This window comes from Scyliorhinus canicula, chromosome 15 (genome assembly GCF_902713615.1).
Source record: "Scyliorhinus canicula chromosome 15, sScyCan1.1, whole genome shotgun sequence".
In the NCBI taxonomy this organism is placed as follows: Eukaryota; Metazoa; Chordata; class Chondrichthyes; order Carcharhiniformes; family Scyliorhinidae; genus Scyliorhinus; species Scyliorhinus canicula.
Window position 1 is genome coordinate 63,911,086 of NC_052160.1, and position 288,358 is coordinate 64,199,443.

Consider the following 288,358-nt stretch of genomic DNA (forward strand, 5'->3'; position numbering starts at 1 on the left):
AATTTAATGCTTTCTTATCTCTCTACTCTCAAACGGCCGACAACTCTGCAATGTGAGAGATGGTCAGTAAATGGAATCAACTGTTTTCTTCTGGGCTTCAAATTCTGAAACCCCTGAAGGGTTCAAATTGATTTGATTCATTATTTGCTGCAAGTACCTGGTAACTTAATTTAGCATGGCACTGTCACCACATCTGTACGGTTGTCATTTTACAGATGCTTAACCTATTGATCTTGAAATTCTCTGGATTCTAAGGAACAAAGATCCTAGATTCACAGTTCCAGGGTCCCACGTTCAGTTCCCAGCTTGGGTCACTGTCTGTGCAGAGTCGGCACGTTCTCCTTGTGTCTGAGTGGGTTTCCTCCGGGTGCTCCGGTTTCCTCCCGTAAGTCCCGAAAGACGTGCTTATTAGGTGAATTGGACATTCTGAATTCTCCCTCAGCGTACCTAAACAGGTGCTGGAGTGTGGCGACTAGGGAATTTTCACAGTAACTTTATTGTAATGTTAATGTAAGCCTACTTGTGACACTAATAAAAATTATTATTAGATTCCCAATAAGAGTCCATTTTGAGAAAATGTACTGCAGTGGTAGCTGGTTCATTTATTCGAGCTTAACATGTTGCAAAGCAAGATTTGATCAACCTCTTTTATAACGTACTCCTCGAGATCCGCTAAAATTACATTTGGAACTATGGGGATAAATTATGGGGAACGGACAGAAAATTCTGTGATCAAGAGCACAGTAGCAGGAAACACTGTAATACAGGTTTTATTTGTTGACACGAGGGAAGCTATAAACATCACATTTAAAGCAGGTTGTGGGATATCTAAGAATGTCGAATGCTTATTAAACATTTTCTGTATGGAAAGTATAAACTAGGAAGATTACCATTTGCAAGCAATGCTAATAGATGGGGTCTGCATTGAGAAAAATCAATTTAAAGTTGAAACAAAGAACATGTCATTGTTGTAAATTCATCCAAGGAAAGGTTGCCAACAATTAGGTCCGATTTAGAGTCATTCTTTTGAAGGTTTCCTTTCTATTTTGATTTGATCCAAAGTTTAGCAGGGTTTGATCATCTAAGTTAAAAGGAAAATTGGTCTCAATTGCCAACCTCTTAAGAGGAGAAACCTGCTGGGATCTGCAATGTTACCCAATGGAAGATGCTGTCTGAATGCATTTGCATTTGGCAAATAAGGCATTTTCCAACACTCAGTTTTCAAATGATAGCCTTCTGCTGGAACAGTGATCTATACTCAGAGTAAAATAAAGACTTGAATGTGCAGTTTAACTTAAATGCAGCAATACCACAGTGTATATAAAAACAAATCCAAAGAGCAATATGTACATTAATTGCGAACTGCTCTCATTCTTTGAGAAGCTGCAATAGAGTCACTCCAAAATAGTTGAAAGAGCAAGAGTCCTCGTTCTATCAGAGTGTTAAATAGCCACCTCCCTTATGAAAAGAACAAAGCACTTTCTGATCGTGTAGAAAATGAAATGATTATGTCTTAGGGAATTATCACGTTAGAGACCAAATGATAGAAAATATGTTTGTTTATAAAGACAAGAATAGTTTCTTCAGTCCATATATAACAATGGGAAAATATTACTTAAAATAACTTCTTATACATCACAAAGAGCAATGACTTGAGAGCCTTAATTATCTGTCCATCAGAAATAATTACTATATATATATATATATATGTTCAGTGTTAAGTAAACTCTACTAAAATAATGCAAATCCACAAAAATGTAAGTAGTAAGCTTGGTGCAAAACATACATGGACTTTAGTTGAACAAAATTATATTAGTTACTCTTAACCATACATTATGAACATAACAGTAAACTGTGTCAGTTAACAGTTTAAAGTATAAAATCCACAAGGAAAAAGCCAACATTTTCAGGATTACTTTCTTTTGTCCATTGGCTTGTGACATAATGAAACATGGGACAAGATTTCCATTGTTAAATGAGTTTCTAAGTTATCGTTTGTGAGCCCTCATTCTGTGGATTGCTTAAGCTGCTAATGGCACGGAGGGTACTTGAAAAGCTAACCATTTTTAAATGCTTGTATTTGTTTTTTAAAATGAAAAACTTAACAGCAAGGAGGTACATTATATTCATATGTGATCCAAATGTGATGACAGAACCCACCTTCTTATATAAGAGAGAAAACTTGTAGATGTACAAACTTGGCACCTCACAGGATACAAATTGACCAGCAATGCTTTCTGTTCTTTGAGCAAGTACGGCGAATGCTTCCTAAGCAGTAAGTCAAGTTTAAGAAAGGAGAGCTTGCGGTTCACTGAATTTGCTTTTCTTGGGGGGTTTTCTGTAATTGGGATGGAGTCAGGCACTGGAGTAAATTGGTCTTTGTCTGTGGAAACTATCCAGAGCAATGGATATTTTCCCCACTATTATGGGAAGGAGGGGATAAAGTTGTGGCAACTTCTCCGCTCCTTAAACGAAAAACAACACAAATTTGTATTTGTCAAAAAATATTACGGGGAATTAATTCTTTACATAATTTTCCTCATCTTCTTTGTATCCTGGAGGATTCACTTAACTAATCTGATCGCTTAATGTAAAGCGACTTTACTCAGCAGCAAACAGGGTAAGATTGGGCTGCTTTATTATTCTACTGTCTGATCAGACATTGGACTTTGCATTTGACACTGAGTCATGTACTTGTTCAGGACAGAGGTAGGTTATAGGACAAGGAAACCAAATTAATCTTGGATGGACAGGTGAAACGCGATTCAATTTTTCCAGAGTATTTAATGACACACTTTCGGCTGGACAAATAAACAAACATCGGTGAACGATAGCTAAGTGCTTGCCACTCTGTTCCAATGAGATTTCAATGGGGCAAAGTCAGATGTGCGACACCATTTAAATGCAACAAAAGTAATTGGAAAAAGTACCGTCATCTTTCTATGAACAGAAGCATTTAAGAATGAGATACAACAGATTTAGTAGTTAAAATTGGGTCACTTTGAATCAGATGTAATTTTTATTCCCTCAATCTCAGGTTGCACAATTATAATCAACATGGATTTTAAACATCACTGATATCCATCTCAGGAAACTGCAATTGAGGTTATCGCAGTGGGCAATGCATAATGGTGCCTAGTCAATGGTTCCAACCCGGAACAGTGGATTTGATTTAGTCAGGGGCATGTTCTGCACACTTTGTGCATGTTTTTATTGCTTGATGTCACATTAAACATTATCTCTGTCGCCGGGATTTCATAATGGAAAATACCATTGGTGCAAAACATGTTTAATATTAAACGGATTAAAATAGGGGAAAAAAGTATCACTACTAAATAGATAGATTAATCTTAAATTGGAAAATGGATAGGGACAATGTTTCTAAAACACCAGACAAATGGTAAATCCAGACCAGATGCACGTTTTGTAATTTAGCTGTTGATTGCGATAAATCAATTTTACTATTCAGGATCAGATCTCAAGGTGTGCAACAGTGTTTGTTTGCTTGGGCCAGTATTTAATTTAAGATGCTTCAGAATAAACACAGTGACTGATAACAAAGGGCCCAGAACACTGCATAATTATTTTTTTTAAAAGCCTAGCATTATTATTCACTTTTAATTTCACAACCACTAATGATTATTCCTAGTGTCGGACAATCTCTGGGGTGACATGGTCTCGCAGTTTGTTTTCAATTCTATCCCAAGTATGAAGGTAGCACTTCAGGTTTTTCAATTTTACGAGAATAATTCCTTTGCTTGTATTTGTCATTTTTGTTTACAATGTCCGGCAGAAGAGTTTTGACCAGTAATGGTTCAGACCCCGCTCACAACATTGCGGAAAACAAGATGGGATTTTACAAGTTTCCAGGAAATTCTGCATTCAGAAAAGGTTAAATTCAACGAACTCGGTGGCTTTACATGCAGCGGTTGTTTTGTGCTTGATACATGGTGTTTTACTCCCAGCCAAAGTCATGGCCCGTCATCTGGTAGAACTTCAGATTAAATGGCCTGTAGAACTCTTTGAGCCGTAGAACAACTTCCATGTCTATTTTGGGATGAGTTCTTCCCTTTGATTTACCAAGGCAGCGAGGCCTGCTGCTGCCTTCGGGCTTCTTCAGGCAAGGAAAGCCCTTGGTCTCATTAAAATAGAAATGTTTGTCAGTAATGACTCTCTTAAGTCCCAGAAAATCCTGCACGCGGCCCATCTCTCCAGCGGGATCACTAACGAGCCTCTCCCCACTCACAAAGAGAATCTTGGAAAGGGGGAAATACTGAAGCCAGTTTTCCAGGTGTTTGGCATAAATCCCAATCCGAATGGCACTCCACGATGTGTCGATGAGGCCTGTGCTCATGTTTTTAAACGTCAGCATTTGAAAGCTTGGGACGCCTGGGTTCTTGGATAGGGTTTGGGTATAATCTGAAATAGCCCTGGTCACAGGGTTTCTGACCACCACAATCAGTTTGGTATCTTTTGACATAGAAAAGATTCTCTTTGGTGCTTCCTTGGTGACATAATAACTCGGGGTTTTCTCCATGGTGATCTGACCTTCCAGTGTCCGAGGCATTAGGTTTCTGTGAATCAAAGAAGGGAACTAATTAAAATCAAGTAATTCAAAAGAGCAGTGCCAAATGTCACCTTGTATTTACATCAGTACCTTGTGATTCCATCAAATGAACAGAAGGTGTAAGACCAAAACTAATTTACGTCCTTAACATTGTGTCCCTTCCAATAGGCTCTTACCTCCCCATACTCCTGCTGCTGGGAAGATCTGCCACCCACTTGGGGACTCTTCAACTAATTCTGAAGCCTACACTGCTTAATACTAAACTCACAACAGGGCCATTAGCTATAGACTGGGAAAGTCTAGCTCACTCACATCTACAACCTGGCTTTTATAAAGTTCCTTTACTGCTGTAAGCCATGACTCTCCGTTGGGAAAAACACTCAGTATCTAACATTTTTAGTATCTGTGTTCAGAACAAGAAACAAACCTGATGGACAGCTAATACATTCACAAGCAAAGGACAGATTAAAGCCCCATGTACCAAGCTCTTTATCCCTCTGAAAATAGGTCCCCTTGAATTCTGACTTGCATTTCCCATCCTCATATGTCCACTGAGTAAAATGGTCTTCTCGAGTACAGTGCTAGAGACAGATTTTCACAATATACTGTGGGAGCTGGACTGAGCTGGCCTCAGCTTAATTCACTTGAGCTTCTTCAACAACCATGTGTGTGTTATGGGAGAGAGATACAGACAGACACACACCGCTTGTGCCACATGCACACAGCTTCCAGCACTGGTACCAGAGGAGAAAGAAAGAATGTGCATTTATATAACTTCTTTCACTTTCTGTAAAGTAGTTTAGAAGTTTATTTGCTGTTGTAACATGAGGAAATGCAGCAGCCAATTTGCACAAACAGCAATGTGATAATAACCAGATAATCTTTTCTAATTATGTTAATTAAGGAATAAATATTGACCAGAAAAACTCTTCTCTTCAATTAATGTGTGGGGTGTTTTACTTTCACTTCAGAGAGGCGACGCCACCTGCATTTGACAGAAAGATGGCCTCTCCAACAGTGCAGCATTCCTTCACTGTGGCACTGAACTGTCAGTCTGTTCTGGTGTGGGACTTGAGCCTATTACCTTTCAACGCAAAAGTACTATCACTGATCCAATACTGACATATAAGGAACAAAATATCTAATGCAGTAGGCCTTAAAAATGTTGCTGAATTTAACTCATGGTACATAGTTTTATCTATTAAATAGTCTTGACTGTAAATCAAAAAAAAATTGTTTTCCAGAGGTCTTTTTAAAGCCACATTTGTAGTCAATTAGCTCTCTGTCATGTTTCCCATTCTGCTCTTAGCTGCCCACAGCCTGAGTTTTACATTCGGGGGGGCACCGGAAGCTGGTGCGTGCAGGAGAAGATGTGAAACCAGCTCCTGCCAGAGCTCATGTTATTAACGTAATATTATGCTGCTTGGCCAATCAACGGCCATCCAGCACGAAACACGCTCTGTGAAAGGCTGAGCGTTGCCGGGGAGGGTGAGAAGAGGGCAGGCACTGAGAAAAGGGAGGGTGTGTGGGCTGGCTGTTCCAGTATGCTCTCTCAGGGGGACAGCCGCTTTGGAGCTGTCTCAGGGAGCTGCTGACCCGTAAAAAATAAATATCAGCGGAAAAACTCTGCCACAAGTGTCCAGGCAGCACAATCACACACAGACCCCAGTCCACAGACACACTTGTTCATTTATTTCAGCCCTGACCTTTCATCCCAACCTGGATCGAAGTTGCAGCTAAAACATAAAGGCCGCTCTGCCACTTGGCCCGCCAACTGTAAAGCCTGACGGGCCACGTAAAATCCCAATCAATTACAGTTTTATTAATTTAAATCAGCTTCTTGATTGTTGGTAGGTGCGCTTCAAACCCGTGTATCTGCCGACTGAAATATCACCTGTGGACGTGATGATGTCGGGACATGCCGCCAACGACTTCCGGGTTGGGCACATGTTCACCCAAGCAACGCAAAATTCAGGCCCATTTGTCGCAGATATTAGATATTCAATCTCTGGTTGGAATATTACAATTAGCAGCACTTTGATTGAGGGGAAAAAAATTGGATAGGCTCAAAAACAGGGTAAGGGATCATGATGTATAATTAACATGGGACTGATCATTGCAATGCAAACTTTGTGCTGCCTCCCATCTATATGATTGCCATGTGAAGTCAGTGCCAAGCAAGTGCCTGAGTTGGGTGCAAAATATTGTGGGCCCAGTGTGAGTTCAAGCTAGCCTGGGTGACTTAACTCCAACTTTACTCCTCTTAAAGGGAAGAGACACATGCTGGAATTCATTATACAAGTAACTGTGAGCTGGGTATAGCACAAAAAATAGCACAACCTGGCAGAGTGGGCTCCACAATCTCTGACAGCCTTGGTGCTGAAACAGGGAGAGGGGTTCTGGATCCATGGGGGGCCTATGAGCCAGTCCAGGCAAACTCAGAAAGTAATAGGAGTTAATAGCCAAGGAGGCCGATGCCAGTGGTGAAGCTGGACGCAATGCCCAAAGAAGTTTAATGAGCTTTCATGAGTGGTCAGGATTAGTGAATGCCACATCTTGCCCACTGAGACACTGCTCAATGTGCTACACATCCACTCATCTACCAACAACCTCTATCAATCAAACCCAACATTTGTAGTTTCACCTCATCCTCGCAGACCTAGCGCTACTGCAAGCCTGCCACACACCCACAGCTCACAGTTTGCACACACTGCCAGCTGGTCAACCATGAACGTCATATCACTCAGATTGCACGACTGGCACACTGCCCTCTTCCCTGCAGGACAAGGTGATGCACAGCTGAAGACGGCACTGGTTAGCTGCAGGGCTCGGCCTACGGCGCCTGTCCCCATCCTGATAGAGGAGATTGTTCTCACCATCACAGGGCAGCCATTACTGAGAACGGTGACAACGGTGGGGCTGAATGGATTGAAAATGATGTGACGTTCCTACTTAATCCTCATTCTCACATCCCATTTCCATCTCAGATTTGATTCCCAACTTCACACGGTGTAAGCTTTCCCCTCTCCCTCTTGTGTCTTTCTGCTTTCCGTGAGATCATAAGACATAGGAGCAGAATTAGGCCATTTGGCCCATTGTGTCTGCTCCGCCATTCAATCATGGCTGATATGTTTCTCATCCCCATTCTCCTGCCTTCTCCCCATAACCCCTGATCCTCTTATTAATCAAGAACCTATCTATCTCTGTCTCAAAGACACTCAGTGACTTGACTTCCACAGCCTTCTGCGGCAAAGATTTCCACAGATTCACCACCCTCTGGCTGAAGAAATTACTCCTCATCTCTATTTCATAGGATTGCCCCTTGAATCTGTGGCTGCGCCCTTCTAGTCTCTTTTACTAGTGGAGACATCTTCTCCATGTCCACTTTATCTAGGATTCTGAGTATTCTGTAAGTTTCAATGATATCCCCCCTCGCACTTCTACGCTTCATCGAGTACAGACCCAGAGTCCTCAACTGCTCCTCATATGACAGGCCCTTCATTCCTGAGATCATTCTTGTGAACCTCCTCTGGACCCTTTCGAAGACCCGTCCTTACATATAAGGCCCAAAACTGCTCACAATATTCCAAATGGGGTCTGATAAGAGACTTATATTTGGCTCAACAGTACATCCCTGCTCTGGGGCGGAATTCTCCGATCCCCTGCAGGGTCGGGGAATCGCCTGGGGCCGGCGTAAATCCCGCCCCCGCTGTGGCCAGAATTCTCCACCACCCAGGAATCGGCGGGAGCGGGAATCACACTACGCCGATTGCGTGCCCCCTGCGGCGATTCCCCGGCCCGCGATGGGCCGAAGTCCTGCCGCTGACAGGCCTCTCCCGCCGGCGGGAATTGGAGCACCTCTGGTGTGGCGGGATTGCCGGTGCGAGCGGGCCCCCGGGGGGGCGGGGGGGGGGGCGCGGGGCGATCGGACCCTGGGGGGCGCGGGGCGATCGGACCCTGGGGGGCGCGGGACGATCGGACCCCGGGGGGTGCCCCCACGGTGGCCTGGCCCGCGATCGGGGCCCACTGATCGGCGGGCTGGCCTGTGCCGTGGGGGCACTCTTTTTCTTCTGCTGCCGCTACGGCCTCCACCTTGGCGGAGGTGGAAACCTAATTGTTAACCTTAAGAGAATCCTGAACTGGAACTCCTGAGTCCCTTTGAGCTCCAGATTCCATGCGCGGACCGGCGAAGGCCTTTCGGCCAGCCCCGACGCCGGGCGGCGGGCGTCAAAGGCCGTTGGTGCTGGTTTTGGCTCCAGTCGGCGTGGCGGAAACCACTCCGACGTGGGCCTAGCCCCTAAATGTGCGGAGAGTTCCGCAGCTTTGGGGAGGCCCGATGCCGGAGTGGTTGGCGCCACTCCGCTACGCCGGGACCCCTCGCCCCATCAGGTAGGGAAGAATCCCGGCCTTTGTTTTCTTGCCCTCTTGAAATGAATGCTAACATTTCATTTGCCTTCCTAACTGCCGCCTGAAACCTAATTGTTAACCTTAAGAGAATCCTGAACTGGGACTCCTGAGTCCCTTTGAGCTCCAGATTCCAGGCGGCACGGTAGCATAGTTGTTTTACAGCACCAGGGATCCAGGTCCAATTCCCAGTTGGGTCACTGTTTGTTCGGAGTCTGCACGTTCTCCCCCTATCTGCGTGGGTTTCCTCCGGGTGCTCCAGTTTCCTCCCACAAGTCCCGAAAGATGTGCTTGTTTGGTGAATTGGACATTCGGAATTCTCCCTCAATGCACCCGAACAGGAGTCAGAGTGAGGCGACTCGGGAATTTTCACAGTAGCTTCATTGCAGTTTTAATGTAAGCCTACTTGTGACAATAAAGATTATTATTATTATTTCCGAAGCCTTTCCTCATTTAGAAAATAGTCTATGCGTCTATTCTTCCTACCAAAGTGCATAACCTCACACTTTTCCATGTTGTATTCCATCTGCCACTTCTTTGCCCACTCTCCTAGCCTGTCCAAATCCTTCCGCAGCCCCCCGCTTCCTCAACACTGCCTGTCTCTCTACATATCTTTGCATCATCTGCAAACGTAGCAACAATGCCCTCAGTTCCTTCTTCCAGATCGTTAATGTATATCGTGAATAGTTGTGGTCGCAACACTGACCCCTGTGGAACACCACGTGTCACCCGCTGCCATCCTGAAAAAGACCCTTTTATCCCCACTCTCTGCCTTTCAAATGTTCAAGAACTGTAACTCCGGCAGTGGTCCAGGTGTAAGCAAGAGGAAAGGAAGATGACACCTATGACGTTGAAAAACCATCACTCGATCTAACATCCACAGGCACTAGCTCCGCTACTGGCACTATGCATATCTTAAGAGGGTAGCATAGAGTTGGAATCCTCATATGGTAAGGTATAAGGTATGAGTATCCAGCAGCCAGGGCAGAGGGTTGTGCCAGACCAGGTGCATATTAGTTTGTGGAATCCATAATATCCGGTTCCTTGGCAAGGGACATGAGTTAGTGTGGAATCCTGATATCCTGTTCCTTAGCGAAGGACATAAGTTAGTATGAAAACCATAATATCCTGTTTCTCAGTGAATGACATACGTCTGTGGAGCCAGGACAATGGAGGTAGTCTTCTCAGGAATGTACTTTTCTGTCAACTACCGTAACCTCCAAGGGCAAAGGGGAGATGATTACGTAAAAGAAAGATTGAAAGACCTTGCTCTGCTATTGGTCAGTTTGCCCTCCCACCCGGCTTACTCACTTTTCCAACTTCTTCCATCGGGCAGGAGATTCAGAAGTCTGAGAACACGGACGAACAGACTCAAAAACAGCTTCTTCCCCACTGTCACCAGACTCCTAAACGACCCTTTTATGGACTGTCCTCATTAATACTACACCCTGTCTGCTTCATCCAATGCCAATGCTTATGTAGTTACATTGTATATATTGTGTAGCCCTATTATGTATTCTCATGTACTTTCTTGAATTCTGTTCAATTCCCTTTCTTCCAATGTACTGAATGATCTGTTGAGCTGCTTGCAGAAAAATACTTTTCACTGTACCTCGGTACACGTGACAATAAACAAATCCAATCCAATCCAATCTACTATTGGCTAGAATTACTGTCCTTTTATTGGCCAAAAAAATGAAAGTTTAACTGTGATATTATTGGTGTGTGTGACATGCAAATGAAGGATTGGACTGCAACTGTAATTCTATTGGTTAATAAAGCTATAAATGTCTCCGCATCGCTGGACTCAGTCAGAGCAATACAGTGTATCCCACTGGTTTGCTCTCCATGTGCACATGTCAATAAAGATTGATCAAAGAGTACTCCCGTGTATGCCTTGCAATAACTTCGACAAGTTCAGCTGCACATATTCAGACAAGGATGTCAATGGATTCATGTACAAGAAAAGCATCATCTGTGTATTGGCAGGGTTGCCAGAGAGCCTTCAGTCACTGTCAAGCAGCATGAAGGAGCCACAGGGTTTCGCACAGAGTTTGATGCCCATTCTTTTCAGGGTGAAAGTGATGACCAACTTCATAACAGCACTTGTAGACCCAAATATTATGCAATACCTGATGACAGATAACTCAGCTTCCAATGTAATCACACCACGTCTGGAGCTGTGCATACTGACGCTCTGAAATCTCAGCTTGTTGCCATGCATGCGCAGACTAGAATCCTAATTGCAGATCATGGGGTCACTGTTTAAAAATAAGGGGTCGCCCATTTAAAATGGAGATGAGGTGGAGTTTCTTCCCTCAGAGGATTGTGGGTCTTTGGAATTCTCTTCCTGAAAAGGTGGTGGAAACAGAGGAAGAAGTGGATAAATTCTTGGTAAGCAAGAGGGTGATAGATTATTGGGGTATGTGGGATGCATATTTGAGGTTACTATCAGATCAGACATGATCTTGTTAAATGATGGAACAGGCTTGATGAGCTGAATGGCCTACTTCTGGGAACAATGTCCACGCAGTCAGTCTCGCAGAGAAGTATGCATGATTTGAAAAAGTGTTTTCTTGGAAGAAGGGTTTAACTAAGAAACAGCACAAGTAAGTGAAAGTCAGGGTCATTATAATAAAGTAATATGTGAGCAAAGTGGGATAAGGGAAGTAAAGTTAGCATAAGGGAGGTAAGTTGATAGTATTCTTAAATAAGCATAATTTTTTGTTTAAAAAGGGAGTAAATCAGGGGCTTAAGAGTAGTCACGGCAGGAGACCTTGCACCCATGATATGCTCCTCCTGTGCTATGTGGCAAATTATGGAAGCTTTCAGTTGCCTCTGGTGACCCATTATGCAGGAAGTGTGTCCAACTGCAGGTACTGGCTAACCACATTTCAGAGCAGGAGCTGAGGGTGGATTCATTGTGGAGAATCCGCGATGCTAAGCAAGCCATGGATAGCACGTTCCGTGAGGTGGTCATAATGCGGGTGAAGATTTAACAGGCAGAAAAGGCATGGATGGTCACCAGGCAGAGTACTTAAATGAAGGTAGTGCAGGAGTCCCCTTTTGACATCCCCCTTTCTGACAGATTTATCATTTTGGAGAAGATGACTGTGTAGGGGAAAGCAGTGGCAGCTAACTTCATGGCACCATGGATGGGTCTGCTGCACAAATTGGGAGGAGGAAGAACGGCAGAGTTATAGTGGTTGTGATTCAATTGTGAGGGGTGCAGACAGGTGTTTCTACGGCTGCAAAAGAGACTCCAGGATGGTATGTTGCCTCCCTGGTAGGGATAGGGATGTCACTGAATTGCTGCGGGGCACTCTGAAGGCGAAGGGTAGAGGTAGAAAAAGGGATGAGGCCCTGCAAGCAGAATTCAGGAAGCCAGGAAGTAGATTAAGAAACCAAAACATCCATTGTGGTCAATGGTTATTTCTCAGTCATCACCCTCTGGTATCTCATGGTGGCCCAAATGCTGGTGGCACAGTAGACTGGCACAGACTAAAGGCATCATGACCGCTGTCAGGACACTTGGCATTCCGCTGCATGATGTGCTGAGTATGGTCACACATCAGCTATGCATTGAGGGACAAGAACCATTTGTGGTTGCAGTATATTTCAGAATTTAGATGTGGTGTCCACAAAACCACATGTGCCAATGCCAGCCTGAACCAGGGGGACGTCTGCTGTCCTGGTGAAGCCACCCACATGCTCTGCCTACTTTTCTCTGGAGAGAGTGGATACAATGATGTCCCTATCCTGGCAAAGCAACAGTCACCTCCCTTATATAGCAGTAGATAACAACCTGCAACATGCCAGAGACCTTCCCTGCTCCAGTCTGGAATTATCCCGGCATGAAGACATTCATGTTCACAGTTCCTGCACAGCAGCTGCTCTGAGGCTGCAGGCTAGTCGGCAACAGGTGGCAGACCTCTGTGTGCACCTCCTTCACAAGACAAAGATGTTGGGGCGACACAGTGGTTAGCACTGCTGCCTCACGGTAGCATTGTGGATAGCACAAATGCTTCACAGCTCCAGGGTCCCAGGTTCGAATCCCGGCTTGGGTCACTGTCTGTGTGGAGTCTGCACGTTCTCTCCGTGTGTGCGTGGGTTTCCTCCGGGTGCTCCGGTTTCCTCCCACAGTCCAAAGATGTGCAGGTTAGGTGGATTGGCCGTGATAAATTGCCCTTAGGGTCCAAATTGCCCTTAGTGTTAGGTGGGGTTACTGGGTTATGAGGATAGGGTGGAGGTATGGGCTTGGGTAGGGTGCTCTTTCCAAGAGCCGGTGCAGACTCGATGGGCCGAATGGCCTCCTTCTGCACTGTAAATACTATGAACTCACAGCACCAGGGTTCGATTCCAAACTCCGGTGACTGTCTGTGTGGAGTTTGAACTTTCTCCCATGTCTGGATGCTCCGGTTTCCTAACACAGTCCAAAGATGTGCAGGTTAGGTGGATTGACCATGCTAAATTGCCCCAGGGTGGGGTTGCAGAAATAGGGCGGGGGAATTGGGCCTAGGTAGGGTGGTGAAGGGTTGGTGCAAACTCGATGGGCCAAATGGCCTTCTTCTGCACTGTATGGATTCTATGATTCTATAAAGTCACAGTTTCTCCCGAGGTTGAGGTAGGGGAATTGTTCCCTGACAGATAAGGCCACATGCTGAGAGATCTTCCCCTCCTCTTCTCTCTTTGAATAGCTTGTCCTGCTCTGCACCACCTCATTCTCCCTGTCATGTTTCAGGTCAGAGGGGTCAGGACTAACAGCACCGACGACTGGGAACAAGCGGTTTGAGCAAAACTCTAGTGGTGAGAACCAAGGCCTTCTCCATGTGCAATACTACACCCTGTAGACTTAGGAAATCTGAAGCAGCAGAAGAAAACTCTCAGCATGTCTACAAATTCAGCAGCCAGGAGAAATCAATCAGTAACTGATGTGAAAAGGTTTGCTAATCCTTTTAAATATCATTGGTGAGGCAACCATTTTGCTGCTGAACACATGTTTAGCAGTGTGAGGGTGAGAGAGAGCATTCCTTGGAATTTGTAGGTTGTAAATGACACCAGTCGTCAAATCAGTGTTACATGGTAGCTGGGTCATGATGTACTTATTCTAAATACTTTTGACACAATCCTCATAATGCTGCCCCACCAAAACCATGTGGCTTGCTTCAGAAATATGTGCAAATGCCTTGCAGGTGTCATTTTGTACCCAAAGTTGCACCCAAAGTGTTAAATGTGAGGACCAAAGAGCAATGTTTTGCAGTCTAAGGGCGAAATTCTCCCAAAGGGAGACAAAGTGCCGACGCCGGAGTGAATCCCGGAGTGTTTCACTCCGGCGTCGGAGACCGCTCCTCACCCCCTATTCTCCCCCCCCCCCCCCCCCCGGCCGGGGGGCTAGGAGTGGTGGCGCGTCAGTCTCGCGCGCAACGCCTTGATGCTTGCGTCAAAGCGGTGCGGCCTGAATGATGCGGCCGGCGGCGCCTAAATGACGTCACCCGCGCATGCGCAGGTTGACCGGCGCCAACCCGCGCAAGTGCAGTTGCTGTCTTCCCTTCCGCTGCCCCGCAAGACATGGAGGATTGAACTCAGCACTTTCTTGTTTTGTAGTACCTAGAACACATCGCAATGGACTGGCCAATGTCAGGTGTCCTATCACAACTCAGGCTTCCAATCTTCACTACCTCCCTCTGAGAAGGAGCTGCTCTGTGGGTATGACTGTAGCCAGGAAATCAGTGGCTGGGGCTGCCCGGTGGCGCAGTGGTTAGCACGGCTGTCTCATAGCGCTGAGGACCCGGGTTCGATCCCGGCCCCGGGTCATTGTCCGTGTAGAATTTGCAAATTTTCCCCGTGTCTGTGTGGGTTTCACCCCTACAACCCAAAGATGTGCCGGGTAGGTGGATTGAGCATGCTAAATTGCCCCATAATTGGAAAAAAATAATCTGGTACTCTAAATGTATTTTTAAAAAAGAAATCAGTGGCTTGGAGGAGCTGAGCACATTTCTGGACACATGGCGGATGGGGGCATGTTTTGATATTCCAACATTTTTGGGCTGCCAAAGATTTAATTAAATCTCTAGCTCAAAATTCAATGCCTGCATGCACACAGTGATTACGGACATGTCTCGGGACAGAGATAAAATTTAACTCACTTCCTGTTCATTCCTCTCTTGCCGAGTATTCTGGTGCACCTCATTATTTCCACCCTACTCCAGTCACACGCCCACCAAAAGAAATCAGGACTATTTGCAAACCTGGCATCCCATTCAATATAGAATTCAGTTTCCCACCAACACGCTCTTTCTTCATCCACGGGTGGTCCTAGAATTATTAATGTTGACGGTAATAGATTTACATTTCTGGCACAATGTTTATGTGTTTTGTATAGTTTCCTTCTAATGTCAAGAAAATAAACAGATGATGCTAGCTGGCCTTGGTGTTTAACCAAGAGTGTCACCTCTTGTCTCTACAACACTTTATATTGTGGCTAAGGTTACATACATATGAACGTATGAATTGGGAGCAGAAGTAGGCCATTCAGGCCCTCGAGCCTGCTCCACCATTCAATAAGATCATGGCTGATCTGATTGTAACCTCAACTCAACATTCCTGCCCACGCCTGATACTTTTACACCTCCGCCCCTTGTTAATCAAGAATCTATCTAGCTCTGCCTTAGAAATATTCAAAGATTTTGCTAATAATAATAAATAATAAATCTTAATTAAGTAGGCTTACATTAACACTACAATGAATTACTATGAAAATCCTCCAGTCGCCACACACCAGCGCCTGTTCGGGTACACTGAGGGAGAATTCAGAATGTCCAATTCACCTAATAAGCACGTCTTTCAGGACTTGTGGGAGGAAATCAGGGCACCCGGAGGAAGCCCATGCAGACAGGGGGAGAATGTGCAGACTCCGCACAGACAGTGTCCCAAGCCGGGAATTAAACGGGGATCCTTGGTGCTGTGAAGCAACAGTGCTACCCACTGTGCCTCCGTGGCGCCCACCAGCGCCTTTTGAGGAAGTGACTTCCAGAGGCTCACGACCCTCGGAGCTAAAGCATTTCTTCTCATCTCGGTCTTATGCGATGCCCCCTTATTTTTAAACAATGACCCCTAGTTCTAGATTCTCCCGCAAGAGAAAGCATCCTTTCCACATTCACCTGTCAAGACCTCTCAAGATCAAAGTTGTTTCAATCAAGTCACCTCTTATTTTCCTAAACCCCATTGGATACAAGCCCAGCTTGTCCAACCTTTCCTCATAAGGCAACTTGCCACTCCAGGTATTAATCTGGTAAATCTTCTCTGAACTGCTTCCAATGCATTTACTTCCTTCCCTAAATAAGGTGACTAAGGTTGATTTATGTCGCATTAGAATAGGATTCATGAAAGATAGAGGAAATGCTACCTCAGATCACTGCAGCTGCACAACTGGCATATGTATAAGACATATTCATGTGCCGGGTCAGCGGGGGGGGGGGGGGGGGGGGGGGGAGGAATTCCAGTTTCCCCCAATGTTTTAGCTCTGTGTTTAAGATGGAACTTCAAGATTCCTTGTGCCGTCTCAAGCATGGACGGCCAGCTCGGTGATGCAAAACGCGCAACTTCCTTGGTGGAATTTGAGCATTGCACATTTTCTTTTGCCGTACTACCAACATTTGACAAGAACCCGAATGCTGAACAGTATTTAACAAATAAAAGAAAGCCTAATGTATAAATGCACCGCTTGATGTGTTACTGAATCACACAGTCCAGTAATGCCTTGGGTTATATTCCCCATGTAGCTTGCCTCAATGGGGAAACAGTGGGAGTACCATAATTGGTCTCTTCCCTCAGGCTGTAGAGGTAAAAATCAGCCAGGTTTCTCTCTCCTGCTGGACAGTGTGTGTGTGGATATTCGGTGGAGACTGGATCCAACACAATTGCGTGCTCTAATCCAGTTAACTAGTTAGCATTCAAAGCCTACAGAAAAACAGTGACGAATGTCCACTTTGCTGAGACACTGAAGGATTGGCAGCTTCCATGGGACTGTATCTTGACCGTCAGCAGAAGAAAGAAATCAGACCTTTATTTAATAATTCTATTAGGGGATTGAACCAATCCGCACCGATGTCTTCTTCAACAGTGCTCTCGGAATAAAACCACCACTGCAACTGTGTACAGAGAATTCCAGTCCCTAGCTAATCTCTTTTATTGTTGCTTCCAGGTTATTTGCAATTTCTCGCCAGCCTCACTTCTATTCAACACATCCAATTCACTTTTAAATCATCCATCTCTGTCCCCCTGCCTTCAGCCCAAGCGGTATACCGCAACATCATTTTCCCGTCACACCAGTCAGTCCGCAAAGACTCATAGCTTCCTCTAAACAGGCACGAAAATATCCTCAAAATTGCACCACGCTTGTCACGAAAAGCGGCTGCTTAATTTCACACCAATTTAATTGCAGAATAGTTTGATGCAAATGTAGCCGTGAGGGAAACAATACTGCCCCAGAGTGAAACCTTGCTTCTCACTGGGACTTGCAGAGGCAACAATAATGGGAATGCGCCGTATTTAATTTTCATTGATAAATAACCTCGTCTCAAACATTTATACGCCCCAATTAATTTCCAGTGAGAAGCTATAGACGGAGCAAGGGAAGCCATCATAGTTATTGAGTAATGCATGATTCTGTGGGCTCCACGTTACATTTTTCAGTCAGTAGATCATTAAATGGAAACATTCATTGTAGTTCATTTTTCTCCAGCAATATGTCAACTCTATTCCTTCTCTCCCTTTTACCCATACTGTTCCATTTTCTCCTCTTGCCTCCGCCCCACCACACACACACACACACACACAGGCCTAATGCTTCACAAATCTTTACTTTGTACTTCCTTCTGTGGTTTGCATTGCCTAGTCACACACTTGTCACAATTAGTTACTTCTCTGACAGCGTCAGATACAGGGAGAGTGTGAACTACGAAAATCTCGGCCAGGGAGATTTCATTTGCCTGTCTCCATAAATCCTGCTTAATGTCATCGTGCTGGTCTGTTTTAAAAAAAGGGAGGGGAATGGACAATTCCAACTCCCAAAAGCTTTTTATATTCTATTTTGTGTCTGATAGTTACAATGCATCCCTTCAGAAATGTTTAGTTATAGTTCGGAATAGTAATTTATCTATTTATTGCACACTTGAATTGAAGTGGAAAACCAGCGAGATTATTTTAAATGAAAACTTGTCTTTTTTTTTGGAATGTAGCTTCAGTCTTTCTTCTGTAACTGGGGAAACAACATGCCTTTGTGTTTTTAAGAGTTACCAGGTATACCACTTAAATGCTTTCATCTAGTCCAGGCTCTTATCCAAACTCTTCCCTGGATGAATGGGGCACCAGGGGCTGGTTAGCTCACCAGGCTAAATCGCTGGCTTTTAAAGCAGACCAAGCAGGCCAGCAGCACGGTTATATTCCCATACCAGCCTCCGCGGACAGGCGCCGGAATGTGGCGACTAGGGGCTTTTCACAGTAACTTCATTGAAGCCTACTCGTGACAATAAGCGATTTTCATTTTTCATTTCATTTCATTTTCTTTCCTCATTGAGAAAATTTCAGCAAGACAAGGTTTGGCACAACTTTAAACATAAATTTCAGCAACAAAAAAAATCACCGTCAAAGCAATAAATTGATCATTTAAAAAAGGACTATTAATAAGTGCCAAGCAGCTGAATCAATCAATAAACAGACAGACTAGGCCCAAGATCTGGTCACAGGGGAGGGGTGCAGAACTGGCCTGAGCTATCGGTTTTGGAGGAGGGCAGGGCATATGTGTATTCAACTTACTCCCAGTCTCAGTGTTCTCACTCTTACACACACAGATTCACTGCCACACGCAGATTCATTGACACACACAGACTCACTGCCACACAGACTCACTCACACAGACTCACTCACACACACACAGATTCATTCACCCAGGCTCACTCACTCACACAGACTCTCACACACTCATTCACTCACACAGACTCACTCACACACTCACTCATTCACAGACTCACTCAATCCCCACCCAAGCCCGGGAGGTTTGGACATCTTCACAAAGAGGTATTTGAGATGCCATGAAGTGACAATTTTCCTCAGTCTGCCCTTTCTGTGACCCCAGCTGCCCTGGGTGGGTAGGTGGGTGGCTGGGTGAGTTCTTGCAACTCTACTGTTGCTTACACCCATCTATCCTTTGACTCTCGGGTCAATCAAGAATCGATCTAACTTAGCCTTAGAAATATTCAACGACCCTGTCTCCACTGCCCTCTGGGGAAGAGGATTCCACAGACCAACGGCCCTCCAAGAGAAAAACATTTCTCCTCATCTCCATCTTGGGGGATGTCTTGTTTTGAAACTGTGTCCCCCTCGTTCGCCGCTGTAAATACAAGACCCCTCACCCCCTGGTTCTAGCCTCTCTCACAAGGGGAAACATCCTCTCAGCATCCACACCTGTCAAGTTCTCTCAAGGTCTTATGTATTTAAATAAGATCACATCTCATTATTCACATCTCCAATGGGCACAGGCCCAGCCTGTCCAATATGTTTCTGGAGTAGGGCCGGAGAAGGAACACACAACCTTGGTTGGCATTTCATCGTTGGTAGTGATGTCTCTCGGAGGGAGCATTTTCTCACAATTGATCCCATTGATTTTTGGGAGTTTGTTGTGCACAGATTGGCTGCTGAATTTTCCATATCACAAGAGTGACTGCACTTCCAAAGTTCTTTATTGATTGAGAAGTGCTTTGTTACTGCCAAAGGTTGTGAATATAGAGTATAAAGAGTTTTTAATTTTAGAACCTTTTAAATCCATTTGTGGGATGTGGGTGCTGCTGACTGGGTGTTGCCCATTCCTAATTGCCCTAGAGAAGGTGGTGGTGGGGAATTGCCTTCTTGAACCGCTGCAGTCCTTGTGGTGTGGGTACACCCACTGTGCTGTTAGGGAGCGAGTTCCGGATTTTGACCCAACAATGAATGAACGGAGATATAGGGCCTGATTCACCCCAAAACCTTCAAAGTTAATTTGCGGCAGGTTTTTCAGGGGGTATCTCGTTGACTCTACCGACGAGTCCCCCACCGCTATTCAATGACACGTAGTCACTTTTTTGGGCCCTGGGGAGTTTCTGACCGGTTTAGCCCACACTTAGAATTTTTTTTAGCACTGGGCAGATCGGGCCGGCATTTTGAAAGGATTCCCTAAACTCTAAGTGAGTGTATGGCTCCCCCTCACCCCTCACTCATGGGCAATGTCAACCCCCCCACACACACATGGACACTATCCCCCCCCAAAAGTGAGGACACCCCACTATGGGGCCCCTGGGGGCCCCGCCTCTTCAGGCCCCCAACACCCCTCACAGCAACCTCTCCCTTCTAGGACTCCCTTCTAGGACCTCCACCTATCACCCCCCACCAAACTCCTGGAGGCACCTACTTACCTGCCCTGTATTCCCCCACTCTTCAAACCACTCCTCCACCCTCATTTCATGGGCATGGTCCCTGTCATAATATCCACTCATGTATATCATGAGATGCAGACAGGCAGTGATATACACACAGGATAACCAATGAACACACACAACACAGAACAACCAATCACGAGACAGGACACCACCACTATAAAGCCCACATTAAGGCATTAAGGCTCTCCCTCTCGCAAAAGACACGGCTAGGGAGATAGTCGCAATGCACAGGCCAATGAGCATCATCACCATGTGATAGTCAATATACTGCTGAAGAGCCATCAGCTCTATGATTGTACACCCATGTACTCCTTCCATATGCCGCTCCATTCACAGTTACCTTTTCATTTGCAGAACACGTGATGCACTATCAATTACCACAAAGACGAGATGTGCCTCCTGTAGCTGCCACCAGAATGGCTGCAGCACTGGCAAGCACACATATTTATACGCCGCCTACTGGGCGGAGCCAGTAGGCAGGATTTACCCATGTACCTCTAGTATACATGTCTTACCGTAATACATATAATACTGCTAGCGGTGACTACCACACCACTGTCACAATATGTAGATATTTTAAGGACCATAAAGGGTTAATGTAATGTTACTACTCTAGTCACTAGATGGTGCTATAGAGCAACCATATAAATATGACATGCCTCCTTGACTTCTGGGATAGAGTGGAAGGGAGCCAGACTGAGTAAATGTGAGGTAGTTTAACTGATAGCATAGTTTAGTATTGTAAATGTGTAGTGTAATCTTTCCTTATCTTATTCCTTAGTAAATGTTCGAATCTAATTAAGTGTAGTGTAATAAATTAGCTTTTATTGTTAAACACTGCTTGCTGTTCTTTGTCAACACCACAACCTTCACCATCCTGAAGAACAATCCAAAGAACATAATAACCATGTCACAAACTCAGTTCCCATTTCCAAGTCTGTCTTTCTTGTCGACTAATTGCTCAAGTGGACTACTTGCTTAATTAGCACAATTTCAAAAACTTTGCTGAAAACTAAACCACGTTGACAAGATTTCTACTCAAGTCACTGCTATCACTGATTGCTAATTTCCTTGTGTATCTATTTTGTCTGAATGAGCAGATGTGAGCACAGCCGTAGCATCTACGCAATGACACTTGACTTGGTTGTCAGGAGGAACATTCAAATCCTTCTGCCCTTATTTGATGGCCAGGAGCATATCATCGGTGAAATTCTCTGTTGCCTGACAGGAATATTGTAATTGGCGATCGGGCAGAGAATCCATTCCGATGCCCAAATCATGGCCGGCGTCAGCCATGCTACGCACCCACGGAACTGGCGCAATCGCGTCGCGCACCACACGCCGTTGGAACAGTGTTGGCATGTCGCCGGAATGCCCTCCTGCGATGCTCCGCCCCCAATGAACCGAGTTCCCGACCGCGTGGTTGACGTGTGGTCTGAGCGGTCGGAAACCCGGCTTGGCGGCTGCGGACTGTGTCCAGCGCCGGCACAATCGGCCGGGAGCCGTGCCACTGGCCGGGGGGGGGGACTAGGGGGGTAACCAGGGGGTGGCCAGGTGCGGCCTGTTGGGTCGGGGACGGCGGGTCAGGTCAGCGCATGGCTGGTGCCATGTTATTTGGAGTGATTGCTGCAGGTCGTCTCCATGCACAGGCGCGGCCACGGATCCAGCTATTCTCCGGCCGTTTTCGGTGCGCGAACCGGGAGTTTCACACAGCGCTGCTGATAGCTCCTCACCAATCCCAGAATCGGTAAGGGTTCGGTGCTGATTTTGGTGTCGTAAAATGCCGGGAATTTTCCGTTTCAGCCGGCACTTAGTCACTGAAACGGAGAATCCAGCCCCAAGGTGGTGTGGTAATAATGTCTGGACTCGTAATCCAGAGACCTTAGTTCATGATCTGGGGATTCGGATTCAAATCCCACCATGGCAGCTGGTGGAAATTTGAAAGAAATGTATCAATTAAGGGGCAATTTAGCGTGGCCAATCCACCTACCCTCCGCATCTTTGGGTTGTGGGGGTGAGACCCACACGGACATGGGGAGAATGCGCAAACTCACACAGGCAGTGACCCAGAGCCGGGGTCCTCAGTGCCATGAGGCAGCAGTGCTAATCACTGTGTCACTATGCTCCCGGGCAACTGGTGGAGTTTAAAGTCAATTAGTAAATCTGGAATTGAAAGCTAGTCTCAATAATGGCGACAATACAAATATCAATTGTTGTAAAATCCCATCTGGTTGACTAATGCCCTTTAGGGAAGGAAATCTGCCGTCCTTATCTGGTTCGGTCTACATGTGACTCCAGGCCCACAGCAATGCCCTTGGATATGGCCAGCCAGACACTCAGGCAAAGGGAAATTCGAGATGAGCAACCAATGCTAGCCCAGCCAGCGATGCTCACATCTCATGAAAGAATAAGAAAAATAAATGTGGGAAATCAAATGTGAATTACGTTCTACCAATCTGCGGTGTAGTCCTCTAACCCATGCATTATCAGACTTTAACCACTCCTGTTTTCATTGGAATCTAACGCATGATAATTGGTACACCTAGGGGGTTGCTTAGTTGAATTGGCTGGACGGCTGGTTCGTGATGCCGAGTGATTCCAACAGTACGTGTTCCTGTACCGGCTGACGTTACTCACAAAGGATCCCACCTTCCCAACCTTGCCCCTTGCCTGAGGTGAGGCGACTGCCAGGTTACATCACTGCCAGTCAGCTCTGTCTCTCAAAGGGGAGAGCAGCCTATGGTCCTCTGGGACTGTGGCGACATTTACAGTTGGCATAGCACTGATATCAAACTCCTGCTCAGGAAGGTGGCAGCACTACCTGGGCTGGTTGAATCGGATAACTTAGACATATAAGGACGAAAAGAATAGAAAGAAATGCTGACAGAATTCGATGAAGATTGGTCAAGGGAGGCCCGTGAGGAGTAGCAACACCAGCGTGGACTGTTAGGGCAGAACGCCTGGTTTCTCTGCTGTACTATGTCATTCTATGTCAACGGTGGTTGATGGGACAAAGAGTTGAGCAATCTATCACCGTGGCTGTCAGAAACACTCTGTTCTGGGTTAATGCCCCTGTGAGCTGCCCCCTAAGACAGGTCCTTCATATGTACCGGTCTTTAAACAATTGCCTGAAATGAATCATCTCTATACCCTGTCCTATGTCGAGCTGCAGCACACAGAAACTGGAAGGAATTCCAGTGGTGCTGGAGAAAAACATTCCCAGCAACAAAAGAACCCACAAAAATCCTAATGATAAGATCCTCGTCAGTGACTGTTAATTAGGGAGTTTCCACCTCAATCCTTCTGTTTAAATTCATTCTCTTATAATTTGTCTTGGCAGCAGCTGTGTATATAATCTGGGAATAACAAATTGCGCGGTTTGCCCTGCAGTTTAAACCAAAAAGGCTGAAAGTGCTGAAGACCGCCAAAAAAACGAATCCAGCGGTAATCTTGATCGAACCCAAGTGTCCTGTAAATAGCATGTTGCCTGCTTGCGATGTAGCTTCAAATGCTCTTCAGCAGGTTCAACAAAGGAAATTTGGAATGTCCGCATTAACTCTTACCAACTTTTACAGATGCACCTGAAAGCATGCTATCTGGCTGCATCACAGCCTGGTATGGCAACTGCTCGGCCCAAGAACACAAGAAACTTCAGAGAGTCGTGAACACAGCACAGTCCATCACACAAACCTGCCTCCCATCCATTGACTCCATCCACACCTCCCGCTGCCTGGGGAAAGCTGGCAGCATAATCAAATACCCCTCCCACCTGGCTTACTCACTCTTCCAACTTTTTCCATTGGGCAGGAGATACAAAAGTCTGAGAATATGAACAAATAGACTCAAAAACAGCTTCTTCCCCGCTGTTACCAGACTCCTAAACGACCCTCTTATGGACTGACCTCATTAAAACTACATCCCTATATGCTCACCCGATGCTGATGTTTATGTAGTTACATTGTGTACCTTGTGTTGCCCTATTATGTATTTTCTTTTATTTCTCTTTCTTCTCATGTACTTGATGTGTTGAGCTGCTCGCAGAAAAATACTTTTCACTGTACCTCGGTACATATGACAATAAACAAAATCCAAATCCAAAGAAAGTACATGCTAAATGTTCATGTTTCACATCACCTTGGGACCAGTTATTCATATGATTATTGGTTACACAGAATGCAGAGCACAGCAATGAGCCCTTTGGTTGAATTGATCTCGGACGTGTTAATGCTCCACACCATTCTTCCCCCATTCCACATCATTTCACCTTATCAGGATATGTTATTCTCCTCTTCCTCTGTTCTTCTTTCCCCCCCCCCCCTCATATTTTCAACCTATCTTTCTTTATAAATGCTATCTCGTTAACCTGTCTGAACACCTGATTCACCAACAATGTCCTCCCAAACATCATCATCCCTTGTGTCAAAAGGTGCCTTTGTGCATTTGAAAGACTTCCCGGACACTGCATTATTATTGCCTACACAGTGCAAAACAGCAGAGAGTTCTAATAATGATTATCAGTCTCCCCATCACCAGTAGTTTACTGAGCTGCAGTGTGCGGTGGTGATCTCAGAGGTGATGGGAATTTTAATTTAAACCGAGTACTCACAAGAGTTACAATCATGGGAAATAATAATGAACCAAAAGTAGACTGGGAGAGGGGAAATATATGTGGCATTGCCTCCTTCCCACTAACATAAGTCTGTTTAATAAGTCAATGTGCTGCCATTCCAACAGCGAAGGAAGCACTACCTTTCTTGGTTGTGAATAATTGTGAACAGAGGATCAACAATGAGGGGGGAGCATTTGGAAAATGACGATCACAAAATATTTAGGCCGAGTGCAAGAGTCGAAAACAGCCATTGCCATGGAGGACTTGATTGAGGAAAGAAAAAATATATAGTAAGATCCCGAGACCTTTCCCAGATTAAATGGAAGGGGAATTTGGCAAACAGGGACTTCAAATCAGCAGCAACATACATGGAAACATACATAGAAATTAGAAGCAGGAGGAAGCCACCTGGTGCTTCGAGCCTGCTCTGCCATTCATTATGATCAAATGTTTCGGGTTTGGTACGTTTCGGCGTGGCCAGTTCGGCGTGGCCGATTCGGCGTGGCCAGTTCGGCGTAGCCGATTCGACGGAGAAATTTTTCGGCGGAGGGACGTTTCGGCGTCAAATTAGTTATAGTCGCAAAATGTTTGTGCAGCCCATTAACACATTGTGTAAAGTCACAATATCTTCAGTAACACCGGCTGTATAAAGTCAGACCCGGTTTGGTGCTCCGCGGGGGAGCTTATGGACCCCAACTGTCAGTTGTGTCAATTTCAGTGGCCGGCTCACTTTGATCTGGAGAGGGAAGCTGCTCTCTCGCTGAAGCAATCAGCGGCCGCTGAAATTGACACTGCCGGCTGCTCTCTCCCTCCAATCAGAAACATTAAAACTTAAAAGTTGGATTGGAGGGAGAGAGCAGCCGGCAGTGTCAATTTCAGCGGCCGCTGATTGCTTCAGTGAGAGAGCAGCTTCCCTCTCCGGCCGCTGAAATTGACACTGTTTTAATTAGATCCACGATGGGGGTTTTAAATTTATTTAAAAATCTATGCTAGCGCTTCCCATTGAGAGTCTACGGGGGTCTGACCTCTCCCCCCGCCCCCAGTAGACTCTCAATGGGAAGCGCTAGCATAGATTTTTAAATAAATTTCCGTCCCTCCGCCGCAAAACTCCTCCGCCGAATCGGCCACGCTGAAACGTTCCATTCCAATCGGCTATGCCGAACTGGCCCCGCCGAATCGGCCACGCCGAACTGGCCACGCCGAAACGTCCCATCCCCAAATGTTTCAGCTTGGAATATCAAAGGCTGAGGTTCCAATGGATGAATAATTATAATCTTTATTAGTGTCACAAATTATCTTACATTAACACTGAATGAAGTTACTGTTACTGTGAAAAACCCCTCGTCACCACACTACGATACCTGTTTGGATACACTGGGGAGAATTCAGAATTTACTTCTGGCTTGAAAATGTCCAAAGACTCTGCTTCCACTGTCTTTTGAGGGAGGGAGTTCCAAAGAATCACGACCTTCTGAGAGAAAAAAGTTCTCCTCATCTGTCTTAAATGGGCAACCCTTTATGTTTAAACAGTGACCCCCAGTTGAGATTCTCCCACAAGAGGAAACATCCTCTCAACATCCACCCTGTCAATACAACTCAGGATCTTATTTGTTTCAATCAAGTAACCTCTTACTCTTCTAAATCCCATCGCCTATCCTGTCCAACCTTTCCTCATATGGTAACTCGCCCAATTCAGGTATTAGCTCAGTAAACCTTCTCTGAACTGTTTCTATTGCATCTACATCCTTCCTTAAATAAGGCGACCAATAGTGTACACCATACTCCAAATGTGTTCTCACCGGTGTCCTGTATAACTAAAGCATATCTCCCTACTTTTATATTTGACTCCCCTCACAGTAAACAATAACTTTCCTAATTACTGGCTTGACCTGCACACGAATGGTTATTCGTGATTCATGTACTAGGGACCCAGATCCCTCTGAATCTCAGCCATCTGAAATCTTTCGCCTTTTAGATAATAAACTTCCTTTGCATTCTTGCTGCCAAAATAGACAATTTCGCACCTTCCACATTATACTCCACTGCCAGATCTTTGCCCTCTCACTTAATCAATGTCCCTTTGTAGCCCCCTTATGTCCTCTTCACAACTTGCTCTCCTACCTATCTTTGTGCCGTCAAAGAATTTAGCAACCGTCCCTTCTGTCCCGGCATTTATATCAATTGTAAAAAGTTGAGGCCCCAGCACTGACCCCAGTGGCACACCATTCATTACATCCCACCAACCAGAATATGACCTTTTAATGGTTACCTTCCATTTCCTGTTAGCTCGCCAATCTTCTATCCATGCCAATATGTTCCCCCCTACACCATGAGCTCGTATATGTTGCACCCTTTCAATGTTTTGCAGCACAAATTTCAGGTTTTTTTCCACTTAATGTAAGTAATAGCAGCTGAATGGAGTCCCCGCCCTCCCCCCACATCCCCAGTCCAGTCATGCTCCATCATGAAAAGGACTTGCCTAACTGCAGAGAAAGCCACTGTCCATCTCATCATGGAGCAAAACATCCATGACCATTCTTCATTCCTGGTGCCCGTCAAAAGTGATACAGAATGGGTTACAATAGTTCCCGCATCATTTATTTACAATGGGAGTGTTTTCCCATGTTTCAAATTAAGCTTTACGCTGGCAGGTCCAGAAATGCAAGTTATGTGCGGTGTTACATATCTCTACTCCTATTCACACTCCCTAACTGATACACACTGGACGTTCGGCAAAGAAAAATCAGCCCTATTAAACCTTCCCCCAAGTGTTCTTGGTGCTGTGGGCAGAGACAGCTGTGGTGAAATCAGCCTCACACAAGGCAGGCAAAATGATGGAAGAAGCCACAAGCTTGCTGGAAAAGACTGGTTTGCAACTTTACAAGCTGGGTACTGACTCACCTCTCATCACTGAGACACGGGTGAGACGCGGACAATGGAGAAGTCCATTGACCTCGGGCGGGATTCTCCGGTCGCCGGGTGGGCACGGCTGGATAATCCCACCCTTAGACTCCCAAACAGAGTATTCCAACCAATGTGTCACAAAAACATCTCAGGAGAACTAACAGAGGCTGTGTGGACAGAGATGATCGTAAATGCTGCAGGTTTAAGATTGTGAAATCTTTTGAAATTTGAACATTATCATAGATATCATAGAATTTACAGTGCAGAAGGAGGCCATTCGGCCCAAATGGTCTGCACCGGTTCTTGGAAAGAGCACCTTACCCTAGCCCACACCTCCACCCTATCCCCATAACCCAGTAACTACACCCAACACTGAGGGCAATTTTGGACACTAAGGGCAATTTAGCATGGCCAATCCACCTAACCTGCATATCTTTGGACTTTTGTTTAAATTTGTATTTATCAATTGTTCCAACGAATGAAGGTAAGATGAAAACAGCTATCACGGACCCAATTACACTCACACAGATGGACCAGACATAGCAAGAAGCCCTTACAGACCCTGCACAATGTCGTGAAATAAATCCTCCCCCTGAAGGAGCCTGTTAAATCTAAATATTTTGGCCATCTTCAATTATTAATCTAAAATTTGAAACCAGCCTCTCAGTTCCCCTCATTTAAATGAACAATACCAAGGCAACTGACTGGGAAATACAGTTTAGCTACAACTTCTTGACGGTAATTAAGGGTAACAACCAAAGCAACTTCTGTTTGTGAAACAAGACTTTGAGAGCTATTTGTTTGCGCTTTGTGACAGATGAAATTTAATGGGCCCTGGTTGTATCACAGATACCACCTCAGGCAAAATTGAGTCCTCAATATTGGCTTGCACGCTAATGATTGTTCTGCGCTGAAGCAGAGAGGGCATGGGGTTTACATTCATGCTGAGCCTGTATGCCTTAGCTACAATCTCTGTTCTTCCAGCTTATATCCAGATCTCCTGCCATTGGCAACCACTTTAATCTCCCTGTTGACCAACGGAGTGCCAAAGCTTCAAAGTGTCAGTATGTAACAAGGCAGCTAAAAGGATCTTTTCGACAGGTTTAATATTTATATAAATATTTGGACGGAGAATTCTGCCTCAATGCCTCTCCCACCTAAAAGTCTAAATGTATCAGCTAACTGGACTAAATATGAAAAGTGATCTTATTCTTCTGATGCATTCTAAATTATTTCCTCTCCTCCATTCCTAAAGGCATTCAATGCTGCATCAGCAGGTCTCTGGAACCTCATCCAAATTTCTTCACGCACAAGTCTACTCCCTCCACGTTGGCATGGGAAAGTGGCAGCACCACAATTGAATGTGATCTTGCTCAAAGCTGACATGCATATACACGGCTTTCCAGCAACGTTAATGAGATTGAAGTTGAGAGTAGCAGTTTCTCACCCCTAGCCTAGGGGAAAGGAGATGATAGCTTCCATGTCAGCACTCGTGCAGGGAATAACAAATGAACTGGGATTTTCCTGGCTCGTCAGCTTCAGTTCCATACTAGACTGTTCAATTTACCCTAAACTACATGTGGAATATTTGGATGGGCCTCTTTACTCCCATTTCAATGTCCTTTTGTGCAATCAAGGCTTTGCATCAGCACCGTCTTTGTGGCCAGACGTAACCTGGGTGCAAATCGGGTCTATCTATCCCTCAAATTAAACATAGCCCCATGTGTTCCCAAGTTACAGAGACTCTTACATGGGCAGGGATCCTCCCTTCTGGGGACTAAGTCCCCACACCGGCGGCGGCAGAATTCCCGCTACGCAAGTCGGGGCCGTTGACAGCGGCCCCCCGGCGATTCTCCGGGCCCCAATGGGTCGAGTGGCCATCCATTTTTGGCCAGTCCCGCCGGCGTGAATTACTCACCTCACTCACAGCGGGACCTGGAAGGTGAGTGTGTGGGGGTGGCCCTCAGGGGTGTGCAGGGGGTCCGATCCCATGAGGGCCCCCCATGGTGGCCTGCCCCAGCGCCAACGACTCCGGCGTCAACGGCCCCCCAAAGTGAGGAATTCTCACCTTTCTAGGGGGCTAGGTTGATGCCGGAGGGGTTGGCGCCGCTCCAGCCGTTGGCAAAGGGCCGGCGCAAGTTTGTGCATGCGCGAAACGGCCGCCATGGTTCCACGCATATGCGGACCGGCCGGCGTGTTTTTGCGCATGCGCGGGGGATTCTCTTCTTCGCACCAGCTCCTGGGCAATATGCTGGAGCCCTACAAGGGCCCGGTGCGGAAGGACGAAGTGTCCCCACGGAACAAGCCCGCCCGCAGATCGGTGGGCCCTGATCGGGGGGCAGGCCACCATGGGGGGCCCTCATGGGATCGGACCCCCTGCGCACCCCCGAGGGACACCCCCACACACTCACCTTCCAGGTCCCGGCGTGAGTGTGGTGAGTAATTCACGCCGGTGGGACTGGCCAAAAGTGGACGGCCACTCGGCCCATTGGGGCCCGGAGAATCGTCGGGGGGCCTCTGTCAACGGCCCCGACTTGCATGGCGGGAATTCCGCCACCGCCTGAAAACGGCACTGGAGAATATGATAGCTGGCGTCGGGCGGCGGGGCACGATTTACGCCTCCCACTGGGCATTCTCCGACCTGGCAGGGGGTCGGAGAATCCTGCCCATGGTCTTTCTGCAATCGTGCTTTGCTAAGAAGCGGTCGTCAAGTGATGACCAGATTATTAGACACAACAGAAAGCATTAGTTTTTTGTTTTTTTTTGTAATTCGTTGGAGACGTTTTTGAAAGAATTCATCCTGCAGTGCTCATGTATTTTTTTTAATGTATTTTATGCAACAGCTACACTAAGAATTGAAGTGTTTTGCCAATTATAAGTGGTTAAACATGGTAAAACTGACATGCATCAAAGGTGGTTGAATTAATTAAAGCAGAAGAGAAATATACAGTGATTTTCGCATTCCTGCTCCTTGAGCACTGACGGGTTACACTGTTACAGACATATTTTTGAATCAGAACGAGATCATTTAGATCACACCTTGAATGTGATAAAACACAAGGAGCTGGATTCTCCCATCCCCGACGGCGAAATCGCGTTCGGTGACGGGACGGAGAAACCCCATTGACGCCGAAATTGGGAGTGGCGCTGCTTTCACGATGCTCCGCCCCCTGAAAAGAATGCCGTATCCACGTCCTCCTTATTTTGGCTGAGGCACGCCCTGCGATGCTCCGTCCCCGGCCAAGTTCCCGACGGAGAGGGTCGCATGTGGCCTCACCCATCGGGAACTCAGTGTGGCGGCTGCGGACTCAGTCCAGCGCCGTCACAGTCGGGGGAGGGCCAATCCGCAGACAAGGGAGTACGTATTTGGGGCTAGGGGTACTGTGGTGAGGCCGTCCGAGGGGCACAAGCCGGTCGAAAGGGGGCACTATTTTTGTGGGCCAGGTCCGCGCGCGGCATCCGGCAAATGGTTTGTTGGTCTTCATGGCAAGAGGATTCGAGTACAGGAGCAGAGAGGGATATCTTGCTGCAACTGGACAGGGTCATGATGAGGCCACAGCTGGAATATTGTGTGCAGTTTTGGTCTCCTTATCTGAGGAAGGATGCTCTTGCTCTAGAGGGAGTGCAGTGAAGGTTTACCAGTCTGACTCCTGGATTGGCAGGACTGACGTACGAAGGGAGATTGAGTCAATTAGGATTGTATTCGCTGGAGTTCAGAAGAATGAGGGTGGATCTCATAGAAACCTATAAAATTCGGATGCTCCCAATAATGGATGTGTCAAGAACCAGAGGTCACAGTCTAAGGATATGGGGTAGACCATTTAGGATAGTGATGTGGAGAAATTTCTTCACCCAGAAAGTGGTCGGCCTGTGGAATTCGTTACCTCAGGAAATATTTGAGGCCAAAACATTGCATGCTTTCAAGAAGCAGTTAGATATAGCGCTACTGCTGAAGGGGATCAAGGGATATGGGGGGAAAGCAGGATGGGGCTATTGAGTTGGATAATGAGCCCTGATCATAATGAGTGGCGGAGCAAGTTCAAAGGGCTGAATGGCCGCCTCCTTGTCCTTTTTTTTATGTTTCTATGATATCAGGGTAGGTAACTAAAGTTGTGTGGGCTTTAAAGAGGAGGCATCCAGAAGTAGACAGGTTCTGGAGGGAAATTCAAACAACAAATTGTATTTATATGATGTGGAGATGCCGGTGTTGGACTGGGGTGAGCACAGTAAGAAGTCTTACAACACCAGGTTAAAGTCCAACCGGTTTGGTTCAAACACGAGCTTTTCGATTCACCTGAGGAAGGAGCAGTGCTCCGAAAGCTAGTGTTTGAAATAAACATGTTGGACTTTAACCTGGTGTTGCAAGACTTCTTATTGTATTTATATAGCATCTTTAACATAACAAAGCATCTTTCGGTGCTGCATATTGTGGCATTAGAAAGCAAAATATGACAATGTGCCACATGAGGCAATATTTGGGCAGATGACCAAAAGCTGGCTCAAAGAGGTAGGTTGCAAGGAATCCAAAGTGAAACTTCCAGGTTGCACTTGCGAAGGAAATGCCTGACCTTAAATTCTGAATCTCCCAGTATCAGCAGTTTATTCTGCCTCGTGTAGAAAAAAAGAGATACGCCAGAGCAATGATGGACTTAGTGCTGAGATTCACACAGGGAGAGAACAACAGTCTAATAGTAGAACATAGAACAGTACAGCACAGAACAGGCCCTTCAGCCCTCAATGTTGTGCCAAGCCATGATCACCCTACTCAAACCCACGTATCCACCCTATACCTGTAACCCAACAACCCCCCCTTAACCTTACCTTTTTTTATTAGGACACTACGGGCAATTTAGCATGGCCAATCCACCTAACCTGCACATCTTTGGACTGTGGGAGGAAACCGGAGCACCCGGAGGAAACCCACGCACACAGGGGGAGGACGTGCAGACTCCACACAGACAGTGACCCAGCCGGGAATCGAACCTGGGACCCTGGAGCTGTGAAGCATTTATGCTAACCGCCATGCTACCCTGCTGCCCCTGCTACCCTGCTGCTGCCCATAGAACATGAAGAAAATCAATCTACCCATTTTGGCTGTGCCTTGAAACCACAGCTGGCACCATTTAAGATTATAGTAGACCTTCACTCAGCTTCACACAGTAGTCCTCGTCTGCACATTCCTGCTACAATCAGCATTTGGAAAGGGACTGACAATAATAGACTGCAATGGCGCCACTACTTAAAATAAGCAATGCCTGTGCTTAGCTGGATAGCATGTTTCCAACGCAGTAGACATGACAAGTACAGGTAACAACACCAAAAGCACAAATGACTACAAAACATGTTGTTTAACTGTAAGGAGCAGTGGAATATTGTTGCAGGCTTCTTAAATATGCAAAAGAAATTTGAACCAACTTCACATCATATTTTCAGGTTAAGGTACAATGTAGTCATGAAAAACGAAGAACTCGGTTAAAGCACTCCGCAGATACCACAAGTTGGCTGAAGTTTACCATATTTTCCTGCTGGTGCCTGACTTGCTATCAAAAGTAATTCAGTGCAGCACCCCTATTATCAAACTTGCTGGCTAGGTTCTAGACATTAAGCAGTTTGAGACACTCAGGTTTATAATGCATATAAAGTAGAGCTAGAGTCCCAGTCAAAACTAAGCTAAACAAAGTATGTACAAAAGAATTAATGGGAAGATAAAGAGCTGAAAACACACTGTGAGCATAATGCAGGGGTAAAGAACTGGGCATTTCTCAACGCTACTGAGAGAGAGGAAGATACAGAAAAGGACAAGAAATAGAATGAGCAATGTGATAATGCATAGATGTTGAATGAGGGATAAATATTCGCCAGGACACCAGAGAGAATGCCTCCGCTCTTTTTTGAGTAGAGTCATAGGAATATGAAAGACTGGGTGAGATTCTCCCTTCTGGCGAATAAGTCCCCACGCCTGCTGGAAAACGGGCGAGAATCACTCCGGACTTTATGCGTGAAAGTCCAGGGTGATTCTCCGTTTTCCAGGGGCTAGCAGAGCCCCGGTATGCACCCGCAGCTCTGGCTGCTGGCGGGGCCCTGTTAGCCAGACCACGCGGCCGCGCATGGGCATGGGCATGCGCACGGCGGACCACCTCAGCACGGGTCCCGCCGACATGGCGGAGCCACAGTGGGTACGCGCGGAGGAAGGTAGGTCCCTCCAAGATGGCGATGGTCCGCCGATCGGTGGCCCCCGATCATGGCCTGGCCACCGCTGAGGCCCCCCCAGAGTCAGATTCCCCATGCACCCCATCAGGACTGCCACCATAGGCGCGGGTCCCAGCTCCCGCTGGGTGGTACCACATGTAAGCCATGTTGGCGGGAGTTCGGCCGGTCGACCGTGGAGAATCGGCATGGGGGCCTATCCCAATGTCCCCCCCCCCCCCCCCCCCCAACGACCAGCGCCGCATCAACCGCGCACGTGGGACTGGCGGATCCACGGAGAATCGCGGAAGCGCCATCGCACCAGATTTCCGGCGTGAACAGCTATTCTCCATCTCCACGCCGGGCGAAGGGTCAGAGAATCCCACCCAGGGCCTTTGGTTTAATATCTTGTTCAAAAGCTAGCATCTCCAACCGCACTCTCCCTCAGTACTGTACCAGCTGCAGTGTCTACCGAGATTCTGTGCTCGAGTTTGTAGCTTTTATTTTTAGAAAATATTTCATTCAGGTATTTATAATTTTAACACTTTAAATGCAAAGATCCAACAAAGACAAAAAACCCACAATAACAAAGCCATCCCCCCACAAACACAGATCCCAACCAAAATGTACATATAAACACTGTCTCACTTTGTTGGATTTCCTACCTTTATTCATCACTTCCATACCTCCCCCCTTTCCCACCCCCATTCCGCCCCTCCTTGCTGACAGACTAATTTGTAGGTTGGTTTTAGAGCTCACAATCTTCTGACTCTGAGATGAGAGTGCTGCCCACTGAATCATGACAAGGATATGAAAGATGGGCAGTGAGCCATTGAATAGGCTGAAACCTAATGAACAAGCAATAAATGTCCCAAGTAATGTTCATTTTCATTTCCCATCAGGTTCCGTCATTGTGAATGTGAAGCAAGAAGATAAAATGGTAAATGTTAACTGAGTGATTTGTTCTGTAACATTGGCAAGTTCCTTTTTTGTGGTTCGGTGATTTTAATAGTTACCTTTCCTGAAGATGTAACATTTTGCAACACTCAATTGAAACAAACCTAACTCCCCTATGATTACTACTACTGCCCTATCTCCAACCTCTCCCTCCCTATTGCGGTAGTCACCACTGTTTGTTTATATTACGTATATGAGACGTAATACGGTACGGCTCTTGTACTACAGGTACGATACGATGTGGTAGTCACCACTGTTTGTATATATTACGTATATGAACCGTAATACGGTACGGCTCTTGTACTACAGGTACGATACGATGTGGTAGTCACCACTGTTTGTATATATTACGTATATGAGAAGTAATACGGTAAGGCTCCTGTACTACAGGTACAGGGGTAGATCCCTGCGTGCTGGCTCCGCCCAGTAGGCAGAGTATAAATGTTTGTGCTCACCGAGCTGCAGCCATTTCGGCAGCAGCTGCAGGAGGCAACACATCTCTGCGTAATAAAGCCTCGATTACTCTCTACTCTCGTCTCATCGTAATTGATAGTGCGCACAACCAGCAGGACCACGACGCTAACCTTTCCAAATTTCTGCACACCGCCAAACTCCTCAACCTTACGTATAACAAGGAGAAGTGTGTGTTCAGCGCCAACCGCTTAGCCATCCTTGGCTAGGTAGTGCAAAATGGTGTTTTAGGGCCCGATCCTGACCGCATGCGTCCCCTCATGGAACTTCCCCTCCCCCACTGCCCCAAGGTCCTCAAATGATGCCTGGTGTTCTGCTCATACTATGCCCAGTGGGTCCCTAACTATGCGGACAAGGCCCGCCCACTCATTCACGCCACCATTTTCCCCCTGATGGCCGAGGCTCACCAGGCCTTCAACTGTATCAAGCCCGACATCGCCAAGGCCGCGATGCATGCGGTCGACGAGACCCTCCCCTTTCAAGTCGAGAGCGATGCATCAGACGTCGCTCTGGCCGCCACCCTCAACCAGGCCGGCAGACCCGTGGCATTCTTTTCCCGCACCCTCCATGCCTCCGAAATTCGGCACTCCTCTGTCGAAAAGGAGGCAAAAGCCATCGTAGAAGCTGTGCGGCATTGAGGCATTACCTGGCCGGCAGGAGATTCACTCTCCTCACTGGCCAACGGTCGGTAGCCTTCATGTTCAATAACACACAGCGGGGCAAGATCAAAAATGATAAAATCTTGAGGTGGAGGATCGAGCTCTCCACCTACAATTACGAGATTTTGTATCGCCCCGGTCAGCTCAACAAGCCCCCCGATGCCCTATCCCGAGGTACATGTGCCAGCGCACAGGTGGACCGACTCTAGGCCCTACACGATGGTCTCTGTCACCCAGGGGTCACCCGGTTCTTCCATTTCATAAAGGCCCGCGACCTACCCTACTCCATTGCGGAAGTCAGGGCGGTCACCAAAGATGCCAGGTCTGCGCGGAGTGCAAACCGCACTTCTACCGGCCAGAGCGCACCTGGTGAAGGCCTCCCGTCCTTTTGAATGCCTCGGCATGGACTTCAAAGGGCCCCTCCCCTCCTCCAACTGCCACATATACTTCCTTAACTTGGTTGATGAATACTCCAGATTCCCCTTCTCCATTCCATACTCCGATATGACGTCTGCCACAGTCATCAAAGCCCTCAATAGCATCTTCACTCTGTTTGGTTCCCCGCATATATCCACAGTGACCGGGGATCCTCCTTTATGAGTGATGAGCTGCGTCAATTCCTGCTCAGCAAGGGCATTGCCTCGAGCAGGACGACCAGCTACAACTCCCGGGGAAACGTGCAGGTGGAGAGGGAGAATGAGACGGTCTGGAAGGCTATCCTACTGGCCCTACAGTCTAAAAACCTCCCGGTCTCCCGCTGGCAGGAGGTCCTCCCCAACGCCCTCCACTCGAGGACTACACGCTCCCGGAGTCACCGGCGACCAAGCCGGCGCCTGCATCGCCACCGGGACTCCGGCGCTCACAACGGAGGATCAAGGCACCCGACCGGCTAAATTTGTGAACTTTCCCCAAAATGTACACTTTAACAATGCTCACATACATGTAAATAGTTTTTCCACCATCCCCGCTGGACTCTTTTTTAACAGGGGGGGGTGAATGTGGTAGTCACCACTGTTTGTATATAGTACGTATATGAGAAGTAATACGGTAAGGCTCCTGTACTACAGGTACAGGGGTAGATCCCTGCCTGCTGGCTCCGCCCAGTAAGCGGAGTATAAATTTGTGTGCTCACCGAGCTGCAGCCATTTTGGCAGCAGATGCAGGAGCCAACACATCTCTGCTTAATAAAGCCTCGATTACTCTCTACTGGCGTCTCGTCGTAATTGATAGTGCATCACCTATCATCATTCAACTCCATGTCCACGTCATCTAACATATTTTGTGACTGTGGTACGTAATCAGAGAAGTCTTGTGGCACAGTGGTTACCGTTCCTGTACCTCTCGTCCAGAAGCTCGAGGTTCATGTCCCACTTAGGACTTGTTGGCCATGTAAGGTGGCCAAACAGTTTGTAAATCCTTCCAAGACACGTGACGGCAGGTGGATTTCCTGAGAGTGAGAGGATTTCCAGGTCAGCCAAAGCTACAAAAGACTATGGCAAACCTCTGCAGTACTTTGCCAATCCCATGATCGCCAATGCTCTCTTAGGGTATGCTACCTGAAGGAGGAGCAGAAGGTATATAATCACTCCACATCGCCCTCTATCTTTCCATGATACAATGATCACCCATTCCATATCCCTCCACTTTCCTTTCTCAATGATTCATCTCCATACCATGATCTATGCTTGACTGAACCCCTAGATGTGCTAATGGAGACAGCTCATAGTCTGCAATGGCTTCTCCGAACTAAACGGCATAAACCTGCATTTATATAGCATCTTTAATGTCATAAAACAGCACTTTGTAAGGTTATCAAAGTTTGACACCAAACCACGTAAGGAGATGTAAGGACAGAGGTCTTAATGAAGAAACCTCTTAAAAAAGTAGAGTGCTAGTGAGGCAGGGAGGTTTTCAGGTGGAATTGCAGAACTTAGGATCTTGACGGCTAAAGGCACTGGTATTAATGGTGAACTATTAAAATTGGAATGTTCAGGGTGCCAAAATGGAAGTAGAGCTGGAAGACATTACAGAGATAGCGATATGTGAGGAGATTTGAGGCATTGCTGGGATGGGAGCCAACATACGTGGGTTTCCGCCAGGTGCTGCCGTGTCCTTCCACAGTCCCAAGATGTGCAAGTTAGGTGGATTGGCCATGTTAAATTGCTCCATGGTGTCCAAAAGGTTGGGAGAGGCTGCAGATTTGGGGCGATGCATGGGCCTGGGTAGGGTGCTCCTTTGGAGGGTCGGTGTGGACTTGATGGGATGAATGGCCCCCTGCACTGTACTATGAATCTATGATTCTATTACACACTCCTGACTATATCATTGAGTAATAATCTCGATGCTATTACACACTCCTGACTATATCATTGATATTCTCAATGTTATTACGCACTCCTGTCCATATCATTGAGTAATAATCTAAATGTTATTACACACTCCTGACTATATCATTGAGTAATAATCTCAATGTTATTACACACTCCTGACAATATCATTGATATTCTCAATGTTATTACGCACTCCTGTCCATATCATTGAGTAATAATCTAAATGTTATTACACACTCCTGTCCATATCATTGAGTGATATTCTCAATGTTATTACACACTCCTGTCCATGTCATTGAGTGATATTCTCAATGTTATTACACTCCTGACAATATCATTGAGTGATATTCTCAATGTTATTACACACTCCTGTCCATATCATTGAGTGATATTCTCAATGTTATTACACACAGCTGACAATATCATTGAGTGATATTCTCAATGTTATTACACACAGCTGACAATATCATTGAGTGATATTCTCAATGTTATTACACACTCCTGACAATATCATTGAGTGATTTTCTCAATGTAATTACACACTCCTAACTATAGCATTGAATGAATCTTCCATCACCCACTCTCACAGCCTCAAATACAAAATTCTCTGTTGGATGTGGGACTGGGGGTTTGGGGAGCAGAGGGTGTGAATTCTGGCGATAGTGGATCCTGAATCGTAGGAGGGAATCTGGGAACCAATGGATTTGGTTACAGTGAAGAGAAATTTCCATTACACCCAGAAAATGATAGGAACTACAAAGGGCTGTGTGCAGAAAAAGGTTACAGGATACAGAAATTGAATAGATTTTCTTTATATTTGCTTGTTAAAGCACTGCCTTTTATAATGTGTCTTCCATACATTCCAATTTGGTGCTAGTGATGCATAGCAGCTCCTTTTTATACAAACTCTATAGACCTTTATAAAGTTTTGCATTTTATTTGCAGCTGTGCTAACTAACCAGTGCTTTTTGAGAAAAAGATTTTTGGTTGAATTGTTTTCCTATACGATTCTCCTCTGTTGGAATTGGAACAGGCTGATGCTTTTCCTCATGAATGGAAAACAATATCACAAAGCTTTAATCTCAATACAAACCCAAATAGTTCTACCAGAACAGGGTTGGACTCTTTTTCAGATGTGTTTGGCCGCCCATTAGTGCACAATTCAGGCAATGAGGAGGTCACAGAAATGGGTTCCATGTCTTGGTTTAATTAAGAGGGTGGTACAGGACAGGAAATGAATTTGTAAATTGCTTTCTTGGAGAGGAACTGCTTTTGAGGAACTGGGAGACACTTCAGAGACTTTGGGGAAATAGTAATCCCCCCCCCCCCCCCACCCTGCGTCAGATGGGTGGGTTTGGGATGGGCGGGATGCTAAAATGTTAAAAATCCGACCACCACCCGATCCCAGTTTTAACGGAGGCAACACATGGATCATGTTAATTCCTTGCCAATTACATTGTTTAGGCGTGTTCTGTTCATGTGAATCACACACATGATTAAGAGCAGTAAGTGCTGGGTATCAATTGTACCTACAAACAGGAGCTGACCTCGGGGATTGGGGGGCGGAGCCAGGAACACCTCGGGGGGAGGGGGTGTGTGTCAGGGGAGCTGCAGGAGGACCTTTTTGTTGGCCTCTTCCTGGGCCCCAGCCAAACTAGCTATTAACAGGTCTGGGCAGTGGGTGGTTGAGGTGGTCATCCATCCTAACTGTCTGCCTTTCTTCCATGGTTCTGTTCATGGCTGGTGGCCTGGAGATTGAGCATGCAGTGTCCACGGATACACTTGAGACCTTCCAATATCAGTGGGCGCATTGGGAGCTGGAGTGCATCATCAGCCATAGTAACATTTTACTTTAATTACACAAGTTGCCTTTGAAGTTCTCTTTTACTTATAGTGTTCCACCAGGGGCTGGCACCCTATTTTATTGGCAGAATCTGCCGACATTTTTCAGAGTGGCAGTCTGAGCGTAAAAACCGGCATGTAGCTCTCCAGCTGCACAGCAGATCTTCCTCTCCAAATCGTCTGGCAGTCTGTGTGTGGAGAATCGGGGGGGGGGGGGGGTGTTGTTTCCGCTGTCATGCTGGTGGGGTGGGGTGAGGCCTGATAAAGCTGGCAAAGCTGGCTCCACAGAGATCAGGGCACCATCTTTAAAAGGCACCCTAATTCACGTTGAAAATAAACTCCTGCCATCCCCCACGGACACGGGGTACCCACTACAAGGATCGGGCAACCCTCTCCACCCCCCCAAACATTCAAGCACCTGCTCACCCCCCACCCCCGCACAGCGGAGAATCGGCGCCAACGGTGCCGGCGTGGGTGGCACGCCGCCGGTCACAGGCTGCTCTATGCGACCGGCCCACCGATTTTCCGGCCCGGATGGGTCGCGCGGCCGTAAGAAAAGAGTCAGGTTCGGCCGGCACCGTTCTAACCTGATCTGGGCTGGCGGGACCTTGGCGTGTAAGGGTCGGGTGGCGGCCTTTGGGCGGGGGGGGGGGGGGGGTGGGGGTCGGGAATGGGGGTCTGACCCTGAGGGGGCCTCCGATGTGGCCTGGCCCACAATCGGGGCCCACCCATTGGCGGGCCGGCCTCTGTGGCTGGGGGCCTTCTTACCTACGCGCCGGCCCCTGTAGTCCTGCGCCATGTTGCTTTGGGGCTGGCACATTGAAGGAGGCCACTGCACATGCGCGCGTTGGTGTCGGTGCCACTGCACATGCTCGGATCCTGCGACGCAGCTCACGCCGGGATCTGCAGCTGGAACAGCGCGAACCACTCTAGCGCCGTGCTGGCCCCCTGGAGGGGCCAGAATTAGATGTGGGAGCGGCCTGTTCACGCCGTCGTAAAACAAGACGGCGTTTACGATGCCGTGGACACTGCCGCGGGATTGGAGAATCCTGCCCATGGCATGGAATCCCTTTAAATATGTTTAAATTTATTTAAATCTCATTTTCCAATCCTCGCATGATTTTGCACTTACGTCGCCGTTTGCACTCATGGCGAACACGGACGCAAAGCCGCCACCTATTGGTTTCTTTTATTGATCATTAGTTTTCTAAAAAGAGCATATAAATAGGGGATAGCTGGGACACTGGATTGAGTGGGAGGAGAGCTGTAAGACTGAATAAGTCAATAGTCTCTCTTTGCCTTGGCTTCACCAATTGACGTGGATCCTAGAGGCAGGAAGCAAGTTGGCAATTTAAATATTATAATGACGTTGCATGTTTAACCACCATTTTAAATTTAATCTTGGACTTCTGGTGGCGGCCAAGGTGTGAGTGGTCGCACATTTGGTGGCTCCCGCTTGTGGTGGACGTTTTCCCCAGCTAATGGGTGGATTGGTTGATTTAAAAAGATACAGGATGGGTGGTAGGAGCGAATGTCCCACCGGTGGATGGATTCATGGACCAGAAGTGGTCTAAAAAGAAAGAAACAGTTAGAGATAGTTTGAATGCGACACAGGGGAAGATGGTGGAGAGTCTGGGACCGGCCCTACCCTCTCAATGGTCAACGGAGCTGCTGGGAGGCCTCTTGAACAAGAAATTCACCCAGCAGAGGAAGGAGAATTTGGAGGACCTGGCTAGAGTGGTGGAGCCGATAAAGGCTGGGATCGACTGCCTGGAGACGAGGCCGGAGGTCCAGAGCCAGGCGATCCAGAAGGTGGAGGAGACTGCAGGGAAGCACGAGGAATAGCTTACCTCGATGGCTGTGGAGATAGGGGTGATCATATAATCAAAGAATCTACGCCATTCGACCCATCGGGTCTGCACTGGCCCTTGGAAAGAGCACCCTACATAAGGCTTCACCTCCACCCTTTCCTGATAACCCAGTCACCCTACCTAACCGTTTTGGATACTAAGGGAAATTTAGCATGGCCAATCCACCTAAGCTGCACATCTTTGGGCTGTGGGAGGAAACTGGAGCACCCGGAGGAAACCGACGCAGACAGGGGGAGAACGTGCACACTTTGCACAGACAGTGACCGAGTCGAGAATTGAACCTGGGGCCTCAGAGCTGTGAAGCAACAGTGCTAACCACTGTGCTACCATGCCCCCCCCGATGCGGGATCATCAGAGGCGGCTGCAGGAGAAAGTGGAGGATCTGGAGAATCGGTCTCGCAGACAAAACCTGAGGATCGTGCAACTGCCGGAGGGCAGCGAGGGAGCGGATGCCGGTGGGTATGTGGCTTGGATGTTCGAGAAGCTGCTGGGTGAGGAGGCATTTGAATTACCCTTGGAAGTGGAGGGGGCGCACAGGGCACTGATGAGGAAGCCCAGGGGAATGAGCCGCCGAGGGCGATGGTGGAACGCCTGATCGGTTCCTGGACAAGGAGCGGATCCTGAGGCGGGCCAGGCAGATGAGGCACTGCACCTGGGAGGGTAACGAGTTGCGGGTGTACCAGGACCTGGGTTCGGATTTGGCCAAGAGGACCGCGGGCATCAACAAGGTGAAGGCGGCCTTCTATCAGAAGGGGGTGAAATTTGGCATGTTGTACCCAGCACGCCTATGGGTGACATATAAGTGTTGGGAGCTGTACTTTGGGAAGCCGGAGGAGGTGATGGAATTTGTCAGTTTACAAGTGCAACAGGTGATTGGTTTACAAGTGCAACAGGTGATTAAGAAGGCAAATGGAATTTTGTCCTTCATTGCTAGAGGGATGGAGTTTAAGACTAGGGAGGTTATGTTGCAATTGTATAAGGTGTTAGTGCGGCCACACCTGGAGTATTGTGTTCAGTTTTGGTCTCCTTACTTGAGAAAGGACGTACTGGCACTGGAGGGTGTGCAGAGGAGATTCACTAGGTTAATCCCAGAGCTGAAGGGGTTGGATTATGAGGAGAGGTTGAGTAGACTGGGACTGTACTCGTTGGAATTTAGAAGGATGAGGGGGGATCTTATAGAAACATTTAAAATTATGAAGGGAATAGATAGGATAGATGCGGGCAGGTTGTTTCCACTGGCGGGTGACAGCAGAACTAGGGGGCATAGCCTCAAAATAAGGGGAAGTAGATTTAGGACTGAGTTTAGGAGGAACTTCTTCACCCAAAGGGTTGTGAATCTATGGAATTCCTTGCCCAGTGAAGCAGTTGAGGCTCCTTCATTACATGTTTTTAAGGTAAAGATAGATAGTTTTTTGAAGAATAAAGGGATTAAGGGTTATGGTGTTCGGGCCAGAAAGTGGAGCTGAGTCCACAAAAGATCAGCCATGATCTCATTGAATGGCGGAGCAGGCTCGAGGGGCCAGATGGCCTACTCCTGCTCCTAGTTCTTATGTTCTTATGTTCTTATGTCAGGGACAATGAATTGACAGGAGAAGGAGGACACTGAACGTTTGAGGAGGTGCTCACTTTCTGTTCCGTTGTGTTTGTTTTTGTATTGTGTTTGGGACCATTGTTTTGTGTTTGTTCGTGGTGGGGGATGGTGGGTTGCTCTTTTCTTTGTGTTCAGTGGGTGTTAAGTTTGCACCGGGATAATGTTTGAGCCGGATGTCAAATTTAATCTTGGCAGCCCTTGTTACTAGGGTTAATCTCCAGCCAATGGAATGTAAGGTTGCTGGATCCAGGAAATAAGAACCTTTCCACTGACTTGCTGGATCATATAAACCTGCTTCACCCAACCTGATCTAAGCCCCCCCACCCACCCCAACTCTTTCAATCTCTTCCATGAAGAGGTCTCCCACCTGCCATCCTTCTGACCTCCAGTCTCTAGAACACCTCCGTTCAGTCCACAAGCATGAATCACAGAGACACAGAAGGGTTTCAGCACAGAAGGAGGCCATTTGTCCCATCATGTCTGTGCTGGCACTCCAAAAGAGCAATTTCTTCGGGCTAAACCCCTGCCGTCTCCGCGTACTCCTTTCTTTTCAGATAATAGTCCCGTTCCTTCTTTTCAAAATGCCTCGGTTTAATCCTTTCCCTATCATACTCTCAGGCCCTGAGTCTCCCGTGGCCTGTCATTTTAATTCTTCACCTCACCCTCATGCTGACGCCTGTGCCCTTGGCCTGTCGCACTAGTTCCAGTGAAGCTCAACGAAATAAGTAACAGCATCTCCTCTTTCAAATAGGCCTTCCAGACTCAAAATTGAGTTCAACGATTTCAGATTGTAAACCATCCCCCCTTTTATTTCCTTTTCTTTGCATGTTTTGTTTTTTCTCTTGTTTTCGCTTTCAGATAGTAAAATCTTCTCTGGGCATGTCTTCTGTTTATTTGTTTTGTTTCTTGCCCATCACCATTCCCTTCGGTCCTGGAAGACAACTCTTCTGTCATTCAACCTCTCCTGTCTTCCACCCAACCACAGACCTTCTTCCCCCCCTTGTCCTTGTTCAACCCATTCTTGCTCAAATCCTACTACATCTCTAACTATTCCCAGCTCTGTTCAGGGCATTGACCTGAAACTTTGGGTGTGATTCAGCAGCCTCTTCCCCCCCGAATTGGTGTCAGGGCGAGGCCTTTTAATCTCACGAGAGGCCGCTCATGAGGTTCGCGACACTCAAAACGTGCGATTCAATGGAATAACACTGGGTGTGATCCAGATCAGGCTCATTTAAATATACGTTCGCTGGATTCATCCAGTGCCTGGGACTCAACGGCCATGCCTGGGAGCCAGGGCCCCGTTTAGTACTAGTTCATAGTCATAATGCCACCGGGGGGGATCTCCCAGACCTTTGGAGACCTGGGTGATTTGGGACAGGGCAGGGTGGCACCTTAGCACTCCTCCAACACCTTGGCAGAACTACCCAAACATCCTGGCAGTGCCACCCTGAAACCCTGGTGCCAGGCCCAGGGGAGCCTTGCCAGGTAGCAGGCATTCCCAGGGGCCTCCCAAAGTTGGGGGGTTGGGAGGGGGGTCAAAAGCAGGGACGGCCTGAAAGGGGGAGGGTGGGGAACGATCAGGGCAGCCGGACAAAATGGCCAAAAGAAACAGCAAAGTGCTGTTGAATTGCCATTCAGCGGACTTTAACTCAAGCCTGCTGAATTGCGCCCGCTATCTCTGTTTCTCTCTCCCCAGTTGTTGCCTGACCTGCTGAATATTTCCAGCACTTTCTGTTTTCATTTTAGACTTCCAGTATCTGCAGTATTTTGTTTTTCTGATTTTGTTTTGCTATTTATTGCTAGAAATGTAGGGTGGGATTCTGCAATAATGGGGCTATGTTCTCATGCCCACGAAAAAATGAGAAAGTCCAGGGTGGTTCTGAGTTTTGCAGGGGGCTAGCAGGACCCCGGAGTGCACCTTGCAGCTGTGGCTGCCGATACGGGGCCCTGCACTTCCGGTCGGGGGTCCGCACATGCGCACGGCGGTGGCCTGCGTCGCCCGCCCCTCACGACATGATGAATCCACACCGCGGGGCGACAGCAAAAATATAGGCCCCCCCCCCCAGATCACACGCGCCCGCGGATCGGTGGCCCCCAATCAATAGCCTAGCCATCCTGGAGGCCCTCTCCAGTGAATGATCGCCCTGCCCCTCACCAGGGCAGCCGCGGACTGAGTCCACAGCCGCCACGCCAAGTGCCCGCTGGGTTGAACCATGAGAGAACCACACCAGCGGGAACTCGGCCAGCTGCACCTGGAGAATCACTGAGGGGGCCTGATTGACGGCGATTCTCCAGGGACCGGAGAATCGCGGGAGTGGCGTCAGACCAGATAGCGGGTCTGGCACCCATTCTCCGCCCCGTGCCGAGCGCGATTTTAGCGCAGAGGCTCAGAGAACCCCGCCCGTAACTCCTGATATACCTCCACAGACTCCAACAACTGAATAAGCACAACTCAAGCAGATGCCAGATTGAATGATGACACTCTAATTAAATAATCCTGTCTCAGAGACCCTTATGTTTAGTGTGGATCAGCCACGTTCTTAATGGGTAAATCAAAACCATCTACTATTCTCCACCAAAACACAATAAACCAGAAATTACATTCAAGGGGCCTAGGGGAAACTGGTGGGTCATGCCAGTACAACTGGGACAGGTGGTTGATGATGGGATTTTAAGGTAGTTGTTGGGATTGGACAGAAAACAGGAATGCAAGAAATAGGAGCAGGGCCTTCACTATGGCCCTTCGAGCCTGTACCGCCATTCAATACGTTCATGTCTAATCTTGGTCTTCAACTCTGTTTTCCTACCCACTCCCCATATCCCTTAATCCCCTGAAGGAACCAAAAATCCGTCTATCCCAGCCTTAAATGTGTTCAATGATGGAGCATCCACTACCCTCTGAATTGGAGAATTCTAAAGATTCACAACCCTTTGAGTGAAGAAATTTCTCCTCATATCAGGGAGTTTAACTTGGTGTTTCGTTCACAATATAAGCTGTTTGCTATTGACATTCGGTACAAAAGAGGGAACTTTGCAGCTACATCTCATTGAGATCAAAATCCCGACAACAGAAAATTAAGCTCAAACCAATAGAAGGAACATCATAATTTCTTACTTTGGCATTGGTTTAAAAACACAGATTGAAAATGGTTTTCCAATCTTGCATTAAGTACGACTATTAACTGACGGGACTAAGATCAGTTCAGTGGAACATACTGGAATATATTTTGTCTGTGATGGCGCTGAGCATGGTGCATGATTTGTGCCTGCACGTTCCACATCAACAGTGTTGTCTGGTTGTGCTCATGTATCCGACCACCGAGGTCACAGCTTAATGATGGATCATGCTGGGGGATCACAGCTCGTCTCTGTCACCATTGGTGGCAGCTCGTGTTCTGCTTCACCGCCACTGGGACTTAATCCTTGAAAGGTTGCGCAGCACAATCAGGGACCAAAACAATCACCGACAACAGCCGTAGCTGCATGCACATTACACCGCGCAAACCTCACAGAATATGTCGTCGGAGGCACCTTCAATATTATTATCTGCAAATAGATACTGTGCTGCTTTCATTTACCTCATGGGCCCAAACAGGAATAAAACGTCATTAATCTCAAAGCATTCGAAACTCACGTTTCCATCAGTTTGTTTTCAATTACTACTGCAGTGGAGAGAGAGAGAAAGACAAAGAGGCGCATTTCCATTCATTAACAAAGGGACACAATGTACTGAAAGGGAACAGTTTACTGGCTACCGAGCTGAAACCTGGCCAAATATGGGCAGATTATAAAACCTTGCACACTGCATTATGCTACAAAGAGGAAGAGGCAAAAGGGATGGATTTCAACACTGTAATGGAAAATGGCCTCACATCACAGTTAAACACTGCTGAAGCCTCGGTTCTGTGGTCATTAGACTTGCTGACCACCTCGATTAGAATAAAGCCTTGTAATCACTGTCAGCTACTCCTTATTCCAAATAGGATCATTAGGTGCTCTGGAACCAGACAAAATCCTTCAACCCATCTTGCAAATTTCCTTCACAGAAAGTACATTTTGACCTATTACAGATCCAGCCTGAAACCACCCCATCTCCCAAAGGAACCAAAATCCGAATCGAGGTAGGTAATTGAGCAGAACGACAGCCCCACAATATTCAATTCTGGCCATCCCCATTCCACACTCTCAGTCATTTGGGAACAATCATGGTCCAAAAAAAATATTGGATCACCAAGGACCATTGCAGCTGTCGATTGCGTTTTTTTTAAAAAGCTGTTATTGCAACAGTTGTTTCAAATGATTTTTTTTGATGAAGCTTTACAAATTTATCACAACCACTACTCCTTTTGGACGAAGATTCTTTTAACTTCTAATCTCACTTGAGGCTGGTTAATGTTGTATTTGTCTCCTCTGGTTCCATGATCACGATCCAAGTTAAATGAGCTCTTTGCACCTATACTATTCGAGCCGCAAAGACCTGGATAACATCCCATCTCAAGCTTAGTTCTTCCCAGTGAAGTCAATGATCGTTGGAACAGATTGCAGTAGGAGCAGAAAGACAGCTTGTGCGGTTAACTAGGAATCAATACAGTGCAACTTGGAAGTTTCCTGTGGTTTGTAGATACATAAAACATGGACTGACAAGAAGGTTCAGTGGAAATCAATTAGGTCAGGAGTTTGAGCTCACGCCGACAGCACACGTGCAGAATAGGGTTGAAATTGAAAATGTGCTTTTTGCAAATTAAGGAAATCAAGAGCTCAGAATTTCCACACACAAATGATCGTACAGAATTATATCAGTTTGGACTTCCGATGACGGGGATGTGCTGAGAAGTTGCACATCAGGTGGCTCTCCTCCCACGAACCCGAAAAATAGGCACTTTTTGCTCGAAAGACACCCGCAAACAATACAAATCATCCTCACACAAAACGAAGAAAGAAGGAAAGATGCCGAACAACAGCCAGTCCAGAGGACAAGTGGAGACCAGGAGTGGAAGAAGCCTGGACCAACAGCAATCGGCTGAACCAACCAGCGCACGGGGGCGGGGGGGAGACACTTTAACTACGTACAGGACCCATGGACAGACAGATCGAACCCCTAAATGGGAAAGACCTCCAACATGGCGAAGAAACGTAGCCTATTCATGGAGCAGGTGCTGGTGGTGGTCCCATGGGGTTTCACCCACCCAGGGGAGAAGGAGTTCTTCTTCTCCCAAATACATCGTGCAGTATTCTCTTTTGACACCAGAAAGGCGGAAAGCTCAGAAAAGTAGGAGGGGATTGGCAATCCACACGCCATTATCGCTCCTCAGAAGATTTGGCTCATTAAACCGCTGGCCCGTTTCCCCTCTCAAGATGCAGCTAAAAGATCCTATGGAAGTAAAGTGAATTTCTCTGTGGTGTCTCAGCCAATGTTTATTCCTGAAGCAACATCACAGAAACAGACAGCGTGATCATTATCACATTCTTATTTGTGGGAGCTTGCTGTGTAAAACCTGGCTACTGCCTAAATGACAACAGTGACTGCACATCATGCAGTATTTAACTGGTCATGATGCACGTTAGAATGTCCTGAGGTCAAGAAAGATTCTAGATAAATACAATCTACTTTTCCTCCTACAATGAAGGACATAGTGAGAGCAGATTATAGCACTGTGTCTACTTAATGTAGGACAGGATGAAGTTCATGATCCAAAGCTTGGATTCATTCAGGCTATTGTACATATATTCCACTCTGGAACTTGTGTTGCGGGAATCAGGAACATCCAGCCCCCAAGTGATTTCATTACCAGTTACTGTTTTCATTCTAAATAGACACAGATGAGATTTCCAGTTGTACCTCAAGAGCCATAGAAGAACCATAGAATTCCTACAGTGCAGAAGGAGGCCATTCGGTCCATCTCGTCTGCACCGACCCTCTGAAAGAGCAACCTCCCACGCCCCATCCCAGAAATCCCAAATAACCTGCAGGTCAATTTTATCATTGCCAATCCACCTAACCTGCGCATCTTTGTGGGAGGAAACCGGAGCACCTGGAGGAAACCCACGCAGAGACAGGGGAGAAGTGCAAATTCCACACAGTCACCCGAGGCCATTGGACCCAGGTCTCTGGCGCTTAGAGGCAGTGGTGCAACCACTGTGCTACCATGCTACCCGCATACTAGAATATTTGTCCTTGATAAATGTGTAAGCTTTCTGTATAATCAGGCTAGCAAAGCATACACTTTCTACCCCATATAGTAACATTTCCTTTCCTTTCTGTCAGAGTTCCTTGTCTCCTTACTAAAATTTTCTCCTTCTTGCTGTATCAGAGCCCTTCCTCCTTGTATCACTCCCTTTTCCCGTCCCTTAGCAATGCTTTCTCTCTTGTTTTGTATCCCATATTGCAGAGGGAAGCATTGAACCGTTTCCACTTGGAACGTAGGTTGCTCCCCCGCCATTCATTTTAATTTTTTCCTCAATCTTCATTGAAAGTTTAAGTTACCTTGAGAGAGAGATATACTTCCCTGTTACTTAAAGATCTATTAAACACAGATTGAAGTACTAACGCTTTGAAAAAATGTCTGTGGAATTAATCAAATTGCCACTTTAATACATACTTTTAAATGACCCGAATGATTTAAAGACCACTTCACAAAGTTGACAGATTATATTGAATATTTCAAAATTCTCACGACTCAAATTTGACCAGATCCCCTTAACATAACCCAGCCTTGTCAAATACCTCTTTGAAGTTTCCTTGAAAAAAAATCAAGATTGCTGCATTAAAGCACTTGTACAGTTAATGGAAGATTGCTCATCACTTTCATGATTCAACTTGGCTGATAAAACTAAATGAATCCTTTATGCGTTGAAATTCCTTGGCAGTTTTTTGATGAATGGGTTTGTCCTTTCTTCTGTGATGAATATTCTGAACTCCTGGCAGTATTAAGGAAATCTACAAATCAGGGGAGCGTTCTCGCAATAAAGAATTTATGATTGAGGATAGACATCTGCGAGATACATAAACTCATTGTGCGTGTTACTTTGGTTGAACTTACCGGGACTGGGACTTTCGGTGACCATTAGTTCCTTGGCTTTCCGAAGGCCTGCAGTTCAATTTCTGCAAAGTGAAACAATCAAGGGCCCCGAATGCCGTTTCTTAGAATTTTGGTCGCTCTAATTGCAACCACAAGGTTAAAGTCAGAATGTAAATGCTCACCTCGAGCTGGTTCACTCCTCCCGGGCTGATACATTTGCCATTCCCAGTTAACTCCCTAATGAATTGGTGTCCACACTGTGTGGAAGATGGGGTCCAATTAATTCCCATTCTATTATTTTGCTGTGTATCTGAGTGAAGCAAGTGGGTGCTTTATGAAGAGAGGAACATTTCGGACATCATTAGCGTGTCTCCAGTAAGGAGAGTGGTAAATGACTTTTTTTTTAAATAAAGCAGACCAGACGACTACAACAGCAGTTAATGCTCTCTTAACTCTTGAGACAAGCTGCATATCTGCTGATAAAAAAAAAATACAGGGGTTGAAATATAAGAAAAATGCACATCTACAGAAGATAATCGATCCTGACAATAGGCAATAAATTCCGTCGAAGTCTGGGAAGGCAACTGGTCAAAGTCAGATGGTTTTGGCCAATGTGAGTTTGATAGTTTGAAGCTTTGCTTTGCTAATCTTAGGTGTTGTTGACTTTCATCTGCTTGGAATTTGTATACCTGGAGTTAGAGGCTTCACTCATAATATGGAGTGGGTTGTGGAGTCTCTGACAGGCCAAGCCATATATGTGGATAAATCAGTCTGTACTGACAGCCTTTACTTAATCCAAATTCTCATGTGAAACATCTACAGAAAAGATAGGTATTCAGCTCCAAGTGTTAAGTTGTGCCGACTTTTGTGTGCAATCAAACCTGTTCTGACCCAGTTTTCTCTGTCATTGTCACATTTATAGGGGTAAATCCTTTGGTCCTGCCCACCGGGGGAATGGTTGCAGGCGGGACAGAAGGTTTGGTGGAGCATTTAAAGGTCCGTTCGCCTCGGGCGGGAATTCCCAGTCTCGGGGTGGGCTTGACAGTAAAATCCCGTCCATGATATTTTCACAGACAGTTTTACTGCCAACTAAGATTGCCCGGGAAAATTTGAACCTTGCACAGAGGTGTGCTGAGCAGGATTCTTGCAGAATACCAAAAACATCATCTTGCATTGACAAAGTACTGTTAATACAGTAAACCATCCCACTGTAAATCTCAAAACAATTGATGTCTTTTAAAAGTTTGCTCTCAAGACGTGGGGAAGTCTGGCAAAGTTGTACTTGAACCCCATCTCTAAATGCCCAGCTTGGTCTTCTTGAACCACTGTAGTTACAGTGGTGATGGTTCTCCCACGATGGCATTGGGTGGGGTATTACAGGATAGTGACCCAGCGACAATGGAGGAACGGTGATACCTATTAGGATTTTGCTTCATTAACCTTGGCAGTCATTGGCTTTTGTTACCTTTTACCCAGGAGTCTTTTGCGATCATTGAGATAAAGGAGATTATTGGAGAATGTTAATTTCTAACACTGGTTTAATTGGTAGAAAATAATGTAGAATGTGTCATAAAGAGTTAGTCACTTTTTTAAATCATATTTTAGCTAAAACATGGCAAAGAGACAGTGTTGATTTAAAACAAATGACACTGTCAAAGTGAAATGATAAACCATTCAAGGATGATGTCCAAGAAATGTATGCCTCCATTTTAAACCTTCGCCCTCAAGGTTAGAGAAAGTAGGGCTTAAAAATATGCCACTTTCTTTTCTGGTGCCCTCTGGTTAATCTTGCCTGCTGCCATTTTAACTCTTGGGTTTTGAGAGATGCTTGTTTCAGGTAGGCGAGTGACTCATAAATGTGCAAAAATTGGAGTCCTATTGTTACATTAGTCCAATATGATTAAGGAACTATATATTCATACGTATGTATACGCAGGTATACAGAGTGACACATGACTCACTGCTGAATCTCATTCCGGGTATTGAAACAACACTGTATCAATCTGCATCACATGGTTATATTTGAGGAATACATTCAGTGAAGCTCCAGTATTTGAAATAATCACACTTTTCGACCCAATGTGTGAACTACAAGGCATAACACTAATGACACATTGCAAATCACGCAAGGATTTTTAATGAGTGGTAGAGGTCAGTGAATCCCGGGGGCAAACAATTGGGACCACTCAGCTAAGTTATCAGAAGTAACCTTTTCTGGCGTGGAGATGCTGGAGATCTCTACTGGGTCTTACGAGGAAACCTTGAGCCTCCGTGCCCTGGGCTTCCCCTTCCCATCCCTCTCCCCTCTGACTGTGACCACCTCCATAACCCTCACCACATGCCTTTGCGTCTCTTGCAGCGGGCTTTTGGTGCCCGAAACCCAACTCCAGCCTACTGGGAAAACTGCAATTCCCTCTGGATTTGGGTGGGAGACTCATTGCTAATATTTAAAATCACGTGAGTCCCGGCTGTTAAAATATTATGTGTTGCCACAGCCTTGCCCTCACACTCAAGTTAAAAATCAAGCCTGCGGTACCCACTTAAATAGACTGTGTTGTTGCCAAGACATAGAAGAGACGGAGGTCTGTTCAGAGCAGCCAAGGTATAATAATAGACCAGCATGGTTTAAAATAGATGGTATTCTGCTGAAGACATTATACAACAAAGAAATCAGTCCAGGTTCTATTTGGATTTCAGCAAAACAGCAAAAAAGGGGAATGCCTGACAATTTCACGCTTCCTTTGTGCAGGGAATGTGTGAATTGTGGAATTGTGGCATGACGATTCTCCAACTTTATCACTTCCATTAGAGAATCATCATCAAACGTAAAGGAACATTGTAGACAATGTAGTACTTATGACCAGACCATTCGACATAACAATATGTTGGGAAGCCTCCCTGCTGCTCGTTGAAAAGTTGTGTCACAACCTCAAGATTGGTTAAATCTGGCCACATTTCAGAACATCCCTTTTTCATTAAAGCGAAGGGATCACTTTCTTATTATTCTTTCACGGGATATGGGCAGTGCTGGCCAGGTCAGCATTTATTGCCTATCCCTAATTGCCCTCGAGAAGTGGGTGGTGAGCCACCTTCTCGAACCGTTGCCCCCTGGTGTGGGTACACCCACAGTTCTGCGGAATATTTTCAAATTTTCATATGGTCTTGTGCGCTAACAGAAAGCTTTAATTACTTCTACACATGAAAGTATTTAAATATTCATAGAAAAGTGCACTTGCCTTACTTAAGTACAACATGCTTTCTTATCTCCATTTTAAAAATGTGCTGTCAATTTTGCTTTGGTAAATGCTGTTTAAATGCTTAAATAATTGGTCTGATGTAATGAGGCTGCATTGTTGGCAAGACCTCTCCTGTTAGTATTCCAGGGGCCCAGGACTTTCTGAACACTGGGACAGACAGCAGTGTTCAGATTTCCACTGTGGACAGGTGAGGTTTTCCTTCCACCCCCCCCCCCCCCCCACCCTTGGGAGAATAGGGGTGGGGGTTATTGGAGAGGCAGCTTCCGATCTTTGCCGAAAATGCAACATCATCAAAACTTCAGAAATGTCTAGCTTTTAAAGGGGCCAATAGTGAGGATGCAATTTCCACAACATGGAACACAAGACGCACCTGAAGTAATGACACTGTCAGTCTCCTCAAGCAGCTAATGAGGCAAGCTACGTGTTGAGAAGTTTGATAATCCAGCTGTGAAGTGTTCAATTATTGACAAACTGTCAGCCGGGTGAAGGCAGCTTTGCTGATGGAATCCCTGAGAGCCCTGAGAGTCGCACTAGTAGATCAATGCAAGCGCATCACTGGGAGGAAATGACTGCCCCCCTCGCACGCAAACTAGGCTCCAAATGTGGCAATATGTGACTGACAGCATCAACCTTGGCTTCGGTACTCAAGAGGTCCAGGAGCAACTGTATGACAAAGAAGGCTGCCAGTATGTTACTGGTCAGAAACGCCACAGGTCATAGATGAGGAAAATTTATGTAATTATGAAAAATCTATGCAAAAGCTGAGAAATATTAGCAAGACGCAGCAAGTAAGGGACCAGAAAGGGTAATAGCAAAGTCAAGCAAATTATATGACATATGTCAAGAAGGAATTTCTCCAGGCCAGACCACGTGTTGCTGAATCTTCACTGCCGTTACATTTAGAGGCTAAACGATCACGCAACAGATGGTGTGTCCACACAGACCTCAACAATTGGACTTCATAAGAAAAAGTTAGGGTTGAGTTTTGGGATGGGCTAGTTTAGAGGGTATTTTAACCATGTTGGAAAATGGGTCGCTTTACAGGCATTAGAATACATGATAAATGTATGACTGTGATTTTCGAGGGTAAATGTGCTCACAATGCACTAGCTACTCTTTTCACAGAGCAAGGAAACCCGGCACGCAATCTAGCTTTACAACAACCATTACATCCTTGTTGGAAGTTGACACCAGCACAGATAAAGAGGAGCAGTGACTATGATAAATGAGTAAAGGGTGAAGTTATTGAAGGCCTGGCAATTTCGGTGGGTGATGCGGATCTCGGTAATACAAGAATTTCTGCCCTTACTCATTGTGTAAGAATGAATACTAGTATAGAAGTAGGTGGACTACGAGAGCAGTGGTTTATGTAAAGGGGGTTAGTCCAGTATGTACACATATGAGTGAAAACTACCATGTGGATGATATATTAGTAGCCAAGGCATTACCAGTCCCACATATCGAGGTTAGCAGAACAATTGAAGCATTGCTCAATGTAAGTTCACTGGAATGCTGTTTTGCATGAAGTAATACATGCAAACATACGTACATCTAAATTAGGAGCAGGAGTAGGCCACTTGGACCCTCGAGCCTGCGTCACCATTCAATAAGATCATGGCTGATCAGATTGTAACCTCAACCCCACATTCCTGCCCACCCCGATAACCTTTCACCCCTGTTAATCAAGATTGGACAGATAGATGAAAGAAAATAGGTTGCCGGGGTGTGGTAACAAGATATGCAAAAGTGAATAAAGAACAAAAAGAACAATACAGCACAGGAACAGGCCCTTAGGCCCTCCGAGCCTATACCAATCATGATACCAACCTTTGCCAAAACCCTCAACACTTCCTTGTGCCGTATCCCTCTATACCCATCCTATCCATGTGTTTTATTTATTTATTTGGTGGGCAGGTAGCCACTGCCTTTTGCACACGATGATCCCAGACCAACTCCTCTCCTGCTCCATGCTACATCAATGTTCTCGGGCACTCTATTCACTTATACTATTCACTCCTCCCATAGCTGTGGTTTATCTTTTGATAAGCCCACCGCTATTAAGCCTCGCGGTTGAACTGTATTTTTTGATATGACTCAGCATCTCACTTTGACAGCACTCCTGTCACTGAGGGGGAAAGCATCAATGTTGCACAGTCACCTTTGTTTCCAAGTTCCCCTCCTGGTCACGCACCACCCCTGCATGCATATTGCCCTTTGTCCCAGCCATTATCCTGTGTTCTTGACTTAACACCATTGCGGGAGTGCTATGACCACAAGGTGAAGGCTCCACAACCCCACCATCTCAGGACAACTGAGGACGGAGCTTTGCCAGTGCCACCCAAATCCTGAGAACAAACTTGAACAAAGTTGTACAATAATCAACGAGACATTCATGTTACTTTATCATTGGTTTAATAATAGGAAACACAGCTAGCCGATTTACACTCAGCAGTGAAACAGATGTATTGATCATCTGTTTTTTTAGAATAGAAATCACATAATCATGGAAAGATAACCTCACGGAAAGAGGCCACTCAGCCCATCGTGACTGTGCCAGTTGAAAAACGAGCCATCCAGCCTAATCCCACTTCCCAGCATTTGGTCTGTAGCCCTGCCAGTTATTGCACTTCAGATGCATAGCCAGACACCTCTATAAAGAGTTGGGGGTTTCTGCTTCTACATCCGTTTCAGGCAGCGAATTCCAGACCCCTCCACCACCCTCTGGGTGAAAAAGGTTTCCCTCATCTCCACTCCAATCCTTCTACAAATTACCAAAGTTACTGACCACTCTGCTAAAGTAAACAGGCTCTTGATCCACTCTCTCCTGAACTCTCACAATTTTGTGCGTCTTAATCAATCTCTCCTCACCCCTGTTCCAACCCCGGCCTATCCAACCTTTCCTCACAGCAGCAATTTTCCAGTCTTGGCGATTATCTCTGTCTCAATAGAGCAATTATATCCTTTCTGTAATCAGGTAACCAGAACTGCACACAGTACACAAGTTGTGGCCTAACTAATGATTTATACAGCGCCAACATAGGGCGGCACGGTGGCGCAGTGGTTAGCACTTCTGCCTCACTGCGCCGAGGACCCGGGTTCGATCCCGGCCCCAGGTTACTGCCTGTGTGGAGTTTGCACATTCTCCCCGTGTCTGCGCGGGTTTCACCCCCACAACCCAAAGATGTGCACAGTAGATAGACTGGTCATGCCAATTTGCCCCTCAGTTGAAAAAAAAAGGATTGGGTACTTTCAATTCAAAAAATATATATACAGCTCCAACATAACCTCCCTGCTCTTATATTGTACCTGAGCTAATGAAAGAAAGGATTCCACTTACCTTCTTAACCATCTTATCAACCTTCTTGCTACTTTCAGAGATCAGTGGACATTCACTCCAAGGTCCCTCACTTCCTCTATACTTCAATGACGGTAAAGGAGAGATATTGGCCGGAACGTCCCTTCTCTTCTACAAATGGTACCAAGGGCTGTCTGCCACATATAGGAAGGGAGACCCAATGGAGACTCAATATAATGTTTCATCCCAAAAAAGGATGTGGTAAGATGTTTCCACTAGTAGGAGAGAATAGAACCCAAGGGAACGGCCTCAGACTGAAGGGATGATTCATTAAAACAGAGGTGAGGAAGAATTTCTTCAGCCAGAGGGTGATGAATTTGTGGAATTCATTGCTGCAGAAGGCTGTGGAGGCCAAGGCACTGAGGGTCATTAAGATAGAGAGAGATAGTTCCTGATTAATAAGGGGTTACAGATAGAAGGCAGGAGAGTGGCGATGAGAAACATATCAGCCATGATCGAATGGTGGAGCAGACCCGATGGGTCAAATAGCCAAATTCTGCTCCTATATCTTATGGGAATGTCAGCAGAGGTCATGCATTGGAGTCCATGGAGTGGGAATTGAATCTACAACCTTCTAAATCAGAGCCAAGGCCACTTGAGTGAGGCATGCAGGTAAAATATGGCAACACTGTGGGAGGAGGGGTTGTTAGATGGCATCCCTGGCTGTTTCCAGGTTTGCTCAGGAGAAGCATGTTCAGTGACGTGTGCAACATACTTTAAGTAGTAAGTGTTGCAGTGCTAATATTTTGACCTACACTGTGGAGCAGGCCTCAAGCGAGATGCTTTCATCGCAATTAAGAAGCAGACTTAAAAGAAAAAGATTTGGATAGCACAAATGCTTCACAGCACCAGGGTCCCAGGTTCGATTCCCCGCTGGGTCACTGTCTGTGTGGAGTCTGCACGTTCTCCCCGTGTGTGCGTGGGTTTCCTCCGGGTGCTCCAGTTTCCTCCCACAGTCCAAAGATGTGCAGGTTAGGTGGATTGGCCATGCTAAATTGCCCTCATGGTCCAATTTGCCCCTTAGTGTTGGGTGGGGTTTCTGGGTTATGGGGAAAGGGTGGAGGTAAGGGCTTGGGTAGGGTGCTCTTTCCAAGAGTCAGTGCAGACTCGATGGGCCTCATGGCCTCATTCTGCACTGTAAATTCTATGAAAACTATGCACAATCATTATTTCCCTTTAAACCTGTGTAACAACAACAACAAAAAAGATCAGCTTGCATTTTTATAGTGCCTTTCCTGGCCTCACCATGCAACATCAGCCAGTGATGGTACTTTTTGAATGAAAGTCCCAGAAAGAGAAGTGTGATAATCTGTCTCTCATGATGTTGATTGAAGGTTCAATATTTGCCGGGACACTCGGGAGAACACTCCCGCTCTTCCCTGATCAGCGCGATCTTTGATCGTCACCTGAAATGGGCCTTCGGTTTAATGTCTTATCAGTAGTGTGAGCCTGGATTATGTGCTCAAATCTTTGGAGTGGGACTTATTTCTTACTCAGAGGTGAGAATGCTACCACTGCGCCATAGTTGACACTTCAATTAAAACATAGTAATGCGATCGGTTTGGAGCTGGGAAGATCAAAGAGCTCAGGCAATAAGTACCTCCTTCTTACAGAAAATACCAACCATAGCACATTAAATCAAAGCAGAAAAAGCTGGAAAAGCACAGCACGCGGTCAAGAAGGCTAATGGAACGCTAGCCTTTATTATGCGAGGAACTGGACGTAAAAGTAATGATGTTGTGCTCAGTTATACAGAGCATTGGTGAGACCACAACTCGAACAGTGTGGGAAATTTAGGTCTCCTTATTGAAGGAAGGATGTAAATTCGTTGGAGTTGGTTCAGGGGATGTTTATTAGATTGATCGCTGGAATGAGCGGGTTGCCTCATGAAGGAAGGTTGGACAGATGGGGCTAATGTCCACTGGAGTTTAGAAGAGTGAAGGGTGAATTAAGTGAAGTACATAAGATCCTGAATGGTCTCTCCGAATGGCCTACTTCTGCTCCCAGTTTGTGTGTTCTTAAGTCAAACAGCACTTATGGAGAGGCAAAGTTTAACGTTTTAGCTCAGTCATTTTTCATCAGATATCCACCACATAAGCTGCCGGTCCTGAGTTTCTAACAGTTCCTGTTTTCATTTCATATTTCAAGCAGCTGTGCCTTGGGATGGGGTGGCGGGGCCTTGTGAAGATGGGATGGGGGTGGGGGTATTACCTTATGAGGAAAGCTGTATCCATTGAAGTTTAGAAGATTGTAGGCGATCTTATTGAAACATATAAAATCCTAAGCGGATTTGATGAGGTGGATCCTGAAAGGATGTTCCTGTCGTGTTAGGTACACTGGTCTAACACTGGCTGCAACTGGATGCAGCTTAGATCAGAAAGATACTCCAGACCTTGAAGTTAGTTCAATCAGGTTTATTGAACTAATAGCACAGTTAGCACAGTGAGTTCGACTCTCTACTAACTTAAGTGTGGTTACTCTGACTGAACCAGACTAGCTCTTAGCCACGTGGTGGAGGTGTGAGATTGTAACAACTCCCTTGACTGACTCTCTAGATGTTCATCAGTGGAAAGAGGCAAAGTGTATCTTTTATAGTCAGATCCCACCCCTGAGTGTCCTGCCTGCTTATTGGTCATGTCCTGTTCTCTGTATCCATTAGCTGCCTGTCTGAATATCATTATGTGTGTGTCTGCATATCATGACAGTTCCTCTGGTGGGAGAGTTTAGAAACAGGAGACACAGTTTAAAGATAAGGGGCTGGATTCTCCGATTTCCAATGCCGAACTCACGTTTGTCGATTGCCCGGATAATCCGTTTTTTACAGCGAAATCGGGAGCAGCGCCGCATTTCCGAGCTCCGCCCCTCAAAAACAGCACCATCGCTGAGTACGGCGCACGCCGTTGGGACGGCCTCAGGACGTCACCTGAGGCCCTCCCCCGATGGGCTGACTTCCCGACGCCGTTGATCACGTGTGCTCACAATTTTCAGGACCCTTGCGTTACGGCTGCGGACTGTGTCCAGCGCCGCCACAGTCGGGGGTGGGGGGAGGGGAGGAGCCGTTCCACTGGCCAGGGTGGCTTCGGCAGGGGCTGGGGGGATTGGAGGGGGGGGGGGGTCCAAAGGTGGTGAAGGGGGGGGGGTGGGGGGGGGGGGGGGGTGTTACAGGGGGGCACAATTTGGCAGGTTGGGTCCGCGTGCGGCCGGCGCCATGTTATACGGCACGACCGCTGCAGGGCACCACCGTGTCCATGTGCAGCCATGGACCCAGCAATTCGCCATCCGTATCTTCAGGTAATGGTGGGGGGTTTATGTGGCACGGCTGCTAGCCCCCCACCGTGAGGAGCATCGGTGCGGGGCGGCGCCGACGTCTTGGTCGTATGACTAGACACATGCTCCGGACATAGCCTCAAAATCGGAGAATCCAGACCCAGGGGTCTCCACTTAGGACGCAGATGAGAAGAATTTATTTCTCTCAGAGTTGTGAATCTTTGGAACTCTCTTCCCCAGGGAGCGGTGGAGACAGGGTCATTGAGTGCATTTAAGGCAGAGGTAGATAGATTCTTGACTATCAAAGGTTCCCGCAGTAGGCAGACAGTGGAGTTGAGGCCACAATCTGATCAACCATGATCTTATTGAATGGCGGAGCAGACTTGAGGGGCAAAATGGCTATTCCCATTCTTAATTTGTCTGTTTATATGCAGTATTTTATTTTTGTGGCAGAATATTAAATCTTGTCCACCTTTCTGTCATAATCCGCTCTTTGTGGGATCTATTACCTCATCTTCCATGATCAATTGCTGATTGAATGAATGGACTGAACACAGCAAAGGAATCTCAGGTATGAGTCTCTGAGGTGGTAAAGATGCTCCCTAAATAAGACTTTGGTTATGAGGAAAGATGAGCAAATCTGGGGCATTTTTCAATAGAACAAAGAGGGTCAAGAGGGCATCTGAGAGTACTCTTCAAAACTACAAGGGATCTTGATAAGGATGCTCAAACAAGGTATTTTCCATTGGCTGGTGAATTGGCAATCGAGAGAATAAATCTAAGATCAGTAAATGAACAAAGGAAGATACCAGGAGGTTTACACCCCACACAGAGGGTTGTTAGTATATGGGAACCCCTACCAAAACCAGTGGTGAAACCAGAATCATTGAACTATAGAATCCCTACAGTGCAGAAGGAGGCCATTTGGCTCATCGAGCTTACACTGACCCTTTGAAAGAGCACCCTACCTAGACCCACTGCCCTGCCCTATCCCCACAACTCTACCTAACCTGTACATCTTTGGACTGTGGGAGGAAACTGGAGCACCCGGAGGAAACCCGTACAGACACAAGGAGAACATGCAAACTCCGCACAGCTACCCAAGCTGGAATCAAACCCGGATCCCTGGTGCTGTGAGGAAAATGGATAAACGTTTGAAAGCAAAGGTTAATGGTAACCGGATTAAAATGGGCGTTCTTTCAGAGAACTATCATAGTCAAGATAGGGTGAATAACCTCCTTCTGACCCACATGATTCCATTCCCAGCACTATCAGGATCCGATTAGAAATTGGATGTGACCTCCATATTCTTTTGTGCATACTTCTCAATATTATCAATAGCTGCATTACCCATGAGTATCAAATGGGAGAGCTGACCAGGAAGGCAGATGGAACCCAACAATGTACATCAGTTAAAATATCAGCAAAGTCTCAACCAGTGTGTTTCAGTGACTCTATTCAAACTGTGTGCATATTGATTGTACCACTTTGTACTGCCAGCTTCAATTCTCAATCACGACATCAGTATTGTTTCGGGGCGGGGGGACTGGGAGATGGGGGGAAATGTTCATTCATCAAGGGCAAAAATAAAAGAAACGCTAAACGTCATAATTTTTAATGGTTAACTCTTCACAGGGCTCAATCAGTGTAAGGTTGCAATTCCAATCCCTGTCTAATGATGCACCATCTAAAAAATAATATTTGGGTTGCTTCAGTAACAGTTTATACCAGTAAGAAACAGCTCTTGCTGTAAATTTAAGGTGAGGTGCATTTTCAATAGGTTTGTATATTGTAACCCTACCAGATACTGTTTTTAGATGAATTAGAAGGACAATGTTCCCGGGATTAAGAGTAAATCTAGGCAGGTAAGAAAAGTGAAGAGAAAATGCTGGAAAATCTTAGCCTCTCTGGCAGCATCTGTAAGGAGAGAAAAGAGCTAACGTTTCGAGTCCAGGTGACCCTTTGTCAAAGCTCATCTGGACTTGAAACGTGAGCTCTTTTCTCTCCCTGCAGATGCTGCCAGACCTACTGAGATTTTCCAGCATTTTCTCTTTTAGTTTCAGATTCCAGGATCCTCAGTAATTTGCTTCTTTTAAGGAAAGTGAAGATGTATGTTTTCCTCGTCCGCGCCATTTCTGGGGGTAGATCTTAGTAGGGTAGCAGATGAGAATGTTTGAGTAACATTATTGAACCCAGAGGCCACTCGAGCAGCCAAACGCCGGTTGGGTATTGTAACATTTTATGGGCCCAGAGGAGCAATATGATTGCACTTAACTTCTTTGGATCACCATGAAGCGGAGTCATTTACATTGGCAGTGTACTGCATAAAAATCCAATTTGACATTTACTAAGTAGGAAGTTCCTGGCAAATAATCTGAAAGCAAGGCTTTCATGATGCAGGGGAGTTGCTGCAGATGTTCAAACATTGAAGCTCTCCTCTTTATTGGATTGAGAGAAAACAGCTCCATTTTCAAAGTTCAAATTTCCGTCCAAAACGGGGGCTTGTAAAATAAATCGGATAAATCACAGAGAGGCCAAGTTGATAATGGATTAGACCAATATCATTTCATCTCTGCATGCTGGAATTGGACCAGCCTGATGGGAGGAAATGTCTACTCTGTCCCTTGGCAAGAATTAGCAGTACAATCTAAGAGTGGTAGTCAGCATGGAGCACAACCTTGTCTGCAAGTCAGAACTAAATGAGCAACGTAGTAAGAGCTCGCATAATGGCTGAGACAGCAATAGAAACACTCATACTGGTACACTTGTGGTAAACGACTGACTGGGGCCAAGGAAAAATCCAGTGCACATCTCCACACACGCTTACCTGGCCCGTTAATGCTCGATGGGTGATAAATGGAGAGGAAAAGCTATTTATCTTCAGCTCTAGCTCTGCTCACCGAAAGCAGCATTTAAAAAAAAGACAATTACAAAAATATAAAATAGGGACACCAAGCACTATTGCCTAAAAATGTCACAGACTCACGACTTATCCCCCCCCCCCCCCCCACACCCCCCCCCCCCCCACCCCAGCCTCCTTGTAAAAGAAAATGATTGAAAAAGGTTGAGCAAGGAAGATTTAACAAACCTCATTGCTGTTTGCCTTTTTTGTACGAGCTTTAACAAAGAGATTTACTATACGGCTGGTGTTAATTTTTCATTGGTCAGCATTTACAGTCACAGGAGATGGAGACTCAGTTATGTATGAGGCATGAAGCATCCTCAGCTTTACGGCATGGCCAATAGAACAGGTGTTGAAAGCAGCCCCGGCGGTTTGGTAACACTGGCAGAACAGATTTTCGACAGAGGTCCCATTGAATCAACCTCAACCGGTTGATCACATTGCCTGGTCCACAGAGCTACGTGTTGCCAGTTGTTCCCATGGTGGGGCACGGCTATGCAGTGTTGGTTTTCATTGGGGCTAGAGGCCAACAACAAACAATTGGCTGGATTTGTGGAACTTTTATAAAATGATGGGTGTGACCTAGATGTGGAAGTCCTGCCACTTTACTGACAAAGCCAATGTTTGCCAGAAGGGGTAAAGGAAGTCAGAAGGTGGGAAACCCAAACTCAGCAGGGCCATTTGAACATAGTTCTGAGTTCCAACAGATCCCATTTTGGCTGCTCCAAGAACATAGCCCCACGATGAGCGATTGACAAATTGATGGAGTAGATGTGAATACTCTTGGAGGGCAGATAAGGTCTGTTTAAATGTCATGACTCAAATTTTTAAAAATATTTTTCTCATTATGTTTGATAGAAACAGGCTTAGCTGCTGCTGAGAGTTACAAAAACACTGTATGCTTGGCTGCTTCGATTGACAGACCAACTGGAGTAGGTTAGAAGTAATATAAACCATCTATTTCACACTTCAATAGAGTTCTTTGATGATATTTCATAGGGGCTGTTATTATCTCATTACGAATGCTTGGCTGAGTTTCTAAAGATACAAAAGCCCTTGGCTGGGATTCTCCACCGGCGTGGTTCTCTGTTATGCTGGAGCCGGGGTTTTCCCGACGGCGTGGGGCTGCCCCACAATGGGAAACTCCATTGACCGCCTGGCATAACGGAGAATCCCGCCAGCCGGTCAGGGCAGAAATGTGGCGCAGCGGTGCAGAGAATCCCGCTCCCTATCTTAGTGTGGGCTCTGAGTTCGCAGTTTTTTAAAACAGTTTGAATAGGCCATTTAAGGATGTGTTCTTTTTGATGTGGCTACTGAATAGAAGTGTATTGTGTTTACAACAAATTAACCACTTGAGGAGATTTAGAAGATTTGAATGAGTTCTATGAATAGATGATATTTCAATATTAAGCGTAAATGAGTGAGAGCTGTATTAGAGTTTTAGAAGTTTATTTCCATGTCCATGTGGCTTCTGAGATCTGCCCATGTGGAATACTTGGTGAGTGGTTATGGAGATTGCATGGGAATGGATGGGGTACATGAGCTGGCATGGAAGTGGCATTGGAACATGAGGTGTTGGGTGGGGTGTGAGGGAGAAGGGCAGAGGGCCTTACAACTTCTAAAACAACTGGGATAAAGTCCAAGAGATCTGAGGCAGGCCATATAATCCAGCTCAGCTCGAACTCAGCCGTCCCATGGCCTCTGCTCAAACATTCAGCGGGAAGGTCCAATCCCATTCCTGCCTCCCTGGAGTAGAAATCGGGTCTCACGGGGCCCTTTAAACCGAGGTGGGTCTACGGAGCCAGGAAATTTCCCAGTTCAAGCTACCTCCCTTGGTAGTGAAATTCTGGCCCTGGTCCTCATAATGTTGCCTCTTGTCAGCCAAATGTGGACCATTGATAGCAACCAGCAATGAGTCTATGAGACCCTGCAGTTCAGATTACAGGCTGACAGCTTCATGGGAGATTAAATGGTGAAGGGAGGGAACGATTGTTCCAGGGCTAAGCAATGGGAAATGGAACTAAAATCTCTCTGGCAAAATGTAAAAAAATACTAACACAATAAATAAATACATAGATTCCAAGAGTAGACAATCAAATACAAGCATATTATGCACTCACAGGCACTCAAATACATGCATAGATACATAGGCAGCAGGGTGGCACAGTAGTACTGCTGCCTCACAGCACCTGGGACCCGGGTTCGATTTCAGCCTTTGGTCAATGTGTGGAGTCTGCAGGTTCTCCCTGTGTCTGCGTGGGTTTCCTCCGGGTGCTCTGGTTTCCTCCCACAGTCCAAAGATGTACAGGTTAGGTGGATTGGCTATAATAAAAATTACCCGAGTGAGGAGGACTTCTAGTGGCAGGGATGTGCTGTGCGGCAAAGGTGGCTCTCCTCTTGGAAGCTGGAAATTGGCACTTTTAACCCTAAAATAGGCCACTGATTTTGTGGGTAAAAACCCATGCTCCTTCAAGATCACCATAGTTACTGAAAAATGCCCACAAACAATTCTACGGGCCAAAAATACGGCAGAATCAGTGAAAGCCTGGAAAGAAAGGACGGGGCATGCGGAATGGGATGGAGCTGGGGGTACCCGAAGAGGCCGAGTCGCCAAGGCACATGCCCCGATAAGTGAGTGGATGGGTCTCCAAATTTGCGCGCAGGCACAGGCTGGGAAGGCAGCAGCAACAGCACTGAATATGTAATCTTAAAGAAAGGACCATTACCCGGGATAGAGCTGCCTCACTTTTGTTCTGCTACAAGTTCCAGGAAGGAGGGGGTGAGAGCAGTAAGGTGCAGAAATATGGGTGGGGAGAAGGAGGAGGGGGTTAGGGGGGAAGGAACACAGCGGGTAGGGGAAGGTAAAGAACGCTCCAAGGGGAGGGGTCATCACACCAGCGAGCAAGCTAGCGCAGGGACATATGGGAGAAGGGGGGGGGGGGGATGTGGCACAACTCCCAAGGGGGAGAGAGGGCCTGGCAGAATGTGGGGGAGAAAACTCAAGATGGGGGGAGGAAGGGAGGAAAGATAGGGAGAGAAAGGAGGGAGGAAGGGGAAAAGGGGGGGGGGGGGGGGGGCCACAGGGGCAAGGGGAGGGGGAAAAGGGGGATAGATGGGCTCAGGGGGGTAACCGGGAAGTAGGAGGAGGGCAGGTGAGGGGAAGGTAGAACCCTGGCTATGACAGGGTGCATGTGGCAACAGCAGAAAACTAGTATACCAAGAATGGCCATCTTAGCTGGCCCTCAAACAAAGGGAAACCCCGGAATGCAGGGGCCGGTCCACATGGCAAATATGGCGACTAGGGACATCTTGGAATGGTCTCCAAACAAAGGGAAACCCCGGACTGCAGGAGCTCATCTACAAGGTAAATATGGTTGACCCCGCGAGAGGTGGGGAGGGACAGAAAGTTTCCATTAGGATAGTCACCTTCAACGTCAAGGGGCTGAATGGCTCAGTGAAAAGATCCAGAGTCTTCGTCCATGTGAAAAATCTGAGGGCCAATGTTATTTTCCTCCAACAGATGCACCTGCGGGTAAGACAGAGCTGAGTACGACAGACATACCAATCGTATTCTGGGACGAGGGCTAGGGGGGTGGCCATACTGCTCAACAAGAGGATCGCCTTCACGGTGACAAAGACGGTCAAAGAACCAGAGGGACAGTATGTCATGGTTAGCAGTGTTCTGGAAGGCGTACCAGTGGTCCTGGTAAACGTATACACTCCCAACTGGGACGATGTAGAATTCATCAAGAAAACCATGGCAGAAATCCCTGACATTGACTCACACCGACACATTATGGGTGGCGGGTTTGGGGAAATTTAACTGTGTGCAGGACTCATGGGCGGACAGATACAGCCTTAAATCGGGGAAACGATCAAACATAGCGAGAGAGCTGAACACCTTCATGGAGCAGATGGGAGCAGTGCACCCTGGAGGTTCACGCACCCAGGGGAGAAGGAGTTCTTCTTCTCCCAGGTACACACAGTCTACTCCAGGATCGACTTCTTTGCAGTGGGGAAAGCGGTGCTTCCAGGGATATTAGAAGCAGAGTACTCTGCAATTGTAATCTCCGACCATGCTCTACACTAAGTGTGGAGAATAAGAAAATGAGATGAACTTTTGTTGAGAAGATTACTTGTAACCCGCACTACGTGGATGTGAGATTGGAGATGGGTCGGACTCAACAACCCCCATGGAGGCTGAACACGGCCCTGCTTGCCGACAAGACATTCCCTGAACAGCTATCACAAGCCATAGACGGGTACATTATCAATAACCGGAATGGAGAGGTCTCGTCCTCCACATTCTGGGAGGCACTGAAGGCGGTGATAAGGGGGGAAATTATTGTGTTTAAGTTGCGCAAAGATTGGAAGGAGAGGGCAGCTAGGCAGCAGCTGGTCGACTCTATACTGCAGGTAGACCAGCAGTACTCCACGGCATGACCATGGTACTACTGGCAGAAAGGAAAAGGCTACAATGCAGAATCATGTCACTGCCCTCAACTACCTTCTTCATTACCCCTTCAAAAAACTCAATCAAATTTGTGAGACATACCGTCGCCGAGGAGTGGCGTGAACTGCTCCGGCGTGGGGTCGCCCGGAAGGTGCGGAATCCTCTTCACCTTCAGGAGCTAGGCTGGCACCGGTGGCATTGGTGCCGTGCCGGCCGGCGCGGATGGGCTTGGCACCGCGCCAACCGGCGGCGAAGGGCCTCCGCCAGCTGGCGTGAGTTGGTGCATGTGCGGGAGCGCCAGCGTGTGCTGGCGTCATCCCAGCGCATGCACAAGGGGGTTCTTCTCCGCGCCTGCCATAGCGGAGGTTGACAGCAGCCGGCGCGGAGGGAAAGAGTGCCCCCACGGCACAGGCCCGCCCGCGGATCTGTGGCCCCCTCCCCCCCAGGTCCAGATCCCCCCGCACCCCTCCTTCCCCCCGAGGAGTCCGCAGGCCGCCAGTAGATCCTGGTCAGCACAGGTACGGACCTGGTTTACGCCGGCAGGACTGGCCGAAAACGGGTGGCTGCTCGGCCCATCGCGGGGTGGAGAATCGCCCGGGGGTGGGTGGCCACTGCCAGTGGTTGCCAACTAGTGCGACACGCTTCCTGTCCCCGCCAAAACCCCGGCGCCGGAGAATTTGGCAGCCGGCGGCAGGGCGGGATTCACGCCGCCCACCGGCGATTCTACGACCCAGTAGGGGGGTTGGAGAATCCCGCCCATGATTTTCCACTCACAAAGCTGACTGTCACTCATCAGTCCTTGCCTCTCTAAATGCCTGTAGATGCTGGGCTGGATTCTCTGTCATCGGGATGCTCCGTTTTGCCGGCAACCCGGGGGTTTCCCGGTGGTGTGGGGCTGCCCCACAATGGGAAACCCCATTGACCAGCCGGCAAAACGGAGCATCCCGCCGGCTGAACCAGAAAACCGGCGCGGCGGGCCGGAGAATCCAGCCCAACTGTCTCTCAGGACACCTTCTTACAACTTACCCACCACAGACAGACATTAGGTTCACCGGTCTGTAGTCCCCAGGCTTTTCCCTGCGGCCCTTCTTAAACAAGGGCACAACATTTGCTACCCTCTAGTCTTCAGGCACCTCACCTGTGGCTGTCGATGATTCAAATATCTCAGCTAGGGGGCCGGCAATTTCCTCCCGAGCCTCCACAACGTCCTGAGATACATTTCATCAGTTCCCGGGGATTTATCTACCTTGATGCGCTTTAGGACTCCCAGCACCTCCTTCTCTGTAATACGTAAGAGAATATTACCATTTATTTCCCCAAGTTCCCAAACATCCATGCCTTCCTCAACAGTAATAGAGTGTTCATCAAACAATGGCAAGTTTGACTACCTCCAATCGATATCTTTTAAAAAATAATTTAGAGTACCCAATTATTTTTTTCCAATCGAGGGGCAATGTAGCAGGGCCAATCAGACACAGGGCGAATGTGCAAACTCCACACGGGCAGTGACCCGGGGCCGGCTCTAACCCGGGCCTTCAGCATGATCAGGCAGCAGCAGTGCTAACAACTGTGCCCCCCACAAATCATCTATAATGTGAATGGGCGAGTATAGGGAAGACTTGATATGGAGAAATAATGCACAGGTGTGAACCTGAGAAACTATGAAAAGTTGCTTTATTAAATGGACGCTTCAATTTTTTAAAACATTTTTCGCTGCATGAGTACCACCAGACTACAAATTAAACCAACAAGATTTATTTGTGTTTACAGGTATTGCTTTTAAAAATGGCCAATAGAAATGACCCCCCCCACCCCAAAGAATGATATGTCAGATTAATTCCCATCACATGTAGCAACAGTTCTTATCAATAAGTGCTCACATATCTCTAAGATGGTGTTTCACAGGTACTTGCAAATGGTGGAAATCACTTGTCAGTGGGGGAGATGTTGGCCCAGATCTTCCAGTCTCCAGGTAGCCAGAGACCTGACGTACCCTAAAGATGTGCTGTGGGGCTCTTTGGATGACCCAATGCACTGACGCCATGAGAATTGCTCGGGAAGTTTGTATTTCCGATGGGCAACACTCCTGCTCCCTGGGACCCCCACAAAAAGTCTTCAACTCCCCCACCACAGCCAACACTGCCAGTGTCAGGTCCAGCAGCCCATGGTCGCACTTCGGTGTCCGACCTTCACTCTTTCCCTCATCAGCCACTGCGCCTGTTTCACTATATTTAAAAGCACAAGTGAAACTTGCCGTCGGCAATTTCCCCAGTCAAGGTGGAGGATCGCAGAGGTCCCGGAGAATACCAGGTCAAGTCCGCTAATGACATGCAAATAGAGTTTACTGTACGTGGGGAGTGGAATGCATTGACGTCACAGTCGAGGCACCGGAGAATGGCGATATGGCGTGAAACCGGCGGCCACCTCGGTGCCAAAGCTGATTCCCCGCCCAATCACGTTTTGCGATTTCGTGGTCAGCCGACAGAGAATCCCACCCCTGATCACACAGTCCTGGAAATGGGCTGGAGGTGAACTAGAATGAATTGCGTTGCATTCACAATGTGCTCCCACATTATAACTGCACATTTTCAGAAAATGGCTGAGGTGTCCAATACATGTTGGGAAGGCGGGGGGGGGGGGGGGGGGGGGGGGGAGGTGTTTTCATGGACATGTTAAAATCAAAGTCTTGTGGCATAATTAACTAAAGATTGCAGCAGTCCCATCCATTGTTGGATTTGCCAGTAGAAAATGATGGCGTGAAGCTGGGGCAAGAATAGGGCATCAGAAGCATCAGAAATGTTGCTTTTTTTTGTTGTCTTTTGGGCCAAGCAGCAGCATTGGTGTTGTTCCATCCATACAAAGGAATCTTGAATCTCCCCTGTCTCCTAATTTCCTGCCAAGTGCCCCGAACCCACCCCACCCCTATCCCCGTAACCCCACCTAACCTTTGGGGAAATAATAGCATGTCCAATTCACCTAACTGGCATATCTTTGGACTGTGGGAAGAAACCGGAGCACTTGGAGGAAACCCACGCAGACATGGAGAGAACATGCAGACTCCACACAGATAATTACCCCAGGTCAGAATCCCGGGTCTCAGGCGCTGTAGGCAGCAGTGCTAGCCACCGTGCCACCCCTAGCTTTTCCTTGTTAGCTTCTGGCTGCTGTTGAGTAAAGAGTAAAGTGCTGCTCCTTTTCCCAAACACCTTTATTTTCCTTGAACACACTCTATAAAGAACTCTATCACCATACCAAACAAGAGCCACCTGCAACCCCTTTACATTTCAGTGTCAATTATTGGATACTTAACATCAATGAGACATCTAATTAGAATGTCTCTTAACCCATTTCTTAACATCCCTGACAATGCTATTTGCCCCAACTGATAATTGTATCTCTGTTGGGTGTTCATTGTATTCAGGCATGGTTATTAATGGGGAACTCGGGGCAGCACAGTGGCACAGTGGTTAGCATTGCTGCCTCATGGCTCTGAGGTCCCAGGTTCGATTCCGGCTCTGGGTTACTGTACGTGTGGAGTTTGCACATTCTCCCTGTGTTTGCGTGGGTTTCACCCCCACAACCTAAAGAAGTGCAGGCTTGGTGGATTGGCCATGCTAAATTGCCCCTTAATTGGAAAAATGAATTGGATACTTTAAATTTATTTTTTAAAAAACAAAATTAATGGGGAACTCAGCTGTGCTTGGGGCTTCTTCTTTAATGCATGTGACAACTTTGGCCGTATGATCATCCACCTCCAAGAAAGCCCTTTCTCCAGCCCTAGGTTTCAGTCCATGACCAGAACCTGTCAGCAGTGGATAACTTCACTTGTCTCGGCAGCACACTCTCTCGGACTATCTCTATTGACGACAAAACACATGCAAGAATTGCCAAAGCAAGCGTAGCCTTCAGCAGACTGCATACACGAGTCTGGGAATGAAGAGGGTTAATTCTGCCTAGCAAATTGAAAGTTCCTAGGGCAATAGTCCTGTCCATTCTGCTCTACACACATGAGACTTCGACTGTGTACTAACGTCATGGCAAGAACGCAACAACTTTCACTTGAGCTGTCTTCGAAAGCTTCTGAAGATCAGATGGCAGAGCGCAAATATCAGACACTGAGGTGCTCACCCGAGCTGGCTTTGCCAAGCACCCACATCATGTGATAACTGAGCTGGGCTGGTCATGTAGCCAAAATACCTGACGCGCTTCCCAAAGCGAATCTTCTATGGAGAGCTTGAGTCTGTGATTCACTCTCATGGTGGCCAAAGGAAGTGCTATAAGGACACTTTAACGGTTTCACTTAGGAGCTTTGACATCGACTTTGAATCTTGGGAGAAGCTTGCCCCGAATCCCTGCACTTGGCATAACCAACAAAAAAAACGGTGTGGCCTCCTTCAAAAGCAGCAGCCTATCAGAGGCAGAGAGAAAAAGGAAGGAGAGCGAATCTTGAGCTCGCACCTCAACTAAAACCCGATGGTCTGAGGTATCCTGGTCCTATTTGCAGCAGAACCTTCCGGGTACAAATCAACCTCAGCAATCACCTACATGCCCACCCTAAGTGCCGAACATGGTCATCTTTGCCTCAAAGGATGAACAAGAAATGTATTTATGTCAGAAAAGAGAAGGCCGAATAAGGGGTTCTTTTTGTTGGAAACACAAGATATGCATTGTGCATCTGTCTGTAAATAAACCTTGTAAATGAGTAAAGACTATATTTCGGTATTCTTCCTTTTATGAACTGGCTGAGTTTTCATGCTAAATTGCCCTTAGTGTAAGGTTAATGGGGGGATTGTTGGGTTATGGGTATACGGGTTACGTGGGTATAAGTAGGGTGATCATTGTTCGGCACAACATCGAGGGCCGAAGGGCCTGTTCTGTGCTGTACTGTTCTATGTTCTATGTTCTAACTGCTGCTTGTGAAGTTCCACATTTTCACCTCCCCCCTCCCCCCTCCCCCTCTGGGAAATGTCCCAAATTCCTTATTGGATTTATTGGTGACAACATTGTACTCATGACCCCTGGGGTAGTTCACCGTCACAAGTGCAACCATTTCCCTATGTCTGCCTCATTAAACACCTTCTCCAACCCTCCATCAGGTCACCCATCTGCCCTCTCAGCTAAACAAAGATGTTCCATCCTTCCTGACACTTGCACACTATCAGTTCAGTTATTATCCTGACTGTCGGAGGGGCTGCTCCTCAGGGACACCAGTGATGGTCTCCTGTTGCCGAAAAAAAACCCCATGTCTGTTGATCAGTTTATGTCTGCTACTGTGTTCGGGCAGCAGACTGAAGCAACTTCATAAGCTGTTGGGGGGGGGGGGGGCGGTTTGAGGAACCAAACAGTTTCACATCCACCTTAGCTCCCACCCAACCAACACAACTCTCCCCCCCCCCCCCCCCCCCACTCCGGTAGGAGCTGCAATTCGGGTGGGTGTTACATTAATGTCAATGCCCTTTATATGCACCAGAAATTCAACAAGTTTCAGCAATAGGAACCCACTCTTATTCAGAACCTTTGTTTCAATACTTTTAGTGAATACTGTTCTGTATCAATTTACACTGTCATTGTCAGTGTCATTCAAACCAACTGACATAAATACTTATTGCACGCTCCTCTTTATCAGCAGCTACTAAGTTAGGAACACTCCAAAGAGCAGTAGCTGGTAAAATTCCAACTCTCTACTTCCCAGGAACAATAAATATTTTCCAATCAATCCGAGTCACAGTGTCTAGTATTCATATTATCTTCATACAAAAGAACTAGACATTACCTTTGTGATAGCTTGTGAGAGGTGGATTTAAAAGGTACAGAGAGATAAATGAGAGATGTTAGAAGTCTTCGCCTTGACAGTTTTGAGACAGTTTTTAGCACAATACTGTATTGTGGAATGTCTCACAGTCTTCCTGAAACATAAGCATCCGCCTCAAATTGCTTATCTGGTGTCATAACCCATACAGAGAGTGCATTAATGTCAAAACTATAGATTATATCCAATACATTTCACCTTTGCAATCAAACTGGAGTTCTTCAAATTGAAAATTACAACATCTGAGCAACACAGCTTCCAGTTGTTCTTCCTTTATTTCTCAGCGTTATTGGAGCAAGAAAAAATGTCCTGACTGAATATAAAATGGGAAGTTTATCTCTGTGTTTATAAATTGTGCTTAATGCAACTGGAGTTTGGGGCCTTGGCAACTGTGGCTGGCACAGAATTAATCATCAAGGCCACTTTTAGGAAGAGCAAATGAGAGACACAAAGCTGTTAAATCTGATTTGGGGGCAGGTCTAGCTCAGTTATTAGCTGGACAGCTGGCTTATGGTGCAGAGAGCAGGCCAACAGCATGGGTTCAATTCCCATACTGAGGTTATTCATGAAGGCCCTGCCTTCTCAACCTTGGCCCTTGTCTGAGGTGCGGTGATCCTCAGGTTGAATCACCACCAGTCAGCTCTCCCCTCTCAAAGGGGAAAGCAGCTTATGGTTGATGTGACCATCAATTCACAAGACACGTGGTTGGAAGTGAACAGTGGTTTTAATAGTCGTACAACAGAGCCTGCCTGCGACGAGATGAACTGGCAGGCAGGCTCACGACTGCAAAGCTTTATACTTCCGGTTAGTGGGAGGAGCCATGGGCGGAACCATGGGCGGAGCCAAGGGTGGAGCCCAGTACAAACTCCTCATCTCCCCCTATGGGCAGAGCCACGCAACTGCTCGTATACCAAGTTTACAAGAACACAACACATACAATATAACACAGTGTAAATTACTAGATTATGATTCACCACAATGGTCATCACGACGACAGCGACTTTACTTAAATCTGATCAGACTGGAACTTGAATTAATTCATCCCATGTGACCTGGGGTTCTAAAATCCAATCTTTAAACCCCTTTTAAACAACAGTTTTGTCAGAGTTCTAGTTTCAGGCAATTAAACAGTTTAATAATGGTTCAAACAATGTCTAGCATTTGATTTACCTGTAGTAAATAATATATTGTGACAAAAAGACCTTTTAATTATGATATTCAAAATATATCCAATTGATCATTCACATTGGCCTAAAGAGACATTTTCCTCTTCCTTGTAAGTCCAAACTGAACAATTTCCTTTGAATGGATGACTCAGAAATTCAATTTCAAACGTGAGGAAATGCGATTCTCTTTCCTGGTTTCAGAGTTGTTTCCTGCGATAGGCTGAGTTTCAGAGCCTTTTCATACAATCCTGTCCTAAAAAGGGAGTGCCAGTTTGTTCAGAGCATCACATGCACTTGAAATACTTGGTGAAATAATGGTACATGAGTAGACAATGGGAAATGATGGATAAAAGGGGACCGACAATCTTCAGAGTGGCAGCGACAATGACGAGTGTCAGCCGTGGTTCTGTCAGTAGCACCCTCACATCTGAGGTCATATCGGTGTGAGTTCCAAGTTCCACTTCAAAGACTTGGCACTGAATCTAATTTAACTCCTCAGTGCAGTACTGAGAGAGTTCTGCACTGTCAGTCGCACTGTCTTTCAGAAGAGGCGTATAATGTGGACAAATAAGATCACGTGACCCTATTTCAAAGAAGAGCCTTGGAGTTCTGACCAATCATTATTCTTCAAGCAACCTCGCAAATACAGATACCTCGCATAGCGTACGTTGGTTACCTTCTTTCCTATGTTACAAAGACTGCACTCCCATGCATTTTATTGGCTGTAAAAAAAACTTTGGGACATAATAATAATAATCTTTATTGTCACAAGTAGGCTTACATTAACACTGCAATGAAGTTACTATGAAAATCCCTTAGTCGCCACATTACAGCGCCTGTTTAGGTACACAGAGGGAGAATTCAAAATGTCCAAATTACCAAACAGCACGTCTTTCGGGACTTGTGGGAGGAAACCCACGCAGATACAGGGAGAACGTGCAGGCTCCACACAGACACTGACCCAACCTGGGAATCGAACCTTGGACCCTGACGCTGTGAAGCAACAATGGTAACCATTGTGCTCCCGTCCTTATGTTGTGAAAGTTGTTTTATAAATGCAAGTTTTACTATTGTTTTAATCAAATGTCACTGCTGGTAATTCATTTCCTTACTATTGTAAGATCCCCCAGATGAGTTTTAACAGACAACTACTTTGCATTTTAAAAATTACATTATTAACAATAAATTCATGGAATGTGGGCTTCGCCGGTCAGACCATTTATTGCCCATCCCCAATTGATGCTCGTGAAGGTGATGGAGAGCTGCCTTCTTAAACCATTGCAGTCCCTCAGGTGTAGGGGCTTTTCACAGTAACTTCATTGCAGTGTTAATGTACGCCTACTTGTGACAATAGTAAAAATTATTGGTCTGTAGCTTGGAGGGGAAATGATGGATAAAAGGGAACCGACAATCTTGTGGGTGGGTGGTGGTGTTCCCAAGCATCTGCTGCCCTTGTCCTTCTAGGTGGTTGAGGTTGTGGGTTTGGAAGGTGCTGTTGACAGAGCGTTGGTGAGTTGCTGCAGTGCATCTCGCAGATGGTACACATTGCTGTACTGTGCGTCGGTGGTGGGGGGAGAGAATATTGAAGGTGGTGGATGGGATGCCAATCAAGGGGGCTGCTTTGTCCCGGATGGTGACAAACCTCTTTAGTGTTGTTGGTGCCGCACTCATCCAGGAAGGCGGAGAGTATTCCATCACGCTCCTGACCTGTGCCTTGTAGATGATGGGCAGACTTTGGCGAGTCAAGTGAGTTACTCACCACAGAATTCCCAGCCGCTGATCTGCTCTTGTAGCCACAGTGTTTAGATTGTTGGTCCAGTTCAGTTTCTGTCAATGGCCGCCCCCAGGATGCTGCTAATGGAGAACAGCCTGTGCAGCCCTGTACTATACAAACAATTCCTTGAAACAAAACACTTGTATATTTGGGTAAGTTTTTCCCTTTTAGTGACAGAATCAACAGTCTTGCAGCAGCTATTAGAATTCAAATAGAGTGATGTTCTCTCACAGCAGTTGTCAATGCAGGGAGCTTGAACTGTTGGTCTTCACCGCCAGCTGTCACAGATGGGAATAGAGTGCCTGACATAAAGGCAATACCATGACAAGATAAGATGATAGCCATTGCCTAAGTCCTGTAGAGTAAATGCAAACATGCACAGAAGCAGAATGATCCCGAGTGACAGATTAAAGAAAGCAGTGGTCAGGCCAAACTTTACATCTGTGACTCATGTAGAAGTGACAGCCACACTGAACACTTCAAGACAACATTGCTGTCAATAAAAGATTGCCAGTGACCACGTACAAAAAGGTGAAGAGACTGGAGGCTGCCTCATACCCCTACACTAAGTGTCCATTTGTCATTTTATGTTGTGAATTTTCAAAAATTTCCTCCATTTTCTTTTCACTGAAAGGGCTGATTGTCCCTTCCTGTTACTCCTTAAATTCTGTTTCTGGAACCTACCTCTTCATTCACCTGAGGAAGGAGCAGTGCTCCGAAAGCTAGTGATTTGAAACAAACTCGTTGGACGTTAACCTGGTGTTGTAAGACTTCTTACTGTGCCCAGTCCAACGCCGGCATCTCCACATCGTGGCCTTAATTCTTGACACACAGAGGAAGTACCTTCTGTGAAAACTGGGGACAATGTCATTGTGAAACAAATAGCAATGCACACACAGGTATAATTTTACCCAAGGAAAGCTGCTTCATGTAGAAAGACCTATACAATGTAATAATCATCCCTTTACCCCCACACACTCGCATTTATACATGGGATGTGATTTTAGTTACTGCAGTCAAGTAAATCCTTTGCAGCGAACTGACAGAATATCCACGGAAAGCAAAAATACTTTGGATACTGGAAATCTGGCATAAACGCCGGCAGCATTGGTGGAGGGAACTGAAGGGCTCATTTTTGAGGTACAGACGCACGGTGAGAACTGCAAGATCTGTCAGGAGAACTCTCTTGATCTTCTTTGAATAGTGTGTGGGATTTCTTTTACAAATAGTGTAACGTCAGTTATGACGTCAGTTTCTATTTGCATAGTGCTAACACCCAGCCCCACCTTTCCCTTGACCCCCTCCACCATCTCGTGTTGTCAGAACCCCTGGTCACTGCCTGATTATAAACACTTTTTTTTCCTCAAAGGAACTTTAGGAAGACTGTCATCATTGTTTTTGCTCCCCATCATAAAGCCTTGATACTACACCTTTCATGACTTCTAACATCCTACTGTTTCTTTTCTCCTCTAGACATCTCACTCGGGCTGAATCAGACCATGTGAAAATACAACATCCAGTCCGGTCTAGAAGGGAGCTTCAAGCCTTACATATTCTATCCATCATTTCCCTTCGCCTCTGAACGTTATCCAATTCTGCCCTGACTTCAGCCCACTACACGCACTGAAACTATTACCCCTATTTTTTTCCTATTTCGGCTTTGTTTCCCTCATATTAGCCATGGCTCAGTGGTGGCACTTTCACCTCTCGGTCAGGAGGCTACAGGTTCACTCTCCACTCCAGAGCTTTGAGCACATTCTAGACTGACATGTCAGTCCAGTCCTGAGGGACATTGTCTTTCTGACACACAGTCGCCTGTCTTGGGTCGATTTAAAAATTCCTGTGGACTAATGCTCAGACCCAGTTTCCTGGCCAACATTCATCTCACAATGAACATCTAAAACAGATGATTTGGTCATTTAATCAATTACTGTCTCTCTTTGTTGTCTGTGTTCAATTGAGAAACCATGGCTCCAATTTTACAACAAATTTTACATCTCATTGGCTGTAAAACGCAGTATGATGTTTGAAGACATGAAAGGTACTGTATCAATACAAGTTCTTCCTTTCTTTAATGTCCTTCTCGTTTGGGGGTCAGTTAGCTCAGTTGGACGGATGGCTGGTTCGTGACGTAGAGCTTGTCAACAACATGGGTTCAATTCCCATACTGGCCTCGGTTATTCATGAAGGCTCTGCTTTCTCAACCTTGCCCCTTGCCTGTGGTGTGGTGACCCCCAGGTTAAATCACCACCAGTCAGCTCTCAAAGGGAAGAGCAGCCTTTGGCCCTCTGGGATTGTGGTGACATTTATCTCTCTCCTGCCTTGCACTACACGCCATTCTATTCTCTGATCTTTATTCCTCAATGCATTGAATTTGAAATCCTTATTATTGCTTTCATGTACCTCCATGGGACGACCTACTCCAAACATATAACTTCCACTCCACCTTTTGATCCACCTTTTGTGGATTCTGCCTTTTCCTTTCTGCTCAATTTGGCATGTCCACATTGACTCTTACTAATTTTTATAGATGCACCAGAGAAAGCATCCTATCTGGCTGCATCACAGTCTGGCATGGCAACTGCTCAGCCCAAGACCGTAAGAAATTACAGAGAGTCATGAACACAGCCCAGTCTACCACTCAAAAGTGCCTCCCATCCATTGACTCTGTCTACACCTACTGCTGCCTTGGGAAATCAAAGACGTCTCCTACCCGGCTTATTCTCTCTTCCAAACTCATCCATCAGGCAGGAGATATAAAAGTTTGAGAACACATACTAACAGGTTCAGACACAGCTTCTTCCCTACTGTTACCAGACTCCTGAATGACCCTCTTATGGACTGAACTGATCACTCCATGCATCTTCTCTACTGAGTAGTACTACGCTCCGTATGCTTCACCCGAAGTTTATGTTTATGTCTGTACATGGTGTATTTATCGTATGTGTGGTGATATGCATCACTGTATATACAAAAGGGGTTAATGTAAATACACTACAACTAAATAACCACTAGAGGGAACACCAGAGATCTCATGACATGCAGACATACAACCAATGGGTCATTAGAACAGGACACAACCAATGGGTAATCAGGACATCCAGAGGTGGCATTACCACAAGGGGGCACTACACGACACATATAAAAGCACAGGGCACACATGCTCTGCCTCTTTCCACAGACAGACATCTAGAGAGTTAGACAGGGTTGATCAGCAGCATCACACCCCAGCATGTGGCTTAGAGCAAGCTGGTTAGATTGGGGTAGAACAGCTAAATTAGCAGAGAGTCAAACTCACTTAAGAACTGTGTTAATAGTTCAATAAACACGTTGAACTCATTTCAGAGTCTGGAGCATCCTTTCGTAAAGACTACATCAAGGAAGCAGCTTGTGTTATCCGAAGCAACACAACACAACAGTATGTCCTATGTTTTCATGTATGGAACGCTCTGTCTGGACTGAACAATAATTTTCATTGTAACTCGGTACACGTGACAATAAACCCAATAAACCCTAAACCTATCTGGCCAACTAATCTTTAAGTCAGCTCTCCCAAGTGGAAGGAGTGGTGCAGTTCCATTGATGCCCTGGATCCCTGATGTTTGAAAGGGGGTCAAGGTCAGTAAGTTGGTATTGTGACAGGATATTCTACTCTTCCTGCCCCCCCCTCCCCACCCCCGCCCAAATCGCACTGGACACATTTAACATTAAGCAGTAGCGGACACAGAGGTGAGGGCCACAGGGATATGCAGGTGTGGGTAAACCTACTGATATTTAAATGTCCCTGTGGAACATCTCGCTACTTTTCACAATGTTAAATGGCAACATATAAACACACATTGCCGCTGTTGATTTATTTAAATAGCTTGACCCCAGACATTTGATGGCATGGAAGGCAGTGTATCAATGCAAGTTCTTCATTTTTTTATGTCCTCCTGTCAAACTCTGCCATCAATGAATCCTGATTCCTACTCTGTCTCCAGTGAACATGGTGGAGAAAGAAGTCCAGAAACTGGACAATTGCAAAAAGCAACAAAAAATGCTAAGACCAGATATATAAATACAGAAATGTAATACCAGAATTACCGATCAGTAAACATGCAAAACAAATCATTGCAAAATATGGTCGTCATGAGATTCGAAAGCTTAACTCTCAGAGCGTATAAATTCTATTCTAAATCTGGGTAATGATGAGCTACACATGTGCAACATTTTTTTATAGTTCCTGTTTCTTAAATGAAAAGTTTCTGAAAGCTTTAAACCATTTCACTGGGAAGATATCAAAAAAGGAGCCTTGGGGTTTAATGAATATAAAGCTTGCCAATATCGACATGAATCCTTTCATTATCCATCCCTGCTGTCCACAGGCCTGATATTAAACTTAGCAACCTTTCCAAGGCCCACTTCCAACTGTTGCCAAGGATCCTTCAGACATATAACCCAGGAGAGTTAACTCCCTGAAGACTGCTGCACCACAAGTCTTTGTTGCATTGTTATTTTTGTCTTAACTACTTACATAATTAACAAATGTTTGACCCGGAAATGCAGCCTTCAGCTGTTGGTAGACCGGGGCCGTGTTTTCAGCATTTTTCATCTCATTTGAGCCATTTGCCAGTCTTCTTTTCAACCAATTTACATAGAATTTACAGTGCAGAAGGAGGCCATTCGGCCCATCGAGCCTGCACCGGCTCTTGGAAAGAGCACCCCACCCAAGGTCAACACCTCCACCCTATCCCCATAACTCAGTAACCCCACCCAATACTAAGGGCAATTTTGGACACTAAGGGCAATTTATCATGGCCAATCAACCTAACCAGCACATCTTTGGACTGTGGGAGGAAACCGGAGCACCCGGAGGAAACCCACGCAGACACGGGGAGGATGTGCAGACTCCGCACAGACAGTGACCCAAGCCGGAATCGAACCTGGGACCCTGGAGCTGTGAAGCCATTGTACTATCCACAATGCTACCGTGCTGCCAGTTATATGACAAGCTGGAGAGATATCACCAACATTGCCTCTGCAAAATCCTGTAAATCCACTGGCAGGATAGACGTACCAACAAAAGCATCCTCTCCCAGGCCAATATCCACAGTATCGAGGCAATGGTCACATGATCAGCTGCGATGGGTCAGGCACATTGCCCGTATGCCCGACACAAGACTCCCAAAACAATTGCTCTACTCCGAGCTCAGAAAAAGCAGCGATCACTCGGAGGGCAGAAGAAACGCTACATGGACTCTCTGAAAGCCTCCCTAAGTAAATGCAACATCCCCATCGACACGTGAGGACCGCTTGCCTTAGAACACACAAACTGGAGAAAAAGCCTCCGCAATCACCTCGAGCGTGGTGGGGTGGAGCACGCAGAGGCCAAGGGTAAACAGCAGAAAGAGAGCACAAAATCCAGAGCATCCCACCCACCCACCTCATCACCTGTCACACCTGTGGCAGAGACTGCGGATCCAGGATTGGACTATTCAACCACCGCCGAACCCACCTCCCCGGATTGGAAGCAAATCATCCTCGACGTGAGGGACTGCCCAAGAAATGACAAGCTTCAGTTTGCAGATGTGACTCGGATTTCCCATTCTGGTTGCAGATATTCCTGGATCTTCCCTCATATCACCCTCCCATCTCTGACCATCCCACCTGGAAAGAAATCTCCATCATTGTATAATTATTAAACAAACGTATTGGAAAAAAGCGAAAACTAAAACTTTATTTTAAAAAAGCATCTTTATAATTTCCTGGCAGGATTTTCACATCAATGTCCGGGAGATTGATTTTTATTTCCTGGCAATTCAACGAGTTGGAGAGTCAGTATTCCTGGACAGAATTACTGCCGAAGTCTAGGTCAAATGGGGATCGCAAAGCCACACCGTGTAGAAAACAGTGACCTGGCAGTGATTTTCCAACAAATTGGCCAATTCGTGTCAAGATGGCACGCTCGTCATCCTAACAAAGCCAGCAGGCAGGCTCTCGAAGTTGGAGAGCCAATAGCAAGCCCTAGTGCCGGAGCTACCGACTGCCTTTCCAGGTAAGGGAGAGAGAGGGCGCCTCAGTGAGTATTTAAAATTTTGAATTAAAAAACAGTCACAGAAGCCAGGGGTGAAATTCTCCGACCCCCAGCAGGGTCGGAAAATCGCCTGGGGCCGCCGAAAATCCCGGCCCCGCCGTGGCAGAGATTCTCCGCCACCGGGGAATTGGCGGCGGCGGCGGAATCTCGCCACTCCGATCGGAGAGGCCCCTGCGGTGATTCTCCGGCCCGGATGGGCCGAAGTCCCGCCGCTGGGAGGCCTCTCCCGTCGCCGAGGTTTGAACCACCTCTGGAACGGCGGGATCAGCGGCGCGAGCGGGCCCCCGGGTCCTGGGGGGGGGGGGGGGGGGGGGGGGGGCGATCGAACCCCGGGGGGTGCCCCCACGGTGGCCTGGCCCGCGATCGGGGCCCCCCGCTCAGACTCCGGGCCAGTGCCCTGGGTGCACTACTTTCTTCCCCGGCCGCCACGGCCTTCGCCATGGCGGAAGCGGAAGAGAACCCCACATCGCGCATGCGCCGGCAGTGACGTCAGCGGCCAGCTGCCGCTGACGTCACTGCCGGCGCATGCGCCGACTGGCGAAAGCCTTTCGGCCAGCCCCGTGCTGGGGGCGCCGGTTTTTTGCGCTAGTCTTCTGGTGCAAACCGCTCCGGCGCGGGGCTGGCCCCCAAAGGTGGGGAGAATTCCCCACCTTTGGGGAGGCCTGACCCCTGAGTGGTTGGCGCCACCCCCTACGCCGGGACCCTCCGTCACGCCGGGTAGGGGAGAATGCCGCCCAGGCCACAATTGAAGAAGCCCTCCACAGGGTGGCCTACTGTTGCAGCTGTGGTCAGGGACGCAGGAGGGCCTATAAGACTTTCGGGAGCACTGCTCCCCTAGTCTGCCGCCAGGTGGTATCCTCCAGGCAACCGTCCAGTTCTTGACATCACAGAGAAGCTGCAGGCTGAATGGAAAATTCCACTCAGCCCCCTCTGATGATTGGCTTTAAGTGACTACCTGCCGTGCGCAGGCAGACAGCCCTTCTGCTCCAAGTCTCAGCTCTGGGTATGGGGCTGACTAACTGGCACATCACCCGGATGTGAACATTTACACACCTGCCTGCCTCCACACTCACCCCCACATGGGGGCAAGAATTCTGTCCCCTAAATACGATCGGTCCAAGATACGACAAATTGAAGGCAATATTACAAGCAATATGGGAACCCAACGTTCGTCTGTGGAAGAAAAGCAAAACACTGCGGATGCTGGAAATCTCAAATAAAAACAGAATATGCTGGAAAGATCCAGCAGTATCCATGGAGAGCGAAACAGAGTTAACATTTCAAGTCTGTATGATTCTATCGATGGAAAACGAGTGCTCATATCCTGTGCACAGCACAGGGGTTGGTGGGATAGCACTGGGTATCTGACTCAGGGACTGTGCACTGATGTCCCTGCATTGAGTTACGCCCTAATTCACATCAACTGCATTCAAACTACAGTCAAGTGTCTGAAATCATCTCGATGAAAATCAGCGTCTTCCCTTCGGTCACATAATCAGCTGCCCTCCATCCTATCACTGATGTTTCCTTTGCATTTTGTCTCCCTAATGCCTCCCTCCCCCCCCCCCCCCCCACCCCAGTTTCATGGCTCTTAAATGCTGTGCACCCCCATTTTCCACTTCCGATGAGATGTCACAGACATGAAGGGCGAGATTCTCCCATATGGGGAGAAATCGTAAGGCTGGCGTCAAACCCGGGCGGGTTTGACGCCAGCCCCCCCCCCCTTCCCGACCGGGAACCGATTCTGGTCCCCGGTCGGGGCTAGCAGCCCAACGCCGTAAGCTCCGGCATCACGGGCTTAACGAATTTCGTTAAGCCCGCTTGCCGGAGTTAGCGCCGGCTGACGCGTCATATGACGTCAGCCGCGTATGCGCGGATTGGCAGACTCCAACCCGCGCATGCGCGGATGACGTCATCGGGGGGCCGGGTTGCCCCTCAGCCGCCCCGCGAATGGATACTGCGGGGCGGCGGAAGGAGAAATAGTGCGCGGGCATCGGACCTGCTGCCTCGATCGGTGCCCACCGATCGCGGGCCCATGGCACCCTTGGCCCAAAATGTCTGGGCCGAAATTCTCCCATCGGAGACTAAGGGCGAGATTCTCCGCACTCCCGACGGTGCGGAGAATAGCGTGGCTCGTAAAATTTTACGGCCACGCTGTTCCGACGCCATCCCGCTATTCTCCCCCCACCCCGCCCAACTCCCGACACGAATCGCTGCCGCCGTTTTTTTTACGGCCGGCAGCGATTCTCAGCTGATAGATGGGCCGAGTTCCCAGCCCTTTACGGCTGTTTTTACGAACGGCAAACACACCTGGTCTGGCCGTTCGTAAAAACGGCCGTAAACACTCGCATTTTATAACCATGGCACCGATTGGCACGGCAGTATCACGGCCGTGCCAAGGGTGCCATGGGCCCGCGATCGGTGCCCACCGATCGCGGGCCAGACCCCTACTGAGCGCCCCCCTGGTGCTCGATCCTCCCTCCCCCCCCCCCACAGGCCGCACACGCAGCGTTCGCGCGCTGTTCATGCCGGCAGCGACCAGGTGTGGTTGGTGCCGGCGTGAACCCGTCATATTGGGCAGGCCGCTCGGCCCATCCGGGCCAGAGTATCGCCAATGGCCCGTTAGAAACGGCGAGCGGCGATTCTCCGAGCAGCCTGTCGTGAAACGCGGCACGCCGTTTTGGAGGGGGTCGGAGAATCGCGTGTGGGTGCCAGGGCGGAATGGCGGGAATCGCCCGGCACTCCCGCGATTCTCACACCCGGCGTGGGGGTCGGAGAATTGCGCCCCTGCTTCTCTCATCACAATGGTTAGCACTGTTGTTTCACAGCTCAGAGGCTGGCTTCTCCCATACCCTGCGTGACGGAGGGTCCCGGCGTATGGGAGTGGCGCCAACCACTCAGGGGTCGGGCCTCCCCAAAGGTGAGGAATTCTCCCCACCTTTGGGGGCCAGCCCCGCGCCGGAGCGGTTGGCACCAGAAGACTGGCGCAAAAAACCGACGCCCCCGGCAGCGGGGCTGGCCGAAAGGCTTTCGCCGGTCGGCGCATGCGCCGGCGGTGACGCAGCGGCCAGCTGCCGCTGACGTCACCACTGGCGCATGCGCGATGTGGGTTTCTTTTCCGCTTCCGCATGGCGGAGGCCGTGGCGGCCGCGGAAGTGAAATAGTGCACCCAGGGCACAGGCCTGGAGTCTGAGCAGGGGGCCCCGATCGCGGGCCTGGCCACCGTGGGGGCACCCCCGGGGTCCGATCGCCCCCCGCCCCGCCCAGGACCCCGGGGGCCGCTCGCGCCGCTGACCCCGCCGTTACAGAGGTGGTTCAAACCTCGGCGGTGGGAGAGGCCTCCCAGCGGCGGGACTTCAACCCATCCGGGCCGGAGAATCACCGCAGGGGCCTCTCCGATCGGAGTGGCGAGATTCCCGCCACTGCCACCTCCCGGGTGGCGGAGAATCTCTGCCACTGTGGGGGCCGGATTTTCGGCGGCCCCAAGCGCTTCGCCGACCCTGCTGGGGGTCGGAGAATTTCGCCCCAGGGTTCAATTCCCAGCTTGGGTCACTGACTGTGCGGAGTCTGTACGTTCTCTCTGTGTCTTCGTGAGTTTCCTCCGGGTGCTTCGCTTTCCTCCCACAAGTCCCGAAAAGACGTGCTTGTTAGATGAATTGGAGATTCTGAATTCTCCCTCTGTGTACCCAAACAGGCTCCGGAATGTGGCGACTAGGGACTTTTCACAGTAACTTCATTGCAGTGTTAATGTAAGCCTACTTGTGACAATAAAGATTATTATTATTACAAATGCTGGGAGCTAGACCTGCTCCGTTTTTGCAACAATTTCAGTTTCTATTTCAGCGATGCAGCCTGCCAAATATTCTCCTACAGTTATAAAGTGGCTTGTGCTCAAACCACCCTTCGCCAAAGTGGAACAAACCCGCTGCTTTCTCCCAGCATTGGCTGCAGTTAGGAACATAACGCACCAAGGCACCTTGTTGCAGTGGCGGTACAGGTGTCTTTTTATTGTTGAAGATCTTGCAACTGCCAGTTGATTTGTTAGCCTCAGTTTTGCCCAGAGGCTGACTACCTCAGCGATGAGTTCAATGGAGGATGGTGACAGAAGGCGCTAGTATAATTCGGCTGATAGATTCATAGAGTGCAGAAAGGGGCCAGTTGGCTCAACGTGCTCCTCACAGTCCTTTGAAAGGGCTGGCCAATTAATCCCATCCCATGCTCTTGCCATAAAGCCCTACAGGTTTTCCCTTTCCAGGGGTGCATTTGCCTTTCGTCCGTTCCCACTGAATCCGCGCCCTTTCAGACAGAACAAACTGCTTCATGAAAATAAACTCATCATCTCCCCTGGTTCGCACGCCTGACTCCAAAACAGTAGAGGTGACTGCCAACCCAATTGGGGAACTGAGAGTCACTCCACCGTCTCTGACACCGCAAAGGCAAAGCCACTTTGCACAGCCCAGAAAACTCTGTTATGAACGAGTATGACAGGGTTACCCCATTGAGTGTTGAGGGTTCTCAAAAAGCCAAGACGCTGCTCATTCATTTCTCAGGAAACCTATTTAGTTAAGCGCACAATAAGGGTCATTTTTGTTAGAGTGCAGATTTCCACTCCATACACACAATACACACGTAAATGGCAGATTAATGGCCTCATTTGTTCCTTTACAAATGCTAATCTGTTAATTGTTTATCCAAATGGGTCAGTTTAACATCTCATTATTCACTAACCATTGGCGCCCTGCCAGTGCAAATGTCCGACTCAAAACTGTTCTAAATCCTTCCGGGAACTGTAAATGTGAAATATTTTCTTGTTTTCTGAATGGATTGTTCCATACGTAACAAGAGTGTCCGCCCCTAAACAGTGTGTTCCCTAATATCAAAGATAATCATAGAAAAGCAGTTAGTTACTTGACAGGAATGTACTCCAGCCATGCTTCCAATTCCCTGTTATCTTCCCTGTACTCTGTAAACAGCCAGTCTATATTTCTGCTTCTGGTGTTATGTGAAAAGCAACATTATGCTTTGCAGATATTTCGCTAACAGATACAATGAATAATTGCTTTCCAGAAATTGCACAAGTTAGTGATTCGGAGTAAATGACAAAACAGTTGTTAAGGGAGTGACAGGAATTTTAATCAGAACAAATGATTACCGACTGCAAGTTACTATTTGCAGAGAAAAATTGTAGTTAGAGGAAAGGTGGTACAGGAGGATAATAATAGAACTCAAGCAAGGCAAGCAGAATTAAGGATGAACATATTTACTTAATTTTAGCAATACGATGAATTTAACAAAATAGTTTTAAAATCCTGCTTGGGGTATGCCAACTTCAAAAAGAATCGACAATTTCACCCCCCCCCCCCCCCCCCTTCTCCATTAAAATGTATGTTTTCTTTAAGGAAAATGTGATTGGAGAAAGGAGTGCCATTTTTCTGCCAGACGCATCATGCAGAAATTCCACCAATATGTACTGACTGACAGTGGCGGACTGGGTCTAAAAATATTGGTTGCCAGGAGACAAAGGGGGCCCACCCACAACTACAATGCTATCATTTAATTTTCATAACGAATAAATAAAATTTTCAAAATATACATATGGAAAAAAGGGTACAATTAAAATGTTTGTGGAAAAAATGTGTATTTCTTAGTAATTACAGTGTACATTTACTGTACATATTACTGGCAGTAGATTCCAAATGTAAATACAGAATGTTATAATTGAATTATTTTTAATTTTTTTTAAATTTTAAGTAATTGGTTGATATTTTAAAATAGTTTACTGCACAATTTACACGTTAACAGATAGTTCAAAAGCACAATAGAGCATTGCATGCAGTCCATTATATTAAGAGCAATCGTTTGTGTTCGCTAGATGATTGTGCGAATCTGCCAATAATTGCTTCTGCATCCAATTCATCTAACAATTCCTTTTCAATGGATAGCAACATGTATGATTCCAAATTCTCCTCAGACAGCAAATTTCTTAACCTTGTCTTTATGATCTTTAGCTTTGAAAATGTCCTCTCACATTGGACTTGAGTAACTGATAGTGTGCAGATGACTTTATAAAGTTCATAAAGGTTAGCATATGCCTTGTCATGAAGTCTGTTGGATGCCAGAATTTTTAGTACACACGATGGGCAAGTGCTGCAAATTTTACAATTGTTGCAACTGGAATCCATATTCTCACCATCATTAAGCAATAGCTTTAATACATCAAAGTTTGAAGCAAAAGAAAACAATTCCAATATTACTTGATCTTTGCTGATTTGTGGAAACAGCTTAATAATACCTTCCAATGCTTCATCTTCAAGGCCCTTCTCTGCAATAGTTTTAAACTTTGCTGGGTCCAAGCAGGACAAATCTTTATACAACTGTTTGTGTTGTACAAAGCGTGATTCTAGTGACTGGACAATGCAATCCATTATTAGGTAAAACACATTTACTCGAAAATCAGCTAGAGAATCTGAGGAATTTCTTTCATCATCAATAAGCTCATCTGCCATTTTTTTCTTCTTCCTCTGCCTCTTAACTGGCAATGCTGTTTCCAACACATCAATTTCCAATGTTTGATTTTCATCCATATTCATCTGTGAAATCCTGTCATTACATTTATTTACAAATTCCAAAGCCTTGCTGTGAACGTTATCAAATGTTCTTGTCTGTTCCTTCAACTTTGTTGTAGCTGAATCTACCAAACTCCATGCAGTAAACATATCTAAACCACTTGTCTGTAGATAACTTGATAACGGGGTTGTAGTTTCAAATATATACAAGTAAGTAAATGCTGTCAATATGGTTTCAAACTTTAGAAGACTTTGAAGTAAAACATTTGCTTCATGTTTTGTTTTTGCATCAAACTTTTCTGAATCTTGTATCATTGATAAGCATGTCAATAGATTTACAAAAGTACTGGCAGCGGCATCATCAAAACGTCCAAATATAGTTGTTGCTGCATTGGATTTTCCTGACCATCTGGTCTCACCAATTAGCTTTAATCATTTCATTTTTTCTTGTTCTAGATGTTTTCCAACAACTTCTATCCATACAGCCATTCTCTTGTATGATGCTTTCACAAAAGTTGCTATATTCTGGAGCAAATTGAAAAAAGAAACTGCAGGCACACAACATTTTGTTGTTTCAGTTATCACCAAATTCAAGAAATGGGCATAGCACCATATATGAACATGTTGATCAGCCACATCAGCAATTTTACTTTGTAAACCATTATACTGGCCATGGTAGCTTGCAGCGCCAACATTTTGGGGGGTCAATTTTAAGATGCTGTAATGTTTCAATCAATAGATCAAAAAGTCCCTGTCCTGTACCATCATTACTTGGCACAACTGAAAGTAGTCGCTCACAGATAATACCTTTAAGCACATACTGAATAATAATGCTAAACTGATCGATGGATGAATGATCTTGTGTTGAATCAACCTGAATAGAATAATATTTTGCTTGAGAAACTTCATGACTAATTCTTTCTTGTATCATATTCTTCATAATTTTGATTAACATGTTTCTGGTTGTTTTACTCAGGTATGTAACAAGTCCACCACAGCCTTTACTTTGAGCCTTTCCTTGTTGCTCTAATCGTTTGATTCTTTGTTTAGACTTGTTTTGCACTGCAGAAACGTGAGTTGCCATAATGGGGTCATATTTTGCCATCAACTGCACTGTAGCTAAAAAATTGCCATGATTTAGAACCTCATTATCTAGAGTGTAGGCCGATTCATTTCTGTGACCTCGAAAAGGAAGTGCTTGCTTGCCTAACATCTTTATGATGTCTATAATCCTCATGACAATACTTCTCTGCTTCAATACTTCTTCTTTCCTTTTAATTAGTGATGCTGCAAAACATTTATCTAAGGTGCCATCATTAACCACACTGATATATTGCTGAGCATTTCTGACATGTGTTGTTGTCGATTCATGTAAAGTCAAGCTCTGGCTAATACGCCTGTAGTCACTAAAGCCACGTACAAAGGGTGATGGATTACAAGTGTTGGGAAACTCAAAGGCTAAGCAGTATGAACAATATAAGCATCTATTTTCTTTGTTATATGTTAGCCATTTCCTTGGGACTGAGTCATTCATAATTTTCCTCTCATACAAACGAGCATCAAATGGCAGATCATCAAGTGGCTGAAGTGGATGTTCAGCAAAAAACTGTTTTAGCTTTGCTCGTGATGGATATTGGAAGATTCCAGTAATTGATCTTTCATTTTCTTGCGTAGGTTCATTTACAGGTTGTGCTTCAGAAACCAAGTCATTTATGCTTGAAGGAATATCTGATTCCCTGTCACTAGTTGAAGCTATGTGTTCAGATGTTGCAACTACAGGCAGTACAGATACCGGAACAAGGAAGCCAGAAGAAATATTGGGCCTGGGTTGATTAGTAATGGATGCACTTGTATTTGTCTCTACATTCAAAGTAGCTCTTCTCTGTTCTTGTAACTCGCATGTCATTGCATCATCACCCTGAGCATTGTTTCTTGCTTCTTGATTATTTGTTGCAGAACTAGATATTGATGTGGATTGTGCTTGTGGTATTATAAACTCTGTAATAGGCCTGCATCGCTTGGCTGATTCCTTCCTTTCTGCTTCTTTTTGTTCTTTGCATTTTAGTGACCCAGATTTATGCTTTTTCTTTTCCATGCTGGTAGGGGTAATATTCCTGAAATAAATACTTAATTAAAAATAGCCCACATTGGGAAAAATGAATATTGATGATTGCAAGAATAACTTGAAGGATAAACCCCTACTTGATAAAAAATATAAAATACCTTACTTACACTTAAATAGGCTATGTTCATTAGTCAATACTACTGTGGCCTATGCAGCTTCAGAAGAGGAGACAATCCACTGTCCAGTGTTCACACCAGCAAGCAACTGAGATAACTGTTGAAACTTAGAAGTTTGGTCCGACTATAGTAAGACATTAAGAATGGTCCCACGACCAAAGTTAACATGTCCAGTTTGATACCAGTGTAGTGTTACAAGTCGCAACCCTTTGAGTTTACCGATCATGGCTTATCACTTCAATATCTTTGACCTCATGATTCACGGTCAAAGGTACCGCTTCTCCTTTTCGGTGACCTCACGACCCTATGTACTGCTTGATATCCTTTCAAGTTGCCGACCATCTCAAATCACGAACTGTAACTTTATCTTTAAATTCACACACTCTTGCTGAAAACGTGGATTTCCAACTATGTCCGACCCGGGTGAACCAGCCTCCCCTTCCACTCCTTTTCACATCCGTTTAACACTGCTTCATTCCTTCATACACTGAGTGATTATTTGTTTGTTTCTTTATTGCATTTTATTTGGTATTGCTCTTTTTAAAAACAATTATATTTTATTAAGTTAGAATACAAATCTCAGGAAAGAAGTTGGAGATTTATTTATCTAATTAATTATAATTTTTAAGGGCCCTTCAGAGATTCACAGGCCCCTTCTTGGCTCTCCGGGCCCCGGACCGATGTACCGGCTGAACCAAGACTACTGCTTGATATCCTTTGAAGTTGCCGACCATCTCAAATCACGAATTGTAACTTTATCTTTAAATTCACACACTCTTGCTGAAAACATGGAATTTCCTTAATTATGCCCGACCCGGGTCCCCCTATTCCACATCCTTCCACTACCTCCCCTGCTTCGTTCCTTTTCATGCACTGCTTTTTTGTGTCCTGTTCTCTTTTTTTTCTTATTCCTTTTTATTACTAAAACAGTTGTCTGTGTTTGTTTCTTTATTGCATTTTTATTTGATATAGGGGGCCCACTTCATCAGGGGCCCACTTGCCATCGGGCAAGCTGACACCCTGGCCAGTCCGCCACTGCTGATTGATCTTGCCAGCCCAGCCTTCCTTCACCAGTACACACCATGGGGTTAGAACACCACAGGAGCGATCTAACGGGAGAAACACTAAATGCGGTAGTGAGCAAAAATTGCCGAGTGCTTCCGGAGGGCCGACCTGCGATATTACGACTAGTATATAAGGTCATTTAAGGCTGGTAATCGGCAGCACGGTGGTGCAGTGGTTAGCCCTGCTGCCTCATGGCGCTGAGGTCCCAGGTTCGAACCCGGTTCTGGGCCACTGTGTGGAGTTTGCGCATTCTCCCCGTGTTTGTGTGGGTTTCACCCCACAACCCAAAGATGTGAAGGGTAGGTGGATTGGCCTCAATCAATTGCCCCTTAATTGGAAAAAATGAATTGGGTACTTTAGATTTATATATTTTTTTTAAATTAGGGCTGGTAATGATGCCCCACAGGCTGCCCTGCTAGCTGATTCACCTGCTTCGCGCTTGGCAGCTCCCCACTAAGGTGGAGGAGGAGGTCCTAAACCGCTCCCTCTGAGCAGACCCCAGACAGCATGCAGCCATGCTACCACAGGGACCTGCACCATGATTCGGAGATGCCAAACTGGCCGGACTGCTGGATGCTATGACGTCTCGACAGAACACACTGTTCGCCCGTGGGAGTCGAAGGATCAGCTACAGGTCGCCGCCTGGGAGGCAGTGGCCATCAGCGCGGGGAGTGTTATCAGGAGGACCGCCACCCAGTGCCGTAAGAAGCTCAGCGACCTTGACCTCCACCGGGTCACACGGGTGAGTTGTCATTAGCCTGGCACCAGTCCCACTGGTTTCACATTTTAAAATAGGCATGACCACTCACTGGGGAGCTAGTTAGGTCACGGGAGGCCATTAGATAGGGTTCCATTAACGATATGGGGATTGGCCTTCATTGGTGATTATTGGTTTCTCGCCACGTCATGCGCAGGTCCGATCAGAAACCAATCGGCGTCTGGTGTGAATCCCAATTCCAGCCTTTCCCGCAATCTAACCGACTCGCACGTCTTCTTGTGGTTGCTTGGCTTTTTCCCTCAGGGTTGCTGACATCCTGCGTGGTCTTGTGAAGACTGGTGGGCTGAAGAGCGTGATAAGAGTGTTCTGGACTGGTATTTAAATATGGCGCCAGGGCCATCAAACCCAGGTGGCTAAAAGAGAAGGTCAGAGGTTGGGGATTCTGCATGAGTAACTTACCTCTTGACTCCCCAAAGCCTTTCTATCATCTACAATATACAAGACAGGAATGTGATGGAATATTACATAGAACATACAGTGCAGAAGGAGGCCATTTGGCCCATCGAGTCTGCACCGACCCACTAAAGCCCTCACTTCCACCCTATCCCCGTAACCCAGTAAACCGTCCTAACGTTTTTTTGGTCACTAAGGGCAATTTATCACGGCCAATCCACCCAACACACACGTGTTTGGGCTGCGGGAGGAAACCGGAGCACCCGGAGGAAATCCAAGCAGACACGGGGAGAATGTGCAGACTCCACACAGACAGTGACCCAGCAGGGAATCGAACCTGTGAAGCCACAATGCTAATCACTTGTGCTACTGTGCTGCCCTAAATTATTTCTCCACTTGCCTGGATGAGTACAGCTCTAACAACATTCCAGAAGCACAATGCCACCCAGGACAAAGCAGCCCGCTTTATTGGCACTCCATCCATGCAGTGCCAGCAATGTGCACCATCTACAAGAGGCACTGCAGCAATGTACCAAAATGCTCCTTCACTATAACTTTCCAAAATCACAATCTCAACCATCTAGAAGGACAAGGGTAGCAGACACATGGGAACACCACCACTTGCAAGTACCACTCCAAGTCACTCACCATCCTCATTTGGAAACATATCGCCCATTCCTTCACTGTTGCTGGGTCAAAGTCCTGGAACTCCCTCCCTAACAGCATTGTGGATGTACCTACACCACATGGACTGCAGCGATTCAAGAAGGTGGCTCAAGGGCAATTAGGGATGGGCAATAAATGCCGGCAAGGCTCATAGCCCATGAAATAATGATTTAAAAGGCCCTTAATTTACATTTTTGATGGGCCTAGAGTGTGTTTTTGGTGTCTGCCTGGGATACCTATAAAAAAAGTGCCCCACTGATTCAGCAATGGGACCAATGCCCGGACAGGCAGTCACACACTTAGACTGGGAGGCCCAAAAATGGGCGCAATGTGTACCAATTTCTACCATGAGTGTGTCTTGAAAGCAACACAAAAACTCTTGCCTCACGGCGCCGAGGTCCCAGGTTGGATCCCGGCCCTGGGTCACTGTCCATGTGGAGTTTGCACATTCTCCCCGTGTTTGCATGGGTCTCACTCCCACAACCCAAAGATGTGCAGGCTAGGTGGATTGGCCATGCTAAATTGCCCCTTAGTTGGAAAAAATAATTGGGTACTCTAAATTCATTTTTAAAAATTCCGTGGCTGCTGGAAATCAGAAATATAAAACCGGAAATACTTCACAGATCAAGTACATCTGTGGAAAGAGAAAAACAGAGTTAACAAGCGATATTTTCCCCTCCCTTCGCGATTTGTTCTGCAGCGGTGGAGGGTGGCTGGCGGCGAGATCCTCTGGTCCTGCTTTTGTCAATGGGGTTTCCTGTTGAGCGTACCCCTCGCTGCCACGAAACCCACGGTGGGGGTGCGCTGTCGGTGGGACAGTAAAATACCGCCACTGTGAATGGCCAGAAAATCTGTCCAATGTTTCAGATCAAAGCCCATTTATCAGAACTAGGTAATGTTAGAACTGCAACACGTATTAAACAAGTGAAACGAGGGGTGGAGCGGGGGAAGAGAACAAAAGGGAAGGTCTGTGATAGGGTGGAAGGAGTAGAGTTTAAATGACAAAAACGTTGGTGATGCAGAACCAGGAGACGTGTGGGACAGGAAAGTGAACAAAAGATGAACCTAGAAGAGGTGAGGATGGCGGGATGATGAACAGCTCCCATTAAAAGCAAAAACAAGAGATAGCCGAGACTAAATGCTGCAAAGAAAAGGGAAATAAAATGGGGCAAGAGATTGCAGCTGGAAACCGTTGAACTCAATGTTGAGACTGGAAAGCTGTAGAGTACCTGGATTTAAAGACTCACGGGGCCAGGAATTAATACATAATTAGTATCAAGGGGCTGGACAAGGAGGCTCAGTGGGCTAGACAGCTGTTTTGTGATGCAGAACAAGACCAGCAACATGGGTTCAATTCCCGTACTGGCTGAGGTTATTCACAAAGGCCTCGCCTTCTCAACCTTGTCCCTCGCCTGAGGTGTGGTGACCCTCAGGTTAAATCACCACAAGTCACCCCCTCAAAGGACCCGATAATCATCTGGGATGATGGCGAATTTACCTTTTACCTAGTATCAAGGACACTCTCTGGCATTAGAATGGAGACAGATGATTGGAAGAAGCTGCAACCTAAGAATAGTGGACAGATCCTAAGTCAGAGACACGCATACACATGACACTGGTCTATTCAGAATGCTGTCTGTTAATCTCTGTAGTGTGATACTAGCAAATTATGAAGCCTATTTACAAAAGGATGGCCCAGGTTGACAATGAAATCTGGGGAATGTAGCAGAACCTAAGCCCCAGGGAATAGACCAGGCCAGTGCCAAAACTTACAACAGAAGATCTTCCCCTGAATTATTTTGCAAAATCTACCTATTCATAGTGTTATAAAAAGTTATTCCCAGGGCAGCACGGTGGCACAGTGAGTTAGCCCTGGTGTCTCACAGCGCCGAGGTCCCAGGTTCGAATCCCGGCTCTGGGTCAGTGTCCGTGTGGAGTTTGCACAGTCTCCCCGTGTTTGCTTGGGTTTCACCCCTACAAACCAAAGATGTGCAGGCTAGTGGATTGGCCACGCTAAATTGCCCCTTAATTGGAAAAAATGATTGGGTACTCTAAATTTATTTTTAAAAAGTTCTTGCAGTTATATGGTAGCACGGTAGCATTGTGGGTAGCACAATAACTTCACAGCTTCAGGGTCCCAGGTTCGATTCCGGCTTGGGTCACTGTCTGTGCGGAGTCTGCACATCCTTCCCGTGTGTGCGTGGGTTTCCTCCGGGTGCTCCGGTTTCCTCCAAAAGGTGTGCAGGTTAGGTGGATTGGCCATGATAAATTGCCTTTAGTGTCCAAAATTGCCCTTAGTGTTGGGTGAGGTTACTGGGTTATGGGGATAGGGTGGAGGTGTTGACCTTGGGTAGGGTGCTCTTTCCAAGAGCCGGTGTTGACTCGATGGGCCGAATGGCCTCCTTCTGAACTGTAAATTCTATGAATATCCAGGGCCTGATGGGACGTACCCCAGAATACTGAAGGAGGCTAGAGAGGAAATTGCTGAGGTCTTGACAGACATCTTTGGATTCTCACTGTCTTCAGATGATGTCCCGGAGGACTGGAGAATAGCCAATGTTGTTACTTTGTTGAACAAGGGTAGCAAGGATAATCCAGGGAACTACAGGCCGGTGAGCCTTACGTCAGTGGTAGGGAAATTACTGGAGAAAATTCTTCGAGACAGGATCTACTCCCATTTGGAAGCAAATGGACATATTAGTGAGAGGCAGCATGGTTTTGTGAATGGGAGGCCGTGTCTCACTTGATAGAGTTTTTTGAAGAGGTCACAAAGATGATTGATGCAGGGAGGGCAGTGGATGTTGTCTATATGGACTTCAGTAAGGCCTTTGACAAGGTCCCTCATGGTAGACTGATACAAAAGGTGAAGTCACACGAGATCAGGGGTGAGCTGGCAAGGTGGATACAGAACTGGCTAGGTCATAGAAGGCAGAGAGTAGCAATGGAAGGGTGCTTTTCTAATTGGAGGGCTGTGACTAGTGGTGTTCCGCAGGGATCAGTGCTGGGACCTTTGCTGTTCATAGTATATATAAATAATTTGGAGGAAAATGTAACTGGTCTGATTAGTAAGTTTGCAGATGACAGAAAGGTTGGTGGAATTGCGGATAGCAATGAGGAATATCACAGGATACAGCAGGATTTAGATTGTTTGGAGTCTTGGGCGGAGACATGGCAGAGGGAGTTTAATCTGGACAACTGTGAGGTAATGCGTTTTGGAAGGTCTAATGCAGGTAGGGAACATACTCAAGAGTATTGAAAGCGAAAGAGATCTAGGTGTACAGGTCCACAGGTCACTGAAAGGGGCAACACAGGTGGAGAAGGTAGTCAAGAAGGCATACGGCATGCTTGCCTTCATTGGCCGGGGCATTGGGTATAAGAATTGGCAAGTCATGTTGCAGCTGTATAGAACCTTAGTTCGGCCACACTTGGAGTATAGTGTTCAATACTGGTCGCCACACTACCAGAAGAATGTGGAGGCTTTAGAGAGGGTGCAGAAAAGATTTACCAGGATGTTGCCTGGTATGGACGGCATTAGCTATGAGGAGCGGTTGAATAAATGAGGTTTGTTCTCACTGGAACGACAGAGGTTGAGGGACGACCTGATAGAGGTCTACAAAATTATGAGGGGCATAGACAGAGTGGATAGTCAGAGGCTTTTCCCCAGGGTAGTGGGGTCAATTACTAGGGGGCATAGGTTTAAGGTGTGAGGGGCAAGGTTTAGAGGAGATGTACGAGGCAAGTTCTTTACACAGAGAGTAGTGGGTGCCTGGAACTCGCTGCCGGAGATAGTGGTGGAAGCAGGGACGATAGTGACGTTTAAGGGGCATCTGGACAAATACATGAATAGGATGGGAATAGATACGGACCCAGGAAGTGTAGAAGATTTTAGTTTAGACGGGCACGGGCTTGGAGGGTGGAAGGGCCTGTTCCTGTGCTGCACTTTTCTTTGTTCTTTGTTCTTTATATGTTCCAACGGGTTTAAAATAATGTGAGTAACGAAAACCAGTTGAAAACGTTGAATGGTGCGATTGGTTGCCTGCATGGCTGGTGCTATCTTTCGAACAGTTAAGTGGTTTCTGCATTGTATCTTCAGTTCGTGCTTCGTAGTTTTTCTGACCAAAATCTGCATAACTCAGTAGTTAACTCAATAGAAGATGGTTATTGCAGCCAGGGCTGATTTTTCTGCATGGGCAGGGCTTGATGGGTAGAATCTTGGGAGTCCCACCTTCTAGCTGGAAAGACAACCAAGAGGTGTCTCTTTTCGGGATGGCCCACTGGACTACACACCAATCAGGCATTGGCAATGTCACCAATAGGCCTTCCCCTGGAACCAGGACCGCAGGAGTGGAAGCCCTGCCTAGCTAGAGCAGCCAACCAATCAGATGGCAGCAGCACCTGCACTCAGCAGCGCCATTGAGAAGGCTATGGCTGCTGCTGAAAGTACACCCTCGTGTCCCCAGTTCGCAGAGGCCCCAAGCTACAGGTAAGTAATGTGGGGGTGGGGAAGCGGGCAGTTTGTGGGTTGCAGGTTGTGGGGAGAGGGACGGGGATCAGAAGCAAAGCTATTGGGGTGACTCTGAGCAGGTCCCCCTTTCCCAATGTTCAAGTCCCACAATCAGAAACTGGTTGCCTTTGATCGAGGGACACCCCCTCCCCACAGGAGGTGACAAGCATAGATAAACCCACGTTGCATTGCAACAGGCCCGGCAGTGGGATGAAGCCTAAAGTGGTCATCGATTGGCCGCTTAAGGACCTCAATTGGTGGTGGGTTGGGAAGACTGACTATGTGCCTTTGGCCTAGAACTTAATTCTGGTGGAGGTGGGAAGGCAGGCGACATCAGTACCCCACCAGCCCACTTAATAAATGCCCTTCCTGCCTCCAAGCTCGCCATCACAGAGAGAGGATTCCGCCCGACATTCAACTACATGCATTCTGTGTGTTTGATGCACAAAACTTTTAATTATTTTGATATTAAACTGCTATTCTGGAATATAGAAAATTAAATTAAGTTAAAACCTGGAATTAGAAGTGCCCTTTTCCAAAAATAGGGTGCTGGGTGAACATTGCATGAAAATGCAAGCAAACTGAAATCATCCAGCCATCTTAGCATCATCGGGAATGACATGTTTTATATAAACATTTCCTTATTTGGAAGAAGCCACGGAGCGTAGCAACATTGAGGGATATAGAGATCGTGCGGGAAAATGTCATTGCGGTAGGTGATGTGTCAGGATGGCAGAGCATGTTCAACAGGCTGAATGGCCTACTCCTGCTCCTGTGTTCCATATGATGAGTAGGACAACAGCAACAACAGCTTGCATTTATATAGCACCTTTGATGGAATAGAACGTCACAAGGGACTTCAAGGCAGCATCAAATAAAAGTGGGCACCAAACAAAGGAGAGATTAGGAAGTAATAAAAGCAGATTACTGCGGATACTGGAATCTGAAACCAAAGGGAAAATGCTGGAAAATCTCAGCAGGTTTTGGGCAGCACGGTAGCATGATGGTTAGCATAAATGCTTCACAGTTCCAGGGTCCCAGGTTCGATTCCCGGCTGGGTCACTGTCTGTGCGGAGTCTGCACGTCCTCCCCGTGTGTGCGTGGGTTTCCTCCGGGTGCTCCGGTTTCCTCCCACAGTCCAAAGATGTGCGGGTTAGGTGGATTGGCCATGCTAAATTGCCCGTAGTGTCCTAAAAGGTAAGGTTGGGGGGGGGAACATCGAGGGCCGAAGGGCCTGTTCTGTGCTGTACTGTTCTATGTTCTATGTTCTAGGTCTGGCAGCATCTGTAGGGAGAGAAAAGCTGACGTTTCGAGTCCAGATGACCCTTTGTCAAAGCTCCATGTCAGAGCTTTGACAAAGGGTCATCTGGACTCGAAACGTCAGCTCTTTTCTCTCCCTACAGATGCTGCCAGACCTGCTGAGATTTTCCAGAGATTAGGAAGTGATTGGCTAAAGAAGTAGATTTGAAGGGGTATCTTAATGGAGACGAGGGAGGTGTAGAGTTTTAGGGTGTGTATTATAGAGTTTAGGGCCAAGGCAACTGAAGGCAAGGCCATCAATGCTGGAGTTATGAAAATGGGTTTGGGTAAGTGGTTCGAATTGGAGTAAGACAGCAATATCAGAGGAATGTAGGGCTGAAGGAGTTTACAGAGATAGGGAGACACTACTTAACAAGCCCTTAAAGCAACTAAGTGGTGTGCAGTTGCGTGGCATGTTGCCAATCCCTGTCATATCGCAAATGTTTCATCCTCAGCGCTATGACCTTGTAGCTAGTCCCAATACAAGGATGAGCTTGGCTTAAATAACTTGTGTGTAGCAATATTCTGTCGGGGTTAGTGTATCGTGGTTTCAGAAAATTCTAAAACATGCTAAATATTGCCCATGCTCTGAACTAGTTCCAGGGAGTTGAAAAACACTAACTGACTGCATAGACAGATCAAGGTTACAAAAGCCAAGGCCCCTATCATCCAATTGTTTAATCTGGCAGTATGTCGATAAATTAGTCACCTGTAGTTCTTATCTACAATCTTGAATTTGACCCCATTCTTTTTTTTAAAACTACATTTCCACAGTTGTTAAGATCTCTCATCAACCGGTTTACAACCTCTGCCCATCTGCATCAAGTGTGTCAAGAAAATTCATAATTTGTAGAAATTTGGAGCCAATATGTAGTTATTCACAATATCATCTCCACAATGTTAAAATGCCTTATCACTTCACATGACAGCTGGATTTCAAACACAGACACTGGCGGAGCAAAGCTTAACAGCTTGAACAGTTTTGACACTCATGAGTATCATCAAACAGTACTTTCCTAATTTCAACCTTAATAGGCAATCTTTCAGATGCTTAAATCAAACAAACAAAAACTAGGAAATAGGCAGCAGAAAAGAATGAACATTTCACAAAGGTAAACTCCTTGTATACTGTTTACAATGTGTAAATTGTGTTAACTGCAAGGCGAACATCTTGCATTTTTTTTACATTATTTATTTCAGAGCTAACGAATTGCTTATTTTGCTACATTTTTAAACATAGTTAATAACAGTTTTAATTTTTTGAGTGCAAAAAATACTACTGCAACTTGCAAGTTAGTAATTGTTTGATTTGCCCTCCAATCATTTTACTTAACCCTTTTGGCATCAAATTATTTAGCAATTTTAAACATGCAGACTTACTACTGCTGTCTAAATCTCCAAGTGAGAGTACCACTGCCTGAAGGAAATGTAATATCTAATGTTCACTTACTGTCGGGAGAATATTGGTGCTTATTGGTGCCTGCCAGGCTCTTTTTGCACCAGTAAGTATTACAATATGTATTGAGGGGCCAATATTTTATAATTTACGATCTCCACGCCTCCGTCACCTCCTCCAAAAAAACCTTGCCAACAAAGCTCAGAAAATTATCAAATTAAATCTCTCAAAGCTCATATTTTCTGGTATGATTAACTGGGAGACATTAAAGAGATTAGCTTAAGCTTGAGAATCTGTGCCAGCACATATACACACTATACACATATGACTGTGTGGCAAGATTTAACTCCAACTCAATCTATAAGTTTGTGGATGATATGACTGTGGTGGGCCGTATCTCCAACAACGACGAATCAGACTACAGGAGGGAGATAAATCACTTGGTTGCATGGTGTACCCAAAACAACCTCTCTCTAAATGTCGGAAAGACCAAGAACTGATCAGATGCTTCGACTTCAGGAAGCGTAGCACGACACACACTCCTATCTGCATCAATGGCTCCGAAGTGGAGATGGTTGATAGCTGATCACCAACAGTATGTCCTGGTCCACTCACGTTGTTGCAACAGTCAAGAAAGCCCAACAAGGTCTCTACTTCCTGCCGAAGCTAAAGAAATTTGGCATGTCTGCATTGACTCTCACAAACTTCTATAGATGTGCATCACAGACTGGTATGGCAACTGCTCGGTCCAATTTCGCAAGAAGCTGCAGAATGTGGTGAACTCAGCCCAACGTATCACACAAGCTTGCCACCCGCACATTGATTCTGTATACACCTCTCGCTGCCTCAGGAAGGCAGACAGCATTATCAGAGACCCCGCCCAACCAGGCATTGCTTTCTTCCAGACCCTTCCATCAGGCAGAAGGTACAGACGTCTGAAGACTCGCACATCCAGACATAGGAACAGCTTCTTCCCCACAGCAACAAGACTCCTCAATGACTCCCCCTTGAGCTGATCTGTTCCCTGTAAAAACACTATTCATGACGCCCTATGCTGCTCTTGCTCATGTATTTGCTTTGTTTGGCCCCTTGTTCTGCACTGTAACCAATCACTGTTTGTCAGTGTACCATTTGTCAATGTTCTCTGTTGATTATTCTTTTTCTTTAATATGTATGTACTGTGTACGTTCCCTCGGCTGCAGAAAAATACTTTTCACTGTACTTCGGTACATGTGACAATAAATCAAATCAAATCAAATCAGCAGTGAGGCCCCACACTTACCACCAGGTTATAGCAGTAAGTCAGTGATTTTCCATCCATTGGTAAGAATTTGTAGGGGATTGAACACCTCACTAGCTGCACTGACTCAAAATTGTATATCTTTTTAAAACCTCTATCCAATACATAATAAATAGTATTAATAGGCTATTAGTAGATGTACCACAGTTTTGAAGGATATATGTTCAGGAAAGAGAAAATAAATTAAGGACTGCTGCTAGGCCGAACAGGGTGGGGGAAGAGGTTTGTGTGCAGCATAAATGCTAGCACAGATCGGTTGGGCTGAATGGCCTACTTCTGCTGTAGTTTCCATGTGTAGCTTGATGGAACAAAGGGTTCAGATAGCAAACAGCTTCACTCTTGTGTCCCATGACATTACCCCCAACATTCTGTATTAGCATCTACATCACATTCGACACTTGCACACAAAAATAAGTGTTTTCTGCCAAGTTGTTCTATGTTATTTTTTAAATTTCGAGTACCCAATTCATTTTTTTCCAATTAAGGGGCAAATTAGCGTGGCCAATCCATCTACCCTGCACATCTTTGGGTTGTGAGAGCGAAACCTACGCAGACACGGGGCGAATGTGCAAATTCCACACGGACGGTGACCCAGAGCCGGGATCGAACCTGGGACCTCGGTGCCGTGAGGCAGTAGGGCTAACCCAGTGCGCCACTGTGCTGCCCTCTGTTCGATGTTCACAAGAACACATGACTTAGGAAAAGGAGTGGGCCATTCGGCTCTTGGAGCCTTTTCTGGTATTTGACAAGATCAGGGCCAATCTGATTATTTACCTATTGGTGTTTCTCAGGGACCCCCTTCTTGTCTTTTTTGTTTTGATAATGGCTAGTTAGAGACATTGGCAGAGCAGTACAATCAGCACTGAAGTGATTTTGAGAGCAGTAATTATAGCACAGGAATAAAAACAGAAAAGATTGGAAAAATGCAGATTTGTTGGGATCTGAAGAAAGAAAAGATTTTGAACATGGACTAAAAGATCCACAAACCCTGAAGAAAATTGCTTCTTTCAGTGATGTTGATCAAGAAATAAACATTGGGCCTTTAACACTCGAGTAAATCCCTTGTTCTTCTTCAAAATAATCCTGTGTGATCTTTTGGATACCTCCAAGAGAATAGATGGGGCCTTGGTTTAATGCCCCCATCTGAAAGACAAGCACCTCTGAAAATACAGTGCTGCCTCACCAGCGTGTCAGCCTAGACTTTGTGCTCAGGCATCTGGAGTGGGACTTGGACTCACAACCTCCCGACTCAGGGTTGACAGTGCTGCCAACTGAGGCACAGTTGACTGCAGATCAGCTATCAACATCTCCACATCTCTCCCTTCAGAGCAGCATGAATCATAAAACTGTTACAGTGCAGAAGGAGGCTATTCGGCCCATCAAATCTACAGCGACCCTCTGAAAGAGCACCCTAGCTAGGCCCACTCCCCTGCCCTATCCCCATAACCCAACCTAACCTGAACATTTTTGGACACAACGGGGAAATTTAGCATGGCCGATCCACCTAATCTGCACACCTATGGGCCGTGGGAGGAAACCGGAGCACCCGAGGAAATACATGCAGACACGGGTAAAATGTACAAACTCTGCACAGACAGTCATCTAAGGTTCAAATTGAATCTGGGTCCCTGGTGCTGTGAGGCAGCAGTGCTAACCACTGTGCCACCACACCTATGAGAAGGTGAGAACTCCAATATAGAATCATATTTGGAAGGGTGAAGGTGGCCAAAAGCAGAATGATCAGAGGGGAGGGAGGACTCCACACTAGGGGATGAACCACACAAAGGTCACATTTTCAGAGATGTGAAATACTCAGTATCACTTGCATTGTGGACAGATTGGAAGAAGTAATAGTGAATTGCCACACAGATGAGGAGCGATCAAGGGTTCTTGTGGTTTATGATGCAGTTTAAGCTCTTGATTAGATTACTGCCTTGTAATCATTCCCAGGTACCCATTATTCTCTGCATAATTTGTGTCTTTTACAGGAAATTCCACTATAGCACAGAACCATTTCTCTGTTTTCTCTCCACTAGTTGCTTCTTTGATGTTAAAAATAACCCCGTGAAAGCAAAAGGCTGAACTAATAATTGCCCATCACTCGCAAGCACTTAATTTGCCACAAGTTTTAAACAAAACATAGGAAAATCATCTCTGTCGGACCCACCAGATGATGAAAAATCAAGTTTTAAAGAAGATATTCTTCCAGATAAACCCAATTGTGAGTGATCTAGCACAAAATTGCCACATCAGTGGTAGCCACCATCTTCTAAACAACTTCAAAGATCTAATCTGGTTTGAAACATTATTACTGTGAAAGGCATGGGCAGACTCATTTGCAATTACTCTCCTACTCTGCTCCCCTAACCCCGCATGACCCCAGCTCCTAATTCGTCTCATAATTAATTACATATTAGAGATTCCAATCCCTCAACAGGAAGGCTTGATGGAAGGGAGCCTCTAGAACACCTGTAAAATTCAAGTGTACACATTGGAGTGAATGGAGATACTAATTTGCTGTAAATGAACATTGTAATGTCCATGGAAATGGAGTATACGCAATGTATTAACTTGATACATGGAGGACAGGCCTACGTTATGAAGATAGATTTGAGAAATCGGGGTTCTTTTCAACAAAATAAAGAAGATTAAGAAAAGATCTAATCAAGATGTTCAAAGTTAGAAAGGGTTTTCATTTAATAAATTGAGAAAAATGTCTGCCACTATGTGCTAAGTGGCTGACTGGAGATCGTATAGTTATGACCATCAGAAGAACAACAGGAAAGGTTAAGAGAATAGTTAGATTCTATAGGGAAAAGTTGATAAATTTTTGACAGAAATTTAGGGTGTGAAGAACGGATAGGTGAAATGGATACATGTGGATAACTCTTTCAGAGAGCCAGTACTCGCAGGCTGGACCAAATGGCCTTCTGTAAACTCCCATAATTCTACATTATTGTTAAAATGAATATGACCACTACACAGTGGGGCGCAATGAAATTAAATGAAACACCTGTTGCTGGTGGTGTGGTAAATAGGGAGGATGGCTGGTCAGATGGGCAGAACATTGGCAAATGGATTTTAACCCTGAAAAGTGCGAGATGATGCATTTTGTGAGGATCAACAATGCAAGGGAATACACAATGAATGGTAGGACGCTCAGAAATACAGAGGACAAAAATGACCTTGGGATGCATTTCCATTGATCCCTGAAAGCAGCAGCACAGGTACATAAGGTGGTCAAGAAGTCATATGGCCGAGGCATTGAATATAAGAGCAGGGAAGTTATGTTGAAGCTGTATCAAATGCTCGTTAGGGCACAGCTGGAGTACTGTGAGCAGTTTTGGTTGCCACACTATAAGAAAGATGTGATTGCACTAGAAAGGGTGCAGAAGAGATTCAACAGGATATTGACTGGGCTGGAGCGTATCAGCTATGTCGAGAGTCTGGTTAGGCTGGGGTTGTTTTCCTATAGCAGAGAAGGTTGACCGGGGGAACCTGATTGAGGTGTACAAGGGCGGCACGGCAGCATGGTGGTTAAAACAGCTGCAGGGACCCGGGTTCAATTCCGGGCTTGGATGACTGTCTGTGTGGAGTTTGCACTTTCTCCCCATGTCTGCAAGGAATTCCTCCGGGTCCTCCACATTTCAAAGATGTGCAGGTTAGGTGGATTGGCAATGATGAAATGGATCCATAAGTTAGGTGGGGTTATGGGGTAGGCGAGGAAGTGGTAGGATGGTCTTTCAGAGGGTGGTGCAGACTCAATGGGCCGAATGGCCTCCTTCTGTACTGTAGGTATTCTATGGTCCCAATCTTCTATGGTTAAAATTATGAAAACATAGATAGGCTAGATAGGAAGGAACTTATTCCTTTCGTAGAGTTTCAATAACCAGGGGGCATAGATTGAAGGTAAGAGGTAGGACCTTGTGCTGGAAAATGGGATTGGAATAGATAGCGGCTTGATGGCTGGCACAGACACAATGGGCCGAAGGACCTTTCTGTGCTGTAAAACGCTAACATACAGTGTACCAACAAAATAAAAACTATTCTGCCCACCTATAATACAGTCCACCACCAAGAAAAGGATGTGGCAAGTGAATTAGCATGTTATCCTGGGATCACTGAAAAAATTTCTTTTAATTAAAGACGATCACCTTATGAGAGCACATAAGGTGAGAACAGGTTTGTTTTGACAACATTACAGAGGTGTTAGCAGCATTCTCATAACTAGGTACAGAACAAAAGGTACAATAGGAAAGAAGTTAAAATAATTTCACTGATATGTTTCACTGCAGAATGAGGTACTAGGAAGAGTGAGCTGCAAGTCACAATTATTCACAGACTGAAGTCCAAGGTTTGCTGGTCTTCCAGTGCAAAGAGTAGGCTATTGCAGAAAATACGGAGGCATGGGATTCATGGTGATTTAGCAGTTTGGATCAGAAATTGGCTGGCTGGAAGAAGAAAAAGGGTGGTGCTTGATGGGAAATGTTCAGCCTGGAGTCCAGTTACTAGTGGTGTACCACAAGGATCTGTTTTGGGGTCACTGCTGTTTGTCATTTTTATAAATTACCTGGAGGAGGGCGTAGAAGGATGGGTGAGTAAATTTGCAGATGACACTAAAGTCAGTGGAGTTGTGGACAGTGCAGAAGGATGTTACAAGTTACAGAGGGACATAGATAAGCTGCAGAGCTGGGCTGAGAGGTGGCAAATGGAGTTTAATGCAGAAAAGTGTGAGGTGATTCATTTTGGACGGAATAACAGGAAGACGGAGTACTGGGCTAATGGTAAGATTCTTGGTAGTGTGGGTGAGCAGAGAGATCTTGGTGTCCATGTACATAGATCCCTGAAAGTTGCCACCCAGGTTGAGAGGGTTGCTAAGAAGGCGTACGGTGTGTTAGCTTTTATTGGTAGAGGGATTGAGTTTCGAAGCCATGAAGTCATGTTGCAGCTGTACAAAACTCTGGTGCGGACGCATTTGAAGTATTGCGTGCAATTCTGGTCGCCGCATTATAGGAAGGATGTGGAAGCATTGGAAAGGGTGCAGAGGAGATTTACCAGGATGTTGCCTGGTATGGAGGGAAGATCTTATGAGGGAAGGCTGAGGGACTTGAGGCTGTTTTCGTTAGAGAGAAGAAGTTTAGAGGTGACTTAATTGAGGCATACAAGATGATCAGAGGATTAGATAGGGAGGACAGTGAGAGCCTTTTTCCTCAGATGGTGATGTCTAGCACGAAGGGTCATAGCTTTAAATTGAGGGAGATAGATACAGGACAGATGTCAGAGGTAGGTTCTTTACTCAGAGAGTAGTAAGGGGGTGGAATGCCCTGCCTGCAACAGTAATGGACTCACCAACACTAAGGGCATTTAAATGGTGATTGGATAGACATATGGATGATAAGGGAATAGTGTAAATGGGCTTTAGAGTGGTTTCACAGGTCAGCGCAACATCGATGGCCGAAGGGCCTGTACTGCTCTGTAATGTTCTATGTTCTATGTCTGTGATTGAGTGTTGCAGACTGGCACATCGCTAGGACAAGGACTACGTGCTGAGGGATGCACTGAAGCTTGGGGCAGCCATTGCAGAGGCAAAATGGGGAAAGGTCGCTGTCACAGGCCCTCTTGCCACAGCATACCGAGGGGTTGGAAACTGGGTACAAGCCTTCGGCTGTATGTCTGATATGTAAGGATACTCGCAACTCTTAACTGTGATTGTAAATGTAGTAAGTAACCTACAGTGCTATAAAAAATGGATCTGATTTGCACCTAATGACCTAATGTCATGTCAACATTGAATGGTAATGTAGTGTACTTCTATTAATTTTATGAATAAAGTATATTTTGTGGAAGTAAAAGTCACAATTAGTCACAAATAATAATAATAATAATCTTCATTGCCACAAGGGCAGCACGGTAGCATGGTGGTTAGCATAAATGCTTCACAGCTCCAGGGTCCCAGGTTCGATTCCCGGCTGGGTCACTGTCTGTGCGGAGTCTGCACATCCTCCCCGTGTGTGCGTGGGTTTCCTCCGGGTGCTCCGGTTTCCTCCCACAGTCCAAAGATGTGCGGGTTAGGTGGATTGGCCATGCTAAATTGCCCGTAGTGTCCTAAAAAGTAAGGTTAAGGGGGGGGTTGTTGGGTTACGGGTATAGGGTGGATACGTGGGTTTGAGTAGGGTGATCATTGCTCGGCACAACATCGAGGGCTGAAGGGCCTGTTCTGTGCTGTACTGTTCTATATTCTATGTTCTAAGTAGGCTTACACTGCAATGAAGTTACTGTGAAAAGCCCCTAGTCGCCACATTCCGGCGCCTGTTCAGATACACCAAGGGAGAATTCACACTGTACAATTCACCGAACAAACACATCTTTCAGGACTTGTGGGAGGAAACCGGAGCACCCAGAAGAAACCCACGCAGACACAAGGAGAACGTGCAGACTCCACACAGACAGTGACCCAAGCGGGAATCGAACAAGAGACCCTGGCACTGTGAAGCAACAGTGCTAACCACTGTGCTACCGTGCCGCCCATATATAGTGTAAAACTAAACCTTAGTCCATTCAGAGATTGTGAAACTATCATGCGTGCATACAGGATAAACATCCTTAGGATACATTCCCTGGAATTACATCAAGCGGTAAAAGCAGGCAGACATTCAACACCCTCATTTAAAATCCCTCCCTCTCCTCTTGAACAAAATGCTTAAGACAAGCAATGAACAATTGCACTGATATTCTTGAAACCTCAAAATGTAATTTTAAGGCAGAACTTTGAGAGAAAGCAAATAGAAATAGCAAGTTCACCAATGGTTAAAAAAAATTATAAATATTGGTTACAGTACAGCTCCCTTCTTACCTCCTGTGATAGATGTAAGAAATTGTTGTATTTTATATTTTATATTTTTTGTAGTAATGTTATTAAAACTTGGATTAAGATGCATACAGACAGTATGACTTCTTTAGCGGTGATTAAGGTGTTGTAAAAGTGAGATAATCATTGATTTGCAGGTGAAATCAAATCATAGAAAATAGGAGCAGGAGGGTACCATTTGGCCCTTAGAGCCTGCTCCTCCATTCATTATGATCATGGCTGATCATCCAAGTCAATAGCCTAATCTCACTTTCCCCCATATCGTTTGATCCCCTTTGCCCTAAGTGCTATGGCCGCGATTCTCCGCAACCACGATGGGTGGGAGAATAGCGGGAGGTCTGCTCCCGCACCTCCCGCTATTCTCCCACCCCCCCCCCCAAAATGGCGTGTCCGGTTTTCCGACACGCCTCTCGGAGAAACGCGGGCCGCCATGATAAACGGACTGGATGGGCTGAGCCGCCTGCCATTCCCGACCTGTTCACGACGGCGGCAACCACACCTGGTCGCTGCCGTCGTGAACATGGCGCGCCAGGTAAGTGTGGGGCCTAGGGGGGGTGGATCGGGGATCGAGCACCATGACCGTGCTCGGGAGGGGACTGGCCCACGATCGGTGCCCACCGATCGTCGGGCCGGCGTCTCAAGGGGACGCACTCTTTCCCCTCCGCCGCCCTGCAAGATCAAGCCACCACATCTTGTCGGGTGGCTGAGGGGAAAGACGGCAACCGCGCATGCGCGGGTTTGAGCTGTCCAACCCGCGCATGCGCGGCTGACGTCATCAGGCGCAGCCGCGGTGTCATTCCTGGCGCGCCGGGCCTTGAAGCCAGGGACAAGACCCGGCCGCCGAGTTTCCTGGTACGGCCCACCGATCCCCCCCGGGTAGGGGAGAATAGGGGGCCGGGAGAGGCTTCCGACAGCGTCGAGCCTTGCGGAGAATTCCGCCCTATATCTAACTGCTCATTGAAAACATACAATGTTCTGCTAATCGATGTTAGGAACCATTTACTTAGTGAATCATAGAATCGCTACAGTCCAGAAGGAGACAATCCGGCCCATCGGGTCTGCAATGATCCACTCTACCCTATACCCGTAATCACATAACCTAACCTGCACATCCCTGGACACTAATGGGCAATTTAGCATGGCCAATCCACCTAATCTGAAGATCTTTGGACTGTGGGAGGAAACCAGAGCACCTGGAGGAAACCCACGCAGACACGGAGAGAAAGTGCAAGCTCCACACAGACAGTCACCCAAGGCCGGAAATGAACCCAAGTCTCTGGCACTGTGAGGCAGCAGTCCTAACCACTGTGCCACCCATGACTTGTTTACAACTGGCTAGCTAACAGAATATTGTTTAGGTTTGAAAGACCCTTGGGGTGTAGATAATTTATGAGGGGTATTGTGTTTGGTCCTGGCTAAACAAGTCAAGGGACATCTTGTAAGAAGAGACAAAAGAATGCTTGATGCTTTGGGTACAGATAATATAATTAATTAGAGGAGCCAGGTCTGTCTGAAGAGTCAGTAGAACTCTAATCTGAACAGAAGTGTTTCAGTTTGGTCCTCAAAGATTCTCCCTCCAAAGATTCTGCACAGAGAAAAGCAAATAAAACCCAGGTTGTTAACTTTATTCATGAGTGATATTTAATATATCTTGGTTTGCTTCATTGGAATATAGTGGCAAGTTTAGAAAGTAAGTTAAGGTTTATTATGTTACTTAAGAACAGTTGTTAACTGTAAAGCTCACGTGGTTAATTCAGTGATTAAATTATAGTTTGTTTTCACATTAAAGATACCTATTGGTCAGGTCAGTGTTATCACTCCTGTGGTGCAGTAATATTTTACAAACTGCAAAAAGTTGGGTACTCATTCAGGATCCTAAAATGCTTCTCCAAATCTATGTGCACATACAGGGATACAGCTTCATAAGGGTGTGTATCTATCGCAGAAAATTTGCGTCCACGTCTGCCGGGTGTGCGAATGGCGATACGGGTGCAAAACCTTACCAGACTCAGAAAATGAGAATCTTGCCAGCGAGGTCGTGTTTTCTGATTTTTCCCGTCCCTCGTCAGTGACGTAATACTCGCTGAGCACCTCATTGCCCCCCCCCCCCCCCCCCCCCCCCCACACACACACCTTTTGCAATTCCTCCTGTGCTAATGTGTGTGTGTGTCGGGGGGGGGGGGGGGGGGGTGCCTTTTTTTATATCAGAGATCGAGACGTCCCTTAAACATGGTAAACCAGAATTTGAACTCAGGAGGCTGTTGAAGGACTGAGATGGACAGCAAGATCTGGTCCATAGTTGCTTTTAACAAACAAATGGTGTTTCTTAAACTAAACTAATAATAATAATATTACATATAAAATAATAATAATTATTATTATTATAAACCTTTAACAAGCTGTTAACAGAAGGAAAGTTGGTTACTGTTTCTAATCGCCCATTTACTGGCATGTCCTTGTTACCTTTAACACCCAGTGCAAAATATTCTCTCCCACTGTATCTCAACAGCTCTGTAATTATATCTTCATATTCACTTAAAATAAAGACAATCCATCATTGCATTAATCAAGCCAAAAACATTTAACAAAGGCATACTTTAAGGACTTTCTTTATCTAACCTTAAAAAGTTAACTTAAGATTCCCGTGGGCACAGGGATAAATAAATAATTTTTCATTTTCTAATGATTTCTACACAGCATTTGTCAACTGGAGCCTGGCTGACTATGACAACTGTTATCCCATAATTCTTGGAAGCAATCAGTGGATCTTTACATAATGACCACAATGCAATGTACGACTGATGGTCTAATTTGGCTGTCAACCTTCCCCCAAAGGCACCCCCACCACAGATAGATGTTTCTTGTTCTTGTTATGCAGTGCTCCCACTTTCATTTAACCCAGCTGCGATCACTCTCAACTGTTGAGGTCAAACAGATATTTAACTCGAGGAGAGCAACTGCCGAGAATTGGACAGATTCTTGCTGGAAAAATAAATTACTTTGTTCCAAGGCTAGTTAAAAGATAATACATTAATCCATCCTTTGTTCTCTGCAACAACTATAATGTTTATTCTTTTTAAGGTTTGGATTGCCAGAACCTCATCCAGTGCTAGGAAGCAATGTTTCTGAACAAGTTTAGACTTTGGACTGCTATTTCCAACTGATGTGCCAACCATGAATTAAAGTTCAAAAATGAATGCATCATCAATACTAATATGTCTGCCATCAGTAATTAAACTGTGGCCATGTGTAAGGGTGTATCCGACCATCAGGTAGTCTGCTCCAGAGTTACAAACATCTGGAGTTGTTTCGTTTGATGTCATTCCCAAAGTGAGAAAACAGGGCTTGTTTGCTCAATTTGAACTTGCCCAGTTCCATCAATCAGCAGAGAAGCAAACTCCAGTTTCAATACTGAAATCAATAGAGAAGTTACGAATGCAAAGAACTGAGATTGGCCTCAAAAGATCAATTTTGGTCGGCCAATTCCTTCACCTCTCTTGCATCAGGACCTCGGCATTCGACAGATCATTGCTTTGGCAGCACATTAAAGCATTCAACCTTGTATTGCTGAGCAAGATCGGCTCATATCTTTATGAGCTGCTATGCCAAAGCTGCACAGAGAGTTTTTCAGAGTATTGTATATTGTAGTGCTCTGTGCTTCAGGCTCAGGAGGTTTTGCTAGCAATATCCATTGGTAGAGCTGAACATAGGAAATAGGAACAGGAGTATTTCCTGCTCCTCCATTCGACTAGATTTTGCCTCAATACTATTTCCCCGCACTATCCCCCATAACGCTTGATAACCTGAATATCTAAACATCTAATGGTCTCTGTCTTGAATACACTTAATGATTGAGCCTCTATAATCCTCTGGAGTGGAGAATTACAAAGATTCACCACCCTCCGACTGAAGAAATTCCACCTCGTCTGATGCAAATGGCCTACCCTTTATCCTGAAACGTGATTCATATGTGATTAACATGGGAATATGATATTATTGCTATCACAGATACATTGTTAAGAGAGGGGTAGGACTGGCATCTCAATATTTTGGGGTATAGAATCCTCAGGTGAGACAGTGGCGGGAGGGGCTGTAACAGAGGAGGTGGTGTTGCAATATTGATCAAGGAATCAATTCATGAAGTGAGGAGGGATGATATTTTAGCAGGCTCCTCGATTGAGGCCATATGGGTGGAACTTAATAACAAAAATGGGGCAATCACATTGCTGGGAGTGTACTCTAGGCTCCCAAACAGCCAGGGAAAGACAAATTATGTAGGCACATCTCAGAGAAGTGTAGAAATGTAATAAGCTAATAATAGTAGGGGATTTCAACTTCTCCAATATGAATTGGGATAGGCAAAGTGTGAAAGGCTTAGATGGTGCGTAATTAATAAAGTGCATCCAGGAGAGCTTATTAAGCCAACAATTATTAAGAAATTTATTAAGAAAGACTTATTAAGAAAGTCCTACAAGAGAGTGGATAGTATTTGGCCGACTTTTGGGGGAATGAAGCCGGTCAGGTGGTAAAAGTGTCAGTGGGGGAAATTTTCAATGATAGTGACCATAACTGAGTGAGATTTAAAGTAGCTATGGAAAAGGTCAAAGATGGACTGGAAATAAGGGGTAGGAATCATCCATCGCATTGTGCCCTGCTGTGTGCTGGGTGCAATGGGTGAATCTCGGGAGAGCTTCAAATCGGGCTCTGCACCAGGTGCCAGGTCGATCGCGAGTCACTTGACTCACTATACCAAGCACGATCTGGATCACACCCTTATTGAACGTGATCCAGATAATTTTATTCAAATGAGCTATCAGTCTTATTGAAATATCCGGACACACATTTTACCCGGGAGACAACGGCTGTGCCTTCGAGGCTTCAACCGTGCGCCATTTTGCACTGGTTTCCAAAAGCGTGGACCAGGCGTGATGGCACCTCGGGGTTCTCGTGGGCCATTAGACCCCCAGGTGGTCTGGTGAAAGGTCACTGACATGACATGGTAACTCCATTTCTCTCCACAAATGCTGCCTGATCAACCTCTGCAGCATTTTGCTTTTGTGTTACCATATTACTTGGGAAGCTTGATTCCAAGTATGAATAAGCATCATAATGATAACGCAAAGCCAGTATTTCCCAAAGCTCTTCCTCACTTTAATTGTTTTCGAATTCCAGCTTCCGGAACGGCTCAAGTGGTTTGAACCATTTGTTTCAGACCAGTGTTACTGGAAAACTCGCCAAGTTAGCCGACAGCAAAACCTCATTAAATCCACCAAGTTTCTTAACTGAAAGAAAGCTAGTGCGATTTCAACACTGCAAATGCTGTGATCCATGAATGAATTGGTGCAGAGTTCTAATGCATCCAGGCTCATGACAAGACAGTCCTGCAGTTAGAACTGAGCACAACTCAGTCATTAAAGTTTGTCTGGAGCGCATCATATCATCTTAATGAGTTTCAGTGGTTCTCGGGACAGGCTGCTCCTCCCCTGTGAGATGGACGGAAAAGAAAGAGGGAAGGGCTACTGTCCTACAGTGAGAAGATTCTTAACTGAGGATCATAGACCATTCTAATTCCAAAAGTATAGGTTCAGGGACTTCTACATCTCTTCTTCTGCATGTTTGAAGGAGATGTTATGAAGAAGGGAAGGCTCCTACCCTCCCATCTAAGCAGGGGAACATAAAAAATATTCAGGAAGTGTAAACATTTATGAACTGTAAATAAAGCTTTGGGAGGATTGCAAGAATAGATTTTGAAAAAATCCAAGTTCCTCCAGGAGTAATCACAGTACTGAATTGATTAAAGCTACTAGTCTCCTTTTCAATATCTCCTTTCAATATTGTTGACGTCTGAAACAGTTATCGTTCCAGAATTATGTCAAACAACAGAGTTTAAAACTGAAATGCTATTTAGCCAATATTTGCTCTGTTGAAGACTAGCTTCTGAAGAGAACCAAGGGAAAAGATTCTCAACACCTCCACATGGGGCTAGCACTGCTGCCTCACAGAGTCAGGGACCTGGGTTCAATTCCAGCCTCGGGTGACTGTCTGTGTGGAGTTTGCTCGTTCTCTCTGTGTCTCTGTAGGTTTCTTCCGGATGATCCGGTTTCCTGCCACAGCCCAAAGATGTATAGGTTAGGTGGATTGGCCATGATAAATTGCCCCTAAGTGTCCAAAGGGTTATGGGGATTGGGTGAGGGAGTGAGCCCAGATGGGGTGCTCTTTCAGAGGGTTGGTGCAGACACAATGGGCCGAATGGCACTGTAGTAATTCTATGAAACATCTATGAAACTGTGGTTCTGGAAAGATATGTAACTGATTGTACTGAAGCAGAATTAATTGCCTTGGAACTTAAATGAAGGTTTGCCGAAAATATCCGAAAATAGATCACTCAAAGTTTCTATTGACTTGTTAAATGGAGACTAAGGGATGAACTTTGGCTACCAAGGCCAGATTTTGAGTAATTTCCCAACTCTCCAAAAAGTACCCTGAAACACTGGATTTTCACTCCAGCGGTGGGGGAAGAGGGTGAGTGTTGGATGGAATTAGGCCCACTGACTCCAGATGCAGCCTTGTGCGTATGCTGAGGTGGGCTGGTTAGAAGGCCTGACCTAATTCTCCGGGATTTTATCCCAGTTGTTTTAGACGTTGTTTGGGCATTTTAACTCAGAGCCCCCACATCCCCTCTCCAACCCCCTAACTCAGCTCCCCTGACCCCTCACAATCTCCACAATGCCACAGTTTACATGCCAAATCATGCTCTCTAATGAGCAGTGTGTTCCGCAGCTGCGGACGGCAGTTCGCCAGTGGCCGACGGTGGGGTCGAGTCTCGCCATTACCAATAGAATCATAGAATCTACAGTGCAATAGGGGTTGGGATTCTCCGACCCCCTGACGGGCCGGAAAATCGTCGGGGGGCGGCATGAATCCCGCCCGACACCAACTGCCGGATTCTCTGGCGCCGGTTTTTCGACGGGGCGGGCATCACGTTGCATCGGTCGGGGGCAGTTGGCAGTGCCCCCCCCCCCCCTCCCCGGCGATTCTCCACTCCACGATGGGCCGAGTGGTCACCCGTTTACAGCCAATCCTGCCGGCGTAAATCAAACAAGGTCCTTACCGGCGGGACCTGGCTCTGCGGGCGGCCTGTGGAGTCCTCGGGGGAGGGCGCGGAGGGATCTGGCCCCAGAGTGCCTCCCACGGAGGCCTGGCCGGCGATTGGGGCCTACCGATCGGCGGGTGGGTCTATGCCATGGAGGCACTCTTTCCCTCTGTACCGGCCACTGTAATGGTCTGCCATGGCTTGCGCAAAGAAGAACCCCCCTGCACATGCGCTGGGATTACGCCAGAACACGCTTGAGCTCCCGTGCATGCGCCAACTCGCACCAGCCGGCAGAGGCCTTTGGCACTGGTTGGGCCGACGCCGACCCCGCCCGCGCTGACACCCTGCCGCCTCCAGCCTAGCCCCTGAAAGTGCAGAGGATTCGGCACCTTCTGGGCGGCCCGACGCCGAAGCGGTTTACGCCACTCCTCGGCGCCAGTACACCCTGCCCCGCCAGATAGCGTGGAATCCCGACCAGGGTTTACTGTTGAACACAGCCCTCACCAGCACAAAACTGGCAGTGGGGATGCACCATCTGCGGGACTGTAAGATGCTGCCAGCATGAACGGCCAGAAAATCCTGCCCAACATTTAAGATCTAAATGACCTTTCCACAGTTCTGTGGCATTTTCTCCAGCAGTTTCTATTTTATTTCAGATTTCCAGCATACGCGGTATTTTGCTTTTATGTGAACTCAGAAGCCCTTGCTGAGATAGTTGTATCTTTTGAAACTCAGCCAATTCATGATAACAATACTAGTCTTTGGGAAATGTCAAGAAAGAGCCCAACGTGAAACTGCATACCCAGAGGCTACTCTTTTATTTCTAACCTTCTAACCTGTCAATCAAAGTGGTCCAGCAGAGGGATTTTCTTTTTACACTCTCACTGATAGCTGTCGCCTTTTTTTAAGTTTAAGAAGTTGGGCATTTACAAAGCCTCATGACAGTTATATAGGCCTTTGTCCCCCTTCAAATATGTTTATATCTACTCCGCCAATTTATGACTCCCACACTGTCAGTTTAAGCCCTAGCAACAGCTGCAATGGGGTATGTTTGAACTCAACACCAAGTTAAAATGGCCCTCCGGAGTTGGGGCGGGATTCTCCAATCCTGCAGCAGAGCATCCACGCCGTCATAAACACCATCGCGTTTCACAACGGTGTGAACGGGACGCTCCCACGTCTAATTCTGGCCTCTACAGGGGACCAGCACGGTGCTGGAGCGGTTCGCACCGCTCCAGCTGCAGATCCCGGCGCGAACTGTGCGCTGCAGGATCCGCGCATGCGTAGTTGCGCCGGCGCCAACGAGGACATACATAGCGGCGTCGGCGCCAACACGTGTATGCGTAGTGACCTCCTTCAACGTGCAGGCCCCGCATAACATGGCGCAGGACTACAGGGGCCGGCGCATAGGAAAGGAGGCCCCCAGCTCCAGAGGCCGGCCTACCAATCGGTGGGTCCCGATGCCCCCCACAGGCCACCACCCGACCCTATCACGCCAAGGTCCTGCCGGCCCAGAGCAGGTTAGAACGGCGCCAGCGTGACTCGGCTCTTTTCCTAAGTCCGCTCAGCCCATCCGGGCCTGAGAATCGGCGGGCCGGCCGTGTAGAGCGGCCTGCGACTGGCACCGCGCCAACCACCCCGGCGCCAATGACGCTGATTCTCCGCACTGCGGAGAATTGCGTGCCGGCGTCGGGGCGGCATGGCCCATTCTCAGGGATTCTCTGACCCGGCGCAGGGCTGGGAGAATCCCGCCCCAGGTCTCCCACCTGTGGGAAACACACTCCAACCCCTTCCCCCTGTTGGCAAAAAATTGGATCTGCCAGAAATGGGGTGGGACTTCCACATCTGGGGCCTGCCTGCCATCTTTAATGGTCTGCAGAATCTTCCTGACTGAAAATCTGGCTCAAGGTTCCTTTAACACTGAAAGTGCAATGAAACTGCAATGCCAATCAAAGCCTCTTCAGTAGAGTCACTTTCATGGGATCAGTTGTACTGAAATGGCAGAAAATGTGTCTCAGATCCTTAAAGACCAAAAATCTGGAGACAGACCAAACAAAACAGTTCAAGCCAAATTTATTTAGACTTACAAAAGGCTGGTAGATAAAAGGCACACTCCTACTTTTCAGCAAGTTATAGCAATATCCCTGGTGTAGAAAGAATCTGTCCCCTCCCCCATCAACTAATACAAGACATGTTTAAACGAAAAGTAGATGTCCCAGTTCAATTTATGTTATAACAGCTTTACTCCAGAAGTCACTATTGGACGTGGTTCTCAGGGTATTCTTTGAGCCTTGTAAAAAGTTAATTTAACCGGAGATTTAAAAGGAGACAACACAAAATTGTAACAATTATTTTGAGATACACTGGTTTAAAGAAACAAGGAATGAGATTTTTATTTGTTCTTGGGATGTGCGTGAGGCTGGTAAAGCAGCATTGGTTGCCCATAATACACACAGAATGGAATCTCCTTCAGTCAGTCACAATATTGACAGGAATCATATAATTATTACTTTACAATAACAGACAAAGCAAAATTAAACATGATGATTTAACCATAGGTGAACATTGCTCCATAATTAACTTCACATAATAAATACTTTTATTAAACAGAAACCAAAAATGCTAAATCCACATTTCATCTATGGATGAAGGCGGCACTTGACCCAATAAAATGTATTTTTGCAGGAGAACCTTGAAAAGGCCTTTCGACCCCATTCCCATCACACCGAACAATTGCTTCTTCAATGATTCTCACAGTTTTACCTCACAACACTTTCTGTGGCTGTGTTCCACAAGTTGATCATTTTTTGAATGAAGAACTAAGGAGCAATTAAGTTGAATTTACGAGGCTATGTGGCCCAATTGGTCTCTGCTGGTGTTGATCTTCCATCCAAGCCGCCTCTCATCCTCCTTCATCGTACCATATCAGCCTAACTTTCTATTCCTTTCTTCCTCATGTACTTGTTCAGTAACCTCTTAAATGTATTTGTATTTTCCTTTACTACACCATGTGATATAGAGTTCCATATTCTGACCACACACATGGTGTAAAGTTTCTCTTGAATTCCTTATATTTAAATTTTTAAAAAAAATTTAGAGTATCCAATTATTTTTTTGCAATTAAGGGGCAGCTTAGCATGGCCAAACCACCTACACTGAATATCTTTGAGTTGTGGGGGTGAAACCCACGCAAACACGGGGAGAATGTGCAAACTCCATACGGACAGTGACCCGGGGCCGCGATCCACCCAGGATCCTCGGTACCATGAGGCAGAAGTGCTAACCGCTGTGCCAACATGCAGCCCTTCTCTTGAATTCCTAATTGGATTTATTAGTAACTATATTGTGTTCATGGCCCCTAGTTTTGGACTCAACCAGTAGTGAAAGATCTACCATATCAACTGGTAAGTATTGCTGCCTCACAGCGACAGGGCCCGGGTTCGGTCTTGGGTGACTGTCTATGTGGAGTTTGCACATTCGCTCCGTGTCTGTGTGGGTTTCCTCCAGGACTCTGGTTTCCTCCCACAGTCCAAAGATGTGCGGGTTAGGTAGTTTGGCCATGCTAAATTGCCCCGTGGAGAGAGAGGGAGGGAGTGTGAGAGAGAGAGAGAGAGAGTGGGATTACGGTGATATGGTGGGGGAGTGGGCCTAGGCAAGGTGCTTTATGAGGAGGTCAGTGCAGATTCAATGGGCAGAATGGCCTCCTTCCGCACTGTAGGGCCTCCTTCTGCACTGTAGGGATTCTAAAAGTCTTTTCACAATTTTAAAGACCTCTATTGGGTCACCCTTTAACTTTATCTTTTCTTCAGAAACATAACAGCTCCAGCTTTTCCTGATAGGTATTATAGAGTAATGGAAGCAAGTGCTTCTACTCTTTGTAGTATCAACGTGAGCTTTGCTGAAAAAAGTTCACCATTGACGTTCAAAACAATGGCCTAACCTTCTCTTTCAGACACTGACTGGCCTGCATCCATTTTAGGTATTTTCTTTTTTCTGCTTCAGACTTCCAGCATCACAATTTCTCTGTTTGCCAGGATTTCTTCTTTTCCAATAGGAATGGTGAAAATGCTGGCTGGATTTTGCATTTTGCAAGACACACAGGACAGGACACACATGTCTTTTGTAATCCAAAGCTGACCTATCTCAATGAAAAATTCAAACATTATTTTTAAGAGGAGTATGGGGTGAAGATGCATTAAAAGCTTTCTTAGAATAAGTACATTTAATTGTGCCTAACGCCGTCTTCATCCATTGCTGGAAAGTGGAATCGGAATTTTTGTTTTCCGTTTAATAAAAGTATTTACCGTGCAAAGTTATATGTAAAGGTTTTCATCAATGGATAGATCATGTTTAATTTCACTTTGCCTATTGTATTAAAATAAGTGCACAATTTCTGTCATCGTTGTGACTGATGGAATGCCTAGCCTACGATGTGTGTACTAACAGCTATTGGCTGAGTGTTTATAGCTAGATTAGCCTATTGTAAGACCACAAGTCGTAGGAGCAGAAGTAGGCCATTCGGCCCATCGATTGTGCTCCTGCTGCCATTCAATGAGATCAACGACTGATCTGATACGGGATTCCCAGCTCCACTTTTTCCTCTTATCCCCATGACCCTTCATTAAGGACCATACAACAAGAGTCCATAAAAATAGCAAAGACTTTCCTGTCTGCTACAGTCAGCCAGAGGACAACAGCCTTCCGCACAGTCATTTGGAGCGGCGACTGTTCAAATCTGCAATTTCTTCGCAAACTACAATTTAAAACATTTTGATGGATTCAATGTCTTCATGAAAGCTTGACAAAATCAATCGGTTAAAATATTGAAGACACTCTCATGTCAGGCCTTTTTGTTTCTGGATTTAGAAAGCTTGTGCCTCCCTTTCCAAAAATAACATTCGACATATTTCTATAAATGTCTCACACATGCTCTGCTTGGCTTTAATTCAACGCAAGCAGATTTTGCCTTAAATAGCAGCACGAAGACAGAGATAGCGTAATTAAAATATTAATTACTTACAAAACATTCATGGGGTAAGCATAATTCAGAGATACAGTTATGAAAATGGGTGGCCGGCTTGGAATGAAGAAACAAAAATCATTTCATCACTACCCTAAACATATCGATAAAGATTCTCAACAGGATCTCTCAATGCTGTGCTTCATTCTTTACACATAAATATTAAGAGTTGAAGGAACAGTTGTTGAACCTTAAAACCTTTATTTTTCCATTCAAGCGTTTTGGTAGATGCTATTATGAGGTTATGGGAACGGACTATATTGGAATTCAATGACCTTTACTCCAAACCACACATTATTGTGTCCTGTTTTCCAAAATAAATTGTAAAGCAAACACTAACAATGCAAATCAACTTCATTCTCTCAAATATATACAAGTCCAAGAATAAAAGATCCTGCTGGAGTGAAGGGTTCATCCTGTTCCATCATTGTGGAATGAACATTTACTTTTTCCATATCATAAAATGTGCAATGTCTAACAAGGCAAGGGAATGCACAATGAAAGGTAGGACATTAGGAAGTACCGAGCACCAGAGGGACCGTGGGGTGCATGTCCAAAAATCCCTGAAGGCAGCAGGATAGGTAGATAAGGTGGTTAAGAAGGAATATATTGGGCGGGATTCTCCGAGCCCACACCGAGTTAGGGAATCACTGGGGATGCGGGAAATTCCCACCACGCCTCTCCGACGCTAGGATGCAATTTTCCAGTGACCAGAGAATCGACGCCTAACGCATTCGCCACGGTGCTGGTCGGGGGCCACTGAAAGAGGCCCCCGCGGCGATTCTCCATGGCCGACTGGACAAACTCCCGCCGAGTTCCACCGAGTCCCGCCGGCGGGGTTCCAACCTGGTACCACCTGGCGGGAGCTCGGACCCATGGCCATGGTGGACGTCCTGGTGGGGAGGCGGGGGGGATCTGACTCCACAGGGTCCAGGCCTGTGATCGGTGGCCGTACGCAATCTGGAGGGGGCCTACCTCCTTCCGCTCGGGCCCGCTGGAGGTCACTGCCATGTTGCGAGGCGCCGGCGCGAAGACGGCAACCACACGCATGGTTGAGAAGATGGGCCTTCATGAATAACCTCAACCAGTACCGGAATTCAATGACCTTTACTCCAAACCACACATTATTGTGTCCTGAATTGAATTCACGCTGCTGGCCTCGCTCTGCACCACAAAACCAGCTGTCCAGCCAACTGAGCTCATTTGGCCCTCAACACTACCACATGGAAGAACAAGGAGAGCAGACACATGGGAACACCAACAGCTGGGGCGGGATTCTCTAATCCCGCGGCAGAGTGTCCATGCCGTTGTAAATGCTGTCTGCGTGAACGGACCACTGTCAGGACTAATTCTGGCCCCGAGGCAACATGGCACAGGACTACAAGGGCTGGCACGTAGGAAAGGAGGCCCCCCGCCACAGAGGCCGGCCCGCCGATCGGTGGGCCTCGATCGTGGGCCAGGCCACATCGGAGGCCCCCCCCGGGGATGGACCATCCTCCCTCCCAACAGGCGCCACCTGACCCTTCAACGCCGTGGTCCCGCTGGCCCAGAGCAGGTTAGAACAGCACCAGCGGGACTCGGTTCTTTTCTTACGGCCGCTCGGCCCACAGCAACCCGCGACCGGCATTGGGCCAACCACACCGGCGCCAATAGCGCCGATTCTCCGCTCTGCAGAGAATCGCGTGCCGGCATTGGGGCAGCGTGGCTCGGTCGCGGGGATTTCCCGGCCCGGCCCAGGGCTGGAAGAATCCTGCCCCGGGATGTTCCCCTCCAAGTCACTCACCATCCTGCTGGGAAATATACCGTCGTTCCTTCACTGCCGCTGGGTAAAAATCCTGGAACTCCCTCCCGAGCAGCACAGTGGATGCATCTGCACCTCAGGGACTGCAGCGGTTCAGGAAGGTTTCATATTTCTTTTCAATCTTCCAACGCAACCTGCAATTTAGGGGGCGATTCAACGGGACAAAAGCAGAGTCCCGGTTTGAGCGTGTTTCGCCGGTGCTGCTCGCCGCTGCCTGCTACTTCAGAGGACTTTGCCATTTTTTTGGGCCTCAGCGAGGAACGCTGCACCAAGGCTGCACTTAGCTCATTTGCTGCACTGACAAACGCAACTTGCCACTGCAGGAAGGCGACTCATGGATCGGGGTGCCATTTTTATATGCCACCACAATCTTACAATCCCCTCTGCCACCCCACCATGGCCTCCGGACCCCCCCCCCACCTCCCCAACTGTACATAACTTACCACTTGCCGCCTCACTCCACCTCTTAAGGGCAAGGCACATCTGGGCCTGATCCCTGGCATGGGCACCCTGGCACCTTGACACAGTCAGCCTGGCAGTGCTACCCAGGCATCCTGGCAGTGCTAGAGTGGCAATGTCAGGGTGCCTGGTGGCACCGTCAGGTGCGCGGGTGGCAGTGCCAAGGAGCATGGGTGCTCACTGGGGTGTCAGGGGATCACCCTGCCCAAAGCCCAACCACCAGGGGATCTCTAATGGCCGAGGAGATCTGCCCCCAGATGCCGTTGCACCTGATCCACATTGTGGAAATCAGCGCTAATTGGCGCCATGGCGAATCTCCCAGGTGAGGGCATTAGTCCCCAGACGCCGGGTGAATCTAGTGTAGACATATTTAAATAAGCCTAATTGCTCATTTGAATATGTTAATCTGGATCTCCCCCGAGAGAACGAGCTGCAGATCACGACATTCAACAGCCTCGATGCGTCACCAAGTCGCGAAGAGGACGCTGAATCGTGCCCTTACTTTCTATATACATTGACAAGTGCAGCAAATGCAGAGGCAAAACCGCGGTGCGTGTCAATGTATATCTGCAAGTTTGCTGATGGCACCAAACTGAGCGGGAGTGTGAGTGGTGAGGAGGATGCAGGGAGGCTTCAAGGGGATTTGGAAAGGTTAAATGAGTGGGCAGAAACATGGCACAAGCAATATAATATTCAAAAAGGTGAAGTTATCCGCTTTGGTAGGAAAAATGGGCAAAATTCTCCGCCTTGTGACGCCACAAACATGATCCGCGATCAGGCAGTTAATCGGGATCTGGCCAAATCCGAGGTCCGTGCCAGGTGCTGATTCGGGCGCCCTGCTCCGTCCCTCGCTAGTAGCGATTACGAGGTTTACGCCCTGCATTTAAATGTGATTAGCAGGTTGGACGCAGTATGCCCTGCCCTTCTGCGATGCTCCGCCCCTCTCAGGTGGATGCCTCATGGGTGTGAATTACCACAAGTACTTACAAACATGGACTGGGCGCCATGGCTGTGGAGGGGAAGTGGGAAGCTAACAAAACACTGAAAAACTGTTGAAAACTGTCGAGTTTGCTGGGGGGTGGCTGCCTGGGCTGGGGGCAACAGCAGGTGTTGAGTTGGTGCCAAGTCCGTGGACTTGGGGTGTCCCTTTCAGGATTCGGATGGCCTGGCTCAGACCACCATTGCTGCAGTCTGTCTTTCAAATGCACCCCTTTGGTGCAACGTTCAGATTACTGGCTGCTCACACTGCTAAGTGCTGCCTGTGTCCTTTGAATGCTCAGAAGGCCTCTGGTCATCTGGGAGCTGACCAGGCCGCCCCTCATACCCCAGCTTTATCATCAAGGCCCAAGATCAGTCAGCAGCCCACGAAGGTGGTGGCACACCTCAGAAACGCTGCCCCATTGCAGAGGAAACAGGGCATCAGTAGAGCTCACCCCAACCAGTGGATACCTACACCACGGCCTACAAACCCTCCCTGGTTCTCTGCCCCTCTCAGGGCAGAGGACATACTACCCTATCGGATCACCAGCTGTTTCTTCTTGGTGCGACTGGCAGCGCTGAATGTCTCTGCCACCACCTCCCCGGCAGTGTTCAGGAGGGACAGCTTGAGTCTGTGGAGCAAGTTGTGGAAGAGGGTGTCCCTTCAGTCCTCACTGGCATGGAGCTGTGGGACTGCCTCAGACTCCCGACCCCAGGGGGCAAGTCTTCTGTGAGCCCTCTTGATGCCCACATTGAGCGTGCAGCGAGTGGAGCGCTTAAACACTGCTCCAGCTGCCAGGCTCTTTGGCACTAACTCTGATCCCAACAGTTAGAATGCCCGCTGGGTCGGCAATTGCGTAGAATTCGCGCCAGCAGAGTGCTGACCATTAGCATATCATGAATCGCTCCAGAAATTGCACCCCCAACGGGAACGCAAACTGCACTCAATTCAGTCCCGGCGTCAACTACGGGCGCGATTCTCCGCCCCCCACGCCGGGTGGGAGAATAGCGGGAGGGCCTCCCGACATTTTTCATGCCCTCCCGCTATTCTCCCCCCCCCCCCCCCCCCCCCCCACGCCCGACCCACGCCACAAATCGCCGTTCGCCGTTTTTTACGGCGAGCGGCGATTCTCCAAGGCGGATGGGCCGAGCGGCCGGGCCTTCACGCCCGTTTCAACACGGCAGCAAACACACCTGCTCGCTGCCGTCATGAAACGGGCAGCAGATGCCCGTTTGGGGCATCTGGGGGCCCGATTGGCACGGCAGTACCACGGCCGTGCCAAGGGGGGCATAGGCCCGCAATCAGTGCCCACCGATCGCGGGCCGTGCGTCCGTAACAGACGCACTCTTTTCCCTCTGCCGCCCCGCAAGATCAAGCCACCATGTCTTGCGGGGCGGCTGAGGGAAAAGACGGCAACTGCGCATGCGCGGGTTGGCGTTGTCCAACCTGCGCATGCGCGGCCGATGGCATCGGCCGTCTCAGCCGGCGTGACGCTTGACGTGCGGCCTTGACGACCATCGTCAAGGCCGCGCCGCCGTGACGCACAGGGCCACGCTCCTAGCCCCGCCCGGGGGGGGGGAGAATCGGCCCTGGAAGTGGGCGTGAAGGCTGCCGTGGGTCACGGCCTGTCCCACGGCAGCCTTTACGATTCTCCACATTTGCGGAGAATCTCGCCCTAGTCTCCGAAATTCAGAATTCTGGCCAGTATTTCCTAAATGGTGAGAGATTGGAAAGTTTTGATGTCCAGAGAGACCTGGGTGTCCTTTTTCAATCACTGAGTATGTTCAAGATAGTAATTTGTAGAGCTCTGGTTATCAAATTAATAATGGCAAAGGGAGTCAGACATGTAAACAAAAGAAGATGTTTGTTTATGAGGAGAACTATCTACACGAGGCCCAGTTAAACCTCACCAGATCCTCTCTCTATGTTGATTGGTTCCTGACCTGCCAACCTTTTATACAACATGGTTATCAGCCCGGTAGTTAGTGGGGGAGCTCATCCTCCTCGAGCCGCACAGGGAAAACAATCGACCTTGCCCCGTGTATGCCTTGCAGGTTATTACACCAAAGATGTCAAAGGTTATGGGGATATGGCGTGTCGATAGAATATCTGCCATGATGTTGTTGAATGGAGGAACAGGCTTGAGGGGCAATTGGCTTACTCCTGCTCTGTTCCTCCATATTGCAGGCAATTGTGGATGTAGTGAAAGATTCTTGAGCAAAGCCACTTCTATCAGAGAATATATGCAGTCTGCTCAATTGTTTGTTGTTTTGCCTGTTCCATACCCCCAGCTGCGCCCACCAAAATCTCCTTAGTGTCGCTTCTAAAAAAGGAATGAAAAATACATCAGCCAAACGTGGAGCCAAGTTCCTGCTGACAGAGAAATGAAGGAATATCCTAACCATCGGTATACCTAGGTATGTCAGAGAAACACAATCTTTACCACTCTTTTTGAAATACACACCTTTGTGACTAATCGTGACCCTCAAGGCAGTAAAAGCATCTTGGTACAGCAGGAACTGTTTAGGCATAAGAAAAACAAACCAAAGTCTCTCAATAACGTTCCTTCAGTCAGCTAATGATTCAGGCAAACATAATACCATGGCACACAATATCATCTAAATCATAATTGACAGTTAGCATGCAGGAGGGAGAGGAGCTGAGGTCTGTGAAGGAACCCAAAGGTTTTGGAAACAGCTCAACCTCTTGGCACTGGATAATTGACATCAGAATCGATACCGAAAATGTTGAGTTGATTCAGTCAAGCTTTTCTAGAAATTGGATATTCCTCACTTCGCCTTATAGTTAAAAGGAAATAACTGTAGTTCAGGTTCCACCGCCATCTTGACTTAACGTGGTTTTTTTTTAGTGTAGTGTGCAGTCTGATAGCAGTATATCTCAAGTCATGTGATGCAAGGCTGCCTCTTGTCGGCCATCTCATTATATCAGGTGGAACTGCAGTCCATTGTGGATCCTGGTCACTTTTCTTTCAATTTATTAAAGGGATGTGTAAGGCCAGCATTTATTGCCCATTCCAAAATGCCTTTCAACTGAGTGGCTAGTTTAGCCTCTTCAGAGGGCACTTTAGAATCAACCACATTGCTGTGGGCGTGCATCACATCTAGGCCAGATTGTGTAAGGTTGGCAGATTTCCTTCCCTAAAGACACATTAGTGAACCAGATGGGCTTTTATGACAATTGACATTGGTTTCATGGTCATCATTAGACTTTTATATCCCAGATTTTAAAAGCTGAAATTCTGCTGTGGTAGGATTCGAACTCAGATCTGCAGATTAAAGTACAGTGACAATACCCCCACACCATCGTCTCATAACTGTGACGGTCATTAATGTCAATCAGAAAATGAAAAGCGTCTGCCACATTCTTGTTAATGTTGAGTAAAGTGGGCTGCCTAGGAGCAGCCTCCGGGAAGAGCATGGGGGAGTAACACAACTTCACTCTTTGTTATAGGATGGTCAGCTTCATCTGGGCAGCTGTGATTAAACTAATACTAGAAAGGTGAAGCACTGAAACAGAGCAACAAGAAAAAAACAGCAAATGCTTTATTAATGTCTATCCGGAAGAAGGGTGAAATTCCTTTCAGTCAAAAATGGGTAATTCTCTGCTTTATTTCTTCTGGAAAAGCCACTAACAAAACTGCATTTTCAGAAAACACAATTTAAAGCCAGATATTCCCGCATCTTCACCAGTAGGTCGTTAATTACAGAGAAAAAGAGGCACTTCTCCTGTTTCCAATTAAAAGAGGAATTTCAACCCCATGGTCAGAATCGACACAATTCATTATTTATGTCGCTGGAGGTTTCGGTTCAAACTTCAACCAAGTTGATCAGAGGAAATATTTTGATGAAATAACTTTGCTGGACCAAGAAACTTCTCTTTCATACAATCAAATGAGAGAATAGGATGCCCACAACTTTGAGTTTCTTTTGCTCCCTATTTTATCTTACAGTGAGGTCATTCCTGGCTCCAAATAGAGTGAGCAAATCCAACGAGGCAAGCAATGACCGGACAACTGTGCATAGCAAGAGAACCAAAATGGATCAAGTATGATGAATAAACAGAATAATAAGTCGCTTATGAGTTTGCAGCCAGCATTAAGCATTGTCATTATAAAGGTAACGGTGAAAGTATAATATTCAGAATATATGAAAAAAAATGTTAAAAAATTCTCTGTTCAACAGAATAATTTTCTGTGACAAAAAATAAAATTTGGTGTAAAATCTGGATTTTAGTTTTTTCATAATGTGAGTAAGTGTAAAGAGCAGCATACAACCCTGATGACCAGAGTGGAAAATTTGGGTATATTTGTTCATAAGCCAACAAAACACAGATAAATACAGCTGAACTCGTGGAGAATTTTTGTACAGTATATAACACAAGAAAAACAATCATGCCATAAATCTTTTACAGAAAGCAAAGGATGATACCCCCAGGGAGAAAATGTAAAACATCACTCTGGACAAATGTAAGACCTTGGATGGAATTTTCTGAAAAGATGACATTGTCATTTTCGGCGAGAAAATCATTGCGATTCCTGCCAGACCATGCGGGCCTTAATTTTCAGGCACTTTGAAATATTTTGCTGCTCAAATAATTTGATTGGCCCATCTTTTGTGGGGGGGGGGGGGGGGGGGGGTCATTTGGGTACTTCAATGAAGCGGGCACTGCATTTAAATAGCTCCACAGCACTTGCTCTTATTCAAGCCAGGAGGATGGGAGCGAGGAAACCAGCTCCTAGATGTACGGGGCCCTCAAGACATTTTCTGGATGCTGCGGAGGTGGGGCGGGCTACAGTATACCCTCAGGCAGGCAGAAAGCCCCATACCAAGGTGACAAATCCCGTCTGGGAGATGGTGGCGGTGCCAGCAGCCTGACCAAGAGGATGGGTGTGCAAAGCAGAAAAAAGACGAATGACCTACCCCGCTCAGCCAGGCTAAGTGCTCCCTGTCTCCCCTCAGCACTCCACCCATCCATCACCCACTGGAATGCCACCTCAATCATATATACCACACCGCACAGTGTCCCAGGACCGATCTCCCACCAGCATCCTCGCAGCCCCCCGGAGCCCCTCACCACAATCCTTCCCTGCTTAGGCCCAATGTCCATTTATACCAGATGCCAGGGGCTGGTTTAGCACGGGGCTAAACAGCTGGCTTTTAAAGCAGACCAAGGCAGCCAGCAGCACGGGTTCAATTCCCGTACCAGCCTCCCTGAACAGGCGCCGGAATGTGACGACTAGGGGCTTTCCACAGTAACTTCATTTGAAGCCTAGTTGTGACAATAAACGATTTTAATTTCATTTCATTTCATGTCATCAAATTCTGACCCGCCAGGCATCTAGCTCACGTTATCCCCATTGTGTTCCTGCAGGAGAAACTCACCCACAACTGCTGTGAGTGAGAGTAAACAGGCAGTGGGATGCCCGAGCTGAGGAACCTGACACCGTACGAGGAGAGAGCCATGCAGCTCGCAGGGGAGGAGCAGGAGCAGGTCTGTGCTGAGAGCAAGATGGGCCTGCGAGAGAACAATGAGGAATCACTGAACCATCATCCAGATGACCAAACTCAAGTGAGTTCTAAGTAGTCCAAACCCTTGACCAGGCCATGTACTCAGCTGTGTGCCTTGCCTTGCAGGAACATCAACTGAAGAGCCTGACCCATCTACCAGCAGTGCCCACTGCCCACCCTCAACACCACCTCAGAGGAGATTTCTGAGGAGGGCACGGATGAAGCATCACAGCTACCACCTGCAGCATCCACACACTTCGGTGGGAAAACCTAGCAGACAAGCTTCAGAGTCACTATCGGGTGAGCACTGCACAGCTTCTAATGCACATCAGGTGGAGGCCGGAGCATCCCAAGGATTGGACAGTCAGTAGTCTGCTGGATCCCAGAGCTCAGCTGTGTGCCAGCCAAATGCTGTGCCTCTGGACACGTTTGTCCCTCAGCTTCCGGGGATGCAAAGACAGAAGGGATTGTCAGGTGACATTCCTGTGACTGCAAGGCCAAATGCAGGAGTCCCAAAACCTTCAGCCGCAGGAGCTGTTGTCGGCAATGTGAGGCAGCCAGGCCAACCCTGCAAGAGTGGCATCCACAGTGGAAAGTCTGGGGTAAGAGGTCAGATCCGTGATGGGAGAACTCCAAAGCATAGCTCAATCCCTGAGGACCATGGCCGAGGCTTCAACTGTATGGTTCAGAAAATGGTGGGCCTCCAGGACTGATGCTTTTGGAGCTCACCCCAGCTGCCCCTCCATCCGATGGAGTAACTGTTATGGACCAGGGTTTAGATAACCCCAAAGTGTATTATGGAGTTCACCTGACCCACAATTTTTAATAGTGGAGCACACGGCCCACACTACAGGTGTGGTACAGCAGAAATCGAAAAGTATTTTTTAAAGAAAAACAATGTTTATTCTATGAACTCAAGTTAACCTTTTTAAAACACACATGAACAGCTTAGCAACCATTAATTCAAATACAACCCCCACGGAATACAACATTAAGTAATCCTTACTTTCCTTTTAACATCCGTAAGACTTAAAATAACCTTTTAACAGAAGCACATCAGGTTTAAATTCACTACTGAGAACAGTTATAACTCTGAATTCACCAAATGATCAAGAGATCGTCTTTACATGGCAGAGAGAACAATATTACACATTCTGTGGCTGACTGCAGCTCCAACACTGAAACAAAACCAAAAAAGCAGACACACCCAAGCTTTTCCTCAAAGTGAAACTAAAAGCTGACAGACAGCCCAGCTCCACCCACACTCTGACATCACTGCAGTAATAAACACCCATTTCTTAAAGGGACACCCACTACAGTTATTCTATAAAAAACACCGATTTCCTAAAGGTTCTCTCACATGAAAGTAACTCAGGGCCCACGAGCACTCGGAGGGAGGAGGATCCACTGGAGCACATCCCGGAGTCTCCCACCCAAGAGACCCTAGGAGCGACCAGCCAATCTGAATCCCTCCTTCCTAAGCCCAGCACAACTCAGGGGGAGTAAGCAGAGCAGAACAGAGTGACACAACAACACTGGTGCTACCGGAAAGAAGGTTGAGGCCCCAAGTCCAAGCTCTCCAGAGGACGCCCATCAAAGGCCTCTCAGGCAACAGGGCATGGACGGCAGCGGACTGCCTCCACTGATATGTATCCTGGGAATTGTGCTGTGGGACAACATGCTGTTCCTACTCCATGAAATGGGAGGCAATAAGGGTATCCTTAGACCTCATGCCCATGCATACCCTCATCACCACCTGCCCTTCATCCTCCGGATGCTAGCGGCCTCTTCCTCATCTACCTCGTGAACGTTGTCCTTTTCCGAGGACACGTGCCACTACTCCGGCCTGCTTCTATCATTTTCTCCACCGTTGGGCCCCAGGAAGCCTGTGTTTCAGTTGACTAACTTCTGCTTTCAGGCTTTTTCCCCCTGGGTTTTCTTGACATTTCCCCGATGTCCTTATTCCATTAACCAAGTGGGGTTTTTAATGAAAAATGACCTACAAAAACAGCACCCTAGTGGAACCTTGTGCATGTCTTCCCCCTACGTAATGCCACGAGAAGTCCCAACCAGGGGCTGGATTCTCCGACCCTCCCCTCCAAGTCGGAGAATCGCCGGGGGCGGCGTGAATCCCGTCCCCGCCGTCTCCGGCACCAGAGATTTGGCGGGGGCGGGAATTGCGCTGTGCCTGTCGGCGGGACCCCCGGTGATTCTCCAGCCCGCAATGGGCCAAAGTCCCGCTGCTGTAATGCCTCCCCCGCCGGCGTGAATCAAAACACCTCCCTTACCGGCGGGACTGGCGGCGCGGGTGGGCTCCGGTGTACGGGGTCCTGGGGGGGGGGGCACGGGGCGACCCCACGGTGGACCCCACGGTGGCCTGGCCTGCGATCGGGGTCCACCGATTGGCGGGTGGGCCTGTGCCGTGGGGGCACACTTTTCCTTCCACGTTGGCCATAGCCTTCACGATGGCAAACACGGAAGTGACCCCCTCCCCTGCGCATGCGCGGGGCTGACGTCAGCAGCCGCTGATGCTTCGGCCCATGCACGGACATCCGCCGGCCGGCGAAGTCCCTTCGGCCTCAGCTGGCGTGGCGCCAAAGGCCTTTCCCGCCGGCCGGCAGGGCCCCAACCACTCCGGCGCAGGCCTAGCCCCTCAAGGTTACGGCTTGGCCCCTAAAGATGCGGAGAAATCCTCACCTTTGGGGCAACCCGACGCCGGAGTGGTTCACGCCACTCCATCCTGCCGGGACCCCCCGCCCCGTCGGGTAGGGGAGAATCCCGGCCCAGATGAGTATTTACGACAATTGTTTCATGGTCACCATTAGACTTTCAATTCCAGATTTTCATTGAATTGAAATATCACCATCCGCCATCGTGGAATTCCCGAATTTGGTTTTAATATGGTAATAAATGAGGGGCAGCACGGTGGCGCAGTGGTTAGCACTGCTGCCTCACGCCCGAAGCCCCAGGTTCGATCCCAGCCCTGGGTCACTGTCTATTGGAGTTTGCACATTCTCACCCCCACAACCCAAAGATATGGTGGGCAGGTGGATTGGCCATGCTAAATTGCCCCTTAATTTGAAAAAATGAATTGGGTACTCTAAATTTATTTTTAAAAATTTGGTAATAAATGCATTGAGAAAAAGAGATACATTGAATACAATTTATTGACCTCAAAACAAATAAGCCATACAGGAATTTTATCAATTTTATCCCACTACAAAAATACAGGAAGACTAGAGAGCAATAAATCAGGGGCATGGTTGTTTCCACTGGCAGGTTGTTTCCACTGGCGGGTGAAAGCAGAACTAGGGGACATAGCCTCAAAATAAGGGGAAGTAGATTTAGGACTGAGTTTAGGAGGAACTTCTTCACCCACAGGGTTGTGAATCTATGGAACTCCTTGCCCAGTGAAGCAGTTGAGGCTCCTTCATTACGTGCTTTTAAGGTAAAGATAGATAGTTTTTTGAAGAATAAAGGGATTAAAGGTTATGGTGTTCGGGCCGGAAAGTGGAGCTGAGTCCACAAAAGATCAGCCATGATCTAATTGAATGGCGGAGCAGGCTCGAGGGGCTAGATGGCCTACTCCTGCTCCTAGTTCTTATGTTCTTATGCGAGCATTTGCTACACTTTCACATGATGTCAATGGGAGGGGCAGCAACAGATGCATTCAAAAGGTATTAGCATTGTTTGTTCCAAACCTTTAACCCACCCAACTCTGCAGAAGCCAAACACTGCCAGTTCATTGACACCTTCAGAGTTTGCCGTTGGATGGATGGGACATAGTTTTCCATTTCAGAGCCAGTGTTGTCACCCTTGATCTTCTTACTAGTTCCGTCCTCAGGGAAACCACCCCATCTTTTAAATTAGCTACAGCAAATCAAGTGCTGAAGGGCAGCCACAGATTTATTTATCCTGTACCCAGGTGAAACGACCACACCTGGAGAAAAATGCATGCTGAACAGTTGTACATCATAAGAAAGTTATTGTTTCTTCAGAGCACTTTTTTATTGATTCAGATATTAGAATGTAATGCTTTTGCTGGGATCATAGGATCAGCTATAGTGCTGATGTGAGGTTATAGACGAGCCAAAAACATCTCCAAATGTAGCAACAGAGAGGATCTGAAATGAATTGTGTTTTTATTTAAATCAGTCTATCACTAACAGGAGGCATTGGTTGTAATAAGATGCAGGCTGGTGTTCCCTTTAAAATACCATAGAGTTGTCATGCCATACTATCTGCTTTCATTATTCTGAAGGTCTCTAATTCAGGGCAAGGATATAATACTGTGCGCCCCACATAATGTAGAGCACCCCGCAAGGAGGACATTCCTCCCCACCCACTTCTTCCCATCAACTTCAATTGTGCTCATTATTCCCTGCGAGCCCCCAGGTAATTACAGTAACTTGCCGCACATTTTCATCGGCTCGGCAAGACTGACTGCTAAATTGCTGCCTTTAATTATTAATAAACCCCTTTCCTCAATCTCGATTAAGCCAATGAAGACCAGACATTCATCACTAACTTTTTAATCCCAGAAAAATCTCATTAAATTAAAGATTAATTCTCAGTGATTTTAAAGGAACATCACTGCAGTGTTAAGATAGAGTCCACATAAGCTTTGCGGAGATTCAAGTAACTCTGAACCTGTATTTTTACATTAAATTCTGACAGGCCTGAGGCCTGAAGGGTAATGGTTCGAATTAGCGGCAAGAGAAGATCTTTGAGTGAGACTTCCGTGTGAGTTGCCATGATTACTGTAGAGTGAAGAGGTGCTGTCATATTTTCACTGCCTGAAATAGCACATTGGCAAGTAGGTGTGGGGGGCGGTTAGGGGAGATATTTGTTAAGCTCTCTACCAAGAACAGATGATACCCTTTGAAGATTGAACAAGGTTCTGATAAAAGAGGCAGCTGCTCTGAAACTAATTACAACTTGTTTTGAAATTCTTTTGCTAACCATGTCACTGAACACACACACACACACGCATACACACAGCACGTGTTTCCATCAAATCCGGTTATGAATCCGGATTTCCTGAGGGGTGGAGAGAGTCTCCTTCGCAAACTTTAGTGAGTTTTTGGTACAAGATGTTACCAACATCCATCGGTCAGATTGCGGGAACATCAACTCACAGGCTGGGGGATGGCGAGGAGGAAATAATTCTTTTTTGTTCAAGAAGTATTTATTACAGCCCACAGGGTATATCAAGGGAATGAAAAAAATTGGCAATCTGAATCAAAACAAAAACAGAAAATGCACAGCAGATCCGGATGAAATGATCTGCATTTGAATAGCGCCTCTCACACCCACAGAATGTCAAAAATGCTTTCCTGCCAATAAAATACTTTTGAAATGTAGCTGCTGTTCTAATATAGGAAGTGTGGCAGCCAATTGGTGCATAGGAAGTTCCCAAAACAGCAATGTGATAGCCAAATCATTTCTTTTAAAACTGATGTTGTTTGAGTGATAGCTATTGGACTAGGGCACCAGGGAGCCCACCCCTCTTCATCTTTGAAACTGTACCATGTACCTTTGAAATTAATGGCATGGTAGCACAGTGGTTAGCACTGTTGCTTCACAGCGCCAGGGTCCCAAGTTTGATTCCTGGCTTGGGTCACTGTCTGTGCAGAGTCTACACATTCTCCCCGTGTCTGCGTGGGTTTTCTCCGGGTGCTCCGGTTTCCTTTCACAGTCCAAAGATGCGCGGGTTAGGTGGACTGGCCATGATAAATTGCCCTTCATGTCCAAAAAGGTAAGGTGGGGTTATAGGGTTACTGGGATAGGGCGGAGGTGTGGGTTTAAGTAGGGTGCTCTTTCTAAGGGCCGATGCAGACACCATGGGCCGAATGGCCTCCTTCTGCACTGTAAATTTTATGATTCTGAGGATGGACAGCAGCTCAACTTGAAAGTCTTGTCGGAAAGGCCTCCAACAACCGCCTTCAGTGCTGTCTTAGAACTCAAGAGAACGAGGCAGCAAAGTGGAGCCCGTTCATTTACAACCTTTTATTTACAAAGACACAGATTACATAAATGTGCGTCTCCATATCCAACAACCAGTTTCAGCCTGCTCCTGTATATAGTAGTGGAGAGTCCCTAATTAAAGTCAAAAACCGGAACACAATTAACCCCCAATCGATATACAATTAACATATTGCACTGGAGTGTCAGCCCAGATTTGGTGTTTGATTCTCTGGAGTGGGGCCCACTAGCTTCTGGCTTTGAGAAAAGAGTAGTTAATATTGAACCGAGTCCTGACAGAATGTCAGTCTGTTTTGCTTGCAAGTCATCCTTTTCTGAAAAATAACACAGGGAGTGGAGATTAAGGATAGATGGACATTGTGGAGAAACCAAGATACTATCTTTAAAAAAGTGAGGAGATACAGTTTAAATAACTCTCAAAATCTATGTAATCGGGTCTGGAACGTCAGCAAGAGAAACAGGTACTCGGCTGCTATCGAAGTGAAGTGCAATCATGAAGCTTCGATTGCACTCAAATTGGTCTGAGCTCAGTGAGGCACTGTCAAGGCAAAGACAAAGTCAGCTGGGACTCATGTAAAAGCTGAAATGGTGGTTGAGACCTTTCGGCTGAGAAACAGGAGCGACAGCGGGGACATTAGTGAAATGAAATGAAAATCGTTTATTGTCACAAGTAGGCTTCAAATGAAGTTACTGTGAAAAGCCCCTGGTCGCCACATTCCAGCGCCTGTTCGGGGAGGCTGGGACGGGAATTGAACCGTACTGCTGGCCTGCCTTGGTCTGCTTTAAAGGACAGCGATTTAGCCCTTTGCAGTCATCGAGATAGATCAAGAGGGCGACAGCAGAGATGCTGCTGGAGTCCGGCCAGGGAAGCAGAGTGAAAGGAAAGACAAGTGGAGCGATTGAGTGACAGCAGTAGTGGTTGCAACTGCCAACTGGATAGGCAGGGTGACGGTAGAGATGGCAACGGAGACCAGCAACGGCAGCCAAGTGACAAGAGAGTCAGAGCTCGAGGCCAGCGACAGCAGCCAAGTGACACCAGAGGTGGAGCAGGAGGCCAGATGGATAAGCAGGATGATATCTAGGATGGTGAGAAAAGACAGCTAAAGGGGCCATATGGCAACAGCGTTGGTGGTAAAGGCCAACGAGAAAGGCCAGATGGAAACAGCGATGGTTGTAGAGGCCCTACTAATAAGCTTATCACATCAAAGATAACGGTGGAAGCTGGCTTAAGGGGCCATATGTCAAAGGTGCCGGTAAGAAAGGGCAACAAGAGAAGCAAAGTGCTGAGAATGGCGAAGAGAAGTCGCTGCAGACGGTGGGAGATCACAGAGTTGGGAACAGGGAAAAGGTACTGGAGTAAGTGGAGCAGCCAAACAAGAAAGCCAAAGATGATAAATAGTGTACAAGTTTTAAAACAAACAATTCATCATTCCGCCTCCATTGATAATGTTTACCATCTCTGCAGATACATGTACAAAGCATATTTAAAGATGAGGGTCATTCCATACACAACAAACAAAAAGCCCCAATTTTAACTCTGGGGTCAGTATTGAGCTAGAGCAGAGCCTCCTCTCACTCCCAGCGAGGAAATGTCACCATCAGGTTCAGGCCATTTTAACTCACGGCTTGTCTAGACCGTGCACCCCGTGGCACCTAGCTGGAGCCAGTGGGGATGCTGCCACACCCACTAGGTGGGAGCAGGAAATTGGACAGGAGGCGGACACCATCCAGAATCCATGAGAACCGTCCCGGTCAAAAAGTTAATGCTGGGAGAGATGTTCTCCAAATAGGTGCTATTAGTGGGAGAGATAAAGCAGAAAAGGAAGGTCGGGTTTTGCAATGCCAAGGATTGCTGGAGGAGCACAGAGCCAACTTCCTTTCAGTTAACTATGAAATGCTTTGGGATAATTCGTTATGTTAAATATGTTGGTGTCAGGGGTGATTTTGAACCAATCTGTCACTTTAGTACAGGTGTATATACTCCAATTCTCTTCCTGCACCTAATGATGCACTCAGGCAGACTTTCTGTCTGTTTCCATAGCCAGTAATTCCTGGAACAGGCCACCAGTCTGTCACCAGGGGCTTATAGCTTGAGGGGCCCCACTCCACGTCAAACATGGCTGACCAGGGGTCTCTCCTGCTCTTACCACAGGCCACTGACATGTTTGGAAGGATTTGCAGGTTGACGCTCAACCAGTCTGACTGCGTTATGAAGGCACCTTCCTTGGCCATCACATCCTGGAGTGGGACTTGAACACAGAGCCTCTGACTCAGAGGCAGGGATGCTACCCACTGCACCACAAGGCCTCCTGAGTGTATAGATAGGGGTGTATGTCATATATACATATATGTTTGTGTGTACATAGGATGTAATTTCTCTGTGGTTTGATAGCTCACAATCAATACCAATTCCTTGCTGATTTAATTTAAAGATCTTTTTTCGGGGGGGATAAACCATTTTTTAATTACAGACTTCAAACTGAAATATTAGTTTTATTTTAACAACAACATCTTGCTCAATAGAAGCATGTAAAAGCAAAAGAGGGAATTATTCACTCAAGGGGGAGCTATGTGGGAGGTTTAAACAAAGACTCGTACTGTTTAGCACTCTATCATAACCCACAGAATTATCTGTAAGCATTTCACATCTTCACATACATAGAATTACTTTGAACTTCGATACAAATAGCAAGATCTCCCAACCGCCAATGAGATAGATAATTCTGCTTTTGGAATATTGGCCAGGGCACCAGAGAACTCGCTGCTCTTCTTTATATACTGGAATTGTTAATGTGCATCTCCCAGATATACAGCAACCCAACACTCCATTCTATAGATAATTGAAGCATGGGCCCAGATATATACCACCGGACTTATAAATCAACAGGGACAATGCCAATTGTCAACTCATCAACACATTAATGGCGATAAATGAACTAAATAGTTTTAACAGGCCACTAGTCTGTCACCAGGGGCTTATAGCTTGAGGGGCCCCACTCCACGTCAAAAATGGCTCAGTCGACCATTTTAATCGCTGACAGACATTCTCCGCTGGACATTATTAAATGGTAGTTTGATTCACCATTCTGCAGGGTGGGGACACCCACTCCCCAGAGAGGGAAAGGGGATATTGGTCCCACACGGAAGTCCCGAATGAAATATGAATTGTATGGAATCTCAGGAAGGGCAAAGTAGCAAAGGGGGCTCAGAAAATGAAGCCACCCGTATGCTTTTATACTAACGCCAGTCAATGCAACTTAAATAGGCCACTGGGGTATTTTTGTTTTATCTCGTTAGTTTATTCCATGTGTTTACTCTTTTCTTTTATTTATCTTTTTTTTGTAATATTACGTTTTTCCTTTGTTATCCACATCCGCTTGATAACTTTAATGTAAATTTGGCCACTTGTACAGCAAGAATTGTAAATTATTTGCAACGCTTCGTGTATGTTTAGTTCAAGGATGGACTTTATTTATATCTGTTAGTTTTGCAGATACAATTGTATACTTAGATTGTTGGTGCAATTCTCAGTTCCTGAAACTAATGTGTTGACGCCGGGGCAGGATTCGCGGACCTCCACGACAACAAAACTGGAGCCTCACCGGGACCAACACAGCGACCATTGATGGGCTAGCACCAGTACCATGTGGAACACAATTGATTCCAATGAGAAACGGTGTGGGATTCACTGGTCCGTGATTGACACGCGGGAGGCTGACAAGGTACAGGCACATATACACAGTTCACTCCCCACACACAGTCATCCCAGCCAACAAGATGACACGGGTTGTGTTGGAGTGCACCCTTCCCGCTGATGGGTCAGCTGGGGCCAGAGGGAACCAAGAGGGGTGGCCTGTGGGGGGGACACCCATATGACTTGTGGCCCGAAGTTCACAGTGGGCAGTCAGGGGTGTGCAGAGCTGCACGGCTGCCTTGCAGGCCACGCGAATGGTGTTCCGTGCCCATCCACCTGACCCCACAGCCCACCTCGTGGCAACCCCCTGCTACTCACCCCGGCCTTGGCGCGACTGTCAACAAACTATGGGGATGTTGGACACTTTCTGCACCTCTCTCTCCCTCAGCAACCACGGTGCCTGTTTCACAATGTTTAAAAGCACAAGTGAACCTCGCCATCAGGAATTCGCCCCGGTGGAGACAGAGAATTGTGTAGGCCCCGGAAAATACCATGTCAGACCCGCTAATGATATGCCAAGAGTGTTTACTGTATTACAGTAGGTGCGGAGTGGATCACATTGACGCTGCTGTCGGAGGCACTGGAGAATTGCGATGTGGCATGAAACTGGCGCCCTGCACGATTCCGGCGTCAAAAACAATTCTCCGCCGAATCGTGTTTCCCGATTCCGGTGTCAGCCGACGGAGAATCCTGCTATTGGTGTTTGATATATTTGTCTGTTATCAATGAAAATGTTCAATAAAATAATTTTTTAGAAAACTCTAAAAAAAACTTCATCAGTGAACAAACAGATGTGGCCTACCAGTCAAAAAACTTCACATGGGTCATATATGAACACGCATAGGCCAACTCTGCCATGTAGCTAGCTTCCCCTCCTTTTCATCACTGAGTGGATTGTTAGTATTTCATACCTGACTGGCTTTCCAACATACAAGACAACTAAGGGGCCTCACGGTAGCATGGTGGTTAGCATCAATGCTTCACAGCTCCAGGATCCCAGGTTCGATTCTCGGCTGGGTCACTGTCTGTGTGGAGTCTGCACGTTCTCCCCGTGTGTGCGTGGGTTTCCTCCGGGTGCTCCGGTTTCCTCCCACATTCCAAAGATGTGCGGGTTAGGTGGATTGGCCATGCTAAATTGCCCGTAGTGTAAGGTTAATGGGGGGATTGTTGGGTTACGGGTATACGGGTTAAGTAGGGTGATCATTGCTCGGCACAACATCGAGGGCCGAAGGGCCTGTTCTGTGCTGTACTGTTCTATGTTCTATGTTCTAAGATTGACCAGCATTCAGAAAGCACAGCCAGCAAAACAGACCAATATCACAGGAATATAATGTGTTCAATTAAAAGATCGTGACCCAATCTTCTTTTAGTTAATTTACCTCACAATACAAAAAAAAAACAAAGATCTGACAGAGTATTAAGGATCAAACGTATGTCCTCAAAATTGTTGGGTTGCCCTTGTATTTGCAATGGAGTCTTTGGCTGGTTAGATAGTTGGGAGTTGGGTGTGGCTGAAGTACTCACCGCAAAGCAGAATACACTTGTTCGGCTAAATGTTACCAAGTGGGAAATGTGTCTGTACAATATTCACACGGTGATCTTGGAGAGACAATTTCCTTTGGAGGCTGGCGGAAAATGTTCCTAGAATACAGTGAAGCAAACATCGCTATCAGAACATTGGGGCAGCAGGTTAGCACAATGGTTAGCACTGTTGCTTCACAGTGCCAGGGACCCGGGTTCGATTCCCGGCTTGGGTCACTGTCTGTGCTGAGTCTGCGCTGAGTCTGCATGTTCTCCCCGTGTCCGCGTGGGTTTTCGTCCAGGTGCTCCGGTTTCCTCCCACAAGTCCGAAAGACATGCTTGTTAGGTGAATTGGACATTCTGAATTCTCCCAGTGTACCCAAACAGGCAACAGAGTGTGGCGACTTGGGGATTTTCACAATAACTTCATTGCAGCATTAATGTGAGCATATTTGTGACACTAATAAAGATTATTATTATTTTGTTATCCCCATCAAGCGCACTTCAACTAATTGGGAACAAAATCTCATAGCAAGGCATTTAGCCACATTCCCGGTGGTCACAGTGCCGGGAAACACATGGCTGTTCAACTCGACTGATGTTGTATAAGGGGCCTCAGCAGGGAACACGCGGCCAAGGTTGCACATAGCTCCATTTTGTATACTTGGAAGCTCCACTCGCTGGAATTCCCCAGTGTATCATAGAATTTACAGTGCAGAAGGAGGCCATTCGGCCCATCACGTTGCACCAGCCCTTGGAAAGAGCACCCTACTGAAGTCCACACCTCCACTATTCCGTAATCCAGTAACGCGACCTAACCTTATGGACACTGAGGGACAATTTAGCATGGCCAATCCTAATCTGTACATCATTGTGCTGTGGGAGGAAACCGGAGCACCCGGAGGATACCCATTCAGACAAGGGGAGAACACATAGACTCCGCAGTCAATCACTCAATGCCAGAATTGAACACGGGTCTGTGGAACTGAGTGGCAGCAATGCTAACCACTGTGCCGCCCCTGTGGCGTGAGAGATCAGGGCACCGTTTTTAAATGTCATCCAATCCTCGAGCAACCCCCAACCGCCCCCAGCCCGAACGCAGCATGGGAGCGGCCCCTCCCTGAACACGCACACAGGGCACACCCAGCCCAATCGAGCGTGCGCACAAAAATGCCATCTTGGCACCTTGGCAGTGCCAACCTGGCACCTTGGCAGTGTCCCTGCCAGATGGCAGTGTCACCTGGCCACCTTGGCAGTGCCAGGCTGGCACCCAGGTCACAGTGCCAGGGTGCTAGATTGGCACTGCCATGGTGCCAGGCTGGCACAGCCAGAATGCCCAGATGGAACCAACAGCACCAAGAAACCACCCTGATTTGGGTCTCTCCTGGGATTTATTGTTGTTTACTGCTCCGTGCTGGGTGCAACCCAGTGGCTGAATTGCACCCGTAGTCTTTCAGCAATGTGACCAATCACAGCTACTGGCTGTGAACAGATACTAATTTAATATACCAACCTGCTAACCAGTACTCCAGTTAGTGGGAAATGCAGGGGGAAAGTCTGCCAGAACTTGGGCACCACAACATGTTCAGATGGTTTAGACCAGTTCAAAATGTAACTTGTCCTTCCAACAGGTATGACTTCAAACACGGGGGCGCGATCCAATGACCAGGCTGCACCTGAAAAGCAGCTTGACTGATAAAAGCCGAGAGACCCCGCTCCCGGGATCTACTCGGCTCGCAACGCGTTGGACCTCGCGGGATGTTGTGATGTAAATCCCGCCCCTTGTGGGCACGATCACTTTTGGTAAATCTGCAGATTAGAACGAAACTGCTAGTTTCTCTAATGTGCAGAATCCCGAGGTACCTGAGGCTTTGGGATCCATCTCCTTCGCCTCAGAGACCTTGGGCAAGTGGCGCTCAGCACTGGTCTCCACAAACGGGGATTGGAAACGCCAATTGGAAATCAAAAAGACTCATTACCCAATTGGATAACGCTCGACTGTCAGCCAAAACTGCCTCCCCACACCCCAGCCCCATTTTAAATATTTTTATATCTGGTAAAGAGAAATGTTCAAAGACATTGTTTTGAACCCTACATTGTTGATGCCCCAGTGACATTTTTTCTGAGTTCCACAGTCGTGTCCTGGCTGATCTTCAATTGAGGCGAGGGCAGTGGCAAGCATGGAACAAAGGAGGATAAGTCTTCTTCGTCTGGCCCGAAGAATCATTCTTCTGAATCCTACCCCCACAAACAGAGTTGACAAAAAAACAAGTATCAATACTTAGCTATCTGATTGTCTTCATTATGGAGTGGAAGCCATGAACAGGATTCCCCGCAACCCCAGCCACATGTTTCTCGGCAGCGCGCCATTCACTGGCAGTGGGATTCTCTCTTCGCGTCGATAGGATTTCCCAATGAAGCCACCTCTACACCATTGGGAAACCCATGGGTGGGGGTACACTGCCAGCGGGAAAAGAGAATCACACACCCATTCATCATACGCCCTCCACCACCGACACACAGTGGTAGTCGTGTGCACCAGCAACTCATCGAGGCTCTGCTGAAAGCACCTTCCAAACCGGCGACCTCTACTATCTACCATCTAGAAGGACAAGGGCAGCAGATGCCTGGGAACCTCACCACCTGGAGGATCTCCTCCAAGCCACTCACCACCCGGACTTGGAAATATATTACCTCTGGTGACATGTCTTTGGGCTATTTCATAGATGGATGGTGTGCGACCTCCAAGCAGCAGGTGGCGGTGCGAACACGCCATGCGGTCTCAAGTCATGTGAGCAGGGACTCTCTTATAAGTGAAAACACATCCGGCCTTCAGCAGTTGGTGACAGATGGTAGTAAGAGACATAAGTGAATGGTAGGTGCTAGGTGTAGTTCCAGATGAGTAGCAAGCTGACTCTATGATAATGTGCTCTGTAATAGATTGCTATCTTACCACATCAGACTCAAAAAAGATTCTGGTTTGAACAAGTCAAGGTGTTTGGTGGATTCCTTTGCAAGGTATAGAAGACCAAACATAACATTACTATTGCTTAACTGTCCGGAACTCTCTCTGTAACAAGTGCTATCCACTTGTGCTACTGGGCAGCACGGTGGCTTCACAGCGCCAGGGTCCCAGGTTCGATTCCCCACTGGGTCACTGTCTGTGCGGAGTCTGCACGTTCTCCCCATGTCTGCATGGGTTTCCTCCGGGTGCTCCGGTTTCCTCCCACAGTCCAAAGACGTGCGGGTTAGGGGGATTGGCCATGGTAAATAGCCCTTCGTGTCCAAAAAGCTTAGGGGGGGTTATTGGGTTAGGGGCATAGGGTGGAAGTGAGGGCTTAAGTGGGTCGGTGCAGACTCGATGGGCCGAATGGCCTCCTTCTGCACTGTATGTTCTATGTTAGGTGGGGTTACTGGGTCATGGGAAGAGGGTGGAGTTATGGGTTTAAGTAGGGCGTTCGATGCAGACTCAATGGGCCGAGGGCTGTCAATTGATGATTAGAACAGGTTCTACTTATACAAAAAAAAACTGTTAAGCTTGACACACTTTTTGACTGGTGTTAATTGGCGGTAGAACTCATATAGTGGATGCATCAAAATCCTGCTCTTTTCGAGGGAGAACCCAATTAAAAACACATTCCTCCGTCTCAAGAGATAGAACTTTTTCTCAGATAGAATTTGTCAGCACAGCAAACGAAAAGTACTGATAAGAAGTGTGAGCGATCATCAGGAATTCAGTCCTATTGAAACGAGAGGGAAACAATTGTATTTACAGCAGGTCTGGAGTGAGGTGGAATTGGTTCCTATTAGGTTTGCTGATGAATATACTATATAGTTTAATTGAATGCAGGTTAGCCTTTAATGGATTTTGATCATCAATTTTTCAAACTGTACTCACCAGCTTCAGCACGTTACATATTTGCCCCTTGGAATCTAAAAGCTGCTTTTAGGGCACTCTCTGAGGGGCTAGATCAGTGATGGGCAACCTAGGCTAGTGACTGGGCTGCATGAGTGGCCTGCCTTCCTCTCAATGGGCAGCAAGGTTGAATTCGGCTTGTTCACTAACCATGACCCCATGAATAAGAATTAATACATTTAAAACGCGCTGAATATTTCATAACGAGTTATAGAAAATGCTTAATCATTTATATATTAATAGAACTGTCATCAACTTCAAATGGTAAAAACAAAAGGAATATTTATACTTTGGACGCAGAGGGAGCGCACGGCTCTCATAGTTAATGTTGTGAGTAGTCAGCACGTACCTCACTTCACTTAGTCTTGCTTTATATGCGAATCAATTCAGTCATACCGGTAGGAAAAAACCACGGACAGAAATCAGCGAAATGTGGCAACCGGGTGGGCGACGGTCAACAAAATGTCACGTAGGCCGCAACCAGAAACTCGATGAGCCGCACATGGCCCCTGGGCTGCAGGTTGCCCACTGCTGAGCTAGACTGAAAGAACGTTTGTGCCTAAGAAGCAGAAAGTCTTGCCTGCTGGGTCTAAACAAGGTGTGATACTGACCAAGCAGAAATTCACTGATAATTAATAAAATGATCAGAATTCAAAACACGGCATGGAAGGAAAATGCTTCACTTCACTAATGCAGCCGTACTTCTGTCCTGTAATAAAATTTCGGTTTGGAATCATTTTAAAAACCACTTCCTCCGTGCAAATGATGTGAGCAAAGCAAGCAAGTGCATTGCAGTTCTGGAGATAATTAAAAGGCACTGTGAGAACAGCCATTCACAGAAAAACTCAAATTAAGACATTCCTTCTAACTAATAAAGATATGACATTAATTTTCCTTTTAATTTACTTGAACACATTCAGTTAAATTAATAAAACATTGCTAGGACTCCAGAAGAGAGAAAAAAGAACAGTCAAACTGATATCTATCGGACATCCTTTATCACATGGGAAAATCTTGTACGTCTTCAAGCAGTTTTTGTTCTGTAGATGGTAAGTCAATTCATATTATCTGCTGGACATCTAAAAGGAAGCTCCCCTTATAATTACACAGCGATCTCCTCTGACAGGAAGTAGCTGATATAGAACAACTACCACCCACCAGCATTCTGACAGTACCATTTGGAGCACTATGTATATATAGCTCCAGTGTAAAATTTCAGACTACCTCACAAAGCTATTGTCTTGAAACGTACAAAATGTACAAGTTTCAATGATTGCCTGATTATTCCTCCACCAAGTGCCTCAGGATGTTTTTTCTTTGTGCTCCAGGCGCTACACAAATGCAAGTTGCTGCTGTCGATTGCACTTACAACCTTTCTGCTTCTGATCGATTTGAGGCTCTCTGATTTGATGCTTTAACTTTAATAAGACCAATTACATGCTGAAGCATGCTGCACCTGGATGCTTGGCCTCACTCATAGATGCTGGGCTTCCACAATGACAGTCTCCAGCATTGGCATTGGCTACTTGCTCTCTCAGTGGACAACAAACAGCGTCTACATGGATTAGCACAAAGTAATTCAAAAAGCAGCAGGGGACTTCTTACTAAATCGCCTCGGTTGTGGACGAATTGTAAAATTTCCAGAGGCAGCCAAGGAGCAGCAAAGCTCACTTGATTTCTTGCACACAATAAATATCAGCTACCAAGATGCATATATCAGAGTGCATCCATCAAGCAGCCAAGAGTTAAAATTTGTCAAATAAAACAGCTACTCTGGAATTCTTTTTTTTCCAGTGTCATACATCCAGGGATACAGATTGAAAGTTGTTGACTCAAGAGCTCGGGTGAATTATTTTAGTTTTAGACAATGTCATATAACAATCTGGATTGCACTGCCTGAAATGGTAGTGAAAGCAGTTGCAATAACATCTACCAAAAAGGAATTGGATAAACACTGGAAGGAAACAAATCTGCAGAGAGGTGGGGCATGAGACAAACCTGATAATTCTTTCAATGTTCCAGCACAGGCTGAAGGGCCAAATGGCCTCCTTCTGTACTTGGCACTCTATGATTCTATAAATCTGAAGTTCTGGTTAGGGCAGCACTGCTGCCTCACAGCGCCAGGGACCCGAGTTTGATTCCGGCTTCGGGTGAATGTTTAGATCTTGCACTTTTTCCTCATGTCTGTGTGGGTTTCCTCTGGGTACTCCGATTTTCTCCCACAGTCCAAAGATGTGCAGGCCATGTGGATTGGCCATTGCTGGAGTCGCAGGAATAGGGTGGGGATTGGGCCAAGGTATAGTGGTCTTTCGAAGCATTGGTGCAGACCTGATGGGCCGAATGGCCTCTTTCCGCACTGTAGAGATTCTATGATTCTGATCATTCATGTAAGAGAGATTAGATTTCATCTTACCAGGAAGCAAATGAGCGGGTTCTTCCCGGAGGTGGAGAATCAGTGTGAGTGGTGTCAGGGGGTCTGGCCAACCACACCTACATGTTCTGGTCCTGCCTCGGACTCAGGGAATTCTGGATGGCCTTCTTCGAGGCCATGTTCAAGGTGGTGGGAGTCGGGATGGAGCCATGTGTGTCTGTGGCGGTCTTCAGGGTCATCAGAGCACCCAGAGTTCTGGACAGGGAAAGGGGTGGACACCCTGGTCTTCGCTTCACTGATCGCCAGGCGGAGACTTCTACTAGAGTGGAAGTCAGCAGCACACCCAGGGCCATGGAATGGCTCTCGGGTCTGGTCGAATTTCTGAGGCTGGAAAAGATTAAATTCAAAATAAGAGGGTGCGGGGAGAGATTCCCCGGCACATGGAACAAATTCACAAGCCTCTTCACAGACCTGAGGGAGCAGGGGGAGCCAATTAGGGTAGGGAGGAGGGGTAGGGAGAGGATGGCAGACAAGGTGAAAGGGAAAGCTGTCCAGAGGGAGGGGAGCTTGCGGGGAAGAGGGAAAGAATGGGGAGGAGGGCCATTCGCTCGAGAGATCACAGGCCTCCCCCACACAGGGGTAAGCCGGCTGACGAACGGCCCCACCCTCAGCTGAAAACTCAAGCTCAAGGGGGGAGCCAGATCTCCTCTCCCCCCCCCACATCCGTCCAACCAGTGGAATAGGGTTTCCCAATGAGCAAGTGGAAGGATATATATAAGGGTAAATCTGGGGGCAATCCATATCACCAAACGACAGGAGCCCTGGCTCTGAAACCCGACAACACGGGGGCAGCACGGTAGCATGGTGGTTAGCATAAATGCTTCACAGCTCCAGGGTCCCAGGTTCGATTCCCGGCTGGGTCACTGTCTGTGCGGAGATTGCACGTCCTCCCCGTGTGTGTGTGGGTTTCCTCCGGGTGCTCCGGTTTCCTCCCACAGTCCAAAGATGTGCGGGTTAGGTGGATTGGCCATGATAAATTGCCCGTAGTGTCCTAAAAAGTAAGGTTAAGGAGGGGGAGGGGGAGGGGGGGTTGTTGGGTTACGGGTATAGGGTGGATACGTGGGTTTGAGTAGGGTGATCATGGCTCGGCACAACATCGAGGGCCGAAGGGCCTGTTCTGTGCTGTACTGTTCTATGTTCTATGTTCTAAACCACTGTAAAAACTGAACACTAATGTATAGATGTGAACATTAAGTGGCACTGGAGCCCCAGTCACGGTTATGGTGACAGCGAGGGGCTGAAATCTTGTTCCTATTCTTGGTGATTATCACTGTTGTTGCATTGCCTTTTGCATGCAAAACTCAGTTTCCTCTTTCGTTTTTCTGTATCCATAACTCCAAACACCAATAAAAATATCTTTGAAAAATAAGAGAGGTTAAATTCTCCACCAAAAAATTGTGATAGAAGATCATTTTATGTTATTTAATGAATGTAAAAGTTTAAAAGTATGCAAAATCTCTAAACCAGTGTTTTTCAAACATTTTTGCACGGGACCCATTTTCACCAACCAGCCATTCTTTGGGACCCACGCCTGCCGAACTAGGCAATCCACAGTGCTTGAACTTTACGACCCACCACTTTCGCTTACCTTTAATGTGACAGGTGAGCCTGCCTGGTCCTCATAATCCCACTTGCTTTGTCATTCAATTTTACATTTCTGCAAAGAACTTCAGCTGATGATTTAAGTTCTTACTGCATCCTTTGAACAAAATCAAGACGTTTGCCCTTGAACTCGCCTTGTGAAGTTTTGAGGGTTTTAAACTTTCATTTGCCAGTGCTCCCCTGCATGGAACACACATGGGCTTTGCATCCTGATTTGCATTGGCATACTTAATAAACCCACACCTTACGAAATCATCTTTATGTTGCTTTGTTCCTGTTTTCAACTTCTTCTTCATGGGTTGTTCACCAGAGGTTGGCAGCTGTAAAATGGAGTAATCTCTCTCGTGCCCAGACCACATGACGTCAGTGTTCAGGGTGCATGTACCTGCTCTCTGCTGCCGATTCTGGAGAGAAGACTCCATTGATTTTTTAAAAGAATCTGCTCCTGGGTCAGCGCGCTGATGTCAGGAGGAGGCATTCTGCCTTGCTGGGCTCCGGGTCTGCGCACTGCTGAGGGGCCACGGACGCGCGGAATAGGATCAAGGAAAACCCTAAGGCTTTCTATAGGTATATCAGGAACAAAAGAATGACTAGAGTAAGATTAGGGCCAATCAAGGATAGTAGTGGAAAGTTGTGTGTGGAATCAGAGGAGATAGGGGAAGCGTTAAATGGACATTTTTCGTCAGTGTTTACACTGGAGAAAGACAATGTTGTCGAGGAGAACACTCAGGTTCAGTCGACCAGGCTAGATGGAATTGAGGTTCAAAAGGAGGAGGTGTTAGCAATTTTGGAAAATGTCAAAATAGATAAGTCCCCTGGGCCAGATGGGATTTATCCTAGGATTCTCTGGGAAGCCAGGGAGGAGATTGCAGAGCCTTTATCCTTGATCTTTATGTCGTCTTTGTCGACAGGAATAGTGCCGGAAGACTGGAGGATAGCAAATGTTGTCCCCTTGTTCAAGAAGGGGAGTAGAGACAACCCTGGTAATTATAGACCTGTGAGCCTTACTTCGGTTGTGGGTAAAATGTTGGAAAAGGTTATAAGAGATAGGGTTTATAATCATCTTGAAAAGAACAAGTTGATTAGCGATAGTCAACACGGTTTTGTGAAGGGTAGGTCATGCCTCACAAACCTTGTTGAGTTTTTTGAGAAGGTGACCAAACAGGTGGATCAGGGTAAAGCTGTTGATGTGGTGTATATGGATTTCAGTAAGGCGTTTGACAAGGTTCCCCACGGTAGGCTATTGCAGAAAATAAGGAAGTATGGAATTGAAGGTGATTTAGCGGTTTGGATCAGTAATTGGCTAGCTGAAAGAAGACAGGGGGTGGTGGTTGATGGCAAATGTTCATCCTGGAGTTCAGTTACTAGTGGTGTACTGCAAGGATCTGTTTTGGGGCCACTGCTGTTTGTCATTTTTATAAATGACCTGGAAGAGGGTGTAGAAGGATGGGTTAGTAAATTTGCAGATGACACGAAGGTCGGTGGAGTTGTGGATAGTGCTGAAGGATGTTATAGGATACAGAGGGACATAGATAATCTGCAGAACTGGGCTGAGAGGTGGCAGATGGAGTTTAATGCGGAAAAGTGTGAGGTGGTTCACTTTGGAAGGAGTAACAGGAATGCAGAGTACTGGGCTAATGGCAAGATTCTTGGTAGTATAGATGAACAGAGAGATCTCGGCATCCAGGTACATAAATCCCTGAAAGTTGCCACCCAGGTTAATAGGGCTGTTAAGAAGGCATATGGTGTGCTAGCCTTTATAAGCAGGGGGATTGAGTTTCGGAACCACAAGGTCATGCTGCAGCTGTACATAACTCTGGTGCGGCCGCACCTGGAGTACTGCGTGGAGTTCTGGTCACCACATTATAGGAAGGATGTGGAAGCTTTGGAAAGGGTTCAGAGGAGATTTACTAGGATGTTGCCTGGTATGGAGGGAAGGTCTTACGAGGAAAGGCTCAGGGAATTGAGGTTGTTTTCGTTAGAGAGGAGAAGGCTGAGAGGTGACTTAATAGAGACATATAAGATAGTCAGAGGGTTAGATAGGGTGGACAGTGAGAGTCTTTTTCCTCGGATGGTGATGACCAACATGAGGGGACATAGCTTTAAATTGAGGGGTGATAGATATAGGACAGATATCAGAGGCAGTTTCTTTACTCAGAGAGTAGTCGGGGTGTGGAACGCCCTGCCTGCAACAGTAGTAGACTCGCCAACTTTAAGGGCATTTAAGTGGTCACTGGATAGACATATGGATGAAAATGGAATAGTGTAGGTCAGATAGGCTTCAGATGGTTTCACAGGTCGGCGCAACATCGAGGGCCGAAGGGCCCGTACTGCGCTGTAGTGTTCTATGTTCTATGTTCTATGTTCTATGGAACGGCCGGCAATCTGAAAACCGGTTGCGGCCGAGATTTTTAAAAGCTTGTCATGGCCGTGGCGCACTTCGTCCCGTGATCTGGAGCGCGGCGACCGATGGTCCCGCAACCCTCCCGACACCCACTCGTGACCTACCTGCGCACCTGAGTTTGAAAATGACTGATTTAAGCTGCACAAGAAGAAAGTAGTTGGACTGCCACTATTACACAAAAGAATGAATGATTTTCAGAAAGAAGGTTGGTCAATGATTATTAATGGACAGACTGAGAAATTACAATATAAAAAACAACTTCCTTTCATTTCTAGGCCCTGTAGCTCTCCACATATTGTTATCATAGAGCAGAGTGTCCAAAGTACACACTGGGGCGTTGATTCTTTTTTTTTCCCAATTAAGGGGCAATTTTGAGTGACCAATTCATCTACCCTGCACATCTTTTTGGATTGTGGGGATGAGACCCACATAGACACGGGGGGAATGTGAAACTCCACACGGACAGTGACCCGGGGCTGGGTTCGAACCCGGATCCTCGGTGCCGTGAGGCAGCAGTGCTAACCACTGTGCCACTGTGCTGGCCCTTTTGAGGCCTTGATTAGAACCCATTCTGTCCAGCAAGAATAGTGTTTGGGAGATGTTAGGATCAAGCTGAGTACCTGGTACTTTATAAACGAATAATGTTTGTCGGAATTCCATATAAGCTGGGAGGCTGTATCCCAGGACCTGGATGGCCTCCTTGAGTAAATATGGATTCTTATATCCTTCCCTTTGACTGTACCAGAATACCCACCCCCTTTTACCAACCTCATTCTGACCCCTCCTTCCCCATTGACTGACGGCACTATGTCCATGGGTCCCCAGTTGTGGCTTGTCACTGCCAGTTCCCTGTTCCCAACTACCGTGAATCTAGCTGGGCTCAGGCGAGGAATTCCAGAACATTAATGTGAATAAGCCTAAGCTGCTAAAATTGGGGCTCCACACCCACCAACTTACCGGGTGTGCCATCTTACTTTGGTGTTCACAGACAAATCAGAACCAGATTGTGGATAAAATGCTGGGAAACTAATGTCACAGATATCAAGTCAGTGGATGGTTGATGTGGCCATGCCAAGATTCATCATGATTGTAAAGAGAATTGTAATTCAGAGTGCTGCAAACCAATGCTTAGGGGACGTCAGACACCTGACCAGTCCTGGCATTAGGAAGTCTGAAGCACAATGTCAAATAAAGAAGCAAAAACATGTTGTACAAAATGACAGGAAACCAACACATTCTTATTTATTAGTGTGCAAGTAACAATGCCACTGAAGAGAAAAATGATGCCTGCAATATTCTCAGGCAGTCACTCTGAGGTATGTTCTTAAACTCTGCCGCATACTTGATGTGCATACACTGTAGCAGGAGTAAATCTCAAGTAGTGTCGGTCTCGCTCCTGGGAGGTAGCCTGAAAAATTGGGTCCATATGATTTTTGCACCCAAATTAAAACAAACAATTTGCATTGATGTGATGCCAAAAACAATTTGCCTCAATTATGGTCCAACCAACCTAGGAACAGAAAATATAGTGGCGGCACAACAAAGTTCCCAGATTTCGTGTGGGGAAGGGGATTGGGAATGAGGGATCTTAATCCTGCAGAAAGCAGGTGAGTGTGCAGTTAAAATGGCCGCAGTTACTTACCTGTGAAGCAGCCTGGCTCCCAACCGTCCCAACGTCAATTTTTGGACAGGCTGTTGAGCCAGTCCTAACTGGCAGATTCCAGGAAGCACTCCACCTCAGAAGCAGTAGGTTATAAATTCAAACCCCACAACAGACTGGAGTGATCTAAGCCAGTACTTCAATGCCATACCGAAGGAGTCCTGCATTGTTGGAGGGCTTGTCTTTCCAGTGAGGTGTCTGCCTGCTGAGGTGGGCATAAAGGATAACGCTGCACTCGAGCAAGGACAGCAAACTATTCCCCTGGTGTCTTGACCAAGATTCCTCGGGTATATGACATCAGCAAAAATTGACTACCTGGTCATCCATTCATTCACTATGGATAGGGGCTTGCAGTGTGCATGTTGGCTGTTGTATTTGCCAGTTCAGTAACTACAGTCGAGATTTTGCGATCCAGTCGTAGCAAAACCTCAAACCAGGTTTGGTGGATCAGCCAATAGTCCATTGACTTTCAGCGGGACTAGATAATCCAGGTGACAGGGTGTATGTGTGGGCTGGATTCTTTGGCCGCACCCACCGCAAAATTGCCACGAGCGGGACGTGGACCATGTAAAGGTCCATTGACCTCGGGCAGATATTTCCGGTCGCCAGGTACAGCCGGAGAATCCTGCCCTATGGGTATGTTGTAAGTGTGGTGTGTGTATGTGTGGTTTTTTCATTTGTTCATGGAACGACACCGTCACTGGCTGGGCGAGAATTTCTTGCCCATCCCAAATTTCCCTTGAGGGGGAAGGTTCAGAGTCAGCCACATTGCTGTGGATCTGGAGTCACATGTAGGCCAAACAAGGTAAGGATGGCAGATTTTCTTCCCAAAGGACATTAGTGAATCAGTTGGCTTTTACAACAATCTTCAACGGTTTCATGGTCATCATCAGACTTTTAATTCCAGATTTTTTTTCAATTCAAATTTCACCACCTGCCATGGTGGGATTTGAACCTGGGTCCCAGAGCATTACCGTGGCTCTCTGGACTTCTAGTCCAGTGACAATACCACTATGCCACCGCCTCCCCACTATGCCACCGTGTGTGTGTGGTGTGTGTGTGTGTATGTGTGTGGTGTGTATGTGTGTGGTGTGTGTATATGGTGTGTGTGGTGAGTATGTGTGTATGTGTGGTGTGTGTGTATATGTGTGGTGTGTGTATATGGTGTGTGTAGTGAGTATGTGTGTGTGTGTGGTGTGTGTATGTGTGTGTGGTGCATGAATGTTGTGTGTATGTGTGTGAGTGGTTTCTCGGTGTGGTGAGCGCACGTGTCTATGTGTGGTGTGTGTGTGTATATGTGTTGGTGTGATTGTATATGTGTGGTGCGTATGTGTGTGTGGTGTGTGTAGTATGGTGTGGATAGTGTATGTGTGCATGTGGGTCTCTGCGTGTGGTGTGTGCAGTGTGTGGTGTGGATGCGTATGTGCGTGTATACGTGTCTGTGTGTGAATCCCGCCCAGTGCGTGCAATTTTTCTAAAGCGTAATTCAAATTAATTTCTCCTTCCTCCTCCCCCCCCCCCCTCTACTCCCCGACTCACCCCAGCCCTCTACTCATCTGTCTGACCAACTCTGAATCCCTGGAACATGGGATTGTGAGCGTGGGGAGTTTTGCAAGCACAACAATGTCCTCTGCCAGTTAAACCAAGAGTGTCTATCACCTGCACATCACCTCATTCTGAAACCTGACTGTCCTATCCTCTCCAGCTCTGCCATTTTTTAACAATCAAAATCCCACATCATCACCAAGGAATAAATAATAACTGTTCTAAGGCCGCATTCTGACATAAGGGGTGGGATTTACTAATTCATGACTCCCACACTGTCAGTTTAAACCCTAGCACCAGCTGCAATGGGGTATGTTTGAACTCCGCACCAAGTTAAAATGGCCCTCCTGAGTTGGGGCGGGATTCTCCAATCCCACGGCACAGTGTCCAAGCCGTCGTAAAGGCCACCCAAGTCTAATTCTGGCCCCTACAGGGGGCCAGCACGGCGCTGGAGCGATTCGCGCCGCTCCAGCTGCCGATCCCGGTGCGAACTGTGCGCCGTGGGATCCCGCCGCAGTTGCACCAGGGCCAACAAGGACATGCGCAGCAGCGCCGGCGGCAACGCGCACATGGGCAGTGGCCTTCTTGAACGCGCCGGCCGCGACGCAACATAGCGCAGGACTACAGGGACCGGCGCGATGGAAAGGATGCCCCCAGCTACAGAGGCCGGCCAGCCGATTGGTGGGCCCTGATCGCGGGCCAGGCCACATCGTAGGCCCCTCCCTCCCCAAAGACCGCCACCCGACCCTAACACGTCGAGGCCCCGCCGGCCCAGAGCAGGTTAGAACGGCGCCGGCAGGACTGGGCTCTTTTCTTACAGCCGCTCGGCCCATCTGGGCCGGAGAATCGGCGGGCCGGCCGCGTGGAGCAGGCCGCGACCAGCGCCGCCCCAACCACGCCGGCGCTAATGGCGCTGATTCTCGGCTCTGCGGAGAATCGCGTGCTGGCGTCGGGGTGGCGTTGCCCGTTCGCGGGGATTATCCGGCCCGGCCCAAGCCTGGGAGAATCCCGTCCAAGTTGTTCTAGTACGGAGAGAGGTTTTCAGATTGTGAATGAATGTACAATTGAAATGTGATGGACACATCTGTTTAACATTGGCAAGGACAGAAAAGACAGAAAGGACAGGGCTGGTGTTAGGAGGAAGGGGTGGGAGAAAATTAGGTCTTAATCTTTTGCTGTAAGAAAATGGACATCAACTTAAGGCCCACAATTCTTTTCATGATGTATTATTAGGTACTTTCATTATACTTTTCCTCTATCATCAGATCAAAATGCATTGCCCTTCTCGCTTGTGTGGGAGTACTTCAGCCGTTTTGATAATCAGTCGGATATCAGTATCAAAGTCCCTCAGAGCGCGAATGTGTGATGCAGCTGTTTAACTTCTGGCGAATGGTCACATGCTGCCAACTTACAAGGGTTTCAGTCAGCTCGGAGCACAAAGTCCAGCAGCAATTAAACTCCAGTTCCTTCAAGCAACAGGAAATCTTTTACATCTAATTACTTAAATCTGTCTATTCGACCCAAAGAATCAAACCATTTCAACATCGCTGCAATGAGAGCCCCAGCAGGAGGTCCTGAGGCATGTTCGCGATGACACGTCATTCTTTTAATATCCAGGCGGCAAAATGCAAATCAGCAGCGGATCCCAGAGTTTAAAAAAAGGAATTAGAAGCGTTTCTTTAAAAGTGGGACGGGGGGTGGGGGGGGGGGGGAGGGAGACGGGGGGTGGGGGGGGGGGGGGGGAGGGAGACGGGGGGGGGGGGGGTGGTGTGGTGGAGAAAGGGGGGGGTGGAGAAAAGAAACCAGCTTTCAAAAAAGGCCTGGACACGCTAATGAGTGATACAACTCGGATGTGATTTTTGACATGGGAGAGCACACAGTCACAACACCAAACAAAATAAAGTGTTTGCGCAATTTACCTTCAAATGGAAATCAGCACTAATTATAATGCAACTAATTACAACACAATAATTAAGGATTAATTAGGATGGTGAACCTGAGGGCACATTCAGATAGCATAGATAAAAGAAAAACAGAACACCTAGTTGACCAGTCGCAGGGATAGGAACACTGCGAGCAGGAATAGACCATTCAGCTCTTCGAGTCCGGCCTGCCAGGAAACCAGTACAATTGGACAAAGAGATCAAAGAATTGATGGATTCTCAGACCTGCTAAAGAATGTTTCCAAAGGGCATCCCATTAAATGGCATGGTGTAACAACAACACACTCTCCCTCAATGTCAGCAAAACTAAAGAGCTTGTCATTGACTTTAGGAAATGTCGTACACAACCCTGTCTGCATCAATGGTGCCGAGGTGTGCACATCCTCAACAATCTGTCTTGGTCCACCCATGTTGATGTTATGACCAAGAAAGCTCAACAGCGCCTATACTTTCTCAGGAAACAAAGGAAATTCGGCATGTCCAAATTGACTCTTTCCAATCTTTACAGATGCACCATATCTGGCTGCATCACAGCCTGGTATGGCAACTGCTCGGCCCAAGACCATAAGAAACTACAGAGAGCATGAACACAGCTCAGTCCATCATGCAAAACTATCTCCAATCCATTGACTTTGTTGACACCTTCCGCTAACTTGGGAAGGCGGGCAGCATAAATAAAGACCCCTCCCACCTGGGTTATTCTCTCTTCCAATCTCTTCCATTGGGCAGGAGATGCAAAAGGCTGAGAACACGCACTGACAGGTTCAAAAGCAGCTTCTTCCCCACTGTTACCAGACTCCTGATTGACTCTCTTATGGACTGATCTGATCTGTTCACACATCTTCACTACTGAGTAGTACTACATTCTGTATGCTTCATCCAATGTTTATGTCTATGTATTTACATTGTGTATTTATCGTGTGCCCTCTGTGTTCGAGTACACAGAGGGAGAATTCAGATTGCCCAATTCATGTAACAAGCACCTCTTTCAGAATTTGTGGGTGAGAACCGGAGCACCCAGAGGAAACCCACGCAAACACAGAGAGACCATGTAGACTCCGCACACTTAGTGACCCATGCGGGAATCAAACCGGAACCCTGGCTAATTTGTGAGGAAAGTTAGCTTGCATTTATATAGCATTTTGCATGACCACCAGATGCCTCGAAACACTATTCAGGCAAGAACGTACATTCTTGTGAGCATTCGGCACTGTTGTAATATAAGATGGATAACTGTCAGTATGTGTGCTGCAAAACCCCACAAACAATAATGTAATATTCTGTGTTTTTCTGATGTTACTTGGGGGATAAATACTGGCCTGTACACAGGACTAACTCCCCTGCTCTTCCCCCAAAATAGTAGCATGGGAATTATTACATCTACCAAAGCAGGCAGCTGAGGCCTCTCCCCTGAACGACAGCAGCACTGACAGAGCAACACTCCCTCAGCACTGCATTGCTCCCTCAGCTCCACACTGGAGTGTCAGGGTGATTTCTGTGCTCTAGTCCTGAGCAAGACTTGAACCCAGAACCTTGTGGCTCAGTGGTGAAAATGCTACTAATTGAGTTATGGATGAGATGTGATAAATGCAATGAGTTTGTGAGCAATCTGAACCTATGGTTCACCACTAGAATTTTCATCGGGACGTGCCTGGATCTGTTGTTGACTAATTGATAGAGATTCACTGCAAGAATTACTAACCAATGGTACAATTTTGGGGGGGGGGGGGGGGGGGGGGGGGGGGAGGAGGTAATGTCCATGTCTGCGGGGGGTGGCATTGTCTGTTGTTCGGAGATGTGGAGGTCTTTCAAGTTTACTTAGAGATCAGGGCAACCTTTCAAATTGGCGACCCGATCTCTGGAGAGCCGGTCTTGCCGTCGGTTTCAGCTCCCCACCGATGTAAACATTTCTAAGGGCTATATTCTTCTGCCTCATCTGCCGCAAGAAAGCCTTGGGCGAGACGCCGACAATAGAAAACTCCATTGACCTCGGACAAGATTCTCCGGTCACCAAACGAACGCTGCCGGAGAATCTCGCCCTAAGTGTGGGCTAGACCAGGGAGAAACTCCAAGGCCCAAAAGAACAAGAGTGGGTGAATCCAGGACTGATTTCACCTAAAAAGCTGGCAGGAAACATCCTGCCAAACTCGGAGCACCAAGAAACACATGGCAATCCAATGCCACTCACATTAAATAAGGGGCCTCAACGGGGAACGTGCGGCCGAGGCCACACATAGCCCCGTTTTCTACACCGAGGAGCTCCGAAGTGTAGCGAGAAGATGGGACGCCAGTTTTAAATGCCTCCCTGTCTCTGAAGCTCATAATGCGACTACCGACCCCCAACACACTATGGGAGGGACCCCCAACACTCACGCAACGCATGCCCAGCCCGATCGCACTGTGCAAAAAATGCCAGTTTGGAACCTTGGGGGCGGGGGGGGGTGGGGGGGGGGGGGGGGGGGGTAGCACGGTGGCATGGTGAGTAGCCCTGCTGCCTCATGGCGCCGAGCTCTCAGGTTCGATCCCGGCTCTGGGTCACTGTCTGCGTGGAGTTTGCACATTCTCCTCGTGTTTGCATGGGTTTCGCCCCACAACCTAACAATGTGCAGGGTAGGTGGATTGGCCACACTAAATTGCCCCTTAATTGGAAAAAATGAATTGGGTATTCTAAATTTATTTTAAAAAAGGTTGGCACCTTGGCAATCCCGTTTTGTGGGGATCAGTGCTGAACAGCCCTTGCCTGTGATCTCCGAGGGAAAGAGGATAGACCACAACGCCTTGGGTAACTCACTAGCTGTCTCGCTCTAATATGTAGATTTGCGAAAAAGTCATCCCGCCTACAGTGGGCAGATTTTACATAGCAACGTCTCGCGAGATCGAACGCAATCTCGTGAGGCGTTGCGAGCCAGGTAGATCCCGGGAGTGGAGTCTCCTGGCTTTTATCGGCCACGCTGCGCTGCGGCAAACTGCTTTTCAGGCACAGTGTGGCTGTTGGATCGCGCCTTTAGTCATTGTTTGGGAGAATCATGCTCTGTATCTTTAGGGTGATTGGTAATTTCGGAGGTCATGTGGCATGTGTTGGAGTTTACCAGACAGTATGCCTGGGTGGTTTAATTGTTAGAGATCAGAAGAGCTGTGGTGAAATATCCGCCCAATTTTGAGAACTGACTGCGTTCACAATCTTATTCTGAGTGCTGGGCGTCTTCAGATTGATGAAGTACATTTCATCTGGTCTTTGAGGCCAGGGGTCAGTCGGCAACCCCGACCATTAGTCTTTATGTTGTCTTGAACTCGGTTGTCGTCAGAAGGGGTTTGAGGCAGCCGGGAGTGATGGGTCTTCGTTGCTGGGTCCTGGATTCCCGCTCACTAGGGCTTCGGGACAATGACGCGGAAGAGCAGCAAAGACTATGGCGAAGCTCTGGATGGATCTTGAATGTTCCTCGATGATCCAGTCATGGTTTTGGCCTTTTCTAGTTCCGAGGATGGTGTATTATCCTGTAGTTGGCCATTAATCCAGGACTTTGTTCCCTTGTGATTTTACTCATGGCTGTGGTCTGGATTCTTCAACTGCGCCTGCCGCAAGATCGCCGTGACAGGACGGGAACCATGTAAAGGTCCGTTGACCTTGGGCGGGGAATTGCAGTCGGTGGGTAGGCGTGGCTGATCAATCCGCCCTATGTGACGTGTCTTTTATCTTGATCAGGGTATGTTAGGAGCACAGAGGCAAATTTTGCTTGCCTGATATCCTGTTATTCTGCAAAAATCGGTATCACTCTTTGTAGTTTGCAGCTGTTTGTCCGGCAGTGTGCTCCAGCGATGGAGGGGGGGGGGGGGGGGGGGAGGCCTTGGATTGTGGCTGGGGTTCTCCTTCTCTCAAAAGATGTGCAGGTTAGGTGGAATGGCCATGCCCTTAGTGTCCAAGACGTTGTGGTGGGGTTGCTGGGTTACAAGGATAGGGTGGAGGTATGGGCTTGGGGGGTGCTCTTTCCAAGGGCCGGTGCAGACTCGATGGGCCGAATGGCCTCCTTCCGCACTGTAAATTCTATGATTGGGGAACATGCCAAGTGGGTTTAATGTTGTGAGGGTTGTGCGATATTTATCTAGCCTCTCATTTTTATGTGCTGTAATCTTTGCATTTAGAGGGAGGAGTACATTTTTGTGGTAACCTCCGTTTATTGACAGGGAAGATGAGTAGCAGCACAGTGGTGGGTTGACGGTTTAGCGTAGAGATGGATAGTTGGCTTCAAGTCCTCACTATAGCTAAGTGAATAGCTCCACGAGAACTAGTGGTGTCATGTTTATTGCTTTGTAATTTTGTTATTTAGGTGTTAAAGAATCGAGCGATTATCTTATGATGGTACAGACAGCCTATACATCCTGCGCAGGACCCCTTGTGATCATTGGTGCCTCTGATGTTGTAGGACTGCACGGGGATATGGGTTTTATCCAGAATCCTCCCACACATTTGTTATCCTTTCTATAAAGGAGGGTGTGAAAGGAGGGCCTCTCCACAATGATAAGGTTTATGATGTTTGACAATTTCAATTATTTTTAGAAGTATTTGCTAGTCTTCGTCATATGCTTTTTTTAAATTCATTTTTTCGGGATATGGGCTTTGCTGACTAAACCACCATTTGTTGCCCATTCCTAATTGTCCGAGGGAAGATGGTGGTGAGCTGCCTTCTTGAGCAGTTGCAGCGCATATGATGTAGGTACACCCACTGTGCTATTAGGGAGCGAGTTCCAGGATTTTGACAGTGAAGGAACGGCGATATATTTCCAAGTCAGGATGGTGAGTGATTTGGATGGGAACCTCCAGGAGGTGGTGTTTCCCGGTAGCTGCTGCCCTTGTCCTTCCAGATGGTAGTGGCCGTGGGTTTTGAAGGTGCTGTCTAAGGAGCCTTGGTGAGTTGCTGCAGTGAATCTTGTAGATGGTACGCACTGCTGCTGCTATTGTGCATTAGTGGTGGATAGGGTCAATATTTGTGGAAAGGGTGGCAATCATGCAGGCTGCTTTGTCCCAGATGGTATCGAGCTTCTTGAGTGTTGTTGGAGCTGCACTCATCCAGGCAAGTAGAGAGTATTCCATCATACTCCTAACCTATTGTCTTGCAGGCGGTGGGCAGGTTTTGGGGAGTCAGGAGTTACTCGCTATTGGATTGCATCTGACATGCTCCTGTAGCCATAGTACTTATATGGCTAGTCCAGTTCAGTTTCTGGTCTATGGTAACCCCCCCTGGATGTTGTGGGGGATTCAGTGCTGTTAATGCCATTGAATGTCAAGGGACATTCTCTCTTACTGGAGATGGTCATTGCCTGGCACTGGTCTGGCATGAATGTTACTTGCCACTTGTCAGCCCAAGCCTGGATATTGTCCATTTTTGTGCATTTTTAAAGCAGACCGAGGCTGGCCAGCAGCACGGTTCAATTCCCATACCAGCCTCCCCGAACAGGTGCCGGAATGTGGTGACTAGGGGCTTTTCACAGTAACTTCATTGAAGCCTACTTGTGACAATAAGCGATTTTCAATTCATTTCATTTCATTTCATTTACACTTTGACTGTATATGTGGAACTATGATCATTCTGTGCTGTATTAAATCCTAGATTTTGTTGCACCGTGTACTAAATGTAAAACAACAAAAGCTTTCAATAAATACATTATTTTAAAACATAGCCAGTTAATATGTCTACTTAGATACAAAGTCTTTCCCGTTGTCAAGGAGAAGAGTGTGTGGAAGCCATTTTGAGATCAGGTTACAGGATTCCCTATCAACCCAGCCATATCACCGTCAGACAATGGTTGCAGTTTGGCTTGTGGTCTGCAGCCAACTGAGAGGTAGAGATCAAGAAAAAGATAGAATTAGCCAGGAGTGCACTTTAAGCAGAAACAAAGCTGAGTGTATAATCCACCTTGCAAAAGGTGGATGGGAGCCAGCGCTCAGCTTGAAGACCAAATTTGTGAGGAGTTAAAAAAGGCTGGAAGATTTGCTGAGCTTGGAGATGGGAGAAGGAATCTACAGTGTTGCCTGCAGAGTGAGGGTTTGGACGTTACCTGGATGTGAGGGCAATCCACTGGAAGCAACTGTGAACTGTTAGCTAAGTGGCTAGAAATTCTGGGGAATGTAATAAATGACGACAAAATGTTTGTTTCTACCGTTTGACATGTGAGAGTACCTTTAAGAAATGGGTGTTTATCAGTGATGTCAGAGTGTGGGTGGAGCTGGGATTTCTGTCTGCTTTTACTTTCACTTTTGTTTGCTACATGGTGTGTTTAGTTTCGTTTAGGATTTTAGATTTGGAACAGCAAGATGTGTATGAATCTCTGCAAACTTATGAATGTTCATTAGGTGATTTCAAAGTGATAACTGTTCTCAGTCATTTAAACCTGATGTCTTTCTGTAAAAAGGGTTCTTTTTGTCTCATAGATGTTGCAAGGAAAGATTAAGAGTTACTTTGAGAGTACTGTATTCCTTGGGGGATTTATTGGTGTTGATAGTTGTTACGATGTTTACTGTGGGTTTATAAAGTGTTAACTGGTTTCATAAATCAACATCGTTTTAATGTAAAAGTACTGTACAGTTCTGTTGCATCACACCTGCAGAGTAGGGCCATGTGCTCCCCATACCACAATCTATTCAAAGTTTTGGGTCAGGTGAACTCCATGATACACTTTGGGGCTTTCTAAACTCTGGCCCATAACACGTTTAAAGTTGAATTTGCCTACACTAAAAAGGTGTTTAGTCAGAAGGTGGGATTTTTCATCCCGCCTCCCCACAGCTTGCGGGTGGCAGAAACGGTCGCTATTGGACGCCAGCAAGATCTTTTGGTCTACAGCATTTTACGCGGCTCTCCCATCCTGCCATCGGCGAACCAGCTGCCTTCAGTGCCTTCAGTTGCCTTCAGTGGGACCAGAAGATCCCGCCAGTGGGAAGGATAGGAAGGTCCCGTTGAAAGTGTTTTTTATAGTTATTTGATACATTAAAAGTGAAACAGACTCAAACTAAATTAGAAAATACAGTGTCCATTACAGTTGGTAACAATAGGCTCATGCCAGCATTAAATTAGCATTTATGTGCATATAATGGCTTGAAATTAAGGATACTCTTGTTACATGCAGCACGGTAGCACAAGTGGATAGCACTGTGGCTTCACAGCACCAGGGTCCTAGGTCGATTCCCCGCTGGGTCACTGTCTGTGCGGAGTCTGCACATTCTCCCTATGTCTGCGTGGGTTTCCTCGGGTGCTCCGGTTTCCTCCCACAGTCCAAAGACGTGCAGGTTAGATGGATTGGCCATGATAAATTGCCCTTAGTGACCAAAAAGTTTAGGAGGGGTTATTGGGTTACGGGGATAGGGTGAAAGTGAGGGCTTAAGTGGGTCGGTGCAGACTCGATGGGCCGAATGGCCTCCTTCTGCACTGTAAGTTCTATGTTCTACTATGTAATAAAGTTAACAAAACCTTGGCAACCCGACAGCCTTTTGGCACAGTTTGTACATGTCAGGTACTGAAATAAGGCACTGAGAATGCCAGGATCAGACAAAGATTATTTTTCTGCTTTGTAAATAAATGACAGAAATGTTCCAGCAATTGTCATAGAATTGTGTTATTTTAAACTGAGCTAAAACTGTTTATTATTCAGTGAAACCTAACACACTACTGAGCGGTCTTTACTCACTTGTAAACATTCAACGTGATTGACTTGAACCTGCTGCAATGCCTTACCGACATGTCTAAGATTTAAGGAAGTGTTGGAAAAGTTTAGATATCTGAAGAATATTCAATTCTGCTCACAGTTCAATGACATGCCCCAAGTTCCTCCCTCAGGTAGATGCAACCAAGAAAGGCCGTTATAGGAGTACGTCAATGTACGTTATAGGAGTTTTCCTATTGGACTTAGGCAGGGCCAAACATTAATGAACGCTAAGCAACCTCAAAGGTTCTTTTCTCTTCCAAAGAGGAGAGTATCCCCTGATAAACTACTTACGTGATTTAACATTTCATTGGTGTCGTCGCTTTGTAAAAGAAACAGTGATGGGAAAGACTTCAAAGATAATCCCTTATTTGGTGGAATCAAACCATGATGTGGACAAAAGTTTAACCCTGGAGGGAGAAATTCAGTCCAGCTGCACATCATCAGGGTGGTTCTTATTTATAGTTTTAATCAGGTCTCCCGGCTCCCAAAGCAAAGCATGGGGTGAAAGGCCCTCTACTTTCTGATTGGAGGCTTGCCATCATGGTGAGGTGATGAGGACTCCAAATGAGAAAGTAGTGAGGGGAAGAGAGTGGAGTTCATCTGATAAATTAGCAACATAGCCATTTCTAACGAGGGACACAGAAAACTAGCAAAGGTAAAGTCGCCATTGCCCCAGATGACCATGGGCTGCTTTCCCCTTTGAGGGGGCGAACTGGCTGGTACTGATTTAACCTGAGGATCACCACACCCCAGCCGAGGGGCCTTCATGAATAGCTTCAGCCGGCACGGGAATTGCACCGTGCTCTTGGCCTTGCTCTATATCACCAACCAGCTGTCTTGCCAAGTGAGCTAAACTGGCCCCATGAAGGCCCCACCTTCTTAATCTTGCCCCTCGCCCGAGCTGTGGTGATCCTCAGGTTAAATCACCACCAGTCATCTCTTCCCATCAAACGGGAAAGCAGCCGACAGTCATCTGGGACTATGGTCACTTTACGTAGAAAACTAGCAGCAGGACCGCTGGCCCATCAGCTGGACACCTTGTCCAGGATGATCTGATTAGAAGTTGGGCAAAGGAAGTAAAGTAAGAAGGGAAAAAAATAAGAGAAATGAAACAAGACACATTCCAATTTGGGTCTTTACCTTGGGTAACATTTGCCAATATGTAATTAATACCTGAACCAGTTCGGGAGGAGTGTAATGACGCTCAGATTTGTCCAGTGAATTACACCCAGTGCACTGAGTCACAGGTGTAACAGTTAAATATCTTCCAAGAAATAAGGGGCTGGGTTTTCCCAAACAATTGGCAAGGCGGGATCTTCCGGCTTTGAGGAATCATCACCTCTGTTAATGTCTGAAACTTTTGGTTTGCAAAAACATGTTGCTGACAGAGTTTGACAGGAGGGAAATCTGAAAATGATTGCTGTATTGCTGGCTAGCCTATTTCCTTCCAAAGCAAGCATTTCTTGCCAAAATTAAACCCACTTCTAATCGGATCCTAAGGGATGATCGTTATTTTTGTTTACGTCTGGAGGTATCTGTCACTATTGTATGGTCAGTTTCATCAAAAACTTTGGTATCCCGCAGGCAGTAAAAATGGAAATCGTGAGCAGTTGGAAGGACTTTCTAGTAGATCAGTGCAATATAAATCAAACACACGTCAAACTCTGTCCACATTCAGCATTTGATAAAAACGTGTATTTATTTGAAAGGGGCTTTGAACCTCCAAAATGATCCCATAATCTCAAGTGGTGTAAATGGGAGTGAACTCTACACAGTCAGTGCATCTTATTCATGCTTAATTGTCACTTTGTATTAAAACCATTATCTGGGGCCAGAATTTTGTCCAGATTCTCCAATCAGAATGTTGTGGGTCACCCACTCATTTTAAATGGACTATCGCCATGATTGGGAAATCCACAGCTTTGAGTCAAACTGCTTCGAGGCAACATGATAGGCTCTTGGCTCCAAAGGGAGAGTGCTCCTCACCATTGCTCTTCCATATTACAGTCCTCTGGTAGAGAACTGCACGTTAATGTACTCCAGCTTGCTGTCTGCCTCAAAATCTCTGGGGCGCGATTTGTCCGGTCGGTTTGCTTCAGGAACAAATCCCGTTACGGCTGCTAACTCTCACGAGAGGGCCATAACAGGATTGGCGTTGGTGAGATCTCAGTGTGAGATCTTCCCTGCCTTCCACCAGTGACATGATCAGGTTGATGCCTGGAAAGGGCGTGAACCTGATTTCCATAAATTTGCATGTATTTTAATATCATTAGGTAGCTTTACACTGTAGCGCCAAGCCCCATGTAATGTCCCCCATCTCTCTCGTGGTGTGATGCCACGCTGGCGTGAATCACTATTGGTTTTTGAAAATGATAACCAGTCGTGATGACCATGCCAGGGGTGCGGAGATGCCTGGAGGCCCCGGGGTTGAGGGCCAAGGTTGAGCATTACCCCATGGCCAAGGGCAATACATGGTGAGCTATGAGGTGGGCAATACCTGGCGCCAGTGCCAGGTAATTACTCTTCTCTGCTGAGTGAGAGGGAGCTTCCTCTTATGTGTGGTTGGAGGGGGATAGAGGCGTGTGTGGTGGAAAATACATGGGGGGGTGGAGGAGAGAGGAGTACCCCTCCATACGTCCGTGATGGTGGGGGGGGGGGAGGGGATAGCCTCCATGGCCATGGGGGTGTGGGAGGGAGATCCTTTTTCTCACTGATTGAGGCACCTTATAAACGATGGCGCCCCAATCTCTGTGGAGCCGGACATGCCAGCTCTACCAGGCCCCGCCACACCAGAGCGATGATGCAAACCGCATACCCCAATTGCTTTGAGACAGCAAACCTTCCATTGTTTCTGGCGAGAAACACGCCAGTTTTCAATCAGAGATTTATACTTTCCCTTCTATTTGGACAATTCCACCCCTGATCTTGGTGAGTAAAAGAACTGCGTATTACAGTAGTGAACTACTGTTCTCCCATCTGGGACTAAATTCCCTGATGGGGGTGGGGAATATCTCCTGCTTCAGAGGCTGGCAGGAAACTGTCATATATTTTGGCCCCGACCTCATTAATAATGTACCCAGGGGCTTTGTGCCATGGTGGAGCAGGTACGAAGACACACGTCCTGCCATTATATTTGAGTGTCATATTGAAAAGGCACCCGGCAACACTGCCCCACAGTTGAAGAAAAACGATGGACTCCTGAAAAAGAATTAGGACCTCCAGGAACAACTTGAGGTTAGAAGATGGGCCTTCTCGATGATCCACCTGTAGATGCTCCCCGCACCCGGTGCTGTGCTATTTCAGAGTCAAGGGTTGCTGGCAGCCTCCATTCCAGAGAGAGCCCCAGGCATCGTTCAGGTGAGCCCTGAATTTTGCACGCCATGTTATTGCAAGCCGGCAGGCTTTCCTCCTGGGGCTGTTGAGAATTGGGTATGGGGGGGGAGGAAGATTCCATCGGGTCTTCATCTACATCCCATTAACGGCAGGCAAATCAGTTTCATACTGGCCTCTAGTCTGTGAAATTTACGATGGTGTAAAACTGATTTTTGGACTCCTGCCAAATTCTATCCCCCCCCCCCCCCCCCCCCCCCCCCCACACACACACACACACACACACACACACACACTTCCCACCTCTGAATTCTGTCCCGGGATCCAAAAGTTGATATCTGCTCAATGTCAAGTTCGATCTCAATCATGTATAACAAGAGCAGGATTACAATTGTCTTTGCTTTCCTTGAATTAGGATTAGTGGAGAAGAGGTTTCAAATCACCAGACTTCCCACATACGCTTTGACCTTTGGGTAAGGTACGTGTGCCATGAACGGACAGGCACGTCTGAACTCAGTCCAATAACCATCACTTCCGATGTGCTCAAACATGAAAAATGCAAAAGGTGGTTGAGGTCCTCAAAGGTTGCCTGCGCCTCAAGGAACCATGAGTAAAATAATTAATGAAGGAAGTGGGAGAGAAAAAATGAAGTAATAATGTATTTATAATTGGGCAGTAAAGACTAACATGACCTGGGTGTTGCAGAGGCTTTACAGTACCAGGGGCTGAACACTTGACATTCCCTCTTCTCAATACAGGGTGGGATTCTCCGGTCACCCAGCCACGTGTCTCTCGGCGGTGCACCATTCACTGGTGGTGGGTTTCTCTATTCCCGCCGCTTTTCCATGGGATTTCCCATTGAAGCTATCCCACGCCGCCAGGAAACCCACGGGCGGGGGTATAATGCTGCCGGGAACAGAGAATTCCAACGCCTGGAGAATTCCAGCCACTATCTCCAGTAAGCTTTGAAATCTTTAGTCAAAAGAGTTGAAATGGATGATCCACACCATCGCCATTCGACCGAGTGTGACATCAAGGAGCCCTGGTAAAATGAAAGTCAATGGGAATTGGCGGTAATGTTATGTATCAGAGTAACACCATTGGCTGGTGTAATGTCACCAATGACATCATCAGAGTGTTTTGTGGGCTTTTGTGGAGTTCACCATTGAGCCATGTTTGAGCAGCATCTTGATAATAAACCCCTTGCACTATGTCATACGAACTCGGTGTGTGGCACCTCTGATTCTTTCTCTTTGTGGCAATAACAAAGAACATAACAGGTAACGCACCACCGGCTGGAGTCAGACCTATTACAAAGGAAGATGATCGTGGTTGTTGGAGGTCAGTCATCACAGCACCTGCAGAGATTCCACAGGGTGGTGCCCTGGGCCCAAACCATCTACAGTTGCTTCATCATGACCTTCCCTTCATCATTAAATCAGAAGTGAGAATGTTCGCTGATGATTGCTCAGTGATCAGCACCATTTGCAACTCCATAAATAATGAAGTGGTCTGAGCCAGTGTCCAGCGGGGCCTGGAGAACCTCCAGGCTTGGGCTGACAAATGGCAAGTAATATTCATGCCACAAAAGTACAATCTCACAACAAGAGTGGGTCTGACCAGCATTGACTTGCCATTCAACAGGATTACAATGATAGGAACTCCCATCCGCAACATCCTAGGAGTTAGCATTGTCCAGAAACAGAATGGGACCAGCCAGGTAAAATACTTTGGCTACAAGAGCAGGTCAGAGACTTGGAATTCTGCAGGAAGTAACTCACTTCCTGATTCCCCAAAGCAAAAATTAAGGGTATGATAGAATACTCCTCGCTTGATTGGCATCCCAAAATCCTAAACTCCCTCCACTACTGGCACACAATGGCAGGAGGGTGTACCATCTACAAGATGCACTGCAGCAACTCCCCAAGGCTCCTTCGACAACACCTTCAAATTCTACCGCGCCATAAAACAAGGGCAGTAGAGACATAGAAACACCAGTGTCTGGAAAGACCCTTCCAAGTTGCACACCATCCTGACCTGGAAATATATCATTGCTCCTTCAACATTTCTTTTTTTTAATAAACAATTTTATTGAGGTCGTTTTTGGCTTTATAAACAGTTACAGACATCATCAGAAAGAAAGCAAAAAAGGCAAAAATGTGCAAACATCCACGTACTTTCAATACTTCCATCGTAATATATTGCACAAGCCCACTCCTCTCCCACCGGTACTACCCGCCATATTTTCCCTCCTACTCTACCCTCCCCCCCCCTCCACCCCCTGCTGACGCTCACTCTCCCGCAAAGAAGTCAATAAATGGTTGCCACCTCCGGGCGAACCCCTGCACAGATCCCCTCAAGGCGAACTTAATTTTTTCCATACCCAGGAAACTCGACATGTCCGCAAGCCACCACTCAGTCTTCGGGGGCTTTGAGTCCCTCAACGCCAATAGTATTCGTCGCCGGGCTATCAGGGAAGCAAAGGCCAAAACATCGGCCTCTTTCTCCCCCTGGACCCCCGGGTCTTCCGAAACCCCAAACATTGCCACTCCTGGACTCATCACCACCCTTGTTTTTAGCACCCGGGACATGACACTCGCAAATCCCTCCCAGTACCCCCTCAGCTTAGGACATGCCCAAAACATGTGAACATGGTTCGCTGGTCCTCCCGCGCACCTAGCACATTTGTCCTCTAACCCGAAGAATTTGCTCATCCGAGCCACCGTCATATGGGCCCGGTGAACGACCTTAAACTGAATCAGCCCGAGCCTAGCACATGTCGCGGTCGAATTTACCCTACTCAGGGCCTCTGCCCACAGCCCATCCTCCATTTCCCCGCCTAGCTCCTCCTCCCATTTAAGTTTCAGTTCCTCTGTCTGGGACCCTTCCTCCCTCATGAGCACCTTATATATACCCGAGACTCTACCCTCCCCTTCTTCCCTCCTAGAGACTATTCTGTCTAGAATCCCCATTGGCGGGAGGCGTGGGAAAGATGGGACCTGTCTACGAACAAAGTCCCGCAACTGTAGGTATCTAAAATAATTTCCCCTTACCAACCCAAATTTCTCCTCCAAGCTCCTCAAACTCACAAAGCTCCCTTCCAGGAACATATCACCCACCCTTCCCGCCCCCGCCCACCGCCATACTCGGAACCCCCCATCCATACCCCCGGGGGCAAACCGATGGTTGTCGCAGATTGGCGCCCAGACAGATGCCCCCATCTCCCCTACATGCCTCCTCCACTGGCCCCATATCCGCAGGGTCGCCACCACTACCGGGCTGGTGGTGTACTTGGCCGGCGGCAGCGGTAGAGGAGCCGTGACCAGGGCTGCCAAGCTGGAGCTCCTTCAACATTTCTGTGCCAAAATCCTGGAACTCCCTTCTTAACAGCCCTTTGGGTATACCTACACCACATGGACTGCAGCAGTTCAAGGAGATAACACACCACCATCTTTGCAAGGGCAATTAGGGATGGTAATGAATGTTGTCCTAGTGATGCTCCCGTGACGCAAACACGGTAAAGGCCGCACTATATATTTACTGACTCATTCCCAGAAGAACCTGTTTTTGTCTCGTATAATTGTTACTAATTGAACATAAATTGACTTCAAATTTGTTTTGAACAGCAATTTGCGAGCTTCAACAAGGACATGGGAATTAAACAAATAGGATAGATGTGGAGCTTTCAGGAAGATTGCCAGGAATTTTACAACAATGTCCCAGTAAATCACAGTCTTTACATGGATCTCACCGTAATAATCCAGATTTGCAACTCAGCCCACATCTATAACAGATAGAGACTGAGTCAAACGTTAGCTCCTCTAATGCCTCTAAAATAACCTTCAGCATATCCAATGAGTACACCCTGTGACATCTCTATGCACTACAAGTGCCAAATTTTAAAATGATTTGAAATTGCATGTCCATGCCCCAGCTGGACTTATAGTTTTTATTTGAGTGTGAGCTACAGAATTGACCATAAAATATATTCCTGCACCAGCTCCTACCGGCAAAGAGCAACAGCAAGAAAAAATGAAAAAATTCAGCTAGCAATTTTTATTATATTAAATAGGAGAAAAAATGCATGGTCACCCCTCAAAGAAGATGCAACAGGGTCGGTGAATCACACCCAAGGTTTTTGAAGCACCAAAATCACCAAAGTTGCGCGAGAAATATACAAACCACATATAAAAATCATCAATATATCTGGGACCTCACAAAAAACCCATAATCAATCCACAAGTTCTGATCATTTGCTTCATTGACACTTCATTCTTGAGCGTGAACTTGATCCGGACCTGCAGCTCCACCGTAACTGGAGTTAAGTGTTCAATGTGCTGCAAGAGAATTCCCAGGCTTAAAGGCTCGGGACTGCCGTTTAAGGCTGGGAACGTTCACACCCAGAGTTCAGCTGCTGTGTCTGCTTCCACTTTCAATCTCACTTGTGCAAACATGGAGAAACAGTCCCTAGTGACCAGCGAAACAGTCTGTCTCTGTCCAGTTCTCGAAGGCTTTTTATACCATTAACTGCCTCGTAAGGCTAACAGTGCACACTCTCTTAATCCCAAACCCCACGAGAGGAATTACAGAGATTTTCTTTTCTTTATCCAGCATTTAGCTCTTGTGCAGGAATCTTCAGTTTCCTGTTGGAAAGGCTACCAGTGAGTGTTTGGAATTAACTGTCATTATCTTTAAGTATTCCAAGGAGGAACAATCAGCCAGGATTTGAGTTGAATGTTTAAAGTGGCCTTTCTTATTGTCTCTAGATCTCTGGAACTTGAAAACAAAATTAGAAGTACTGTATTGCTGTTATTACAAAATTAATGCCAACCCAAGCAAATAAGGGATTGCTTTTACTACCTTGCTGTAAAAATAAAACCAAACTAAACATTTAGAAATGTCAAAATTAACCTAACCATGGTTTCTTTTGAAGAACCTATTTGGATTTAAAGAAAAAGCAGCCAGGTTACAGAGTTTCATTGAGCTTGGTAATGAGAGCGGAGTTAAAATGTTTAAATGACAAGGGGCGTGATTCAGCGGACTCGAGTTAAAGTCTGCAGAACGGTGTGTTTAGCGGGATGTTTCCTGGCGGCTTCAGCACTGAGAAAAATCTCAGCAATTCAACAGCACTTTGACTTTTTTTATGGCCTCAAGAAATTCTTCCCCACTGAGGCCGGGGGCGAGATTCTCCGAGGCCGCGCTGGTTGGAAGAATCGCCAGCCGCGCCATTTATCGCGCGATGCCGGTTTGACGCCGTCTCGCAATTCTCCCAACCGGCGAGGACGGCCCCGTCGAGTTCTGCCCCGCGCCAGTCAGAGAATCGCCCAAGACACTCACGATGACGATTCTCCGGTACCGCCGCTATTCTCCGGCCCGGATGGGCCGAGCTGCCGCTCCGACCCGACAGGTTCCCGCTGGCGCCATCCACACCTGGTTGCTGCCGGTGGGGACTGTGCGGGAACGCTGGGGGGGAGGGGGGGGGGGCGGCCTGTGGGGGGGGTGGGGGGTGGGAGAAGGGAGGTTCATTCACGGGGGGAAGCTTCGATGGGGTCTGGCCCGCGATCGGGGTCCACCAATCGGCGGGCCGACCTCTCTAAAGAAGAACCTCCTTTCCTCTGCCACCCCGCAATATCCATCCGCCATCTTCTTGCGGGGTGGACTCGGGAAGTACGGCAATCGCACACGCGTGCGTGACTTCGTTTACGCAACGCTGGCTGTGTCATTTACACGGCGCCGCTTTTTACGCGGCACCAAGGCCCAGCGCGCGTAAAATACGCAACGCCGCTTCTAGCCCCCCCCCCCCCCCCCCCCCCCCCCCCACACCCCACCCCGTCGGGGCAGGGAGAATAGGGGGTTGGGAGCAAGCTCCGATGCCGGAGTGAAACACTCCGGTTTTCACTCCAGCTTCGGGATTTTGTCTCCATTTCAGAGAATCGCGCCCCATATTTAGAGGGATTTCCTGCAGATTCGGACACCATTTTGGAAGACTGCCCCGATCTCCTGCCTTTTCAGTCCCTCTCCCCCATCCCCCACTCTTTGATCCCTCATAGAGGGTGCAACGGGATCAGTGAATCCCACCCAAGATTTTTGAAGCTCTCTTGAAAAGAGACTGACTCTGTAAATGGAGCTCAAATTCAGGCTCAATATCTCCATTTAACCTGATTTCCCAAACTTACCGACAGTCACCCATTTGAAAACTTTGGCTGTAGTTCTCCAATCAACCCCCCCACCCCCACCCCCACCCCCACCCCCCCCCCCCCCCCCCCCCCACCCCCGCCCACTGGTGGGATGAATGGTGGGGAGGGGGAGAATTCGTCAAGTGGCCCAAAATGGCTCCACGCTGGCATGAAATTAGAGTGCCACTACCACCTTCTGATGCTGCCTGCTATGGGCCGATCAGGAAACCTGCCAGAGGACAGCGTGAAACCAATCGGCATCCCGCTAATGGGAAAATCCCAACCTTTATGTTCTTATTAAAAGTTTTCTCAGAATCTTGGGGGCAGCGGCGGCATGGTAGCACAGTGGTTACCACAGTTGCCTCACAGCGCTCGGCACCCGCGTTCAATTCCGGTCTTGGGTGATTGTCTGTGTGGAGTTTACACACTCCCCCCATGTCTGGGTTTCCTCCAGGTGCTCGGATTTCCTCCCAGAAGAGGTGCAGGTTAGGTGGATTGGCCATTCTAAATTGAGACACCGGTTAACCTGGAATCAACGTAGATCAGCGCACACAGGAGCAATGGATGAACAGGGCATGGCATCTTAGAAGACAGGCAGAGTTCTGGATGACCACAAGTTTACGGGGACTAGAAGGCTCAAGGCCAACTTAGGGTGTGTTGGAATGGTTGAGATAACGAACCTTTGAGTGAGGGCTTCAGCCGCAGAGGAGCTGAGGTAGGAGTGGAATTGGGCGATGTTATGGAGGTGAAAATCAACAGTTTTGGAGGTAGTATATGGGAGTTGGCATCAAATATGAAACTAAGGCTGCAAACAGCTACAAACAGCAGCCAGGAAGAGAAATAAAGTCGTTGGCTAGGAAACAAAGCTATTGTAGGCTGCAAAGAGACATTGATAGGATGCAGAGCTGGGCTGAAAAGTGGCAGATGGAGTTTAACCCTGATAAGTGTGAGGTGATTCATTTTGGTAGGACAAATTTGAATGCGGATTACAGGGTTAACGGCAGGGTTCTGAAGAATGTGAAGGAGCAGAGAGATCTCGGAGTTCATGTCCATAGAGCTCTGAAAGTTGCCACCCAAGTGGATAGAGCCGTGAAGAAAGCCTATAGTGTGTTAGCATTTATTAACAGGGGGATTGACTTTCAGAGCTGTGAGGTTATGCTGCAACTGTACAAGACCTTGGTTAGACCACATTTGGAGTATTGTGCAGTTCTGATCACCTCATTATAGGAAGGAGAAGAGTAAAATTCTGCCCCATATGACCCTTTAGGTCACCCATGCTCCTTCAGATCACCCATGCAACCTCCATGTCCATCATGTTTCCTCCATACCCACTCACTCAGTGTGCACTATGTATAGTCCTCAAGAGCCACACACTAGCAATGGGAATTATTTTAAAATCAATCATCGGAAAAAATTAAATCTCCCAACGATCCAATAAAACTTTGAATTCTAACACACTATCATCGATATTTGAAAAAAACCTTCACCAGTACAAAGAACATGTAATTCACTAAGTATCTATTAAGCTTATAAATAAACAAGAAAGGACATTAAAGGCATATTCCATTCTTGCATCCTTTAGAAGTTTTACTTGTTCTTGGATCAATAGAAACTCAACTTTTGAAACCAGCCAAGCATTCATAATGGATATTGTTTCAATAGCAAAAGCTTCCATCTACATTGCCTGAAAGCTGACCGAACAGAATGGTGTACTATTTTCATTTCAAAGCAGAGTGCCTGTCAATCAATGGAGAGGAGCAAGGGTAGAGATTCTTCTCAATGTTCAAAAGCGAGGTTTTGTTAAACAGCCAGAGCTATGATTTAAATCATAGCTCAAAACATGAGAGCCAGAGGCTGACAGGACTTTCTACTTCTTTTAATGCATCGTAGCACTTTCTTATGTGGAAAATGTACTGTAATGAATGACAACACTTACACTATGGTGCTCAATGTAAGGGTCAATTTACCTCTCCATGATTCATCAATGATCATCAGTGAATCACTGCATGGAAACCAGATATGTGCTACCATACTGCATCGAAAAATAGTGACATTTAAAAGTGTCAAATATTTATCTTTTAAATAATCCTGACTTTCCAGAAGGTTTCCCCAGTGGTCATGATCTCTCCAAAGATGTGTGTTTTTTTCATGGAATTCCAAAACCCACACAAGCACATGGCAATTGTGTGCAAGAGGAAATAAAAATTTCTTGTGGCCTTCACAATGGCGACCCCAACCTCAGAAGAAGAGTGGGCGGTTTGCACTAGAATTATGAAAAGATCACAATAAATTGGTGTGCAATTAGGAGAGTAGAAGAAAATTGTTTCTCTGAGAAAAGAAAAATTAAGTTCAGTGTTTCGTGACCCAATTCACACCTTCATTAGACAACAAAAATTCAGCCTTTTAACTCAGAACAAATATGGGATGGAGCAATGAAGGCCATTGATGTTCCCTAGTTAAATCCAAAACTACTTACTCAGGCACGAGGAAACTGCGCATGAAATTATATTTAACATCAAGCAAGGTACTTGGCAAGTAGGGGCAGCTAGGTAGCCCAGTGTTTAGCACAGTTGCTTCACAGCTCCAGGGTCCCAGGTTCGATTCCCGGCTTGGGTCACTGTCTGTGAGGAGTCAGCACGTTCTCCCCGTGTCTGCATCGGTTTCCTCCGGTTTCCTCCACAAGTCCCGAAAGACGTGCTGTTAGGTGAATTGGACATTCTAAATTCTCCCTCTGTGTACCCAAGAGGCGCCGGAGTGTGCCGACTAGGGGCTTTCCACAGTAACTTCATTGCAGTGTTCATGCAAGTCTACTTGTGACAATAAAGATTATTATTATTAAAATAATCTTTTGTTCAATGCTGGCAACATCACAGGAAAGGGCATTGGAAATCAGCAACATGCAAATGCAAACAAAATGTCGCTTCTGTAAAATGTTCGTTAGAGAACTGATGCAATACAATTGAATCAGCAAATGGCCACATCTTGTGTTCAAAAGAGGCTGCTGTGTGGGCACCTTGACAAACACCAGACTATTGATGGCTCTAACAGTGGAGTAAATCACAATCATTGATGTCCAGCTTGACAGAATAAAGGAAATCATAATCCTGAAGATAGTTATATCCTGGTTAATACACATTCATAAAAAGCTTTTGACTCCCAAATTACTTCCTGAGCATTGACAAAAATCTGGATTACCCGCCTTCTCTTCTTTATTCGGCTTTAATGACTTGAAACTAACTCCATTCTCCGCGTTAAAGTTATATCCTTGGGTTGACTTGGAGTAAACTTAATTTTAAAGAAACAAAATAAATTCAATCTATGTACAGAAGTTGCTCAGCTTGTGAATATCAATCATCTTTCATTAATATATTCAAATCCCTCTGCAGCCTTGTCCTTCTCCATCCATGCAACCCCCTCAAGCCAAACAACCCTCCGAGATCTCTGCAGCCCTCCAAATCCTGGTACATCCCTGATTTCCTTTGCTTTGGAATCCCCTCCCTAAACCTCCCTGCCTCTCTCTCTCCTGTAGGACTCTCTTTAAAATCTTCTCCTTAATGTTTCCTGATGGGAGTTCAATTACTCCTGTTAAGAGTTCTATTATGCAAGAGGTGTTATATGAATGCAAATTGTTGTGTAGTGTCTACAATATAAAAATGAATATTGCAAGATGTTTAACAAAGAGAGGATTGGTACTGATCCTAACAGGGCAGCTGAAGATGAGTAATCAAGAGCCAGGTCAAGAAATGCTTTATAAATGTGCAGAGATTTAAGTAGGGAGTTTGAAACAGTCAAAATGAAGTGGTAGAACTCTCACCCACTGGCTTGCACAGGGACTAAGGAGGGGATGCACTGGAGGTGGGATTCAGATGAGAAGGAATCACAAGGAAATATAGGATTGAAGGAGATTGCAGATCAGGGGCGGGATTCTCCGTAGCCCTTCGTAACGCGGGTTGCCTGCGAGAAAAATCGGTGTTAATGACTCCGGCGTAGGGGCCTTCTTTAAGGCCGCTATTCTCCGTTCCCGGAGGGACCAGCAGCTGACTGACGCGATACGCGTCAGTTTCTCCAGCTGCGGAAGTGGTGAGACCCGGCGTTTTTTGGAGGATAAGGAGGAGAGAGACAGGGGGGGTGTGTGTTCCGGCATTTGGGGTGTGTTCCGGCATTTTGGGGGGGGGTGTGTGTGTGTGTGTGTGTGTGTGTGTTCCGGCATTTTGGGGGGGGGGGGGGGGGGGGGGGGGGGGGGGGGGGGGGGGGGTGTGTTCCGGCATTTGGGGGGGGGGGTGTGTTCCGGCATTTGGGGGGGCGACGGATGCCCGGGGCCAACGCACCGTCGCCCCCCCCTCTGTACGCCGCTGCCCCCTACCCCAACCCCCCCCTCACCACCCCTACCTCAACCCCCCCCCTCACCACCCCTACCTCAACCCCCCCCTCACCACCCCTACCTCAACCCCCCCTCACCACCCCTACCTCAACCCCCCCTCACCACCCCTACCCCCCTCCCCACCACCCCTACCCCCCTCCCCACCACCCCTACCCCCTCCCCACCACCCCTACCCCCTCCCCACCACCCCTACCCCCCTCCCCACCACCCTACCCCCCTCCAACGCCGGGTCTCCCCCCCCCCTCCAACGCCGGGTCTCCCCCCCCCCCTCCACCGCCGGGTCCCCCCCCCCTCAACGCCGGGTCCCCCCCCCCCTCAACGCCGGTCCCCCCCCCCTCAACGCCGGGTCCCCCCCCCTCAACGCCGGGTCCCCCCCCCTCAACGCCGGGTCCCCCCCCCCTCAACGCCGGGTCCCCCCCCCCCTCAACGCCGGGTCCCCCCCCCTCAACGCCGGGTCCCCCCTCTCAACGCCAGGTCCCCCCCCCCCCCTCAATGCCGGTACCCCCCCCCCCCCCTCAATGCCGGTACCCCCCCCCCCCTCAATGCCGGTACCCCCCCCCCCTCAATGCCGGTACCCACATCCCGTCCCCCTCCCTCTGAAGGCCGGTACCCACCACCCCCCCTCTCTCCTCCTCCCCCCCCCTCTCTCCTCCTCCCCCCCCTCTCTCCTCCTCCCCCTCTCTCCTCCTCCCCCCTCTCTCCTCCTCCCCCCCCTCTCTCCTCCTCCCCCCCCCTCTCTCCTCCTCCCCCCCCTCTCTCCTCCTCCCCCCCCCCTCTCCCTCCTCCCCCCCTCTCTCCTCCTCCCCCCCCCTCTCTCCTCCTCCCCCCCCTCTCTCCTCCTCCCCCCCTCTCTCCTCCTCCCCCCCCTCTCTCCTCCTTCCCCCCCCCTCTCTCCTCCTTCCCCCCCCTCTCTCCTCCTTCCCCCCTCTCTCCTCCTTCCCCCCCCTCTCTCCTCCTTCCCCCCCCTCTCTCCTCCTTCCCCCCCTCTCTCCTCCTCCCCTCCCTCTCTCCTCCCCCTCCCTCTCTCCTCCCCCTCCCTCTCTCCTCCCCCTCCCTCTCTCCTCCCCCTCCCTCTCTCCTCCCCCTCCCTCTCTCCTCCCCCTCCCTCTCTCCTCCTTCCTCTGTTAGTGGGGGGGTGCGGCGTTAGTGGGGGTGTGGGGGTGCGGCGTTGGAGGGGGGTAGGGGTGGTGAAGGGGGTAGGGGTGGTGAAGGGTTGGGGTAGGGGCAGCTGCGTGCAGAGGGGGGGCGACGGTGCGTTGGCCCCGGGCATCCGTCGCCCCCCTCCTCTGCACGCCGCTGCCCCTACCCCAACCCCCTCCCCTCACCACCCCTACCCCCTTCACCACCCCTACCCCACTCCAACGCCGCACCCACCCCCCCCACTAACGGAGGAAGGAAGGGGGGAAGGAGGAAGGAAGGGGGGGAGGAGGGGGGAGGAGGAAGGAAGGGGGGGGGGAGGAGGAAGGAAGGGGGGGAGGAGGAGAGGGGGGGGGTGTGGGTACCGGCCTTCAGAGGGAGGGGGACGGGGTGTGGGTTGCGGCGTTGAGGGTGGGGGGTTGCGGCGTTGAGGAGGGGGGGGGGGAACCCGGCGTTGAGGGGGGGGGGGGGACCCGGCGTTGAGGAGGGGGGGGGGAACCCGGCGTTGAGGGGGGGGGGGAACCCGGCGTTGAGGAGGGGGGGGGAACCCGGCGTTGAGGGGGGGGGGGAACCCGGCGTTGAGGGGGGGGGAACCCGGCGTTGAGGGGGGGGGACCCGGCGTTGAGGGGGGGGGGACCCGGCGTTGGGGGGGGGGACCCGGCGTTGAGGGGGGGGAACCCGGCGTTGAGGGGGGGGGGCGGTTGCGGCGTTGCGAGAGATGGGGGGCGGCGTTGGAGGGGGGTAGGGGTGGTGGGTAGGGGTGGTGGGGAGGGGGGTAGGGGCGTTGGAGGGAGGTAGGGGTGGTGAGGGTAGGGGGCAGCGGCGTACAGAGGGGGGGGGCGTTGGCCCCGGGCATCCGTCGCCCCCCCCTCTCTGCCCGCCGCTGCCCCCAAACCCCCCCGATGCCACAACCCACCCACCCCCCCCCCCCGATGGCCGCAACCCCCCCCCCGATGGCCGCAACCCACCCCCCCGATGGCCGCAACGCAACCCCCCGATGGCCGCAACCCACCCCCCCCCCGATGGCCGCAACCCCCCGATGGCCGCAACGCAACCCCCCCGATGGCCGCAACCCACTCCCCCGATGCCGCAACCCACCCCCCCGATGGCCGCAACCCCCCGATGGCCGCAACGCAACCCCCCGATGGCCGCAACCCACTCCCCCGATGCCGCAACCCACTCCCCCGATGGCCGCAACCCACCCCCCCCCCCCATGGCCGCCACCCACCCCCCCCCCCCCCTGATGGCCGCAACCCACCCCCGACACTGAACGGCGTCAACAATCATCAATGGTTGACGCCGTTTTAAATCAACTGTGATTTTCGCCGACGTGACCCGTGGCCACGTCGGCGGGACTTCGGCCCATCCGGGCCGGAGATTTCAGGTCAGTGCAAATAAAATGAAATCCCGCCGGCGCCAGCTGTTTTCACAGGCTGCCGACGGGATTTGCACAACGCCGGTTTTTTACCGGCGGGAGAATTACGAAACCTGCGGGAGCGGAAATGACGCCGCTTCCCGCCAATTCTCCGACCCTGCGTGGGGTCGGAGAATCCCGCCCATAGGGTGGGTACAGCAAGGTCATAAAGGGACTTAAAGATATATTGGCCTTCAGTGATCACAAATGACTGATCAATATAATAGCATTGCTCAAATTTTAATTTAAAAGTGACTTGTGGGGTAAAAGGCGTACTGATGAAAAAAAAGATATTTTTGTTTGAAGCTTTTTGTCTTGCACACTCTAGGACATTTCACAAAGATGCAAATCAAGGGGAGACACCAAATTTAAACTGTAAGAGAGAATGCTGCTTGTTTGGGAAGTTGACTCTGAGTAGAGGCATTGCCATGGAATATGCACCAGTTGATGGTGACCGACAGTTAACTGTCAAGCATTGTTTGAAATTTAAACCAAGGATAGCTTGATTGATCAGTCAAGGAAAATGCCCTGAGAAATGCACCAGAAAATGGTTGTCAAATTAATTTGTTTGGTTAAAATGGGCTGGATTTGTACTTGTTCTCTCTGCCTGCATATAACAGGTCCCTTTGCATTAATGTATGTAGCTCCAGTACGTGCAAAATAGACCACACTGCAAACCTGACTGACAATCCTAAGTTGGTTATCAGCATAATGTTTAATACACTGGGTTTTACTTCATTGGTAGCCATACAAGTGAAATTGAGCATCCCAAGATCAGTGTTTATTATAAGTGAAGGCTGTACTACACTGTGAAGGCAGATGCTAATTCATAGTTATAAGATTTTATGCATCAGGACAGCGGAGTGGGTAGGAACATTCAAAGGCTGAGCTAAATCGGGAAAACTAGCATGGGCTTGCATACAATTTAACTATAGAAATTTACAACATATTAGGAAGCCATTTTGCCCATCATGCTTTGAGGCAGCTGTTCGTAGGAGCCAACATGATTTTTGGTAAATGTGTTGCCACAATCTTGCTCAGCAAAGTATTAAAAAAAAAATTTAGAGTGCCCAATTCATTTTTTCCAATTAAGGGGAAATTTAGCGTGGCCAATCCACCTACCCTGCACATCTTTGGGTTGTGGGGGCGAAACCCACGCAAACATGGGGAGAATGTGCAAACTCCAAATGGGCAGTGACCCAGAGGCGGGATCGAACCTGGGACCTCAACGCCATGAGGCAGAAGTGCTACCCACTGGGCCACCGTGCTGCCCTAGTGAAGTATTAATTAGGAACGAAGTAGAAGCCTTTCAGGCTAAACCACTGTAAACTGAGGTATGAGTGCAGGGAGTGTTGGTAACATCAACAACCAGCAATAGTTTAATGGGTCACATGTGTTGCTTTCTCAGGTGCAATACTCATGTTTTTGGCATTGCAATTTAGCAATTAGCTGCTTTCGGTTAGAATTGCTTTAATTTTTTTGAGAACTGCATCTGCCAACATATTTCAATAAATGCAATTTTGCACCCAAAATCTTGAGATGGCTGATGGGATGTTTGATAGAGGTTTCTTTTTTTTAAATTAAGAGGATTTGTTGTAGAGTGAATAACAGTAAGACATTCCTCTTGTTGGGATGTTGGTTCTAAGGGGTTATCAAGTTAAACTGCTCACAATGAGCATAAGGAGAGATCCGGAGAAAATTCTTCACAATGCGGGTTGCTGAAGCATGAATGCTTTGCCATAGGGAACTGCTGAGGTTAGTTAGACATTTGAACAAGACAATGTGGGGAACTTTCCGCCCCTGTTTTGGGGGAGGTGGGGACGGCACAGGGAGCGGAGAGTGAGCGGGAATCCCAAAATGGCTTTAACGCCAGCGGGATTTCCCCACTTGACTGTCATTCCCCCCCCCCCCCCAGGGGTTCCATGGAGGAGGTGCCATAGAGTTCCGAGGTGACTTTCCGTGGGAGAGAATTTGGTGGTTGTGGGGGGAATTCTATTGGGTGTCCAATTTTAAAATGGCGTCCCAATCTTTTAAGTGCCTACGTTGCGGGGCGAGGGGAGGATGACAGATGCATTCAGAGCCCACCCCACCAGCGTGATGTCATGAGTCCCGCCCCTTCACCTTAATTTTTCAAAGTTTTCAAAAACTATACTGGGAATAGCTTTCAGTGTACACTCCACTTTTCCCACCTGAACTGCAACTTTGAAAAGAAATAGGAAAATCCTGCCCAACAATTGCTCCTGCAAAGAGTTGATGCGGACACTGTCATTGCTTTGGCTTCTTTGGTTCTAGTAAATAATCTTCGTCTTGTAACTCAGATATGCAATTTGTATTTCAATTTTTTTATTGCTTTAATTACATGCATGGCACAGTGGTTAGCACGGCTGCCTCACCGCACTAGAGACTCGGGTTCGTTTCTGGTCTTGGGGAGTTTGTACATTCACCCCATGTCTGTGTGGGTTTCCTCCGGGTGCTCCAGTTTCCTCCCAGAGTCCACAGACGTGCAGGTTAGGTGGATTGGCCATGCTAAATTGCCCTTAGTGTCCAAAGATGTGCAAATTAGGTGGGGTTACGAGAATAGGGCGGGTGAGTGGGCCTCGGAGAATGCTCTTTCGGAGGCTCGGTGCAAACTCGATGGGCGAATGATCCCTTCTGCACTGTAGAGATTCTGTGATTTCCTGTATAAATATCCCAATTTCTGAACATTTTGATTTGCCAGCATTTGCCAGACACTTATTGTTTGGGAAAACAATTGCCCCAGATGAGGAAACTTCAGCCGAACTATACACGAATAATATAAAACAAGAATAATGGAAGCAAACCGTTTTTTGCTTTCTCCAGCTCGGGATGCTTAAACTTTCCAAGAGCGAGTAACTGAAACCAGACAAGCAGCCACCATCTGTCTCCTGTCAACATGAGATGAAAGAGTAGAAACCCCCAATGTTGTCACAGAGCTGTAGAGGAGGATGGCATATATACTCTACCTGGCCCATATTTCAGGCTATAACAGCCATTCAACTTTGCATTCATTGCAAAGAGTCACTGCTGACGGTTTTACAACCTGTCCAAATCAAACATGGTTATCTCTCTTGGCTGTGAACTGTGGATTATCCAAATTACACTATTGAGACTCGGATAAAAAGCATCACTCAAATGCAAGCATCTCCTTGGCTGATGATTAACTTCCATGATAGACCTCTGGGTCACTGTCCGTGTGGAGTTTGCACATTCTCCCCGTGTTGGCGTGGGTTTCACCCCCACAACCCAAAGATGTGCAAGGTAGGTGAATTGAACACGCTAAATTGCCCCTTGATTAGAGAAAAAAATGAATTGGGTACTCTAAATTTTAAAAAAAACTTTCATGAAAGACTCTGAATTATCCAACGGATCTAATCAGCTGCTTGAGAAGATGGAAATATATACGAATGAAGACTTTTGTCTTTAAAGATCAATGGATACTAGCTTGCCCAAAACAAACCTCTTCATCCAGGGAAGCTCTGCCAATCACCGAGTCAATACATGCACAGGAGCTCCTTGAACATCTTTCACTCCTGCAGGAGAACCATTGCATAATGCCAGCATTATCCATTTAGTAAAATAAAAGTCCTGAAGCCGTAAAGGTTTATTTTTCAGGTTAAGGTCTTTATCAGAGATTTATTTTGATGCATGAATGTCTGAAATTTTTGTCTGGATCACAGACCGTTCTACAGCATCACGAGCAACAAATTGTACCCACAGCATGAATCGTAATTATGCCACAATCACCACAGCAGAGCGATAGTCATCAAAATCAGTAACCGTCTTTCCTAATTGAGTTTTAAAAGTCTGATCTCGCTACATATCAAGAAAAATATTTTCCTAAATTGTGCCATTGATATCTTTTTCTTTCAAAGGAGTCAGCACAATTTACCTTTAGTTTCTCTGGGTGCACAGCAGCTTGAATAATCAGCCATACATGGGGCTGAACAAGGAGGGCAAGTAGTAGAACCATGACAGACAAGGCTAATCTGGTTGCAGATACAATGTACACTCCTGCATTTTCAGCTGAGTCTGTTAAATAACGGGAACTCTGGTCAATACAGCTCCTTGATCTGGAGAGGGACATCTATGGGGCGAAATTAATCTTGAACAGTAGAGTAAAGCAGGTGAGAGTGAAGCAGTTGCCCCTGTTTTACATCCTGAGTGATTATCTTTTCCAATAATTTCAACAGATTGAACGTGGAGTAACAAGGCGGCTGGTTTACTGTCACTCAAGACACATTTTGCTCCCGCCATGTGGAATTTTCTCATTAAATTCCTTTGTCCACTTCTCTCTCCTTTAAAATCATCCACAAATGCCACCTTTTTGACCAACCTTTAGTCACCCCCACCAAATTTCCCAACTGGACATGCATCTCTTGTCCATTTTTGTCTCTCTGGTTAAGCTCCTTCAGATGCCTGTCACATTAAATACAAATTCTCCGGCCGTTGGGATTCTCTGTTCCCGCCGGCAGCGCACCCCCGCCTGTGGGATTCCCGGCGGCAAGGGGTGGCTTCAATGGTAAATCCCATTGACAGGCGGTGGGAAGAGAGAATCCCACCACCAGCGAATGGCGCGTGGCTGAGGAACACGTGGCTGGGGGACTGGATAATCCAGCCCCCGATGTCATTGTACAAGATGCTCCACAAGTATAAGATCCTCAGACAGACCAAAATTGACTGTTTCATTTGCCAACATAAACCCTCCATTTGTCTCAGCAACAGAAGCCATCCCATATTTTAATCAGTGCAATACCCACACCTACTGGATCAATAATCCAGAGAATGAGAGTTCAAATTCTACAATGGCAGTTGGTAATTTGAATTTAACTTGGAAAGAAAACCTGAAATAAAAGCTAGTATCCATGAAGGGATGATGCTGTCAGGTTGGGGTAAAAACCCAAATGTGTTGCTCACATTCTTTAGGGAAGGAAACTTAAATAATCTTTATTGTCACAAGTTGGCTTACATTAACACTGCAATGATGTTACTGCGAGAAGCCCCCAGTCGCCACATTCTGCCGCCTGTTCGGATACACAGAGGGAGAATTCAGAAATCTCAGCTGGTACGGGAATTGAACCCGGGCTGCTGGCCTCGTTCTGCATCACAAACCAGCTATCTAGCCCACTGAGCTAAACCAGCCGTACCCAATCTTGTTGAAGTGACTCCAGTCTCACACCAGTGTGTTTAATTCCTTACCTGTACTTTGCCTAACACGTCACCCAAGCCGTTAAAGGAATGGGGATAAATGCCAATGGCCCCACATTCCGAAAACGGAAAATCAATTTTGAAGAACCATCAACTTCAAATGTTAATTCTGCTTCCTTCTCCATAGATGGTGTCTGAACTGCTGACTTTTTCCAGCACCTTCTGTTTTCATTTCTTTTTTATCTGAGTCACTTTAAACAAAAAAAAGGTCAAAGCGCTTTTAATGATACAGTAAAAGTATTCTGGTGTTAATTTTTTCCACAGTAACATGCTAGGTGTTTGTACAGGAAGAAAATTCAGTTAAGTCCTGATTTCCCTGCTTGGATTCTCAAAAAGTAAATGGAACTTTCCTTAAAGTTTTAGGTTTGCTGTTTTGTAAATCAAATACTATCTGGTGCTCTAAGGGCGTTCTTTGTTATAACTTTCTTTAAACATGACGTGCCCAATAAATCTTCCATTTTCTGATTTTTTTTAGCCTGCAAAACAATTTTCCGAATCATTGTTCTCTCGTTGCTCTTACCGAAACCCAGAATTACAGTGGAACAGTAACCTAATTACATGACTGAGAGGATATTAGATTTCTCCAAAACAGCCGGTTAAAAGTAATAGAATCTCATAATGTTACAGCATAGAATGATTTGGTCCCTTAAATCGATTCAGGTGGCTGTCTCCACTCAAGTCTTAATTCGAACTCCCCTGTTCGTTCATCAGAAATAGCCCATAATATTCCTCTCTCTCGTGCACTTAATTCCCTCGTAAATAAAGTTATGGGACAATACTTCAATAATGTAGAAAACTCCAAGTTCTAAAGAAATATTTTCCATTCCCCCCTTTGCACCACATTGAGTGCCACTATAGCAGTTTAAAGGCCATGAACAAATAATAATAATATAATAATAATCGCCTATTGTCACAAGTAGGCTTCAATGAAGTTACTGTGAAAAGCCCCTAGTCGCCACATTCCAGCGCCTGTTCGTGAGGCTGGTACAGGAATTGAACCCGCACTCCAGGCATTGTTCTGCATTACAAGCCAGCTGTTCAGCCCACTGTGCTAAACCAGCCCCATAAGTAAAGAGACATTGCACTTGGAAAGTGTATTATAAGAAGCAAACAACTTAAACACAATCCAACCATAGTTAGTTATAAAAGCTGCAGGTCACCACGGAACACAAAAATGCAGAATATTCATTTCCATTTGTAAATCATAGCAATTCCCATTTACGTGTCAAAACTTGCTGTACCCAGAGGAATACGCTTAAATCACAGCGCCCATTTTGAACACATCCTCTTATCTCAACAACAAAAAGAAATAATAGCTGCTCCCTCTGTACTTCCCCAAGCTTCCCTACCTCCTGGTGCTCTACTTTCCAAACATTCCAAAATCCAAGTGTCAGAATTTGGACTCAAAAACATTTCTCAATTCAACAGCCAGCGTGTGCAGCTTTTAAGTTTTGTTAAGCGCAACTTTTTAACAGGAAAAATAATAGCGCCCGAGGCTGCACAATGGAGTCCCAGGTGGCGCCCAACATCCAACTTGTGAAATATTCCACTTGGATCCAAGTGTATTTGGATGGAACTCAAAAACAACACTGGTTCTGTGCTGTCCCAGATGCCCGACTGGATGACAGAGATTATGAAGGAACTGAAGAGGCAGGTCTTGAAACCTTGCTGTCAGATAGCAAAGGATAATAGAATGATTACAGCATGGCCATTCAGCCCATCGTGTCAGGGAGAATTTTCCCTCTCTTTTATTTTGCCTGTTTAAATAAATATATTAATGGAGCCACTAAGTCAGATGAGACAACATTTCTAGATGACCACACTGAGCATTTTCCCATGAGTATTCTATGATGCAATTTCAGTGCCAGAAAATGATTAGGGTGGGGAGAGAGTGGGTGGGGGGGGGGGGGGGGGGGGGGGTTAGGGGGCAATGGAACAGAAAAATCAGTCGGGGCACAAAACATATGTGGTCAATTAATCCCTACTATCTTTGATGATCATGCAGTCAGGTTTGGCACCAAAAGAATTGAGCAGACCATGATTGTCCAAGGCCCAAAGATTGCATTCATGGTTAGGAACCACCTTAAGCATCTGCAGCCAGAACTGGGACCAGAGTAGGTCGGTCAACATTCTACCCCATTTTCTTCATAGCAGGAATTTCCTGGGTGTGCAGTGACAAGAGGGGCTATCTACAGACAAATCTTTCACCGATACTACCATTTATGGGGGCCACGTTGGGGAGAGTATCCGGGCTGCACAGCAAATCATGTCTTTTACACTCTTAAAGGAGCTTACTGGAACCCTTGCTTTTGGCACTTTATTTTTTTTTATAAATTTAGTTTACCCAGCAATTTAACATGGCCAATCCACCTACTCTGCACATTTTTGGGTTGTGGAGGCGAAACCCACGCAGACACGGGGAGAATGTGCAAACTCCACACGGACAGTGACCCAGAGCCGGGATCGAACCTGGGACCTCAGCGCCGTGAGGCGGTTGTGCTAACCACTAGGCCACCCTGCTGCCCTCTTTTGGCACTTTATAACGGTTAAGTCCTCATCGTGGCCTTGGGGATGCCTGACAGCGAGCCTGGTTTTTCTTTATTCATTCACAGGATGTGGCCGTCGGTAACTGGGCCAGCATTCATTGCCCATTTAAGAGCATTTAAGAGTCAACCACACTACTAATGAACCAGATGAGTTTTTACAACAATCGACAATGGTTTTGTGGTCACTGTTAGACTCAATTCCAGATTTTTATTGAATTGAAATTTCACCATCTGCCATGGTGGGATTCGAACCCGGGTCTCTGAATTACTAGTCCAGCGACAATACCACAACGCTACTACCTCTCCATTAAGGGGGACACCAGTGATGCACACTGGTTGGCGCCTACTGCCTCTAACCTGGCTATGCAAACAACCACATCCCAGGAAGTATGAAGAGGTGTGTGATTTGGAGCTAGGGCGAGCAGAGGCTGCTGCTCTGTTGCACTTGAGCTAGGCAGCACTCCCCGGAGAATGTCGAAGCCCCTACGTTGCCAGCATTTCATGATCTGCCGCATGTTGTATCAAGAATGATTCTAAGAAATTCTCTCAGTTTTGCGGCCTTATTATTTCTGGCAGAAGGGTATAATCGAAAACAGTTGTCGGGAACATTCTGGCAGCAAATGGCTAGCTCGCTGACCTCTCATAAAGATGAAGGAAAAAGCAGCACCTGCTACAAGCAAGATAAACACTGGCTTTAAACCTCAAAAATATCCAGCAAAATGCCAGCTATAATTACATCCTTATCCTAATGTTTACATTCTGACTCACAGCATGTAGTCCCCACCTCTTGTAGTGTTAATGCGAGACCTGACCCTTGCAGTCAGTCACTCCTCAACACAGCTTGAATTTTTTAATAGTTTGAATCCTGATAAATACACGGCTCGTTTGGCAAGAAATATTATGCTTGGATTAGGATTTTCATAAACTCCTTGTAACCTTTCTTTTAAAAAAAGTGGATTTGCAACAAGAGTTGAACCCTGTTATATGCAGTAAGGCAATACAGGCATAAACATTGTCCATAAAACAGCCGGTTTATGAGCATACAACTTACTTGTAATCAGCCAACAATGTAGTTATTTACCAAAGAAGCAAAACTAAGACTTGCTAAAGATTTACTTTCATTTAAATTGATCTGTCTATCCATCCCCAGAATGATAAAAATGGTGAAATACTTTATATCGACCGCAGGATTGTAAACATCCGAGTCCTGGGTTTGCAGTTAAATCTGTGCCAGAAAACATACAGCACATCGATTCAACTGTACCTTGCACCTCAAACTACTTATTCAGGGAACAGAAGAGCACATTTAAAATGTTTAATTGCCCAAAACGCTGGTACTCTACAATTGTTTGTTTACGTTGGATTCCATAAGTTCATTGACTGTGAGCTGGATCTGGTCATTTATTCAACTGCTTCCAATTCCCTCCTCCAAGTAGGAATGTAGATCTAGGTTCCATGGAGCAGGTTTGGGTTTCCCACAACCTGAACAAAACCAGGTAGAACGGTGCAGTAGTTACATCACTAGACATGTAACACAGAAGCCTGGACTAATAATCTCCAGAATGGAAGTCTATGAGTATTGAAAGAACTACAGAATCACAGAATGGTTACAGCACAGAATGAGCCCATTCAGCCCTTCACATCGACAAGATCAACTCACTCTTGTCTATGTCCCCTGCCTTTTCCACTTACCCTGCAAATTTCCTTCAGATATTTACCCAATTCTCTTTTGAAAACTTCGATTGAACTTGCCTCCACCATATTCTCAGGCGGCACATTCCAGATCCTAACCACTCGATGCATGAAACATTTTTTCTCACAGAGTCTCTGCTTCTTTTTCGAATTAACTCCTTGCCTGGTGAATTCAATCTACAAAATCTGTTAAAGCCCAACCAGTTCAACAATTACCCACATGGCCCTTACCCACGCTGCCATTGCCAATGCTGCCCTTGCCCATGCCACCCTTGCCCACACCACCCTTGCCCACACCGTCCTTACCCACACCGCCCTTACCCACACACTGTCCTTACCCACACTTTCCTTACCCACACCATCCTTACCCACACCACCCTTACCCATGCAGTCCTTACCCACACTGCCCTTACCCACACTGCCCTTACCCACACTGTCCTTACCCACACCGTCCTTACCCACAATGCCCTTTCCCACTTACCCACACTTGTCCTTACCCACTCCATCCTTACACACACTGCCCTTGCCCACACTGCCCTTACACAAGCTGTCCTTACCCAGGTTGTCCTGACCCACGCTGTCCTGACCCACACTGCCCTTACTCACACTGCCCTTATCCACTTACCCACACTGTCATCACGCACTCAGTCCTTACCCATTCTACCCTTACCCACGCTGCCCTTATCCACGCTGTCCTTTCGCAATTTATCTGATCTACATGTGGATCCATTGCAATGCCAATGCAATTGACTCTTAACTGCATGGAACAGCAATCGCAAATTTCTCGGTCGCATCAAATAGGGGCAGGTATAAACGGACAAAAAACGTGCCTACATCCCAAAATGTTAAAAAAATTGAAATAAAATCATTTGACAGGAAATTGACCCAAGCATTAAGGTGAGAAATAACGTTGCTGCATTGTTTCAATACAAAGTTCATTGTCCCATATATAACTGAGGCAGACAGATAGAGAGATCCAACGGTTCAATCCCAGGTCTGGGCTGGGTCAGCAGAACTCAGCTATAGGGGCAATAAAAATGAGCTCAATATCTGTCAGCTTAGGACATGAGTCCGAAGTTCCCTGCAGGAAAGGAAAGTAATTTAGACGAAGGGGGAGGCAGTCTGAAGGAAGCAAGATTAATTCTCAACCTTTAACCAGTGATCGAATTTTGTATCTGGATCAAGAGACCCATATTGAAGGGAAAGGAGAATCATTTGGCTGATTAAAATCCTACGTTTGGATCAGAATGACCTTTATTTGAGGTTACATGTTTATGGGACAGTTCCAGAAATAAAGCAGGAGAATCATTGGAATGCATTGCTTTCCAACACTGGAATTTCCAAGGTTGAGGTTACTGCAGAGTAACAGTTCCCTTATCTAGGTCTGTGTAAATTACAGTTCCAGACCCTTTCGTCTTGGTGATCTCCGGGACTCATTGCAAAACGGAGATTTTCTGAACTACATTTGAACTATGTCCCTCAGTTCCCTCCACCACTCCGTTTCCCCCCCTCTGCACACGTCTCCCCCCCCCCCCCCCCCACCCCCACCCCTCCCCAGCAACCCCCTCCTAACTCCAGATCACCCTATCTGAATGAATCCTTTTCAGTCCCTGTTTTTCTCAGTGCTCTTTTATCTTTGCCAATTACTTGTCGGGCAAGTTCAGACATTCAGACCTATTCTGCCTCCATCTGAAATCTTTCCTAACTGCTTACATTGAGACCGCAGAGCAGGTTCAAAATAATCACTCTTCGAATTTGCTGCCTTTTAGATGAAACTAGATAAACACTTGCAACAGAAAGGATTGGCGGCATTTTATAAATAGGGTTATTTTAACTTTTAAAAAAATAATCTTTATTGTCACAAGTAGGCTTATATTAACACTGCAATGAAGTTACTGCGAAAAGGTTCAAGTCACCACATTCCGGCACCTGTTCAGGTAAACAGAGGGAGAATTCAGAATGTCCAATTTACCTGACAGCACGTGTTTCGGGATTTGTGGGAGGAAACCGGACCACCCGGAGGAAACCCACGCAGACATGGGGAGAACGTGCAGACTCGTACAGACAGTGATCCAAGCCGGGATTCGAACCTGGGACCCTGGCGCTGTGAAGGAACATTGCTAACCACTGTGCTACTGGGCTGCCCTTTAAAATTAATTCAAGGGAAAATAGTGTGGCTTAAAGTGTTACTTTGTTTGTGTAATGGGAGTGCACATCCTGAACTGCTCTCGAGAAGGTGTGGTGAGTCGCCTTGTTGAACTGCTGCAGTCCATGTGGTGTAGGTACACCCACAGTGCTGTTAGGGAGGGAAGAGCATGGGATAAGGCTTGAATGGGGTATAGATGGGGAGCCAGTGGCATAGTGGCATTGTCACTGGACTTAATTTTTACATTGGCATGAAGGAGCTCTGGTTTATTTGTTCAGGGAATTTTACTGCAGGTTTTAATCAACATGCACAGCACAGAAACTGGCCATTCAGCCCAACTGGGCTATGCTGGAATTTGCTTTATGCATTGGATGTGGTAAATAATCCAGAGATCCGGGGACTTGAGATCGAATCCCACCGTGCAGATAGTGAAATTTGAATTCAATAAAAAATCTAATGGTGACCATGATGCCATTGCCGATTGTCATAAACACCTCAGGTGGGATTCTCCGACCCCCGCCAGGCCGGAGAATCGCCGGGGGTGGGGTGAATCCCTCCCCGCTGCCTGGCGCTGGTTTTTCGGCGAGGGCCTGAATAGCATCGTGCCGGTCTGGGGCCATTGGCAGTGGCCCCCCCCCCCGGGCGATTCTCCGCTCCACGATGGGCCGAGCGGCTGCCCGTTTTCAGTCAGTCCTGCTGGCGTAAATCAAACGAGGTCCTTACCGGCGGGACCTGGCTCTGCGGGCGACCTGCGGAGTCCTCAGGGGGGGCGTGGGGGGATCAGGCCCCGGGGGGGGGGGCATGGTGGCCTGGCCCGCGATTGGGACCCACCGATCTGCGGGCAGGCCTGTGCCGTGGGGGCACTCTTTCCCTCCGCGCCAGCCACTGTAACGGTCCGCCATGGTGGGCGCGGAGAAGAAGCCCACTGCGCATGCGCTGGGATCACACCAGGACACGCTGGTGCTCCCGCGCATGCGCCAACTCGTGCCGGCTGGAGGAGGCCCTTCGGTGCCAGTTGGCGCGGCGTCAACCCCGTCGGCCTAGCCCCTGAATTCCTGAGGATTCCGCAGCCCGACGCCGGAGTGGTTCACGCCACTCCTCGGTGCTGGTACGGCCCACCCCGCTGGATAGCGGAGAATCACTGCCCTCATCTAGTTCACCAAGAAAATCTGCCATCCTTTCCTTGTCTGGCCTACATGTGACTCTAGACCCACAGCAACGTGGTTGACCTCTGTATAGCTCAGCAAGCCACTCAGTTCAGGCGCAATTAGGGATGGGCAATAAATGCTGCAGCCAGCAAGCCCCACATCCAATGCATAAAGCAAATGCTAGCATAGCCCATTTGGGCTGAATGGCCAGTTTCTGTGCTGTGCATGTTGATTAAAGCCTGCAGTAGAATTCCCTGAACAAATGAACCGAAGCTCCTTCATGTCCAATGTCAAAATTACAGCCTGGTTGCAGCTTCCTTTTGTTTGGATTCTGCAAATGAAGAAATCCCCCTGTGGTCCTTGATGCTCCTTTACAATATTCATCAGGGTTTGAAGAGATGCATCGTCATGATTATTTAAAATACAAATATGCAGAATAACGCAGAGTTTCAGCTAACAGGAGTACTCCAGGATGCATGCTTTTCGGTTTCATGTTTGAAATAATTGTCTTACAGCCTGGGACCCACAGGTTTGTCTCAAAGACTCTGAGTTCACCATTAAGTGGGACCTTGGAGACACCATCACCTCCCCCCCGTCACCACCGCCCAACCCCACGAATGTTGATTTAGCATTAGAATTTAAAGAACATTTTATTCAGAAGTGATAATGCAAAACGATTTTAGTAGATTCAAAAATCAGTACACAGCTTTTGTAAAGAGGGGTGCAGTTGATATTGTAATTTTCTACATCTTTCCAATTGCAGTGCAAAAGAATAATGACTTGAGAGAGGCAGCGGAATCATATTTCATGCAGTAACATTTAATCCCCCATCGAGCATTGTATTTCTAGTTCCTTGGATAGAATTCTGCAATTGTAAATAGATTATTGCAAGAAAAGTCAAGGAAACTAATGTGGGCTTCTTAAAAAAAAGATTATAGGCAATTTAAATTTTATCGCTTTAATTGCTACCCAGTATAACCCAACACTATGCTATCATTTGGTCTTCAAGTCCACACTGCTTTCAATCAGCATCACCCAAGGTTTGATGAACACAACGAATATTGAGCACCATCACCAAACTCTTATTCTTCACAGAGTCTTTAATGAATTTTGGGATTGCTGCAAACCATTTCAAGTAAAGTCCATCCTGATTATACTCGGTAAGAGCTGGATGAACGTTTTCATGGATAAAGTTTAAGGAGATGATTTAGAAACGGAAATGTCTGTCAGATTCAGCATTCTGACAATAAATAAATATTGTCCTGTCCCGTTCCCACCAAATCCCCAACGCTGCCAAGATTCTAAGGAACGAAAGCTACATTAAAATGACAGCAGCCCACTTCCTCAGAAACTTGCAAAGCTGAGGAAAAGGACACTAGCTCAGGATTTCTCACTTGCGACATCTTCCTTCTTGCCGGGCTGGTGCTGGGTGGGGGTGGGGACACCATGCAGGAATGACCCATTCTTTAAACTGTCACCCATGCCACTCCAGAATTTCCAGATTGACAGCGGACAGACTTGGCGGGCTAGACAATGTCAGGTTCTTCTCCCCTAGGGGAAGCACCGAGTGTGGCCCAGCTGAGAACTGGCAGGACTCAGCAAATTAAGTTTTGGGCATGATCGCGACGCCTCATGGGACAGTGTCATTTTGTCAAGAACCAAGCTCATTTGGCTGGCCAATCTCAAAAGCAGCAAGGTACAGCAAGGTATCCCATCAACTTTCATTGTCCATGTGGTTAGTACAGCTGCCTCACGGCGCTGAGGTCCCAGGTTCGATCCCGGCCCTGGGTCACTGTCCGTGTGGAGTTTGCACATTCTCCCCGTGTCTGCGTGAGTTTCGCCCCCACAACCTAAAAATGTGCAGAGTAGGTGGATTGACCACGCTAAATTGCCCCTTAATTGGAAAAAATAATTGGGTAATCTAAATTTATAAAAAAAAATTTTTTTAACTTTCATTGTCCATTTTCAAAATGTGACCTCAATGTCATGTGGAAGATTCACGCCCAACATTAAATATTAAAATCCTCCTGCTCAGAGCAAGGACTTTTGATTCCTTTGGCTTGTAACCAGCGACTTTCTTTTGCTCCCAGATTTATACCTGATAAGTGTTTCCATCTGCGTTAGAGACTGTTGATGGATAGTTAAAATTACAGACCTGAAACGATACTTGTGGCTTCCTGTCTGTTTTATCTTGGGTCGCGAGTGAGGGGTTCCTCTCAGAAATGTCAGAGAAGTTACTTAAGCAATTCCGTCCCTGAGCAGTTATGTGGGATCATGCTCAGGCTTTACGTAATTGATGGAGGAGAGAAAGGGATAACACATCATTTGAGATTGCCACGACGGGCGACAAGAAAAAAACAAAGCTCAAGAATTAATAAGTAAAATGCCAGTATACCCTTTTTGTTTTACTAAATGTGCAGGTTAGGAGGGGTTATGGGGATAAGGCGGCGGGTGGTGGGGTGGGTGGGCCGCGGCAGGGTGCTCTTTCATAGGGTTGGTGCAGACCCGATGGGCCGAATGGCCTCCTTCTGCACTGTTGGGATTCTACAGCTCTATGGCTCTTAATTTATCAAAATCACAGCTCGCATTTCTTCTCGGAGTTCTGCTGGAATATTGCTTCATTACATGTGCTTCATTAAATTTCAAATTCTGCGGAAATTAAGAAACAGAGCCTCAGGACAAACCATCCTCGGCACACAGTGATATCATCCCACCATTACGCATTACAGGGAGGTTTTGAAATAGTGCTCCTATGGTGCACAAATTAAATTGTACTAATTACAATTTCCCCACAGCGTGTGGCCCACAACACTTGGCAAAGAGTGAATTACCTTTCCTACCATGCTTAAACAATGTTGAGCTCTCCTTTAAAAGGATCAAAGTGTGGATTTGATTCCAAGCACTGTTAGGCTACCTTTCATCATGAATGCTTCCTAAAATGAAGTGAATTGAAGGGGTACTTCAAGTGGAAGTTTCGGGTTCTGTGGTTGGGCCTAGTGTCCGTGGCTTTCAATTTTACTGGTATTCTGGTTTAAGAAACAGAATCAGGTAGTGCATTTCTAAACTAAATTATTTACTTACTAGATGAAGAGGAGTATTAAGAGTCCAGGGACGGGATTTTCCAATCTCACTGCTGTCAACTGGATTCCCCTATTGTTCGCATCCTCGGGGGACGCTATCGGTGGGACCGGAAGATTCTGCTGGCGGGAACGGCAAGAAAATTCTGCGCCAGGTGTGACTCAAACACAAATAAACTTAGTGGGTGAAATTCTCCGCAACGGCCCACGCCGGAGTGAAACCCGGAGTGTTTCACTCCGGCGTCGGTGGCCGCTCCTCGCCCCGTATTCTCCCCCCCCCCCCCCAGGGGGGCTAGGAGCGGCGCTGCAGGAAACTCGGCCGCCGGGCCTTGACGCTTGCGTCAAAGCGCCGCGCCAAAAATGACGCGGCCGGCGGCGGCTAAGTGACATCAGCCGCGCATGCGCAAGTTGGTCGGCTCCAACCCGTGCATGCGCGGTTGCCGTTTTCCCCTCCGCTGCCCCGCAAGTCGTGGCAGCTTGATCTTGCAGGGCAGCGGAGGGGAAAGAGAGCGTCGTTTACAGACGCCGGCCCGACGATCGGTGGGCACCGATCGCGGGCCAGTCCCCTCCTGAGCACGCCCGTGGTGCTCGATCCTCTCTCCGCCCCCCACAGGCCCCGCACTTACCTGTCACGTGCTGTTCGCGCTGGTAGCGACCAGATGTGGTTGTCGCAGGCGTGAACCTGTCGGGGTCGTCAGGCCATCTGGGCCGGGGAATCGCCGGTCGCCGGGAAAAACGGCGAGCGGCGATTCTCTGAGAGGCGTGTCGCAAAACGCAACACGCCATTTTGGGGGGGTGGTGGGAGAATCGCGGGGGTGCCAGAGCGGCCCTCCCGCGATTCTCCCACCCAGCGTGGGGAGCGGAGAATCGCGCCCAGTGGGTACGAATCAACCAGGCACAAAGCCCGATTTGGGCCTCTCTTGGGATTCACCTGTCGCCCAGCTCTGGGCCGGGCACAACATGGTGGCTGAATCGTGTCCAGTGAATGCCAAATGTTTCTTTTAGGGTGACTGGGTGGTGGAATGATTTAGGAAATGACCTTTCAATTCTGGAGCCGAAGTTGAAATCCCACATTGACAGGACACAGGACAGGACAATGCTGCCTACAAGTAACCAATGTTCGGCCAACCTTAGTTCAGTTTTTAGGGTCCTCTCTTAGTGAAAATGTTGATTTAGTACCTCAGATTTCTTGAACGGAGACTGTTGACATGTACATCTAATATGACCTTTCATTAGAACTGTGCCAGGCTGCTGAATGGCTGATGTTGAAGATGGCCAAATGCCACTTTTGGGGCACTGGGGCTTTGGAAACATGAGGCAGACGGAGGTTTGAAGGACTTTACACTGGACCACTTGTACTGACAGTTTGTGAATGAAGCTACAAAATGTTCCATTCAGTCCTATCCTTCACCACAATGATGGACCTGGGGATAACCTTAACAAGAGGGGCCACAAATTTAAAGTGATTGGTAAAAGATTAGAGAGGAGTTGAGCGTACATTTTTTCACCTAGAGGATGGTAGGTACCCGGAACTCACTGACTGAAAGGATGGTAGAGGAAGAAATGCTCAGCACATTTATAAAATACTTGGATGCCTACTTGAAGAGCAGAGAACTCTAGGGCTAAGGACCAAATGCAGGAAAGTGGAATTACACTGGGTAGCTCTTCATCGATCGGCACAGACACGATGGACCAAAATGGCTTCCTTCTTTGCTTCAAATTTTCTCTGATTCTATAATGCCCATAAAATTATTAAAATGTATTTTAAACGTGTTGAGTATCTTATATCTTCAAGTAATTAAAACAAGACATTGGAGATATAACGTACACAGGGCAGGGTCCTCCGTTCTACTGCATCCATTTTATGGTGTGGCGCACCACCTCCGGCAGCGGGATTCTCTATCCCAGCAGCCAGCCAATGGGGTTTACCACACACCGATAGGAAACCCACGGGCATGATTGCGCTGCCGGCGAAACGGAGGATCCCGGCGATGGAGAATCCAGCCCAAGGAGTTTGGAAGTCATAGTGGAGTGCCCACAGTTTATCATAATTTATCATAGAATTTACAGTGCAGAAGGAGGCCATTCGGCCCATAGAGTCTGCACCGGCTCTTGGAAAGAGCACCCTACCCAAAGTCAACACCTCCACCCTATCCCCATAACCCAGTAACCCCACCCAACACTAAGGGCAATTTGGACACTAAGGGCAATTTATCATGGCCGCTCCACCTAACCTGCACATCTTTGGACTGTGAGAGGAAACCGGAGCACCCGGAGGAAACCCACGCACACACAGGGAGGATGTGCAGACTCCACACAGACAGTGACCCAAGCCGGAATCGAACCTGGGACCCTGGATTTGTGAAGCAATTGTGCTATCCTTACCCTGCTGTCTTACTCATTCTCTGCCACGCCATCATTGAGCTGTTCCCAGCTACACTCTGACATCCACCAGGTTACGGTAGCACAGATGGGAACTGCACACCTGGCTGCTCCCATTAACTACTGTTAATGCATCGCCCAGGAAAGATGCCTAATTACGCAAGAGGTTGTCTTCATTCTGAGAAAGAACGGCTACACATTGACCAGTTAGGATACCAGTTAGGATATCTGACAGCAGAGATATAAAACTAAGAGCAAGTCCAAAAAAAACTTAAGTTTAAACATTGTGGAATAAAATCATTTTGTTTGAATGAGATGAATAATTAGCATCAATAATCGATTGGAAATAGCCTGAAAAGATACATTGTGGTGGCAAATATTATATGCCCTGGAGAGCAGAGGCAATGTCATTTAAATATTAGTTGCATGTTTTTTATGCTATTGGTGAGTACATTTCAGTGTTTGTTTTGACTATGGTAAAGAACATTCTTTCGCCTGGTTCATTGTGTGACAGCTACACTGATCGGTTTCAGGTGGTTTTCAAAGCGATTGTTTCCACCCCCCTCTCCCCCCCCCCGCTGCCTATTCTTAACTGTCCTGATGGCAGAACACCACGGCTTATACATATGGTGAAAAATGAGGCTTGCATAAGTCCCACTGAATGCCAGATGTTAAAGCTCCATTTGCATTAAGTTTATGAACACTTAGCGTCTGCATCATTTCGGCTGCCTTGGCTAAACAATAGTGGATGAGTTTTTACATAGAATTTACAGTGCAGAAGGAGGCCATTCAGCCCATCGAGTCTGCACCGGCTCCTGGCAAGAGCACCCTACCCAAGGTTAACACCTCCACCCTATCCCCATAACCCAGTAACCCCACCCAACACTAAGGGCAATTTTGGACACTAAGGGCAATTTATCATGGCCAATCCACCTAACCTGCACATCTTTGGACTGTGGGAGGAAACCGGAGCACCCGGAGGAAACCCACGCAGACACGGGGAGGATGTGCAGACTCCGCACAGACAGTGACCCAAGCCGGAATCGAACCTGGGACCCTGGAGCTGTGAAGCGATTGTGCTATCCACAATGCTACCGTGCTGCCCCACTAAGTTGAAGGAGTTGAAGAAAGGCAAAAGGATGACCCGTGTTCAGCTGCATTGGAATCAGTGGAACTAGAGTCATCAGCTCAAATAGCTCTGCTCTCCAAAACTGACTTTCAACCATCAAAAGAAGAGTCTTCGTTAGCCCAAACTCTTGGCCAGCATTAAAATTCAATCTTCTGCAGAAATTGTTTGTGCAGATGACATAGAATATGCAGCCCAGAATCAGGGCATTCTTTTTATCTCTAAGCTCTGCCCAGCCCCTCAAACAAAGGTTCTCAACTGCGGTTCCCAGGCTTGAACCCAAGCTATCAGAGGCCCCTGGGTGGTCGGGCTCTGGGCAGGTGGCACTCCTGCTGGCACCCGGGCACCTTGGCACTATCACCCAAGCACCCTGGCAGTACCACCCTGGCCCCCCGATAGTGTTCGTATGTCTGGGTGGCACTGCCAGGCTGGCTTGGGCATTGCTAGGTTGCCAGGCTGGCAGTGCCAAGGAGCCCAGATACCAGGTTGCCAATGCCAGGGATCGACCCTTCAAAGGTGGGTGAGGCGGGCCTCAGGACTCCCTAAGAGGTAAATTGAGGCGGGGGGGGGGGGTCGTCCAGAGGCAGTGTTGTGGCATCCGAGTGGGGTTGAGAGACGTGGGCGGTATTTAAAAATGGCGCAGCGATCACTTCCTGCACTGGCGAGGAAGTGAGATAAGTGCGCCTTCAGCAGGACATTCTTGACCGAGGCCGGAAAAAAAAGAGTCCCGTTTGATAGTGGGGTAGTTCTCAGTGCTCCAGGTGCCGAGGATGACCCCACTGTGACCAGCGCAAATGCGCGCATGCGCGGTGGTAGCTTCCTTCTCTGCAACATGCCATACGGCTACAGGGGCCGGCACAGAGCAAAGGAGGCGATTCTCCGCTCCGCGATGAGCCGAATGGCCGCCCGTTTTCGGCCAGTCCCGCCAGCGGAAATCAAACAAGGTCCTTACTGGCTCTGCGGGTGGCCTGCGGAGTCCTGGGGCAGGGGGGGGGCGCGGATTGATCTGGCCCCCGATTCGGGCCCACTGATCTGCGGGCGGGTCTTTGCCATGGAGGCACTCTTTCCCTCCACGCCGGCCGCTGTAACGTTCCACCACGGCCGGCGCGGAGAAGAACCCCCCTGCACATGCGCTGGGATCACGCCAGAACATGCTGGCACTCCTGCGCATTCGCCAACTCGCAGCAGCCGGCGGAGGTCCTTTGGCTCCGGTTGGCGCGGCGCTGGCTGGCTAACGCGCCGCCAACCGTGCCAGCACCGGCCTTGCCCCTGAAGGGGCGGAGGATTCCGCACCTTCCGGGCGGCCCGACACCGGAGTGGTTCACGCCACTCCTTGGCACTGGGACGGTCCGCCCGCTGTATACCGGAGAATCCTGGCCGTGATGTCTCACAAAATCTCGGTGGATCTTACGAGACGTTCCGAGTATCACAAATCTCACGAAAGGCATCTCATGAGATTTAACGGCGTCATTCAATTGCGCCCAAAAGATTTTGTTCCTTTCATTAAAGTGCATACAGTCAGCAGAGGTGAAATGGAGGCCCAATGCTGATTCTCTGATGATAATTAATCACAGAGCAAACAATTGATGTTGGGAAAGTGGCCATAAAAAAATCACTACATTTACAAAACAAATCAACACACAAACAGACACACAGACCATTATTTAAGCAAGAACACTCACCTCACAGTTGCTCTGCTGTTGTTCACCTTCAGGCAGTTTTGTGATTTTCTGGCTAGCTCTGCATATTAAAAAAATCGGAACCCCAAAGCTGCGTGAAGGTTGGAAACATAGCGAAGCAACGAGTGAAGCTGACGTTGACGGGCCGGATTTGTAAAAGTCAGCGAGGGGGTTCTCCGTTCCTGAGACTAAGGGCCAGATTCTCCAATTCTGATGCTAAGTGCGGAGAAACTGTGGCATATTACTTGGAAAAATCGGCGGCGGCCCCTCACCGATGCTGGGAGCCATGGCACGTATGGCTGGAGAACTGCACGATCCGTGGCCATGCATGCACACGGCGACGACCTGCAGCTATCGCGCCGTACAACATGGCGTCGGCCGTGCACAGACACGACCTACCTGATAGTACCCCCCCCCCCCCCCCGGCCACACCCCAACAGTCTCCCCAGCCCTCACACGAAGCCCCCCCCCCCCCCCCCCCCCCCCCCCCCCGCCGCCCAGTCAGCAGCACGGCTCCGGCACAACTGCTGGGCCGCAGGGCTGGGGTCACACGTCAATTGCTGCGTGGTCGTGAACTCAGCCCATCGGGGGTGCAGCATCGGGGGAGGGGCTATGGTGACGCTCTGAGGCCGACCTAATGGCATACACGCGCTATGATGATGCCGTTTCAGAGGGGAGGAGCATGCAAAACATGTGTAAAACAGGCGCTGCCCCCGATTCCGTCGTAAAAATGGATTCTCCGCCCTATCACCGATTATGAAATCGGCGTTGGGAAATAGGGAATCCAGCCCTAAGTGTTGACGCTGGGACAAGATTCGTGGACTTCTACAATAGCAAAACTGCCGTCGCACCTGGACCGATTCAGCGACCATTGAGGGGCCAGCACCAGCTCCACGTGGAACACAATCGATTCCAATGTCTGATTTGCCGGGTCCATGATTGACACTTAGGAAGCTGACGTGCTGCAGCTGCATATCCACACTTCACTCCCCACACACTTATCCCAGACAACAAGATGGCACTGGTTAGGCTGGAGCGCACCCATCCGTTGATGCCGGAGGGCACCTCGAGGGGTGACCTGGCGGGTACGCCCATAAGACCCATGGCACTAAGTTCACAGTGGGCAGTTGGCGGCATGCGCTGCAGCAATGGTGTTCTATGCCGTCTACCCCAACCCCCACAGCCCACCTCTAGCCCCCCCCCCCTCCCCGTTACTCCCCCAGCCCTGGCAGAAGCCTCCCGGCCAGCGCCACAACTGCCAGCAAACCATGGCGATGTTGGACACTTTTCATACCCCCTCGCTCCTCCTCAGCAGCCATGGTGCCTGTTTCACGATTTTTGAAAGCATAAATGAACCTCGCCATCAGGACTTCCCCCCGCCCCCCGGTGGTGGCAGAGAAATTGCAATTTGGCGTGAAACCGGCACCTGCCACGATTTTGGTGTCAAAACCCATTCTCCGCCCAATCGCCTTTCCTGATTTAGGCGTCGGCCGAGGGAAAATCCCACCCCAGAACTCTCATCCTAACAGATCTGGGGTTTTTTAAAAAGTTGGTCTGCCAGTTCTGCAGCGTGGCTGCTCAGTACAGGACAACAAGAAACACTGTTTACAACATCTGGCCCCTCCCCCAGCCCTCAGACCCTGGTGTCTGACTGTGCCTGCAGCATCCCCCCCCCCCCCCCCCCCCCCACCCCCTTCCTGGGCCTTACAATAGTGTGATAGAATACTCTCCCCTTTCCTGTATTAGTGCAGCTCCAATAACATTCCAGAACTTCAATACCACCCAGGACAAAGCAACCCACTTGACTGGTACCCTGGCCACCACCTTCAACGTTCGCTCCCTCCACCACTGACGTACAGCGGCAGCCGTGTGTGTCATCTACGAGATGCACAGTGGCAATTTGCAGAGGCGTCTTCAACAGCTTCTTCCAAAGCCGTGAGCTCTGCTACTTAGCAGGACAAGAGCACCAGATGAATTGGGAAACCACGACCCCTCCTAGCCACACACCATCTTGATTTGGAAATATATCGCTGTTCCTTCATTGTCACTGGGTCAAACTCCCGGGATGCCCAAACAGCACTGTGGGTGTACATTGTCAGAAAACCTCAGTGGTTCAAGGAGGCAGCCAACCCACATCCTTCACTATCACTGGGCCAAATCCTGGAACTCCCACACTAACAGCCCAATGGGTGTGCCTACACCTCAGGGACTACAGTGGTTCAAGAAGGCAGCTCACCAGCACCTTATGAGGGGCAACTAGGGATGGACAATAAATGCTGGCCTAACCAGCGACGCCCAAATCCCATAAATTAATTTTTTTAAAGTACCTTTTATAAAAGATGGATTGTTACAACGTGCTGTGGAATAAACTATATGTTGATTTTTCTAAGTAACACTGCTTCTCCTTCCTGCCCTCCCTTGTGGTAGAATATCACAGAGGATGAAACATCTGCTCTGCAGCTGTGCTATGTAATCTTTAATTGAATTTTAGTTCAAAATTTTCCTTTCTTTTTTTTGTTAAGAGCTGAAAAAGAACATAAGGCGGACTAAGTGGGATCATTCCATCCAGAATGCATTGCACATGAGTAACGTCAAGGATAGGTCATTTGGCCGGCGATGACTGAGACTTTAATGTGCTGCCATTACACTTTAGTTTTTACACTAGATACTTCTTTCTGTCCAGTATCACTGCCATATTCCTGTGAGTGGAACTCGTGGCCTTTAGGAAACCGTTTGAGAGCCCAATTACAAGGAAATGGAGCAACATATCGCTAGGTCTAGCGCACGCTGTCACTCAATCTCCTTCATTGCATTTGTGGGAAAATAAACACCATTCAAGTGCTTTAGCCTGCAAATTACAGTATTGGTTGATTGACAAAAGCAGTTAAGTGAATGGAATTCAGTAAGAACAATAGCCGGAAATTTCCGCATAAACGTCGGCGGGATCTTCCCGTCCCGTCAATGGCACACCCCTGTCACGGGTTTCCTGACGAAAAAGGGTGCATTCAATGGGAAACCCTGTTGGCAACAGCGAGACAGAAGATAGACCGGCTAATGGCCGGTGTTGTGAAACGCACGGCAGGTTGCACTGACAGTCCTGTAAATATATTTGCAGGAATTGCAAGATTACGATTATTTTCTTAATTCTTATATGGGATGCGTGAGTCGCTGGCTGGGCCAGCATTTGTTGCCCATTCCTAATTGCCTTGCTTGGCCATTTCAGAGAGCAGTTAAGAGTCAACAACATTGCTGTGGGTTTGGGTCATGTGGCAGATCTCCTTCCCTAAAAGGATATTCGTGAATCAGATGGGTTTTTACAACATAGGAGGGAATTCTCTGCCCAACACTCTTCTCATGGCGGGAAGGTGGCTCACCGCCGTCAGTATGATCTCCCATTGATCCCACTCTGGGAAATCCATGGGCGCAAGAGCGCCGTCAGCAAGAACAGAGGATCCCGTCAGAGTGAACAGCTGGAGAATTGCTCATTGGTGGACTTTTAGTTCCAGATTTTTATTGAATTCAAATTTCACCATCTGCCATGGTGGGATTCGAACATGCGTCCCCAAAGTGTTACCCTGGGTCTCTGGATTACTAGTCCAGTGACAATAACACTAGGCCACTGACTCCCCTATTGCATTGGCAATGATAACAATATTGTTTTCCCTGTGCTGACCCCAATGTAAAAGTCAGCCTCAAAACCTAACAGCTTCCATTACTGTGCAGCCTCTCAACTTCATCCTTTCAATGGCCTCAAATTCCAGCTCCCAGTGTGTTTGTATAAACTGTTCAACTGACCCAGAGCAGCCTAAGATGCTTAGATGAATGGCACTACCGGAATCCTGGAGCAGGGCTGCTTTCCTGCTGTTTGGTCAACAATCAAACACGAAAAGCAGAGTATCCGGTCATTCGCACATTGCTGTGTGTGGGAGCTTGCTGTGTGCAAATTGGCTGCTGCACCTCCTGCCTTACAACAGTATTTCATTGGCTGTGATACACTGTGGGGCATTCTGGGGCTGTGCAACATGCAGACACCCCTCCCTCCCTGTGAGCCCCCCCCCCCCCCCCCAGCCCCGCACACTGAGGAAGACAACACTTCAACACCCTTGCAGCACTAAAGCAGGACTGACACCAGACAAGGTCATCTAAGGGAACAGGGTGTGGAAGTCAGCAGGCCGTCTCAATCTCAACTGTAGATCCTGGAGATACACCTAGATGTAGCAAGAGGGTGAGTATGGCTAAGAAACAAAAGGCCACGTCGTGGGCACGGTTGAACCCTGGCACTAGTTGAGAAAAGACACCATTGTAATAACTAGCTAGCATCAAAAATCATTTTGATCACCCATAAAGGGCCTCCACGCTGTCATGTCATGGTGCCATGCTTCACAAACTTCCATGCAAACTTGGTGCTACCTCGTTGTGCAGTGTGAGAATGACAGCACAATGCCTCTCCCACACTGGCAATGCAGTCATGCCGCTTCGCTCCTGGCGCGGGCTCCCCAGCCCCACCCTGCTCCCCCCACCTCCCATCAATGGATGGTTTGGGAGCCCCCTTAAACAACAAAGCTCAGGCCTCTCAGCATTCTCTAGTTATGAGGACGCAATCCACTGAAAACGGATGAGAGTCTGGCAACCTTGTCTAGAGGGGGGGGGCGCGACACACCGGGATCCCTGACCTCGGAGGAGACATGAGCACCTGAGATGTGTCATTCGGCCTCTCGGGCCCCCAGGTCACCCCATTCAGTGGCAGATCAGGTTCAGCTCTCTGTCAGGCAGGAGTCAGATATTTAACAGAGGATAGGAAGAGCATCGCTTTGTCCTCACCGCAAGTCTCCTGCAGCCTCCGATCTGTCACCTGAGCGCACTGCCCCTGAATGTAGCCACCACTTCAATGGTCTCTCGCAGGCACCACAGTAGTGAGAAGATGTCAGTCCCCATAGTGGGAGAAGTCTTCACACCCTAGTCCTGGTTATCTCCAAACGTCCATAAACCTGCGCCCCATGCAAGCCCTGGCCATCGTCCCAGGTCCTTACTGTTCTTCAGCTGTGGGTTCCCTATCACCGCCCTCCTCTACATCTCCTCATATGAGGAAATGAGGTGCTGCTCCATCTTCGCCTGGTCCAGCAGCTCTCCCCGGTGCAGTGCCAGATGGTGCAGAGCGCAGCAGACCATAATGATGGGGGTAACCCTCTGGGGGCTGTAATGGAGGGCTTCCCCGACTGGTCCGGCCACCAGAAGCTTGTCTTTAGCAATCCAGTTGCCTGCCTGACCAGCATACGTGTTGACCTCATTGTAGTGAGTCTCGGCGGGTGTTTGTGGCCTCCACGCTGGTGTCACCAGCCACCTCCTGAGTGGGTACTCTTTGTCCCAAAGGAACCAATTCTCCAACCGCTGCTCTCCCTCAAAGACGGTTGGTATCTGCGAGCGCCCCAAGATGTAACTACCATGGGCACTCCCCAGGAAACAGGCACATACCTGCATGATGCGCATTGGGTGGTCGCTGGACGTTGAAGGAGTGGCATCTCTGGCGGTTCAAAAATGCAGCCCACATGCTGCCAGGCAGAAGCAGAGCCACGCGAGTGCAATCGGTGACACCCTGCACCCTGCCTGCTTTGCAGGCGAAACCCATGGTCTTGGCATCCTGGTCACCTGGTCCAAGTTGATCTTCATGTGGGCCTTCGCAAATACCACATCTGTGACCTCCCTTATGTCTCTGAGAACGCAGGCTGGGACCTGCATTCTAACCTCACGGGGGAAACAAGACACTGCCCCTGTCATTCCTTGAATGGGGTGACTGGTCAGCGAACATTCACCAAAATACCTTGCATTGGGGACCACATTTGTGTCACCTCTCTGTTATGTAGATGTGAGTCTGAGCTTTGAAGTTCAATGCTTGGGGTGTAATCTTCAAACTATTTTGGTTAAAGGGATAAAAATTGGGTGCCAATCAGCGGCACACTCAAGCATTGCAATGCTGACTAAATTGGCACATTTGGCTTGTTACGGCAACTGGCTTCCCCTTGTGGCAGGCGAGGCACACCCGATGCATGTGACAACTGAAATTATCATGCCAACTTCACCCTTAGAGGGCACACTCATTCCCCCAGTTTTCAAGAGCTGTGGATTAAACGTGCTTTACAATTTGAACACTCAGCTGCCCAGACACCAATCCCCAACAGCCTGGCCTCCAAAACCAGTCGCCTTGAACTTTCAGGCATCGCATGCCCTTTGGCTTCACAATGCTGCCCGAGTATGGTTGTTCATTCACACTGCAGTTGTCCTCCCTCTTGTGTGAGGGTCTTCAGGCTTCTTGAGTCTGGCAAATACCTCTTGTCAGAGCCGCCCCACTCTGCCCTGGTATCTCATGGGATCTCACCCATGAACCTCACAGTGTTGATCCTATGGATTCACCTGTTCCCATCTACTTTCCAGCTGCCACTCTGGAAGGTCAATCCCTCAGTGGTGATATCACCACAAGTCCAGCAAGGAGGACACGGGAAGCGCAATTTGCCACCAGTCACCAAACCCCTTAAACCTAGAGGTTCACAGCCATTAACGGCAACTAAGGCCTGCAAGCAACCCCATCCCCTGAGATCCCGATACTGAACCCCACCCTGGCCCGTGTCCTCTTCCCTGCCCCCTCTGCGACTGGCACCATGGAGGGTGATTGTGCCCTGACCTCTAATATCCTCTTCAGAGGTAAGTTCACCAGGTTCCCATTTTTAAACAGCTGCCGCCAGTGACTGATGAATAATTAGTGACGAGGGGGGTTAGTCCCAGTGAGAGGCCTCGCTAATGATATTATAATGTATTTAAATACATTATAACATGGTCTTCCAGGGCAGCACGGTGGCGCAGTTGGTTAGCCCTGCTGCCTCACGACGCTGAGGTCCCAGGTTCGATCCCGGCTCTGGGTCACTGTCCGTGTGCAGTTTACACATTCTCCCCATGTTTGTGTGGGTTTTGCCCCCACAACCCAAAGATATGCTGGATAGGTTAATTGGCCACGTTAAATTGCCCCTTAATTGGAAAAAAAGAATTGGGTACTCTAAAAATATAAAAAAATAATATGGCCTTCCATGATGGAATTCTCGTTATGCAATGGACCTTGAAAATAGAAAAACGCGATCTCGCCGGCGAAAATTGTGTTTCCCGATTCTCGCTGTATTTACTGTCCACGTCGCCGTTCTTGCAGATGGCTAATATGGGTTCAAAATTCCACCAACAATGTGGGAGAAGCTACATTTGTAATGTAACTCAGCATGTAGATATATACTCTTTATATCGCACAACCTATTCCATTCCTGTCTTCAAGTCCAGATGTTGCATTATGAATGCTATGTGACTGATGGTATTTGTATAATCACACGTGTCCAACAGGAACTAATAAAGTTAAAACAGATTTCCTATAAATTCTTTCTTCATTACCTTCAAAATAAAAATGATAATAATTGACTCAACTAAATGTATATTGCTACCACATTTAAATCCCATGTGAACCAAGCAAGATTCAAGCTCCATTTATTTACTTTGAACTTTGTGGTATGTATAAAATTACAGTGCATTGCTTTACACTGAAGGATAATGTTTCAAAATTCTAACGGAAACAGTTTTAATAGCAAGACACCTCAAATTGGTCACAGCCTCCAGCTTGTCTCCCCCCTCTCTATTTTGTAGTTCTGCTGTAGTAGTTTGTCTGTAGTTTGCTGTCGGCAAATTTAACCTTTCCCGCATCAATAAGACGTCTTGTAAAAGGCTCCTTTTAGACTCTGCAATACTGATGCAGCATTGCCCAAATTATCCGACTGACTTGCTGAATATCCTGATTGCCATTTTCTGTGCCAAATGTGGCTCAGTTAGTGGAGCACCATCACCTCGGAGTTGAAAGGTTGGGGCTTCAAGACCCACTTCAGAGGCCCTGGCTGATGCTCCAGTGCCTGGCTGAGGAGGTGTGGCACCTGTTGGAGATCGCGCAAGTGAGATGTTAAAATGAGACTCTGCCCTGCTCTCTCAGGTGACAGGTAAGATGCCAAGATACCATAGAATCCCTACAGGGCATTCAGCCTATCGAGTCTGCACCATACCTCTGAAAGAACATCCTACCTAGGCCCACTCCCCGCCCCATCCCTGTAACCCCACCTAACCTGTACATCCCTGGACATTGAGGCGCAATTTAGCATGGGCAATCCACTTAACCGGCACATCTTTGAACTGTGGGAGGAAACCCATGCAGACATGGGGAGAACGTGCAAACTCTACACAATCACCCAAGGCCGGAATTGAACCTGGGTCCCTTGCGCTGTAAGACAGCAGAGCTAACCACTGTGCTATCATGCCACCCATTTTGAAGAAATGCAGGGGAGTTAGCCCCAGTGCCAGAACCAAAGTGTAATCCTTGAATCAACATCACAAAGAAGACAAGCTGACTATCAGCACATTTCTGTTAATGGGATCTTACTGTATACAAGTTGGCTGTAGCCTTTGATTCATGGTAAGAGTAAAAGTAAAGATGCCATAATCCCAGATGACCATAGGCTACTTTTCCCTTTGAGGGGGAGAGTTGACTGGTGGTGATTTAACCTGAGGATCACCACACCTCAGGCGAGGGGCAAGGTTGAGAAGACGGTGCTCTAAGTGACTACACCTTGAAAGTACGTCATTGGCAGTAAAGAGCTTTGTGATGTTCTGAGGCTGTAATAGGAATTACATAAATGCACAAATGCCTTTTTTTTAAATAAAAAGGATTAAATTAAAACCGGCATACGATGAATTCACAAATCCCCCCCCCCCCCCCCCTCTTCACCTCAAATCAAAAGCAGAATTTAGAACTTTCCATTTACTGCAATGAAAAACATACAAGTGACTTTGCATGTTTCTTTAATTAATTGATGTCACTTTGGCAAAAGGATTCCTGAAAACCATTCCCAATGTTCCCATCCAGATGTAAATTTGAGTTTTCCCACTGTGAGCAATGCATCCATTTGTTGGTCTGCAATGTTGTAAACTCTCCCAACTGTTGTGTACACAAATCTTCCTTATTAATGGACTTTTAAGTTGAGCTCATGAATCTGAAGAGTTTACATTGGCAGACATCAAACCAAACTACTGGGAAGTGGTTGTGTATCTGCACTGCAGCTGGGTGAACCTTTTTGTTGCCTTGGCTCAGCCAAAGATTTTTTTTACATCTCAGTGCATTCACAGATGTGTTTTCTCTTCCCCTTCAAATTTATCTTATTCCCCACTTCCCTTGGATCGCCAATGTTTTGCACCATTTGCCAATGTCCTGCCTCTTCAGTAACCTTCCCTCCATCACAAGGTCAGAAGTGGCGATGTTCACTGATTATTTGCGCAGTGTTCCGTACCACCTCCTCAGATGCCGAGGCAGTCCGTGCCTGGACAACATTCAAGCTTGTGCTGATAAGTCGCACAAATCTCAAGCATGCCATCTCCCCATGACATTCAGGGACATCGATGAATTCCCCCAAAATCAAGAAGCTAGTGATTACCATTGACCAGAAATTTAACTGGACCAGGTATATAAATACTGTGGCTACAAGAATAGGTCAGAGTCTTGGAATCCTGCAGCAGTAACTCATCTCCTGACTCCCCAAAACCCCATCCACCATCTACAAGGCACAGGTCAGGAGTAGGCCAGGCGGCATGGTGGCACAGTGGTTAGCACTGTCGCCTCACAGTTCCAGGGACCCGGGTTCAATTCCAGCCTTGGGTGACTGACTGTGGAGTTTGCACTTGCTCCCCTTGTCTGCGTGGGTTTTCTCCGGGTGATCCAGTTTCCTCCCATAGTCCAAAAATGTGCAGATTAGGTGGATTGGCGATGCCAAATTGCCCCTTAGTGTCCAAAAGATTAGGTGCGTTTACTGGATTACGGGGATAGGGTGAAGGCATGGGCTTAAGTAGGGTGCTCCTTCCAAGGGCTGGTGCAGACTCGATGGGTCGAATGGCCTCCTTCTGCACTGTAAATTCTATGATTCTACATTGGAAAATTCCCCATTTGCCTGGATGAGTGCAGCTCCAACAACACTATGACCATATAGGTCATAGCAGCCACTTGATTAGCACCCCATCCACCACCTTCAACATTCACTCCCTCCACCACTGATGCACAGTAGCAGCAGTGTGCACCATCTACAAGATTGGTTTGCATTTGTTTATTGTCACGTCTACTGAGGTACAGTGAAAAGTATTGTTCTGCGTACGGTACAGACAGTTCGTTTCATACATGATAAAAAACATAGGGCAAACATCAATACACAATGTAAATACATAGTCACAGGCATCAGGTGAAGCTTACAGGAGTGTTGTACTACTCAGTTAAGAGGTTGGTATGGTTATAAGAGATGTAGGAAGAGGATCTGGGTGAGAGCTCACAGAGAGTCGCCACACTCCGGCGCCATCACTGCAGCAACTCATCAAGGTTCCTTCCACCAGAAGCCAGACTGGATGGACTCAAACACAAAATCATAAGAGAGTATCAGGGCAGTAATGATGCATTCAGGGTCCTTTAAGAGGAAAGAGAAGTTGATGCAGGACTGTAGTTTCAGGGGACTGAGGGAGGAAAAGGTGAATTTGGAAGAAATTATTAATAGCTATGGAGAGAGAAATTATACCATTGCAGAAGGAGCCAGCTTGTTATAATTTGAACTTTCAGGTTTTAGGGTTTTCCTCAGGTCTGCCTGCAACTGGAAAAGAGATGCAGAGCAGTGCTTTCCCCAAGTGGAAACCATTTTACAGGGTCAAAGTGCGATGTTTAGTCAAGCTAGCGAGGGTCACCTTGACTGCTCTTGCAAATCTCCACGCCACCATCTCATGAAGGACAGCAGTAGAAGCCTCCGAGTGGCTAGCTTGCTCACCTCCTCCTGTCTGAAGAATGCTGCGTGACCTGGGAAAGATGGTGAGGGCTCGAAGCCATGAAGTAATTAAAAACACTCTGTGGAGTTTGGAAACAACCCAAGTGACACCAGTAACGTCCGGTTCACTCGTGAGCAACTCAGCACTGAAATCCAGGTCTGCGATATCTCGTTTTAGCTGTATTCCCAACTGGGACCTTCTTTTGACCAATGTAGTTTACTTTTGGAATAAAAATGAGAGCCCTCAGCTCGAGGAACAAAAATGTATTGGAAACAAGTGTAAGTGATTATACAGCAGGAAGATGTAGGGCATTTTGAAATGTATCATGGTTAAAAAATATCATCTGAACCATTTAACAAGTCAATAACCCAAACAATTTATTACCAGAACAGTAATAATGGATGCAATTACAAATTGGGTTGGGCCAATTGAGCTCTATTCATATATCAGATATTCACTGAAACAGAGTTCATCTTAGTAATAGGCACATGCCCAGGCTTAATTATAAATATCTACCAACAGCCTCAAAATAAAGATCCCCCGCTCCTGCCTGTCTACAGAGAATGATTTATTGAAGAATCATTTGAAAGGTGGTTTATGTGTATTTTGTGTGGCTGTTCTACTGAGAATCAATTTGTATCATCTTTTGTTCGTCAGTTCAGCCAAGCAGCAATCTGTGAGTGTGTGATACATTTCCCTAATACTGTCCCCAATGCTATCGGCCCCACACGTTTATTGTACTGCACCTGGCTTTCAAGGACAGGCATTGCGTTTCCAGACCAAGATTTGTTTTTCAAAATGCGATCCCATCTAATTGGTGGCCTCAGCTACTGCTTCCCACTATCAATTCTCACTGTTCCCACCTCTTTCCATACAATAACGCAGAAATAGAGGCAAAAAGAGACGTCTGGCTTGAAAGACAAAACAACAATATCACTCAGTGCAAAGAGTGGATGACACAGTTTAACCTTATCTGCAGCTTTGACACCACAACAAGTTAACAAGAGATAGCGGCTGTAATAACCTGCATGGAACACGCAGGGCTGGGTTGATTGTTCTCCCCCTGTGGCTGGAGGAGTATGAACTCCCCCGCTAACTACGGGACTATTATCATGTGTATATTATAATAATCTTTATTGTCACAAGTAGGCTTACATTAACACTGCAATGAAGTTACTGTGAAAAGTCCTCAGTTGCCACATTCTGGCGCCTATTCGGGTACACGGAGGGAGAATTCAGAATGTCCAAATTACCTAACAGCACGTCATTCGGGATTTGTGGGAGGAAACCGGAGTTCCCGGAGGAAACTCACATAGACACAGGGGGAACATGCAGACTCCGCACAGACAGTGACCAAAGCCAGGAATCGAACCTGGGACCCTGACGCTGTGCAGTAACCACTGCGCAGTAACCACTGCGCTACCGTGCTAAGGTCGACGAGATAGGAACCGACCTACACAGAGCGAGGACCTGGTGAAATCTAACTGGGCCCCTATGTAAAAAGCATGAGTCCCTTCACCTGCCATAGGCCCTCTTGAGGAGGAAGGGGAACTCCATGGGTCTAAACCTGCTCCGAGCTCCCAACAATTTAGGGTTTAAAGTTATCGGCAAAAGAAATAGAGGATTTGAAAAGAACAATAAACACTGCCTGAAAGGATGGCTGGCGGGAGCAGATTCAATAATAACTTTCAAAAGAGAATCAGATCGACACTTGAAGAGGAAGAATTTGCAGGACTTCTGATGAGAGCTGGGGAGACAGACAGTTGATAAGGAGCTAGCAGCAATACGATGGGCCAATTACCCTTCTACTGTGATTTATGATTTTAGGAATGCTCGGCTCAACTGATTGCATAGCTGACAGAAACACGCAATATTCACACTATACGTAATGATGGTTCAGAATGGTCATCCATTTGATAGGCTGTTCATGGTATGATACCCAATCTCTGAACCAGTCAGATAACTAGTGTGGAGAACCATCCTGTAAAGCTAGGATGTCAAGTTTCTAATCTATTTGCCATTCCAGCTTACGTTTCACTATTTTACAAATGATAGTGCCACATAAACACACAGCCCCTGGTGCAAAGTCTATACCCCATTTAACAGTAGCTACCTGAAAAAAAAAATGAAAACCTCAGGTTTTATATAAAATTGTAGATGCTGGAAAGACTCAGCAGGTCTGGCAGCATCTAGAGAGAGAGAAACAGAGTTAACGTTTCGAATCGTATTGACTATTCAGTTTTATATATCAAATCGCACAATCTCTGAATCACTGGTACCAGTAAGAAACAGCCTCAAACCACTTTTTTTAAAAGTTAGAGTACCCAATTATTTTTTTCCAATTAAGGGGCATTTTAGCGTGGCTAATCCAGCTACCCTGCACATCTTTCTTTGATGTGGGGGTGAGACCCACGCAAGCACGGAGAGAATGTGCAAACTGCACACAGACAGTGACCTGGGACTGGGATGGAACTCAGGTCCACGGCACCATGAGGCAGCAGTACTAACCACTGTGCCACCGTGCTGCCCCAGTCCCAAACCATTTTGGAAATTTTCTAAAACATGGAGCAGGATTGTCCTGTCCCTCAGCCGCGTGTTTCTCGGTGGCGCACCGTTGGCTGGCGGTGGGATTTTCTCTTCCGCTTCTTGTCAATGGGATTTCCCATTGAAGTCACCCCACGCTGCTGGGAATCCATGGGTGGGGGTGCGCTGCCAGCAGGAAAAAAGAATCCCAACGGCCAGAGAATTCCAGCCCATGCCAGTAAGATATTAACATCCTGAGGGTCGGTGGGATTTTGTTTAACCTGGGAAAGCAACCCTGCCATGCAATCTTCAGCCAGCCTCCTTGAACTTCCCCCTCTCCTCCCAGTGACAGTGAAGGCACAGCAATATAGTTCCAAGTCAGGGGCTGGGATTCTCCTATGCGAGTCCGCCCCAGTACTGCCGCTAGCAAGGAAGGAGAATTTAGCACTCAGCTAAATCTCCCATTCACTGCAGCGGGACTGGAGAATCACACTGCCTTGAACGGACGGAGAATCCCGCCCTGGATGATGTGTGGCTTGATGAGGAATTTACTGGTGTTCTCAAGCATCTGCTGCCCTTGTTCTCTAGGTGATGGAGGTGGCGGATTTGGAAAGTGCTGTCGAAGGAGCCTTAGTGAATTGCTGCAATGCACCTTGTGGATGGTACACACTGCTGCCACTGTGCACCGCTGATGGAGGGAGTGAATGTTTAACGTGGTGGAAGGGGTGCCAATCAAGCGGATTACGTTGTCCTCGATGGTGTCGAGCTTCTTGAGTGTTGCTAGAGCTCCACTCATTCAGGCAAATTAGAGAATTCCATCACACCCCTGACTTGTGGCTTGTAGATAACTGACAGGGTTTGGGGAGTCAGGAGGTGAGTTATTCAGCACAGGATTCCCAGCCTCTGACCTGCTCTTGTAGCCACAGTATTTTTATGGCTAGTCCAGTTGAGTTTCTGATCAATGGTAATCCCCATGATGTTGATAGTGGGATTTTCAGCTATGGAGATGCCATTGACTATCAGGGGAGATGGTTAAATTCTCTCCTGTTTCAGATGGTCATTGCCTGAAACTTGTGTGGCATGATTGCAAAGAATTTACTCAAATTAATCAGAAAACTACATTAGCAGCCCACTTAGAACATAGAGCAGTACAGGCCCTTCGGCCCTCGATGTTGTGCCGAGCAATGATCACCCTACTCAAACCCACGTATCCACCCTATACCCATAACCCAACAACCCCCCCCCCCCCCTTAACCTTAACCTTACTTTTTTTTAGGACACTACGGGCAATTTAGCATGGCCAATCCACCTAACCCGCACATCTTTGGACTGTGGGAGGAAACCGGAGCACCCGGAGGAAACCCACGCACACACGGGGAGGACGTGCAGACTCCGCACAGACAGTGACCCAGCCGGGAATCGAACCTGGGACCCTGGAGCTGTGAAGCATTGATGCTAACCACCATGCTACCGTGCTGCCCACTTTTATTAATAATAATAATAATAATGTGGTACTTTATTTCATATGCGGATTTATGTCTATAGTAAGGCCTACACTACATTTGGTAATGCAAATAATAACCTCTTAAAAGGAACAGGATAAAATGTTGATACTATTATTGGAAAATATGGGCCTAAAAGTCTTCAATTCTGTCTTGAAGATCGCTTTTCTGTTGAGTTTATTTTAAGTTCCGACCCAGAACTGCAACCTATGTCTCACCAGCCAAGGATGGCATCATTCGATTCCATAAACTTAGCAGGGATTTTATGATTCCCTCCCATTTGGCTTATTCTCAGTCTGGTTTTCTCACATGCCTTCCCAAGCCTGTTTAATACCCCCTCCTCCTACTCAATTGCAGATTTCAAAGTAATCAGGTAGTTTTCAAACTCCTTCTACCCTTACTACTTAATGTTTTTAAACATGATCCAATTGATCGCCTCAAAAAAAAATCAATGAATGAAAAATGATACCAAATGTGAAAATAAATACAGCCATGGGCTTGCCCTGCTGCCCACTTTGAGTATTAAACAAATGAATGGTTATGCTGCAGGCATTAACTGATTTATCAGCCCTGGGGGATTTAATTTATGGGCTAGTTGCCTAGATTCCCCACATAGAACCTTTTACTCTGTAAATCTAGAATTAAATGCGATCCCAACCATGTGAAAATAATTAATCAATTGAGTCCAATCGACCCAGTCGTGCATAAAATGAAATAAATAAAGGTACTGCCAGCAAACATCAATTGATTTATCAACCCTTGCCGATTTAATATATCTGCTAACTGCAAAGTTCTCCTCACAATGTAAACTGACAAGTAATTAATTAATTAAAGACATTGAGGACGCCTGACCTGGTGACTAAATGTAAAGAAATAATTCTGCCTCGTTAAATTTGCACATTTTTTCTGTTTACCCATTTGTCCCTCAAGTTCCTGTTCCTGCCCAGTTTTCTTTCTGAAAATCTGTCCATTCATGAGGTAAATTTTTCGCCGGCGGGATTCCCAATTCCGCTAGCAGCGCACCCCGACTTGGCGGTTTCCTGGCGGCGTGGGGTGGCTACAATGGGAAATCCCATTGGCTGGCGGCAGGAACGGAGAATCCAGCTGCCGGCGTCGGTGCGCCACCGAGGAAAACACGGCTGGGGAGGCGGAGAATTCACCCCCTTATTTCCTGCTCGAGCTGTGTTACCTATTCCTTTCTGCAATTTTTTCATTCCCCTTTCCATGCTGTCTTCCGTTTTCTACTCCTGGTTTCTATTTTTCAATGCTTGATTCTCTTTAACACTTTCTTCCTCCAACTAACAGCCCAGCTCTATATCGATTTCCACAGCCCTGGCTCCTCACTCCTCCAAATTAGCCCAGATAAACATCAAACCATCACTTCATCCATTCCATGCCTACTCACTACTTCGCCCCCTCCAACCGCCAACAATCATCCAGAAATCCTCAATGCTTTTCTTCCCAATACGTATGGCCCCCACAATACCTCACTTTTCCACTCCCTTCAGTTACTCGCCCAGCTCTCACAAATCATTGCAAACAAAATCATCAAATCATAGACATGACACAGGAGGGCATTCAGCCCACCACACATGTGCTGGCTTCTTTGGCAGAGTTATTCCATTAGTCCCAAGGCCCATTGCCCTTTCCCATTTCCCTGTTGATATTTTTCCCCTCCGAAATGCTCAATTCCCTTAGGAAAGTTACTAATGAATCTGCTTCTATGACCTTTATGTGTGTCCCAAATCACAAGACGCCCCCATGTGTGTGTAAAAAAAAAAAAATCCTCAAGTTGCCTTTGATTTCTTTTATCAATCGTCTTAAATCTGTGCCCTCTGGTTACCAACCCTCTGGCCGATACAGTCTGCCCTTACTTATTCTGCAAATGAGGTACTCCCACACATCACAGCAACTAATCCTGCAGTTGGTTATGAAGCATAATTTCCTTTACTCCTTACGTGAGGGTCGAAGCACAGTGGAGTTCCCTCTACCTTTCTCTCAAAAATGCACTCTAATTCTGCCCTCCCCAACCATGATACTCCAGGGTATTTCGATTCAATGCATATAGCCAGTCACCCTTGTGTCTTCAAATGACTTTTAGCTAATTCAGTCCTGCACCAAATTATTAGCGTTTTCTTTTTACTGTGGATTACTGCCTAGTTGGAATTGGCCAGATATCAACCAAAGCTGTTTAATAAAGACTACAGCTGGCAAATAAGGAAAATTTCTATCCTACCAATCTGGCCTTCATTTAAACCCAGATCCCCGAGGTAAAAATGATGCAAGAAGTTAGATTCCCCACACATTCCCCCCATCTCCCAGACCCTGCAAACTATGGGACCTGAACTTTTATTCAGTGCCTACAGAAAGGATGAAAGTTTCCTTTTCCTCCTAGATAACTCCATTTAATCATATTTGTTTTGCATTTCGGTTAAGCACATGTGCGGAACACATGTCTTTTTGACATGTTTGTGACGTGCGACAATGTTCTGCTGCAGCCAGGAAAAGGAAAATGTCAAGAGGTGCCCAATATTGAGAAAAGATGCCTAGTTACATGACGCACTCCACATTATCACTTTCCAAAATAAGCCCGTCAACTGAATGGGATGGTACATTGCCCTTCAAGGCCTCACAAAAGAGTATTATTCAAACTGTGTGTCAATTGTACCCATGGAACAATTTAAGTAGAAAAATATTCCAGTAATGATTGGAGCGTTCATATGACTACAACAGTCTAATCTGATTGAATGTTCTGACTGGAGACCCATTCCTATAGAAAGATTGACTGGGATTTTTTTTTTTAAAACTGTACATTTTATAAATCAGACCACAAGAATTTTTAAATGGCGTAAGAGCCCAAGAATAAGGGGTCTAGCTTTTGAGGATTACACTCTATTTGGCGAAGAATGATGGCCAGTATTCTCTGGTCGTTGGGATTCACTTTTCCCACTGGAAGTTCACCCCCACCAATGGGCTTCCAGCTGGCATGGGATGGTTTCAATGGGAAATCCCATTGACAAGTGGTGGGGGATAGAACCTCGCCCCAGCGAATGGTGCCCTGCCGAGAAACATGCGGCTGGGGGAACGTAGAATCCAGCCGACGTATTTTATGTGCATCGGCCGCAGTTCAGTTGCTAATGCTCTTACCTTTCAGTAAGAATGTTGTGAGACCCGTGTATAAATCAAGGTAACTTTCTCTGTGGAAATGAGGAGAGTGCTGCTCTGTCGGAGGTGCCGGATTTCAGCTGAGACGTTAAACTGCCTTTGCATGTGAACGGAAATGATCCCAATGCCACTATTTTGAGATGAGTAAGGGGGTTTTAGCCCAGTAGCCTAGTCAAAGATTTATCCCTCATTCAACATCACAAAAAATTGATTATTTGATCTAAACGCATTTGTACAGCTTGTTTGCTGCTTTTCCTACATTTGAAATATGACTAGACTCAATACCATAACAAATAGAAAGAGTAGGGTTCATGTCTGTATTCATCTTTGAGGGAGTGCTGCATTGTCAGGGTTTTGTCTTTCAGCTGAGCTACCGAGGTGGATTTAAAAGGTCTCATGGCAATACTTGGAAGAGCAGGGGACATCTACTCCCCCCCCCCCCCCGCAACCCCCCCCCCCCCCCCCCCCCGCAACCACCCCCAACCCACCTGCAGTGACCTGGCCACCATGTAGCCCTCAGCCATCATCACCAGGGAATAGATTATCTAGTCATTATTTTACTTTGCTGTTTCTAAGAGCTTGCTGTGTGAAAATTGACTGTCACATTTCCTGCAACAGTGAGTGCACATTACCGAGGGAACCAGTGGTGAAGTGGCATTATCATTAGGCTAGTAATCAGGAGGCCCAATGCTCTGAGCACCCAGGTTCAAATCTCACAGTAGATGGTGGAAATTGAATAAAAATCTTGATGTAAAAGTCTAATTATGAGCATATTGAGAACTCTTCTGGTTTCTTAGATTCCAGGTCCACAGCAATTGACTCTTAAATGGCCTGGCAAGCCACCACCCAGGATGTGCACTAAATAATAATAACCTTTTATTGTCACAAGCATGAAGTTACTTTGAAAAGCCCCTAGTCACCACATTCTGGTGCCTGTTCAGGTAAGCTGGTACGGGAATTGAATCCGCACTGATGGCCTTGTTCTGCATCACAAACCAGCTGTCTAACTCACTGAGCTAAACCAGCCCTAATGCTGTCAGCAGCAGTGCCTACATCCCATGAATGAATTTTAATAAAAACTCCTCCATTGATACCATAGTGGTTTGAGATATCCGGTGCTCATGGAGGGCTCCAAATTTCCGAACGATAAGAGATTTTACTTTGCCACCCTTGCTCGGTTACTTCCATCAAATAGCCCACCAGATGATGACAAGGAGGGGACTGAATTACCCAATGTTTAGAAACTCCTGCTAAACAGCCTATTGACAGGTAGTGGTAATAAATGCCAATGTTAACAAGTGAGGCTGCACTACCACAAACGTAATGCATTTCATCAACACTGACTTTAAGCTTCAGAGCTACATTTCACTCAATCTATACTGCAACCCTGGAGAAATAACTACACGGTTATCATTAGTCCCATCAATCTATCAATAATGTGACTATTTAAATCTATAATAAGCCTTGAAGAAAGCTCTCCATTTAGAGAAATTGCCTCATAAATTATAACATCGGTTTCTCAATATTGTATTATAACCAAAAGAAAATCGATTTTCTTCGAAGACTCATTCAAGTCGACAGAACCATTAAAGATATAAATTCATTTAATTTTTGCATTTCAACATAAGTTATCTGCCCTCCTTTTGGCTGTGTGTTCTACTTCATCACTTTTATTTAAAAAGGAAAGACGGAGATGTGGCCAACTGTTCTTAATTTAACATTGTCCCCTTCAAATTATTGGACTTACAAGCATTATACTGCTCAATTCAAATTTCATTTTTAATCCGTTGACATAATCAGATTGCCTATATTTCGCCCATTATTTTTTATAAAAAAGCTTTACCAAAAAAATGTACATTTTGCAACCTCGAATGAATAAAGCCCAACGCTTTAAAGTGAGAAATACAATCAATTAACCCCATAACTAATACCTGGCTGGTTTAGCTCACTGGGCTAAATCACTGGCTTTTAAAGCAGACCAAGCAAGCCAGCAGCACGGTTCGTATTCCCGTACCAGCCTCCCCAGACAGGTGCCGGAATGTGGCGACTAGGGGCTTTTCACAGTAACTTCATTGAAGCCTCCTCATGATAATAAGCGATTTTCATTTCATTTCATTTTGCTTATATCCTCAAGTATCTGCCACTTTCCATCACAGTGACCAAAGCAGCTCCAGTTCATTGCCCAATTTAACTGCGAATGACCCTCAACTTGCAGCTGAACCCGAAATCGTTCACGAGCAAGCACTCACGTTAGCTCTCATGGTCAATGTACCAGGGGGTTCTGGTGAACAGATTATTTGGAAAATCGTGCAAGATTCTGGAGCTGCATGGTTCAATCTGTGTCCTTGCTGACCCATAACCAGAATAAATCCACCCAAACGTCTTTTTTTAAACTGTACCAGAATACCAAGGGTCAGGATTGTCCTGCTAATATTTTGCTCGCTGTAAAATAATAAGCGTAATTTCAGGTTAATCACATGTTGAATCATTATGCTGAGTTCTGACAATTAAGGTGGGGTTGGATTTGCACACATTTAAGGCAGGCTTTCATTCTCTTTTGCTCCTTCCTCCGAAGGCAGTGAATTATGCTGGCATTAATTCTCCGCAGATGCTGTCAGCCCTCCTTGTCTCTCTCTCTCTGTCAAACAGCAATTCTTCATGCGTAAACTGGTAAACTACCCGAGCAATCATCAGAGCTGCACTCAACCTTGTGTTCATGCCATGTAACTACACGTGCACTTTCCAGCAGGGGTCACTGTGTAACATTCAGGAGGAACAACACTTGCTTATTTTTTCCTATATATATATCTTGCCTGCTTCACAGTGCTGAGCTGAAAGCAGTGGCCTCAGCATCCTCTGAGTTCAGGAAGGATTAAGTGTATAAAATAGAAACTTCGCCATCTGAATCTTTGGTACTTTTTATGTAACCCTCCCTTCCCCCTCACCCCCTCTCCCCCCTTTCCCCCTCCCCTTCCCCCTTTCCCCCTTCCCCCTCCCTCCCCCTTTCCCCCTCCCTTCCCCACTTTCGCCCTCCCCTCCCCCCTCTTTCCCCCTCCCCCTTTTTCCCCTCCCCCTCCCCCCTTTTTCCCCTCCCCTCCCCTCTTCCCCCTCCCCCTTTCCCCCTCCCCCTCTCCACCCTTCCCCTCCCCCTCCCCCCTTTCCCCCTCCACCCCTTTCCCCCTCCACCCCTTTCCCCCTCCCCCCTTTCCCCCTCCCCCTTTCCCCCTCTCACCCTTCCCCTTCCCCCTCTCCCCCACCCCATCACCCCTTCCCCTCCCCCCTTTCCCCCCCTTTCCCCCTCCCCCATCTCCCCCTCCCCCCTTCCCCTTTCCCCATCCCCCCTCTCCCCATCTCCCCCTCCCCCCTCTCCTTCTCCCCTCCCCTTTCCCCCTCCCCTTTCCCCCTCCCCCTTTCCCCTCCCCCCTTTCCCCCTCCCCCTTTCCCCCTCCCCTCCCCGCTCCCCACTTTCCCCCTCCCTCTCCCCACTTTCCCTCTCCCCCTTTCCCCTTTCCCCTTCCCTCCTCCCCCACCCCTTCCCTCCTCCCCTCCTCCACTCCTCCCCTCCTCCCCCTTTCCCCCTTCCCCCTTTCCCCTCCCCCCTTTCCCCCTCCCCTCCTTTCCCCTCCCCCCTTTCCCCCTCCCCCCTTTCCCCCTCCCCCCTACCCGCTTTCCCCCCTTTCCCCCTCCCCCCCTTTCCCCCTCCCCCCCTTTCCCCCTCCCCTTTCCCCCTCCCCCTTTCTCCCTCCCTCCTCCCCCCATTCCCCTCCCCCCTTTCCCCCTCCCCCCTTTCCCCCTCTCCCCCTCCTCCTCTCCCCCTCCCCCCCTTTCCCCCTCCCCCCTTTCCCCCTCCCCCTTCCCCTTTCCCCATCCCCCCCTCCCCCCTCCCCCTCTCCCCTCCCCCTTTCCCCCTCCCCTTCTCCCCTCCCCTTTCCCCCTCCCCCTTTCCCCTCCCCCCTTTCCCCCTCCCCTTTCGCCCTCCCCACTTTCCCCCTCCCCCTCCCCACTTTCCCTCTCCCCCTTTCCCCTTTCCCCTTTCCCCCTTTCCCCTTCCCCTCCCGCACCCCTTCCCTCCTCCCCTCCTCCCCCTTTCCCCCTCCCCCCTTTCCCCCTCCCCCCTTTCCCCCTCCCTCCTTTCCCCCTCCCTCCTTTCCCCCTCCCTCCTTTCCCCCTCCCTCCTTTCCCCCTCCCTCCTTTCCCCCTCCCTCCTTTCCCCCTCCCTCCTTTCCCCCTCCCCCCTTTCCCCCTCCCCCCCTTTTCCCCTCCCCCTCTCCCCCTCCCCCTCTCCCCCTCTCCCCCCTCCCCCTCTCCCCCTCTCCCCTCCCCCCTCTCCCCCTCCCCCCTTTCCCCCTCCCCCCTTTCCCCCTTTCCCCCTCCCCCTTTCACCCTCCCCCCTTTCCCCCTCCCCCTTTTCCCCTCCCCCTCTCCCCGTCCTTTCCCCTCTCCCCCTCCCCCTTTCCCCCTTTCCCCCCTTTCCCCCTTTCCCCCTCCCCTTTCCCTTTCCCCCCTTTCCCCCTCCCCTTTCCCCTCCCCCCTTTCCCCCTCCCCCCTTTCCCCCTCCCCCCCTTTCCCCCTCCCCCCCTTTCCCCCTCCCCCCTTTCCCCCTCCCCCCCCTTTCCCCTCCCCCCCCTTTCCCCCTCTCCCCCCTTTCCCCCTCCCCCCCTTTCCCCCTCTCCCCCTGTCCCCCTTTCCCCCTCTCGCATACCAAGCTTGGCACCTGGCCGCTCCTTTAGCAGCTCCTCAAGCGTGCAGTTTTAAAAAAGGGATATTTTTTCTCACAGGGTGAACAGCTCCCCAGTCTAATTCCAGACTTCTTCCAATGCTGCTCTTTGACTGACCACTAGGGGGTGCACAGAAGCAGAATGGTGACATCTCAATTTTTCCTCCTCCCCTCTCCACAAGGATTCAAGCACCTCCATTCTCCACTCGGGGCTTGGCATTGATGTCTCCTACAAATTGTGCTCTGATCTCAACAGCTTAGAACATGGCAGGGGGGAGCCTTTTGTTTCTGTTTTGCATCATGTACACAAATAACATGTGAAACAGATTGGTGTTTACAACCAAAATCAAATCATTTACATTAAAATGTACATATAATGGACAGACACTGATTGCAGCGGGCCTTCTTACCAGACATGGTAAGTAAGTAGCTGTTCAGCACTTCTAAACATGCGAGAGCATCCTGCACATTGCACTGCATGAGGAAAAGGAAGGCCTTTCAGTAAACATGATCTATTTGATTAATATCTAATCCTTAGTGACTTGTGCCAGAGATCAGGCTGCAAACTTCACCCCTAAAGCCTACCTTCAATAACACAAGAGCTATTTGTATTGAACTATATTGATGTGAAATGTCACTAATTAGAATTCTAGTAAGAACACATTGACATTTAATTCAAACACCCTGAAAGTAATTGTTATGAATGTGGTAGTGCCAAAGCTGTTCACGTGCATTTGCGTCAGTGCCCGGGTGTTGAATGGCTAATACTGCGTTATAACAAATTCAATTATGTCAAAAGTACACCTGACAATTCTTCTCACACTGGGCTAAATAGCTGGCTTTTAAAGCAGACCAAGGCAGGCCAGCAGCACGGTTCAATTCCTGTACCAGCCTCCCCGAACAGGCGCCGGAATGTGGCAACTAGGGGCTTTTCACAGTAACTTCATTTGAAGCCTACTTATGACAATAAGCGATTTTCATTTCATTTCATTCTGCCTGGAAAGATTCATCTACCTGTAGAGCTGTGGCCTGGGTGCAACTGGTGAGGAGGGAAAATGTCACTGAAGACACTGATTGATGTGTACAAAACTCTGAGGGCCATAGGTAGGAAGAAACTTTTCCCCTTAGTAGAGGGTTCAATAACAAGGGGGCATAGATTTAAGATAAGGGGCAGGAGATTTAGAGAGGATTTGAGGAAAAACTTTTCACCCAGAGGGTGGAATGAATCTGGAACTCACTGACTGAAAGGGTGGTAGAGGCGGGAACCCTCACAGCATTTAAGAAGCATTTTAGATGAGCACTTGAAACGCCATAGCTTACAAGGCTGGGAAATGGGATTACAATAGATAGGAGCTTGATGGCCGGCACAGACATGATGGGCTGAAGGGCCTTTTTCTGTGCTGTAAAGCTCTATGATTATGTCAGCTTTTGCATATACTGACAAAGATGCTGAACATTCAACATGCCTAATTTGTAAAAGGAAAAATTGTATTCAAATAGAGACAAGTTTGCTGGAGTTGCCAGGCCACATTTTCACGATATGAGGAATGATTTCCCTCTGATCGGCATGCCCTGAATACGTTTACAAACAGCATAGCTTCATAATAAAGCAGCATCCACACCATTCATTATAACAGGCGGGTTTTGCACAGTAACACAAAGGGAACGGGAAAATGTATCTGTTTACATGTGATTCAATGAGCAGTCCCTTGATGGTCACTTCTTAAAACATTAATTCCAAATTCCAGGGCAAAACAAACCAGTTGTCTGTTTTTCACAACCTCCCTCCCAATAGTTTTTTCCAAATCTTCCCCTGTGCAATAATCCCCTATTTCGCCACATGTATGTGGAAGATTGGTTTTCCGTTACCGATCTGAAAGGAAACTAAGTGCAGGTGACACTGACAAGGAGGAAAGCAGATCAAATCAAATTTCTATTGGACCTCAGCTCGTCTGCAGCACCAACTTTTACCTCACAACACATCAGGGGAGCTTTAAGGGTAGCACATCCCTATTGCATACCTGTCCACAAAATCCGATTAGAAGATGACACAGATCATTTAAAGCAGAATAAAGAAAAAACATGTATGTGGATAGAGACACATCTTTATCAACATTAAGACAGACATAAACCTATACTATGGACATTTTACAACCACTCCTTCTAACACTCCATTTTTCAAGTTCATAATCATGAGGAATAAAGGGGAAATTGTGACTGCAATCAAATAGGAATGTCACTGGTCAGAACACATTTGGTAAGTGATTGGTATCTCAGGAACTCAAAAGTAATCATTTTGTACGGACATGAAAAGGTTAGGCTGTAAAATATAATACCCAGACTTTCTCTTTTACATCAAAATGCCAGTGATTCAAAAGATCACCTTCTCTTTGGCTGTATTAACCCTTCAGGCAATTAATTTTCTCTGTCATTTGGAGACTGTAGTTCTGGCATTTTGACGGTGGGTAATGAGAAGAGGTTTCTGCATTTTTCAAAAAGAAGTGGATTTTATTGGAACTCCTATCACAATGATGAGGAGCCCCAGAATGTCACACAAAAGCCAGCCTCAGTTTAAACATTTTTTAATCACGTGGCTAAGGGGAAAGGATTTCAAAAGTGAAATAAATGTAAGTTGTCATTCTTTAAATGTATTTTCTGGATGCCATACTCTGTCCACACGTTACTACTGAATGTCAAATGTACATAGGAAAGCTGTTTGTGATAGCTATGTGTCCTGAATATGTTAGTAAACGTGATATTATCATTTATCAATTTAATAATATAGAATTGTAAACCAAACATAAATGACTCCCAGTAATAACTGCAACAGTGAATCACTTTGTTGGTTAACTTTGCAGTGTTTATTCAATGGCCCTTAATCCTACAGTGTAGGTGCCACCCTACATATTGTACAACTGGTGGCTACTCTTAAACCTGCCCACCAGCTAAAATAAACAAACCCAGAATGGGAAAATAATGGCCGGTAAATGCACTATAAAAACCATGGATTCAGGAGACTGACTTCAAGGTTGCAACTCGAGTTCTGATGATGGTTACAAAGCACTTGAGCTTATTTTGCAGGTTGTGATTCCAGCTGAACTTCTCAATGAAATTACTACCTTCCAGCCCTTCCAAAATATAACCTTACTTTCTGCATAGCACACAGATTTGTAGCACTCTGACTGTCCAACCCTGACTTTTGCAGACCAGGTGATGCCATCTGTGCTCTGAGAATGAGAAACTTCTTTTAACATCTAAAATCAATTCATGTTACAGCTGACCTTTACTGTAAATACCCTCCCACATACAATACCATCACGTCCAATGTTTAAAAAAAATAAATTTAGAGCACCCATTCTTATTTTCCCAATTAAGGAACAATTTAGCATGGCCAATTCACCTACCCTGCACATCTTTGGGTTGTGAGGGTGAGACTCACGCAGATAGGGGGGGGGGGGGGGGGGGATGTGCAAACCCCATACGGACAGTGACCCGGGGCCGGGATTGAACCTGGGTCCTCAGCGCCGTGAGGCAGCATTGCTAACCACTGCGCCACCATCACCTCCAACGCGACACAGCTTGCTGTGATACTTTCATCAATACAGAGCTAATTCTGAAACATCTTGTCGAACACAGACACAAATCTTGTTGGAACACAGTTTCCTATTGCCACAAAGCTAGCATTGTATAGAGTCGACTACAGAATCCAGAATGTCAACAATCAAGCCTCCAGCAGCATTGTCAACTACTGTTCCGACTATGAATAATATGAGGATCTGGTATTATTTTGTTGTTGCCCTCAACGCTCTGACGCATTTTCCATACTCTCAGCTACATTCTAATGACTCTCACTAGTTGAGTTCTGGCTGCGCCGACTGCCTTATCTATACATTGCATCTAATGTATTCTTTCCGTTAATGATTATAACAGCATGATAACTTTCAGGATTGATCCATACTCAGATCCTAAATAATCATTACCTGTGTGTCACGTGTGCTATGCCCCCTTAAATATAAGCTTCATGGATTCTCAACTACCTTGTTCATCAATATCCCAGGATTTGGTGAAGGAAGCTATTCCTTAAAAGTGAGAACTTTTTTAAAATCCACGATAAAGTAAAAAAATTTACACATCCTCATAATTGTTGAAGCAGGAAACTCAGTTGGACAGATTAATGTGATCGATTTAGTGCATTTTACACAGAAATATAAAATTTAATGCACTTTTTTTCAAAAATATTTGTGAGAATCAAGGCATTCTCCCTGAAGAATTTTATAGATAAGTCATGGAGTATGAAACTAACAAAGTGGTATTTTGAGGTTCGAATATAATGCTGTAGCTGTCCTGGCCCTGAACGTCCCTGATTGATCTTACTTTTAGTTGAAATAGATCCAATAGCTAATGTGCCTCTCAGTATATGAATGGTGAGGCTTGTCTAGTTATCTAGGTGGGTGAATCAGTAAATAATACTATTTAACATCAAACGGATGTGTATGATTGTAATAAGACTGCCCCAGAGCAATGTCACTGCCCAGCGGAATAAACATTTCATACTTCAGAACTCTTGAAAGGCTGCGGCAGATTAACTTCAGAGATGCCTGGGTCCCTGTTTAAATTAAAGCCGGATTGCGGCGTGAAGTTTTACTGCGACATATTTTCCTAATTTTTAAAGATGAACTGTCCACATGTGTGCTGGCATTCTACAAAGGAGAACATCTCAAAGGAACGTATTCACTTTCCAAAAGCAAGCTTAAGACACATCCACAGCCCCTCTCCCATGTTTATCTAAGGCAGTTAGAAGGCAAGGTCCGGTGTGTTGTAGAAAAGGTTTACTCAGGCAGATAGATAATAAAATCGACCGGAAAAAGCAGAACTTCCTCTGCTCCCAGATAGGAAATATATCCCAGTGTAGACCGAACGGCAAATAATCCCCCAAATGTGGGAACGCTTTGCATGTGGACAGGGCCATCTGAGAGAGCAGGATTGCTGCTACTGAGCAAAAAAATATGAATATTTGATATGCTATTATTAAATTAGGTAATCTTTAAATGAGAGCAAGGTTGAGCTGGTGAATACTACTGCAAATTAAAGTTTGCAAGGGTTAATCACATTGTGTGTGAGCTCCAGAGGGGGGTGACTCTGGCTGGGAAGAGGGTGCATGTGAAAGTACCTGTACCAGTCCAGTCCCTTCTCGTAGTTCCTGTCGAAGAAATGCGGCTCAGAGCCCACGGCTCTCACATCGGGATGGACCCGGAGGAACTCCAGCAGAGCCCTGGTGCCCCCTTTCTTCACCCCGATGATGACGGCTTGAGGGAACTTTTTACTCCCGAAATTGTTGAAGACAGAGATATTCCAGCCCGCCGCCGCCGCCGCCTGTTCCTGGGCAGTGGGGTCCGGAGGGAGCCCGGCTTCAGAGCCCTGCTGCTGTCTCCCCGGCTCCTCCCGCAGCTCAGGCTGGGCTGCAGGGCTGCGGCGCTGGGGGGACACAGGGATGGGGCTCGGCATGGTCTCGCAGTAGCCCGTCAGACAGTAGACAAAATAGGTGAGGACTATGATCATGATAAGAAGGAGCGGCGCCTTGGTCTGAACCTTCAGAAAGCCTAGGTGAATGAAGCAGCTACAACATCCCATTAGTCGACTTCCAGCTCAGAGAAACGGGGCCAAACTTTGGAAACATGCTTTTAGAATTCGTTTCCTAAAAAAACGCTGTCCGTCCTTTATAATTGTTTATGTACATATGGAAAAAGAAACAGCCTTCAGAGCTTGTTTTCAGGACCCAGTCAGGAGGGCTGGGACGTTTCCATACGGTTATCAGCTCTCTCTTTCTCTTTCCCCCCATTTATATTTCCAAGGGGACGTGGAGAGGTTTTGATTTAATACCCCCCATCTCTCTCTCTCTCTCTCTCTCTGTCTCCTCCAAGCTCCCGATTTCGCCTCTCAGTTTACAATCTGCCTGATTCCAACATGATGATCATTTTTAACTCGGTCTAACTTCACCAGACATTGGATCCTCCCCCTCAGCCCGGCTATTGGGTGGCAGTTAAATAGCCTGGAAATATATTCAAATCTCTCCCAAAAAGCGTTCTGGCACCTGCTTAAACCAGAGATATATCCCCAGCACAACATATGGACAATGGCAATTGCATAGCCGACAGTCACACGCTGAATAAATGACACATTCAATTTGCATTTATTTATTTTTTTAAATCCACAATCTCACTTTTTCTATCAGCGCCTCCATGGCCCATTATCTTTCAGCTTCTATTATAGTGCATAGGACCACTTCGACATTGTCGGACACTCGAGTGTGTAGTGGTCAGATGGAAGTTATTCGCTTCTTGCAGTTTTAAAACAAAAAGTTAGACTGAAGCCCTTTAAGTGCCTTAAATTTCGCCAGTTCTGATCATGCACTACAGGTCACACAGATCATGAAAGGTTAACTTGGAAATCTATTTGAAACCGCGGCGAAAGAAAAAGCCATCCATTTTTGGGATAAGATCACTCCAGCCTTTAAACTGCTGCCTGTGAAACCTGTGGAAACAGATGTGAACAACTGGCTGGGGGGGGGGGGGGGGGAGTGGAATTATTTTATGGACAAACCACAGCATCTTAAGAACATTGAAATCTATTTAACTGATGAAGAAAAAAATAGACAAATAGACCATAATGCCCCACCATGGCATCCAAATCTATTTTAAACAATTCTAATTATTTTTCCTCTATTGATTCAAATATTTGCCACTGGGTAAAATACTTTAAAAACATTCTTTGAAGCGGTTGTGTGCATCACAGGCAAGGTCAACATTAGTTGGGGTGGCGCAGTGGTTAGCACCGCTGCCTCCCAGCTCCAGGGACCCGGGTTCGATTCCAACCTTGGGTGACTGTGGAGTTTGCACGTTTTCTTTGTATCTGCGTGGGTTTCCTCCGGGTGCTCTGGTTTCCTCCCACGGTCCAAAGATGCACAGGTTAGGTAGATTGGCCATGCTAAATTGACCCTTAGTGTCCAAAGATGTGCAGGTTAGGTGGGGTTATAGGGTAGGATGGGGAGTGGGCTAGGGTGGGCAGTGGGCTTGGGTAGGGTGCTCTTTCGGAGGGCCAAATGGCCTCCTTCTGCATTGTAGGGATTCTATGTGCTTGTTGCTCATTTCTTTTTTGTTAGAAAATATTTTATTAAAGCATTTGTAACTTTCACAATTTAACATATTGACATTTCTAAAACAACTGCATGGGTTGACGCACAAAATACCCCCTAAAATAACAGTAAGAAGTCTTACAACACCAGGTTAAAGTCCAACAGGTTTGTTTCAAACACGAGCTTTCGGAGCACGGCTCCTTCTTCAGGTGAATGGAAAGGCTTGTTCCAGGATTAGGGTTAGTTTGGTTAGCTGTCCAGCTAGGGTTAGCTGGAACAAGCCTTTCCATTCACCTGAAGAAGGAGCCGTGCTCCGAAAGCTCGTGTTTGAAACAAACCTGTTGGACTTTAACCTGGTGTTGTAAGACTTCTTACTGTGCTCACCCCAGTCCAACGCCGGCATCTCCACATCATCCCTAAAATAACAACAAACAATAAACCACATACCCCACTTCTCCCACCCTATCCCCAATTACCCGTATACTAAATTCCCTGTCCTTATTTAACATTACCATGCCTCCTATTGCTGATGTTCAGTTTTTGTTAAAGAAATCGATGAACGGCTGCCAACTCCGAGCGAATCCCTGTATTTATCCTCTTAGAGCGAACTTGATTTTCTCCAGTCTGAGAAACTCGACCATTTCGCTGACCCACACTGCTGATTTCAGGGGCTCCAAGTCCCTCCATCTCAGCAAGATCCATCTCCAGGCCACCAGGGCAGAGAAGGCCAGGATATCGGTCCCTCCCCCCTTTGCTCCGAGATCCTCCAACACCCCAAATATTGCCAATTCTGGACTAGGAGTTACCCTACCTTCCAGGACTTCCGACATAACATCCACAAATCCCTGCCAGAATTCCCTCAGTTTCGGACATACCCAAAACATATGAACGTGGTTGGCCGGGCTACCCCCATACCTCCCACACGTGTCCTCCACCTCCACGAAGAACTGTAATCAGGGGTTCCGTTGTGTGGGCCCTGTGGACTACCTTGAACTGAATCAAGCTGAGTCTAGCACAGGACGAAGATACATTTACCCTTGTCAAGGCTTTTTCTCACAGTTCAGTTTCCAGCTCTCCTCCTAGCTCCTCTTCCCACTTCCTCTTCACCTCTCTGATAGGGGCCCTTTCCCACTCTAACAATTCCCTGTATATGTCCGGAACCTTCCCACCTCCAACCCCTGTTTTTGACAGCACTTTATCCTGTAGACCCCTCAGGGGGAGGCGAGGAAAGCTTGGGACCTGTCTCCGTACAAAGTCCCGCACTTGAAGATACCGAAACCCTTTCCCACCCGGCAAATCAGACTCGTCCTCTAATGTCTCCAAGGTCGGAAAGCCCTCCTGGATGAATAGATCCCCAAACCTCCCAATCCCTGCCCGCTGCCATACCTTAATGCCCCATCCAGCCCCCGGGACAAACCGGTGATTGTCACAGATCGGTGACCACACTGACGCCCCCTCAAGTCTCATGTGCTGTCTCCATTGCCCCCACACCCTGAGGGCTGCCACCACCACCGGACATGTGGAGTACCGACCCGGCGAGAACGGCAGGGGCGACGTCAGTAAAGCCTCCAGACTCGTACCTTTGCAGGATGCGGCCTCCATCTGCTCCCAGACCGACCCCTCCCCCAGTACCTACTTCCTGACCATCGATCTGTTGGCAGCCCAGTAATAGTTAATAAAGCTCGGGAGAGCCAAGCCCCCTTCCCCGCAGGCCTGTTCCAGGAGTGTCCTCTTTACTCTCGGGGTTTTACCCACCCATATAAACCTCAATATCGCCGCTTTCATACTTCTGAAAAAAGCCTTAGGGACAAAAATCATGTGACATTGAAAAAAGAAAAGCAGTCTCGGAAGAACAGTCACCTTCATTGTCTGAACCCTCCCCACCAACGTTAGTGGGAGCATATCCCATCTACAAAAATCCCTTCTCACTGCTTTGCCCAAATTTAACTTGTGAAGCTACCCCCAATCCTTGGCCACTTGAATCCCCAGATACCTAAAACTCTTCCCAACCACTTTAAAAGGTAGCTCCTTCAGCCTCCTTTCCTGCCCCCATGCCTGAATCACGAACATCTCGCTTCTTCCCATATTTAACTTATAGCCTGAAAATCATCCAAATTCTCCTAATACCTCCATGATTTTGGTCATACCCCCCCACCAGGTCCAGGATGTAAAGCAGCAAATCGTCCGCATAGAGAGAGACCCTGTGTTCCAACCCCCGCTCACTATACCCCTCCAGGTATTCGCTGCTCTCAGAGCCATTGCTAAGGGTTGTATGGCCATGGCAAACAGTAATGGGGAGAGTGGGCATCCTTGCCTTGTCCCCCGATGTAGACTAAAGTATTCTGACTGAACTCGGTTAGTTCTTACATTTGCCACTGGGGCCCGGTACAATAGCCGGACCCACTCCCCAAATCCCTGCCCAAACCCAAACCTGCCTAAAATATCCCATAGATACTTCCACTCCGCTCGCTCGAAAGCCTTCTCTGCGTCCATGGCAACTACCACCTCAGCCTCCCGCCCCTCCACTGGCATCATAATTACATTAAGAAGCCATCTAATGTTGGATGTCAGGTGTCTGCCCTTTAAAAATCCCGTTTGATCCTCCCCAATTATCTCCGGGACACAATCCTCTATTCGAGTTGCCAGCTTCGTTGCCAAAAATTTGGCATCTACATTCAAGAGGGAGATTGGCCTGTACGATCCACAGTTCTCCGGATCCTTGTCTCGCTTCAGGATGAGAGAAATTGATGCCTGTGATAACGTTGGGGGGAGTACTCCCAGCTCCTTGGACTCGTTGAAAGCCTTAACCAGGAGCAGCCCCAGTAACCCAGAGAACGTCTTATAAAATTCCACTGGGAATCCATCAGGTCCCAGGGCTTTTCCCGATTGCATCGCCCCCAGTCCATCTATCACCTCCCCAAGCCCAATCGAGCCCTGCAGGGCCTCTACCAACTCCTCATTTACCTTCGGTAACTCTAGCCTCCCCAGGAATTGATTCATGCCCTCCTCCCCAACCGGGGGTTCCGACTCGTATAGCTGGCTATAAAATTCCCGAAACTCTTCATTCACCGCCCCCGGATCCATCACCATCTTCCCCCTCATATCCTTTATTTTCCCTATTTCTCTTGCCGCCTCCTGTTTCCTCGGCTGCTGTGCCAGCATCCTGCTAGCTTTCTCCCCATGTTCATGTATTGCCCCTTTTACCCTCCTCAGCTAACCCTCCGCCTTTCCTGTGGAAAGGAGCCCAAACTCCATTTGAAGTCTCTGACGCTCCTTCAGGAGCTCCTTATTTGGAGACTCCGAATATCTCCTCTCCACCTGTAAGATTTCTCCTACCAACCTGTCCAGCTCCGACCGCTCAGTTTTGCCCCTGTGGGCTTGAATCGAAATGCATTCCCCTTTAATGATCGCTTTGTGCCTCACAGACCACCCCAGCTGCAGTTTCTCCCATGTCATTGATCTTTATGTACCCCTGAATGACCTCTCTCACTCGCTCACAGATCTCCTCACCCACTAACAGCCCTGTATCTAGTCTCCACTGTGGGCATTGGGACATTCCCGTGCCTGCCCGTAGGTCTATCCAGTGTGGTGCATGATCTGAGACCACATTTGCTTAATTCTCAGTGTCCTCAACCCCTGCTAACAGTGTTTTATCGAGCACGAAGAAATCTATCCTGAAATACGCCTTATGTACATGGGAGTAGAATGAATATTCCCTGCTCCTTGGTCTCTCAACTCTCTATGGATCCACCCCCTCCCAAGCGCTCCATGAACCCCTGCAGTTCCTTTGCCATTGCTGATAGCTTCCCTGACCTAGCACTCGACCGGTCCAACCTCGGGTTCAGGACCGTATTAAAGTCACCCCCCATGATCAGCCGGTGCGAGTCAAGGTCTGGGATCTTCCCCAGCGCCTTCATGATAAACGGGACATCATCCCTGTTTGGGGAATATATATTCACCAGCACCATTCCCTCTAACTTCCCGCTAACCATAATAAATCTGCCTCCCGGGTCTACCTATATTCTTCCCACCTCGAATGTCAGCCTTTTGTTAATCAGGATAGCCACCCCCATTGTTTTAAAGTCCAGTCCTGAATGAAACACTTGCCCGATCCATCACTTCTTTAATCTAATTTGTTCTCCCAGCTTCAAGTGCGTCTCCTGTAACATGGCCACGTCCGCTTTTAACTGTTTCAAACTGCGAACAAACAAGCTCTCTTAACCGGCCCGTTCAGTCCACGAACATTCCATGTAACCAGTCTGGTCAGGGGGCTGGGGGGGGGGGGGGGGGGGGGGCTTTTGCCCCCTCCCCTGTTGGTCAACCATGACCTTTCCTCGGCCAGCTCCAAGCTCGTGTTCCGCACCTCACTTGATCCGCCCAACCTCCATCTGATCTCCATCTCCAGTCTCCTAACTGTCCCTTACCACTTCATCTTTCCTCAGCTCTCCCCCCACTTTGCTCCCGTGAACCAGCTATCCAGCTAGCTCAGCTACTCCCACCCTCTGCCATCAAAAAACCTGCCGACTGCCAGATGCTATCACACCTAGCAATAACACAAGCACTAAACACAGTAACAACAATCTCAAAAAGCAAACAAACCATCCCCCAAAGTGCATTGTTGCTCATTTCTAATTGCCCTTGAACCAAGTGGCTTATTTGGCGATTTCAGGGGGTAGTTAAGAGTTAACCACATTGCTGCAGACTGCAGGTCTGGACTCAATTATGGGCTAGACCAGTTAGGAATGGTAGATTTCCTTCTCTAATAGAGGCATTTTTACAACAATCGATGATAGATTCATGGTCACTGAGACTAGCTTTTAATTCCCAATTTATGAATTGAATTTAAGTTCCACCAGTTACTGTGGTGCGATTTTAACCCTTGTTATCCTGAACTTCCTGATTACTAACATGGTGGCATTACCACCATGCCACCATCATGCTATTGTTTGTTTTAAATTGTCTTTTTATTATTTTACTAGTTTACTTTGACATCATATTCCAAATTTTCCTCAGTCTATATTATTTTATATGCATCAATGAGAATTTCTCTTAACCAATTTAACTGAACTGACAGCCAAGATTTCCTCACAACTCATTTCAGCTTGGTCTTGATGCTTTTTCCCTGCACTTTTTCCACTGATTAAATGTCTCTAAATCTCACATGCCAGGCCTGAACACAAGTGAAGTCTGAGCAGTGTAAATGCCCAAGCCTGGCTTGCATGATACTGTTCTGGCTGAATTTTTCAACATCAAATTTTACAGCGCAGCAAGAAACCATATGATTCATGGGGGTTGATCTCAATTTGGGATTGCTTTTTTGGGTTGGTGGGATGGGAGGGACAGTTAGAATTAAAAAATTGGAGAATATGTCCTCAAATCGCTATGTAGGCGACTTCGCGACTTCATGGAGTGAGGTGCATGGTATGCACGTGTCCCTTTGTGGAGAGCTGGGACACTTCACTGTTTTCTTTTAATCAGGCTCTCGCAGTGTGGTCAGAACCTTAACTCGAATTCAACAGCTGCCGACCAGGTTTGCCAGGGTTCAGCAAACCCAAAAGTTAAGGGCAGTTTCTGTCTTCTCCCATCAGAGCTCAGTGATCTATCCACTGAGAGTTCTGTCCCTTAAACAATCACTTTTGCGGGGAGCTGAGGGTGGGGCGGGGGGCAGGGGAAGCAATAGAACTCTGCCCTGTTAGGATACCTGACCAGACCCCAATTCCTGTTAGAACACTGGTTGAGAACCTCCAAACAATGTTCAATTTGTAAAACTGTGACAAAAGGATACTTCACCCCAGGAGTGATGACTCTGACCAACAGGTATCTTTTATGTCAAAACAAACTTTAATTTAAACATAGAATTAACTACATTAAGATCAAAGAGGTCATTTTACAATTATCAGCTAAACAGTTCTTAATCAAAAGAAAAAACTTTAACTCACTATCTCCACCAAGCACTTTGTGTATTCCAACCAAGGAACCCAATATAGTTCAAAATCCACTCATAAATAAAGTTAGCAAATCAGGGTTACTTGTCTATCTCTCTGCAGACCTTTGGAGAGAGATCCTTTCAGGAAAAATCTGATCATTCTTTTGTCTTGTCAGACTAGAATCCAATGGCCAACTGTTCTTCAACCTACAATATTATGGACTGCAAAATTACAAACAGATCTGGCTCCTCCCATTAATTACATAATTTGTAACCCACTAAGATGTTCCATGGCTTGCTTAGCAGGGACTAACCACAATCTCTCAAATTAGCTACCCCCTAAAGGATCTCCTTTCTGGAAACAGTATTCCATTAACCACCTCTTTAAATAATGATGTGGAGATGCCGGCGTTGGACTGGGGTGAGCACAGTAAGAAGTCTTACAACACCAGGTTAAAGTCCAACAGGTTTGTTTCAAACACGAGCTTTCGGAGCACGGCTCCTTCTTCAGGTGAATGGGCTGAAGAAGGCCTTACCATTCACCTGAAGAAGGAGCCGTGCTCCGAAAGCTCGTGTTTGAAACAAACCTGTTGGACTTTAACCTGGTGTTGTAAGACTTCTTACTGTGCTCTTTAAATAAGTAAATGGTTAAAATCAATGATTACCTCACCTTTATGGCTCCTTAATCACAGCTTCTCAGAGTGAAAAGGGCCTCTTCATCGTATAAATAAGCTGAAAGATTTTACAAAGAAGCCACAAGATGTAAATTGCATCAACACAGGATGACATCATGAAGATCACCCATGGATTTTCCAAATTTCTTTCTCAACCAATAGAGCCCAACAACCATTTAAATAAAAATATTTCCTGGGATTTGGGAATCTTTGGCTAGACCAGCATTTGCTGCCCATCCCCAGTTGCCCTTCAGGCCCAATATGTTCCCTTTAGGACAAAGGGAGAAAATCAGCGAAGGCCTTAGTGGAGTACAGAAAGTGCAGGGAGAAACTTTTTAAAAATAAATTTAGAGTACCCAATTCATTTTTTCCAATTAAGGGGCAATTTAGCATGACCAATCCACCTAGCCTGCACATCTTTGGGTTGTGGGGGCATAGCCCACGTGGACAGTGACCCAGAGCCTGGATCAAACCTGGGACCTCGGCTCCGTGAGGCAGCAGTGCTAACCACTGTGCCACCCGTGCATGGGAAACTTAAGGAAGCAATTGGGGAGCAAAGAAGGGGCTTGAAAATGTGCTGGTGGGTACGATTAGGGAGAATCCCAAGATATTCTATATATATTAAGGCGAAGAGGATAACTAGGGAAACAGTAGCGCATAGTAGGAACCAAGGGGCAATCTGTGCATAGAGCTGGAGGACATTGGTGGGGTGCTAAACAAATATTTCACATCTGTATTCACTCAGGAGAAGGAGGATGTAGGTACAGAATTCAGGGAGACGGACTGTGAGGTTCTTGAATAGTTTTACATAGGGAGTGAGGAGGTATTATAAATAGGTGTTATAGATAGGTTCTTGATTAATAAGGGCATCAGGGGTTATGGGGAGAAGGCAGGAGAATGGGAATCAGAAAAAATCAGCCATGATTGAATGGCGGAGCAGACTCGATGGGCCAAGTGGCCTAACTCTGCTCCTATGTCTTATGGTCTAATGGTATTGGAGGTTTTGGCAGGCTTAAAAGTGGATTAATCCCAGGTCCAGATGAATTGTTTCCCAGGCTGCCGTGGGAGGCAAGGGAGAAAATTACAGGGATCTGACGCAAATTTTTATTTCCTCTTTGGCTACAGGGATGGTACCAGAGAATTGGAGGACAGCTAATGTGGTTCCACCTTTCAAGAAGGATGGTAGAGATAAACCAGGGAATTAAAGAAAAGTGAATCTTACAATAGTGGTAAGGAAACCATTGAGAAAAATTCTGAAAGAGAAAAATAATTTCTACCTGGAGAGGCAAGGTTTGATCAGGGATAGCCAGCATGGTTTTGTCAGACGGAAGCTATGCCTGATGAATTTGATTGAAATTTCCAAGAAGGTGTGTAGATGAGGGTAGTGCAGTTGATGTAGTTTATATGGATTTCAGCAAGGTCCCACATAGGAGATCAATAAAGAAGGCAAATGCACATGGGACTCAGGATAACTGACTTAGTGGTAGGAGACAGAGGGTGGTGGAAGAAAACTGTTTGTGTGACTGGAGGCCGGTGTCCAGTGGCTTTCCCACAGGGATCAGTGTTAGGTCCCTTATTGATTGTGATATACATAAACAATATAGATGGGAATGTAGGGGGGGATTATAATAAGTTTGCAGATGACACAAGGATTGGCAGCATGGTCAATAGTGAGGAAGATGGTCTTAGGTTGCAGGAAGATATAGAGAGGTTGGCCAGGTGGGCAGATCAGTGGCAGATTGGTGGTGGCACGGTAGCATAGTGTTGCTTCACAGCGCCAGGGACCCGGGTTCGATTCCCACTTGGGTCACTGTCTGTGCGGAATCTGTATGTTCTCCCCATGTTTCCTCCAGGTGCTCCGGTTTCCTCCCACAAGTCCTGAAAGACGTGCTGGTTAGGTGAATTGGACATTCTGAGTTCTCCCTCAGTGTACCCAAACAGGCACCTGAATGTGGTGACTAGGGGATTTTCACAGTAACTTAATTGCAGTATAAGCCTATGTGTGGCAATAATAAAGATCATTAAAAGATGGAATTTAACCCTGAAAGGTGCGAGCTCAAGCTCTTTGGAAGGGGTAACAAGACAAGGGAGTATTTAATTATTGGCTGGACACTATGAAGCACAGAGGAACAGAGGGATCTTGGGCTGCTTGTCCACAGACCCCTGAAGGCAGCAGGATAGGTTAATAGTTAAGAAGGCATACGGGACATTTCCTTTATCAGTCATGGCATAAATGATAAGAGCAGGGAGGTTATGTTGGAACTGTACAAAACCTTGGTTAGGTCACAGTTGGAGTACTGTGTGCAGTTCTGGTCATCTCACTACAGGAAGGATTGATAGAAGGGTGCAGAGGGGATTCACCAGGATGTCGTCTGGGGTGGATCATTTGAGCTATGAAGAGAGGCTGGATAGGCTCAGGTGGTTTTCTTTGGAGCAGAGAAGGCTGAAGGGGACCTCATTGAGGTGTAAAAGATTATGAGGGGCATGGATTGGAGCTGTTCTACTTAGTTGAAGGGTCAATAACGAGGGAGCATAATTTAAAAATGAGGAGCAGGACGTTTAGAGAGGATTTGACAATAAGTCTTTTTACCCAGAGGGAGTCTGAAATGGACTGCCTGGGAGGGTAGTAGAGACTGTAAATCTCACAATATTTAAACAGTATGTGGGTGAGCACTTGAAATGTGTTAAGGATCTGGACCAGAACCATAATTTTGGTTAAGATCCCGGAGTAACACCCAACTATTTTCCATTTGGTAAAATGGTGCTGAAATCTTACTGCACCACATGAGTAATAACACTGACCAGTTGACAGCTTTTATATTAAAAATGAACATAGAATTAACCCCATTAGCAACAAAGAAATAGCTTTTCGGTTAACAGGTACAACATCCTAATTTGCTTCCCGAAATCTGCCTCTACATTCCAATTAAACAAGCCCATATATTTCACATACTCCTTATGTATGAAGTTAACAATCAAGTGTTACTTGCTTATCTTGGTGCATGAGTCCTTGGAGAGAGAAAACTTTTTTTTTTGACCAAGCTGAAAACCTTCTGCCCACCTTAGTGTTCGGGAAGCAACTCCTTTGTCCAGACAGGCATGGCCCCTCCCATTACCTACACCAGCTGCTCTCAAAGCATACATCATTCTTTTGTCTCTTATTCCAAGATGTGCCTTCATTTGTTTAGCCAGGTTCAGACAGTTACAACATGACATTGGCTCTCTATCTCCAAAGAGGTAAATGGCTTTTAACATCTAAAGGCATTACATTTGCTTTGCAAAACAATCACTTATTACTTCACTTTTAATCACACCTCTAGCAGACATACTAGGGTGAATTCTCCGCTGGCGGGATTCTCCATTCGCGCTCGAGAGTTTCTATGCAGCGTTAGGTGGCTACAATGGGAAAACCCATTGGCCGGTTGTGGGGATGGAGGATTAATATATTTTTAAAATAATCTTTATTGTCACAAGTAGGCTTACATTAACACCGCAATGAAGTTACTGGGAAAATCCCCCAGTCACCACATTCCGGCGCTTGTACGGGTACACTGAGGGAGAATTCAGAATGTCCAATTCATCTAACAAGCACGTCCTTCAGGATTTGTAGGAGGAAACCGGAGCACTCGGAGGAAACCCACACAGACACGGGGAGAATGTGCAGACTCCACACAGACAGTGACCCAAGCCAGAAATTGAACCTGGACCGTTGCACTGTGAAGCAATAGTGCTAACCACTGTGCTAACATGCCGCCGCTGCTGGTGAGGGTGCACTGCTGCGCTGTGTCACTCTGCCCTGTTACCAACCACCTGGGGGCCTCCAATGGCCTGGGAGACCCCCAAGTGCCATTATGATGGCCAACATTTGTGTGGACTAGTACTAAACGGTGCCCTGGCGAGGTCTGCCATGCACAGTCGGTGAGTCCTGGGCACCAGGTGAATCCAACATCCAGGTATTTAAATGAGTCGTAAACTCATTTAAATATTCAGATCTGGATCTCCCCCAGCGAGGGGCAGATCCAGAACCCGCAGTGCAGAGCTTGTCGGGTGACTCGCAATCGGCCCCGCGCCCAGCTTGTGGGAGATCCAGATCTGTATTCCCCCACACTTAGAGTGGGATTCTCCGTCCAGCGATGATGGAATCATGAAATCTGATTGGGCGGAGAATTCGGCATCATCAAAAAATCAAAGTTGGCGCTGGGCACTAACCGGAATGACATGCTCCGTCCATCGACAGCGGCCCGAATGCTGCACAATGGTATGAGTGTGCAAATGATACAGTAAACGGCATTGGCATATCATTAACGGGCCCGACTCAGCATTTTCTGGGCCTTCACCGATGCTCCGCCTCCGCCAGGTGTATTTACCAATGGTAAGGTTCACTTGTGGTATTTCAAATTGGGCACAGGCACCTTGGCTGCTGAGACAGAGACAGGGGGTACAAAATGTGCCCAACATCAAGATAGTGTGCTGATAGCTGTGCCACTGGCCAGAGGGCATCTTCCAAGGCCCGGGGGGAGTAGTGGGCAGTGTCCAGGAAGTGGGCCGTGTGGTCGGGGTGGACAAGCATGGACCACCATTGCCGCAGCGTACAAGGCAGCCAATGGGCTGCACATGCTGCTGACTGCCCACTGTGAACTTAGTGCCACGGGTCATATGGGTCCCCCCCAGGTCACCCATCTGGGCACCCACCAATGGGATGGACGTGCTCCAGCACAACCACTGCCATCAACTTGGTGGGATGAGGGTTGGCACGCATTGGAATTGCATGAATTTTCCGTGATGCTGGTGCTAGCCCATTAACGGGACCTGAATCGCTCCAGGACTTGCACCGCTCTCGTCCTTGCAGAACACTCACGATTCAGTCTCGGTGTCAGCACTTAGAGCTGGATTCTCCGATTTTGAGGCTATGTCCGGAGGGAGTGTCTAGTTTTACAATGAAAAAGTCGGCGGCGCCCCTGCACCGATGCTACGCCTGATGGGCGGCTAGCAGCCGCGCCACATAAAACACTCGCCGTCCCTGACATAAATGGCCAGAGAATTGTACGGCGCGACCACTGCAGGTTGTCGCCGTGCCCATGCGCAGCCACGGAGACAACCTGCAGCGGTTGCGCCGTACAACATGGCGCCGGCCGCGTACGGGTCCGACTGGGCAAATAGGCCCCCTGGATACTCCCTCTCCACCCCCGGGACAACCCCCACTAATTCCCCCAGCCTTGCCGAAGCCCACCCCCCCCCCCCCCCCCCCCCCCCGGCCAAAGGCACGGCTGCCGCCCAACTGTGGCGGCACTGGACACAGTCTGCTGTCGCTATGCCGGGTTTATGAAAACTTAGACCACACGCAACCCGCGCAGTCGGGTAATCGGCTCATCGGAGCATCAGGGGAGGGCCTCAAAGCGACGCGCTGACACCGTCGCAATGGCGTGCCGGGCAAGCTTCGATGACGCCAATTTGGAGGGGCGGAGCATCCGAAAAACGGTACCGATTCGGCCGCAAATAGGGATTCTCCACCTGATCGCCAAATACGATTTTGACGTCGGGCAATGGAGAATCCCGCCCTTAGTCATGTTTTGGGGGCCTTGGGGCGTTTCTCACCGATCAATCACGCACTTAGAATTATTTTCTGCAGGAGAGGAATTAAACTCGCCAGCCAGACTGGCTCCTCAGAAATCTGGGTGCCATTTGAAAAGGCACCCCGATCACAAAGTAAGCTTCAATGCCCCCCACACCCCTCACACACGGACAATGCGACTCCCCCACAGACATTGGAAACACCCCAACCCTTGACCCCTGAAGGGCAACCTCCCCCCTATCAATCAAAGTTTGCATGAGCCCCTCCTCAGGCCCTGCCCCTTGGCATTGCCTACCTGACACTGCTAACTTGGAACCCAGGCACTGCGCTGACACTCTGGCAGTGCCAAACTGGTACTGCCAGGGTTCCAGGTTGGCATGGTTGGGCACCAGGTTGGCATTCACCGGCTGCATGGGGCAGTGCCAGGGCACTGTGCTGCCCTGTTCTCGACCACCTGAGGGGGGGGGTATCAATGGAGAGGCCACCATGCCTGGCCTTTGCTTGAGGAGACCAGTGCTAATTGGCACCCAGGTAAGGCCTCTCCGGTGCAGCCAGTGACTCTTGGGAGCTGGGTGAATACGGCCTCAGTCCGGCCGTTCATATTTAGATTGGGCGGGATTCAGCCCAATGTATCATGTTGTACCCGGCACGGATCCAGGCGTGCCGGGTGAACCTCGGGAAAGCCCTAAATTGGGCTCTGCGCCGGGCCGATCACAAGTCACCTGACTCGCTCCACCGGTGCAATCTGGAACTCGCTCTCGCTAGGTGTGGTCCAGATCAGCATATTTAAACAAGCTAATTTAAATACCCGAAAACTCGATTCACCTGGCCTCCCCCAGAGGCAAGTACTCGCTAGGGGTTCTGCTGGTGGACACAATTGTGGACCCAGGGTACAGGCACCTTGGGGGATATCACAGGGCATTAGAGATGCCCGAATGGTCGTGGACAGGAGAGAGCGGTACACAAGGATTCACCCCGGCACCTTGGCACTGCCAGAGTGCCAGGCAGGCAGTGCTAGGGCGCCCAGGTATCAGGTTGGCACTGCCTGGGGTCAGGACCCGCACAGGGCTTGTCACTTGGATGTGGGTGATGGAGTTCCTGAGGTCGAGAGAAGGTTGTGGGATGAGGGGATCCAGAATGTGGCTTGATGGGGGGGGGTTCTTGAAAGTGTTGGGGTGTGGTTTGGGGCTTCCGCTCAAAATGGCGCTTTTATCTGCGAACAGCCATTCCTGCTGATGAGATCATCTCGCCAGCACAGAAGCTGTCTGAGTGTTTCCTTGGCGGACAGAATCTCCCCGAGGCCAAAAAAAGCAAAGTGCTGTTGACTAACGATGCGATTCTTGGCACTGCAGCCTCCAAGAAACATGCCACCAAACGAGCCCATCAGCAGACTTAAGGTTTTGTCCACTGAATCGTGCCCATCAGCCTAATAGCTCATTTAAATATTCTTATCTGGACCACACCCAGCGAGGGTGATCCGAATGACTCGTGCACGGTTCGGCGTCCACCGCAAAGCCCGTTTTGGGCCTCTCCTGCGATTCTCCCGGTGCAACAGGATCAGCGGCAGCAGCAACGGGGTGGAAAGATCGCAGTCTATGGGCGGGATTCTCCGCTATCCAGTGGGGTGGGCCGTACCGGCGCCAAGGAGTGACGTGAACCACTCCGGCGTTGGGCCGCCGGGGTTAGGCTGGCGCCTGGGGGTTGGCGCCGCTTCAGCTGGCGCCGAAGTGATCCGCTGGCCGGGGCGAGATGGCGCATGCGCGGAAGCGTCAGCGTGTACTGGCGTCATCCCAGCGCATGTGGGGTTCTTCTCCGCACCGGCCATGGCGGTCTGTTACACCGGCCGGCGCAGAGGGAAAGAATGTCTCCACGGCACAGGCCCACTCATGGATCAGTGGGCTCCGATCGCGGGACAAGCCACTGTGCCCCCCCGGGCCAGATCCCCCCACGCCACCCCGAGGAGTCCGCAGGCCACCCGCAGAGCCAGGTCCCGCCGGTACGGACCTGGTGTACTATACGCCGGCAGGACTGGCCGAAAATGGGCGGCCACTTGGCACATCGTCGGGCGGAGAATCGCCGGGGGGGGGGGGGGGGGGGGGGGGGTGCTGCCAACGGTCCCCGACCGGCGCGACGCAATTTCTGTCCCCGCTGAAAAACCAGCACCGGAGAATCTGGCAACCGGCATCTGGGTGGCAGGGTGGGATTCACGCTGGCCCCCCGCCGATTCTCCGGCCTGGCAGGGGGTCGGAGAATCCCGCCCTATATCTCTGGTGAACTGTTTTTTTGAACCAATGTAATCCATTGTTGTACGTTTATCGACAGTGCTGTTAGGAAGGGATATATTGCCAACTCAAGATGGTGTGTGACTTGGAGAGGAACGTGGCATTCCCATGCATCTGCTGCCCTTGTCCTTTTGGGTGGTAAAGGACGTGGGTCTGGAAGGTGCTGTCGGAAGAGCATTGGTGAGCTCCTGCAGTGCATCTTGTAATTGGTAAACACTGCTGCCACCGTATGCCAATGATGGAGGGATGCCAATGATGGAGGGAGTTAGTGGATGGGGTGCCAATCAAGCAGGGTGCTTTGTTCTGGATGGTAGCGAGCCTCTTGAGTGTTGGAGCTGCACTCATCCAGGCAGGTGAGGAGTATTTCCTCATACTCCTGACTTGCGCCATGTGGATAGTGGACAGCCATTGAGAGGACACTTGCCCTTTAACCTTTCTCTTGCCTCTCATTATTTTGTCCATATAATTCCTTTAGTCAAAGTAAATTGAATTTGAAGCAATTTAATACATTTGAGTGCAGGAAGAAACAGAACAAAAGTGGAAAACTGAAATTTAAATTAAACATCTACGCAGGGTAAACCAATCAGTTCTAGACTGTCATTACAATCTCACAGAAATTATTCCACACATTGTCAGAGCGTAATAAAAGAGCTTCAATGTATTATTATTGTATGCATGAATGTGCACATTTGTGATATGATGTTTTATTTATTTTAGACAATGGAGGCCAAGACATCCAGGAAGGCAGCACACTTAGTGAAGATTTTTAACCGCAAAGATAGGCATTTGTTGGGTTTTAGTCCACCCGGCTCAATAATCATGTCAAAATTCACTCTGCAAGTTGACAGCACAGTGCTTCCAATTAGGAATGGGTGTGAGTATGAACTTGGTATGATCTTGCTGTGTGACACACAATAAACTCTGGACTGAAGGCTTTTGTGTGATAGGACTATAGGATACAGAACTCGACATAGAGGGTATAATGTTGATTTATTATAATGCTGTTCACAGGAAGTGGATGTGCATTGTGTACTCATGAGTGTTCGGTGATATCTCTTATTAGGTGCTGTTGAAAATATGCTCTCTAACAGTAAAAAATTCATGAATCTGGTAGCCCTGAATTAGCATACTCCCTTGTGGAATGTGCCTTTGCAAAGATGCTCTGGAGAGAGAGGTGAGGCGTTTTTTTTGTCGAGGTTTGTCCAGAGCAGTTCTGGGACAAACACTGAGACAAACATAAACTGTTGCTGGAGAATCATCAACTCAGTGAAAGGCGCTCTTTGGTCTTCTCAAAACTTGTTGGTCTTCCAGCGCAAAGAATTGTCCCTGGCCGAGTGTTGCAGACTGGCATATTCCAAAGCTCAGGACTACATGCTGAGCGATGCGCTAAAGCTTGGGGCAGCCACCACAGAGGCACAATGGGGAAGGTCGCTGTCATGGTGACCGGAGGGGAGGGAATTTTATAGAACCCCTTTGGACTATATGACTCACATTGAATACATACAGTGAATATTATATATATCACAATTGTATTAGAGCAGCTCAGAATTTACATGATCGATGTAGACAACTGAAATACCTTTGATTAATAAGGACACGGAGAGTCCACACACCGAGAAAAATAAAGAACTTTTATCTATTTACAATATGGTGTGCACACTTCAAGGTAGATCCCTATGGATCTCTTTCTGGTTGCTGCCTTACTTGCCAACCTTTTAAACATTGCTAAATTGAGTTCCCTTGCCAGTCAGCAGGGGAGTTCATACTCCGCAAGAACCACAGGGAAGATAATCATTCCCATCCCGTAAGTCCCATGCGGGATATTACCCCATTTGTAATGATCATTTGTAACATTTCTTCGACTGCATTGAAGCTCCTCAGAGTGCAACATGATGTATGTAGAGAACCTGCATATTTTGTCTAATGGCCATTTTGAATTGTTTGTAATTTTCTTTCAGCTACTTTACGAATAAAGCACATTTTTACAAAAATAAAATTAGTTTACTCTGCTCCCAACTGCAGATCTATTCACACACAAATGTGATTGCTTTATCTTGCCGATGATGTATTGCTTTGATATATTCTGCTCATTTAAGCGGCCTATTCCTAAACTCGAGAGCTAGGAAACAAGGTAATGATTCACCTTATGATTATCACAATAAGTTTCTCTCCTCATGATCTATAATCTTTCCCTGGTCCCTGCTACCTTGAGAATTTTGCCAACATTGATAGGTGTTTCCATTCAAATTTATCTTGCTATTTATGCCACGCTATCCATTCCCTTTCTAACTAATTTATCCCCTTGTTCCCTGCTGACATTGTGCACTCTGTGCAAAGGTATATTCCCATGGGTGTCTGCCCCAAGTAACCTGTATTCATATGTGAGTTTCAGTGAGCGGCTATAGGTTTTCCGAATGAGTTGATCCGGGCCAATGAATGGTCGGGATTTTCCAGCCATTGGGATTCTCTTTTCCCGCTGGCAGTGCATCTCCACCCATGGGTTCCCCAGCGGCTTGGGGTGACTTCAATGGGAAATCCCATTGACAAGTGGCGGGAAGAGAGAATCCCACCACCAGCGAACGGCGCGCTGCCAGGAAACACCCGGCTGGGAGATCGGAGAAACCCACCCAATATTTTCAATCAATGGCAACTCGTTTACACATTCAGCAGGGCCATTTGTTTATTGAACAGAAATGGGACCAGTTGTAACATTCCTAACATTAAAACTGGGGCGATCGACTGCCAGACTGCACCAAGAATTGGACCTGGCGTCATTTATGGACCCCAAGGACAGATTTGCAAATGAAAACAGAAAATTCTGGAAATACCCAGCAGGTCAGGCAGCATTAGTGGAGAAAGAGGCGGAGTTAATTTTCCATGTCTGTAACCTTTCATCAGGATTTAGGATTGCTGAGTATTTCCAGCATTTCCAGTGTTTATTTCAGATTTTCAACACCTGCAGTATTTTGCTTTTGGATCATTGGATAAATTTGTTTGAAACATTAGGAAGCTCCAAAGTTTTGTGACATTCTTTCACTGGGATTAATTCCCTATTCTTAATTCAGTTGAATACCTTTTTTGGCAAGTAATGCTTTATAACAACTGTGATTTCCTAAATGCTGACTTTAATTATCCCGCCCGTAACTCTAAAGCTCACATGAGCTTTTATTTCTAAGTGTTGAGACATATTTTTGCAAGATATCTCAGGCCACTGTTTCCAGGCTAAGACTGGATCAATTATTCACATTTTTTCTCAATTAATTTTGTGGATCAGTTTGAGATGAATTTGGTGGTTTACAAGGCACTTTCTGCAAAGGAGCAGGGCTGTGAAAGCGGGTCGACCACACCATTTTCACACAGTGATAAACGGGCATTTTATGAGGTGCCTTATTCTGTCCTCAGGTCTGTCCAAACCTGGATCAAGTGAGGGATGGATAACAGTTGTTAGACGTTACTGAACACAAGGAGAACGGAATGGCACTGTATTCCTGCACATTCCACACAAATGTAATCGCTGAAATCAGTAGCTTGAGGCTACATGCACTTTTGTCAGATAATCACGAGGATCTGAAGTGAATGAGCTCTCACAGTACTTTCACTGTCCTCTTTACTGCTTCAATGAGTTCATGCAGCATTGTTATTGAATAACCAGGCTCAATCCAAATGTCCTGTTTATTTTTGTATCAGATAATGACAGGAAGTTCACATGAGAATGTTTACACTTACCTGACATGAGTCTCTTACATTTCAGCTGCTGTGAACCCAGATTTTAATTCTTTGTGTGAAAAGTCTGGACATTTCACGATTGAACTCCAGATAAAATTATCTTTACCTGCGTATTAAAATTTTCAGTCTCTGTTGGGTTAGCTCGTTTCGGGTCAACCCAACCCTGCAATCGGTCTTTGAATTCCTAGACTAGGTAGAGAAATCAAAGGCTGTCCAAATATATTATGTCATGGTTTTCAATCAATCTCGATTTGATAACCTTGCTGAAAAGTGACTGTGTGACCAATGAGTGTGGACAGGATTAGGCTCTGCTGTGATGCCTTTACAGTCAAATATCCTGCCAATAAAATCACCATGTAGCCTCAAATCATAAGAATATTGAGGAGTTAGGCACTTCCCACACACTGTTGACCTCTGCTCTTGCTCTCCCTTTGGAGTTGCATCCTTTATTAAATATTGGGGATTATTAAAAATGTATTAAATATTGGCCCGGATGGGCCGAAGTCCCGCCGCTGGGAGGCCTCACCCGCCGCCGAGGTTTGAACCACCTCTGGAATGGTGGGATCAGCGGCGCGAGCAGGCCCCGGGGTCCTGGGGGGGGTGATCGAACCCCGGGGGGTGCCCCCATGGTAGCCTGGCCCGCGATCGGGGCCCCCCCGCTCAGACTCCGAGCCAGTGCCCTGGGTGCACTCTTTCTCCTTCCGCGGCCGCCACGGCCTCCATGGCGGCGGAAGCGGAAGAGAAACCCACATTGCGCATGCGGCGGTGGTGACGTCAACGGCAGCTGGCCGCTGACGTCACTGCCGGCGCATGCGCCGACCGGCGAAAGCCTTTCGGCCAGCCCTGCTGCCGGGGGCGCCGGTTTTTTGCGCCAGTCTCCTGGTGCCAACCGCTCCGGCGCGGGGCTGGAGAATTCCCCACCTTTGGGTAGGCCCGACCCCTGAGTGGTTGGCGCCACTCCCCTACGCCGGGACCCTCCGTCACGCCGGGTAGGGGAGAATCCAGCCCAAGAGTAGGGAAAATGCTAGAATCCATTATAAAGGATATGATAACTGGACATTTAGAAAAGAGTGGTAAAACTGAGCAGAGTCAACATGGGTTTCTGAAAGGGAAATCATGCTTGACAAACGTGTTGTGAGTTTTTTGAGGATGCTACTTGCAGTCTAAAGGAGTTTTTGATAAGGTCCCACACAGGAGGTTAATAAATAAAATTAAAAAACAAATAGGACTGAGGGAAATATACTGGTATGGATTAGGAATTGGTTAACAGACAAAGCAGAGAGTAAGAATAAAGCGGTCATTCTCAGGATGGCATGCTGTTGGAAGAGGGGTATGATAAGGATCACTGTGAGGTCCACAGCTGTTCACAATCAATATCAATGATTTTGATGTGGAGACCAAATGTAATATTTCCAGATTTGCCGATGACACCAAAATGGGTGGGAATGAAAGTTATGAGGAAGATGCAAGGAAGCTTTCAAAGAACTTGGACAGTCTAAGTGAGCGGGCTAGAACTGAAGATGGAATACAACATGAAAAATGTGAAGCTATTTGTTTTGATAGAAAAAAGCAGAAAGGCAGAATCTTTCTGAAAGGTGAGAGGTTGGAAAGTGTGGTGTCCAGAGCGAACTGGGTGTCCATGTTCATGAGTCACTAAAAACTAGCATACAGGTGCAGCAAACAATTAGGAAGGCAAATGGTTTGTTGACCTTCATCACAAGGGGATTTGAGTAGACGAGTAAAGATGTCTTGCTGCAGTTATATAGAGGCCTCACCTGGAGTATTGTGCCCAGTTTTGGTCCCCTTATCTAAAGAAGGATATACTTGCCATAGAAAGAAAGTTTCACCAGATTAATCCCTGGGATGGTGGGATTGTCTATTGGGGAGAGATCGAGGAAACTGGGTCTGTATTTCCTAGAACTTCAAAGAATGAGAGGTGACCTCATTGGAACTCAGAAGATTCTTACAAAGCGGAACAGGCTGGATGTAGATAAATTGCGGGATCCTCCACTCCGCCGGCAGCCCACCCATGCCCGCAGGTTTCTCGACGGCATGGGGTGGCTACAATGTGAAATCCCATTGGCTGGCTGCCGGAATGGAGGATCCCGCTGCTGGCGAGGGCGCGTCATGCAGGAAAACGAGTCTGGCTGACTGGAGAATCCCGCTCAAGATGTTTTCCTTGGCTTGTGAGTCTAGAACCAGGGGGGGCATTTTCTCAGGATAAGGCCTATACTATTTAAGACTGAGATGAGGAGGGATTTCTTCATTCAAAGGGTGGTGAATCTTTGGAATTCTATCATCCTGAGAGCTGTGGAACCTCAATCATTGAGTGTGTTCAAGGTAGAAATTGATAGATTTCTGGACACTCATGTGACAATTGTAGGATTTTAGTAATATTGGCTTCTAAATATCGGGAAGTTAAAAGCTAAATATGCGGGGAATACTGTGTGGCTGTAGTGATCATGGTTTTAAAAGGATTTTGTTTTAGTTCTAGGGAATAGGAGGTGAAATTGACAAAATACCGTGTTTTTCAGTCTAGACTAATGGACTGTGGTTTGACTGGGGAGGTTGCAGGGGAATTAATGTGCTTTTTCAGCCTGTAGAGATAATTTGTTTCCGACTTGGGGAGATGAGGTCATTGCTGGGTGGAGCTCAGAAAAGCAGAGAGGCAGTGGGTTTTGGACGAGCTTTGAGAGAGAGAGAGGAGAGCTGAGTTCTGGTCTGCCTGACTCTGAGTCCACAATTCTTTCCAAGTAGGATAGTTAAACAAAGGAATAATACAATTTTAAAGCAGAGCAATCGTGTCTGAAGACAAGTGGCTGAAACAACTTTGTTGAAGCAGCTATTGAAGATATTCAGCCAGAGTCTGCAAGGGTTCCATCTGGAGCCAAATCTGTTTTATAAAGCAAGTATTACTTGATGCCCTGCTAATTTTAAACTGGATTAAGAGCTGTATGTTTCTTTTCTTGTTGTTTAATGGAAAATTGTATAGTTGTGTTAAGGTGTAAATTGTAAGCTGTTCTTTTTGAGCGTGAAGCTAAAATATTTAATATTGTAGCTATAATAAAGTTTTGTTTTAAAAATACATAATCTGTTTTTTCATGCAATCACTCATGGAGTGAATCATTAAGATGGAGCGAAGCACAGTCTTAAAATAAACAAGAATATTGGTGTTTCTGTCCAGTATCCTAGCCACTGGTGGGGTCTGGTCTGGGATCGTAACACTAATGACATAAATGAATATGTAGATAGCACGGGAAAGTGGCATTGAAGGAGGTGACCAGCCATGAACTAATTGAATGCTGGAGCAAGCTCAATGGGTCTATCTTCCTATGCTCACCTTTCTCTGCATTAAATTCTATCTGTCACTCGTCCACCCATTCTACCAACCTATTCACGTCCACTTGAAGTTTAATCCTCCACATAGTTCACAAAGCTTCCATGTTTCATATCATAGGCAAATTTTGAAATTGTGCCCTGAACATCCACAGCATTGCCCACATCAACCCTTCTTTCCTCTTTGAAAAAGCTCAACCAAGTCAATTAAACATGACCTTTCCTTCAGAAATCCATGCTGGCTTTTCTGAATTAACCCGCGTTTGTCCTTGTGACTATTAATTTTGTCTTGAATTATCATTTCTAAAAGCTTCTCCACTATGGAGTTTAAACTGACTGGCCTGTAATTGCTGGATTATCTTTATATCCTTTTTTTGGGTGTAACATTTCAGTTTTCCAGTCCAGTGCCCATTTGTGGGGGTCTGTCAACCCCTCCCCCCTCTGGGTCTTAGCCAGAAATCAGCAGCCACTGGGATATTGAAGTATATAACCATAAAATTAGTCAATAAATTGGAGCAAGTAATGATGAAACTTTATTGTGGTCTTGTCAGATTGCACCTTGGGTACAGCATCTAGTTCAGGTCACTCACCGTGTGGAGGCACTGCAGAGAAGAACAGTGATCCTGATTTCCAATGATGGGCCTGCATAGTGAGCAAAGATCGAAGAAATGTGAATTCCCTAGCCTGAAAGGAAAATGCACGAGTGGTCTGAAAGCAGTTTATAAAGGTAGCTAAGGTTGTAGAAAAATGAAACCCAGAATATAAATTTAAATTAAACTGTGGGAGGAGAACTCAGGAACAGCGATCCAAATTGGGGGGTGGTGGGGGGTGGTATTTTTAAAATCACAGATATCAGGTGAATCTTCACACAAAAAGAGTGATCAAGAGGCCAACACAATTTGATGATATAATGAAGTTAGGCTCTCTCAAGTTGGATAATTAAAATGGGCCGAATGGACTCCTTATTCATTACTATCATAAGAGCCTTAAAGCTAATGTCATGCACTTCCTGCAGGTTAACTGCAGAGTACCAATAACCTGCCCACTCTTTTGGATTGAGAATGGCTTTGAGTGGGGAGAGACATCAAAGTATTCATTTTAAAACTGAGGGCAAATTCAGGACTTGCATGTGAAACAGTCATGCTAGGGAGGGAGGTGGCTAGGGGAGGGTGGGTAGGGGTCAGGAATCCTGCAAACCTCATTTAACCAGTGCAGTTATGTGGGATGATGCCATATCATTGATAAGTCTCAAGAGGGGGAGATTAAAAAGATTGTCCCAACTTGTTTTAATTTATCACCTTTAATGTGTTTGTCTTCAAAATAGGAAGAACAGAGACCCAGGGGTCAGTCAGCCACCTGTTAGATCAAAGGTATGGAAAGACTGAAAGCGGTAAAAGTAGATAAATACTCTAAAGAGTGGCTTCTTTCTTGAAAGAGAAATGGAAATGGAACTACAAAAAAAAATCAAGATCAGATTTTAGTAACTTGAGGAAGCCAGCGGTAGTGGAATAAGGAATTACTGACCTATGTACAATAGTTTGCCCATAGCAGTAACTCTCTTCAAATCCAGTCCTTGTTGGGACAACCAACAGCTCCGGGCCCTGCTTGGGCCGGCTTTTATGTGTGGTCTTTAACGAGCTCCAGCTGGGTGGCTTCCGCCCCCTACCTGGGAAGCTCATCCTCCACAGGTCCCACCGGGAGATGGAAAATGGTTTCCCCGTGGTCCTTGAAAGGGGTTATGACACAGATCAATGTTGATGTTACTAAAAATGATGAATATGAAGTTCCATTGGCTCTTCAAAATGTTACAACCTGAACAATACTGGCACAATCAGCTTTGAGAAGAACTCCAAATGCTTCAGGATTTCTTAGAAAGTTTACTGAGATATAAATGGTCCTCCTTCATGAGCTAAAATACTTGCTTTCATTAGGTGTTTACCACTCAGGGTTTATATATTTAGATGAGGGAAAGACTGGTCTTTCTCCTGGTTAAAGGTAATGGGTCATGGGTGTTACTGGATAGGTGAGACTTTTTATTGCCCATCTTTAATTGCCCTTGAGAAGTTGGTGGTGAGCTGTCTTCTTGAACCGCTGCAGTCCATGTGGTGTAGGTGCACCCACTGTGCTGTCAAGGAGGGAGTTACAGGATTTTGACCCAGAGACAGTGAAGGAACGGTCAATATATTTCCAAGTCAGGATTGTGAGTAACTTGCAGGGGAACCTGCAGAGGGTGGTGTTCCCGTGTGTCTGCCGTCCTTATACATCTCGATGGTGGAGATTGTGGGTTTGGAAGGTTAATGCCATACAAGTGAACATTGAACAGTGCCTGAATCCTGAGATTTCTGCTTTGTAACATGCACAGAATATTAAAATCTGGAAACACACTGAGGAACAAAATTGTGCAGTTCCTTTCGCACAATCTCTCAATCAAATAATTTCCATCACAACGCATGTGAGTCACAACATTTACTTGGGCTTTTGGCACAGAGACAGGGCATTCTGCACGACCAGTCCAGATATTTATGCGCCATCGAAGTCCCCTCCCATGTTTTCTCATCTGATTCTATCAGCATTGCCCTCGATTCACTTCTCCCTCAGATACTTATCTGGCTTTGTCTTAAATGCACCTATACTATTCACTTCAATCGCTCCCTGTGGTAGCGAGTTCCACATCCTCATCGCTCTTTGAGCAAAGAAGTTTCTTCCGAACCCCCGTAGGATTTCTTGGTGACTGTCTTACACGATTTGACAAGCAAGTTGATCTAAAACAAATGGTAACACAAGTCGTTAACACTGCCTCAGGGGCTTCTTAAAATCATCCCCACTCCCACCCCGATTCACAATTGGCCCCATGAAGAGAACGTTTGTGTGTGTATTACATCAGGCAACAGCTAACTGCAGGCAGTAACACAATCTACAGGTTCTGATGACTTGATAAAACTGCTCCAACTTCCAATCTGTGGTTCTCCTTACACCGTCAGGATTGTCACATTGTCTTCCTGCTGTGCAGCATACTCCCAGCAGCTCTTGTTTTGTGTATAGAAAAATATATAAAATACGTAGCACCGCATCGAAGTGCAAGTTTCCATGGAAGTTATCTTTTCTTATCTCAATGTTCCAGGTGTGCTGAGTCGGGCTGAGAGCTGGAAGCGTAATGGAGGAAGACAAAAGGGTTCTGCAGCTGGCTGTGAACGTTTGACCTGAAGCTGTGTCAGCTACATATGACAGGCACTGAAGTGCTAAAAGTTTTTTTTCCCCGCCAAAAGCGATTTACCCGTTTACATTATCCTTCTTCCATATAATATTCTACAGAGGGTAATGGATACCTGCGAGTGAATTACAAGGCAGTAATCCAATCAGTGAACTGCAGCAACATCGTCAACCACTAGGGCAAACTTTACGCCAGTCGTCTGAAACTTGAGATTGGATTAATTCCTGACATTTACTCCAGGGCATCTGTTATTGTTTATGATATGGAGCAGATAGTGGAGTTTTCATCGCAACTTGTTTTCCACATTTTGCTGTTGTGCTGATTGTTGCTTTCTTCAAAGTGGAGACTTTCCAGGGTTGGATCGCCTAAGAAAGCCGCACCGTGCAAAGTGAAGCCAAGAGTGTTATTAATTTTAAAGCGCATGATCCAAAGGTACATTGGATCATCAGACAGACCTTCACTTTTGCCGCCCAGCCTATGGCAGACGACAGGAATAGTGGTGATGTGGGGGAGGAAACTCTGGTTGATCTTTTCCTCCAGCCTGGCTATAGCAGAGATTGTTTAACTTGGCACAGACTTGGTCTGAACCTATGATCTCCCTTTCCTGCACAACTTGGTCTGATACACAGCTTCATCATCTCTAGATTTTAAGTCCAGTTTATTTATATTAAAACAGAAAGCAGAACATAAGAGGGTCCCTGTTTCAATTTCCAGGGTCAGAATTAATTTGAAGGGCGACCATATAAAGGCCTCTTTCAGCGGTAAGGGAAATTGTTCAGGTGAGGGATAGGGCAGGGAAGTTGGTGGTGGCTCCGGATCAGATTAACAAGGTTTTTGAGGAATTTTATGAGAGGTTGTACAGGTCAGAGCCACCTAGGGGAGACCGTGAGATGCAGGAATTTCTAGATGGATTGGAGTACCCGAGGTTAGGGGAGGGGGACAGGGCTACATTAGAAGGAGCAATCGTGGAGCAGGAGATAAAGGATGCGATTGGAGGATGCAGTTGGGGAAGGTGGCAGGGCTGGATGGGTTTCCGGTGGAATTACATAGAATTTACAGTGCAGAAGGAGGCCATTCGGCCCATTGAGTCTGCACCGGCTCCTGGAAAGAGCACCCTACCCAAGGTTAACACCTCCACCCTATCCCCATAACCCAGTAACCCCACCCAACACTAAGGGCAATTTTGGACACTAAGGGCAATTTATCATAGCCAATCCACCTAACCTGCACATCTTTGGACTGTGGGAGGAAACCGGAGCACCCGGAGGAAACCCACGCAAACACGGGGAGGATGTGCAGACTCTGCACAGACAGTGACCCAAGCCGGAATCGAACCTGGGACCCTGGAGCTGTGAAGCGATTGTGCTATCCACAATGCTACCGTGCTGCCAAATTATTATTAGAATATTAGAAAAAATTCAAGGATAAGCTGGCACCCCTGATGGTGGGGATGTTTGAAGAGGCAATAGAGAAAGGCGTGTTGCCACAAACTTTGGGGATTTCCCTGTTGCTAAAAAAAGATAAGGATCTGACTGAGTGTGGGTCGTATAGGCCCATATCACTTCTGAATGTGGACGCAAAAGTATTGCCGAAGGTACTGGAGGGTAGGCTGGAGGAGTGCCTCCCGAAGGTGATAGGTGAAGATCAGGCGGGGTTCGTGAGAGGGAGGCAGCTCTTTTCAAACGTTATGGCACCGGCAGAGGGGAAGGAAACAGAGGCAGTTGTAGCAGTGAACGCTGAGAAGGCGTTTGACCGGGTAGAATGGGGGTACTTGATGGCAGTTCTGGAGCGGTTTGGGATTGGACCAAGATTTGTGAATTGGGTAAAGCTATTATATAAGGAGCCGAGAGCGAGTGTCCGCACAAACAGCATCAGCTCAAGATAGTTTTCTCTCCACCGTGGGACTAGGCAGGGATGTCCTATGTCCCCCCTGCTGTTTGCACTCGCGATTGAGCCGCTGGCCATCGCATTAAGAAGTTCTGGGGTATGGAAAGGAATAGTGCGGGGGGAGGGGGGGGGGGATAGAGCATAGCGTGTCCTTATATGCCGATGACTTGCTGTTATACGTGTCGGAACCGAGTGTGTCGATAGGGGGAATATTGGAGCTGCTTCGAGTGTTTGGGTCTTTCTCGGGGTACAAGCTGAATGTAGACAAGAGTGAGTATTTTGTGGTGTCTCTGCCAGGGGTGGGGGCAGGGGTGGGGGGGCTGCCATTCCGTAGGGCAGGGACTCACTTTAGGTACCTGGGGGTGCAGGTTGCCCGGGAGTGGGGGGGGTGCTCTAGTTTGGTGGGGAGAGTGAAAGCTGACCTGGCAAGGTGGGATGGTCTCCCTCTGTCACTGGCGGGTCAGGTACAGGCGGTTAAAATGAATGTGTTGCCGCGATCTCTGTTTATTTTTCCATGCCTGCCGATTTTCCTGCCGAAGGCTTTTTTCAGAGAGATTGAGGGAAGGATTACCTCGTTCATATGGGGACGGAAGGTGGCCAGAGTTAGAAAGGTATTACTACAGAGGGGAAGGCAGGCAGGGGGTTTGGGTCTTCCGAACCTGATGTATTCCTACTGGGCGGCGAATGTGGAGAAGGTGCGGAGCTGGGTCAGAGGGGTTGATTCCCAGTGGGTCAGAATGAAGGAGAGTTTGTGCAGGGGGTCGGATTGAAAGCACTAGCAACAGCGCTGTTCCCAATAGCCCCGGGGAAATACTTAGGGAGTCCGGTAATAATAGTTTCATTGAGAATTTGGAGGCAGTTTTACCAACACTTCAGGTTGGGGGCAGGGTCAAGGGAAATGCTGATTCGGGGGAACCACAGATTTGAGTCAGGGTGGTGGGATGGAAATTTTCAGAAATGGGAGGAGAAGGGGATTAAGACACTAAAAGATTTGGTGCCCCGGGGAGTGAATGCCCGCACCTTGTGCGCAAGGTTGGGGCTGATACAGCTGTAGGTGGTATACAGAGCAAGGTTGGGGCTGATACAGCTGTAGGTGGTATACAGAGCAAGGTTGGGGCTGATACAGCTGTAGGTGGTATACAGAGCACACCTCACGAGGGCGAGGATGAGCCAATTCTTTGAAGGAGTAGAAGATATGTGTGAACGTTGCGGAGGGGGCACCACTAATCACGTTCATATGTTTTGGTCCTGTCCAAAGCTAGAGGATTACTGGAATGAGGTTTTTAGGGTAATTTCTAAAGTGGTGCACGTGAAACTGGACCCGGGCAGTATTCGGGGTGTCGGACCAGCCAGGGTTGGAAAAGGGTGTGGAGGCAGATGTTGTAGCCTTTGCCTCATTGATCGCCCGAAGGGGGATCCTGATAGATTGGAGAGCAACCTCTCCACCCTGTGCCCTGACGTGGTGTGGGGACCTGTTGGAATTCTTGACTCTTGAGAAGGTTAAGTTTGAACTGAGGGGAAGGATGGAGGGATTCTAGAATTCATGGGCATTATTCATTATGCACTTTCAAGAACTGGATAACATTGAACATTAGTTGGGGCGTGTGGGTGGGAGAGTTGGGGGGGAGGGGGGCTGTGTGTATTAATGGCGACAATGGGTGATCCCTAATTCCTTTTTTGTCATTTGTTTGTGTGAACATGCGGGCTAATGTTTGGGGCTTGGTGGGAGGACGGGATCGTTGTTATTGATATGGGGATTGACATATTTGTTACTAATTATTGTTTATTGTTGGGGGGTGTAGATTTGAGAGAAAACGTGAAAAAGGAGGAGAATAAAAATATTTTTTAAAAATGAAGGCCTCTTTCACCAAGTCACAATCATTTTGCTATTTAACATTGCTCCAACCTGCTCAAACATTGCCTACCCACTGATAACACACCTCTTTATGGTCATAGTTTTCAGGAAGGACATTGAAAGACGAAGGGTGTGGAGACAATTGGTTTCCGTTCTGTGAACCTGTTTATGAGTATTGAAACAACGCCAGTGAATTTCTATTCTGTGAGCTTTCCTAATAATCAAACAGCATTACTGGCAAGGAACTCGCTGAATTAACTGATACTGAACAGGGGCCAAGAAACACTTCAGCACCTAATCAACAATGTAAACTCAACATGGCATTTGAGCACAAAGGCAGATTGATGTATAGTCGCATTGTCAACACACAGTAATGATCAGAGATTAAAAAATAAAAACTGTAAACGCTGGAAATGCTCAGCAGGTCAGATAGCAGAGGAGCGAGAGAGAGTTAACATTTTAGGTCGATGACCTTTTATCAGACCATGGACAAGGAGACCTTGATCACCATCACCCCACATTTAATGAATCATTGAACATGTATTTTATGGAAGGAATTCTATGCTTGCTAACACCGAAATCGCATTCGGCAATCAGACGTAGGATCCCTTTTGATGCCGAAATCGGGGGCGGGGCCTATTTTCAGATGCTCCGCCCCCTCCAAAACGGCACCATCAGTGAGTACACTGCACACCATTGGGACGGCTTCAGGACGTCACCTGAAGGCCCTGTCCCGTGCTCTGCCCCGCTGGGCCGACTTCCCGACAGCGTGGAACACCTGTGGTCTGAGTTTTCATCAACCTCACGTGGCGGCTGCGGACTGTGTCCAGCGCCATCACAGTTGGCGGGGGGAGGGGGCTGTTCCGCTGGCGGGGGGGGGGGGAGGGGCTTCGGTAGGGGCTGGGGAGACTGGTGGGGGGGTGGTCTGGGATTGGTGAGGAGGGTTGCAGGGGGGCACTATCTGGCAGACCGGGTCCGTGGGCAGCTGGCGCCATGTTGTGTGGCGCGACCACTGCATGTCATCACCGTGCGCATGCACAGCCACGGACCCAGCAATTCTCCGGCCGTTTCTGTTGGGAGCGCTGGGGGCTTTATGTGGCGTGGCTGCTTGCCCCCCACTGGGTAGAGCATCAGTGTGGGGGGCGCCGCAGACTTTTTCATCGTAAGATCTGACACATGCTCCGAACATAGCCTCAAAATCAGAGAATCCAGCCCTATATCTTTCTTCATGGTATATCACATGGAAACCATCCTATGAATTATAGAAAATCAAGGGGAAAAGGGTCGGAGGAATTAAAACAATCACTATCATTAGTGTAAAGGTACTAGGAAAACTAATGGAAGTAAAGGCTGGCAGGTCCTCGGGTCCTGATGGCCTGCATCCGTGAGTCAGAAAGCAGAGGTCGTGGATGCATTAATTGTAATTTTCTAAAATTCCTTAGAGTCTGGAAAGATCCCAGGGAATTAGAAAACAACAAATGTAACACTTCTATTTGAGAAATGAGAGAGTCAGAAAGTAGGGATCCATAGGCCAGTTAGCGTAACATCCGGAATTGAGAAAATGCTGGAATTCAACGTAAAGGAGGTAGTGGCAGGACATTTAGAATATCACAATAAAATTGGGAAGAGTCAACAGGCAGCATTCTTCCATCTGGGACTAGGTTCTATGGTGGGGCAGGATTGTGGAGTGTTTCCCGCTGCAGAGGCTGCTGGGAAAACAGGCCAAATGCTCAAGCCCTGACTTAATTAATGATGTAACTGGATGTTTTGCTCTGTTTTCCATGGCGAGCAGGCCTGATGGCGTGTAGTCCAGCATCGTATTTTGGTGCCATCTTGAAAAGATGCCCAATGTCAGCCACCCACTATTGAAGAAAGAAGGTGGACCTCCTGAAAATGAAGATGGATCTCCGGGAACATTCCAAGGCTGGAAGATTAACTTGCTGAGAAAGAAGATGGATCTCCGGGAACATTCTGAGGCTGGAAGATGGATAACACCCCCAACCTTCCAAGACACCGAATCTGGTAGGCCTGCCTGTGGATGCTCCCTTCACTCACTGGCATGATGTTCTAGGGTCCAGAATTGCCATCGGCATCATCCTCATCTCCAGAGGTAGCCTCATGCATTGTTCAGGTGAGCTCCATCAGTGCACGCCACATTGTTCCAAATGTGTTTTGCACCGGCGTATTTTCCCACTAGAGAATGGAGAATTGGGTGTGGCTCATCGGGCCTTCACCTCTATCCCACTTGCAGGATGAAAGTGAGTTTCTTGCCAGGCCTCCAGCAGGGATCCCAATCTGCAATGTCAGGCACCAGAGGAAGATCTCGCCGTGCATTCACGCTCACGTAAGACCGATTTTTGGGCCTCCCACTGAATTCTTTACCCCCCCCCCCCCCCACCACCACCACCGCCACCCGCCAACAAACCCATCAAAGGGGGCTTGAGAGAATTCTGCCCAACATGTTTTTGTGAAAGGGAATCGTGTTGAATGAATTTGTCAGAGTATCTGAGGATGTAACGAGAGGCTGCATAAAGTAAGTGTTGTGCAAAAGGCAGTCGATAAGGTGCCACATGAAAGGTTACTACACACAACAAAAGCTCATGGTGTTGGGTTTAACATATTAGCATGGATAGCAGATTGGTTAATGACCAGGAAACAGAGAAGTGGGATAAATGAATCAGTTTCAAGTTGACAAACTGTACCTAGTGGCAAATCACAGTGATCAGTGCTGAGGCCTCAACGAGTTTTAACCTATATCTTACTTGAATGAAGGGGCCGACTATATTGTAGCCAAATTTGCTGATGCTATAAAGAAAAGCAAGTAGTGGATACAGGGGGCGGCATTCTGTGATCCTGAGGCTAAGTGTTGATGCCGTCAGAAACGCCGTTGCGTTTCTCAACTACGTCAACACGGCCTCAGGATCAGCAATTCTGGCCCCTACAGGGGGCCAGCACGGCACTGGAGTGGCCCATGCACATGCGCAGTGTCTCCCTTCTCCGCGCCATCCCCGACGCAACATGGCGCAGGGCTACGGGGGCCAACGCAGAAGAAAGGAGACCCCCAGCCAGAGAGGCCGGTCCGCCGATCGGTGGGCCCCGATCACGGGCCAGGCCACATAGGAAGCCACTCCTGGGGTCGATCCCCCCTCCCCTCCACAGGCCGCCCCCGTACCCTTCCACACTGAGGTCCTGCCGGCTGAGAGTAGGTGTCAATGGCGCCGGTGAGGCTCGGGTTTTTTGCGATGGCCGCTCGGCCCATCCCTGGCCAAGAATCGGCGGTAGGGCCGCGTAGAGCAGCCCCGACCAGCGCCGTGCTGACCATGCCGGCGCCAATGCCACCGGTTCTCCACTCTGTGGAGAATCGTGCCCCGGCGTCAGGGCAGCCGCCCAGCAAGTCTGCAAAAGAAGATAAGTGAGTTAAGCAAGTGGACAAAAATCTGGCAGATAGAGTATAATGTGGGAAAATGTGAGGTTGTCCACTTCGGAAGGAAAAATAGAAAATCTGTTCCAAATGCAATGTTTTATAAGATTATTGTGTTTCGGGACTGTGCCTTTAATTTAGGATAAAATGGAGAAATGAAGGGGGTTCTGTATTCTGCCTAACATTAAGCTTTTGTGTGGCTTGGTTGTTAAAGGTTGAAGGGCACCAGGTTGTCTAACTGGGAAGAAGGTGTAAAATGTGTACATCTGTGAATATTGACCAGAGCACCTCCATTGATGGTGAATAGACTATTAGTCTCAAAGTCTCAGGGAGAAATTAAGTTATTCTTTAAACTATCTAGTCAATTCCAACATAGAATTAAGTTTTGGACCTACCTGGATACAAGGGCATTGTGATTCATGTTATCATGGAGATGGGCTTTGAGAGGGAAACAATCCACAGGAAGCCATTATGAGATCCAATTGCAGGTTTTCCTAAAAATATCACTGAACCTCAGAGACAGGGTCAGTCTACAAGAATCGGAGAGAGAAAGTAGAGAGAAACAGGTAACAAGTTTCTAACATTCATCATTCAAAATACAGGTTGGAGCTCCTGGTCAGATTTTGGAGAGCAAGGTTGTGGGGATTTAAACAAAGTTGGAAGATTCACCTAGCTTTAACTAGAGGGAGGGACCTCCAGGATAACCCACTCTGCAAAAGTCAGTTTGGGAATTAGAAGTTAGCTAGGAATAAAGGGAGTTAAGAATCACTTTGGGTTGCTTCCTGGAGAGTAAAGTGTTTATTTAAGGGAAAGAATAAAGTATAGCCATAGAGGATGATATTCAGTTGAATGAGGGATTTTTTCTGCACTTTAGAGTGTAGGTTTGAAATACTGAAAATTGCTTTTAGTTTGTTACAGTAAAAGTCAAAAAACTTGAAATTTTGCAATTTGATCAGTTTAGCTATTCAAATTTCTTTTTTAAAGTTATCAGTCTGTCTGGGGATCATAAAACACAGAATATTATTGAAATTGAGAGAGGCTGCAGGATGCTGCAGTACAGTGGGCCCTGGGGGTCCTTGTGTATGTATCAGAAAGAATTAGCAATGCAGGTACAGCAAGAAGGCAAATGGAATGTTGGTCTTTGTTGCAAGGGGAATGGAGCATAAATGTAAGGAAGTCTTGCTGCAGCTGTGTAAGATTTTGGAGAGACGACAGCCGGAATACTGTTACATTTCAGGTCTGCTTGCTTAAAGAGGGATATAGTTGCATTGAAAGCAGTTCAGAGAAGGTTCACTGGAATGATTCCTCGGATGAAGGGATTTGCCTTGCGGGGAAAGGTTGAGCAGGTTGGGCCTTCACTCATTGAGGTTTAGAAGGGTGGACGGTGACCTTATTGAAACATAAGATTCTGAGGCAGCGTAGATGCTGAGAGGATGTTTCTCCTTGCGGGGGAATCTAGAACTGGGCAGTGTTTATAAATAAGGGATCTTCCATTGAAGAGTGAAGAGGAATTTCTTCTCTCAGGTGTTGTTGGTCTTTGGAATTCTCTTCCTCAAAGAGCAGTGGAGGCTGGCAGGGGTCATTGGTGGGAGGCAGGAAACTGAAGTTAAGGCCACAATCAGATTAATTGTGATCTTATTGAATGGGAGAACAGGCTCGAGGGACCAAATGGTCTACTCCTGCCGTTATTTTTTAATGATCTTAATACTCCACAATGCTGAAGCCTCTAGGAAGAAGGATCTAGGATAGAAACAACAGAGAATATACTTGGCAGAGGGGACATCCATGCTTATTATCTAGACTGGCTCCAAAGCACCACTACTGAGTTCTTAAGTCCATCTGCTGGACTGGGTCCGCCACAGGTGGTGAAGGAACCAATGCATAGAACAAAATCTGCTTAACCTTGTCCTAACCAACCTGACTGCTGCTAATGCATCTGTTCATGACAGTATTGGTAGAAGTGACCACTGCAGAGTCCTTGTGATGACAATTTTCTGTATTGACACTTTGGGCACCCTCTATTGTGTTGTGTGAACAACTACTGTGCTAAATGGAAATGATTCAGAACAGGTCACGCAACTCAAATCTGGGCATCCATGACGTACTGTGAGCCATCATTAACAGCAATGAAATTGTTTTCAATCACAAATTGTAACTTCTTGGTCGGCACATTCTTTCCTCTATCATGATTGTCAAGCCAAGGGTCTGCTGGCCTTGCCCTTCCAGATGGAAGTATTCCTGGGTTTGGAAGGTGCTGCCAAAGGAGTCTTGGTGAATTCCTGCAGTTTCCTGTTTGCTTGGACATGTACACGAGCCATCCTGAGGTACCTGTCTCACTGATAGATCCTAAAATGGAGGCAGGTGACTGTCAGGTGATCACTTTTTCCTTCCCTTAATGGCACAACTCAAATTGGAACTCCAAATATTTAGAGTAAGTGTGACAGAGAGGGAATATGAGCATGAGGTGAGGGTGCATTATGCCAGATGCAAGGCTCCTTTTCTGTATGGGTTACATTTCTCAGGATAATATGTCAATATTGTTATCCAAACAAATAATGTCATTATCATGCAAGGGAATGATAATACATTTTTGGCACAGTTCATTGCCTTTAATTGCCTCTCATTTTCAAACAGGTAGGAGTTAAAATTTGCAATGAATAACTAGAGTCAATATTTTCTCATGCTATTCCAGTTCAGAGTGTCCCTGCACCCGATCTTTACATTCTAAATCATGCATCAGGGATTGAAGATTTGCTTTTAAAATTGTGTCATTTTAAATGGGCTCCACAACTAAATTTATTTGAATATCCCGATATGAACTTTAAGCTCTGCCAGATATGTCTGGTGTACCTTGTGACTTAATTTACTTCTTCGGCACTCTATGTACTGTCATGAGAATATCACTTTAAGAAATGTCTGTCTGCTCATGTTATTGCAGTGATGTCAGAGTATGGGTGGAGCTGGGCTCTGGCTCTGCTTTTTTGTTTCACTCTGAGGAAAGCTTGGGTGTGTCTGTGTTTTTTTTTGTTTCGTTTTTTTCAGTGTTGGAGCTGAAGCCAGACAGAGCAGGCGTACTGTTGATCACTCTGCCATGAAAAGACTATCTCTTGATCATTTGGTGAATTCAGAATTATAAATGTTTTCAGTAGTGAATGTAAACCTGATGTGCTTCTGTTAAAAGGTGTTTCTTTTGTCTTCTGGATGTTGTTTGGAAAGTTATTAAGGAGTACTTTGTGTTGTATTCTTTGGGGATTATATTTGAATTAATGATTGCTAAGATGTTCACTGTATGTTTTAAAAAGGTTAACTTGAGTTCATAGAATAAACATTGTTTTGCTTTAAAAAATACTTTTCCATTTCTGCTGTACCACCCCCCGAGATGCCAACTCTGAGCCCTACCCCTCTTCCCCCACTCCGGGACTGAATTGAACTTTTGGGTCCCCTGCATCTTCTCTGGTGCCCCCTCTGCAATTGCCACCCTGCAATATCCCCTTTGAAGGTGGGGTCACCAGGTTCTCATTTTTATACAGCTGCTGTTAAATCACCTTGCCCAATGAATATTCAGTGATGGGGAAATTCAAAGTGGGAGAATCGCTAATGATATGCTGATGTACTTAAATTAGGTGTCCGACCTTCAATGGCGGGATTCACGTTACATCTACATCAAGGGACATGGAAAATCGGGAAAAGCGATCTCGTCAGTGAGAATCACGTTTTCCGATCCTGGCCGGATTTTGCGTCTGCGTCGCTGTTCTCACTGACGGCTAACGTGCACTAAGAATCGTTGACACAGGGACAGTCAGTTCAATTGCAAGCTCTGTAGTTCGCTACGCCCAAGTGAGCAAGAAATCCAGTTGAAATCTCTGAGAAAACCTGCCGTGCAAAAGTATGCAACTTGAACAATCAGGTTTTCAGGCTCCGATGAGTGGTGACAAAAATGGTGAACGAATTACGGGTGAGATTCTCCGCTTGCCGATGCCAAAGTTGCATTTGGCGATCAGGCGGAGAATCCCTTATGACGCTGAAATCGGGGGCGGTGCCTGTTTTCGGATGCACCACCCCCTCTAAAACGGCATCATCAGTGAGTGCGCTGTACACCGTTGGGACAGCCTCAGGACGTCACATGAAGTCCCTCCCCTGATGCTCCGCGCCCGATGGGCCGACTTCCAAACGCGTGGAGCACTTGTGGTCCGAGTTTTCATCAACCGCGCGTGGCGGCTGCGGACTGTGTCCAGCGCAGCCACAGTCGGCGGGTGTGGGTGGAAGCTTTTCCGCTGGCCAGGGAGGCTTTGGTGGGGGCTAGGGGGACTGGTGGGGGGTGGTCTGAGGGGTGGCAAGGTTGGTTACAGGAGGGCACCAACTGGCAGGTCAGGTCTGCGCGCAGCCAGCACCATGTTGTACGGCGAGACTGCTGCAGGCCGTCACCGTGCGCATGCGTGGCCACTGACCTGGCAATTCTCCAGCCGTTTCTGTCAGAAACGCCGGGGGTTTTACGTGGCGCTCCTTTTAGCCGCGCACTGGCCGGAGTTGACTTTTGCATCGTAAGATTAGACACATGCTGCAGACATAGCCTCAAAATCGGAGAATCCAGCACTACATTCCTGAATAAATGTCAAACTCTCACAATTATTGAATATTTCTATTTTCCATCTGTATTCCATGATATTTCTTTGCCTGCACCGAATGGTGAACAAGCCAGACTTTCATCTGTTCCCACAGCAAGGTTTTTCTTGGAACAGTTCACTTGCCTGTTGCCAGAGACTTTTAGCTTGAGCAGCACCACTCCTCATCAAGCTTGGCTGATTCACTCTAACAGCCTATCGTTGGCGTGTTTGGAAGGATTTTATTGATTGATAGGTGATGTGTTAGGCGGTTTGGTTTGACGTTGACTGCAACTGGATGCAGGTAAGCTAGAAACAAATGTCTAACACCGGAGATAATCTAACAGTAGAGCAGCACGGTAGCATTGTGGATAGCACAATTGCTTCACAGCTCCAGGGTCCCAGGTTCGATTCCGGCTTGGGTCACTGTCTGTGCGGAGTCTGCACATCCTCCCCGTGTGTGCGTGGGTTTCCTCCGGGTGCTCCGGTTTCCTCCCACAGTCCAAAGATGTGCAGGCTAGGTGGATTGGCCATGATAAGATCATAGAATTTACAGTGCAGAAGGAGGCCATTCGGCCCATCGAGTCTGCACCGGCTCTTGGAAAGAGCATCCTACCCAAGGTCAACACCTCCACCCTATCCCCATAACCCAGTAACCCCACCCAACACTAAGGGCAATTTTTGACACTAAGGGCAATTTATCATGGCCATTGTGCTGTCCATAATGCTACCGTGCTGCCCCTTAGTGTCCAAAATTGCCCTTAGTGTTGGGTGGGGTTACTGCGTTATGGGGATAAGGTGGAGGTGTTGACCTTGGGTAGGGTGCTCTTTCCAAGAGCCAGTGCAGACTCAATGGGCCGAATGGCCTCCTTCTACACTGTAAATTCTATGATAACAGGGTTTTATTTAAACTACCAACTACTGTACATGTTCAGCTGTGGGTTGACACTCTACTAATCCATCTGACGACCTCTTACTGGCTCGACCAGACCTACTAGCTACCACATGGCAGTAATGTCCACTGACTTGTGCACTCGGACTGTCTCAGTGTCTGGGTCCCGAAAGAGCGGGACTCTTAATGCCCTGTGAGCTTTATAGTGGTGGTGTCTTGTCTGGTGATTGGTTGTTATATGTTGTGTGTTCATTGGTCATCCTATGTGTCAATCACTGCCTGATGCATCTCATTATACACATGAGTGGCTATTATGACATCTCCCCCTTTAAAAAAAATAAGTTATGAAACGTGAAGGTATATACATGCCTGACTATGTACAAATAGTAAGTTAATGAACATATATACATGGGAAGGTGTCTATCGTGCAGATACAGAGCAAACTGAACAAAATGTACAAAGGTAAAGTCTATAGATTCAGTCTTTGAGGCTGGCGACGAATTCTGGTCGATCGCCGCAGAGGTGGAGCAGGAGACACCGGCACTTGGACAGGCGGGATTACAGGCATTGCTGCGGTGTCGTGGACAGGCGGTATCGATGGCAGATCGGTGTCCTCGTGGCAGGAAACGTCCGGAGGAGGCACGATAGCCGGCGGAGTACTGCGGTTAGGCGGTGGGCGGGAAACTCTCCACAGCACCCTCCTGTTGCGCCGGAGAATGGAGCCATCAGCCAATTGGACAATGAAAGAACTTGGGGCGGCCTTCCTGATAACAACAGCTGGGCCCGACCAACCTCCCCCAGGCAACAGGACGTGAACAACATCTGAGGGAGCCAGCGCAGGCAGATCCGTGGCATGGGCATCATACGTGATCTTCTGCTGGTCCCTGGACCGATACACTTTTTGCAGCACTGTGAGGTGGTCAAGGTCTGGAATGTGAATGGCTGGAACAGTTGTCCTCAGGTTGCGGTTCATGAGCATGTGCGCCGGAGACAAACCAATCAACAGAGGTGCTGCCCTGTAGGCCAGCAGCACCAAGTTGAAATCGGATGCTGAGTCTGCAGCCTTGCACAACAACCGCTTGACGATATGGACCCTTTTTCGGCATTCCCGTTTGATTGCGGGTAATGGGGGCTGGAAGTGATGTTTCTGAAGTTGTAGGATCATGCAAAATCAGACCACTCCTGGCTGTAAAAACACGGACCGTTGTCACTTATTATAGAATATAGAATATAAAATATAGAACAGTACAGCACAGAACAGGCCCTTCGGCCCTCGATGTTGTGCCGAGCAATGATCTCCCTACTCAAACCCACGTATCGACCCTATACCCATAACCCAACAACCCCCCCCCCCCCCCCCTTAGCCTTACTTTTTAGGACACTACGGGCAATTTAGCATGGCCAATCCACCTAACCCACACATCTTTGGATTGTGGGAGGAAACCGGAGCACCCGGAGGAAACCCACGCAGACACGGGGAGGACGTGCAGACTCCGCACAGACAGTGACCCAGCGGGGAATCGAACCTGGGACCCTGGAGCTGTGAAGCATTTATGTTAACCACCATGCTACCGTGCTGCCCATTACTGTGAGTGGTATCCCTTGTCTGGCAAACGTCTCTTTGCAGGCTTTGATGACGGACCTAGACGTGAGGTCCGACAATTTCACCACCTCTGGGTAGCTGGAGAAGTAGTCGACCAGGAGCACGTAATCACGCCCATTGGCGTGAAAGAGACCACTTTAGACCACTGAGAGGTCACAAGCTTGTGCTGTTGCAGTGTTTCTTTGGGCTGAGCCGGTTGAAACTTCTGGCAGGTCGGGCAATTGAGGACCGTGTTAGCAATGTCCTGGTTGATACCCGGCCAATAAACTGCCTCCCGAGCTCTGCGTCGACATTTTGCGACCCCAAGGTGACCCTCATTGAGCTGCCCGAGCACCATAGCTCGCATGCTTTGAGGAATGACGATCCTGTCCAGTTTAAGAAGGACTCCTTCAATGACCGTTAACTCGTCCTTTACGTTAAAGAACTGGGGACACTGCCCCTTTTGCCAGCCATCGGCGAGATGTTGCATCACGTGCGGCACTAGAGGATCCTTGGCAGTTTCTTCACGTATTTGGACCACACGTTCATCAGTGGCTGCACCTGTGCCTCTATGTGGCAGATGAAGTCGTCCTGTTCACATGGCGTGGTGATGGATCGGGATAGGGCATCCGCGATGATCAGCTCCTTACCCAGTGTGTAGACGAGTTCGAAGTCATAACAGCGGAGACGAAGAAGAATACGCTGTAGCCGAGGCATCATGTCATTTAGATCCTTCTGGATTATGTTGTCTAAAGGCCTATGGTCTGTTTCCACCGTGAACTACAGCAGGCCATATATACGTAGTCATGAAACTTGACTATTCCCGGCAGAAGACCCAAGCACTCCTTCTCGATCTGGGCATACCATTGCTCGGTTGGCGTCATGGCCCTGGAGGCATATGCCACTGGAGCACAGGATGAGGAGTAGTCTCGCTGGAGGAGCACTGCCCCAATGCCGCCTGGCTAGCGTTAGTAGATATCTTGGTGTTCTTGGTTGGGTCAAAGAATGCCAGTACTGGGGCTGTGGTGAGCTTCGCCTTTAGCTCGAGCCACTCCTTTTCATGTGCGTGCAGCCACTGAAACACTGTTGACTTCTTTACAAGATGCTGGAGGGCCGTGGTGTGGGCTGCCAAATTGGGAATGAATTTCCCGAGAAAATTCACCATCCCAAGGAAGCGCAGGACCGCCTTCTTGTCCTCTGGGGTCTTCATGGCGTGATTGCCAACACCTTGTTGGCGTCAAGTTGCACCCCGTGTTGTGAAATGTGGCCACCCAGGAACTTGATAGCGGATTGACCAAACAAGCATTTGGCCCTTTGGAGCTGGAGGCCATTTTCATGAATCCGTGGGCCACATATACTCACACCCCCTCAATGCCCTCCATAATTTGCTCCCTGATATGATTAAATACTTCGGAAGTTGATATGATACCGAAGGGCATGCAGTTGTAGCAAGAGCGACCAAACGGGGTGTTGAACGTGCACAGCTTCCAACTGGACCCATCCAGCTGTATTTGCCAGAAACCCGGGGAGGCATCCAGCTGGGGGAAGAATCTGGCATGAGCCATCTCACTGGTCAACTCTTCACGCTTCGGGATCGGGTAGTGCTCCTGCATGATATAGCGGTTCAGGTCTTTGGGATCAATGCAAATGCAGAGTTCACCAGAGGGTTTTTTGACGCATGCAATGGAGCTAACCCAGTCTGTACGTTCCGTGACCCTTGAGATGATGCCCTGGTCTTGGAGGTCTTGCAGCTGCTTTTTTAGGCGATCCTTGAGAGGAGTCGGCACCCGGCGTGGTACATGGATCACTGTGGTGGGGTTTGGCTTTAGCAGAATTTTGTAGCGATATGGGAGCGTGCCCATTCCATCAAACACGTTGTGATATTGCGTGAAGATGTCGTCTATCTCGGCAATCGCTCTTCATACTGTTTTCGTCCGTCAGTCACACACTAGCACATCAGCATCTGCACGAAGAGGTGAAGTTAATTTTGTTTAAACTTAGAATTGGGCTATTTTTGCATGAATGCTCAGGAAGCATTCGGATTTATTCCTTTGTCGGGAAAGGTCTGGCTTCAAGCTACAGGAAGTAAAAAAGAAACATAAAATTTCAGTTGAAATGGAACTTTTCACGACCACTGAACGGCTCAAAGTGTTTTACAGCCAATCGAGTAAGAACATAAGAACTAGGAATAGGAGTGGCCAATTCAGCACCTTGAGCCCGCCCCGCCATTCAGTACAATCACGGCTGATCTCATCTCGGCCTCAACTCGACCCGTTCTCCATAACCCTTCAACCGTTGCTAATTAAAAATCTGTCTATCTCCTCTTTAAATTTACTCAGTGTATACTTTTCTGAATTATAGTTGTAATGTAGCAAACACAGCAGCCAATTTGTACACAGCAAGCTCCCACGAACAGCAATGTGCGAATGACTGGATAACCAGTTCTTGTGATGCTGATGGAAGGATAAATATTGTCCAGGACGCCGTGGATAACCCAGCTCTTCTTGAAAATAGTGCCATGGGATCTTTCACATCCAACCGAGCAGGCAATATGGACGGCACAGTAGCACAGTGGTTAGCACTGTTGCTTCCTAGCGGCAGGGTCCCAGGTTCGATTCCTGCTTGGGTCACTGTCTGTGCGGAGTCTGCACCTTCTCTCCGTGTTTGCGTGGGTTTCCTCTGGCTGCTCAGGTTTCCTCCAAGTCTCCAAGTGCTGTTAGGTGAATTGGACATTCTGAATTCTCACTCTGTGTACCCAAACAAGCGCTGGAGTATGGCGACTAGGGGATTTTCACAATAGCTTAATTGCAGTGTTAATGTAAACCTACTTGTGACAATAATAAAGATTATTATCATTAGATGGGGTCTCAGTTTAACGCCTTGTCTGAGGAGAGCACTCCTGCAGTACTACACTCTTGAGTGCCCCTCTTGATTTTCATACTTAAGCCCTGGACTGGGACTTGAGCCTGGAACCTTGTGACTTAGAGCAGAGAATACTACCAATGGAGCCACAGATGAGGCACAAAGTAAGGGAAGGAGTTGCTTCCTTTTTTTGACAATGAAAAGCTAAAAGCAAATCCTTTTCTGACGCAAAATGCAACCATTCCTACTGACAATGTGTTCGCTCACAGTCAAAGAGCTGTAGATCAGAAGATTAATTAGTTGCGATGGTCTATGAATGATTACGGATATAATGTGTGAATTGCTTACTGTGGGCGTGCTCTAGGTAACTATTTGTATTTTTTGAGTTAATATTTGTCCACCTGAAATGCTAAATCAAGGTCAGTGGGCGTGCATTGGCAGTGCAGATGGATTACAAAAATGATGGGATGTTTAAGGTGCTGAGCAATTCCAGACCATTTACTTTGAAATGAAATGAAAATCGCTTATTGTCACAAGTAGGCTTCAAATGAAGTTACTGTGAAAAGCCCCTGGTCACCACATTCCGGCGCCTGTTGGGGGAGGCTGGTACGGGAATTGAACCGTGCTGCTGGCCTACTTTAAAAGCCAGCTGTGCTCAAGCAGCCCCTGAATCAGCAATTCAGGAACAGAGGAAATATTTTTTAAGAAGTGAGGTATTTAGGTTTAGGAGATCTGCCAATCTCCCAAAATTTCCTACAGACTAATGTCCAGATCTGTACTGTGATAAACTCTATTGACTTGAATCAGATGGAGGGAACCCAATAATTAACTGCCTTGTGGAAACAAGCAACTACCCACATTGCAGAGATGAGTGAAGGGCACATGTTTACTCACCTGTGCATGTCGTCATTACATCATGTCACAGGATACACACTCTTTTAATATAGCGCTGGTTACTGGGCAGTACAGAATTCTGAGTCCAAATGATTCTTTAGTTTGAATGCAGGTAAAATGGCCATAATCTACCTACGGGCCCCCCAGCTTCTCCTAGCTTCCTAATCTAGTTTATAAATCCCAAATGTTGCTATGCAGAGAGTCACAAAGTAGATGATCTCTAGGAAACACTTGCCGTTGTTTCAACAAAAAAATCTTTTTTCAAATGCCAAATCATTTGAGGAAAATGGGCAGGACTCGCCGTCCGGCCAGAATTCTGGTTCAGCACGCCGGTGGGACGGTTTCCCATTGTGGGGCAGCCCCACATCATTGGGAAACCCCCCTGGCTGCTGGCACAAAGGAGAATCCTGACAGCAGAGAATCCAGCCCTAAGTATCCACCTTTTTGATCATAGAATCATAAAATTCACAGTGCAGAAGGACGACATTCAGCCCATCGAATCTGCACAGGCCCATGGATAGATCACCCGATCAAAGCCCAGACATCCACCCTATCCCTGTAACCCAGTAACCCCATCTACCCTTTTTGGACACTAAGGGCAATTTAGCATGTCCAATCCACCTAACCTGCACATCTTTGGACAGTGGGAGGAAACCGGAGCACCCGGAAGAAACCCACGCAGACATGGGGATAACGTGCAGACTCCACACAGATAGTGACCCAATCCGTGAATCGAACTCGGGACCCTGGAGCTGTGAAGCAACTTTGCTAACCACTGTGCTACCGTGCCGCCCTTTGTATCCAAAGCTTTGTATCTTTGTGGTTTCACACCATCCAGTGTGAGTAGAATTTGCATAAATTCTTCCCCCTTCTCAATAGTAATAAGGCTATCCTTTGAACAAAAACCCAATATTGACAATTTTAACCATTAATTATTTAAGAAATGTTAGAAGCTTGGCTTTAATTGATTAACATGAGTGTGATTTCACCCAGGCAAATTTTTAATAACGGCAGGGAGGTAAGTTGTTTTAGAAGTTGCCAAGGGGACAAGCAGCTGCCAGTAGACAATGAGTTGATGGGAGTCGACAGGGAGCCTATGGTGATTACTGTACAGCACCATGTACCTACACCACTGGGCATAAATCAGTGGGGAATCAATGTGGAACAACCTTCATTCTCATTAACGATCATGTACCACTGGACCTTATTCAAACGAAGGCACCAGCCAGCTGGAGCTGTGAAGCTTTGCCTTTCTGCAATCCCCTTTTATATTTATGAGTCAGCCTTCCTATTCCTATTCAACACAAGGTGGCCTTGGCAATGAAGTACACCTCAAGCCTAATGGTCTTCTTGTTCCCTTACAGATTCTGGCATGATAGAAAAGCGCCTCGATTTGACAATTTCATCCCCAAATCATCCACCTCCCCCATTCTCCGCATTTAGCCCTCCACCCCCACACACATCACTGCACTTGTTAAACTCCCTCATTTAGTTGGGAGGGCAAGTGAACCAGGTTGTGGGCTTTGGGTGTCAGAGGCTCAGCACCGAGCTCAGCACGAGGGATAACTGCTGCAGGACATGTGGGAACAAATGTCCATCTCCAGGCCGCTCTCCAGCCTGGCTCAGCCGCAACTAAATAAATCAAGCATGTGGCAAGTTGGAGACAGTTTGAAATAGTGAGTGCATTTTTAAATAAGCAAACTAAAAGGATAATTACGCAGCAGCAACAACAGGCTACCTCAAACACATTACCACTTATTGATTAACAATATTTGAATGCCTGATATTTTCAGATTATCCTTTTTTACTGTCAGTATATGGCAAAGATGCTTCTGAAATATGTTAACTCTACATTTATCTTCTTATTTCTGCATGCTTCATTTCCTACTCCGGTAAATTCTCAGAATCCACAGGAAACCTATCCATTAACTTTTATGAAGATATAGGGAGTTCACACACAGTTGTAACAAAAAAAACAAAGGTTTATTTACAAGGTTCAAGGTACACTGCCCCCGGTAGTATCCAACCGGGTCTGAGACTGCTGATCCTGAACTGGCCGATCTTATATACAATGTTAATTGAGCTTCCCCTGCGCCCTTAGCGGGGAAGCCCACATTCCGCAAAGGACAAGGGAAATACAATTGTTCCCATTCCATATGTCCCGTGCGGGTGCAGGTTATGACATTAGCCTTGATATTGAAAATTGCTGTGGTGTGAATGAAGATATTGGAGTAAATGGATTGAGAATTGACTGCTGCAATAAAGTGTAAACAGCACCCTCTATAGGGTAGACATTGCTATCAAAATAACCCAATCCATGGGCGGGATTCTTCAATCCCTCAGCAGAGTGTCCACGCCATCATATTCGCCGTCGCGTTTTACGACGTCGTGAACGGGCCGCTCCCACGACTAATTCTGGCCCCTCCAGCTGCAGATCCCGGCGCGAACTGTGCGCCACGGGATCCACGCATGTGCAGTTGTACCGGCGCCAATGAGGACAGGCACAGTGGCACCGGCGCCAACGCACACATGCGCAGTGGCTTCCTTCAACGCGCCGGCCCCGATGCAACATGGCGCAGGACTACAGGAGCTGGCGCACAGGAAAGGAGGCCCCTAGCAATAGAAGCCGGCCCGCCGATTGGTGGGCCCCGATCGCCGGCCAGGCCACATCGGAGACCACCCCAGGGTCGGAACCGCCTCCCCCCTCAAAGGCTGCCACCCGACCCTTACACGCCGAGGTCCCGTCGGCCCAGAGCAGGTTAGAACGGCGCCGGCGGAACTTGGCTCTTTTCTTATGGCCACTCGGCCCTTCCGGGCCGGAGAATCGGTGGGCCGTCCGCGTAGAGTGGCCTGCGACTGGCGCTGCGCCAACCACGACGCGCCAATGGCACTAATTCTCCGCTCTGCAGAGAATCGAGTGCCGGTGTCGGGGCAGCGTGGTGCGATTCGCGCAGCCCGCCGGCTATTCTCTGACCCGCCTCAGGGTCGGAGAATCCCGCCCTGTATCTTCCTTCATAAATCAGCGCTTCTCAACCCTTTCCATCTGTGAATCATTTAGGTGGGGCACAAGATCCTGGGACCACCTGCTGACCCTACCCCCACCTGCTTTCATTTCCCAACACTACAAAACAGATTGGGATTAAAGGGGAAATGCTGCTGATGCTGATGAGACATTAATGAGGTGCTGTCGGGTTCCAATCTGAAGAACTTCAGTCTCCGTGTTGGCCGTCGCATTCAGCTAGCTCCTCCTCTTTGCTATCAGCTCAACAAATGTTCAAAATAAGAAATAAGAAGTCAATTCGAATTGAAGTCAAACAACATAAAGCACATCCAGATGGCGCTGTCTCACCTGTCGCCCATTGGCCTGGCAGAGCGGGCGGTACACATATTTAAGAATGGAATGAAGAAACAGCCAGTGGGTCCCATGGACAGAAGTAGGCTCACTTCCTGTTTGATACCTCACACCACGAAGGGAGTCACTCCGATGGAATTACAGATGGGACAACGAGTGTGCATCAGGTTGAGCCTGCTATTCCCCAATTTGTGGGGAAGATAGAGTTCAAGCAGGAGGGTCAAAAGAGGAATTACGATGCCAGGAGGCCCGAGAGAACTGTTAAAAGAAGTACGGAACTTTAGTGATGGCTCCAGTTGGATCCCTGGAGCCATGTTTGAGAAGTCAAGAACCTGTCTCCTATAGCCTCAAGGTCCAAGGAAAGGTTGTGAAAAAGCACCTGGACCTGAGGAGTAGGGTGTCCCATCCAGTGGACACTACATCCCCAACTCAAGTCACGGCTTCCTCCGACACAGTGTCTCAGCCCATGGGGGACCCTGGGTCACTCCCCCTGACAGTGCAGACTCAGGATCTGAGATGGAGGCTGAGGAGACTGGTTTGCCTTTGGAGGCCAACACTGAGGACAAGCTGCCTTTTTTCACCCTCAAGCATTAGTCGAGGAAGCGGACGTCCCCAACCCCTGGATCCAGCTCCACCTGCCACAGACTCGAGGCCTAGTGCCAAAATGTGGAAGAGGCCCCATCGCCGTGGGAGTCAAGGGGATGAAGTGACTTGATGAGGGAGGGAGTTTATAACTCTCAGGAAGACAACAGGGGATCACCGATTGTTCTCCCTGTGGCTTTCTTGGAATATGAGTTGCCGTGTTGAGGGAGTGGAGGTCCATCCAATAGGGACTCATCAGAGGAGCCTTAAATACCCAAACCATCGAGTCTGCGCTGACTCTCTGAAAGAGCACCCGAACTAGGCCCAATTCCCCGCCTATCCCTGTAAACCAACCTAACCTGCACATCTTTGGACTGAAGGGATTTTTTGATCTTCGGATCTTTGGATACAACTTTGGATTGTACGGAAATATGCACTTAAGCCAATATAGTTTAATATTCTTACTCTTGAATGACTTCCACTAGTGTTTTATTGCAGTGTTACATTATTCAAAGTATTCTTAGACAACCAAGATTTGACAAGCCAAATTGGCTAAACTGCGTGCTGTTTTTAAAGATTAATTATGGGATTTTCTTACATTCTCTGTTTTGCTTTGTGAAATTCAAGGGTGAAAAACTCTGATTAAGCTCACCCCATCAGCACTTTTTTAAAAAAGATCGGGGTGCTATTTTTAAAGGCTACCTTGGTGCGCAAAATTTAAAATGAAATGCCTCCCATCACGACAACTATCCCCTCCTCTCCCAGGCACTATCCCTGGCACCTCCTCCAGCACTGCCCCCTGGCACTACCACTGGTACCACCCCAGCAGTGCCCCCAGCACTGCCCCCATCACTACCATTGGCATTGCCCACTAGAACAGTCCCCTGGCCCTGTGCATTGGCACTGTCCCCTGGCCCTGTGCATTGGCACTGTCTCCTGGCTCTAGGCCATGACATTTTTCCTGGTACTGCCTCCTGGCACTGTCCCCCGAATCTACACCCTGATACTGACCCCCCACACTGGCCCCTGACACTGCCCCAGCACTGCCCAGGTACTTTCCCCAGCACTATCCCCTGGCACGTTCCTCTGGCCCAGCTCCCAGACACTGCCCTCTGTATTGCCTCCAGCACTGTCCCACGGCCACTGTACCCTGGCACTGTCCCTTGACACCGCTTCTAGTTACTGTACCCTAGCATTGCCCCTGGCACTGCCCCAGCATTGCTATCTGGAAGTGTTCACGGCACTTCCCCTGGCATTATCACTGGCACTGCCTCCTGGCACTGATCACGGTACTGCCTTGGCACGTCTCCACCACTGTCCCCGGCACTGTCCACTGGCACCGCTACCTGGCACTGACTCTGGTAGTGCCACGGCACTGCTTCCTGGCACTTCCCCGTTACTGCCCCAGACACTGCCCCAGGCACCGGTCCCTGGCACTGCCTGGGTACTTCCCACTGGCGCTGCCCCCAGCACAGTCCCTGACACTGATCCTGGACTACCGCAGCACTGCCCCAGCATTGTTCCAGTACTGCCCCCCACACTACCCCCAGCACTGTCCGCTGGAACTGCCTGGGTACTCCCCACTGGCGCTGTCCCCAGCACTGCCCATGGCACTGACCCTGGCACCGTTCCTGGCACTGCCCCAGCACTGTACCCTATACTACCTCCAGCACTGTCCCCTGGCACTGTCTGGGTTCTGATCTCTGGCATTAGCCCTTGACACTGTCCTTTGGAACTGCTCATAGCACTGCCTGGGCACTGCCCCCTGGCTCTATCCCCTGGCACCGCCCCCTGGCATTGTTCTCTGCCACTACCTGGTTACTGCCCAGGCATGGCCCTGTCTCCCTCAGCGGTGTACTCACCTGCTCTCCACTCGGAGATCTGCCCTCCAGGAGTACACCACAGGAGATCAGTTGAAATTCATGCTTATGTGCCCTGACGTTGACATAAATGGATTATCTATGGGAGGGTGGGTGTTGTGAGGGGGCATGGTCAGGCATAAAGGCTTGATAATGAGATTCAAATTTATTGTAATGGCGTCCTCGAAGTTGAACTTCGTGATTCCTGTTATATTGTTGGTGCGGGAAGGGGACAATCGCGGCGAGATGCCCACTGAAGTAAACCACGATTTGGGTCTCTCTAGATCAGGGGTGGGCAAACTACGGCCCGTGGGCCGCATGCGGCCCGACAATAGTTTTTATGCGGCCCGCCAATGAGGTGCCCGGAATAATAACCGGCATTTTTGAAAAGCCGCCGGGGAAAAGCCGCTGAAGTAAATGCGCTTATTGAATAAGCGCATTTACTTCAGCGGCTTTCCCCCGGCGGCTTTTCAAAAATGCCGGTTATGATTCCGGGCACCTCATTGACGGGCCGCATAAAAACGCGCGTAGTGGGGTGGATGTGTGGGGTTGTCTCATTGGTCGGTTTAGTTGGGTGTGCGACCAATAGGAGTCCAGGTTACAAACAATAAGCCTTATTATTGTTTGTAACCTGGACTCCTATTGGTCTCACACCCAACTAAACCGACCAATGAGACAACCCCACACATCCACCCCACTACGCGTGTTTTTATCGTTGACTCGGCCAGGCTGTGCTTCTGTCAGTGTTAAGGATCAGCACAAGCAACTTGACACCTGATTTCAACAAACTGGTAAATGACTGCAGTCAGATGCACCATTCTCATTGACATTGTTCTGTTACTTACTGAGTTACTTTGTTTTTCAAATAAATGTGCTTTTTTTTCTTTAAAGACCTTTTATTTTGGCTATTTAAAATATTAATTATTTCACTTAATATACTATGCGGCCCTTTAAAATTGTGAATTTCTGAATGTGGCCCTTGCACGGAAAAGTTTGCCCACCCCTGCTCTAGATTTTCCACTCCCGTCTCCAAAATGCGAGTGGAAAATCCTGGCCCAGGTTTGCCATGTGAATGTATCACTATGGAGCTATGATTTGGCAAATTAAGGAATAGAATATTCCAATACTTTAATCTGAGTTATAGTCCAAACGTTCACTGCCTCAAGTGAAAACAAAAGCCACTTTTCACACCCACAATATATCCTGGATATTTATTATTGCAAGACCTCGGAAATGCTGGAAATCCCGAGAGTATTAAGACTCCATAATCTAATCCACTCTGACTAGCTCTCATGCATACCCTGGGATCTCCTGAATTGCAAATATTGATATCTGGAATCCCTCCAAGGGACACATGGGACCAGGAAAATGTAGTGTTATTACAGGACATCCTGACTTCATAGATTCCATCGCAGGATTAAACAAAAAAACTGAAACTTGCTCTAGTTACAGGAGCTCAAGGAGCTACAAGCAGCCACTATATCTTTTGTGTGAGAAAAGAGAACTAAAACAAAATAGAATTTGGTGCCATGTCAACTTCTTGTGCTCCCTGGGGATTCGGAGCATGTCAAGCAATGCATTCTCCAACAAAGCTGTTGGTCTAATGAGAGGAACGGCAGAAATCCTTTACAGAACACAAGCTACTGCTGTTTTATGTTCCATATGCTGGTAATGTCTTGCCTATTTCAGAGGGTATGTGGCATCTCCTCAACCTTGTGTACTTACCTGGTACTGTCTCAGGAACTGACATTGCTAGCGGCCGCACGGTAGCATGGTGGTTAGCATAAATGCTTCACAGCTCCAGGGTCCCAGGTTCGATTCCCGGCTGGGTCACTGTCTGTGCGGAGTCTGCACGTCCTCCCCGTGTGTGCGTGGGTTTCCTCCGGGTGCTCCGGTTTCCTCCCACAGTCCAAAGATGTGCGGGTTAGGTGGATTGGCCATGCTAAATTGCCCGTAGTGTCCTAAAAAGTAAGGTTAAGGGGGGGGGTTGTTGGGTTACGGGTATAGGATTGATACGTGGGTTTGAGTGGGGTGATCATTGCTCGGCGCAACATTGAGGGCCGAAGGGCCTGTTCTGTGCTGTACTGTTCTATGTTCTAGCTGAGCTTTTCACACAAAACCTTATTCAAAAGCTGTATCTCAGAACCCGCATATTTAAATAATATGTCATCTTATCTTGTCTCATTCTCACCTCTGAGTCAGTATGTTGTGGGTTGAAGCCTCAATTCAGAGATTTGAGTGCATAATCCAGGCAGACACTTCAGTACGAGATTGAAGGAGGTGCTGTTTTTCAGATATCTGCCCCCTCAGATGGAAGCAAAGCATCCTACGCCACTTTTCCCAAAAAAAAGAGCAGAGGAATGTTTCCTTTTTTTTTTAAATTTAGAGTACCCAATTCATTTTTTTCCAATTAAGGGGCAATTTAGCGTGACCAATCCACCTACCTTGCACATCTTTGGGTTGTGGGGGTGAAACCCACGCAGACACGGGGAGAATGTGCAAACTCCACACGGACAGTGACCCAGAGTCGGGATCGAACCTGGGACCTCGGCGCCGTGAGGCAGCAGGGCTAAGAGGAGTTTTTCCTGACATCCCCGCTAATGTAACTTCATTGAAGCCTACTTGTGACAATAAGCGATTTTCATTTCATTTCATTTCATATTTATTTCTCAGCCAGCATCACTAAATTGTTGGCTTGGCCTCACAATGACGTTCATTGGAGCTTGCCTTGTGTCAATTTCCTGCCACAGGACATCTGCGTCATATTTTTAAAATACTCTTTTTCATTGGTTAGAAATCACTTTGGAACATACTGAGGTGGTGAAAGGTGCTCCATAAATGCAAATTTGTTCTTTCTCTTATGGTATGCCCACCAGACCAGTTAACAAGCAGACTGAGCTTTGCTGGCACTAGTGATTGATTGTATAATTGGAGTATAATTCACACTTGGAGTATAGTGTTCAACTCTGGTCACCGTACTACCAGAAGGATGTGGAGGCTTTAGAGAGGGTGCAGAAGAGATTTACCAGGATATTGCCTGGTATGGACGGCATTAGCTATGAGGAGCGGTTGAATAAATGAGGTTTGTTCTCACTGGAACGACAGAGGTTGAGGGGCGACCTAATAGAGGTCTACAGAATTATGAGGGGCATAGACAGAGTGGATAGTCAGAGGCTTTTTTCCAGTATAGAGGGGTCAATTACTAGGGGGCATAGGTTTAAGGTGCGAGGGGCAAGGTTTAGAGGAGACATACGAGGCAAGTTTTTTACACAGAGGGTAGTGGGTGCCTGGAACTCGCTGCCGGAGGGGCTGGTGGCAGCAGGGACGATAGTGACATTTAAGGGGAATCTTGACAAATGCATGAATAGGATGGGAATAGAGGGATACGGACTCAGGAAGTGCAGAAGATTGTAGTTTGGATGGGCAGCATGGTCAGCGCGGGCTTGGAGGGCCGAAGGGCCTGTTCCTGTGCTGTACTTTTCTTTGTTCTTTGTATAACAGATTTGAGAGAGGCATTGGACATTTAGTTTCCATTCCAATTCTCTTCCCACAACAAGTGGTGGACTAAGAAATACTTGGTCTATTCCCATAGCTAGTCATTCCTGGAATAGGTCGCTTATAATTTGAGGGTCCCCACTCCATATCAAGTGTGACTGACCAAGAGTCACTCCGGCTCTTACCGCCAGCCATTATTGTGTTTGGAAGGATTTTGCAGGTTGACACGCTCAACCTGTTTGAAGAGTCAAGAACATGCCTTCCTTGACCATGAAGTCCTTGGATGGAACTTGAACCCACAGCTTCTGACTCGGAGGCAGGGACGCTAACCACTGCACCACAAGGCCTCCTACCCACTGTCATAATATACACACAAGTATATGATGCTGCATAGACACACACTGACTGACACATTGAAAGACCAATCAACACACAGAACTAAGCAGCCAATCACCAGACAGGGTACAGTCACTATAAAGCCAGAGGGCACTAGTTTTCCCGCTCTTTCGGGATGCAGCCTCTGAGACAGCCAGAGCTCGTAATCAGTAACACAAACATCTGCCATGTGCTAGCAGTATAGTCTGGTTAGGTTAGCCATAGGTCTTCAGTCAACCTAACATAGTGTCGACCCACAGTCAACTATGTTTAACAGTTCATAGTTAAATAAAATAGAGTTGTACTTCTCCAAGTGTTGGTAGCCTGTCCCTTCGACTGCTCTGGTAAACGCAGTCATCACAGACCCAACATACCCAACACATCATAGTACCAGTATGTGATGTTAGAGTTTGATGGACCTACCCTCAAATAATCTGCCTTCGACCAGCGATCAGCCATCCGGTAGTATGGACGGCAACGTCCAAGTCCAAGTTCAAGACAGTCCTGCTCAAATTCGACAGTCACTGTCACATCAAAGTCAACAAAAGTTTTGAGCGCTACGTCTTTCAACAGCGTCTGCAGGGTAAGGATGAACCTTTTCAATCTTTCCTCACCCATCTTCGCATCCTCGCGCAATCCTGCAATTACGGCTCCACCTCCGATTCAATGATCAGTGACCAGATCGTTTTCGGTGTGCAATCGGACCCCCTACGCCAGCAGCTCCTTAAAGTTAAACAGCTCACCCTCGCTATAGCCATCGAGACCTGCGTTCTGCATGAACATGCCACTAACCGATACTCGCACATTCAAGCGGCAGAGACGGCGCGGCAAGGCCCCCATGAGGCAGAGCCGGTGTAGGCCGTAAAACAGCTCCAGGTCCAGAGCCTGGATGAGGGCGGCCATTTCGCGCGCTTTTCACGGGCTCCCGCGCATTCGCGCACCGACCGAGGGGACGGCGAGGCCGAAGACCGAACTGCGCTAGCGCGCACTACATACGACTGCACCGCGCATGCGCAGTGGTGCACTGAACATTCTGACGTCAGGACGTGCAACAACTGTGGCTCCGCCCACTTAAAGTGCCAATGTCCCACGAAATCCCGACGCTGTCTCCAGTGTGGCAAGCTTGGCCACTATGCAGCTCTATGTAGGTCTGCTCAACCAACTACCTCTCGTCGCTCTCGTCGCTCCCACCAACCACGCAGGGATGTCCGGACGGTCCAGCCACCGGTCCCCGATTCCGACTCTGACATGATTCCGGACCCTGACACTGAGGATCTCAAAGCACCATTCCGGGTGGGCATCATCATCAAACACAAGGTGCTTCAGAAACAAAAAAGCCAAGCCCTTCCCAGTGCTGAGCATTGATCCGGACGATGAGCGGTGTGCCACCCTCACGGTCAACAAATCTCGCATCCGATTCCGGCTGGACACCAGCGCGTAAGCCAACCTCATTGCACGGTCTGACCTCGACAGCCTCCACGTTAAGCCAACCATCCTGCCACCCGCCTGCCAGCTTCTCGACTACAATGGCAATGCCATTGCTGCCAGTGGCTCATGCCACCTTGTGGTGTCTCACCGTTCCTTCAAGGCCACCCTGCCCTTCGAGATAGTAGGGTCCACTAAAGCTTCCCTGCTCGGTGCTCAGGTGTGCAAGATCCTAAACCTCGTCCAAAGGATTCACTCCTTGTCGCCCACTGAGGCTTCAGCATTTCCGGACGCCGACTTTCAAACACATCATCACCCGATACCACAGTGTCTTCGAGGGCTTGGGCGCACTCCCATACACGTACAAATTTATTTTAAAACCAAATGCCATGCCTGTGGCTCACGCACCTCGCTGGGTACCGGCGCCCCTCAAGGGCCGCCTCAAGCAGCAGCTGCAGGACCTCCAGGACAAGGGCGTCATATCTTTTTTTTAAATAAATTTAGAATACCCAATTCATTTTTTTTCCAATTAAGGGGCAATTTATCGAGGCCAATCCACCTAGCTTGCACATTTTTGGATTGTGGGGGCGAAACCCACGCAAACACGGGGAGAATGTGCAAACTCCACACAGATAGTGACCCAGAGCCGGGATCGAACCTGGGACCTCGTCGCCGTGAGGCCGCAGTGCTAACCCACTGTGCCACCATGCTGCCCTAAGGGCGTCATATCTAAAGTAACAGAACCAACTGACTGGGTCAGCTCCATGGTGTGTGTTAAGAAACCATCCGGCGAACTACGCATCTGCATTAACCCCAAGGATCTGAACCGCAACATTATGAGGGAACACTACCCGATCCCAAAGCGCGAAGAACTCACCTGCGAGACGGCTCGCGCCAAATTTTTCATAAAGCTGGATGCGTCCAAGGGGTTCTGACAGATTCAACTTGACGCATCCAGTCGGAAGCTCTGCATCTTTAACACCCTATTTGGCCGGTATTGTTTCAACCGAATGCCGATTGGCATCATCTCAGCATCGGAGGTGTTCCACCGAATAATGGAGCAAATGATGGAGGGCATCGAAGGGGTTCGGGTATATGTAGACGACATCATCGTCTGGTCTACCACCCCGCAGGAACACATTGATCACCTCCAACACGTCTTCCGGAGAATCCATGAGCATGGCCTCCGCTCCTTTGGTCAAACAGAAATTAAATTCCTCAGAGACCACATTTCACAGTTTGGCATACAGCTGGATACTGACAAGGTGGCAGCCATTAATGCCATGAAGACACCGGAGGACAAGAAGGCGGTCCTGGGGATGGTCAACTTCCTGGGACAGTTCATCCCCAACCTCGCATCCCACACCACGGCTCTCCGAAATCTGCTGAAGAAGACAACCGAATTCCAATGGCTCTCTGCTCACGAACAAGAATGGCGAGAACTCAGGGCGTAACTCACCAAGGCCCGGTGTTGGCATTCTTCGACCCTGCCAAGGAGACGAAGACCTCCATTGATGCCAGCCTGTCCGGCATTGGAGCAGTGCTCCTTCAACGCGATGACGCCTCCTCATGGGCTCCAGTCGCATTCGCATCGCGTGCAATGACGCCCACTGAGCAACGCTATGCGCATATCGAAAAATAGTGCCTGGGCCTTCTCACGGGAATTGTCAAATTCCATAACTATGTCTATGGACTCCCAAAATTCACAGTCGAGACAGACCACAGGCCATTATTCAGAAAGACCTTAATGACATGACGCCGCGCCTGCAACGCATCCTCCTTAAACTCTGGTGATATGACTTCGAACCTGTCTCCCCCGGGTAAGGATGCACTCTCCCGTTCTGTCACCACGCCCTGCGAGCCGTCGGGCTTTGTATGCCAAATTGATGCTC

The 288,358-nt window shown here is 47.3% G+C and overlaps 1 protein-coding gene across 1 annotated transcript; it reads right to left on the minus strand.

Annotated features, from left to right (window-relative positions):
- Positions 1-2,764: 2,764 nt before the first annotated feature.
- LOC119978824 (heparan sulfate glucosamine 3-O-sulfotransferase 3B1-like) lies at positions 2,765-231,517 on the minus strand. The gene is made up of 2 exons (XM_038820711.1): positions 230,696-231,517; positions 2,765-4,574 (listed from the first exon to the last, which is right to left on the minus strand). The coding sequence occupies exons 1-2, from the start codon at positions 231,154-231,156 to the stop codon at positions 3,956-3,958; spliced, it is 1,080 nt and encodes a 359-aa protein (XP_038676639.1). The 5' UTR covers positions 231,157-231,517; the 3' UTR covers positions 2,765-3,955.
- Positions 231,518-288,358: the final 56,841 nt, after the last annotated feature.

Excerpts from the sequence above, each read along its gene's own strand:
- LOC119978824 (XM_038820711.1), bottom strand. The coding sequence starts at position 231,156 with ATGGGATGTTGTAGCTGCTTCATTCACCTAGGCTTTCTGAAGGTTCAG. Across the intron at positions 4,575-230,695 it reads AAGGGACTGGACTGGTACAG|AAACCTAATGCCTCGGACAC; the intron begins GTACTTTCACAT and ends TTTGATTCACAG.